This window comes from Chionomys nivalis, chromosome 2, assembly GCF_950005125.1.
Source record: "Chionomys nivalis chromosome 2, mChiNiv1.1, whole genome shotgun sequence".
In the NCBI taxonomy this organism is placed as follows: domain Eukaryota; kingdom Metazoa; phylum Chordata; class Mammalia; order Rodentia; family Cricetidae; genus Chionomys; species Chionomys nivalis.
In genome coordinates, this window is record NC_080087.1 from 18,146,589 (window position 1) to 18,434,946 (window position 288,358).

Sequence of the window (288,358 nt, forward strand, 5' to 3'; positions counted from 1 at the left end):
TTTCCTGTCTAAACATTTTACTCATGTGTATGAATGTGCTTGCCAAGGCCCCCAAGTGGAGGTCAGTCAACTTGAATTTTTACAGGGTGGGATGGGGTTGAGGAGGGGGCAGGAGTTCTGGGACTAGAACTCAATTTCTCATGTTTGGCAGCAAGTGCCTTTACCTGGTGAGCCCTCTCCTGACACGGGAGTCATGTTTTTGAATTGCATGGCCAAGCAGTTTCCAAAGAGGGTGTTATTTAACACCATGTACCTGAAAACTCTACCTAGGCCGTCACATTTTAGAAAAAAAAAATGTGCACCTGATTGGAACTGGGAACCATAAAAACTTGTTATGAAAAATACCTTTGATGGAAGTGAGTGAAACCACAAGTCCTTTTGAAGACAGTATTTGGGGGGCTGTCTTCACTCTTCATCATTGATGTGGATTGGATAAGTACCCACCCCCAAAGCCCATATGTTAAGGATCTGGTCACCAGCCTGTGATGTCATTGGAAGATAGAGGGCTATTTTAAGAGTTGAGACTTTGGTGTAGGAATTTAGGTCATTAGAGATGTGCCCATGGAAGGGATATTGGGTCCTCACTTTCTTCTTTCTTTCCAGCTACCATCAGGCAAACAGCTTTGCTCCACATACACACCCCTCCTGGGTGTGTCTTGCCACGGACCCCAAAACTACAGGCCAGCCATTTGTCTCAAGCCATGAGCTCATAATAACCCCCGCCCCCAAGCTGCCTATCTCAGGAATCCTTTATAGTAATGGAAAACACCCTTGAAAGAGTTCATGGTGATCCAGTTCGGTAGAGTGCTGTGCTCCACCCTAAATTCGGCAACATGCTAAGGTATAATCTACCTTCTCACCTGCAGGCCAATCGTCTTAAACAATTAATTTACATTTTCCAGTCATAAAATTTTAAGGGGACTGTTTTGTTTGTTCTTGCATTGGACATTAAGGTCATTTATTTGCATCACTGAATTATGGGTTACCATGAATTCATGTCAGCTGGGTAGCTCTCCCGCTCTGCCTTGACTAAATAAAAGTGGATGGAAACCAAAGCATTGTCTGAGAAATGCCTAGTATGATGTCATATTTCACACCGTTTGACACCAAACTAGGAGCTAGTCCATCGTGACTTATTTGCAATCTTAAAGGGCAATTAAGAAAAAAAATAACTTGAAAGTTTAGTATAACAAATGTCTGTGCTGGTGGGACAATTGAGATGGTTTACTCAAATGCTCAGAATACTGATGTGGATAAGCCCAGAGTCTGTGCCCAGCCTGGACCTAAAGACAGCACAGCCTAGTCCAAGCCAGGGTGCTAGCACTACCCATGAGGAGCATTTGGAATCTTACGTAGTCTTATTCAATACAAGAGTCCCTCTGAAAGGCTCAGACAGTGAAGGCTTGCTTCCCAGCCGGTGGCATAGTTGAGAGATGATTGAATCATGAATTCATCAATAGGTTAGTTCATCAGTGAGTTTATAGCTAAACGGACTGTTGAGAGGTAGGGCTTACCTGGAGGAAATAGGTAACTAAGGTATAAATCTTGAAGAATGCATCTTGTTCTCAGATCTTTCGGATCCCTCTCCTCTCTCCTGCTCCCCTCTCCTCCTCCCTCCTCTCTCCCTTCCCTTTCCCTCCTCTCCCCTTGTCCATCTCTCTCTCTGTCTCCTTGCTGCCATGAGGTGAGCAGCCTTGTTAGCCACATGCTCCCACTTCCAAGGCCACAGAGCCAGCCACCCATGGACGTAGCTTTGAGCCAAAATGTAGCATTCTTCCTTTTAAGTTGTTTCTGTTGGGTATTTTGTCCCAGTGTCGAAAGGCTAACTACCATACCCAGGCATCAGACACTTGCACTGTAACAGAATTGTTGCAAGATACCACTGTGTAAGGATGTGTCTCTCTGATTGGTTTAATCAAAAGCTGAATGGCCAATAGCTAGGCAGGATTTCCAGGCGCAGAGGACACTGAGAAGAAGAAGGGCAGAGCCATCATCTGGATGCGGAGGAAGCATGAGGTAACAAGCCATGAGCCACGTGGCAGTGAGTAATGAGTAGAAATGGACTAATTGAAGTTATAGAGCTAATTAGAAACAAGCGAAAGCTATCAACTGAGCTTTCATAATTAATAAGAAGTCTCCATGTGGTTATTTGGGAGCTTATTGGTGGGGCAGAAAAATCCACCCATATAGGAAATAGAAATTGAGAGACAAAATTTCCAGGCTTGGTTCATAGACGAGCAGTCGTGACCGCACATCGAGAATCGAGAGAGCTGTCTAAGTTTAATTGCCTGAAAAGGAAACACTGCTTAAGAAGAGTCAATTACAGGAGGAAGAAAGCTATTATATGAGGTCTTTAAAGCATGTGTTTTCTAATGTTCTTTCCTAGTGGACCTGAGTGATTCAGTGTGGGTGGATACAAGTTCAACAATATACCTGAGTTTAAAATACTATTTTATGGCCATGCAGAGCCCAAAGGTTAAAAGCACTGGCCACTCTTACAGAGGACCAGGGTTCATTTTCAGCACCCACATGGTAGATTCCAGGGGGTCCGTCACTGTCTCCTGGCTTTTATGGGCTTTGCAGGCATGTGGTACATTTACATACATTTATGCATAAAAAATTAAAAAAAAATACACATCTATAGAGTTCATTTACTCCATTCTAGGAGCTATACTGCACCACTGCACCACGTGGGAAGGAATCACCTGTGAACAAGACAGCTCCGAACCCAGGTCTCACTGAGTTTCCTGTGTAGAATGCTGTGGGCCACATGCCACTTAAAGGGAGTTGTGAGCATAATAGCTCTGGGTCTCATAAAAGCGCCAAGGGGCGGCACCACCTTAAACCCAGAGGGCCATCAAAAAGCTTCCTGGAGGAGGTGGCACTCGGCAATTGAAGGCAAGCCTCGAGGATGGTTTAGGAGCTACACAAAGGCAAGAGTGGATGTTGGGTAGTGAATGGAAGGGGTAGAAAGGACCACGTGAACAGAAGCATGGAGTTCAGCAAGCATAATGAACTTGAGTTACCTATAATAACATAATGAGGCTGGAGTAGGGGAGGAAAATGAGGAGCACTGGCAAGCCACTCTGAAGAACCAACTGCCATGTCATAGCCGGTCTCTAATCTCATGAAAGACCATCGCCCCAGAGCTATGACCTTAGAAAGGTTAAGATGATAACCTTTGTGTTATTTGTATCTTGTCACAATTTTTAAAACATAAGAAGATAAAGGATAAAAGAAACATCTTAGATGATCAAAAAATTGCTAGAGGTGGCTTCTCTGTTTTTTGCAGCAAAGGACAGTTGTTCTGTGCAGAGGCCAAAACAAAGGAGACAGGGATCATCAGAGTGATCAAATCAAGAGCCTGAGAGGCCAGTATCCATCAAAATACAGAGGCTACTTGGGATAATGGTAGGATATAGTGGTGGTGAGTGCGTGGTGTGATGGAGATTGCAATCCATGGGCTAACCCTTTCCCTGGATGAGGAGGAATAGCGAATGTGGTGGTGGGTGACAGCACTCTGTCAACGTGTGAGCCTCCATGCATGTACATCTGCATTAGATGCACGCAGTGCTCATGGAAGCCAGAGGAGAGTGTTGGACACCCTGGAACTGTCTTTACAGAAAGGTTGTGAGCTGCCATGTGGGTTGTGGGTATTGAATCCAGGTCATCTGGAAGAGCTGCCAGTGCTCTTAATCTAGAGCCATCTCTTCAGCTAAATGCATTCATCTATTAGGGCAGGTTTGATAGTTGTCCCTTTAAGACTGGGGATCTCTAAATGCAGTATTTCTTATCTCTGGAATGAACTCAAAGCATATGTGGTACCTCCTCCCCTCCTGGGATGTGGCGAGCCTGGGGGAGCAAGGGCCACTGCAAATATGAAGCCCACTCTGCCTGCAGGGATATAATAATGCCTTTTGTCCCTGACCTGGGGAGCCAAGGCGGGCTAACTTACTAGCCTGTAAACAGGTAAGCTCCCCTCATGGTTCTCAGCGGTGAGTTCAGTGCTGAGGACCAAGCACATGGGGACAACAGACAGAGTGGGGGATCCTGAAGAAGAGAGACCATGGAGAGTTGGGTGGAGGATGCCATTCTGCTTGTGTGTAGACATAGTATGCTGGCTACGATGGGAAGAAGGGATGGGAATATGAGGAGGATGAGGGAGGCCAGATGACCAGTGAGGAATCCATGAGATTCCTGGAGAAAGATTGCATCTGGAGAAGATGCTTTGGAGGAATGCACAAGGGGTCAGAGGAAATTCAGGTGGTGATACTCCAGAGGAAAGCCTCCTGTCCCTCACAAAGGGAGTCAGAGCTAGAGGGTACTTTAGGGGACAGGATATGAACAGTAGTTTAGACCTGGTGTGCATTCCTAACAGTCAAAGCGACTCTTTGATCTCATACACCGGCAGCCTAGGGAGGCTTGCAGAGGCCAGGAAGGTAGAAATTGTTAGTGAGCTGGCTCAGATGGGAAGTCCCTCAAAGAGGCATCGTGTTCTTCATGCTTTCTGTAATGGGCATTCACTTTCTGCCAAGAGAAGATTCTCTATCGTTTATCTAGAACATCTATGTTCTAGCTGCCAACCAAGCCCATAAAGGGGAACAAAGAAGCCATCTCCTCCAGAGGTCAAAGCAAGTCACCGTCACTAATGTTGATTTTGCACCTTTTCTATCTTCTCCTCATAGTACTGCCTCGCCAGAATCCAGGACCAAATAAGCTAGCCCAGCCCCCACTTCTTCCTCTTTTCTGTCCTCTGTATAAGTTAGAAATTTGAATTTTTATTTTCAAATTTTTTCTCTCATTGCACAACTTATATTCAACCTCTGGACTCATAGACTTCAACTTAACTTGTTTATGGAAGAAGGAATTTGCTTACACCATGGTCTTGTTTTGGGGTTCAGTGAGAGCCCTGTGGACAGCTGTACATTGCTATGCAAACAGGGCATTTGGGGGTTGTGTTTGCCCACACAGCAGAAGTTCTGATCACTATCGAAGTCCTGTTCTTTTATGCTCTACTAAAACCATAGGGCTTTAGAATTAGTGAGTCTGCCTGCCCCTTGTCTTTCCAAATTGCTTGCGGTATGTGAACAAAGCCACTGTCTGAGAAATAAGGCTCTTTCTAGTCTATAAAGGGGACTTTGCCTGTGGCATGCACCATATTGTAAAGTAGGCAAGGCATGTCTTTTGAAACCCAATCTCCTCTGATTGTTCCCTACACCCCACCTGACTTCTCTTCCTGTATCTATGTGCTCAGTTACTGACTGCTTTCTTCACATGCCTGGTAGCAATCAATGATCAGGAAAGGCTTTTGTCCAAATGAAACTCCCAGGATGATATGAGATACCACCCTGATACATTGGTGCTTAGGTACCACCCTGATACATTGATGCATAGGTACCACCCTGATACATTGGTGCTTAGGTACCACCCTGATACATTGGTGCTTAGGTACCACCTTGATACATTGGTGCTTAGGTACCACCCTGATACATTAGTGCTTAGGTACCACCCTGATACATTGGTGCTTAGGTACCACCCTGATACATTGGTGCTTAGGTACCACCCTGATACATTGGTGCTTAGCTGAAAGCATCTGGAAATCTTCAAAATAAGACATCTCCAGAATCCAAGAGATAGGAAAAGGCTAGGACTCATAAAATGCCACATTCTCAATGATTGCGTGACACTGTATTACTGATGGTGCTATGAGTTTATTTGCTTTGTTATTTTATGTGTATGAGTGTTTTGCAAGCATGTATGTATGAACACCACATGTGGTGACCATGAAGTTACAGACAGCTCTGAACTGTCATGTGGGTGCTGGGATTCAAACCCAGGTCCTCTGCACGGTCAGCCAATGGTCTTCACTGAGTCATCACTCTGGTCCTGCTATGACTTTCTAAAAGCTAACTATTTGTTACTCAGACTTGTCTCCACATGCCCCTGATTTGACTGTTCTCTCTTGCTTTGGCTTCAGTAAGTTTTGGACTCTGTTTAGTCAATCATTAAACACGAGTTGGTCAAGTACAAATTGCCCCGTACTGTGCAGAGTCCACACAAGGCATTGTATGAGATCAAATTAGACAAGAGGTACATGTGCTACCTACCATTTAGAATGTTTGTCTAAAAGGGAAGGTTGATCTCCTGCAAAAGAGCTTTCAGAGGCATTGAAAACATCCTAAACTAATTTAGTTACATGGAATGGTGGAAAAGTGAAGAGTACGCCACTCCAGAATATGCTTATTTGGCAAGTCGCTTATTTTAAGGCACAATCAGCTGAAAATTTCCTAACTTCAAGAGGGCCACTGGGTCTGTCTTACCTACAAAAGGCCATATGGATTCTCCTGGAGAATCACCTTGATATCAAAGACTGGTCACTGGGGCTGCACTGAACCTGTATAAAGCTCTGAAGTAGCCCTCATTTCCCTCCAGCATCTACGTCTGTAACCCCATCTTTGGCTTTGTAGCTGTTAATAATATCTCTCAAATTTACTACCCTGGCCCAAAGATCCTTTGTCCTTGCATTCTTTCACCGAGTTATTAATATCTAAAACTGCTGTGCTTTGGCCATTTCTTTGGTTTTTATTCTTCTGCAAATATCCCCATGTGTTATTGGAGGCCACTTTTTCATTCCCGGCAGCTCAGACTTGAGACAATTACACAGAAGCTGTATTATTTAAATCACTGCTTGGCCAATCACTTAAGCATATTGCTAGCTAGTTCTTATATCTTTGTTTAACCCATTTCTATTATTTTATATTTTACCACGAGGTTCATGACTACCAACAAGGGTCCACCTCACAACTCCATGGCGTTTCTTTGACTCTGCCTTCTTTCTCCCAGCATTCAGTTTAGTTTTTCCACCTAGCTCACTTCTGCCCTGCTATATATGCCACTGGCTGAAACCAACATATTCATGAACCAATAAAAGCAACATTTAGAGAGAAGGACTTTTCCCATCCCACCCATGTCTATATTAAACTAATAAAACTGTAATATTTTTTCATGTTAATTGGCTAGGTATTAATTGTGTCCCTAGATCCAACCAGAGTGTCCAGGTAAGGACTAAAAGGGAAGAAAGAAGAATCTCTCCTCTACATTGTGCAGTGAGGTTTTGCATTTATCTAACTTTTTTTTTTTTTTTTTGAGACAGGGTTTCTCTATGTATCTTTAGCTGTCCTGGAACTCACTCTTTAGACCACGCTGACCTCAAACTCACAGAGACTGGCTTCCTGAGTGCTGTAATCAAAGGCATCTGCCACCATGCCCAGTTTGCATTTATCTAGTTTTAAAATGCCAAAGTAACATTGGCGTTCCATGCTATATGCTAGTTATGGGGCTGGGGTAGGGGAGAAGGAAAACATAAGAATGTATTTATGTCTTGAGACTTTTTAAAGTAAAAATTAACATGTACAATAAATCTTTAGACCTTACACACACAAGGTTTCTGATAAAGACATATTGATTGGTATAAATGTTGTAAAAATGTAGTAACAGTTTCTTTTACTGAATTCTCATCCTGAGTGAAAGAATTGAGTGTAGCCTTACCTGGCTAGCTAGAGAAAGCCATAGCTCACACAGAAAACTAAGGGCTCATAAAGAACTATTAACATTTACTCTTATAATAAGTCGTCTTCTTCTAATGTCAAAAGACGATTCACTGACATTGAAATACTTCCCCTTTCTTCTGAAGATTTATGCAGAGAACTTATACACACCGTGTTTTTTTTTTTTTTTTTTTTTTTGTCATTGGCTTGTCTAACACGTGACTTCCAGGAAGTCATCACAGTAGGGAAGACCCAAGCCCTCTTCAGAATGATATTAAAGATGCCTCACTCTAAAGAAAGATGCTCAACAGCTTTTCTCCATGGGTGGAATCAGGCAGTCTGTATTTTCACCTGAATTGGCTAGGGCTTATTTATATTTGGAAATGGATTTTTTCACAAAGCTTCAGTAATTACCCATTTTTAGATGCATGCTTTTGTCTCTATAATTTTAATCTATCCAAGAAAAATTGAAATGTAAAGTTGTCTGAACTAAGCTTGACTTTTTACCAAAAATTTAGATTAACTTTTCAATTTAATAATAAAGGATGTCTTGTTATTAAATTTTTCTTTCTTTTCTTTTTTTTTCCGGGACAGGGTTTTTCTGTGGCTTTGGAGCCTGTCCTGGAACTCGCTCTTGTAGACCAGGCTGGTCTCAAACTCACAGAGATCCGCCTGCCTCTGCCTCCCAAGTGCTGGGATTAAAGGTGTGCACCACCACCGCCCGGCGTTATTACATTTTTCAATGAAAAGGTTTTTAATCTAGTGACTGGTTTATTTTAGCTTCCTGTCAATAAAACAGAAGTCACTTTGAACCCTAAGTTTATTATTTCAAAAGCAATCTAGACAACTGGTTTGCCATGAGCCACTGAGTCTTAGTATGTCCTCTGCCCTAGTTCCTCCCTGACGAAGAAACACCATGACCAAAGAAGCTTAAGGAAGGAAGGGTTTATCTCAGCTTACTTACACTTCCAGCCCACAGTCTAGCATTGAGAGAAGTCAAGGCAGGAACTCAGGCTGGAAAACTAAAGCAAAAAACATTAGAAATGGGGCTTGCTAGCTTGCTCGCTGGCTCACCAGTTCATGCTCAGCTGGCTTTCCTATGTAGTCCAGGATCACCCGCCTAGGGATGGTGCTACCCACAGTGTGAGGGACCCTCTAACATCAATTAATAATCAAGACAATCCCTCACAGACATGACCACGGGCCAATCTGATCTAGGAAAGTCCTTAAATGAGTCTTTCCTTGTAGACGATGTCAAGTTGAGAAAGTTAACTAGGATTTAACTTACCTTGAATCATTTTCTCTGTGGCTCACAAGGCAAGACAAGGGTATTATAGCCAAACAGTTTGGAAAAAAAAAATCATATGTTCTACTGCAAACACAATTCAAACAAAATTTTACTTTGCACTTTACAAACTTTATTAAATAATGGACATTACTAATTTTAATTGTCTTATATACAATATTTAAACTATGGTTTCCATGATGCACTGCTTTCTCCACAAAGGAAAAAAGTAGGTGAAATGTGAACTTACATATATATAAAAAAATTGGAAACTTCAGCACAGGAACCAGGTAAGAACTTTTAAGTACATAAAACTTCCCCCCAAGTATATACATCGCCACCCCACCTGCAAAAGAAACCATTTTAAACAAAAGCACTGAACTGATAACATTGAGGGAGCATCCACGCGCCTACACACACACACACACACACACACACACATATACGGCTCTCAAAGTCTGCAGCCTCTACACAGAGGTGATCAATAAAACTACAGATTTATCCTAGAACCCAAAGGACTGTACACATAGTCATTTTGTACAAGACCCACTTTTGTAGGCTGACACCAAACTGTGCAACGAAACACTGGTTTGAAGAATTAATCATTTCTGAGATTCAGACAGAACAGTAACATGGACTATATTGGAATGTGCGTCACATAGACTAAAAAGAAAAAAACAAAACAGTAAACTACATCTCTTGAAACAGGGTCAGGTAACTTTAAAAAAACAAGCAAACAAAACAAATGATACAAATGTGTTTGTACTTGTCTAGTAAATTCTAAGAACAGAATTCTCGTCTTTTCTGCTATTGCTTTATCTGGAAAATTAACGTCATGCTTAAATAAAAGCACTGGGGGAAAAAAGGAATGTTTTCAGAACCATGTTGGAAGTGCTGGAAGTCAGTCAGAGCCTGAGAACTTGAGGCAAGGGCTCCACTACCAAGTGTCACTCACCTTCAGCCCCAAATGTTGTCTTGGTAACTACAGGAAGAGTGATGGGTTTGGAGAACAAGAAACTCAAAGCAACAAGAACAACACAAACGCCTAGGAACTTATTTGTAACATAAGGATGGTTACATTTTTATGTTGCACAGTTGAAACTGAAAGGGGCCTGGAGTTAACAAGAAGAAAAGGATCATGGGAAGCTGTCTGTGATTCATTATTACGGCTTAACATTATGATAGATCAGACATCTTTCCCAACAATTCCTATCATATCTTTCTAAATGGAACTGACTGTTTAATTCGAACAAAGAGAAATAAATTAAAATGGAAACTGAGAGGGTGAGGAAAGATCCCAGAATATTCCCCTGTGTAAAATGAGAACATGGTACTGTGAGACAAAAGTCTGACAGCCTTTTTGGCGCCTTCATTAAAATGCCTTTCTGAAGCGGCAACACGTCTGTCTTCATTTCTCTCTTTGCATCTTCTGTCCCTATCTACAAGGAGCTAGATTGGTGTGGTATCACAGTGCAATGCTGTAGAGAACTACAGTTACAACAAAGAGGAAGTGACTAGCCAGAGCCCAGCAACCAGAGGCTCGGGTCTTCTATGTGTTCTGAAACACTGAAGGAGGCCCCATGCCACCATTGTTTAGAAATGAAACTCCCATCTCCGTGACAAAGACTTCTCAAGTAGGGCGTTCAGGAAAGTGTCTATGAAGAACTGCTCTAGACGGGTCAATAATGCGTTTTGTCTTACTTTAACTGAGGATCTACTCTGTGTTGATAAGAGATGGGCATATAAAGCGGTATAGTGGGCGTATTGGGTTGTGGTATTTGGGGGAGCAGTTCTTATTTAGTTGCAAGATGAAGAAATAATCAGGTTGTTCCAGAAGTCTCCCTCATCTATTAAATAAGTTGTCTTACATTCTTTTGAGCTTGGATTTCTTTAAGTCATGAAAAAAATAGTTTATTTCACCCCAGAAATTGTAGAATTACCATGATTAGTGGCATACCATCTGGGCCTCGTCTAGGAACACAAGTAAAGGGTTTTTTTTTTTTTTTGGTCTTTTTTGTTTTGTTTTCTAATAGCAAGTGGATCCCAGGACTGCATTTTAGTTTTTCCAGTAGTCATGTCATGTTGGCATCCAAATGAAATGCAATCGGAACACCAGTGGGGGACCTTGAAACACGATGAGGCTATATTCTCATCACTGGTCTCTGGCATGCGTCATTCTATGAGTCTTGACATAAATATAACAGAAATGCCACATAGAATTCTTTAAATAACTCTACTTTCTCTTTTGAAGCACTGTGACAGAGACTCATGCTGCCTCTGAGTCACAGTACGAAACTCCTCAGGGTGTGGGGAGGGGGGTCATCTAAGAGCTGTAAGTGCGCTACCGTCAGGATATGGGGGCAACGTCACGGTCAGCCAGCTCAAAGCGCAGTGCTGTAAAGCAAGGAAGGGGTGTTTTACACCGGTAGCAGTTACAAAATTGTTTTCAACTGGCACATATATTTAAAAAACAACAACAAAACACCTCATCCCTATTGGTAACTGGTAAGCCTGAGGAGCCAGTTCGAGCAGTTCTAGAATCCTAGGCGAAGGTGCTGGAGCTGAGACACTGAAATTTCTCCCTCAGAGACTGGACAAGGTTTTGCTGATTGGGTGATGGCCCCCTCCACAGATAATCATTCAGTTTGTCGGAGTCCTTACATGCTGTCAAGTAAGGGGGAAGCCCAAGCCTGTCACTCATGGGCTCTTTCAAAGAGCAAGACGTGCCGTGGTTACAAATGTTTCCAGAACAGTCAGGGTCTGGGATATTTGGGTCAGATTTCCTGCCCCGGCTCAGAGAGAGATCCGGCCCCACTTCCTCCTCTTCTGACTTTATTTCCACGTAGTCATCTTCATCTCCCTCAGTCTCTTTGAAATTAGAAAAGTAGTTTTGTGTCGCTACTTGGGCGCTTAAGGGTAAATTTCTATTTACCACCAGAACTTTCTGTGAGTCTTGGAGGGTAAGATCGGAGCGTTTTCCAGTGTCCTGTTGACATGAGTCCACCACACCCGACAGCAAGTCCTGTTGGCTCGCACCTCTGGAACTTTTCTGTAGAGACAGCAGTGGCTTTTTTTCTGTCCCACTCGGGTAATTGATGGAGTCAAGAGATTTGTTTATCAAGATTGAGGAAGATGACTGGGGCCTGCTATAAGGCTGGAGTTTAGCTCCGACTGCTTTGCGACCCAGCGAGTTGTACAGATAGCTCTGACAGTTCTCTTTGTGGGGCTGGCTAACCACCACGCTGCATCGCTGCGCCGAGCCCGGCAGGGGCTCAGATTCTTGAAGAGAAGGCACTGAACAAGCTGCCGACAACTGTCTGGGAATGCTTTTGGTGATGGCCTCTAATGTGGGATATTTTGACTTTGAGTCATGCTCTGGCTGGGAACAGAAATCGGCTAACTCTCCGTTACTGTAGGGCGAATGCCAAAGCCAGTCCTCACCAGCACGCTGGGCCTGGGAAGGTGACGCAGGCCTGTGGAGAGAGGGTTCTTGGGTCCTGGGCCAGCCATCCTTCTGTCCTTTAGGGGGTGTCTCTCTGAACACGATCTGGTCATACAGTTGGGAGTATTCAGCAATCCTGGCACCTGGAAGGCATACATTGAAGCAGTAAGTACACATAGGATTATCCCTGCCTGGGAAGCTTAGCTATAAGAACATAACACCCTAATAGATGTATTAAAAGACAGACAGTAGACTTAAGATTAAGGGTAAGAAGTTACTGAATGCAATGCTAGTAAAAATAACCCAAAGTTTAATAAAAATAGAGCTCATTTAGTTCTTTGAATTTTACACAGTTTTATCTGAATAGTGGATCCACAGGGTCCAGTGTGTGTCATGAATATTCCTTTAATCCATAACATAGTGTTAACGCTGAAAGCAAGCCACCATCAAATGAGAACGCCAGAGCTTATGTTCTGGTGTATAAAGACCTCATGCCCACTAAAGAAGAACCACAGTGCTATAGTCTCCTCTGGCTTCATGCGACTATTGCTTGCTCTCAGACAAATTTTCTTAGAGAGGTTGGCTCCTGGCAGCTGTTCCAACACCCCTGGTTTCCAAATAACCCTCTAGTGCCGCTGCCTGACAGCCAACATCTGGGAGAGTTCTTTACCTTCAGCTCAGGTAAGGACTAACTCACGTATCTTCCCATTCCCCCCAAAGCCAAGAGCAACAGCCCATGTCTCTAAGCCATCAAGGACAGATCCCTCCTTGCTCACGCACTCCATAACTGAATACAATCTGGCACTGACTTAAGAACAGGACTTGAGGGCTGGAAAGATGGCTCAGTGGTTAAGAGCATTGCCTGCTCTTCCAAGGGTCCTGAGTTCAATTCCCGGCAACCACATGGTGGCTCACAACCATCTGTAATGAGGTCTAGTACCCTCTTCTGGCCTGTAGACATACACACAGACAGAATATTGTATACATAATAAATAAATAAATACTAAAAAAAGAACAGGACTTGATAGTTCTTCTTTTGATAGTTACTGCCAAAAAAAAAAAAAAAACCATTTGCCACTGACAATTAAACCACACCCCCATCTCCGTGTAGCATCTCTAAAGACATGACCCATGGCATGCAATGGAGAACATTCTCCTGAGCCGGCCCCACATTGATGCAGGAGCTGTCCCCAGCTGTGATCCTGGCACACACAGGAACACTGTGCATCCTGTGGATTGCTCAGATCTTATCTGCATGATATCTGGGAAGGACGTCCATCCCATCTATGACAATCCACAAATGGTGTCTATACACTGGAACTATTCCATGCCTGGTGGCCTGCTGTTGGTGTGCTATCCTTTATGTCTCAGCGAGAGATGCATTTGGATGAACTTCTACTATTTCTGTAGTCTACCTTCCTTGAAGATGGAACACCTTGTGGGTATCATGTACCTTTAGCTGCAACCCCTCCATCCTTTCATCCTTTGACCCCAGCTCCCAGCAATTGAGGCAAACCATCATCTGTGTAATGTCTCGTTAGAGTTTATATCCAGATGCGTTGGGTTTTAAACTCCATTTTAAACTGCATTTAAGGTCAGAGAATATCGTTCGGAAATTTCTAGAAGCAAACACTTGGTAAATTGCTCCTTAAGCAGCACAGTAAAGACTCAAAATACCAGTTCAAACGTGGTGGCACCTCAGGAGATACCACATAACCATCTCCTTGCGTTGCAGCGCTCTCTGCCAGCCATTCTCTCAAAGCATTAACTATGAGACCCGACCACAAGGAGCCGGGACTTTAGACCAAGTCACATGGTTGAGCTCCAGCCGTCCCTCTCACACTGTATGTAGCCCCGAACTGAACAACAGCTGAGTCAGGGGCCATTGAGCTTCTATAAAGCTCTCAAGAGATGATAACTTGAGCGAGAGTAGAGCTGATGCATAATACAAATAACAGTGTTCTGGCATGAATTTACCCATAAAGTTTTATTGGTGGACACGGCTTCTGACTTTAGGGCAGCTCATGTAAAAATACTCATGTCATATGAAATGTCTAAAATACTCATTGTATTTCTCATGCCCTTTTCTTCTCATACTCTCCTCGTCTTTGCTTCATCAAGCCTCACCCATTCCTCAAAATCCTCCACAAGCCCTAGTCAATTAAGAGCACCTTTTCCAACTTCTTTTGTACATTTCCTATGCGGCTGCAGGAATGGCTTAGCGGTCAAGAGTGCTTGCTGCACTTCCAGACAACCCTAGTTTAGTTCCCAGCCCCCACATCAGGCAGCTCACAACTGCCTGTAAACTCCAGTTCCAGGGGACCCAACACAGCTGTTTAGCATCCGAGGGTTCTTGCATGTACATGGTATATACCCAGGCATATACACATATGTATAAAACAAATAAATACATTTTAAAAGTCTTATATGCATTTACTCAAACAATTGCACACAAACCAAAAAACTATATTGGCTAATCACCTCCATAGGCTAATTTATTGTTGCAGATAATTGATGAGGTTTTGGTCTCAGAGAACAGTGTTGTACATTTTGCTTATAGCACCAAACATAGCTTCCTCAAGGAAGCTGATCTCAACTCTTTCATTACATGGATTTTTCTTTTCACCCTTTCCTTTTGAGCATAGGATTTCAAATTCATGGGCCTTTCCTGAGACCACCCAACAGAGTCACGACAATACAGCGGGCCCCAGCAGGAAAAAAAAAGCAGGAAAATGGCCTTGGATTAAACTGCTTCCCATAGATAACTCCTACTGGGTACTTTAACCTTCAGATAACAAAGAGGGGGACCATTGAGAAACTCTGGACATAATGTATCTCACTAGAAGGGAATACTAATCTCAGTTGTTTCTTGTCTCGACTGTCCCACTTGAGAGCGTTTATACCTAGCATGATGCCAGTATGAACAAGACAACTTTTCAGAGCTCGAGCTGTGATTAAAAAGACCCTGTTAGCCAGATGCATAGAAGACGCTGGCCACCATTGACCTTTCCTGCCTAGAAACCCAGGCTAGTCTATGGGTCAAAGTTTGCCTATGATATTACTTCTGCTACTGTCCATATAGGACATATACATTATTATTATATGATAATACCATGCTGTCTCTTTTTTTGTTTTGTTTTTCCCTGAAGTTTGAAAGGTGGAGTTCTTTTCATTAAAGATTATTAAAAATTGAAATATTCTTGTGGCAGGAAATATCAAATATGTTGATTTCAAGACAGGATTAAAAAACATCAGTATTTCTCATGTTGCTCAGATACAAACAGAAGCATACAATTGTACCCTCCCTACATTACACAAAAAGCTCTCAAGCCTATATGAAAATATCACCCAAAATATAGGAACCCAAGGAGTCTCCTTGGTCTCAAATCCCATCAGCTGAACAAGATGGCCACATGCTATAAGAGGCTCTAAAAGGTGGGAGCAACTGGACCTGGTTGGGTGATTTATAGGTAGACATGTGACCCGGGGCCTGTAGACCCCGGGGACAGAGTTCAATAAAGATGCTCGAGGGTTTCAGCAGGTGAATAGGGTGCTCTTCCTTCCGCACAACACCGAGAGCAAGCTCCTGGCAAAGTGGCAAGGCCCATGCGCAGAAGTCGGGAGAATCGGTCCATTCGATTACGACGTCCTGTGCCCAGATAAACAAGAGAGAGAAAAGGAGTCATAATGTCAACTGATTGAAAGCCTGGTGGGCACAGGAAGTGGCCTTGGTCACCCAGATAAAGCCAGGTCTGAGAAATGGCAGGCCCCAGGGGTATGCTCCTGCTATGTGGCGGGGGAAGACAAGGCTGTTGAAAGGACACCTAAGGAGCGAATGCTCCTCTTTGTTGGAGGAAGACATCAGGAACAGCCTCGTAGCCCACCATGTCAAGAAAAGACCCAGATGCAAAGCTTAGAAGAGATCTCGTGGGATCCCAAGAAGACAGAAGTATGAACCAGAAGGAAAAAGGCAAGTGAAGCCCCAATGGGCAATCACAACACTTCAAAGGTGGGTAACAAGAATTCTATTCAAAGAAGTTGTAGGTCCCAACTCTTTAGTTCTGAGGGGCTTGCTTTAAACAAGCTTTGAGGTTTGCATCTTAATGATTGGCTCGTATTCCAGTCAGCCAGGCCCTGGCTATTAGTGGTAAACTGTAGACTGCTGACACAATCAGCTCTTCCTCCTCATCAGAAATAATAGCAGTATATTTTCTCTGAACCTGGGAGACAATGGCCTGGCCGCAGCTATGGGCTGAAATCACCACTAGGGATCTTCTCCCGAGGCCACCTATGCCACCCCACCAAGCCCTCCTGCAGTTCATCAGTCACTTCCTGTAACTATAAAACAAGCTGCTTGGCAGGACGAACATTGGAACGAGGGCACAGATGACTTTAAGGACGCTATTGTCATGAGGAAAAGAAATATATTCCAGTCTCTCTCACAGTCACACAGAAATCAACTTCTACTTTAATTCTATTCTAAAGAACTCAAAGATTCTACAAAACCCTCCAGAAACCAAGTCCCAGTCCTCACTTCCTTATCTGGAATTGAAATGGGAAGCCTTTTTTTTTTTTTTTTCGAGACAGGGTTTCTCCCCGTAGCTTTTGGTTCCTGTCCTGGAACTAGCTCTTGTAAACCAGGCTGGCCTCAAACTCACAGAGATCCGCCTGCCTCTGCGTCCTGAGTGCTGGGATTAAAAGCGTGCGCCACCACCACCTGGCCTGGGAAGCTTTTGATAATTAATATTTTAAACTATGGCATAGCTTTCTCCTCAGGGATCTATTGAATTCATTTAGGATTTAGATCTCTCCTTACTACTGTCTAGTTTCCATGGAGATAGAGAAGTTGAATGCAGACAAAGGTCAGTGGCATCCACGTGTCTAAGTGGCACTGGTGTGCACAAATGTGCCTTGTCCTGAGGCTGACTTGCTTGACCCTGCTGATGCCATTTTGTTTTAACTTCTATATTTGAGGGAGTTTTTTGTTTTTGCTTTTTGTTGTTGTTGTTTTGTTTTGTTTCTGAGACAGTGTTTTTCTATGTAGCCCATGCTGTTCCCAAACTAAGACCTTTTTGTCCTGACTCCTGGGTGCTGATTACAGGTGTGTTCCATCGTGTCTGACTTCGTTTCTGTCTTTAATTGGAAAACTGACTTTTTTTTAATACTGAGGTAGTTCTTTGTCAGAGAATAGGATTTCTTCCTTTCTTCTTTTCTTTTCTTTTTTTCTTTCTTCCCTTCTCTCCCTCCTTCCCTTTCTCCCTCCGTTCCTTTCTTCCTTCCTTCCTTCCTTAACAGGATCTCACTATGTAGCCCAGGCTGGCTTAGAACTGGGTAGAACTCATCGATCCTCCTGTTTCCTGGAATTTTAGGCTGTGTCACAGGGCGTATCAAAAGTAAGATTCCTTAAAACATGGTAGATTTTAAAATACAGGGGCTACAATGTGGTTGATTTGGAAGAGTGCTTGGCTAGGACAGGGTTCAATTCCAGCACCACATAAAACCAGGTGTGGGGGGGTACCCACCTATAATCCCAGCTTTTAGGTGTGTGTGTGTAGGAGAGTCAGAAATTCATGAGGTTCAGTGACACAGCAAGTTTGAGGCCAGCTGGGACTGCATGAGTCCCTGTCTCAAAAGAGAAAACAAGACAGATTCCTAGCCCCAACCCCAGAAATCAGTGTCTGGGATGAAAAGATGTCCTAAGCAGAACGTCCCTCTTGGGTTTTCTTTCAGAGTCGCATGCTGTATTCACAACTCAAGGCTTTTCTCACGGATCAGTGTTTCATTCTCTTTCAAAATGTCACACCAGAAAGCACTTGCTCTCGCGCCCCTGATTCTTGCCCATGTTACATCTAGAATCCCAGCTATGCCCACAACAAAGTCCCATGGAAGAATTAAGCTTCTTAGAAGCATTAAATGACAAAACCAAGCAAGACAGTATCGAACGCACGGTAGTTAGCAGCTATTTAAGGTCACCAAGTAGTAGCTGGAATATGTGGGAGCAAGGGAATTGTAGCTTAGAAAAATGCCTAAAAAATGGGGGGCTGGAGCTATAGGTTGGTGCTTGAGAGCACTGGCTGCCTTTCCAGAGGACCTGGGTTGGATGTCCAGCTCCCACACGGCAGCTCACAACTGCAACTCCAGTTCCAGTGGATCCAGCACCCTCTTCTGGCTTCCTCTGGTACTGCATGCTCATTGCATATATGCACACATGCAGGCACACAAAGGAGACAAAAACCAAATACACAAATCTTTTTAGTCCTTGCTTCTTTGTTGTATTGTGTGTTTGGGGCTGTGTGTGCCTGTGTATGTTCTTCCTCAGTCGCTCACCACCCCATCTTCTGAGACAGGGTCTCTGGCTGAGCCTAGACTGATGGGCCAGCCAGCTCTAGTGACCTCCCCTCCTTGTTTCTGCCTTCCCAGCTTCGGGTGATGGGCATGTCATGCTGCACCTGGCTTCTCACGAGTGCAAGGAAGCTCAGCTCAGGTCCTCCTGTTTGCATGGCAAGCACCTTTACCAACTGAGCCATCCCCTCACCTCTGGGCTAGGGGCGAGCATTTGGGGTGGGGATCTGCAACAAACAGCAGCCCTATTCTAGATGATCCTCAACCCCAATGGTCTTGAGAAGCACCTGCTCCCCCAACACATTGCCAACCCATAGGGAAGTGTTTATGCTTCTTTCATAGGTTAAAGCAGGTAGCTTCTTCCACATTTCAGGCTTCCGTCCAGAAACTTTTTCCTAAAGGCATGAACTTTAAAGTAACATTACATGTACACCAACCCTGTAACACTCTAGTCTACATGCTCCAACTGAAGTAAAGCGCCAAGGGCCAACGGTGGCTTTGTGGCCTGTGTACTATGAGACGGCTATAAGGACAGTTGGAACTGGGAAGCCTGTTCCCACACCTGACTGTCAAGAAGGAAGAACAGAGCACGCAACATACCAATGGCAGGCCCTCCTTGCCTCTTCTCTTCCAAGATGGCCGCCAGGTCTTTGGGAATGGGCTTATGCTGACTGGGTGGTGGCTGCTCCAACTCTGGGCTTCTCACTTTCAGAAGCTGATTGGCTTTCTTAATCTTTTGACTATACTGCCTTGCCATCATAAAGACCCTGCTCTTGGTCTTATCTGTGGCTTCCATCCCAAGGTCAGAGTTTTCTGGGTCTGTTTGGGGCAGGCTGTAGTTGGCCAGTTCGTAGGGACTGTCCACAGGAGGTACTCCACTAGCCAGAGAGAGTTGGTTAAGACTCACAAAGGAGCCTTCTGTCGAAATCAGGTCATCTTCATGCGAGCAGTTGACCCTGCTAGCTCTGGCAACCCTGCTTTGCCCAGGCATGAGAAAAGCCTGGCCCCCCGGAAGGGACAGCATAGATGAGGCACGCCCCGAATCTCTGCTCAGCTCACGGGTGCTCTCAACATACAGCCTCTCTGGCATGTCGTCTTTGCTGACGGGAAACGCGGCGAGGAGACGGTCTCTCGCTTTGTCTTCATTCTTCTTGATGTAATTTTCCAGGTCGTTCCAGATTTCATCTACTTCTTCAGACAATTTGTCTGACAGAGCCTTATCTGCGATGGGCAGGTTACAGCGGGGAGAGTCATACAAGAAACTCAGATAGTCAGTATCGGAGGGCCCCTGAGGGTAAGACACATCCTCTTCACTGAGCTGGAGGCTGTCCTGGGAGACAAACGGTCTCAAGCTGTCACAGCATGCAAAATCAGCCTCCAGACCCAGAAAGGTGCTCCTTTTGGGCTGCTTAAGTGTACTGCATTTGAAGTCCAGTGATGGTTGGTCTGGAAGCCCTATGGTGTCATAGATGTTTTCTTCCATTACTTGGAGTTCATGAATGCTTTGGTTAGATGCCTCTTGAGCACTGGGAGCTGCCTCTTTCTTTGAGTAGAGAGAGCTTGTACTGTGGCTAGCCTGCCTCTTCGAGAAGGCTAACTCTGGGGTGCTCTTGGGGCGAACAGAGTCTCTGGGTGATTTGGAGAAAGAGGATTCGGCTTCATCCCGCTTAGCAACCATTAATTTCAAGTCTTCGAAACTTATGTTATCATAGACATGGTCTATATCATCAATCGTCAACTCTCCTGACGACCCAAAGGGAGTCATTGCTCCCTGTCTTCCGAGTTGAGGACCATTTTGCAGTTCTCTCGCAGGATAGTACTGAGAGCCATCGCTGTCCCTCATTCTTACTTCCGGAGGACACGTGTTGCTTTCACCAGCACTGCTGGCCCGCCGGATAATCCTGTGACTGGAGCTGGAGATCTCGGCGGGCTCCATCAGTCCCAGGTGCCAGCTGCAAGGGCGGCTGGAGGTATTCTCTTCGCACAGCCTGGCGGAATTGAGATCGGAGGAAGAAAAGGATGGGACGAACATCTGGTAGTCATCATCGTCGTCATTCTCCTGTGGAGACCGGCGGCTGGGAAACAAGGACTGCCCGATGTGGGGATCCGTCCAGAGGCTTCTGACGGCGCCGCCCCCGCGGAGCATACTGACGATGGTGGTGCTGCTTGGCTGGCTGTTCCTCTGGGCGGGAGATGGTGTGGTCGAAGTCACCTGGGAAGAGCCTTCCTCTCTGGAAACCTGAGGGAGACAGAAACATAGCAACTGAATTATTGCACCATGCGGAAGATGTGTGACTTGGGGAATGTCAGCTACGTAGCCAGACTGCCACCTGGTTAGAGAATGTCAGCTATGTAGCTAGAATGCCACCTGGTTAGAAAAAATGATCACTAGCCATTGTCGGTTTTCAAGTGATTTGAAGAGCACTTCAGATTTTTGAAAAGGGAGCAGAAAGGATAGGGATATTTAAGTAAAAACTGAGCTATAGGCAATTTGAAGATATCTTCTGTAATGAGTTTTCACAGTCAGTCTATGAACCAGGTATAGATATATCAGGATTATATTGAAGAAACCTAGGCTCTAAAATAGTTGGTATCTTTCTCTTATGGTTAGTAGTGAGGCTACAGTTCAAACCCAACTGACTCTAAAATCTTTGCTCCCAGACAGAACAGAAGCAGAATATAGCAAGTATGGTAGATATTCATTGTATACATGAGCATGCATTGAGGCCTATGCCTTAATACCACCTTGTATGCAAGACTTTAGGGGCCTTCATTTCAATGCCTTGCTCCTGAGAGTCCTTTTGCAATTTCTGGTCTTATCAGGAGCCCCTGCTGGTGACTTGATGACACACTTCAAGGCTTTCCTTAACCCTGAAAGGCTCGCTGTGAACTTGACCTTAATTTACAGACTCTAGGAAAGGAGGCTTTGTTACAAGAGTTTATCCCACTGTTGCGATAATGGTATTTTAACATTTGTTAACAAAATATATTTAACTAATGCTTAGTCATTGTTTTGGAAGTAAAAATACAGGGAACCATGGTTGGTTTCCGTTTTTTGTTTTTGTTTTTTTGTTCTTTTGAGATAGGGTTTCTCTGTAGTTTTGGAGCTAGCTCTTGTAGACCAGGCAGGTCTCAAACTCACAGAGATTCACCTGTCTCTGTCTTTTGAGTACTGGGATTAAAGGCGTGCGCCACCACCGCCTAGCTGCAACCAATAAGGGAACTTTTCTAATCAAACAATGAAACTTTTTGTCACTTAGAACCTTTCTTGATGGGAGTTGGCCATCTAGAAAAATCCCATCTCCTGAGAATGACAAGGTGCAAGGAGATCAGACTGGCCCGTGATCTTATCATGGGAACTGGAGATGGGGGCAGATAACCTGATACTATTCTGGACACAGAAGAGCTAGCTTCAAAGAGCTGAAATAGTTAAGTTTTGTTCAGATTCAGTCGGTCCGGGGCGGGACATGTTTCCTGATAAAAGCACTATGAGTAACCTACTGGAAATGTCAAAGCAGCAAGAACTGCTCACCACTTGTCAGGTTAGTTCCAGGAAAGGAGAAAGCAGCAGATAACACATAAATAAAATTTAACCCTAACATTTTTCTATTAAAACTTTAAAACCTATAACAATTAATCATTTAATTTTATAATTTTTCACAAATCCAGACATAAGTATTTTTATATAATTTTACTGCCTTTGTAAATCTTTTTAACCAAAATTTCAGCATCTTTTCCTTTCCCTGCATTCAGACTGTACTGATGCAATGCCTGTAAAACAAAGGCACCACGTAACTACTTACAGTGAAGATGAGTTAGTATTCATCCATTAAATTATGACAGATATAGAGGGCATAACAAAATAGCCCTATATTTCTCACTGCAGCAAAAGTAATCCTGGAACTTATCCAGCCCCCAGAAGTCATGGATGTTTTGGGTAACTAAACCCGAATTGTTGTTAATATTGTTCTTAACTATTGAAGTGAATGATGGCAGTATTTTTGAACACTGTACCCAATCCATCATTCAGAGACCTGATGAATTCTGAGATTAAGAAATAATCAACATAGGGTTAGTCATAGCATAAACGTATGTAAGTCTTAAACCTCAATTTTACCAGGGCCAAGGCGACCGTTTTCTCCCTCTGTTTTTCCACGCTATCCATTTTGGGTGTTTATTAATTTGATAACAGGATCATTTACGGCATATTTACCCTTTTGCCAAATATTGTATTGGGCATATTTAAAAGTTATATTAACACATAAAGTCTCGATAGTAATTTTCTAAAGGGGGAAGGCAGGCCTGCTGAGGTGAAACAGCTTGCAAGAGACGATCACAAAGGGCAGGAGTGCTTCTGAATTCAGGCCTTAACCCCACCTAATTTGTGAACTTAGCTGCGACAGACAGGATGAGGGGTTCAGGATATACAGTCAGGAAGAGATGCCAAACTGAGGTAAAGCATAGGCCAATCTGTTTACATTTTTAGGATACACGTCATTGTTAGGAGACAGAATCTGGCTACTGAAGCAGCACCCCCGTAGTATGTTTGTTTGTTGTCCTTGTTTGACTTTTCTCTTCACAAAGCTCGGTAGTCCCGAATGGACTTGGTTGAGCACTGTTGGAAAGTTACCTAAGATGGGAAAGCTTAACCTTTTGTACACAGTTACGTACAGAGAGGGGCTTGGCTCCAGGATTCTATCACAGAGTACTTTTGTCGGTGACCCAATTTAGGCAAAGATCAGAAAGTAAGTTTCACAATGAAGAGTCAATAAAGTTACAAAGTTTCAGATGAAAACAAATAGTATCTGAAAAACCATGAGTGCATCCTAGAGCTGCTGAAGTCCCCTCCTAAGTCCACGCTGAGTTTTCGACAACTGAAAGTCGGGTTTTATTCTGTTGTTGCTTTGTTTTGCTTTGGTTTTAGACAGTGTCTCACTGTGTAGCCCTGATTGGCCTGGAGCTCACTGAGATCCCCCTGTCTCTGCTTTCCAAGTGCTAGGGTTTTTTTTGAAAATGAAGATACAGCCTTTATCAACAAGGTCACTTCGTCCCTTTGTTAAACCATGGTGTAAATGGGATTTGGGGAAGAGATGATTAGAGCCTCATCCTTATGGAGGATGGTACATCCTTGGCTCTTACATGAGAAACCACAAGAAATACTCTAGGAATTGTCAATTAAGATAACCCATCAGTGGCCATATTGGAAAAGTCACTCAGGTCAGGATATAACAGTTCCTCTTTCCAGGTAACAAACCTAACACACAATGTCCAATAGGACAAAACAAAACACTACTTTTTCTTCAGTGGTGAGTTTTTTGTTTTTTATTTTATTTTGTGTGTGTGTGTATGTTTGAGACAGGATTTCTCTGTGTAACAGTCCTAGCTGTCCTGGAACTAGCTCTGCAGACCAGGCTGGCCTTGAACTCACAAAGATCCACTTGCCTCTGCCTTCTGAGTGCTGGGATTAAAGGTGGGTACCACCACCCAGAATCTCAGGCTTGCTAGGCAGCAGACAAAGCTCTACTAGTGGGCATTTACTATCTCCTAATGGTTTGTCAGAGGAACACAAGCACTACTTAGAATCAACTTGAACTAGCAAAGTTTCATTGTATCACACATCATACCTGCTGCACCAGCAGAAGGATTATATTCTTAGTTGTAATTTTTTTTTTGAAATGGGTTTCACTATGTTGCCAAGGCTGAAATCAAACTCTTGGATTCATTCATTCATTCTTCTTGTCTCAGTTTTCCCAAATAGAAGGGACTTTGTATGCTATTATATCTTAGGACCACAGTCTTCAATCATCCTGGTGATTGGCAGTGCTTTAGGAAGGGAGCTAGATAGACCCAGGAGATTATCTATCTATCTATCTATCTATCTATCTATCTATCTATCTATCTATCTATCTATATTTATATCTCAGGGGCTGGCTTTAACTTGAGAGAGGTACAGGGCAGTGTGAGACTGACCACACTATCTTTCAGTAAAGGTCACTGTCTAAGGGTGGTCATAGCTTCTGAGGGGAGAAGCGGACCACAGGGAAGGGTACAATTGCCTGAACTGCAAGTGATGAAACGGGAGGGAGTAAGTTGAAAACAATTTGCTTTCCCTTAAATCAAGAACAACTAGCTAACAATGCAAAGTGGATAAGGTTGTCAAAATGTAAAGTAAATGTTGACACTTCAGGCTGGGGTGAGATCAGTAAGGGACGACACTGAGATGACAGGTGCCCACAGCAAACCCTTCAGAAGAAATGTGATCATGCTTACCTTCTGGATATCATGTGCAGTTTCTGAAAAAACAAAAACAAAAAACATGTTTTAAGTTTGAGAATTTAAAATGTATCTTATAGGTAAGCATTTCTATTTCTACATGGCTTGTACACATATTGCTAATAATTGAAGTTCAAGAGAGCCAGTTTTTTTTTTTTAAAAAAAAAGCTCCCTCACTTATCTGTTCCACATCCTCTACCATAGTAGAACCATGCTACATTATGAGCCAAAGCCATTTTCTGTATCCCTGAGAGCAGTAATTCATGGTAAATTGTTTCCAAAACTTTCTAACAAAAGTATGAAAAACAAGGCCTGTGTCATAGGCCAAGGGAGTCCCCTGAAGACACGAGAATGCTTTTGTTGAGTTTTAGACATATTGGGGCTTTAAATGAAGATGAAATCTTTATCCATGAGGGCTTCTTGATCCTGTCATGGTGGGGGATTTATACATATATCTTATAGACACCCTACTAATGCACATTTAATCTTTGCAAGTGTTTACTCAGGTAAGCTTGCAGAGTGCTTCTCTGCCCACAAATTCCTCCCGAGAGGTACACTTCAGTCTGGTGTGTGTTTTTCTGCATCTCATACCCACTGTCCCACACCTTCTTGCAGTGTAAAGTTGCTCTGTTGGTTTTTAAACAAAATGCATTACACATCGGTATATTTTCTGCTAAATATATAGGCATGTGTTGGTTGAGAGAGATTGACTTCATTCTTTTCAACGTCAGAACATTCCACAATAGCTAAGAACATACTATTTCCAACCAGATGGACATTTTATAATGTGATATTAAAATGCTACAAACCGAAATCAAGTTTATCCCTTATAACAAACTCGTCACTTATTGACATCTTAAGAGGTCTAGAAATATTCTTTCTTTTTGTTTTTGGCAGGGTCTCTTGGATGACTTGCTGAGCTTGAACTTCTTATGGAGTTGAGAATGACCTTTACATAGTACATGGTTGTTCGATCCAGAAATAGTGATTGTTTCTGTGGCTAATATTCTACACCAGGACGAACACAGGAGTTGTACCAGGTTCCCTGAGCACATGAAATGGGAGTTGACCTTGGAGAATCCTGACCTTCATCATACCAAGGCCTAGCTCATCTTGAGACAGATGCAGAGTTCTAGTTGGACTTGTTGACACAGTCATATGAGCCTAGAGGTCAAATTGCTGGATCAAGGGCAAATTACCACTTTGAACTTAAATATTTTTCAGGAAAAGTTGCAAAAATTTACCATCCCGCCAAGAGTTTTACAGTGTCTTTTCATCAAATTCATAGCTTTCTTCTCTCCAGTTCTCTGGAGAGAATACTTTTTTCAATTACTGATGCAGGTGTCTTTTTAAACTTTAAAATATATTAGCACTTTGTTTCTTCTGGGACGTTGGGACATACATATGTATAGACATATATAGCACGCATATTACATGCGTTATTACATGTTTAAGGGTCATTTTTCTCTTGCTTTTGTTGATAACATTTCTTTCTGAGAGATGTTAATTTTATGTCTGACAGCTGTGTTGCAAATAACTTCCATCAACTGTTTTGCAACAGAACACTTTTGCTTATAGAAACATTCAATCTCCGTGCAACCTGGCTATCAAACCTCCCAATCTACCATGCGCCTAACACATAATTTTCTTCTATACGATGATTAACTAAGAATGAAAAAGGCAACTCTATTTTTGGACTCACCACTGGTCTTCAACACTTTGCGCGTCCGGGAGGAAGGTTCTGAGGGGAGAGTGAAGCCAGCATTATTTGCAAATCGATACCTTCTCTCATAAATAAATTAGTAACTTACTGACATTTTAAGAGCTTTAGAAACATTCTTTTTATTTGTTTGTTATAGACAAGCTTTCACGCATCTCAGGCTGGCCTCAGCTCTGTAGCTGAGGATGACCTTGAACTCCTGAAATTCCTGCCTCCGTTTCCTAAGTACAGAGATCACAGGCAGGAGCCCCCTTTATGTGGAGTTAGAGAAAGAACCTAGGGTTTTGTGTATGTTAGCCAAGTACCCTCTCAACTAGGCAGTGTCCTCAGTCCCGGGCTCTAGAAAGATTCTGTCCAATTCACTCAAATTCTCAGTGCTCACAGATACTCGGGTGCGAGCAATTCACTCTGCCGAATGGTAGGATAGGCTCCAAAGGGTCAGGAGTCACAGAACAGAAGGGCAGGTGCCACTTTACCAACAGGCCGAGCTGTGGAACAGCTCCTGCAGCTGCAACTGCAGCCCATCAGCTGGCAACTTACGATTTTCTATCCCAGGCTGAGGGCCTTACCCAGGCTTCGTATCCAGCCACCTCTCTCTTCTCAATCTGAGCTCACTGCTTCCTCTTGGACTTTGACCTGCCATCTGCTACCAGCTTATCAATGACTTTTGTCTCCCAAGTTAGGGACCACAATGCCATTCTCAGTTTATCTCGTTCTCATCCACCAGTCTAGGAAGCTTATAGTGAGCAGACCAAGTCACCAGTCTGCATCTCTAAGCCCATCCTGTTCCGTCTAGGCCTTCATTTCTCCCCTAGACTAGCATGGCTGCTGCATGAGGTGGGGGTGGGGGTAGGACGTAGACTGGACAGGGACGAGGGATGTACAACTCCTTGTCTACTTGGCTCTTTACCCGAAGCCAGCTTCTACTAAAGGCACATATGCTTAGTTTGAAATCCTCCTTTGCCTTGCCACAGTCACACATATACACAGCCTGCTTAGCCTTCGTCATCAGGCTCCTAGCCGCGGTCCTCTCTCCCCATCTCTCTTTCCACCATGCACTGTCCTCTTCCACCTCAGCTCCATCCCTCGCTCCAGCCAGGCTGAGCTTCTAACAGCCACCACTTGCCCTGCAGTCTGTTGGCTCAAGTCCTTGGGCTCTGCATGGACGATTCCAGCCCTATGCCTCCCCACCTTTCATCCCATCAAGGGTATCAGTCTTTGACTGAAGTCTCACTCATTCCTGGAATCTCTTTCTCCGTCTTTTCACCCTCTTTTCCATCTGCATATGCCAAATCTTTATCAAAGAGACCGGTATGTATTTATTTATTCCTTTTTTTGGTCTACCCCACAGTGAGGGTCTTATAAAAGAAAATTGTAATTGCTACTTATCTTGGCATTCCTTTCCTATAGTAAAGGGTAAAGTAGACTTCGTTAATACTCTTTCATATAAAGCCAAGAACTGAGAGCTAAGAGAACACTAAGCAAATCAAAATGTTAAGCTTGAATACTCTTGTGTGTCATTCACAAGGTATACTTCTTATCAGAAACAGCAAATAGGGCGTAAGGGAGTACTTACCAATGATGAGGTACTGTAAAAAGCAGAAGCAATTGGTTGACACATTTTGCTTGTTTTGCTTATTTGTTTGTTTATTTGATACAGGGTCTCACTGTAGAGCTCTGTCTGGCCTCTAATTCATTGAAATCTGCCTGCCTCTGCCTGGGACAAAAGGCATGTGCCATCATACCTTGCTGGTTGACATATTTTATATTTACCAGGAAAGAGTTAAGTACAGAGGTGTTTTAAAGAAAGCCTAGAGAGCCGGGTGGTGGTGGCACATGCCTTTAATCCCAGTACTCTGGAGGCAGAGGCAGGTGGATCTTTATGAGTTCGAGGCCAGCTGGTCTATAGAGTGAGTTTCCAGGACAGGATCTAAAGCTACAGAGAAACCCTGTCTCGAGAAACCAACAAATAAATAAAGCTAAATAAACAAATAAGAAAGGCTTGAGGGGTGTTGTTTTATTTTCTTGTTAGCCTTTGATGTATTTAAACCAACAACCAGTCAGAAAATGTCTGCCAGTCAGAAAGGTACCCACTTTCTGTCCCTCTCAGCATAACAGTTCAACTTCAGTGGCAACTTTCTGCTTACCAGATTTCCGCCTCTGCCGATGTGGTGCAGGGCCTTCTTTGGAGCCACATGGTGCCTTCATCTGTCCCTCAGGGCTGTAGCAGAAGCCTGGATGGTCTGCAAAGAGGAAGGTATGGTGATCATGTAGGACGCCATGATTCTTGGAATTCTGTGTTACATCAGAAAGACCAGTAATGCGCAAGTGATAAAGGTTCTTGTAGATGATCAGAAGGGACTTTTTTTTTTTGGATGGGTAGGTAAATGCACTGTATTTCCTTCCTTCCTTCCTTCCTTCCTTCCTTCCTTCCTTCCTTCCTTCCTTCCTTCCTTCCTTCCTTCCTTCCTTCCTCTCTCTCTCCTTCCCTTCCTTAATTGTGGTGGAGGTGAGAGGAAGAGCCCTCCATGGAGATGCACGTGACAGGTTTAGGCCCTGCAGAAACTAGAAGTGTGACTAGCCATCGAGTATGCCACAGGAAAACCAGGAGAACCAAAGCAGAAACAAGTCAGCGTCTTAGGAAGCGATGCTTATGTCTGCTCCAGCTGTTAAGAGTGAGTGAACAGCTGCTGACTTCCCATAACTGACATTATACAAGCTTTGAGATAAGAATGTGAGGGCTGGAGAGATGGCTCAGAGGTTAAGAGCACTGGCTGCTCTTCCAGAGGTCTTGAGTTCAATTCCCAGCAACCACATAGTGGCTCACAACCATCTGTAACGAGAGTTGGTGCCCTCTTCTGGCATGTACATGCCAGCTGAACATTGTATGCATAATAAATAAAAGTCTTTAAAAATATTTTTTTAAAAAAAGAATGTGACAGACACAAAAGGATAACGGCATCTTCTCAAAGAATGCTCAGGGAACAAAAACTTACGGATGGCATCCATTTCGAGTATTGCCTGCTTGGCCTGAAAGACAAAAAAATGTAGATATAATTGAATCTTTTTCTCCAATTTCTTCTTTAAACTGCCAAGTGTGACAGAGATCTTATCACATTCAAATAAATGGGTTTTAGAAAACAAAACATTAAAAAACAACCCTCGCGATTTCTTTTAGGCATTAATACACAGTTCAGGGGACTCAAAGGGAGTCCCTCATGGGGAATAGCAGGGGCTTCCCATTTGGCACAATACAGCAAAGACTTGATGGTCAGTTTTTACTGTCACCTTGACACAATTTAGCCTCACCTGGGAAGAGAGTCTCAATGAAAGACTGTCCAGAGCAATGGTTCTCAACACCCTAATGCTGGGGCCCTTTACTTTAGTTCCTTGTGCGGTTGTGACCACCAACCATAAAATTAGTTTATTGCTACTCCATAACTGTAAGTTTGCTACTGTTATAAATTGTAATGAAAATCTCTGTTTTCCCCAATGGTCTTAGGTGAACCCCCAAAGGGATCGCGACCCACAGGTTGAGAAATGCTGGTTTAGGTCAAGTTGGCCTGTGGGCATATCTGCGGGGGCAGTGGATTATCTTCTTAATTTTTTTTAATGGGAAGGCCAACTGGTATGGGTCATAACCCTGAGGCTGTGTCCTGAGTTATATAAGAGCAGAGACAGTGAACTCAGTAGGAGGCCCGCAAGTATTTCATTGTCTCCTCCCTGGACTGTGGGTGCCATGTGACTGGCGGCTTTACGTTCCTGCCTTCATTCATGTCCCCATTATGAAGGAGTATAACCTGAACTGTGAGCTGATAGAACTCCCCCGCCACACACACAAGCTGCTTCTCTTGTCAGGGGATCACAGCCACTGAAATGAAGCAAGAACAAGATTGCAGCACCCAAGTAGACGCTGCCTTTGTACAGAGCCAGTACACATCTTCCTGTAAACTCGAAATCAGCTCTAGGTTGCTTAGCATAGCCTTGTAGATAGTTTTATACCGTATTGCTAGTCGAGGAAAAAAAAAAACAAAAGCAAAGAAACAGCTGCAAGCACACGGAAGTCCAGCTGCAGTTCAGGTGCTCTCGTGTCCCAGAGCGACCAGAGCCGGTGGCTCTCACCTCTCTGGATGCGCTTTCTCAACTCCAAGGTCGCATGGCAGGACCCACCTTTCTGAGTGCTGTTAGCATCAACTGACAGGCACAGGCGCGGCCCCTGTCTTTACCCTTCTGGGGAACAGAGTCTGATGCCTTGAGGCTTCGGCTCTCCATACACTTAGTCGTTCTACCCAGAATACTTTGTGGTTTGCTGTTTCTGTCATCACGTGTTGCTAATGCTGAGAGACTTAGAAACAAGCTGAACTCTCGTAACCCACCCTTTTGCCAGCTGATTGTTACGGGGAGTCCGTTAAGGTAACATTTCTTGCTTCCCAATGCTGTTTGCATTCCCCTCAAGGATAATATAGTCTAATCTACATACACTATGCTGTAATAACTAAAATGATTTTGTTTCTAATTTGTTGCAATCTATGATATCACGCCAAATTATCTGGTAAACACACATAATTTAAAAAATAAAGATGGAGGCACAGATGAAAAAAAATATCAAGAGTTTCCTTAATTTTGAGAAATAATAGTTGTCTACGTCATACGCTTGTATTTCTGTTTTATATTTGGGATCTGAGGAATTAATTTAAAACACAAGTGGTAGTTTAACCTCTGGAAAGCGGTTTTCTAGTTTTGGGTTAATATTTAAAATAACTTCATACTTATGCCCAATTAATTTGGCTCAGTTTATATATATATGGGGAATGTGACTGGTTCCAAGAAATTCCCTTAACAAAGTTAATCCCTAAAACGGCATAATCCCCTCTTAAATCTTGTAAATTATTTCAGAAAAGAATTCCCCTGTTGTCCACTAGGTGGCAGCTGAGGACCATCAGGGAGTTAGCGGTCTGGGCGGAGGTTGGCAGCGTTCAGTGACTCATCCCCAGCTGTGTTGACATTAGAAGTCGGGGTTAGACGTGTCTTGTTGTTTAAAGTGTCTCATTATACATTTGTTTGATTTCGTAGAAATAAATATATTTTGAAAGCTTTAAGAAAACAATTAAATGGTCTTGATGAAAGATTTTTTTTTTTAAAAACCTTCATTTAATCACCCTACTTAAATAGGGCAAGGAATTATTTTTAACATTATAGTGGATAAAGTATATTAAATAGGTTGGTTTTCATTTATAGTGGGGGGGATATGGTGTAGAGGCTATTTGGAGCCAGATTTTGACTTGGTTTCGAATCTGAATTTGGCCATACACTAGTTATAAAACTTGGACAATTTACTTTCTGTTTCTGAACCTCTGATTTTATTTCTCTAACATGGGGGAGAACACGACCCATCTCTGAGATATTTTACTGAGTGTGAAGTAAGTGTGCTTATCACGATGGATGTGTTCAATAAACTGTAAATTAGAATCCATCTTAGATTCTAAATGGACTAATAACTTGAGTGAAAAGAATAATTGTATTGTGCCTTTATTAATTGTTTGAAGCATCAAGGGGAAACCACCAGGAATACATAGACCAGAAGGACGAGGACAGGCACGGAAGCTGCCTCATTTGGTAATTGACTATAATTGCCTTTCAGAATCTTATTAAGCAATTTGATTTTCCTAGGATCCTTGTAAACAGTAGGTGGAGCACATCAAAGACGAGGTGTCACCTCTCAGAAGAGCATTGCCTCTGAGTAACCGCAAGAGAAGGCAATCACTGTTCTGCATGAGTCCTCCGGTCTTTCACCGTACCTGATGAAGGGAAACTCACACTTCAGGCCAAGTGCACAACTCTGCGGATTCATTTCCTGAACGTAAAGCCACTACTGGCATAGCTCCTAAAGATCAGGCTGAACATGGAGAAGGCAAGCTGGGCATCCTGGGGTACACCTGTGATCTCAGTACTCAGAGGACCGGGGGTGGGGGTGGGGATATGATAAAGAAGTCCAAGTTCAAGGCTGGCCTGGGCTACCTAGTGAGACCAACCAACCCACCAAAGACAAATTTCTTCTTTCCCAGAACTCCTTTGCCTTTTTCCCACTGGGTGCCCCTCTGCGGACTCTGATCCCATTTTCCGTTCTATTTCTCTCCTCTTGGTCCCGTTACAGACATCGCCCCATCCTCATAGACGGCTACTCATCGCTTTATCTTAGTCTTATGCTACTTTATTTCTAGCCCCTATGTCCCCTACTCCACAGTAGAAGCAGGGCAGTTCAGCCATCCTAGAACCTGAACATTCCAGGATTGCCCGGCCACCCAGGCAAGGTACTAGGAACTGTTTTCAATTACAGATTCCATATTTCCCGACGAACCAGCTGCCCATAGACCAGAAATCTCTTCCCCACTCAGCCAGGAATCATAGTCACGACAGCTACAGTCTCGTGAACATGTGCGCTCTTCTCCTTGTAGGAACCTTTCGTTTCCCCAGCTCTGCCACCCCTAGAGAGGAACTCGTGAGTGCCATAGTCCCTTACAGCAGTTTCCACATTGCTAAGCAGTTTGCCACGACACCATCACACTGATTCACGTGGCAGCCTCAGGTGGATCGTTGGTGCCTATCAGAAAGGAGTCACCATGAATAACCAGACCATTTTCGTTAGCGTGAGTCTGACCCTGTCCACTTTCGCGCACTCATCCCATGCCTGCCTGCTCCATCCATCCAGGGGATGACTTCATCACCCACACCAGCGCCTCCAACCGTTCATGCTGTCCTCACCCCCTCAGTGCTCCCCTGCCATTTCTCTTCATTCTTTACCCAGTTCAGGGAACATGTTTTCAACTCTTTTCGAGGCTACCCCCCATCATTCCTGTATTTATGGTTCTCCCCACTACCACCAAAATGGCCCTTCCTCATCCTTGCTGCCTCCTAATCTTCCCAGACAGCTCACTAACACCTTGTTTATCACCCAGATGGCAAGCCTTGTTTTGAGTGAGTTGCCTTCTAAACCACACCTTTTTGAACTCTGAGAAAAAAAGTCTCCACTCAGCCGGTTCCTCATTTCTTTTAACCCACTGCAAACACTCTTCAAATCCATATTCTGCATCTCAATGCCACTTTCTAGCTGCTATCCCTGCCTTCCTCATCAGGTACCCTCCTCCTGGTCCTCACAGTTCTCCCGGCTGTCTTTCAAGCACCTCCCCCCCCCCCCCCCCAGAGGACTTGCTGGGATTCCCAGGAGTCCCTGTTTCCTTTATACATTCTTGTGGGCCATCCTGTCAAACTATAGGGCTTCAATCACTGCTTCTCCTAATCCCGGGGGCTGCCAGAACCTGAATTTCCACCTCCATTCCCCTTGCCAGATGCTCGTCTGCTCCCATCTAACCGGTTAGGTGTCCTCCCTGAGCCCAGCCCGTCTGGTTAACTCCCAACCCCAAGCCCTTCCTGTAACTTCCGACTCAAGTGCAACCTCAGAGGGTGACATCTGTTCCTTTTGCCTGGGTGACCTGTCTGGCATCTGCTCCCTGCATTGTGCTCCACGGGCTGCCTGCCGACTTCCTCTACCCCAGCCTTACCCCTGCCCTATCTCCTGGCCCTCTGGTCCCAACACCAGCTGTGTTTGGTGAGCAGGGTGTCACACTTGTTTTTGTTTACTTTGTCGTTTCAGCCCAGGTCCCCTCCCTCACCCCAACTTCATAAGAACATTCCTCATCCTTCACGAAAGCAGGAGGCATTTTCCTTCCTCCCCCTCACTGGCTAGGGCTGAACACTTTGTCCTCCTGCCCCAGGCCACCTGGCTTTCGGCACAATTGTTTCCCCACGTCCAGCACACAGATCTGGGTTAGGCGAGCAGCTTGCTCTTTCCTGGTAAATTCCTTTCCCGCCAAACTGGGCTTGGTTTCCTGCTGTTCCCACAGGACCCAACACAGCCTCCTGAGGCTCTCAGACCTCCTCAGAGGGGTTCCCTGTATTTTCTGTTAGTTCTTTATAAGCTTCCTTATAGTTCCCCTTTATTCTTGGGGGTGGGGTGGGGGGAGAGGAGTAGCTAGTAACATTGCCTCCATAGCCTAAGACATGTAAATCTGTAGTTGGTGCCATTGATCACTGATTCCTCTCTGTCTGTCTGTCTGTCTCCCTCCATACACACACACACACACACACACACACACACACACACACACATACACACACTCATTCAAAGTTCAACCTCTGAAATGCCTTTTCATGGACAAGATTTTGCTTGGCCATCCTTCCGCCTCAGACTCCTGATTGTTAGGATTACAGGCTCTGTTTTGAAGTTTGGCTTTGTTTCCTGTCAGACAGACCCCTGGCTAGAGCCTGGGCCCTTTCAGAAGCCACATTGTGTGCTGTGTGTTGTGTTCTGACTGACCTCTCTCTCTCACCTTAGCTGGGATCTTTGCCGCGTGGTTCTCCAGAATCAATCTCTTCAGGTGCAGAACCCAGAGGCGTTTGTCTTGCTGGGATTTGGCCTACAGAGATTTAAGCAGTGAGATGGGAGGCAATGCAGAGATGGCGGCCGGGCCCTGCGCACCTCTCCCATGTGGGGACCTAGGAGTGGCTGGCCTGTTACCTGGACCGTGTGCTGAATCTTGGGGTTCTTGTAGTCAAAGACACTGAAGCTGAGCGGCTCCTTTGTTATAACCTCCACAAGCATGAGGTTGCCACACTGCAGCAGAGAGCAGAGTATGTGAGGTGCACCAGGCACGCAACAAGCCACCCTACCCCAGGCCTTGCCTGCCACCCCGCGAGGACCCACCGGGATGTCAGCTTTGTATGTGAAGGTGTCGTCTCTCTTCTTTGTGATGAGAAGCAGCTTGTCCAGGAGGAAGAGAGTCCTCTCATTTTTGGCCCTCTGGATGCGGAAGGTCCCCTCAAGTACCAGCTCCCCAAAGCTGGTGAGGTCTGGCCCCTTCCAGTTAGTTAGCAAGCTCTGGATTTCCTAAGAAAAAGGAAATTCCCCCCAGATTAAACACCAGGCAAGTGGCAAGGCACCGCAGATCCAGTGGCCCGTCACTGAACCTCAAGGACGGTGACTGATATAAATCACTGTTTATGGGGCAAGGCTATATCAGTCAAGGGTTAACCCAAAATGAATTGAATTACTGAATTATCAATTGTTTATTGTCATACTTTAATGATCCAGCCTTATGGCTGGTGTCAGCAACCAAACCTTTCCAAAGGGCGGTGCCTTCGTAGATAGCATCCTCCTCTAACCTTTCATTATTTTCTCTTTGAATTAAAAACCCTCAGTCTTCAACTTGAGAATGTTCTAGAAATTGAGTCTATACCATACATTAGTAATTCACAATTGAAGCCTGGGTAAAACCATGGACATTTTCTCAGGACTTTCCCAACTTTAAGTTCATCTGTCTAGAAAGGAAATGGACATACCTTGACCACTTGGTTTTAGCACTTTCAAAGGAACTTAGAGACTATGAACAGGTGATACAATGGACACTTCTTTAGGATTTGTTACACGACAAAATTTTAAGGAAGCTGATTTCATTACCTTGAAAACTATAAATAGCCACAAGTCCTACTTAATTAAAAAAAGCCACAAGATGGTGACCATCTTCATTGGGAAGATGGGGTTGTAGCCCAGTAGTAGAGTATTTGTGTAGTTTGTACAAACCCCTGGGTTCATCTTACTACCAAACATCCAATCACATAAGCAAGATAACTTTTGCTGGCTACAGACAGAAACGATAGATATGGAATAACACTAGGGTCTGATTTAGCAGCACCTTCAGAATGCCATGCACATTGACACAGAATGAAAAATTAGCCATTTAGTCACCTTTGACTCCATAAAAGATGTCTGATATTACATTTGTCAAAAAACAATTAAACTTTTTGTTAATGCTGGAAAAAGAATAAACATAGCCAGGGAGAATAAAATGCTGTCACTTCTGACTTTTGACAGTGACGTCACACCAAACTCTGGTTGCCTACAGGTGCGATCTAACCTTTCCTTCTGACCTACAAGAAGAACACATTCTTTCCTGCGTTGGGTCAGCTGTGGCTTCATTCTGCATCTTTCAGGCTCACTTGGAGGGTCATGAGTTTAGAATTAGCTCCTGGGCCACATGCTTTTTTTTTTTATAGATTTATGTATGAGTGTTTTGCCTGCATCTATGTCCGTATGTACATCACGTGTGAGCCAGACACTCACGGAGCCATAAGAGGGTGTCAGATCCCCTGGAATTGTTACAGACATTTGTGAGCCTCCATCTGTGTGGATTCTGGGAACTGAACCTGAATCCCCTGCAAGAGTGGCAAATGCTTTTAGCCACTGAACCTTCTCCCCAGCTCCTTGTTTTTTAAGTGGCTCATTCTTTGAGGAGTCTAGGACATAACCAAAAGTTCCTGTGGGGGTGGAAAAGTTCCTGAGAATTCAGGGCTTATGATACTGGTACTGAATGGACCTTAGCAAACCTGTTACCTGACTGTCACATTTTAAACCTGAAGAGACTAAAATAATGTGCTTGAGATTCATGTCTCAAGTGAAATGCAAAGGAGCTGCTTTAGCCTCTAGTCTCCCCAATGGGTCATTTGCGCTATGAACACCCTAACACTTTATGTCATGGTTTTGTATAAATTAGTGAGAGAGGAATTTGGGCTTTAAATTCCTTAAATAGTTTGGAGAAAATTTGCTTAGCAAGAATTGTAATTGACTTGTAATGATATCAGATAAAGCCTTGGGAGACTCATATTTAATCGGGGTCATCAAAGAAGCGATAACAAAACCATTAGCTTAAAAGTGATAAACTTTGTCCTATGTTGATGTGAGAAGTTCTTCTGTATATGTATTGTTTTTATTGGTTAATGAATAAAGAAGCTGCTTTGGCCTGTGATAGGGCAGAGTAGAGCTGGGCAGGAAACCTAAACTGAATGCTGGGAGAAAGAAGGCAGAGTCAGTGAGATGTCATGTAACTACCACAGGAGACAGATGCACCAGAACCTTGCCAGTAAGCCATAGCCACGTGGCAATACACAGATTAACAGAAATGGGTTAATTTAAGATACAGGAGCTAGCTAGAAAGAGATTTAAACTATTGACCTAACAGTATTGCAAATAATAAGGTTTCTGTGTGTTTATTTTGGGTCTGAGCGGCCTCTCTCAATACTATGTAGCCACTCTAATCAATGGTCAGTATTGTCTTCAGGGAGAACTGGGGTGAGGACTGTAAGTGAGGGGCACTACTGATGCAGCCTGAACATGTGATTTGGAAAGAGTGATGTGTTGGAGCACTAGCTGGGAACTGCTGCTTGGCTCACCTGCAAGCGGACAGCGTGCTCATGCTTCCGCTTCATGTCATTGATGTGCCAGGCCACTCGCTGCATTGTATCTATAGCATCGAGCACAACATCGTAGCCTTCAGTGTCCTTGTCAAGGTGATTTTCTATTTCCTAAAAAAAAGAAATTGGTTATTAGATTTTTACCCCCCATGTAGTCAATGAAGCAAATGGCTTCTCTAGGTTCACGGGTTGTTCCTGTGAATGTGTACATGCGTGGCTCGACTCTGCGGTGATGTGAATTCTGGGGGGATATTCTAAGCTATGTGTAAAAGCAAAAAACACCTCAAAGGCAACAAGAAGATAATTTGGGAATAATTCAGCTACCATTCTTTCCTTATTCCTTCATTCATAGTCATTTATAAATGTCAATTAAGTTTTTGTAAGGATCTTGATTGCTCAGAGGAGCTGAGACCTTGGATTTCTGTTGATGGATGGCTATCTGATTCTCTAGGAGATTGATGTCTTATATGTAATATTAACATAGTTTAGCAGAGATGTATTCTGGGAAGGTGTTATTTTTTTCAAGAATGGTCTGGACACTAACTTAGCAAATTTACCCCACTAAATCTAGCTGGTCATTAGGATTGGTGTAAGAATTAAGGAACTATTTCCAGTGTGCTTTCATAAGACGACAGATGATTCTCCAAGGAAGAGCTACTTAAGCAAGTAGACAAAGACTTTTTTCTGGTAAAAATTTTACATATGTGAACTCAGCAAACCAGAAATGATTGCTCCAGTTAGAAACCTAGACTCATTTCAAAAGAGACACCACACACGGTCAATGGTCACGCCACCCTGAACACGCCTGATCTTGTCTGATCTTGGAAGCGAGACTGGGTTGGGCTTGATTAGTAGCTGGGTGGGAGAGATACCAGGCATGCTGATAAAACAGAGCTCTGGATTAAAATCCCTTTATTTAAATTTTTATTTATTTTTTGATTGATTGGTTGGTTGGTTGAAGGAAAGTCTTATGTAGCACAGGCAGGCTCCTAACCCTCTGTCTAGCTGAGAACACCACCAACATCTTGATCTTCCTGTCTCTACCTCTAAAATCCCTCTAGGAAAAGATTCTCAATCTGGTATACAGACTAGCAGATTACAAACAGTATCTCATTTTTATTGAATGTCTATGGGCCACAGTGAACATGGCACCTTTCAGGATCTGAAGCAGACAGACTTGCCTCAGGGTTCTGCTCCTCAAGCCCACTGTTCTGCCGCCCTCTACTGCAAAACTAAGCAAATCCTACTTGTAGAATGCAAATGATCATCAATAGAATTTTCTCCATCTTTACAGGCTTCATTAGAGAATATGAGAGGTGAATCTGAGAGCTACATCCATCTCATTTCCAAAGCTGTCTTGACTATTATACAAGTAGTGGAAACCACTAGGAAGGGTCAATAGCCAGAAGTGAGGCTAAGCCCCTACTCAGAGAAGGCCCTGTTCATCTGTCCGCCCCTTCTTGAGCACTTTCTCTTTTCTCTCACATGAGGGCCAGTCTAGGAAAGTTTTCCCTCCCAGCTGCCTACTCAATTGGGTCTCATGGAAATAAGGCAAAACAGGAAGAGGAATCTGTTTTTCATTGAGATGCTAGCTTCCTGCCTGAAACTGACCCTGTCCAGCACAAGGCATTCCTCAGCCCTATCACTATCCAAGTTCCAATTAATCCTTCAGCTTGGCTGTTGTGGATGGGGCTGTAGCCCTAGCACACACGTGTCTCTAATTCCTTAAAGCAGTTGTGAAGCATGAGTATAGAAAACGTTTCCATATGACCACAACATCTTCTGGCATCGCCCCCCGCCCCAACTTAATAGACACACCCCAAGTCCCCATCCCTTGGCAAGAGTTGTAGCAAGGGCTGAGACTTACATGTAAAAGGAGATGATATTTGAGAATCCTCTGAACTGGTTTTAAGAGATAAGACCCCAGGGGCAATGAGTGTTTCAGAGTTTCCTGGCGCTCCCGGAAGAACTTGGCCAGTATCTTGTTCCTCATGCACTCAGTGAGCACGGCCACAGACCTGCAAGAGAAGCACGTGCGTTTTGTCATGAGGATGTCATGTTTTACATGGTGCTTGAGGTTTAAATGCCAGTCTTGGTGGAACTATCCTAAACTGGGCAGGGTGGCCACAGAGGTAGCTCCCGGCTAGAATCCCTCAGAGCAAGTCAGAGAAATGTCTCCCTTTGGATGGGTTGAATTAGAAGAGGGAACTGAACTCAGTGGCATAGAACCATGGGTTTGGGCTCCAAGAACACACAGCCCCATGCCAGGACACTGTAGCTCGACAAGAGACATTTGTTTTGAATGTTAGCCCCTGCATGTGCCCCATCCAGATGTCTTTGTACAGTTCTCATGGTGCACATCTGGATCCAGTTCCCACAGGCTAGGTTATAAGGCACAGCATCCCTGGTTTAAGACGAAATAGTTTCTTTATTTAGCACAGACTTGGTCTCCTATTAGGACACTTGTCACCCGCCTCAGATGGCTTGTGAAATGTGCCTACCATACCACTTTCTAGGAGTTGAATTTTCTCAGAGGAACTCTGACTAGCTGCCCCCTTTACCGTCAGTCTTCTCCTCTTTCTTGTTATGTCACTGCAGGATAATAGAAGAGGGGGCTAGAGTCCCTTCTGAAGTTCCCAGAGTAATATGTAGCTCCAACGCATCTTAATGCAACAGTTCTAACAATAGTTATCCCTTCCACATCAAGCTAGTTGATAGAATCCTACATCACACACAAGCGCAAATTAAAATCCTGATGTTACGGTATAAGCTGGATGCAGGTAGGAATCATTTTATTCTTTTCTTCCCCAAGTCTCTGGCATGTTTCCAGGATTAATTGAGACAGTCAGAGGGAGTCAAACAATAAAATAAGACTCCGTGGAAAGTCTTGCAATTAACCTGTTAGAATCCCTTTGTGCTATCTGCTTTAGAAAAGACCAGCTTAAATGGGTTTATTTCTCCCTTGAGTCCTGAATTTTAAAGTCCTCATCGTGTGACCGGGGCATTTCTCTGAAGCCTTCTGGAATCAGGTGCAGCTGCTCAGGAGCCTGGTGGTTGAATGATGGCCCCATCTCTTGCTCAAGACCGGAATCTACTGCAAATCAGGGCACAGAAAGGACACTCCAGGTTCCCGGAAGTCTCAGGAATAGGGTAGGCATCTGAGGACAATGGCATGACCTCCTTTGTATCTGTCCCTTGGAGAAGGAGGGAGGGACCTTCCTGCTTCTCTCCACAGTGAAATCCCTGGGGTGTGATTGGCATGAAGGAAGAGGTCACCTGCCAAGGTGTGCCTGCCACATTTAGAACCACCAGCCTGGGTCTCAAGTGGGGAGAAAAATCTTGGCACTCTTGGCTTGCTAAGACAGGGACATGGGACGGTTAAGTGTCCAGGCGAACTGCCCGGAGACGGGCATGGAAATATTTCTTTGTAGATATGAAAGTCACACACTGGACAAGAATTGGACATGCCTTCTTCATTGAGAATGTCCCTCTGTTAACACAGGACATTTCTTTAAAGGCAGACTCAAAATCAAAACACACAATCTCCAGGAAAATGTCCTTAACTATCCCCACTGGGGTTATTTCCTGTTACTTTACGTGTCTTTAGCTTCCACTGCATGTTACCAAGTTCATACCATATTAATTCCCATTCAGGTATTTAATCACACTTATTCTATTTCATTGGTATGTGCAATCGGGTTCTGCCCCTCCAAAGCATACGAGCTGCTTGAAGGCAGGAATGCTGGGTCCTAGTTTCTGCAGCTCTGCCCTGAGCACGGAAGAGTGCAGCATGAACGACAGGCTCTGAAAATCCTTCTTGCACACATGAGCTCACTTTCCCAGAATCCCAAAACAGCCCATGATGGCAAAACAGAGGATTTCATCAGTAAGCCAGAAGAGCCTTCTGAAGCTTTGATTTGGAAAGTTTCCATATTGAGGTTGAGTCTTTGGATGGTACGTTCACAGTGAAATGCACGCCAACAGACCTCCTGAGCCAGCCCCTTTGACCGTCAGCCCCAGCACCTCACTGATTTGTCAGTTTGAACAGCTTCCCCTTCTGCTTGGGAAGAACTTTTGTGGACAGTCTGGGGGCTGACTGTATGGTTCCTCTGCTGCATGGCATTTTGGCTTATGGACCATGAGATTTAGTTGATGCATCCCATAGTTCATTCTGTATCAGAGAAAAAAATGCTTGAGTGTAACCTTGCAAAGTATGGGCGAGTCTATAGACCTGAATTATGGCAAATGCTTGAATACGCATGTGGGGTTTTTGTTTTAAGAGAAACCCGGGGTAAATACAGTTGTCTATCTAAATAAATAACCATGGTGTCACATTCTGAACACTGTTTACAGAAGACTAAATCTTTACACTGGGAAGTGGTGGTTAAAAGTAATTCTGAACTTCAGGCTTGTTACTACACACTAGCCTTTTAGGCAACTCCTGGGTTGCAGGTTAGGGGTGTTTGCCCTTCCTTCCCTCGGCAGCCACGAGGATTTTACTGATACTATATTCCTGTGGACGACTGTGCCAAGATTGACCAAGAGTGTGCAAGTCACGCCAGCCCTCTTTCTGGCTGGGCTGTAAGAGCCTGTTGATCATGAGTTCACAGAAAGCTCCAGAACTTTATGAAGATACCGTGGTGGGTGGCCTGAGACTGGAGCAACTTGGTTGACGTCCGCACTGGGCCATTTGTCAGCTACAGGACCCTGTGGAGTCAGTTTGTCATGGGTCTCTCAGCAGGGTCATCCATAAAATGGGAAGAAGGAAGGGGTGGTGATGGATTTGCACTTGATAAGACTCTATTGGGTTTCTAGCACTGGGGTGGGTGTCCTGCATCCCTTTAATCCCCCAGAATCTCTGCATAACTGTGCATGCTTAACTTAGCATTTGCTTTTATAGCTTTTTAACACTGCTGAGGACTCAAACACCCAATAAATGTCTTGGGAGAGAGAAAAGAAATGCCTAGAGCTACACGCAGCCTTGTCTTTTGGCTCTTACTCAGCGATCTGTACATTGTCCAGGCTGGTCCTTGAACTGATCTCCCATCTCCAATCTTAGAAATGAGCAAAATGGAGCCAACAGCCCCTGGAGACTGGAGACCCCCATTCCTCATGCTGACTGTTCAGGACCCGTGGTTGCTGAACTTTATAAAACTTGGAAAACTCATAAAGCTTACCAAGCAAAACCAGAAATTCTTTTCTTCCCAGTTATGTTACACAAGCACACCTTCAAAATGTGGTACACACAAGAAAAGGTTAACAGAGAAGTAGAGAGCCCTATGCAGTAACACGGATACATCACTCTTCTTTGGATCTGTGCAGTGATGTTCCTGGTCTTACTCTACGTCGCTCATGGTTTTTCCCCACTCCAGCTCCATGCATCCTCCCAGTCCAAAAGGCACCAAACGATATCTGAGATCCCCACAGACCATTCTCCTCCACATTTTTGCATTTCCCTGGTCTTCAGCACAGTGCCAGGCATACAGTGCCTGACACTGCATCTAATGACTTGAAACAGAACTAAGAGAGGAGGACTCCACCCCTTTCCACGCCATACCTTGGGTAGTTGGTGCAGTACTGGGTATAAATGTGGAACTCTTCACTCTGCAAGGAAACAAAAGAGACTTTCATAAGCCCAGGAGCACAGACAACAGCGTTCATTCAAAAACAACAGCGTTCATTCAAAAACAACACCGGCAACAGCCATTAGGCTTCTACTGTTCCAGTCACATTGGTCCGCCCCCAGAACCTGTGTGGCCATTATCTGTGCCTACTTCTCTTTACCCAGAATCCATATAATGCAATCCATATTGCATGAAGTACAATAAACACTCTGGACACCTACTGTGTCCCAATGATTCTGAAGACAGGAAGAGATGAAAATAAGTGTTTGCCCCAAGGTGTTTATGAACATATAAGTAGTTTATATTTACACACCATACAGTAAGACTATGTCAGAGCACACATGAGAGCTGCTGCGTGCGCTCAAGCCCTGCATATGTAGCCCTCTCTTCCCATGGCTATTGCTGCTTTTCTCACTGCATAGCCACTGCCTTGAGAATGAGTCTAAGCTGCATTTCTCCCAAGCAGCTTTCCTTGAGCTTTTGGGTTGAGCCAACTGTTTCTAATTGTGGCCATCCACCATATCCAGCATTCATGTCTGAGAGCACTGACCAAATGGCACTGATGTTTTCTGTGTACCTGTCTGGCTCACCAGGGTCAGGGCAGTGGCCACATTTGTCTTCCTGACAGATAATCCCTGTTGACTCCTCTCTCCTACTGAATATCACCTGAGAGCAGAACCCAAGTCTACCCACCTACACGCACCTAGCACAGCAGCCATGACTCAAAAGCAGTAAGGTTTGATTAGCAAATGGACCCCATCTGACCTTCCCTAAAGTCTTCACTTCCAAGGCCATCTTAGTTTTTCAGCTGTGAATTCATATTATAGGAAATAATACATTGATACTGACTGAGTCGGACAGCTCTTTAAAAAGGTAGGGTAACAATTCCATAGAAATAGAAAACAAGCATTGCTTCTTATCTTATTGCACCTATTGATTAAGAAATCAGTCAGACATTACAAACTGGATCACAAGAGAAGGAAATAGAGCACACTTAGGTCAATGAAGAACGATGACAATTAAGTTTTCTAAAGAGATAGGAGACTGGCTTTTTCCTTCTGTGGACTGGGGTGAGGAAAGAAATCAATTGTCAAGTCAGTCATGGTGGTACAAGGTGGGGCCAGAAGGACTGGGAGCTTGACATCTGCTTGGACTGAACAGTAAGACTGTCCAAAAGAGAAAGGAGGGAGGGAATCATAGAGGAAGGGGGAAGAGAGAAAAGAGAAGGTGAAGGAAGAGAGGAGGAAGGAAAGGAGAGGGGGAAGGGAAGGAGGAAGAAGGAAAGGAAGGGAAAGGAGGAAGAGAGAAGGGGAAGGAGGGAAGGAAGGAAGGGAAGCCATCACTCCAGCTCCTTTACATCCTTGAGGACAAGCACCATTTGGTCTGCTCTCAGTTACATAAAATTAGCAAAGCTAAAAACCGTTCTATGCACCCTCGGAGAAAAGAGCACAGACCCCATGGAATTACTGATTGTGAAGAAGAAACCAGAAAGCTGGCAGTGACACCCACCACCTTGTCTTCTTGGGGATTCCCTACACCGCCAAGGGAAAGAAATACATCCATAGTAGGTGTAAAGAGAGTTACAGTTTCAAACTTCTGGTTGGGCAACTGTTGCCAGAGAATTACTGGTTCTTGCAAAAAGCTGAACTAGACTTTCACTTTGATCGAGAGCCGCAGGGTATTTCGCCAGGAATCCACATTTCTCGACTTCCTAAACAACTCCATACTCAGGATACTGCTTATTTTTGATGCTGTTAACTTTAATATTTAAATTCTGGTCTCTACTTAGAATCCTGTCTGTTAAAATCAAGTAGGATTAAGCCAATATTTATTTATTTTGAATTCATTTTGGAACATTTTAAGCATATGTAAAATTAGAGAGGATGGTAACTATTCAGGAAACCACCGCTGTCCAATGCAATACTCATTAACTCAAGGTTTACGTCTACTTGTTTCTCCTGTCCCCACCATCATACAGAAACAAATTCTAGACAACGTATCAAGTCACTTAAAATTATTTTATTACATGTCTCTATGCACTTTTAAGAAAATACTCCTTATGTGTATGAGTGTTTTGCCAAGCATGCATGTCTAAGAACCACATGTAAGCATGGTGCCCTTGGGGCTCAGAAGGCGGTTTCAGATCCCTTGGGACTAGATTTACAGATGTTTGGGAGCCACCATAGGGGTGCTGGGAATTAAACCTGGGTCCTTACGCAGAGCAGACACTGCTCTTAATCTCCGAGCCATCTCTCCAGCCCCTGTCTCTAAGCATTAGTCAAGAAGCATCACAATTCCGTGGTCATCCTTGAATAATTCCATGATATGAGGCATGCCAATAACTGCACATTTCCTTGTTTGATTTCCTTTCCTTTCACAGTCTTCTATTTGACTTGAAGCCCATAGAAGGTTCGTACACAGCAAATGTTATCAACTGGTTGACTGCTTTTGCTCATTTGCTTGCTTTGTAACACTGGGCTGGAACTCAGCATCTTTGGTGAATCCTCCACCCTCCATTGATCTTTACAAACTCTTGACTGGTTTTTCCCTTGTAATTTAACTGCTAAAGAAACCACAACATTCATTCCACCCACAAGGTCCCTGTCTCAGTGGTCCTGGTGACACACTAAAGTCTTCTGTCTGTGTCCTGTCCATTACACTACTGAGTGCTAATAGGGGTTTACTCTGATGGAGGTTTTATATCCTGGCAAAATGCACCATAGGTTGCACTATACTCCCATCAGGGGGCACAAATGTCTGGACATCTTTTTTGTGTGTTGTTAACAGCCACTGGTAATTAGTATTTAGGTCTGATTCTAGGGGTTACTAATGGTGATGTTTCTGGTTCAGTTAGTCCTTCTTTGTTATTCTCAGAATAATGTGTTATTTTCTTAATATCCCATAAAGAGCCTGTCTGATTTTTAATGCCACTGTAAGTTCATAAATAGGAACATATTTATTTAATGAGGTTTAGTTGTTTTCAATGAACTATCTTTACTTGTTATATTAGTTAGTGTTCTCTAGAGGAAGAGAATTTATAGAATGGATCCACCCATCCATCTAGGAAGGAATTTATTAAAGTGGCTTATAGGCTGTGGTTTAGTTAGTCCAACAATGGCTATCTGGACATCAACGAAAGGTCTGAGAATCCAGTTCAGTCTATGAGAATCCAGCTGGGTGTCTCGAATGGTTTTCAGTAGACACCAGAATCCCAAAGAAGTAGGTTCTAATGCCAGTGAAGAAATAGACTTGCCAGAGAGAGTGAGAGCAAGAGAGAGAGAGAGAGAGAGAGAGAGAGAGAGAGAGAGAGAGAGAGAGAGAGAGAGAGAGAGAGAATGAGAGAGAATGAGAGTTTCCTTTTTCCATGTCCTTTACATAGCCTGCCAGAAGAAGGTGTGGCCCAGATTAAAGGTGAATCTTTCCACATCTAAAGATCTGGATTGAAATCGGATCTTCTCACTTCAAATGATTTAACTAAGAAAAAATAGTCTCTCACAGGTGTGCCCGGCCAGTTAGGTTTTGGTTAATTCCAGAGGTAGTCAAGTTAACAACCAAGAATGACCATCACACTGGTGTTCAAATGACCAGTAGGCACCTCTTCTCTGATGCCAGCTTTTGTGTGTCTGTGACATGACCTGACATCTTCAGATACTTCATGGTTTATGTGCCATAAAATATTCCAGAACATCTTCTGGATTTCCCCACCACCCACACCCATGCTTCCCAGAACCCTGGCCCTCTGTAGCAAGTCGTATTTGGAGACAAGTCTGGGTATTAGGAATGCTCTAACTATTGGGTTTAACATTATTTTTAGGAATTTTCAATGGAAAAAGTGAGAAATACTGTTTTTCTAAGAGATTTTAAATGAAATTTGGTCCATACTAATACAATATTTAAAAAAAAAAAACTCTAAGAATCCAGATCTTTGAGAATGAGTATGATGAAACAAATGGAAAACTCACATTTGAGTTCATACTCTGGGAAGCAGCAGCCCCAGCTGCACGGAAAATATTATCTGGAGTCACTTCAGTGTAGGTGCAGGGGAAGCGTTCCTGTATTCTGTGTCCACACTTGGGTCTTATCCCTAAGATACTGTATTATGTACATGGAAGGTTCCTGAAACCCGAAAACATCTGAAATTGTTCTGATCTAAACATTTGGGATAAGGGTGACAATACCTGTCATTCAGACTCAGAACTGCAGGGTTAATTATTCTGGAACATTCCTGCTTCTATATTTTATTTCTCCTGGCAATTTCATTCCCCAAGGGCACTAACATTAATACTTGCTTGCATCATCCCAGAGCACACTACAGTTTCCAGAGGAGAACAGGGATATAGCCATAAACATGTGTTGGGTGTATTTTGGCCACCACATATTTTTCAAGTCCATTAGAAATTCCTTTGCGTGGCTGCCTATCAACTGCGTGCACACCTTTTTGTGTTTGCTTCATTTTACTGTTGGCGTATAGAACTGGATTTTTAAAGCCTTAATTTTGGGTTTTTGAATTATATACATGCAAATCCAGGTTTCCACATAAAGACATATTCAGAGAAGTTAACTCATTCTGCTCCATTCTAGGTGATTCCTTTCTTTCCTCAATTTTCTTGTTTGTTGAAATAGAGTCTCATGTGATCCAGGCTGGCCTCAAATTTGCTATGTAGCTGAGGATGGCCCTGAACTCCTGGTTTTTCTCTGAGATTTCAGCCTCCACATCCAGTTCCTTTCTCCTATAATTTAAATCTTATCAGTCATCCTGTTTTTAAGCACAGACATCCCTTTATCAGATAAGCAAATCACATGTAGGAGTGAAAATAAGTGGGACGTCATTGGAAGGCTTATGAAAACAGATAACTGGACTGAACCCCAATTTTTCCTTTACTTGTTCGCAAGCATTTCTATGAAACTCCCCTGTGATGCTGATGTCACAGGTACAGGGACCATGCTTTGAGTAGCTTGTGCTGGGCACACTTAACGGCCTCCCCCTCCCCCAAGCAGTGTATGGAGACATTTCTTGTTTGCTTGCATAGCTCCACTGTACTCCATTGTTTGGTTGAGCATACAAAAGAGTGTTCAAGCAGGTTTTTGTTTAGGTTGTCTGTTGTCTTTGGAGGATCAAGTACCACTGCCAAGTATCATGTCAGACTCGTTGACATTTTGCCAGTTTATCCTATGAATAGCGTTCTGGCAGCAGGACTGGTAGGTGACAGAGTAAATTCCAATTTCTAAATACTAGATTCGGCCAGCTTCCGCTCCATAGTATCTGGGCCAGGTCGAATCTGTTTCCTTACAGCCTAAACAGCGTTTTAAACCTAGTACCACATTTTCCAATATAGTACTTTATAATTCCTAAATTAGCTGTCTACTTCTAGGCATCGGAGAACATAAATAACTAGAGTTTTGGCCTCTCTTGACAAAGTATAGGTTCTATAGGCCATGGACCTACCGGTTCACACAGCAGATGCTATCCTATGAGACTAGCAAACACCTGCCCCACTACAGCCTCCACTTGGATTCTCTATACACAGAGTTAGGCATTTGTTGGCTATGCAGGATGGCCCTGGCTCCAGGGATGAGAAAAGCAGAGAGATTTCCTCAGGTCCTTCAGCAAGCACACAGCTGACTACAGCTTCCCCCACTGCTCCACACTAACTTGGAGTCACTGTTCTCTCACCCTGGGATAGACCAGCATCCAGCTCCCTATCCTCATGCTTTGAGACCTTTAGAATCATGGGACATGTCACACTGAAAACAACGGACTACATGAAGATACACTGCAGTTGAGACACATAGTCAATCTACATACACTAGTGCTTAGTCAGGCCCTAGGGCTTCTCGATTTTATGACATTGTGACTCTGTCCCTGATCTAGATATTTGCTCTCTATCAGGGGCACATCAATAACAGACGATTAAATGCAGGTTTGACCCTAGACGTGCAAACATCTGCAGACTTTACAAACAATGGATACACATGTACGCATACATATACACACATATATATATATTCATCGTGCATATGTACATATATGTGTACACACATATACATACACACACATACATGAAACACAATTAATAAAAACTCAGAGACAAATACTGGGGTTCAACCCTAAGACCCAAAAAGCCATTGGTTCTTACCTCGACCTCAGTCCAAAATGACAATCCTGCCCAGGAATCTCAGAATGAGACTGTGTCTGAGAGCTATCTCCTCCCATTTTATAATCCTCTCTAGTTTTGGGATCAAAGGTATGCACCACTGGGATTAAAGGCACTCTCCACCTAGCTTGTACGGCAACTAGTGTGGCGGTGTGTGTTACTACTGCCTAGGTAGTAAGGCTGACCAGTGGGGCTGTTTTACTCTCTGATCTTCAGGCAAGTTTTATTTATTAAAATAAAAGTGAAATGCCACTACATATATATATGTGTGTGTGTGTGTGTGTGTGTGTGTGTGTGTATACATACATATTTTCAACAGTCCCTAAGCCTGTTAATGCTTAAATGTCATTATTCATTGTACAATGCCAGCTAAAACCCTTCTAAAGATGCATTTAGGGAAATATATTATACAAATTAGAAAAAAGCAGATATTACTTTCTAATTATTCAACTCCTTTAGATTATAATTTGCATGCAAAAGGAGATAATTATGTAAAACGCAAAGCTTTAGGGTACAGGAATGCTAAAGAGCACACAGGACACCCAACCGCTGCTGAATGGGTGCAGAGGAAAGAAGTCCGTGATTTTGGTGCTTTTCTGCCACAATTCTTTCTCTCTCTCTTTCTCTCCCCCACACCTTCCCTTACAGTCTTTGGTTCCAGGGATGTTTTCTTGGACAATACACAGGTAGCATATGGGGAACATGATAGTGACTTTACATGGATTTTCAACACCAGAAATTTCTTAATGACAATTCCAACATGTGGTGTATGTGTGTGGTCTGTATTATGCATATACATGTGTGTGCATGCACACATGCATTTACGTGCAGTGAATATTGGTCGCATCCTTCTGTGTGAATGAGTTCTCATTCTCCTCAGCTATGAAAGAAGGAGAGCGCTCATGGGAGGTGACTGAGCACGAAGGGACAGGAGGCTAAAGGGAACTAAGAAGTCAGGCAATCTCTCCTTCAGCTGCCCAGAGTAAGCCGTGCTGACAGTCCAGTGAGGGATGAGCATGAGGGTGCCTGAGAAGGCAATCTGGGGACAAACTCAAGTCTTTCAAGATGCTCCCAGAGTCCTGAGTGCACATCAATACACATGGGGCATCAGGCCAGGGAGAGAATGCTTATTGATGTCCCTCAATGTCCTCCTGATTCTTCTGGAAGCAGTTGTTAAGACAGTATTTTCTTTCTTTGGCTAAGGACTTCATTAGCTTACACACACCACACAAGGAAGCCAGGCCAAAGATGGTGCTCTGTGAAAGCCCCAGCAATTCCCATAAAGGCAAAGTCAACTGCCAGCTTTACCTCTTTTGCTAATGACCTCTCAATTAAAGCAATTTTCCATCCCTCCCTGAGAAGAGCAGCTGGTGGCGGTTCAGAGAGATGTAACCCCGTCTAAATGTCAGGGTGCTGAGTGAGAAGCGGGGCGCACAGAGCCGACACGCCCTCCCGACTCCTGCTCCCGTGTGAAAGAGTCGAGCTCCCAAGTTGGTCTTCTAATTAAACTTGGCAATATTACAATGAAAAATGAGATTTGGGAGTTGGCAGGGAGGCACATAAACAAACTTTTATGCGAGCAATTAAGCCAGAGTTAAGCGAACGCTGGAAGCACTTTAATCATCTTGTGACTACAGTTAGCAGTAGAAGCTGAGCATTCTCTGAGACATCAGTGTTGCGCAGATGCTGATCTTCTTTGAAATGCTCCTTTTGCTTTTACACCATTTCCCCTGTTTTCATTTCTTTCATTTCCTACTCTATAAGAGAATCCATTACAAAGAAAGTGGCTATGGAAAAAATCTTGTGTGTGTAAGCGTGTGTGTACCAACATTTTACATGGGAACACACACAAGCTATGAAAAGACAGGAGGGGTTATATACAGGCCCACTGGGTGCCATTTAGTGGTTTCAGTCAAACCCAGAGAGCTGTTAACTTTGAATTCCCAGCCACGAAGATGGGTCTGTGGCCACCAGAGCTAACTGTGTGGAACAATCTAGAGCCAGCAAAGGCTGGGGTAACACCTTAGTCATCTTGGACTCTTCAGGGCTCTAAATGAGATGGTAATGGATGGTTGATTCCAAAGGACTACTATGAACCGGCTTCAACCTCGCCCACTTCAAACCTTCATATGGAAATCGCATAAAGTTCTTCTGCAAGTTGATTTCTTCCAGAGGTTTTCCATAGAAAAGTTGTTGAGTCTCAAAGCGAAACTTGAATGTGACAGGATTCTGTGTGTGCCAGACAGCGCCATGTGCAGGATATCAGCCTTCCAAGCTCAGAGCATGAACTTCTGACACCTGTCTTTGTGTCAAGTCCATGTCAAGTCATGTGACACGGAAGACGAATAGGAAACCCAGGGTACTTTTAGGACTTAGGAAATCACTTTTGCTCTTCTTTATCCCTTAAAGGGTAACAGCATCAACCAGACTAGTACCACATATAACACAAACAGAACATGTAGAGTCTTGGGAATTTTTGGAGTGAGTTTAGAGGTATGGTATATGGGTCTATATGGATCTTTTTATAACATTCTCAATTCTGGATTCTCCCATCTCAAACGTTAAGTCTTTCCAAGAAAATAATTAATAACATTATTCAACTACCATACAAACTATAGGAATACTAGAGCTAACAGACCCCTCCTCTATAACTGTGCACACACACATAGAGCTAGGAAAACAAAAAAAATTTCATAATTGGCTAGCTAGCTTAACTCAACATTGAATAACCCACTGATCCTAACTTTAAGACGAAAACAAGCTGCGCATGCTGTCTGCCTTGGTTGGCCCTGAAAAATGAATGGGGCTTACCTTGGACACAAAACATTCTGCTATGGCCACAGGATCGTTTTCACAGTTTTCCAGATCTTGAAGAAGTTCACTAATAAAACAAAACAAAACACATAGCCAGGAAGTATTAGATAGTAGTCTTCAGGTTGAGGACATTTTATGGAATTTAAAGGTTTAAACCTTCTTAATGGCATTTACAAGGACTCAGGTAATTGGTCCACAGGTCTATTGCCACTGTGTCCAAGACTTAGTTAAGAGATGCCCAAGATCATGGGTGCAGCAGGAGTTTAGACACAGACTGGAACAGTAGTTCCCACACCAGAGATACACCTGCCTAAGAGTTATTTCCCAGACATTTGTTGTCAGTTGCCAAAGTTGCTCACATACATTCACTCATTGAAGAAGGGCCTAAGTATCCATGCTGTGCAAGGTGTCAGCATGCATGCGTGCGCACACACACACACACACACACACATGCATACACACACACAAACATGCATACACATACACACACACACACGAAGCAAAGTGAGATAAATTCCCAGTTTCAGTGAATTCTTGTTGCATTTGAAGACTAAGATGCTCAAATCACACTAACAAAATTGTCAATAAAGTGAGTGTTTCAGAGGACAGATGCTCCACAAGAGGCGGCATCTCTGCTGAAACACAAACTCATAAAGCTCTAAGGGCAGGGCAGGACCACCGTGCTGCATGGCTAGCGATCTAACTAACCGTTTAAGCTCCCAGTGTTGTACACAATTCTGAAAGTGGAGTTGCTTGCTCACTAGATATTCTTGGGGTAAGTGGCACATTTCCGAGTTGCATTCCCTACACAGTGTGATTTAATGTCAGGTGCTTAATTTTAAATGTTATGTGCTATACATTTAATAAAAAGACAAGCAGTTCTATGGACAAAAATCATTGCTTTGTGCTTCAAATTCTCAGTGGGCCCTGCTGAGATGTATCCATTGTTCCTGTTGGATCAGGTCTCTATCTCTAAGAACTCTGACAATGGGTTTTCCTTATTTTTTTTTCAGTTTTAGTGTTTCCTTCTTCACTGTCTTAAAGACCCACCCCTAATCTTCTTAACCCGATGTATTTTGCAATCTGAATAGATCAAATGTCCAAATCCACATCTTTAAGACAATGAGAATATCATGGAAATAATATTCCTAGTTTAGGTTTAGCATGTACTATGATCTTTTCCTTTCTTGTAGAACCGTAGCTTCCCTGGAGTTAAAACAATCTGTTTTAAGATTTTTAGGATTGTTGACTTGTTTTTACACCATTGGGTAAACAAAATTAACAAAAATGTTTACCTCTGTGCTGATGGGGAAAAAAAGCTAAAGAAAAAGGAGATCCATTACCTTTTCAGTCCTATAACTGTGGTATTTGAAAAAAAATTTTTTTAAAAAAGTAACCTTAAGCTGTGTAGTGGTGGCACATGTCTTTAGTCCTAGCACCAGGGAGGCAGAGTCAGACAGATCTCTGTGAGTTTGAGGTTAGCCTGGTCTATTGTGATTTCCAAAGATAGTGAGAAACTCTGTTTTGAAAAACAAAAATTAACCTTTTAAGTCACAAAAGCTTTCTCATTTCCATGTCTCTCACTTGTTTCCAAAGTACACCCTGCTAATTCATAGCCAAACTGTGTGTGAGGAGGAGAAACCACCGCAACCAAACATTTTCTCGGATAGGGTCCCTCCTGGGGTGTACTGATGATGCTGGACAGCTCCCATTCTGCAGCCCGCAGTCTACTCTTCTGCCCGTCACGGGCCATTCCTCAGCTGCTGGGCAACTCTGTGACCGTCTTGGTGATCCTTCACCTTGGTTTGCTGCCTCTGTTGAGTGCTCTGTACCCTTCCATTTCAGGAGAACACAGTTTCTGGAAGCTTCCTGAGTGACGGTGACAAGAGGTCAATCTTCAGTCTTCCTCCCCTCGCCTAGGCTGACGATGTCATGTGAGAGGGGATTCTTAGTTGGAGCATTTTTCTGAATGTTCCTGGAGCCTCAGGAATTCAAATACTGATGTTGAGAATTTAGTATCACATTTCTCCCTAATTGGTGACTTTTTTCTGTAGTTTTTAGAATTCCTTCCTTCCTTCCTTCCTTCCTTCCTTCCTTCCTTCCTTCCTTCCTTCCTTCCTTCCTTCCTTCCTTCCTTCCTTCCTTCCTTCCTTCCTTCTTTCTTTCTTTCTTTCTTTCTTTCTTTCTTTCTTTCTTTCTTTCTTTCTTTCTTTCTTTCTTTCCTAACATAATTCTGAGACTCTGTGCTGATAAGCTTTGGGTCTGATCTCTCATCATGTATTTAGCTGTTTGGATGTGATCTTTCCCTTCATGTAGCGTCTAACATTCCCTTTTTCAGGACACCCATAAGACATTAATCCATAAAAGTGCTCAGTTTTCCATTCCATTTTCTCTTGAGAATACAGTGAATTTTGCCAGAGGCTCTGTGACTTGGCTTGCCTCACAGAAACCAGGAGCAGACACAGGGATGCTGATGTTTGCTATGAAGTTAAACAGTAAGGAGAGCTTAAAAAATGCAAAATGACTCCCAAACAAACAAAACCCCCAAACCCCATAAAGTCATTGAGTCACTTGGCAAGATGTGCGGGTTTATTATTATTATAATATAAATTGATAGTTTAATCATTTCTGAGCTTTGGTTCCTAACACAATAAACAAAACATAATAAAATCCAAACAAATATGCTTGTGGGTCTTAATAACCTGCAGGAATGCAAGGGATCCAGGGGCCAAGGCGTTTAAAGCTGACTGCTTTGGAATACTGTGTTTGGTGTGTCTGTCCCTCTGCTGTGGCTATTAGAGGTCCTCTTCCTCACACTTTTGGATCTTATGGTTTGATCTTCTAATTTTTCTCATCTTTCCCTCATCATGTTGCTGATTGTCTGTTTCTAGGAGATCTTTACTTCATTTCCCATCTACTTGATAATTTTCTAATCTCTACCACCAGACTCTTAAGTTGAGAGGATTTAGGGTTGTTTTTTGTCTGAACATGCTACCTGGATGTTTCTTTATGTATCTGTTCTTATTTTACAGGAGCAAAATATTCTATTATGTAGTACGAGGATATGGTGATGATGGCGATGATGATGGTGGTGATGATGATGATGATAGTGATGGAAGTGATGATGATGATGGTGATAGCAGTGATGGTGATGATGGTGGTGGTAGTGATGATGATAGTGATGGAAGTGATGATGATGATGGTGATGGCAGTGATAAGGATGATGGTGGTGATGATGATGATGATAGTGATGGAAGTGATGATGATGATGGTGATGGCAGTGACGATGATGGTGGTGATGATGATAGTGATGGAAGTGATGATGATGATGGTGATGGCAGTGATAAGGATGATGGTGGTGGTGATGATGATGATGATAGTGATGATGATGATGGTGATAGCAGTGATGATGATGGTGGAGGTGGTGATGGTGATGATGATAGTGATGGAAGTGATGATGATGATGGTGATAGCAGTGGTGATGATGATGGTGATAGCAGTGGTAATGATGATGGTGGAGGTGGTGATGATGATAGTGATGGAAGTGATGATGATGATGGTGATGGCAGTGATAATGATGATGATGGTGGTGGTGATGGTGATGATGATAGTGATGGAAGTGATGATGATGATGGTGGTGGTAGTGATGATGATAGTGATGGAAGTGATAATGATGATGGTGATGGCAGTGATGATGATGATGATGGTGGTGATGATGATGATAGTGATAGAAGTGATGATGATGATGGTGATGATGATGATGATAGTGATGGAAGTGATGATGATGGTGATGGCAGTGACGATGATGGTGGAGGTGGTGATGGTGATGATGATGGTGATGGTGGTGATGATGATGGTGATGGTGATAATGGTGATGATTTTTCTGGTTGTTCTTTGTCTTCTGTCGAGCTCTTGTTCCTCTGCTTGATGATTTTGGCTTCTGTCATCCATACAAGAGTTATCCTAAAAAAACCTGGGAATCTTTATTTGTCCTGGGTAGTTTTATGTCAACTTGATACAAGCTAATGCCATCTAAGAGAAGGGAACCTTAATTGAGAAAATCACTCCATAAGAATGGGCTGTAGGCAAGATTGTTGGGTATTTTCTTAATTACTGGTTGGTAGGGGAAGGCCCAGTCCATAGTGGGTGGAGCTACCGCTGGGCTGAAGGTCAAGAAAGCAGGCTGAGCAAGTCATGATAAACAAGCCAGTTGGCAACACCCTCCATGGCCTCTGCATCAGTTCCTGCCTCCAGGTTCCCGACTGGTTTGAATTCTCGCCTTGGCTTTCCTCAGAAAACAGTGGTTCAAGATATTTAAATCAACAAGCAAGCAAGCATGTAAATAAGACCGCCTTCTTAAGTTGTTTCGTCACAGCAGCAGTGATTCTAAGACACTTCCAAGTAAGAAACCATAATGCTGATTATAATCTCTGCACAGAGGGAGCAAGCACATAGTGACCTTCACTTTCAGGTAGCAATACTCAAACAGTAGAAGTAATGGGACCGATTTACACTTTGAAATAGTCTTAAAATGGATGGTATACGTACATACATATATATATATATATATATATAATCTACTAGAAATTAAAACTGAATACTAATCGACTGATACATAAGGCAATTATATTAATATAAATATTCATTTGTGACAGTTTTTATAAAAGAGTGAGGAACATGTTTTATACTTTTGTAACTTCTCACATCTAACTTAAGCTGGGTTCTCTTACCCGCTTCTGAATCCAGCCTGCTGTAATCTATTATTTGGGGTGAAATCTACTGAAAGCAAAGGAGTCACATAGACATGTTATTGGGAGACGAGGAGTGTTTTAATGGTTCCTTCAGACGTGGGTGACTTCCTTTGACAGTCCACTGAAACTCAGTAAGCGGTAGATTTTGATGAGTCCGCTGGCATCAGAAACCACACCAAATGGGCCACCCTATCACTTTCAAATCCACTGCAATGTCTTAATTTCAAACATTTCCCCCCCAATCTTCTTATTAAGAACATCTCCTTTGCAAGGTTATTTTTATTTTGGCAAGTATCATGCAGATATTTTTATTGTTATTATTTATAGCAAGGCGGATGTAATTAAGAGAGACAGTTGAAACCTGACCACTGTGACCTGAACATTGGGAGAGGGGGAGAAAAGAGAGGCGACAAAGAGAGTGAAAGACACGGTATTTGACGTTGGGGTTCTCGTTTACTGAAGGGAAGATGGCTCTGTTTGGGGGATTTGTGTCTGGGCTTATCAATATCAATCTTCTCTCTGGGGAGATAAACATTCTCAGAGGATTCTGGAACACTGTATTTCTGAGTTTGCCTGAAATATTCCTTGGCTATGTGCAACTCCTCACACTAAATTCTACGCTCCTAGCATTCTCTCCAGGCATTTTATCTCAAAGTGGACTTGCTGGGCGGAGGAAGTGTCTTGGGGTTCACCCTGCCTCACCTATAAATGAATGCCCAGCCTTCACTGCTTGAGAACCACAGAGCTGGGAATACAGAGTCCAACAGTCCCAACCTGCTCTAGAGTGAGGAGATCACAGCTCATAAAGACAAAGCTGCTTATCTTAGATTACACAGATCATAATTAATGGCAAAGCTGTGCACAGAAGGAAGGTTCCCGAACCTTGTCTGTATGCTCCAACAGAAATATGGCTACCGAAGGGGGCATTTCCTCAGCAAACTTAAGGAGGCTAAGTATGAGATTGTGGACCCTGGAATTTCCAAAGACCCACCTGGGAGATTCTCTTGGTGTCTTCTGGCAGCCTTTCTTTTTGAGCCTTTTTACTGAATAGCATAAACACAATGTAAAGACGAATGATAGGGGTTCCTTCTCCCATGTTCTTTCTGCGGGGTTACTATCCAAACAAAACCAAAAGTGACTGAGACTTCCCTGTCAGACATGAAAGGTAAAGATAACAAAGGCCTTGGTTATGATTCATGTGCCTATGTTCTGATCATAGGTGACCAATGTTAATAAAACAGTCAATACCACGTGGTACCATGTAAGGCGGAGACAATAAAAAGATCACTATGTCTGAAGTCAATAAGGCAGGGAAACTGAGGCAGGGGAGTGGTGTAGGGTTAGGTGGTCATAAAGTTTATTATCTGAGGGGGTGACTGATAGTTGAAGGCATGAAGAGATTTGAAAGAAATCATTTGAGAAATGAGGCCTCAAATTCAAGACAGAATGAGTGCGGTTGGTTCTTGTGTGTGAGATGTAGGAAGGGAGCCACTGTGGCAGAGGTTGGTGAGCAATGGAGAGTGTGGGGATTCAGGAAGACTGGGGGGTACAGTGGGGGTCTCAGTGTAGTAACCAAGCACCAGCAACAGGACTGGCCGCCCAGAACTGCAGGCTAATGGGCAGTGCGCGACGAGACTTGCCCGTCTTAGAGGACAGAGTCAGAGATTGCTCTCTGAGCTAAAAGCTGATTGCAGTCATCCTGCTTTCAGGATCTCAGTCTGTTATCCTTTCTCTGAGTAATTATTCTAAATCTGTCCTTTCTTTTGAATGGGATCACGAACAAGAAAATGATATCATTTCCTTCTCAAGCTCAGGCCTCTGAACTCACCCTAGTGGGCAATAGCAATAGCTTTGTTCTCTTTCAAGATCGCAATATACATGGTGCTTTCTCTGCCCACTGCGGTGAGCCCCATGCAGGAACTGTCGCATGACTGCAAGGTCATACTGCTTTATGTTGAATGAGGATTGGGAACAGGCTTCTCCTCTTTCGGCTGGCACAGACTCCAGGCAACACTTCCTTTTCCTTCCACCTAACTAAGCCATTTTAATGTGCAGCTTCCAAAGAGACTCGCATGCACATGGGAAAGGAAAATGTCACATTAGGCTCACTGATACATTAGACTTGCTGTTTATTTGGTTTTTGTTTTTGCTTTCTTGTTTTGTTTTTGTTTTTTGAGATAGGGTTTCTCTTTGTAGCCCTGGTTGTCCTGGAACTCACTATAAAAACTATTTGCCTTGAACTCCGGTTGCCAGAAAGAAGACTGTCCACAAAAAGATTCCTACTATTGTATAAAGCTGGGAGTCACTGTGGTAGGTTGAAAAATGTACTAAAAAGAAAATATCCCGCTTCTCTCTGCCTTGTTATATGTTCCAATGAATCATTGTATTACATTTTAAAAATACATAGTCCAAAGATAGTTTTTTGACTTAAGACATATTTAGCTTATTTTGTGATGACTTTACTAGACCCTGGAATAAAATGAATCACATGGTCGTCAGTTTCTTCAAAGCATCCTATTCACTCCTCGACTAGATGACTTAGTTTCCTGCTGTACAACGTGGCCATTCAGGCCTCAGTCGTTAGGCCCAGTCCAGCATTTTGCCCACAGCAAAGGCTCCACATAGGCATACTGAGTGAAGACAAAGATCCAAAGCAAAATGGAAATTTTTACTTTGAGCTTTGATCATTTTAATCTGCCAAGCAACAATTTAGACATAAAAATTCAATTTGGAGGAACTGCCTGCATTTCCTCATACTTCATCCGTAAAGAGAGATTCAAGTTCCAGTTTAGACAGCTTCTCTAGTCCAAGAGCACTGGCATTTTTCCCTTTGGTTGGCAATACAAGTTTGTAAAAGCTTTGGGATTTTCGGGCTCAAGTGGTTTCTTTTAACTAACCCAGTTTCTGATCATCTGGGGATTTGTTCCAGACACCAAACCAGAGACTTCAATTTCAGGGCTGGTGGGGTGGAGTAGAGGGTGGGGCAGGCAGTGAGGTGGGGGCAGACTTTACACAGTAAGAGAAGTAGACCAAAATTAAGTCTCAGTTGCATTTTGTGACATGAGATTTAAATTCAAAACAGAAAGGAAGACAATGAAAGAAAAAAATCATGTTATTATTTAAAAAAATTTTCAGTATACAGAAGTAGAAGGAAAACATCATGAGCAGATGGAGTTTATTGTAGTAATGATGTATGTATATGATTTAAATTAGAATGTCTATCAATGCAGGCTACTCAATATGCAGAGGAGTAAAATAACATGCTAAGTTTAATTAAACTCTACATTCCGTAATGGTCAATATTCACAATATTTCTGATAAACTCTGGCAAAATGGAGACTATTTCTCTATGTTTCATTACACTTAATTCATAAGTAGGGAGATGCTTCTGATGACATCAAAATGAAGATAAGGATGGTGACATTGTGGGAGAAAGGCGATTCCAAGCAGTGGGATTAAAGAAGAGGTCACCAGGGAAGAACAACTAAGAAAGGAAACAAAATAATTCACTTTATTTTCAGAATGATTATGTAGAACTCTAGAAGCATCTACAAGTCATTGTTAGACACACTGGGGAAGCCTGGGAAACTCCTTGGATATAGTGACATATATACGAATCAAAAACATTTCTTGTTGAGAATTCATAGAAAAGTTTAGTGAACATAATGTCAGCATGTTAAGGTCTCTAGGAGTTAATTTTTAAAGCTACATGTTTCCATGTGGGAGAAAAGTTGTTAAATAATTGTTATGTAACATTTTAAAAGGTTGATGGGACCAGGTATATATCTGCAATCCCAGGATGTGGGAGGTGGAGGCAGAAGAATCAGGAGTTCAAGAGCATCCTTGGTCATATTGCAAATTCTCGGCCTGCCTGGATTACATGAAATTCTGTCTCAAAAATGAACCAATAAACAAATAAATAACTGGTCAAAGAGACATGCAGCTATGGATAGGAAGACTTGGTCATATAAGGATGTCATTTTTAACATTAGGTTTGTGGAAATATCAACAGAGGACTGCACAGATTTTGAAAAACTAACACACAGTAACAATTAAGCCCATTGGAGGGGTAAGTCGGGAGAAATTAAACCAGTGTGGAAAGGGAGCAAAGAGGGCTGCACGTGGGCATCATGGCGCCCGCACAGTTGGGAAAGTAGCCTAAGGAATTCAGAGCCTGGATGCAGACCCACATACCCATGTAAGCTTGGCATACAAAGGACAGGGCATGCAGCTTAGTGTGGAGAGCTTGTGTATTTCAGTTAGTGGTGATGGGACCACTGGCCAGGCGTGTGATGCCAGAGCTGGGGCCTACTGTCAAACGCTACACCACCATCAGCTTCGGCAGATGAAACACAAATGTGGAAGAGCAAACTTTTAGGAGTCTTTGAAAAAAAGATTATGCTTATCACCCGAACATGGGAGATAAGCCTTAAACCCAACCCCAAGCGTCCTGCTTTCAAAAGTGTAGTGTGTGCTGTGGATTGTGTAATTTGTCTTCCGAGAAGCCACACTGAAGTTGAAAGGTGTGTCTTTTAGAAAAGAGATTTGCGACTCACATGGTCCACAGAATTGATAAACAACTCTGATAGAGCCACAAGAAAAGAAAAAAGTTCCAACATGAGAGCAGAGAATGGGATGGACAGAAAAAAAAAAATCACAGAAGAAATCTAAGTGACCAGCAAGGGGAAAAAATTTGCTCATTCCTATTGCAACTGGCCCAACGCAGAATCCAGAGCCACCCTGCGAAGAGTCACGTGACAGCTACATGAACTGGAGGACTGAAGCTCAAAAATGATGCTGAGCGGAAAAAAAAAAAAAAAAAAAAAAAAAAGAACCAAGGGAAAGCAGGGGGCATATTTCAAGTAAAGATATATGTAATGATAACAAAACTCCTACCCTGAGGTTGGGGCATGTGGCTGGGTGGTAGAACACATGTATGTGTAATATGTGTGAGGCCCTGGGTTCCGTCCCCAGAAACAATGCCCTATCACTGCTATACAGCAAAACAGGAAAGCAAACAAAGCCAGCTTGGAAATGGAGCACCACATTGGATAGTAAGTTACCATGAAACACGGATTCAGGGAAAGCTGGTTTATCTTAACTGACCCTGCATCTTTCCCATTCCTTCTTCGGTGCTGACGTAGACCCTAGACATCTAAGACACTTGTTTCTCCAGTTTTTAATACATGAGAGGATGATACCAGGATGGGTGTATTTATGCCTTATAACAATCTCAGTCTCAATCAAATCCAGATTTCTCTTGCATTGCCACGCCAGAGAACTGGTGTGCCAGCACATAAGTGTATTCTATCACTCTACCCAGGGCAGAATGACATTGGAGAAGGGCATAGAAGGGGTTTTCAGTGAGATTTTTAATGCCTTTAAAATGTGAGGAATTTAAAAAGTAAATATGGTACAAGAAAGCTTCAGAGATACAATATAGAATGATATAGAATACAGGTTATTGTATCATTCTACATCTTCTGTGTGTTGGAAATACAGGTCAAGGGTTTCCTAACCCACACGTTTGGGATCAGAAGTGCTTTTGGGGTTCGGAATATCTGCATAGACATAGTGCCTTCCTTATCTTAGAGACAGGACCCAAGTCTAGACCCGAATTTTGTTATTTTCATCTGCAGATGGTACATTCAGCTTGGAGGCAATTTCGTAGTTTTCAGTGGGTCTGTGTTATGGCTGTGACACATTCCATGAGGTCAGATGTGGAATTTTCAACGTGGGCCAGTGCTCCAAAAGTTCCCAATTTTTTGGATTTTCAGATTTAGATTTGCTCCATCTGTGTGTCTTCGAAAATGAAACCCAATCAGCTAAAGTTTTCAGGCTAATATACCCTCCCCCTTTAACTTTGGAGACTTAAGTCTTACCTAGTTGGATACAATAACACCATGCTGAAAAATCTGGAATTACTAACAGCAGAACTATTATCTGAAGCTCCGTCATTCGCCAGACAGCTGCATCTTAGAAATCAATTGGACTATCATTAAAAATGCATGAGCAGTGACTTAAAGTCACATTGGTGTTCTCATTTTAACCAACAGTAGCAACCACAGGGTCATTTAAATTACAAATTTAGATTCTAGATATAAGAAAACAGAAATCCAAACAAATGGGGACAAAGCAAAGGCAACAATTCTATTGTATGCAGCTGAGCATGGGTGTGAACCTCTGCAATCCCAGCACCCTGGAGGCTACCATACGAAAACTCAGTTTGAAGACAGCCTGGCCTACATGATGCGACCCTGTCTCAAACAAATAAACAAACAAGCAAACAACTAATGAACCCACAAAACCTAGATAATTCAACAGCAAAGTTAAATAAGAGATAATTTTTCAAAACAGAGGAAGACAATAGAGTTTAACAAAAGCAGTATCCAAAGTGGCCCAGTCTTATGCTCTACCCGGGAACAGAGGACTTGGCGGCCTCAAAGGCTGCTTCCTCATGTATGAAATGTGTGTGTCTTATTGCATTCTCTCCACCTCGCAGAACGGCTAATAGGATTAAGATACCGCCTGAACCGTGAATGCCAAGTGTGATCTCCGCAGCCACTGGCATGAATGCAATGGGCTGCCATGGCATGAACGTACCACGCCTTGTATGTTCATCTTCAGCAGGGTAGTGCTTCTGTCTGACCCAGGCATATTTCAGACAGGAATGGCTTTCAGCGTCAACGGACATCCAACAGAAAAGAACGGAGAGTGGATTCAGGAGTAGAAAGGTCTTCCGAGATATTTAGCTTTTGCATAATGGGCCTCACTGCTGAGTCCCGTCTTGCTAACTCACATTTTTCTTCCTTTAGACTAGGAGACACACACATTTAAATTCCAAGGAGTGAAAATCCCTCCTGAGGTTAGGCATAGCTTCCTGAACTTCATACAGGGCTTGAAGCACAGGGTCCTGCTATGCAGGAGGGTACTCACTGATGACATAGACGGCTCTAGAGGCTGTCTGGCCTCTGACAAAAGGAAACACTCCTCAAGTACTGGTCACCAGCAATTTATTGCCAAACCACAGATGAGCTAGGGCAGGGATCTCTCAGTATCCAGCATCTTTCTGGGTCACAGTATCATTAGTGGGCTCTGGAAAGTGATACTATCCCAGGACCATGGTATTGCTAAATAGGGGCCTGCTTTAAAACCAGCACATCACTAGTGAGTGTGGCTTCTTCAGTTTTCGATGTGTTTCTCACTGTCTCATTGCCGGGCTGATTTACTCAGATAGTGTTTCTCTGCTGCGGCTCCACATTATAAATACCTGAAGGCCTTTTTGAAAATTCTGAGGCTGTTGCCCCATCCCAGACCGATGAGTCAATTTCTGAAAGTAGGGTCCCAATATTGCTTTAAAAATAATGTTTTTAATTTATTTTTTGAGAATTCATACAGCATATTTTTTATCAGATTTTTCCCCTCCCCCAACTCCTCCCTGATTTCCTGTCACCTCCCTACCCACCCAACTTCACTTCTTTTTCTTTCATAAAAACAACAAGAAGAAGCTTTGAGGGGTCCAGTTTATGTTGTTGACTACTCCTGAGCACTGGGCCCACCCAGGAACGTGATTGATATACCCAGTGCCACTCCACTGAAGAAAACCGATTTCCCCTCTCCCAGCAACTGTCAGTTTCCAACAGCTTCTTGGTGAGGGGCGGGACATCATGCCTACTTCCCTTCCATGCTGGGATTTTGTCTGGCTCGATCTTGTGCATGTTCAGTGCATGCCTTTATGGTCTGTGAGTTCATATGTACGTCAGCCCTGCTGGGTATAGAAAATGCTGCTTCTTTAGAGTCACCCACCCACTCTTGGTCTCACAGTTTCTCTGTCTCCCTTTTAGAAATTCCTGAGCCTTTAAAGGAGAGGTATGATTCCATTTAGGCCAGATATTACTTGTTCTTTTATTTTGAGACGTGGCGTCATGGATTCCTGGCTGACCTTGAACTCACTATATGGCTGAGGATGACCTTCCATTTCTGATCCTCCTGCTTCCACAGGGTGAACCCAGCACCCATGGTTTTATTTGCTGCTGAGATTGAAACTTAAGGCTTCAGGTATACTAGGTAAGCTACCTACCAACTGTACCCTCATGGTGGCTTTTAAGGAGAGCTTCCTAGGTGCTTCAGTTGGTGGCCCAGGAGGAGAAGCATGGGTTCAGAAGATACAAAATGATTCTCAGTGTCTACAAGAGCAAGCAAGTGAAACCCTGTTGTAGCCTTGGGGCTTCCTATGAGCTAGCTTGTCAGAACTGGAGAAACTTGCCTCCTGTAAGCCAGGCTGAAGCTAAATATCAGGGCTCCAAAGAGACAAGGGGGATGTGGACCCTGACTCTGAGGAACTCATTTTTATTGGCCTGAATAAGCAAAGAGGGATAGGGCTTAGCTTGTAGTATGTTTGAGTCACAGAACAAGGGTGATATAAAGTTTTATGATGGCAGTTCACTGTGTCAAATGCACACCTCCATTGGGAATGTTTTGATGTTTGCTCTCATGATGACACTGAGCTGAACCTTTGGGTATGTCAGCTAAGAGCTTCCCCACAGCCACAGGAGATGGCATCCATTTGTTCATAAAAGTGTGAATGTCTCCCATGGGCCAGATAGCTGTTTGAGATCCATTGGCATTAACCAAACACATTCTTGCCCTTGGAATGTTTTATGAGAAGCCCATCATAATACATGTTAGATATTGTGGAATGCCAATGAGAAAAAAGTAGAAGAGATGAGGGTTTGTGTGTGTATGTGTGCATGTGTGTGTGTGTCCTGGTAGAGCATCATTGAGAAACCCTTAGCGAAGGGGTTAGTGATTTAATTCAGCTTAAAGACTCATCCATGATGTGTGCATAGCTGAGCCAAGATGCAATTCATAAAGGATAAACAGTGGTGCCTGTGTTCTTAGCCTGCCTTCTGTGTCTCCCAAGTTGTGCTACAAACCTACACAGCTCATAAACCTGTTTCCACTCTGCAGCTTCTAGTCTTAGGTACCAGTGTAACTTTCTAGCCTAGTGCTCCCCCCCCCCCCACCTAGAAGCTATTTAATAAGATGTGAATTAAGTTATTTGAACTGGGGGCTGCGAGGTGGCTTAACAGGTAAAGGTGCTTGCTGCCAAAGTCTGGGGACAGGAGTTCCTTCTCTGGAACCTACATGGGGGAAGGAAACAATTCTGCAAGTTTTTCTCTTACTGTGATACACACACACACACACACACACCACAAATAGATGCAAGAATATTGTAATAATTTGTAATGCATAATTATCAGTGAAATGGAATTATTGTTACAACTTAAAGAGTTTACTGTCTGTCTCTTAGGCCCAGATCACTCTCTAGGCAGAAGAAAGCATCTTGAAAATCCAGCATGGGGGTCGATTCTGGAGACCAAACCAGTGTGATGTTCGGATGCTCCACTTGCGTTCTGTTGTGGACAAAAGATCTCAGTGATCTTCCAGGGAGCTAAGTCTCTTCTCTGAGCCAGGAGGACAGAGAGGGACAACATTTGAGAAGCTGAACCAAGGATTATGGGCAAAGATGTCTTAGGTGTATTCGACCGAGAGCAGTTCACAGTGTTCTGACACGAGAACAACCTTTAGGGTATTGACTTACCTATTGAAGTGGTAGATATCCTGGATGTTTCCAAAAAGAGCAGCCCTATCTTCAGTCCCCAGGGGAAGTTTTGTTTGGTCTCGGATGCAGGCAAGGTAATCCTGTGAAGCCAATGAGAAGGATGCCTTAGGACTCCTGATTTCTTCTAAGACATTTTTAATATGCAAGATGAATCACTGTCATCTGTTCCAAATAATTATGATCCTAATGCACTCATTACCTCCACCACAGAGTACAGACAGATGTTCTCTCATTAGTGAGCATAATACTTGCCTATTAAAGGGCATGCAGTTGTAGCAAGGAGAGAGAGGGGATGCCCTACATTAACGCATCCCCCAGCTTCCCACTCCATCAGAGCTTCCTTCTATGGATGCTGGTCACAGTTAGTGATAATGTCAAAGTTTGGGCAGGCTATTTCCTATCCCTTGAATGGTTTATGTGATTAAAAAATTCAGGGGTCTCAGGGAACAGCTCAGTTGGAATATGCTTGCTGCGCAAGCGTGAGGACCTGAGTTCAAGCCCTGGCACCCACATGAAAAAGCTCACAATGGTGACAACACATGCTGGTTGTAATCCCAATACCAGAAAGGCAGAGATAGGCGCATTACTGGTGCTTGCTCATTGGCCAACCAGCCTAGTTCAATTATCCAGTCCCAGGACAATGAGGACCCTGTCTCAAAAACCAAAGCAGACAGAATTCAAAGAACAATACCCCAGGCTGATGATCTCTTGATTCCACATGTACTGGTCATACACATTTGAAGTTCAGATAGTGGGAAATCAGAAATAAAAGTTCAAGTGTGATAGAGTGTTTAACACAAATTGTTAAGGCTTAAAGACATCAGATACTTACACATAGGACCAGATCCATGGCAACTTGGGGAAGTTGAGAGAGTAAGCAAAACACTCACCTTTGTTAAGTGTGTTAAGTTAGATTATTGAACCGTGCGGAATGGAAATAATTTTATATGTCTAACACTTAAACAGCACTTAAACACATCCCACATCAGTCAGACCCACAGAGGGTTAAGCCAACATGGCCCAGATGCTGCCTGGGTTGCCAAGAGATGGGAAACTGCCTTCTGTTCCTTGTGTGCTCAGGGGTTCATAACTCAATGTTCCTCTCCCCACAACTGCTGAAGAATGGACTCAGTAGGAAACAAGGACAGAATTTAAAAAAAAAAAAAGTGAGAACAGCTGAAATAACGTAAAATAAAAAAATAAATACAGTCCCTTCCCCAGAACTGTACACTGTAGCTCCGCTTCCTTCCAAGCACAAGATGTGACCTAAAAGCATTGGCTGGGGCGGGGTGGTATGCTACAGCATTGGGGTGAGGGTACATTCGCAAAATAACAGAGACCACAGCTCCCCTCTGTACCCCATATTCCAGCAGACCACAAGACAGTGCACAGAAGAACCCACTGAAGAGAAGCTAGGGTTTCACCTCCGTCAGGTTCTCATTTCCTATGCCTTTTCCTCAGCCACACTTTTTTGTTCCTTCTGTAGACAGCAAAGGCTAAGTTGTCACTAGCTTCCTAAAGTAGCACAGGCCACTGTTCACAGCAAATATGTTTTCATTCTGGTCCCTTTCCTTTTAAAAGTATTACCACATGTGACTTTTATTATCTTTTAAAGCAAGCTTTGTTGGTAACTGTTTTTTCCTTTCCCCTCTCTCCTTCCCTCCATCTCTCCCTCTCTCCCTCCCTTCCTGGAAGTGAACATCTCATAAGAAATCAGGCTCACAGGGTTTCGGTGTAGTTTGCTGGCATCCTCCCTGCCCCACCTCCGCATGCCAAACTCATTATCACTCACAAGAGGGACAGTGATAAGGAAGTTCTGTGTGCGTAGGGGAGTTAACGTCCAGCCAAGAGCAGCTACCCAAGGGCTGAACTGAAGCAATAGTACATTTGAACAGCATGTACAGCCTGCGCTTCATCAGAAAGCACTTTCTGAGAGCTAGTGGGATGGTTCAGTAGGTAAAAGCACTCGCCGTCAATCTGATGATGCCCCGAGTACCCCCACCTCTCCTCCCCACCCCAGAACCCACATGGTGGAAGGAAAGAAGCAATTCCCATGAGTTGTCCTCTGACCTGCACACACAGGCTATGGCCGGCACTCCTCCCCAAAGAGATGTCAAACAAAACAAATTAATAGTTTTGTTAAATTATACATGGTACATAAAAATGATCTAATACTCAACTCCAATACATGCTTTTTTTTGAGAGTACCTTAGTATGGCATTAGCCACTTAAAGAGATTTATTATCGTAATGTGTGTGTGCGCGCACGCGTGTGTGCACGTACTCCACACAAAGTGTAGGTGCCCAAGAAACCCAGCTGTGTCTGATTCCCCTAGAGATGAAGTCACAGGCAGTTGTGAGCTGCCCAACCTGGGTGCTAGGGACTAAACTTGGGTCCCCTGGAAGAGCAGCAAGTGCTCTTAACCACTGCGCCACCTTTCCAGACCCTAATTAGACATTTTGAAGAAATATTTTGAATGTCAAATTAAGGAAGTTAAACTAGAGACCCTGGCCTATATCGACACACGAAGAAGCTGAGACGTAACAGCAGGGATGGTGACAGGATATAATGCACAGGAGTGGCTACAGCAGGCTGGGAAGGAAAACCCAGTTACAACCCTGGAAGAACTGCATCTGCTGCTGGAGACAAAGCCTGTGGCTCCCTCTCAACAAATCTCTGGTGGACAGTACTTGGAAACGCTGAGAGTTTATGGCAGAGGCCCTATGTTTTAAAGGCTGCTTGCTTTTCTGACATCGCCGAGAAAAGAGGCCATTAGGAGTCCAGATTTTTGTAGGTCATTTTAGATAACAGATCAAAGCGTGATGGCCCTACTCTGGCCATAATTAAGTCTTTTAAATAGGGGACGTTAACCCTGAACCAGTTGCGGGAAGCCACTGTAGCATGGGCTGCCCTGGCAGCTGTAATCATCTGAAGCCAAAATGAGAGGCTGGAAGCTCAGCCTAATAACAGCTCGCTCTGGGCTCAAATGACAGAGCGAGGACACCAGTGAACTCAAGAGAGCCCATCACTGGCTTCATGTCAGCACCTATGGCTCTCAAACGGCTCATAACCAACCCACAGAAGGGTCTGCGCTAGAAAGAATTCTTGGCTATGAATTCTTCACTCTGCTTTGGGGGCGAGCAGGAACAGCAGAGACACTCAAAAGGAGAACGTTCTGCCACTCCCTCTGAGATTTAAAAATCTGCTTTAAAGTATCCAGTTTTTAAGCAGTTTATGTCCTTAAGATCCCCTTCCTTGAACAGTTTGTACATGACTGTTCTCCTCTGGCTTCTTATTTGAAAATAATCGAAATCAAGTCTAATCTGGTGCCTGTTGAGGTGTGGGAGTGGACAGGAAGCAGTTGGCAAACTCACAACAATATAAAGAGAACCTGAGGAAGCATGTTGACACCTTGATGTGAGTTTGACTGTGTTTCTATAACTGGCATGTCTTTTTAAATTATTTTAAAAAATTATTGTCTTTATTTTATGTGCACGAGTGCTTTGCCTGCATGCATGTCCACGCACACAGGCAGGCCTGGTGCCCGTGGAGGTCAGAAGAGCACATCTGATCTTCCACGGACCTGTTGTTACAGGTAGTTCTGAGCTGCCATACGGGTGGTAGGAATGGAACCCGGATCTCTGGCAGAGCGGCCAGTGCTCCTAAACACTGACTCACCCCTTCAGCCCCACAATTGGCATATCTTATTCTTCCCTGTTTAATATTTTACAAAAGCTACCATGAGTGACAGAAACTAGAACACAGCATACGTGCACACACACTCACACAAACATAAAACACACACACATATACACACACAAACATACACACACAGAAACATAGACACACTCGTACAAACATACACACACAAACATACACACACAAAAATATACACACAGAGAATCATATACTCACACAAACATACACACACACAAATACACACAAACACACACACAAAAGCACATACACATACACACAAACACACATACACAAACATACATACACAAGCATACACTCACGAACATATACACACAGAGAATCATATACTCACACAAACATACACACACAAATATACACAAACACACACACAAAAGCACATACACATATACACACAAACACACATACACAAACATATACGCACACAGAAACATATACACATTCAACAAACATAAATACACACGCACACACATGACAGTTGGAGAAATCCCGGTCTACATAACCATGCTGTAAAGACACACAAAAGGTTGTTGTAGAAAGTTCTATAGAGATCACTGGGACAATGTCTACATGGTGATTCAGGACATTTAGCCACTGGCTTCCCTAACCTGTCTCTTCTTTGAGATTGTGTTTTAAAATCTTATAAGCTGCTTAGCAATTATTAGAGTTAAATCACAATGAAGAAAAGATAGTTACTTATATGAAAAACAGCTAGAGGGCCTCCCAATGGCTTAGATCCATATTCTCCTGCACTCTCTTCAGCTTGGCGGTAGTCCCACCATGGAAAGGATACTGGAAACCTCTTTCCTAATCCTCTTGCTTATCCATCAACCCCCACACAGTGGATTTCTGCGACACTTTTTGGTCCAGCTCCTGCTGTGAACACTTTGCACCCTACCCATTTGATAGAGCTCTTACATCTTTCATTTCTCTTGGTGGTGGTGGCGCTGCTCTTTATTTTGGAGAGAGCATCGTCTCCATTTCCCAGAAGCCATCATTGGCTACCACCTGGTATGTGTTGGGACGCCACTGAAACTAGACTGACCTATATCTGTATATCGATTTACAGCGTAAAAGTACACTCTTCTCCACTCAGCCAGACCTTTCACCTGCTTTTTCTGAGGGCATTAAGAGCGGATGCCAAGTTCTGTTTTACAAGCTAGGAGTTTACAAACTGAATCATGCAGATTCCTTTCTTTAAGTAGCTGAAAATACCAGTGTCAACAAACAGGTCCTGTCCAGTTCCAGCTAAATAGCTGGTAAGTGTCCAGTAGAGAAGGGCCCACATATTCAGTAGAGAAGGGAATCACACACAAAGGCAGAAGTGGTCAATTCCAGGAAGGGATTATAACCCTCGGCAGGAGAGGAGACCTTTTAAAGAGACACTTGGGTTAATAGACTACTGAAAAACAATGGATTTCAAACAACCAAATTTTGGTGGACTTCCACACTGAGGAGAAGAGAAAGGCTGCCAGCCAGGGGAGGAACTTGCCTCCCAAGAGGCAATCACCCAAAAGCTGGGTCAGTGATGGACAGAGACATACCTTGAGCAAGACTCCTTAGTTCTACATGCCCACTGCCCTTCATGCTCCCTGGTGGACTAGAGTCATTGGACGCCTTTATCTGTTTTTCTTCCCAATGTCTCCACATCGAATTGGCCTAGTTTCTCAGCTTTTCATTCTGAATTGTTGTAGGTGTAGTTTTTCTGTCCTATCAATCAGCTCTGTCTTACCAGCCAGCTCCCCAAATAATCACACAGAGATTTATTATTAATTATAAATGCTTGGCTGTTAGCTTAGGTTTGTTAATAACTAGCTCTTACATCTTAAGTTAACCGTATTTCTTATCTACATTCAGTACCTTTTTTTCAGCATATTTATCTCCTGCTTTCTCTGCATCTGGCTGGTGACCTGGCGACTCCGACGCTCTTCCTAGCCACTTCCCAGTTTGACTCTCCTTCCTAACTTCTTCGTGCCTACCTATTGATCAGTCAGCTCTTTTATTAAACTAATCAGAAGGCATCTTGGCAAAGACACATCTACACAATGTATGAAAATATTATTTCATAGCAACTTGTTTCTTTAATTGACATACTGGGAGCAGGCAGCTGAGCCTAGTTTGCTCGGGCTGCCAGGGTCTAGGATATCACCTTAAAAACATCAATAAAGGGAGGCTTCATAAAGGAGAGGGGAGAGTAGCCAAGTCCCTGAAGATGGGGTTTGAAAATAGAGAAAAGAAGAAAGAGACCACAGTATACAGGTAGCTAGAAATGAGGTTCAGGGCAACCAAAGTCAGGTCCCTGAGGGGAAGTGACCATAGCGGGAAGAATGTTCAGAGTTGAACTTGGCTCCAGAAAGCAAGACTTGTGGAGCCCATTACTACTAGAAGGCGAGGCCTTGAACTGATGGGAAGATCCTGGAGGCTCTCGCCAGCTGTGCAGATGGTGGTATTACAGGGATCAGTAACTTAGGAGACCACAGAGGATGGATGTGTGCTTTGTGGTTGGCTTTGGACCCCCTTTCCCATATCCTTGGCAACACTAGAAAAGTAAACACTAGCTTTGCCATTCTTCAGCCCCTTGGTCAAAATGGTGAAGTAAATACCTCTAGCTTTGGGAGGAGACATGACATTCTCATCTACTCCAAAGATTAAACATTACATACTATTGTCTCCTTTAAGAGTTAATCTAGTTGAGTCTGTTAGTCTCCTGGCCAAGACAAGTCCTCAGAGAGGGCAATTTCACCTAAAGTCATGTTAAAAGATGGAAGGAATAATCAGTCCTTTAATGAGAATATACATATATCCTCTGCATTTGACCTGATATTGATAATGGTGCCACAACACACATATGTGTGTAATATATATATATATATATATATAATATACACGCACACATACATACATACACACATATATATGCCACTAGTATCATTACCAATCTGGCCCCTTTCTCAGTCCTAACTTTAAAAAGTGTAACTTCCCTTTTCCCTTCTTCATATTTCTTTTTCTTTTGGATGCTTGCAAGACGTCTAAGCATGCCTTCCCAGCTACTCTGGGATTTCCTACTTGTCCTCTGAAGCCTTCTGCCCTCTGTCTGACACACACATCTGGTCCCTGCCCTGCAGCTGCCTGTTGACTTCCATTGCTTAGCACGCAGGCCTAACTCAAATGGCTTTCTCCCTCATCTCTGTTTCCTCTCCCCTGGCAGCTGCTGAGATTTACTGCTTGCCTGCCCTGTCTTGTTTTCCTCTCAAACTCTAAGAAAATTGTCCTGAAGCTTCTTTCCGACTCTATTTCTAAGTTCTTTTCTTAACAAGTCTAGGAATCCAATAGAGGGAGCTCCAAATTCCTTAGCAATGGTGACGACAATGAGAGGATACAAGGAGACTGAAGAATGCTCCAGCATCAGTGCTCAGAATACAACCACAGAGAGGCTGGATAGACCAGAGCAGCCACATAAGGGAGCACAGAGCATGGCCTGAACCTGAGAGGGGTTGAGAGGAGGGGCATTTATGAGGCAAGGAGGGTGAGGGAAGGGAGTGGGCCCAATGAGAGGCGTGGTTTAAGCAACTGGTCTACTAATTGCTGGGTTTCAAGACGAGGAAGTCTAGGGTTCCCTCTAGTCCTCCTCATTTTGTCTCTGAGGAGGAACATGCAGTTCTACCAGTTCCCCACAGGAAACTTTATTGTCCACTGAGGCAGCAGGTGGGCTGGAAGGCACTGAGTACACAGGACCCTTTTGTTGGGCCATAGGAGGGAGGCGACTTCTATTTTCCCTTTTCCTTTTTCCCAAGTGGTGGGCCTGTGGAGCCATATTAGGGTGGTCACAAGCCTGTGTGGCAAGTTGGGGACTTCCCAAACCAAGGTGAAATATTCACTGACATCTGAGGATTTGTGGTGAACAGAGACAAGGCTTTCGACCTATAGCCCGTATAGACAGTCGGGCTTTGCATGCCTCAGCCTTGTACTCTGCTCCAAACAGGGCGTCTATCTTGTAGCCACTGTCTTCTGCACAGAATGCCTGGAGATGGCTACGTCTGATAGACTGGCTTAGCACCACAGGCCTCTGACTGAACCTCCGCATGGTCACCTTCACTCTCTATCCCTTAGGGAACTGAAGAGAGGGTAGCATTAATTTGGGGGTAAAGATAACACAGCAGCCCTGAATATGCTAAGGTTATGATGACATCTCCAAGAAATCCCCAGGACTGGAGTTAACTGTGGGCAGTTGGCTAAGACGGCCCTGGCCCATCTCTGAAGATTTGGGGTCCTTCTTAGGGACCGTTGACAGAGAGCTGGAGCTAACACTTCTCCTGTGTTTCAGGGTCAGAGCCCTGCTTATGAAACGTGATTTTAGGGAGTCTCAGGGCTAGCACTATCCAACCTCAGTAGACCAGCAGTGCACACTAGCAGGAAAGGGCCACTCAGGAGTCCCCTATCCTAGCAGGAGCATGGAACAGCTCCTCAAAATAGAGGCTTAGCAAGGAGTGCCCGAGATGCAAGACTTTGGGTATTGCAGAATACAGTGCCCACCCTGATGGAGATCAGGCCCTGAGCCAAGGTGAGGAGAAGGGGATCCCCTGGATTTGAAGCACAAACCTGACATGATGCCTCTCACCTTTCCCAGAAACATCTCAGAAAAGTTGGGCAGGAATGAATGTCTAACTCCAATGCTAGAAGGAGATATTGACTCTTTGGAAGAGGGGTAATAGATTAGTGTTAGATCTGAGATATTTGGCTGTAGACGAAGACTTGAAACATGTTGTCTCAAGTCTATGGCATGAAGCCTCACATCCATGGAGAACAGGGTGGGAAGTGCTATGGATACACACACACTGGACACCACAAAGATCTCTCTGAATCTCTGAAGGAAGGGGGGGATAGAAGAAAGAAGGAGGAGGAGGAAGAGAAAGAAGAAGAAGGGAGGGGAAGGAGAGGGAGAAACGGAGAGGAGAGAGAAAGAAAAGAGAAAGGATGGAAGGAAGAAAGAAGAGAAGAGAAGGATTAAAAACAGAAGAGAAAGAGAAGAAAACCAAACAGCAAGAGGGAAATTAAAAAGACAAAATGGGGAGATGGAAAGAGGAGAAAGGGGAAAGAGCGACAGGGTAGGGGTGGGGGCTCACATCCAACATTAGAGTCAGGGGCAGCCCCGCAGCTGACATGAGGTCAGGTCTCATTTCAGGTTTCTTAATCTGTCACACAGAGGCTGGTCCCATTGACAATGTGGGGATGTCTGCTAAGGACTCGGGGATGTTTTGATAAAGGAGTAATAAACCCAGAGGTTTCAGCCTCATTTACTTTCTATAATGTCTTCAATACATGAAACCAGTGAAAAATGCAAGGAATGGCCCTCTAGTCAAGCTGTGACAAATGACACTTGTGCTTGCTCAGGGCTCTCTATTGTCTCCCTTCCTCCCTCTGAACAAGGTCGTTAAGATTTCTTCACAGGGAGGAGACAAGACACTAGACCTGTTGGAATGGGAGGAGGGAGGAGGGAAATGGGGGAGGTGGAGAGCAGGCTGGCAGTTCTCCCCAGAAGGAGAAGCCTGGGGAAGGAAGAGGGAGTATGGATTTTGTTAAAAGCTGACCTGTTGAGTAGAAAGACAAGCACTACAGCTGGGAATGTTTGGGTTGGTCTCCTAAAGGCTTTACACAGAACAGAGTCCACAGGGGAGAGGCCTATAAAAATCGATTCAATTATTCATCTTTTCGTGCAGTTTTTGAGTCATGGTTCTGCTAACTGCCCAGGCTGGCCTGGGACTTTTGATTCTCTCACCTCAGCCTCCCCAGTAGCTCTTATTACAGATACAATGTGCTGTTGATTCTGCCTAAGAGGTTAAGAGTTCTTAGTGCTCAGGGTGACCATCTTTTCCTGCACTTCTCATGACCATTGTAGACATCACTGGAGCTCACTGACCAGCCAGTCTACTGGAATCCATGAGCCCTAGGTCCAGGAAAACACCCTGTCTCAAAAAACAAACTGAAGAGTGATAGAGGAAGACAGTGATGCCGACCTCTAACCTCTACACACATGTGTAAACACATGGATGTACTCTCCTTCCCACACGCACACATGTGAACATGTAAACACCTCTATCCTAAACTATGCTTCAAGTTTTCCAAGGACATTGGCCACATTCTCGTGTGTAGAAGGTCTTGTGAAATAAGGGTGGACACATGGCACCCCACAGAAATGCTGTTGAGGCGCCAACTGTTCTTTCTTCCTTAGCCCACAACCTTCTATTCCTTTAATCATATCAGGATTTCCAGCTACCGAGGAGTGAACAACAGAACATAACAAAACAAAACAGGAAAGCGTTTCTAATGCAGTCTATATGCCTTTGCATGGAGTTTAATAGAATATTAAAGAAACCTTCAAGGTGGGCTACCGGAATGTCTACTTGAATCCCCTAGGGAAAGGCACGGAACCCAGCTCGCTGTGGACACTGACCAGATCGGTACAGGAAGAAATCTGTAGGAGGCTGCCATCTGGGACATGCTTCCAGCCCTAGTCACCTTCAGATCAGCCCAGAGTGGAGTCACCCCTGCTAGACACCAGTTTCCAATAAACCAGGAAATCCCCAACATGCATGATACACACTAGTCTCCTTATTTCAAACCCATGAGGACAGTAACTTAGCTTTTGTTCTTGTTTCTGCTTTCCTCAGCCTTTTCTGTCTATAAAACCTCATCAGCTTAGCTCATCAGGTCATGCATCCCATTTTAAAGAATAAGGTGGTGCCTGGTTCTCAAGTACAAGTCAAAACCAATTAACAGCCTCAAAACAAATTTGTTGTATTTTGCCTTTTGTCACAGGTAAGCAGGGGAATAAATAACTGTTCTCTTGTGATTTGTTCTTTTGTTGTTTGTTTTTGTTTTTGAGACAGGGTTTCTTCTTGTAGCCCTGGTTGTCCCAGAACTTGATTTGCAGATCAGGCTGGCCTTGAACTTGCAGAGATCCACCTCCCTCTGCCTCCCAAATACTGGGATTAAAGGGGTGTATCACCACTGCCTGGCCTTATTCATCCTTCTTGTGTCTTTCTTCCTCCATCTCTTTTCCTTATTTCTTCATTACTTAGTTGATTTCACATACCATTTTTAAAAACTTGCTTTTGACTTTCCTAGTACCAAACTAGGAAAGAAAACAGACAGAGACAATTAGAAAAGGTTACAATCCTCAAAGGAAAAAAAATGCGGATGCCTAAGGACATATTGGACAGATGAGAGATGTTGGCAATTCTTTTAAGGACCTGAAAATAAGAAGCCGATTCATCTCCATCACAAGCAGAGAATGACTGGTACTATTTGAATCATGGTACTTAGGGGAAACCAAATAAATCCTAAAGGGGTTTTTACATTGTGGAAAAATTAAACCTCAGTAAAATAAGAGTATATTATAAGATAATTAGGATCCTAGCTTCCCTTCATGGCTATCCATTATCTCACCATTATTCTTGATTTACTGCTAGGTCCCGACTCTCTACTTTATCTACGGCGTCTCATTTGGGCTGCACCACACCCTAAGCTGTTATTGATTCCCTTTCTCTGGAAGCATAGAAAGTTCCCGTCATTCTTCCGGGTTCACTCAGAGAATAAGTTATAAAGTGTATGCACACCTGGACCTGCTGGCCGGCCAAGCATTGAAACCCTGCAAAGGCTTCACTCTTTAACACTTATCTTAAAAAGCGAGGGGGGGGGGGAGGGACATTTGTCACTGGTTTATTCTAGGGTTCAAATGTAGTTTTACTGGGAGTCTATCACACACAACCACCCTTACTCACCCGGCAGCTACCCTGTGCCAGGACCACTGCAGGTGGCACCTGAAGCCCCTACCACTCCCATTTCACACCCAACTCTTCGCTGTCAGCTGTTTGCAAACACTCATTCCTGGTATGGTTTTTCATCAGCTAATCTGCACCATATCTGCTTCCCGCCCCGTCATCAACATCCAAACTCTACTGTGTCTCCTGACCTGCTCGTGCGTACATTTCCTTCCTTCTCATTAACCTCCGCTCTCAACACCTTCAGGACACAGCCGCTTCTGCCTGCTGCCTACAGTTTCATTACCATGCTAATTTTCAAGTCTCAAACAAACCGAAAACAGAAACCAAAAGCAGTTCCATGGTAAGAGTCATATACACATATTCTCATTTGCTCCAACTCCCTCCATGAGCTCCAGCTCCCTCCATGAGCCTGCGCCTCGTTTTGCTGCATGGATGGTTTTAAAAACTTCACTAGCCAGAAAAATAACTAGTGATTTCAGAAGCCCAAACACACCTAGGTCATACATCCGATGATGACCTATAGCCTATCCAGAAATTAATTTTAAGAACTTTGAAATAGAGACCAAGTAACTGCCCATTCAAACAGATATGCCTTTCCCACATCGACACTGCCAATTATCACTTAACTTAGACAGTGGCAAATCATATCAGCTACTTGATAAGTTAAAGCACCTGCCTGACTAGTCTACAAAGCCTGTAAGAGCCACGCAGCTAATTCTCCTAGCGCATTCTCAGGGCTCATCCAATGCAGAGGAAACAGCGTCAGAGACAAAGCCTCGTGTTGTTAGTGCCGCCTTTCTTGGAACTCTGACCCAGACACAAAATGGGTTTCAATTGGCCACCAAGGTAGGGGCTACCTGGATAGAATTTTCTAGAGAGATGGAAAAGGTGGAGGAGGAGAGCTCAGTTTTCCGTTTACTGAGGCACACAGATGGGTAGCAGGGCTCTTGATGTCTTCCCTTCTCCTACCATAGAGGGCTGGGAGCAAGCACTTTGGTACCCTTGTTGGCACCAGCAGCAGAGGAGCACATGGAAGCAGAGCTTAGTCTCCATTTCGGCGTGCAAGTAGAGCTTGTTGGCTTTCGAAGCAAAAGTGGCTCTGATCTTCCTTCCCTCACAGTGCTTTTGCAGAAGAAACCGAGAGCCAGAAGGCCACGCTGGAGCTACTGCCACTGGCCAGTACGTGCAGAACATCTGGTGCCAGACACCTAGCACAGGGCTGGGGTGGTCAGCCATGGGAGGCCTGGCTTTGTAGGGTTCTCACTAAAGAGCTAAAGCAACGGAATTCTGAAAAGAGGTCAGTAACCACCATTCTCCAAAGCTCAGAAGGGGATGACTGGCAGGCGGGTATGCTAGCATCATATTGTGCCTGGAACCCACCTGGAGCTAGATCTTCCATGATGAACCCTGCCTCTGGTCTCAAGCGGCACACTCTGTCCTCACATAAACCTGCTGCCTTACAAGAGACGGAAACTGCAATTACGTGAAAAGCACACAGTCTCCTTTCGCTCAGATCACGAAGTTAGAGCTGGGGATATAGCTAACTGGAAGAGCATTTGCCTAGCACCCATGAGGTCCTGGGTTCGATCCTTGGCAGTGCAAACGAACAACAAATCGTTGCTATAGCTATGCATATAATCTCTCAAAATACCACCTCTGCAAACCTTGTCCTGTGAGTGCATCCATCCACTCTCCAACCTCATCGGCTCTTTGTCTACCATCCTGTCTAAGTTCTGAGTAATAAGAGACCTGTAGGCAAGTATGTGAGCCATTTTTTTTTTTTTATCGTTTAATGATTTATATGGGAAGGCCCAGGCCGCTAAAGACAGTACCACCACTGGACAGGTATTCCTGGGAGCTAAAGAAAGGTGGCTGTGAGCCTGAGGAACAAGCCAGTGAGCACGGTCCTCCATGAGCTCTGCTCCAGTTTCTGCTTCCAGCTTCCTGCTTGCATCCCTGCCGTGACTTTGCTTGCTTTTGTTTCTGGTGTCTCTCACAGCAGTAAGGAGGAAACAATCTAAAACACCTAGCTAGCTCATTCTTCCACGGTCCTTTGTCCCTGTGCATCTGGGGCTCTCTTGAATAGTTATGTTAGTGATTGCAGGATATTCCTCGTGTCTCCCTGGGGCTCTCGCTCTCTCTCACACAGCATGAGGGGAGCAGGGGTGGGAACTGCACTCCCGGTTATCCCTCACGAGGGGCAGAAGGAGTCTCTGCAATGTGAGCATCTGCTACCAGGGTAAAGAGAGCCAGAAAGGCAAGGCCTGTTACTCTCCTTCAGCGGCAGGAGCTGCACAGAATTTCAACCCAGCTCAGCATTCCTCCGGTGCCCCCTCCTTTGTCACAGGGGCCAGTTCTTACAACACCACTTCTGGAAGATGACAAAGGCTCTGAGCCCCACTTCTTCTTTTTAACTCTTCCCCACACGGGTTGAACTCCTGCCTCGGTGCAGAAAAGAAATGCTTTTCTAATCAAAAGCAGATTAACCCCACCCTTTGCAACACCATTGTCCAGGCCTTAAACAGACCCCAGGGGGAGAGATTTATCCCCGGCTTTGTGCAAACAGCACAAAAGGGGCCCTCGACTCTGCAGTCATTGTAGGCCAGCTCACAAGCCCCGCCTGACTCTCATCCCACAGACAGATTGCTGGTAGTCGGAGTGCAGGCTCAGAGGCAAGGCCTGCTCCAAAACAGAAGAGACACTGGCAGCTTTTCTTGATGCAGAGACTTTTTGAACCTCTGAGCAAGCTTCAGTAACTCCCTGATTAGAAAACAACTAGTTTTATTTTCATGACAAATGGCTTAGTTCCACAAAGATTAATAACAACGCAAGGACTTTGCGGGTAACGGCTCCACATCAGCCCTGTGATGCAGAAGGCCTAATCTACAATAACAGGGCACTGTTTGTCTGTGTTAATTAAAAATAACAGAAGGAAATATTTTAAAGTATAAAGAATGGCCTCTTCCAGCACACACACACACACACACACACACACACACACACACACACACACACCCTGAAGGCAGTTTAGGGAAAAAACTTAGTCTGCATCCCTTCTCCATTCCTTTGTGACCTCTTTTTGAATGGTTTCTGCGTAGATTAGTTTGATAAAGCCTCTACAACACGCTCTGGACTTTATTTCCTGTTAGTGAAGCCTGCAGCTTTCCCTTGTTCTCACTCACTGTGTGTCTGTCATTGCCAGAGTCCCCTCTCCCTTCCTTATAGGGATTTTTTTTTAAACTTTTTATGAGTTATGATTTCATTTTTGTTGCTGGATGAGTGCACAAAAACATATTGATCTCAAAGATCCCACCTCTAGACGGAGAACTACAGCAACTAACCACTTGCTGAGAAAGGGAGAATTGGCCTTGCCCAGCAAAGATGATGCCCCTGACTGCTTATCTGAGACCATAGATTCGTGAACAGCAAGAATGGACTCAGCAGATTGTGCTTACACATTTGTCTCTCTGTCTCTCTGTCTGTATATATGTATGCATACTCTGAGATTACAGCCGAATGTGGGGTGACTTCCTCTGTCATTCTAATTGTCATTACCAATCTCTGAACTGGAAGCTTGCTATTTCAGCTCTGCTGGCTGGGGACAGAGCCCCTTGGGATCTGACTGTCTCCATTTCCCAGTGATAGGGTTACAGGCACATGCAGTCATGCCTGGCTTTTCCTTTCCTTTCCTTTCCTTTCCTTTCCTTTCCTTTCCTTTCCTTTCCTTTCCTTTCCTTTCCTTTCCTTTCCTTTCCTTTCCTTTCCTTTCCTTTCCTTTCCTTTCCTTCCCTCCCTCCCTCTCTCCCTCCCCTCCACCTTCTCTCTTTCCCTCCCTCTCCTTGCCAGTGTGGGTTCTGTGATTCTGGGCCCCATGATAGCAGAGCAGCCACTCTTACACACTGAGCCACCTCAGTCTCTGCAGTGGCTGTTTGTCTGGTCCAGAGTTCTGGATGGGATGGGAACAAAGTTCTGGAAATGGACAATAGTGATTGTGACACAATGTCGCAAGTGTGTTTGCTGCTGGCACTGGGAGACAGAACATTCAGTTGTGTCTGCTTTATTGCCACTAAAAAGATTTAAAAAGTTAATTAAAGAGCCTCATTTTGTTTATGAAAGATAAACATCAGGCAACATATTTTCAATGCTACAGCCATTACACTATGACCATTTCTTGCTAGTTAGATCTATCATAAAGGGGGCTGGATTGACAGCAGTAGTCACCGCTTTTACTGTTCTTGCAGAGGACCTGGGCTTGGTTCCCAGCACCCACATGGTGGTTCACGACCATTCATAACTCTGGTTCCAGGGGATCTGACACATTGGTTTGACCTCCTTGGGCACCGGGCACACATGCATGTGCTACAAACACATGTGTATATAGATACAGGCAAAACACTCATACATATAAAATAAAATAAATAACTCTTGAATGCTTAGGTTTTGTCCAGACTTTAGTTCACTAACAAAGTTCATCAGTGTGATTGAGATGAGTTTGCACCCATTCCATAGAGTCTAGCTTTAGTCTTTTGAGGAAGTCTTTCCCCTGGCTTGTTGGCACGGGCACACCTACCTTATCTTACCCCTCTACTTGCCATAGCCTATGAAACCAAGTAATTAAGCTTATTTTAGACATGTAGGGTAAATAGGGTCTTAGTGACAGCCTGGGCCTCTTGGGTAAAGACACAGGGTTTACTGTCTAGTGTTTGAAATGTCTGTTTTGGCAGCTCAAAAGACACATTTGTGTCTGGGCTGCATTCTCGAGAGCTGAGGCTGGTGGGGATGCGATTGCCAGTCATCTGTAGATGGGGGCTTTCTGAATTAGACTCATTTATAGAGAAAGAAGCTGACATCAGACTGACCATTTGTTTCTGGACACACAGCTGATTGTCACATGAGCCCGGAGTCCGGACCAGGAGCTTTGTCCATTAAATCAACCCCAGTTCGACTCAGCCCAAATTAAAATCTGAAGGAAAAGATTCATTCCACTACGAAAACTTTTGTCTATGTTAGAAATGAATTCCAATTCCATGTAGGTATGTAAAATATGCTCAAAAGTATACCATGCTATATGTATCTTGCAATTAAAAAACACCTTGACTTTATTTTTAATTAGGTGTGTGTGCGCGCGCATGTGTGTAGGCATGTACACCTGGGTGCAGGTTCTACGGGAGACCAGAAGTGAAAATTGGGTCTGCTAGAGTTGTAGTTACAAGCCCGTGTAAGCTGTCTGATGTAGGTGCTAGTAACCAAACCTGAGTCCTCGTGGAGAGCAGTATATGCTTTTAACCACTGAGCCATCTCCCCAGCCCAGATAACATTATCTTTCTAAAGTAAAAATTTAAGGGTCAGTGAGATGGTTCAGGATATAAAAGTACTGCTGCCAAGACCCAATGGCCTGAGTTTGTTTGATTCCTGGGACCCAAAGGAGAGAACTGCCTCCTGTAAGTTGTCTTATGACCTCTATACATGTGACATGACACACAGACACACGAACACACAGACACATGAACACACACACACACACACAAAGTTAAGATGATTTTTCTTTTTAAAATTCTTTTTCTTTTCTTTGTTTCTTTTTTCTTTTTTCCTTTTTTGGTTTTTCCAAGACAGGGTTTTTCTGCATCCTTGGCTGTACTGGGACTTGCTCTGTAGACCAGGCTGGCCTCAAACTCATAGAGGTCCTCCTCCTCTGCCTCTCAAGTGCTGGGATTAAAGGCTTGTGCCACCACTGCCCAGCCAAGACAATTTTCTTAACCAAAACTTTGATATAGATATACAGGTCTGCCAACATTATAACCTTTAAAATCTACCAGAAATGATTGACTTTGTACAAGAGCTAACTGCATGAATAATCATTTAATGAGAATAATGACTCCCCCTAAGATGTTGTTTTCTTAGCAGTATAGCCTTGGACACAAAGGATTTCAAACTCTCCGTCCCATTTCTTTCAGATGGAAAAAACTTTAAAAATTCTTGGGAACCTGTGCTTTTCATTGGGAAATGGCAAAGCAAAGGTTTGGATTCAGTGCTGGGAGCTTTGAAAGCCCACACTTTCATCATTTTGTTACATCCCAGGAGGATAAGAGGGTAATGATGCTGCCTTTAAAAGCTACTGTTTGCTTCATAACAACAGCAACAGCAACAGTCTCCCTAGGACCATGGACCTCTATGTTGAATGACTGATGGGATATGGAGGGCAGTGAGAAAAACCTTCTTCCGCCCCACAGAAGCGATTCCATCAGCCCAGGTTGCAGTCAGGGCTGGCCAGGACCTGCAATGTTCCCATAGTCTCCCCAGTAGCCTCTGCTCTAGAAACTCCCTGCTTTGGTTTCTGTTACTCCTCCAAACCAGATTTCTCAAGTGATAGCTTTTAATTGCTCAAATAATAGCCCCTTTGAACCGTTTACAAGGGCTTACTACTACCCCAGGCACAAATCTACCTGATGACCGGTAATTGTCTGTTTCTCATGAGGGGTCATTATGTTTGATTAATTCCTAGTTTTGAAGTAGGAACTTTCTCTAAGTGGATGAACACAAAGTCAGCTTTGAGCATTCTGTATGGTTTGAATGCGAGTACCTTTACATATCCTATCAGTAGCCTTCCTGTCCTTGTTTTGTTTTAAATAGGAGGCAGCTCCCACCTGGAATAGAAGTGTGTAAAATAGGCCTCCAGAGGGACCGACTGGTTTGCCAATGGCACGTGTGACAAACCCAGGAAGACCTGTTCTTTCAGGAGAGGGAAAGGTGACTTTTCACCTCAAAGGTGACCTGTACTAGAATTATTGGGGGGAAGGGTAGGTTGGGGATTGCTTTTGCCTTACTCCAAGATGGAAATGACCCTGACTATTGCGGATTCCTTCATCTTATTCTCTGGATTTGCTCACTAAAGATAGACAAAGATACAGACTCTTTCCCACATACCCAAGCTCTACATTTTCTTTGTTTTGTTTTGTGTAAGTCTGAGGCACAGAGAACTAAGTTAGAAAAGCAGCAAGCAGCTTGCTTCCGGGAAGCCTCATTCATGAGTTTTTGTGAGGCCTCACCTACCTGGTATCTGCCAGGCATTTCGTCAGCTTCTTTTCTTCTAAAATGGCTCTGCCCTGCCTCACCTCCCTACCATGGTGGACACCGTGAGCCCAAATAAACAGTTTCTCCCTTTATCCTTTCCTTAGGTATTCGGGTCACACACCAAAGCCACTGGGCTATTTTTTTATTTATATTTTAGCATTAAAAATGATTTTTAGCAGTTCTAGTCAAGATGCTGAGTAGAATGATGTCTTTGGCCTTAAGTGGCAAAATAATCTTTGCAGAGAAGGGAGACACTGAGAGCCACGAGCACAGTTAATACGGAAGCGCACAGCCGACAGGCTGTAAACAGGCAAAGCTGCCGTGGTCTACACTATGGAGTAGGGGTGCTTGGCCATTTCATTGTCTTCAGGCCTTTCTCTTGATCTGGGTAAACTCTCCTCATTTTACCAGATGCAGGCAACACATTTTATTTGGTAGGCACATCTGGCCAGAGGAAATGTCTCCCAATTGCAGGCTGGCTGGTGTACAACATAATCTTCTGAAATTTATGCTAAGTTAGGATATCCCAAAGAATAAGTAGGTCATTTTTGACAGGACCCTTGTTCGGAAAATATGAATGTGTGTTTCTGTGTATCATATGTGAAAGAACAATTAGACTTCAGCTTAAAACCTCAAGTTTCCCTTGTTCACGCAGCTTTCATCTAGCTCTAGAAAGAAGGCAGGAACCCAGACCATGAAGGCACACCTCGCCTAGCCATCAGCTACCACCACCTTAGTCTTTATTCTCTATCCACGTCAGACCTTTCTCCTCCATCATAGCTCACAAGTGGAAGGTCTCCGTCTTAGAGCCGGCCATATCGTTTTCTTCTGCTCTTTCTCCTGTGTTTCTGATTTCTCATTCTTTCCCTTGCTTCCTTTGATTCTCTCCTTTTCACATACGAGGTGGGGGGCCTGGGAATCTGGTGGCTTCCACAGTCAACTTCAATATTTTATTTTCCAAGGTCACAAATCACATTTGTGACAGCATGTGTTTAATTATCTATCTAGTTATATACATAACTATGCATAAACCATGCACATATTATAACTGTATGAACTAGTTATAGATAGGTACTATAACCAGTTGTATATATTGTAACTATGTATAAACAATGCCTCCAGTTCTGTTAGCCTCTGTTTTGTAAACCTTCTACTGATGGAGTTTTTAAAACTATGTAAGCATTTGTTATATGTACTATAACTAGTTATATATATTATAAACTATGTATAAATGATGCCTCCAGTTCTGTTAGCCTCTGTTTTGTAAACCTTCTACTGATGGAGTTTTTGAGTACTGAGTTTAGTACCCCTGTAATGCTCTGTCTCTTTAAGAGACAAGCCACGCCCAATCCCTTCCTGCTTACACTCTCTGTCCCACTCTCTTTCTGTCTGCTCTCTTGGAGAGGCAGCTTCTGCCTCTCTCCCCACTTCTCCCCTTCTCCCCCATCTCTCCCTTCCTCCTTCTTTCCCTCCTTCCCTCCCTTCCTCCCCTCCTCCCCTTTCTACCCTTTTCCTTCCCCTCTATAACCCATCTAATATGTCCAATTTTATTCTTTATGGTGTGTCTATCTCTGTGCCTCCCACCCACTGCCTGTCTGTTTGTCACCACTGGGGACCAGCCACCTTCTCGGCAGCGTGGTCTCTGGGACTGGCTCCTTTCGGGTCCCCAGCAGTCCTGGAGACTCGCAGCTTCGGTGCCTGCCCACACCGCTTGCCGGGGACCAGCCAGCCGCCACATGGCTGGGGACCAGCCACCTTGGTTTGTGGACCTGCCGCGTGGTATTGACCCCACAGCAAGCTGCCGGGGACCCGCAGCAAATCCATTACAACCCCATTTTCCCATAATTCCTTCTCCAACAAGAGACTTTTCAAGGAGACCGATTTTAAGGAAAACATGTATCCTATTATAGCGGAATTGTTAGGTATTTTGAAACTCCTACAGCTTTTTCCCTCTATCACCTGCATTTCCTTTAGTTGGCCTTTAGTTATCTGTTACAGGTGTTAAAAAGTCCCATCTATAATCTATATGCGGTGCATGCATTCTTATAACCAGAGCAGAACAAGGAAGATAGCTCTACGAATTGAATCCTGCCTCTAGACCAGCGGAACCCTGGATAGCCTTAGACTGATCTCAACTACTCATCTGAGCCCCAAGTTTCAAGAAACTCCAGGACTGTGAGAAACTCAAGGACAACTTGAATTTGTTGTTGAAATTCAACTATGTTGAATTCAGTCATTCTTAGAGAGATTCTAGGATGTTATTATATCCATAACTATTATGTACATTGGGGGATTATTATGTAATTGCCATCAAATTCTTAAGTAATTTGAAAATCATACCCTGATAAAGGTTCACAACACAGACTATTTCCTGAAAGGCTCTCTACTATAAAGGTACACGTTGGCTCGGTTTGCTATGGAATGTGTCCACGGTAATGTGGATTTGGCTAGTACCCAGCTTCTCCTTGCGCTAGATCAATTTTAATGACCTGTTTTCTCATTGTTTACTTTTTCTTCAAGTACTCACAATCATCAAAATGCCCTTAGAATTTTCTTTAAAAGTAAGGCAGTGTGATATGAAAGAAAAGACTCAAATTTCTTAAGGACTTAAGCAATGAGCCAAGAACCTTGAAACTCCCACATACAATTTCGGTAAGTGTTTGGTGTCTGATACATTAGGCCCTTCTGTTCTTTAATTCCCTTCTACCCATAAGGTTTCCAGAACACAATCAAGATAAACAGCCTGTGCATTTAAACCAGGTTGTACCAAGCAGCTCTCTTTTTTAGCTTGAAGTATTAATGATGATGAATTCCAAAGAGCTTTAATGTAATTTTCATGGATGGGAATGGGTAGGAAAGCAAAGGGGTGTATGTAATTAGGGGTGATAGGAGAAAGTAGAGAGAAGAAAGAGTCATAGAAAGATACATTGGTTTGAATCTTGTCTGAGCCCTAAAGGAAGACCTCATTAATAATATTTTATGAGGACCCATACACATACAATCATATTCAATTTATATGCATATAATATATTCAATTTATATATGTATATAAATTCAATGCCTGAGGTATGGTAAACAGTTCAGTTGCTGCTAAGATCATTTTTAGGGATTTATTTGTTACAAAGACATAGTTTCGGCAATTTTGAAGCAGCAGGGACATGCAGGTTTATAGCTGTGGGGTTCTATTTGGTTGGGACAATAACAACCGCAGCACACAAGCATTAGTGATACCTCTCCTATTTTTTCCTTATTAGTTTAGGTGGTGAAGGTGGGGGACCGAATGGTGTAGGTTTGCCGGTGAGACTGTATTTGTTACATATAAAGTACACAGTGGAGAACACTAGCTGTTGATAAAAATGTTTCCTGTCTCCTTTGGGGACCAGCTAGGACGTGCGTCCCTGCCTCCCTTAGAGTCTGGTGAGAGCATCGACAAGGTCCTCCTTCCCACATTAGCTGGCAGTCAGTGGAAGAGAGGGATGCTCATAGTTACTCTGCACTTCTAGAGGTGTTTAGGTATGAGAGCGAGGCAGGGTGGGGATGAGGGGTCAGGCAGTGGTATAGATGACAATAACAATAGTGAAAAAGAACAGGAACGCATTAAAGCCGATTCTATGTATACTATAGTCTATGAAAAACATTGCTGAAAATATAGCGTCTACACAAGCAGGGGATTATCAGGTTTGCTCCTAAAGGAATCTGGAATGATTTTAAGAAAGACCCATGCACTCGTTATGATGAGAATTCCTAGAAGACAAAATGAAAAGCAGCATCCATACGAAAGTGCTCAGTCGCCACATTAGCAATGTTGATGAAATCATGCCAAGTTCTACAGTACAAATTTTTTATTAAATCCACCCACAGAATAGGCCTTCACTGAAAAGCTATCCCGTCCCAGGTCCGACAGTCTAGGAGGGAAAGCTTCCATCTAAATGAGCCTCATTAAGAAGCATCAGCATGTTCAATGTTGTTTAAGTTAGATGGAGAGTTACACACCGGGGGCCTAAGCAAGAAAAATGACAGTGAAATCCGCCTTTCTGGTCAGCCTTGTAGCTCAGAACATAGCTTTCTCCTTTGGTAGCTGTGCAGGGCATATGGCTGATCCGAAGAATCCCCACACAGCCATTTCCACACCCAACAATTCCGCCTTCCCCAAGATCACTGGGTAGCTGAGCCTTGTTAGAAACGGTTGTCCTCCAGGGCAGGGTGGCCCCGAACAAAGGCCAGCTCAGATGCCATCTGTCCCAGTCACAGATGCCTTGAAAGGCCCAGAGCACAACATCTGGGCAGAGCTTGCTGCACAAGCTCCCCGGGCCTGGCTTTGGTTTTCTTCTTTCATTCCGTACAAGCTCGAGAGAAGTGCCATTGTCCCTCTGACAGGTGTGACACCACCAACACCCTTCTCTAAGCTACGGCACCAGGAGAACAGCTTTCCAGGGAATCACCCTTCGCTCTTCATCTGTCCTGACACTATCCACTCGATAAACAAATGTACCATGGGTAGAGGTTGACACTTGACCCCCTTGTTCAGTCGAAGCCTTTATTTTACTTTATTCTATCCCCCCTCCCTTTTAAAGGCAGCATCTCATGAATTCCAGGCTGGCCTTGAAGGGTCTCGTACTTTGAATTCTCTTCTGCTACCTCTCGAGTACCAAGATTACAGGCATGGGTAAGCATATCTGTTTTTTATGCAGTGATATAGCCTGAACCCGGGGCTTCATACAGCCTATGCATACACTCTACCCACAGCTGCTGAGCAAGGCTGAGGGTCCCCAATGAAGACGGTCTTAAGCTTTGACTGGTGAGAGATAACTGTGTCAATCATGCCTACTGGGGCATTATTCACAGCGGCCAAGATGTGAAACCAGTCCATAGTCCCATCTACAGATGAAAGGATTGGAAATGCATCATCTACACCCGAGCAGAATAAAATGATGTCACCTGCAGAAAAATGGATTAAACCGGAAGTCATCACACTAAGTGAAACATCCAGGTTAAGAAATATAAAAATTACATTTTTTATATGCAGAATTAACCTCTCTCTTTCCTCCCCCCCTCCATATCCCCTCCTCACACACAGGCATTCACACGTATGAAACTAGAAGAAGGACTATTTGTGGGAGAGAGGGGTACAAGGGAGGGAAATGGGGAGCAAATATGAACAAAGCTGATTATAAAAGTATGAAAATACCATGATGAAACCCATTAGTTTAAATGCTAAATAGCATATTTTGCACACAGGCCCACTATATGTAGACCACTATGCAGGCCCTGGGAATTGAACTCAGGTTGTTGGACCCCTCTCACTGATCCTTACAAACAATATTTCAAGACTTGGACTGTTAAAATTTTGGACATTAAGGATGTAATACTCATTATTATTTTTAAAACATAGGTAAAAGTACTTGAAAAGCATTATGAGTCTCTGGGGTATGGCAGGAGGAAAAGGTTCATGTTTATACTTATTTTATCTTTTTAGATCCTTAGAGATGACCTAATTTGGTACCTCAGAGTTCAAAGATGCCATTTGCAGTGAGGATGCAACTTCCAATTACACAGCATTATATAACATTCCGAACTATTTTAAAATTCACTAAAAGGGTAAAAGAGGCTGTGAGGTCAATCTCATGGGCCTCGCAAAGGCTTTTTTTATAGATCATTTAGAGAGATTAAAAGAACCCTACCTTGCCTAGTCAGTCAAAGACCCATTAAACATGAAAGAGACCCTCTGGCTATGGATTCCCCTCTCACCACAAAGTGTACGGCTGGCTATTTTACTTTCAACTTGTTTTTATGTTTATTACTCCATTTCATCGGTGACCGATGAAATATAGGAACCATATATTTGGCTATGGTGACAGCCAAAATCATATCTGCCCTTTTCAAATGTTAAAGATTAAAAATGACAAAGGCGTTGAAGGGAAAGGAGCAGGGAATGAGACAGAGTCACTGTGGTAGACGGGTCAGAGGTCCAGAGATCGAGGGAGTGGGTGAAAATGCAAGGCATACATAGCAACGGGGCCGAGAAAACCAGCACACACAGTCCAATGTTCCAAAAGCTTTAGGACTCAGTAAGGACATGTAGATGTCATCACTGCTGATAAGAGAAAGAAAAATATGGCCTGTGCATTTTGGATAGGTTTAATACAGTATCTCTGCACATGGGAAAGAAGGTCTTTTCTCTGTCTGCATAACCGGCATGTGGAACCCAACCACCCAGGTTTCAAGGTTCTCTTCTTCGAAAGCAGCTAGCTGGAACAAGGCAAACTGCATTCTGTCTCTTAAGTCAGTGTCTGTATCAATAACGCTCACAAAATCTCACTGTTCATAAACCCTAGTGACAAAACCTCAGCTTGAGCCGTGGAGATTCTGTTCATAATGTGTACAGTTAAAATGTACCCCTGTCAGGAAAATTCATTCAATTGGGAATGCTACTACTTGATAGGAAAGCAGAGAAAACAAAAGCGTAAGTTGGGCTCAGAACGCTGAGGCTCTTTCCCTCTCATTCTGTCTCTGTGGAGAGAGGGTTAACACGTTAGCATGAAGGTAAGTTCACCAGCCTCTGTAGAGAGCGTTAATGCATCTGCACGGGGCAAGGTAGGAACAACTTGGAGGCTTCAACCAGTACCCATGGGGTGAAACTTGGGTAGGAAAAACCACCTCTCCCTAACTGGTTTCTCTCATTCATATCTTATTTCTTCTCACCCAAATTTTATCAAGTAGCTTTGACAAAACAAAACCGAGGGAGAGTCTTCATAGAATAACAGTTGAGTAACTCAAGGTTTCTTCCTTAGTAGATGAATTTTGATGGGGTTTGATTTGAAAAGTCACTAAAAAAACGATAAGAAAAAAACAAACCGAGCACCAACCAATAACAACTTTACTAACATTAAGTTTCCGAGAGGTTGTAAAATTGTTGGCCATTTCCCAGGTATTTCTTCTGAAGCACAAATGACATCATGGTGGAAAGCTAGAAACTGAGCCACTTTGGTCTGTTTGGTGCCACATATTGTTTTGGTTGAACATCAGCTAGCTTTCTGTTTTTACTGGGAGTGATGTCATAACTGCTTTTAGGATACAGTGTCTGGCTCTGTCATCCGTGGAACTCACCACACAATCATGCTTGTAAATTTCCTTTTCTAAAGCTGTAAGCGTGTGTGCACTAGGTGGAGAATGTGCTCGTCAGCAAGCATCCCACAATGCTTCGATAGAAAATCTCAAACAGTAGCTAGCGTGGTGGCACACACCTGTGAGTCCCAGACCTTGGGGATTGCAGGAAGGGGGTAGGAGTTCAAGGCCAGGAAAAAAAAAATCTAAAACAGACTTTAGTTACACAGAAGAGAGAGAGAGAGAGAGAGAGAGAGAGAGAGAAAGAGAGAGAGAGAGAGAGAGAGAGAGAGTATTTGGTGCACCGCTAGGCAGCAACATGAGTAGCTTTGCAATGCACAGATTTACCCTAGAAGTACTAATATTTTTAAGAATGAGCTAATATCTGAGCTCTACTTAATTTTTACCCCTGGGAACTGATCTATAACTCACAGTCAAATAATAACTGAATTTTCAGGGGATCTGATCTGGCATATAAGGTGAGCTAAGCTCCCATTGAATAATTTGTATAAAGAATTAATATGGTAATCACTTATGCAAATTACGTAAAAAAATGTTCATTATAAATGTGGACAGGAAAGCAAAACAAGCCAAGGTCCAGGACTTTTCTCTCCCCCATCTTCTCCCTCCCGAAACACCAAGCAACAGCGAGCCCAGCTCTCTGTTAGGGCGATGTATATATATATGGTCAGCTAAGGGTCAGTTCCACCCCGCAGGCTCCACACTCCAGGACACAGAAGTCACAGCCTCTCAGGGGGGCAAGGATCCAGGTAGCAATAGTTTCAGAAACTTCTAGACGTACACGGAGAATTGCGATTCAGTTAAGAACAGTTGCATTCAGAGACATCTAGCATCTACTTATCAAGAAGCTTGGGGCACCCTCTGCCCCCATTATTACCTGCTCCACTAGCTGAGAGGTGCCCTGAGGTCCCAGGTGTGGAACTTAGCAGACAGTACGCTGGGTGAATATGTGCATTGTCATCACCATTGCCCTCGACACACAGTCGATTTGCTATGCAACTATTAACGACTCCATTGGCCAGGCGACAGCACTAGGTTTTTCTTAAGAATTCGCTTTACTATTCTCCTCTGGCATCATAGAAGACATCGCCCCCACCCCAAACAAGGCCCTTTGCATTCCTCTATTATTTTGCAAGCCTGTTTCTCCTGCTTGACAACCTTAAAAGCCTTCAGAGTCTGCCTTACCTCCATGATGCTTTTTAGGTCTTGCACGTAGGTCCTCTCGGTCTCCAGGATTTCCTGTACCACTCTATCCACATAGAGGAGCTTGGGGCTGGTGTCCGAGTCTGCAGTGGTTTGGGGTGCCCCATTCGTGTCCACTCTCCACTGGGTCCTGGGCTGCCTCTCGCTGACCCCATCCATGTTCGGTGGCCCGGAAGGTGTGTCCCTCTGCAGCTCGCTGCTGGAAAATGGCCGTGCTGGAATCAGCTCCAGCTTTATGGCCCCAGCTTCTTTATCCTGGCGAAATAAGCCCAAGTGGCTATTTGAAACCAAAGTCATTCTGCTGCCAATGGAGCCATGGCTGTCCCTGGAGGAGGCCGAGGATGAGGTGGAGCTGAAGCTGATGGGTCGGTCACTGTCAGAAAGCTCCATGGCCTTTGGTTCTGGGGACCGGGAAGCTTCAGTTGTGGTCCTTGGATCAGGAACTTGAGTTACAGCTGGCGGCCCTTTTGGTTGCAGCCGCCGATGCCCATCTGCTTCCGTCGCAGAAAGATAGAAAAGAGAGAAGAAAGGTCAGTGAGTACCCTCTGAACAGGAGGAAAGGAGGTCAAAACCCACCCCCAGGTGTGGAGCATCATTAACAAGAGGCGGCCAGTGAGGTCCGAAAGGCAGGCTGGGAAAAGGAGGGTGAGCGGTTCAGAGCATCCTCTGAGTCAGCTGGAAGGCAGCTGCAGGTTCTGCCCTAGGCCTTCTCTCCTTGATTCGGCAACTTAACACATCACAGAACGAGCCCGGATACCCTAAACTGTGTGAAACAGGACATCCATTGGGTGCTGTTTCTAAATGTGAGCACCTGCCCTGACTCATATAGGCAGATGGGTCCAGATTGCGGGTGTAAAGGCTCAGCGGTCAGGGCACAAAGAACAGGCAACTTTAATCAAAACAACGAACGGTACTAGCACGCCGAGAAGGGAGACTAATTCTTACAGAATCTTGAGAAACATTGCTTTAGATTTTAAGTCCTCCCTTATAATTTTACCGTTTCTAAGCAAGGGGCCTGGAGCATGGAGACTCAGTTTAAGTGACATGAAGTGACACTGGCTGGTGCACAGTTCACTCACACACAGCACTGAACACAGAGTGGTGTGGGCTCTCTCTCTCTCTGTCTAATACGGGGGCGTGAAAACCAGACTGAAATAAGAAGACCCACATTCTACCTCAAACTCATCTTTCACCTTAGCCTTTACCTAAAGCCCTTCTTAAAAACTGGCATGCCAGGCCTGCAGGATGGCTCAGCTGGTAAAGACACTTCACACAAAGCTTGACCACCTCGCCTCGCCTTGATCCCCAGGATCACAAGAGGGAGGGCGAGAGCTGACTCTTGCCCACTGTTCCACATCTGAGCTGGCCCAGAAGAGGCCTTCAAAGTGCTTATATGGCATCTCACTGTGTCGTTCTTTCTATAATGCCCATTTGCTCATTCTCTCTCTCTCTCTCTCTCTCTCTCTCTCTCTCTCTCTCTAATAAATAAATACATAAATTTATGTCACAGGAACCCTACCTGCCTAAGACAGACAAGCACAGCTTTTGTAGTATCGATTAAGTCACAACATCCAGGAGCTATTGGAACAACTCCAGCAGTCCATACGCCAAGTCATAAAACATCGGTTTTAAATTAGGGACTAAGCGACAAGAAAAATGAAGCCCAGCTGGGTTGTTGGCGTTTACGAGAGCACAAGGTGAGGCCATCTGCCAAGGGGAGAGGACAACAGATGTGGCGGAGGAAGGTTATCTTGGGTTCAAAAAGACCGTAGCTGAATTTAAACCTTCCAAAATTATTCTTATGAGACAAGCAAGATTCCAATTTTTTTCAGCTGTCAAGGCAGGATCAGTATCCCCTCGCCCCCATAATATTGAGATTGTACCTTATGATAAGGGATTTGATCAATGATGAAATTGGCTTTATCTTGACAGGTCGCCTTACTACCAAAATTCATGCCTAAAGGTTTTGCTTGAAATGAAAGGATTATTCTGGAAAAATTATAATATGACAGATGTATTAAGAATATTGGTCCACTGTATCCCTGAGACAAAGTTTCTCTGTGTAGCACTGGCTGTCCTGGAACTCACTCTGTAGACCACCAGGTCAGCCTTGAACTTAGAGATTCACCTGCTTCTGCCTCCTGAGTGCTGGGATTAAAGGTATGCACCACCACCTATGGTCACTTTTGATAGGGATGTAAACTTATTTGGATTTTATAATAAACATCAAACAGCTGGTTCCTAATTTTGGACTGGAAGTCCTTCAGAACCTCATCTTTTTCCTAAGCTATATGCACAGAAAGTATCAGTGCCAGTCTACGAAACAAACGTTAGAACTGTGAACGCAACACTAAGGCCCTCACTCTGTTGACAACCAGGGAGAGTAAGAAACACATAGGAAACGAAGACACTCAGGCCGCCACCACATGGTATGAATTTGCTACGGATTTTTTAGAGCCTTTGAAATATGCTTTCTGCTTGCTCTATAACAACTTTATAGCCCATAAAACATGGATTGGTTTGTAGTTAAAATACACTTGACCTAAAAGGCTTGATCCAGCTTGAGTGTGGCAAAGATCCAAGAAGTGGCCATGCATTCAGATCCGCCTGTTGTAGAATGCACTTGCCAGCGCTCAGAGCTGCTGGTAAGGAAACCTAGAATGTGATAGGCTTGGGAGATGGCTCTGCGTGTGAGGGGTTGAGATTGAACCACCGCGTCCACACAAAGCTTGACACAGTAGCGTATCTCTGTATCCCTGATGCCCCTCCAGTGAGACAGAAGGTATAGGCAGAAGAATCTCTGCAAGCTGTCAGTGGCTTCCATCATAACTGTGGCCCTGATTTTGGTCCCACTGTAGGGAATGGCCACTCTCTTGGGAAATGAGGGTCCTTTAAGATCCCAAAGGTCCAACGTTTTGATTTAGGATCAATCTAAGTTGGATGTATTCACTACCCAAGGCCAGGATACCTGGAAAGGCCTAGATCAAACAATCGACCCCCACAGAGGAAGACAGGCTGGTTTTCAGAGCAAGCCCCTGCTTCCTGACTAGGCAAATGTCAGTCTTCTCTCTGGTCTAGGAAATGGTCTTTAGCATCATTATCGGGCACTTGATACTAAATCAACAGGATGAGCAACTACAGAGAGACCCATTTCTTCCCCACCACCTCTTTTCTCTGTTTATTTTCACTCTAAGACTGGGAGATGAAGGAAGAAGAATTTGGTTTTAGAGTGTAAGCCATGCTGCTATAGATGGGTGCGCCTTTGGGGTATCTTCAAAGATGGGCAAAGATGGACTATGACAGCCAGGTCCACAGACAACTCCTTCTGGGTAGCTCTGAAAAGAAACGTGAGTGGATACTGGTCTCCTCTACCTGGCCACTGAAGCCCCTGAGACCAGCCTATTCTGGATCTGCCTGTTAAATATCATATAAAACAGAAACGTGCAGATATTTGGTGTCTGTATTTGTGTTCAGCCAAGCTTACTTGACCAAATACCTTCTGAAACTACCAAGGACAGAAATCAGACATTTCAAATCAGGCCATATAATGGCACATGATGCGAGGCTATCCTTGTTAATGAGTAACATTTTTTATGTTGACTCACGGCTTAGAAGGTAATTACAGTTTTCTCATATAAGACAACATGCCTCATAAAAACTGTCTAGTCTTGCTCTCACTGCCCTCAAAATAATTGGAGATTTCTACTGTCTGACCTCTTCTTTCTAGTGAAAATCTCCAATGATTAACATTTATCAAACTGTGCTGCTCAACATAGTAGTTACTAGCTATGTGGAACCAAGGAGCATTGGAGAAGTTCCAGAACTGAGGTGGGCAGCGTGTGTAGAATAAATGCTCAATTTAAATAATAATATGAGACAAAATTAACAAATATTTCACTAATAATTTCTTGTTGATTATTTTTAGAAATAGTATCTTAGGAATAGTGAGATAAATTGACTATCTTATTAAAATTTTACAGGTTTTGTTTTACCTTTTAAAATGCCACCACTAGCAAATTTTAAATCCTATGCACAGCTTGGGGGTATATTTTTATTAAAGAAAGTTTATATGAAGATCATTTAGATAAGTACATTTCAGTGTGTAAATTTAGGACTGGAGAGATGATGACTTGGTGGTTAAGAACATGTATTACTCTTGCAGAGGACCCGAGTTCAATTCCCAGCACCCACATTGGGTGGCTCACAACCACTGTATCCAGGGGATCTGATGCTCTCTTTTGGCCACAGAGGGCAACTGCACACATGCACATAACCCTCCACAGACACACATATACACAGACTGCGAAATTATGATTAAAAGGCTTAAATTTACCTATTTATCCGTAGTTTTTTTAAGTAGTAGTGAATGGGATGATGTGTGAGGCACGCACGTGACTATTTTCAGGAGGAAGGAGGGGGAACTCTTAGAAAAGCAGAGGGAGGGTGGAGTGGCTAGTTTTCCACAGCAAACTGAGCCAGAGAGAAAACTCTGCCAGGAACCTTTTCATTCTGCTTTGGGCGAGAGAGTAACATTTGTATGCCGCTCTGCTATCCTTCCTAGAGTGTCATTATCTTCCCAAGCCGCAAGTCGAGGACTTAACGTTAGACAGTTTTGGAGAACGCCTTGCCAAACAGTGGCTCGTGTGAGGACAAGTAGATCTTTTGACCATTACTACTGTGAAACCAGCCGGGTCTGCCCACGTGGGGGTCATAGCCACACTCATCTTTGGTGAACCTGGAGGTAGCTGGGGTAGAGGCACTTGCAAGGGCCTTGATGGCTTGCTGAGTCTGACAACTAGAGGTGCTGGTTAGCCATAGCATAGCGTCTGTGCACCATTCTCGATGGAGAGGCAGGACTTCCGTTTCACTCCCAACAAGTCTTTGTAGGGGAAGCAATCCCATCCCTTGGCTTCCCTTTATTTGTCCTTGAGACTGCCATTATGTTAGTTTCTCTTTTTGGCAATGTCACCACCAGAATCGAGAGCACTACTTGCTGCCTCTAACTTGTCTGGAGCCAACTTTAATATACAGCTTCCCTGATTTCATGTCACCTGGTGTGCACGCACAAGGTGGGGCCTTGAGGGTTCCCCAACCTACAGTTCCCAAGGAGACTGCTAAAAGGCAAAGCTGAGACCCTTCCCATCACAGCGGTAGAGGAGGACCAGCACACCAGTTTCTGCTCACTGCTGTGCTCAAAATCCAGTACTCCACCCAGTTCCTTGGAAGAACTACTGCCCAAAGATCTCCATGCCTTCCATATTATTATATTTTATTAAACACCAAGTTCCCGACACCCCAACTTCCCCATAATGATGACCTATTGGCATTGTGATCCAAATAACCCCCTTTCCCTTAAAAATAAATCTAACCTCTTGACAAATTTTGAAGCATACAACAGTATTATTGCCGAAAGGCCTATGATGTTCTTATCCATCTTGCATAACTGAGAAGCTGGATCTGTGAGCCGTACTATTTAGCATGTCTCTCTGCTCAGCCCCGGTAACCACCCTTCTACTCTTCTCTGCTGTGCGTTTGACTACTTTGGATTTCTTATGTGAATGATATCTTGTAGAGACCTGGAAATGCTTGCCAGCATGGAACGAGTCTTACTCCCTGGAGCTGCCATGCTGGGGGCAGCAAGCAGAAGACATGCTGAGCAGCCCGGGGATGCTCTCAAGCCCGGCTTCTGGTCCCAGCCTCTGGAGTGAGCAGCCATCAGCTCATGCATCTATGTCACACCAGATGATACAGTAATCTGACAGAAGCCAAGTCAGAACCACATGGCAGAGTGTCTCCCAAATGTAGCATGATTAATAAAAACCCAGAGATAGATATTGGGGTTCAAGCTGAGGTCAGAAAAGCAAAACAGCCAGCCATTGCCTCTTATCTCTACCTCAGTCTGAAATGGCGATTGGGCCTCTAGGAATCTCAAAATGAGACTGTATCTGAGAGCTATCTCCTCCCATCTTATATTCCTCTCTAGGGCTGGGATTAAAGGTATGTATCACTACCACCTGGTTTCTATGGTAACTAGTGTGGCTATTGGAATTAAAGGTGTGTGTCACCACTGTCTGGTCTGTAAGGTTAACCAGTGGGGCTGTTTTACTCTCTGATCTTCAGGCAAGCTTTATTTATTAAAATACAAATGCAATGCCACTACAAGTCCCAGCTCACAGGAACCCTGAGAGGTTATATATAATTATCTCTGCTTTTAGCCACTGAGGTTTGGGAGTGATCTGAGTTGCAGCAAGATTATCTAAGCAGACCCACTGTCCATAATTTAAATCTACATCAAAACTGTCTTTAATGCCTGCTGTCAAAATCCTTAAAGTTTATGGTTTCATCATATTTAGAAGGTTTTATAAAAAGAAAATAAGAACTAAAGCAACCTCAGAGAGGTTAGGTAATTATATTCAGCAGGGATTGGTAAACTATAGAGCAGAAAGAAGGTTAGAGATGAGAAAATAAAGAACACAGCCTAGCTACTTGTCTAGATCACTTGGTATCTGTACTCAACGGACTACACTGTATGTGCAGGTGTGGTGGTGTGTGCTGTATGTGTGCGTGCATGTACATATGCGTGTGTGCATGTGTGTGTGCATCTGTCCTCCACTACATATACAAACAGAGATCAGGAGGTAGAGCAGAAATTAAATCATGACATGATATTTTCTTCCAGTCTGAGCATGCGTGTGTTTGCTCTGGTTCAATGACACCTTAGTTGACCATGACTGTTGGTTTCATTCCCTGAGAGTGAGGTAGCTGGACCAGATGGCCTTCAACCCTGAAGTAACCAGCAGGTTACTAGCTCACATCCGCACTGCCCATTTCTAACTACAGTCAAGCACACGTGCCAGCCTCACGCTAACAATGTCCTGTACGGCACCGATGCCAGGATTTTGTCAGTAAAGTTTATCACTGACTTTGCCATAGGCAGACAAGCACATTTCCTGTTAGCATGAAACCACTGAACTCAAGCAGTAAGTGACCAACAGTTACACACATGAGCCTCATCTGGATGGAGCACGCTCTGTCTCCAAACATCTCCGCACAGTCGTGAAGGAGGCACAAAGCCAAGTAACATTTTCATAAAGAATAAGGAGGAAAAAGGAGAGAATTCCAAAGGGCTAGCAATAACACTCAGAGTAAACAAATCCCTCCCCAAAGCACATTAAACACCTTCTTCATGAAATGGGAGGAAGGGGAATTGAAATGCCTAACAATAGAGGTCAGAATAAATAAAATCTCTGAAAGGCACAATGTAAAACCATTCAAGGTCAGGCTCTCCTACGTCCATAAAGGTAGAGGAAACTGTATATTCAAAATACATCGCCAAGTAAAGGTGAACGGCTAATAAATGTGAGCAATGTGATCTCAGTTTTGAATTTCAGAGTCTAACTTATTGCTACAAAAAGGATATGTTGTAAAATATTAGCATGATGCATGGTTTTTTTTCCCAAGTAGAGACGGATCTTTTCACCTTCCCCTTTTTATTTTAAAAAATATCTCTCTTCTTGAACAACTGTGTAGCTTTCAAAATCTCTCCAAATTACTTAAGGACATTAAAACCTCAACCCCCATCTCTATCAAATATGTAAACATTTCAAATGAAAACGATTTGATTTTCATACACAATACGTGATAAATTAAAGTCTATACGCCCTTAAAAATGTCAATATCGCAAAGGTGAGATACTCAATAAGACGATAAAACGTTAGACTCCAGTAGACAGCAACATCGAATTAAAAGCCAAGCTTCCTCTCCATCTTAGTCATTTCTTAACAAAAGTACTTTCTACCCATAAAACACTCAAACATGAACTGCATTTCCCTAATCCATTTCAGCTGCTGTGAGTCTGAGCCGAAGTTGCATTGCTGCAACAGCTAAGCGTGAAGCCTGCAAGCATTCATTCTGTCCCCCAGCTCGGCCGCCAGAACCTTAATAAAAAAATAAATTAAAGTGCGGAGCATTCAAGGCACACTTGGAAATTCCTCCTCGGAGCCAAGAACACGAGTGCTCTAGTGTTCAAACTAACTTTAAGGAGAGACCAAATTTCTGCGAAACTCAAACAAGACAAAAACCAGTTACTATGGACGAGGGGGTGGGGTGGCGGTAATTGGGATGAATTCCATTGTCAGATAACTTCAGGGCATGGCGTTTGCGGCGGGACATGTGTGCTGCCCAGAGCCCAGTGTAAGTCCATGCACAGTGTTGTAAAGAAAACTCCGTGTGAGGGTTTCTCCCACTTCCGCTGCTGCTGCAGCTTCAGCTGCTCAGAGAGGGAAGGAGTAAGCGGGTCTTGGCATCAGTTTCCTGGGAACACTTCCACCCACACCTACCTGTCTTCCGCCGAGGTCGAACATGCCGTCTGCCTCCAGCTGGTGCAGTGGCCGCACTGGGCACTCAGGTAAAACAAGAAGCCTTTACTAGTCTCTGCCGCGTCTCCCATTGCAATATCGCATGAGTCAGCTTTTATCTCTCAAACCCAACACACAAAGGCTTTACAAAAAAAAAAAAAAAAAAAAAAAAAAAAAAAAAAACCTGATTTGCAACTTTCTGGCTGCCTTTCCCTCTTGTGCACAGACCACAGACTTCAGCATCACTGAGGGCCTTAAATGAAACATGACATCATTCAATTGAGAAACAGGACAATAGGCACCACTGTGGGTAAGGCGAAAATGCACACTTCATTGAGCGACTCCCTACCGCTTCCATTCTTTCATGCACATCAAATGCAACCCACAGTCTGAAAGCTCCTTGCCTTTTACCTTCTGGCTCAGGCCACGGTTCTCCACAAGCCCCACATTAAAATGAGCCAGCTCTTTGGAGGTCAGATGTTTTCAAGTTCACCTCCTGATTTATAAGCTTGTGTGCAAGTGAATCGCACAACTTTAGCAGAACTTTTAAAGGGGTAGTCCATGGCTGACACCCAGTTGAGGGCGACCTGGATAACCTTAGGCTGCTCATTAGACACTGCTCATTTCAGGGAGCAGAGTTATACAGGAACACATTTGTGTTGGACTTTAAACAAGGGCTAAAAAAAAATTGTCTGCAGGCAAATGTCTAAAATCATAATGTGTGGGCATTTCTTTGAAAAACAGTTAAACCCTGTGGTCTTATATTTATAAATGCTAAGCAATAAATACAGAATAATCTAATTCCTACATTTCAGTAAATTAGATTTCAAGTTATTTGGGATTTTAAATCTCCCTAAGGCTACTTGTCTTTAAAAAGGCCACATCTCACATATATACACACACATATACACATATGCACACAATAAAATGAAACAAAATGATATATTTATTTTGAGATAAAGTTTCAATAAAGGTTTATGTTTATGTAATTAAACCCAAGACTGGATTCTTCTGTTCTGTAGATGCCATAAATTCAATGATCTAAAAGGATCAGACACTTTTCAATGCACATTCCATGGAAAGCCTTCAACTGTGGTTATGAAAACCAACATCCACAGATCATCTTTAACACAGCAATTTCTATCACGCCTATGAGGTGATTTGGAGCTAACAGCATAATAAGACAATTTGTTTTAATGCCTATTTGCTTGGGATGAGCCTGAGCCTACGTAGGCCTCTTCCCTCGGCCCTTCAGATGGCAATGCAAGTGGGAGACAGGGTGTTGCCATGACTCTCTCACATCCCCCAGATTGATGGGGATCATTGGTCTAGGAGGCCTGGGATGAAGGTCCCCACCCCCTAGGCTGTGGAAACAGTCTTACCTTTCCTTCTGACCACCACAGTAGCCTCTCTGTCCTCATCAGCACCCCACACCAGTGCTCAGATGCACCCTCTTTTCCACTTTTTCTTCTTTGCCTCCATCTCCCAAGTTTCCATCTAATTCTTCACAGTCAACCCCATTCCATGCCGGGTACTACTGGTCAAACAGATACTTACTATGTTCATAGTAGGCACTGCAGTCTCAATATCTAATCATTTTCTCTCTTCTCTCCCCTCCCTGAATTTTCACAGCCGGAGGAAGTAGGCAACCTTCCCATACTGCAGATTTTAAACTCCTATACAGGCTCAAATATATCGAGGTGCTTACTGGCTCATATGTATTCTGCGTATATCCTCAGATATCGAATTAACTACTTTTATCATCTAATAAAATGTTTCTGCCCTTGGATCCTCCCCCTCCCCAAACATGCTGCTGTGTTTGTTTTGTTTTGTTTGAATATTTATGAGAGATGCTATAGTGTTACAAGGAAACACAACAGTCTAGCTGCTCTGTGTGTGGCCAGTAGGCAGTTTGCTACATTTACCCACGGGACAAATGATGACCCTGAAGGACAGATCTGAAGTGACAGTACAGGCCAGGTGACTCCTAAGAGACAGTCATGTCTAGGTTATAGACAATTCCTGTGTTCTGAAGATCACCAATGTGGACAAACACCTCTCACATCAGTTACAGGCAAGTAACTGAAGCCAGCTACATCATGCCTCCAAACAACAAGAGATTAAAGGATTGTGGATCTGAGTTCTTAAATTAGAAGCTTCTTCCATCAGACCAGGACACGCGCGCGCGCGCGCGCGCACACACACACACACACACACACACACACACACACACACTGTATCTTTGTATTTATACCAGTACCACAATTTTTGCAAAATGATTAACAAATGCATAGCACAGAGGGCAAAGGACGATTAACAGCAGGGAGGAAAAGAAAAATCACATTTTGGGAGCCAGAGGCTTTCATCCCCCCACCTCCTCTGTTTTCTTACAGCCCAGCTGGGCTCCACTGGAACTCTACAAAGGCTCTGCATTCCAGCCCTTCTCAGTTGACACACCACCTAACCAGACAGGTAACATCTTTTGGAAGGCTATCTTTCCACCTTCCGTGTGTACAGCAGGAAAAGGCCTCCGTGCAGACACACTGAAGGTACAAGGACTGTTGTCCTTGCCAGTTTTCCTGCCCAAGTCACTCACCAGTGTTGCCACCAGGTAAAGAGACAGTTCTTGCTCAGCGTATTCTCTCCAAACACAGCGAGCTTAGTCACATGTAAATACACATGTATCCTCTCTAGTGGATAAAGATACATCGTTGCAAAGCAGTCCATTTTAACTCTCTGCCAGCCCTGGTTATACAACCAGGAGAAGTGGACATTTCCCACGTTGTCATCTGGAATGGGGAACTGAAGCACAGGAGGCTCACACACCTGGACCTATCAATAGCAACCAAAATGCAAGCTAGCAAGAAAGAAAAACTTGTGGTCCGAAAGTCAGTAGGGTAAGAAAGACTCCACCAGTGAAAAACTAAAACCCTCCCTAGGGTCTGCTATAGTCTAGCACCCCACCACAGGCTGACTATGTCTTGCCTAAATCTTAGGATCAGTAGGGCTTCAGAATTCTTTGGATTTTGAAATATTTGTCTATACATGAATCTATTTATCTTTGGCATGGGACACAAGTTGATGCATGCACTCCTTTACGTAGCAAATACACCTGTGGACACAGATTGACCTTAATTCCAGACAACATTTGCCACACTTTGGTACATGAAATGAAGTTTTGTGATCTGGAATTTTCCATTTGTGACTTCACGTCAGTACTCCAAATGTTTTTCAGCTCTTGTGGTTTTCTGGTTTCACTACCAAATTTTCAGATTAGGGGTGCATAACTTGTGTTAGAAATTCACTCCTGGGCTAGGGAGATGGCTCTATCAGTAAAGTGTTTGCTTGGCAAGCGTGAGGACCGAGTTCAGTCCCCAGAACCCATAGACACACGCGCTATCTTAGTGATGACAGTGAGCTGGAAGGAGGAGGAGGCAGGTGGATTCCTGCACTTCACTGGCCAGCTACTCTAGCCTCTTGGTGAAGTTTCAGGCCAAACAAAAGGTGAGTGGTGCCCCGGAAACGACGACAACCAATGTGGTCCTCTGACATCCCTGCATATGACCTCATACAGGAACATACACATAGACACACACGTCAAAAAAATACATCAAGCCTTTTTGGTATACGTAAAAGTTGTAAGGGAGAATTGGGAAGGACCCCCTGGGAAGGACCATCAGGTCATGGCCCCTGGGCCAGGAATCAGCTTGCCCATTCTTCTAAGAACTATCATGGGGTATTAGGAAAGAGACCACAATGGTTTGGTCTAGTTGTGTTGGGATAATGAGAGGGGGAATGTGGGCAACACAGCAGTAGGAGCTTCAAGAAGGCCACATTGAGACACTTCGGCAACTCTGAAACCAGCCAACAGTACCAAGAAGCTGGACAATGGACGCCGCAGAGAAGGTAGGAAAGGAAGTGGCATGCGTTGGGGGACTCAAACAAGAGGTTTGGCCTCAAATCATACAGGATCAGACAAATTTAGAAAGTTGCATCATAGTTTCAGATATAAAAGTGTTGGAAATTTCAGGCGACGGTTAAAAGCGTCTGCCATGGTCTCTATAGAAAGCAGAGCCGCTGAATGTTGGGGAGGCCCTTTCGGTTGGTTTTATATTGCCATTATGTTCCATTTTCTTTTTCTTTTCTTTTCTTTCTTTCTTTTTTTTTTTTTTTTTGGATTTTTCGAGACAGGGTTTCTCTGTAGCTTTTGGTTCCTGTCCTGGAACTAGCTCTTGTAGTCCAGGCTGGCCTTGAACTCACAGAGATCCGCCTGCCTCTGCCTCCCGAGTGATGGGATTAAAGGCATGCACCATCACCGCCTGGCTTATGTTCCATTTTCTAAGACAACCAACAAGCCAACTTTTTCTGATACCCAGGCTTTCACAAAACAGTCCCAACTTATGTTTAGTCTATTAGAACTTTTTCTTTGGTACAGAGGCAAAGTAGACAGTGTTACATTTTCTGAGCGCATCACAGGAGAACAAAAAGGAAGTAAGAGAGAGAGAGACCAAAGTCAATGGCGTATCCCAGCCCACATCTGCTAAGGCTCCCTTTGAGGGACACACAGACTTTCTCCTGAGAGTCAAGGGTAATGAAAAGAATACCCTCTGCACTGCAGATACCAATGAAAAAGTCGACAAACGCGTTGCTTACATTCTAAGCCGAGAAAACAGCACCAGCTACAAACGAGCCTTATGGTAGTTACACAGGTGCTTGCCAGCATCCCTGGTCAAAGACGCTGACCTGGCAACTTTCTTTTCAAAGGGCTATCTGTAGAGCGAAATGATTTCAAGGGCATCCTCCTCTGTTTCCACCAATTTAGAAAGTATTTACTCTCTGCAGAAGACACAGTGGTTTATTTAAGGTAGAAGTTAAGCATTTGACTATCAGAGAAATATGAGTTATTTCTGTTTGCAACTGGAGGACAATTGCTACCAAGAGAAACTGAATCACACACACTAGTCACTCATGTCAATCAACGGCAAAGCCTAGTTTTTCCTCCAGGCCCACGCCCCACGCCGCACTACATGTAAGACCTGAATGATCATAAGAATCTGAGCCAACAGCTCAACAGCTGACAGTAGTGGCACACACCTTTAATTCTAGCACTCAGGAGGCAGAGGCAGGCGGATCTCTGAGTTCAAGACTATCCTGGTCTCCAGAACAAGTTCCAGGACAGCCAGGGCTACACAGTGAAACTGTCTTAAAAAACAAGCAAAAGAAAAAACAAAAATACAAAACAACAAAAACAAAGAAAAAAGAATCTAAGCAAAAAACAAACAAACAAACAAAAACCCCACAGCACTCACCCTCCCCCCTGCCCCCCCAAACAAACAAACAAACAAACAAAACCAAAAACACTAGTTTGCACAGCCAACTCTCCCAATTCATTTAGAATTCATATTCCTACCATGGTCAGTCATGCAGGGAATTGGGTGAGTCAACTCGTTTCCAGACTCAAATTTTGCCCTGTTGCAGGTTTTCCTCTGGCTGCTCATGTCTCTGTGCTCAGGACAAGCCTGAGCTCTCTGCAGCACCCTCCTTTGGTTAGAACATTGGCCTTTGTTCCCCAGAGCAGCAAAATCAAGCCTTAGCTATTACTGAACTGAGCAGCTTTTAGATAGCGAGCAAGCAAATATGTTACAAATAGCTTCTTGCTTTCAACCCTCTATCAGTCCCATCTTTAAGGACACCCAGGAGGACTCTGTGCAAAGCACAAAGGAAGAATTATCCCTGCAGAACGTAGCTGGCTTTGAGACACACACCTCCCCTCCCCAGGAGATAACACACATCAAGTCCATTCCTAGCCAGAGGCATGCCATATTATCTATACATTCGAGAACACTGCCACAATGTACTTGAACTTGAGGAGGGACTTGGGTGTGCAGCTGAAACCCCACAGTTCTACTTCTAGAACTCTATTAAAGGAGAATCCTTACAGCTTCAGAGGAACTATCATTTTCCAGCAGAATAAACAACCCCCTTTTACTAGCTCTCCCCTCTCCTTGCCAACACAGCACCCTGGGTGCACTAGGCTGAGAGAAAGACTTGTGGCCAGCTGTTTCCAACTGTTGCACAGTCCCAAATGCTGGTGGCCTCAGAGGCAATTATCAAAGCATCAGAGGTGAGGGTGTACGTTTGCAGGGAGACACGGACAAACAGCTTGGAACAAATTTAAATTGGCGCAGAAGTCCATTCAAACCCTCCTCTCATGTCGCCTCCAGGAATGGGGGTGTCACACCTTTGGGGTCGGGGGTGTCCTTCTAAATCTTGCTCCCAAACTAAAAACAACACAGCGGTGATGACCTCTATGATGCACAGCCTGTGCGTACATGAATTCATCTCAGAGGACACGGTATAATCTCTAGAACTAGAGAGGGATGTTGGCACGTATATTCACCTGATCGGGACCATCGGGACCATCCCCCTCAGGCAGACTGTGTACCAGGCCAGAAGCAACATCTCCTCGAGGAAAGCAGCGCTTACTCCCGAGGCAGTGGAGATGACTCCACTCTTCGTGGGATTTTGTTTTAAACTAAAGGCGACAACAGAGACCACCGTTCCGGGAACATGACTACAACAATCTGAATTGCCCACGTGTTGCCATGGCGAACTGATCTTTGACATCCAGAAGACAGAGAAATATACATAGCAACAGCCTGACAACTCTTCCTCTTGCCTTCACTTAGAGGCAGTCACTAAGCCCCAGGCTCCACACTGAAGGCTGATTCTGGACACCAGTTTCCCCTTCTTGGAGCTTTTGTCAAGCAGGATGGGACAAGCCTCAAATACATAATGACAAGTCTGGTGGGTGCCAGCCAGCTAGCTGACTGTGAGGGGCACTGCAGACAGAAACAAGTGTGACTACATACGTTTGCTCTGCTTTTCTGGCTTATCTCTCCCCTGTGTTCTCAAACTGCCCTTCAAGTGATATTGAAAGAGGGAGAGACGTACTCTGGACAGTAAACTCCAGCTCGGCTACGTTGCCTTCCCCCATTCTTCCCATTACGATCTTACAGAATAAACCGGCTCATCTTTCATCTTATATTTAATGACTTGGGATCCAAGCGAAGGGAGTCAAACTTGCTGAAAGTTTCTGGGAGCCCCGGTGCTTGCCTCATCCCCTTTCCCACAGGGGCACATGAAGTAACTTGTTTATAGTAGCAGAACAAAGGCAAAAGGAGAGAGAGAGCTCTGTTCCAAGACAGGTCGGCCTTAATTAGGTCTCAAAACAAGTGTAGCCAAATTTATTGTGGTTCATCCTGAATAAAACCCGTCAAATCCCTTTGCAAATATAAGAAAGAAGAGGAAAAAGAAGGGGGAGGGGGCCACATACATATTAGTCTTTGCTGAAGTGGGGTTAGAAGCCAGCTCTTTTGCTTCCCACTAGGCTCTTGTCTTCACATTTTTATAATGAATATGTTTATTGGCACACATATAATACAAGGGGAACAAAACAAACTCACATGATGGCAAACCTTATTTGCTGAACACACTTCCATCCCACTCCCAATTTTCTAGGACCCTATTTTGTCCCTAGGGGTAAAATACCTTGCTTTGTTCCTTTTGGGTATGCAAGGTAGGTTTGACTGTTTGGAAGTGCCAGTAGTAAGATACAAGGCGAGGGAAATGGGGGCGTTCATTTCATTCAGTTACGTATCTAGAGTCTGGCGTTCAACCTTGACCACTTCTGAGAGCTTCCTCCATGATCTCGGTCCTCATGGGGGCTCTCTTCACTTGATGTTGCTCCTTGGTTCCTCTAGTGCCCCGCTGATTTGTCTCCATCGGAGGCAAAGGTCCCAGCTGTGGCTGTCTTGTCTTTCCTGCTGCAGCATCTCTGGCCAGTTTCCCTTAGCCATAGCCACCTCTCTAAGGAGAAAGACTTCATTAAACCCCTCCTGTGAAAGGGTGGGTGAGTCCAGTGTCTTGTAGCTCCTGGGATGACACACACTGATTCAGGAATCCTTGGTTTGAAAGGTTGATTGCAGTCTGCGTTCATGGGCTTATTCAGAATACCTTTTGGTTTTTACTCCGAGGTCTAACCCAAATGGCAGTGTTTCAAACTAATGGCTTGCACGAGTCTAGTTAATGAAGTAAAATGTTTAACGTCATGAATATATTTCATGTTTGCTACCTCATCATGTAGCAGTGACTCACCCAGTACTTCGTGAGATGCTACTATGGGCTAGGTACCTCAGGTACTAGGGGCATAGGGGAGAACGAAGCAGTAAGAATTTTGCCATCCTGGAGCTTATTTTCCAGCAGAATACAGACAGACAAAAAGATAGATAGACTATAAATCTTTGACAATGTCCTATCAATATGGGAAAAGTCCTTTTAGGGTATTCTAATACAACTTCCCATCTGGGGTTTGGATGGCCACTTACCTCTCACCATGAGTGTCCAGTCTACTGCTTGGATCCTGCTATATTACTAGGTCTTCTATCCCTGCTCAGGTTACCTGCCAACTTGGACACAGTTCTAAGTTTGTGGTCTTCTTCTTCTTCTTGTTCTTGTTCTTGTTCTTCTTGTTCTTGTTCTTGTTCTTCTTCTTCTTGTTCTTGTTCTTCTTCTTCTTCTTCTTCTTCTTCTTCTTCTTCTTGTTCTTCTTCTTGTTCTTCTTCTTGTTCTTCTTCTTGTTCTTCTTCTTGTTCTTCTTCTTCTTGTTCTTCTTCTTCTTGTTCTTCTTCTTGTTCTTCTTCTTGTTCTTCTTCTTGTTCTTCTTGTTCTTCTTGTTCTTGTTCTTCTTCTTGTTCTTGTTCTTCTTCTTGTTCTTGTTCTTCTTGTTCTTGTTCTTCTTCTTGTTCTTCTTGTTCTTCTTGTTCTTGTTCTTCTTCTTGTTCTTCTTCTTCTTCTTCTTGTTCTTCTTGTTCTTGTTCTTCTTGTTCTTGTTCTTCTTCTTGTTCTTCTTCTTGTTCTTCTTCTTGTTCTTCTTCTTGTTCTTCTTCTTGTTCTTCTTCTTGTTCTTCTTCTTGTTCTTCTTCTTGTTCTTCTTCTTCTTCTTCTTCTTCTTCTTCTTCTTCTTCTTCTTCTTCTTCTTCTTCTTCTTCTCCTCCTCCTCCTCCTCCTCCTCCTCCTCCTCCTCTTCCCACTCCTCTTCCTTTTATATTCGTAGATTGTGTGAGTGTTGGGGGGGCACCTGTGCTATGGAGTCTTTGTGGAGATCAGATAAAAACTTGCAGGAATTAATTCTTTCTTTCTACCTTGTTGGTCCCAGGGATTGAACTCATCTTGTAAGGCTGGGCAGCAAGCATATTTACCTGGGAAGGCATCTCACAGGCCCTTTGGTGTGTTTGTGTGCATATGTGGGTATGCATGCACACACGTTCACATGTGTGTGTGAGAGCATGTTGAAGTCAGAGGTCAGTTTTGAGTCTTCCTCTATTGATATCCACTTTTTGGTCTCTCACTCAATCCAGAACTCATTGACTCAGCAGATCAGCTGGCAAGTGAACTCTATGGATGTTCCTGTCTCCCCCTTCTCAGGGCTAGGATTAGAACTGCTTAGGTTGGGATTAAAGGTGTGCACCTATATGCTGGCTATTAACCTTGGCCCTAGAGATGCTAACTCAGATCTTCATGCTTGCATAGCAAGCACTCTATTGACTAAGTCATTTTCCCAGTCTTCAGTTGTAGTCTTTAAAGTATACTCACTGTGGGCTGAAGCCAACCACGACAGGAAAAACTAAAAGCAGGCCTGTTTCTCCTCATGCAATTTTTTTGTTACTGGAGATTTACTCTCAGACTTCTATGCATACCTACTTCTTAATACACATATTTACTAGAAACTACTCTGGAGGCAGGGTTTCACAGTAAGGACAAGGAGGAGACTTGCACCCTTTGACTCTGGGGATCCTGAGATATTCCCTCTAAATTCTCCATTGGCCACCTTCCCCTTGTGTCTCAAGCCTTCCCATCGCTTCCAATATAGGTCTTTTTTTAGAATCATCACCGTCCTTGGGTCGGATTACTACGATACCATTTCTATAACGGACATCTAGATAATAAATATTCTGCCTTCTGCGAACCTAGAGTTCGGCCAGGGAGCCAGACTCAGACCATCATCTGAGCAGGTGACCTATGAGCAGTGCCCTTGGTGAGGGAGGCACAGGTGCCATGCACAGAAGAAGGGGTGGGGCTTGTGGAAAGCAACCTGGGGAGACTTTCCTGACAAAGGGATGTGAGAACTAACACCTGAAACCGGAGAAGAATCAAGTAGGAGACCTAGGTGGGGATAAAAAAAAAAAAGACCCATCTGTCCTGGATGCTTTATTCCCTGCTCACGCACGGTGATTACCCAACCTAGGCTTTTCTATTGTGTGTAAACACCACACGGTTACACCGCACAATTAGCGACAATGCTTGTTCCGACAGTTCCCCACCTAGAAGCTGTCCTTCCCTCCTCCGGAGTGATCCTCTCCTCTCATCTGTGTGTACGTCTTTTCTCCTATTCTAACCCTCAGCAGAGCTGCATGGACGGTAACCATGACTCAGTTATTGTCTGGCCAATGGGATGGGGTCTTTTCATAATAAAAACCACAATGGAAATTTCCTTACCCAGCACTTTGATTAGGCACAATCAGAGGAAAATGAACAGTGACCTAAAAGGAGTCGCAAAAGAGTGGGCTGATGGAGGGGAGGTGATGTGGCTATTCAATAGCTCAGTAGGGGACCTGAGGCCGGAGACAACTGCCCAGTTGTCAGTATGGCTTTGAACAGAATGTTGACTTAGGGGTCTATAAGAATTAGTCATGGCAAAAGGGGGAGCCTCAGTGGATCAAGCCACTCCAAGCAGTGACTGCTGGTTATCACCCTGCTGATATAGTAAAACAAAACATCCCCAAAGCTGAACTTACTTTGTACAATCAAATTCATTACTTATTGTTCATGAAAGGAGATGTGGGAAGGAGCCGAGACTTGGGGTTGAGAAGTGTGAGATCTCAGCTCTCCTGGACACGCCTGTCACTGTGGCTGAGCGGCTAGCTAACATCTCTTTGATCCTGAGTCCACCTCAACTACTAAGATGAGAGACCTGAACTTTCCAGCATTTAAAAACATTTTCCCAAAGGTTGTGAATCAAAGATTCCATGATTCTGGGTGATGTATTGGATCCCTGACTTAAGTGTTAGCTCCACAGACCATTTTCCTTCGTCTATAAGACAACTTTAACCTCCTAAAAGTTATCCCACCAATACAGACAACCATGAACTGATTCCTGAAGCAGGAATGTGTGATCTTTGTATAGAGAGACTGAATTAAATTCCCCATTAAAAAGGGGGGAATTGACCCAAAGAAAAACATATAGACATCCTCCTGGATATTAACCTTCATCAGGCGATGAAAGGAGACAGAGACAGAGTCCCACATTGGAGCACCAGACTACAACCCCAAGGTCCAAACCAGGAGCAGAAGGAGAGAGAGCACGAGCAAGGAACTCAGGGCCATGAGGGGTGCACCCACACACTGAGACAATGGGGATGTTCTTTCGGGAACTCACCAAGGCCAGCTGGACTGGGTCTGAATAAGCATGGGATAATACCGGACTCACTGAACATAGCGGACAATGAGGACTGCTGAGAAGTCAAGAACAATGGCACTGAGTTTTGATCCTACTGCACATACTGGCTTTGTGGGAGCCTAGGCTGTTTGGATGTTCACCTTAATAGACTTGGAAGGAGGTGGGAGGTCCTTGGACTCCCCACAGGGCAGGGAACCCTGACTGCTCTTAGGGCTGATGAGAGAGGGGGAGTTGATTGGGGGACGGGGAGGAATATGGGAGGCGGTGGCGAGGAAGAGACAGAAATCTTTAATAAATAAATAAATTAATAAAAAAGTTATTAATTTTAACTATCCTTACCTGAAAAAAAGGGGGGGGGGATCGGACAGCCTAATTGAACTATTAGCAAGGACAAAACTCCCTCTAAAGCAGCAGTTCTCATCCTATGGGTTATGACCACTTTGAGGGTCGAATGACCCTTTCATGGGGGTCGCCTAAGACCAACAAAAAACACAGATATTTGCGTCACAATTCATAACAGTAGCAAAATGAGAGCTATAAAGTAGCAATGAAACTAATATTCTGGTTGGGGGTCACCGCAGCACGCGGAACTGTATTAAGAGTGGCAGCGTTAGGAAGATTGAGAGCCACTGCACCAAGGCTGTGGCATCATCTGAGAGGCGACATCTCTGGGACTCGGGTCAAGCTTTGCTGCTCCCTCCCATCATCCTGCTTTCTGCAAAATGGCGCTCTGAAAACCACACGATAGAGGAGATTAGAAAAAGAGCTTCTTTTAGTGCAGGGGCACTGTCCCAGTGTGTGGCTCCATCCCATCCAAGCACCTGCTGTGTAGAGCCTTGGGATGGCAGAATGCAGACACTGAACTAATCAGAGACTGGAAAGATGGCTCAGGGGTGCAGAGCAGTTGATGCTCTTCTAGAAGACGTGAGTTGGCTCCCAGAACTGACACTGGACACCTCACAACCACCTGCAACTCCAGATTCAAGAAATCCAACGCTCTCTTCTGGACTTCATTGGCACCCACATACATGTGGCATGCATCCCCTCCTCACAAATAAATCCTTAAAAAAGAAATTGAACCAACTATACAACTGCAAAATTTATGCTCCTAAGCATTAGGGAGCTGAGAAGGAGACCAGCCTGAGCTACCATAACTGTTTCAAAAATTAAACAAAACAAGCTGAGCGGTGGTGGCGCATGCCTTTAATCCCAGTATTCAGGAGGCAGAGGCAGGAGGATCTCTGTGAGTTGGAAGTCAGCCTCATCTACAGAGCAAGTTCCAGGATAGTTAGAGAAACACAAACAAAACAAAACATGAGAACACAAATGCAAGCAGCAGAGGAAATCCTGAGTGAAGGTGTGCTGTTGACATGGGCACTGCCATATCAAGGACTCCAGTGTCTTAGACTCTTAGGAAAATGACAAAGCTGTCCCTACTGTTGCTAGTGGGTACAGAATATGTCCATTGTAGATTTTCCCCCACCCCGGATGTGTACAGCTTTAAGACCGTTCCCTACAGAGACTGCTCCTATGGTAAAATGAGCTCAGCCAGCCTCCTTGTTCCGTGTATATAATGACTCTGCCTCCTTGTTTGTCTGGATGCAATAACCACACTTCCTTGTTCAGCTGTATGAAGCAACCTCACCTCCCTGCTCAACTGCACATAATAAACATGCTGAATGTCCAGGGGGAATGTAGCTTCTCCATCAGAGGGCCCAGGCCACCAGCCCCAGCTTTTCTTTCTTTTTTTTTTATTTTTCGAGACAGGGTTTCTCCGTAGCTTTTGGTTCCTGTCCTGGAACTAGCTCTTGTAGACCAGGCTGGCCTCGAACTCACAGAGATCCTCCTGCCTCTGCCTCCCGAGTGTTGGGATTAAAGGCGTGTGCCACCACCGCCCAGCTCAGCCCCAGCTTTTCTATACGTCCTGTGTTTGGTTTTTCTTCCCCGCCTTTCCTCCCAGTCAGGTATGTCCCTGGAGCTGTGCTAGACACAGCCCACAAACCAAAACGGATGCTGTTAAAGGGTAAAAGGTGTGGTTGACTCAATGTCCTCCAAGGAGTTCATACCCTTCAAGTACCACCAGGCAAGATGGCTAACACAAAGGCGCTCTAACAAGGTGACCCCCATGGGCCTGGTGAGCGAGACGGGAAGACTCTCTGTAGCTGTTCCCACTCGAGTTTACTTTCTCGGTTGGTTGTCTGACAGATTTATGAGGGGCCTGACGGATGTGTCCCCTGGAAAGAGAATTCTGACAATATCTAAAAGTGTCATCAAGTTTTTTTTTAGGCGCATATAAGAGATTCTGTGTGGGAGGCTGGGGTGACGCTGCCAAGGAACTTGTGTGATAACAGTGAGGGCGCTGGGAGCCTGGGAGGATCAGGGAGAGGGAGGCAGCATGGCAGACAGAATGAGTACAGGCCTTGAGGGTCAGGGGAATCACTCATTTCTGGTGTACACAGTGTGCTAAACTGGACTCCCAGGCAATGTGGAAGTCTGTGAGTAGTCCACAGAGAAAGAAGAGACTGGTAGCTAAACAGGGAAAAACCAAAGGAAACACAGAAACACTGTGACAGTAATAACTGCAATCAACTTAGCCATCACATCTGCTTGTCTAGTGGAAGAACACAGGGACCTGTTCCCATAAAAAGAAGACTGTACGGGCCTGTTCAGAGTTTTAGTGGCCACCAGGACAGCTCCTCCAGAGAGACTGGGAGTCTGCAGTATCTTGGAGCAGAGGCCTCAGAAGGTGCAGCTGGGTGTAGAGGGAAGAAATCAAGATTCTGTCCCTGTACAATGGCAGTGACAGCTGAGCTGATAAAGTTTGGCCTTCATCTGTTCCCATAGGCCCAGGAGGGGTCAAGGATCCCCTTTTTCCCCCATGAGAAGTTGTGACTTCAAGCTGGGCAAAGTATCAGCTGAAAACCTGCATATCTTGTCCCCATTCTTTTTTTTATAATTTTCCTAGCCCGTGACCTGTGACCCCGCACTGCACATGTGGGCACATCTGGGCATTGCACTGTAGGCTAGCTTAGTGGCTTCAGAAATCCCCAACGGCGTGACCCAGGAAGGCCCAGTTAATCTCCCTTCACTGCGTAAGCCACGTGGAAATGAAATGTTAAAAACAAGGAAAGCCTGACTTGTGACTTCAGACAAAATGTCAACAGAGAACCATAATTATTCTCCCTTCCTGTTATGGAAAGATTTGGTGAGAGAGGTGAGAGAGGTGAGAGAGAGACTCTTTACAGTGGGAGGAATATTAACTGTAATAACGGGCGGTATTATTGCCTCCTTTCCCATTACTCTATTATACACGACTCTCTTATCCTACAGATGCTTGAAAAACCAAAATTTCATCAAAATTTAGTGGGCTCAGGGTTTCCACGAAGGGATTTAGATATAAGAAGCAGTTTAGCTAGTGAGCTGGCTAAGCCCAGATAACTAGTGTTATCATTTTTGACATTAAATGATTGTCAAAGAACAAACATGAGTAAAGAAAAGGGGGGGGGGAACCCCTCAGAACAGCAAGACAAAAGCATAGTCTCCACAAAGGGGACACTGAGTTGGTCGGTAACCTCTGGGGGACAGGGAGGTGAACTGGTCTGGCCCTTTATGCGCCCTTACAGAAGGACCTAAGGGGGTTTTTGTCTCGTTTGCTCTTCTGAAAACTAAGCCAAGACCCACTCGCTGTAAATGCCAGAATTTGCATGCCATATTCTATGCTCACAAGACTCTTGTTGTCCCTTTTTGAAAAACAACAGGACAGACGATCAGACTTAGAACTAGAGATTTGCATCCCACCAAACAAGCAGGGTTGAACAGCTGGGCTTCTGGGCGAGGAGAAAGGAGGAAAGGAGGCCCCCTGACCTGGAGGAGCATTTGCGAGTCTGGACTCTAGTCATTTCAGAGGGTGGCTAGAGGCATTAGTACGTCATCAGTGTTTTTCCTAGAAAGCAGAGAAGCCCCATCCTGTCCCCCACACCAGTGTTTCTTCCTTTCTGAACCCTGAAAGTAAAAATTCAAATACACAGAGGCCTCAGAGGATTCTCAGTCATAGGACCCTCTCTGATATGTGATATCTTCCCTCAGGAGCACAGAGGGACAGAAGGGAGGGGGAAATAGGGTAGACAAACAAAACCGACCACTTTTCCCTAAAGCTGGTGTGACAGACCCCAGAGCTTCTCCAGACTGCCACGGATTGTACAGGTCTGACTTCAGACTGTTTACCGCTCATGCATTTTCTCTTCCTGACCCCAAGGTTTACTAAGAGCTCACAGGGCTCCCACACACCTCCTCCAGGGAACCTGGACACCTCATCACCCAGTAAGGGAGGAAAGAGGGGAAGGATGGGTAGCACCACTCAGTGCACATGAGCACAGGCTGTTGCCTGGCCTTCGGCGCATGCTCGCTCTTTCGCTCTTCAGGTGCCTCGGGGAACCCCATAGCCAAGAAAAAGTTAGAGGCTGGTGAGTTCTTTATGTTTTCCACATGGATAAATATCACTGTGACTTTGTTTCATAAAAATGAGCTAAACCATTTATAATATGTTAAAATGAGTGTTTAAAATAGACTTTGCATTCCATTCTATCGTAGACATTTAGATTTTAATCTATTTAGACATTTTATTACATCAGTTATTGCAATGGTGCTGCAGACCAAATGATTGATGAATACAACTGCCAATGGCAGACACACACACACACACACAGACACACACAGACACACACACACACACTCTCCCATCTGCCTTTCTTCCAGGTATGACCTAACCCTCAGTGGACTGAATTGTTGCTGTCAAAGCCTTTACACCCAAGGAAGTAATTCAAGTTAAATGAGGTCACTAGGGCGGGGCCCTAAGCCAACAGGACAGCTGTTCCTATGAGAAAAGTTGGCTGGTTCAGTGGGTAAAACAAGCAGAAGAACCCGATTTGGGTCCATAAAACCTTGTCAGAAAGGCTGGGAGTGATTACCTAAGCTGTCATTCCCAGCGCTGAGGAGATAGAGACAGGCAGATCCCCGGGGCTTGGTAATCTGCCAGTCTAACCTACTTGGTAAATCTAGGCCAGTGAGAGATCTCATCTCAATTAGGGGGAAGACATCAGATCCCCCAGAAATGGAGTGAGAGCCATCTGTGGGTGCTGGGAATCAAACCTGGGTCCTCAGCAAGAGCAACAGGTGGGGTTAACTGCTGAGCCGATTCTCCAGCCCCCTATTACGTAATAAACCATGTCACACAATCATGGGAAACAAAGCCGCACGAGGTGTGACTTTCATCTCCAATGCTTCAGACTGTTGTGGGGAAAGGTGCCCACCTGCCCAGCCGACGCAAGAATGCACTGCAGCGTCAGGCGGGGGCGCTCTGTGTGCTGTACGCTAAACCCTCACCACCTTCTTTAGGCCCTGGCACTATCGTTTCCAACAAACAAGAGTTCAGCACACAGAAACTTTATGTGATTACTATATTCTGACTATGGTTCTTCCTTTCCCAGTTCCACCCAGATCCTCCCCACCTCCCACTCATCCAAATCCACATTCTTCCTTGCTCCCTCTCATTAGAAAACAAGCGAGCATCTACAGAAGTGGAAGATTAAAAAACAAACAAACAATCCGAATAGGATACGACAAACAGAAAATCAAAGAGCCAAAGAAAAACATGAAACATATAGTGCAGAGATTGGCGAACACAGAAACCCCATAAAAGCACAAAATCAGAAACCACAGTGTACAAGCAAAAGACCTGTAGGGCAAGAAGAAAAAGAATTTGCATGAAGGCAGTCAGATTTCAGTCTGTCTTCTCAATTACTATACGACGCTGCCAGGTATGCAGTTTGTATCACAGATGATGGATTTTGAGAGCTTGGGGCATGAAACCGAGGGCTCTGGGGGAAGGGGTGTCTTAGAGTGACCCTACTTACTATGAATTTTTCATTTTATAAAAGAAACTGAAGTCTGGGAAAAGGATCATCCTGGTTCGTCTGGTCCTTAGTTTTAACCTTGAGCTAGTATCATAAGTCCAGGAAGTCTGCCTGAAGACGGACAGTTGCATCCCAGCGCCTGCAATTCCATGGGACCGGAATGGGGACTCTAGCATCCATAGTCCTAGGGATGCACTTGGAGAGCCACATCAGTCAGGGGAATCGCTCTGGTAGAAGGTGGATGCCAGCCATGCTCATGGGGAAGGGCCAGCTGAGCAGAATGTAGTTTCGAGAACCAGCATAGTTACCACTCCCATGGTGACATACATGGGACATCTCTTTCTGGTCCTCCATCCTGTGACAACCCACTCCTATGCAGGCCCTTCATAAGACCCTCTCTGTCTTCCCCAGCACACAGTTTATACGAAACAATAAAAACCTGCTCACTGTCAAGGATAAATATTATTCTCACTAGGAGCTATTTATCAAAACTTGTGATCTAAAATTTGGCTCTTTCGATGCTAAACATAAGAGCTAGCAGAACTAGCAGGGGCCGTGGAGAAATGCCAGTATCCATCCTCAGAAGGGGAGGAAAATTAGACAGTTTCAAAGTTTTCATTTATTTACATTATAAATCAAAAGGCTTTTTTTTTTGCTTATTTGTTTAGCTGTGAAAGTCCCATCACCTTCATTAAGATCCCTAACAATATATTCTAAAAACAGGAATATTCTAATTATTATTTAAGCTTGCTACATCTAACCTTGTTTGGCTTCCTGTGACCTTGAGGAATGTACTGAGCCTTTCGTGACTTAACGAGTATAAGGCATACTGAGCCTGGCGCATATGAAGTACACACAGAATGTCACCGGGGCTTGGGTATTTTCATGGGTGACTAGGGAGGAGTCAAATGGCATGAATTTGGTTGGGTAGACAACTTCATAATCTCAAATCTCTCCTCCTGTATGGTGAAGGAATGTAAAAAGGGCAGCATCCCAGAATGCTTTTGGAGCACCAGCATCTACCAGGTAGTTACCTGCTGCACGGAAGCCTCCGGGGGCTGCAAACATGTTAGTAGTCATTTAGTATTGAGTCACAGTGTCTTTTCTTGAGTGTCTGCAAGGCACCAAAGTCCTCAGGTAAGGGCTCTAGAGAATAGTTTCTGACTAGTACCTTTAGCTTTTAAATAAGCAGAGAGAAATACGTACCCCAACCAAAAAATGTACCAGCCATAGATGTACAAGGATCTCCTAGACCCTGCACTCAGTGTCCCCAAACATGACAGCGTACAGAGCTAACATGTGATGGTAGACATTGGTGACAATCCAGTTCATAGGGCATACCCATTGTCTACTGGTGGGGATGTCAGATGCATTTTAGTTGTGGGTAATGACAAGGGCAGGGAATGGGCAACAAGCCGCGTTACCAACTCTTATCATCTGCTATTACTTTGAAATGTGCCATTGTACCAACTACAGGAAAAAGACTGCCTGAAATACACTTACTTTGGGGAGGGGGCAGAGGCCAATCTTGATCATAATGATCAAATCGTTTGTTTTGATCAAGTAAATTTGTTTCCAAGACATCTCTAAGTACAAGGGTGACCAGTGAAAATACTTCACTTCTCTTGGAGGACCGAACCCAAGATCTGACGCATGGGTCTAGACCCATCTATTCCCATTTCCACTCCCAAACAGTTGTCAGGGAAGAACAGATGAAGGGCCTGAGAACTCTGCACACTATCCTACTTCTAGTAGCATTTATAGGTGCTTCTGGGCTATTACAGTCCTTCAAATAATCTTTAGCAATTACCACTACTGAATTTACTACACGCTTTTTCCAATCAATTTGTTAAAATTATATAAGACATGCTTCCTGGAGCATACTCCGATTTCCTGTGTGTGTGTGTGTGTGTTGTGGAATACTTGTTTTACTATGTAAAAGTGTGTTGCACTTGTTTATGTTGCAGAATATTTAACTATGCAAATACGTGTTGCATTTGTTTAACTATGCAGAGATGTGTTGTATTTGTTTAATTATGTAACGATGTGTTGCTGTTTTACTTTGCCTGCCTAAGGCACCTCATTGGTCTAATAAAAAGCGGAATGGTCAGTAGTGAAGGAGGGAGTTCAGGCGAGACATCTGGGCAGGGAGGAATGTAGGTTTGAGAAAGAAAGAAAAAGGAACAACAGGGAGATGCCAGGGGCCAGCCAGACACAGAGGAAGCAGCAAAGCAGGGCATACAGAATGAAAGAAAGGTTAAAAGGCCTGAGGCAAAACAGAGGTGAATAGAAACAGGTTAGATTAAGTTAAAAGAGCTGGTGGGACAAGTCTAAGCTAAGGCCAAGCATTCATAATTAATAATAAGTCCCCATGTGATTATTTGGGAGTTGGTTGATGGCCTAAAGAAAATGCCAACTATGTGAGTGTGTGTGTGTGCTCGTGTGTGTGCATGTGTGCATCTGTATGTGCATATATAAGAATAATAAAACTGGATGCTTTAATGAGCTAGAATAAGTAAGATGTTACTGTATATATTGTTTTCATAATATATAATCAGTTTAAAGAATATAATCATTAATATGATAATAATTTCTTAACAAATATCACTGACATAATATGATCAAAATTGATGGCTTTGATGATAAGTTCACTCACAATTGAGCTCCAATTTCTCTAAGAACTAAAACAGAATCTATATGAGAATTTGATTCTGAGCCACCAAGGATTTTTAGAAACAATTTATAAATTAGAAAGTAGATATAATAACAAAATTCCAATTACCCGAATTCTCAGAAACCTGTTCAATGCGTTATCAATGTCTTGACCTACATCATATTAGAGACAAAAAATGAAAAAGAAGAACAAAATGCCTTGAGAGTTCATAAGAATCAGATCGTAAGAATCTAAGAGTCTATTATAAAAAGCTCTGGAATTACATTCCTAAGCAGACACCAATGTGGGGATATTTTTGATCCTTCTTATAAGAAAGCTGCTCTGGTATTAGAAAACAAAACACAGTCTCGTCCCTTTTCACTCTAGGGGACTGTCTGCATCCTCTCCTCCAGTGAGGCTAGCCAGGGTAAACACATGTCTCAATGGGTGGAGAAGCCAAACTCCCCTCCAGCTGTCCACAGAGCTGACAGACCCTGCTGGGGTCATCTGAATTCTCCATGACCGAGTATGACTCCTATAAAAGGGCTCCGCATCCCAGAGCCAGCCCCAGGTGATTCTGAAATAGAGGCTTGTCCTGGACCCTAGTGTGCCACCCCCCCAGTCTTCAGGATCTAAATTCATATTAGAACCCATCTGCGTGTCCTAGGGCCTACCCTACGCTCTGTCCCCACTCACGGTTCTCTCCTTTAGGTCAGGTGCCCCATGCTGGGCCACCCTACAAAGAGTCCCGCGAAACAGAAAGCTAAAACGAGCTGCCCAAGGCTAATGAACAAGAGAGCACTACCCCATGCCCAAGTTCAGTGCTCTTTTCATTGCCTACAACAGGCCGTGGTCTCCACTGCCTCAGAATCAAGTAATCACATGTATTCTGGGTCAGTGTTTGGAGATATTTGAAAGTGTTAAAAAATATTCACATATTTAAAAGTACTTCTCAGAGGGGCATGCTTACATGCTTTTCAACCAACCTTCAGCCAAAGGCATCATATCTTCACCTCCCCATATGTATGTATGTATGTATGTATGTATGTATGTATGTATACATGCACACACTTATATAGACATGTATATATGTTTTTCTGTATACAGCATATCCTCACTTTCCCCATATATACAGGTAAACATATACACTATGTGTGTGTATAATATTTTAGACATATAAAATATATATTTAAAACAACAAATATAATTAAACCCCCAAACCCTTTTATTGGGCATAGCACAAGTCTTCATATTTTTTGGTGATACAATGAAGACATCCACTTATATTTAATAAGCAACCCACTCTCCATAAAGAGCTTCTCAGTCTCAGAGGACTCTGCTTTATGCATAGAAAAATGCTCTGAGACGTGTTCCCTCTTAATAGATGATCTGTTAGATCTCTGGACTTGAGGCACTCGCAAAGCTATGCTCATGACTTAGTTGCTCATTCCTCAACTTCAGAGATGAAACCGGTACACTTTCCACAGAGATGGTCTTGTTCTGAAACACACCCACAAAGCCAGGTCAGCAGGGCTGAGAAAAAAGCCACCACTGCCCCTATTGCCACTGTGATCTCCTAAGAAGGCAGAAAATGTGAGTGTGGTTTGTGTGTGTGTGATCAGTTCAAAGTGTCTAAGGCATGATTAGCAAGTGTTTATGGCTTCAAATTAAAAACTGAAGATTTTATTCCAGAGCTGGCAGCCTTCCAGCCCTGACTCAGGGTTTTGGGGACAGGGAAAATGATGCCAGCCAGAAGCACTACACGTCCCCCTGTCCGTGGCATTAGTGTCTGTTCTTGATTTCACTGAAAGCTTCTGCTAGACTTCCTGGGACTTTCCATTTAAGCTGTCAAAAGTAACTTACAGGACATACAGACTTTAAACATGTTCACGGAAGGAAGGCATGCTCCAGAACATATGAACTTTAAACATGTTCATGGAAGGAAGGCATGCTCCGGAACACTGTGACTGGAGTTGTCCCTCACTGCCACCGTGACATACAGCCAGGACACGGGACACTAATTGAGGCTGGCAGGGTTTTCTTTTTGTACCGAAAGCAGAACTAACACAGAAATGGCCCCATGCTGACTTGCTGTGAACACAGTTAAGGATAATGATAAATCCACATTTTAAAGCCATAATTCTAAATTTGAGTTATGTTTATGGGTCCCTGATTCTTTCCTAGTGGGGTGATTTAAAGAAGCATACTTAATCGCTTTCTAGAGATTTATGCCCAAACCCTCCATTTGTGGTGGGCATATTTTATTCTAACAAAATGGCAATGATGAGATCTTTCATTCACAATAGAACCTTCGGTGTCAGATCTCTGCAAAAATGATACAAATGAACGTTTGGGTACTGGGGTTGTGTGGGCACCAACATAAGCAGCTGATAGGCAGGGGTACATCCAGTCCTCGGAAGAAAGTCTTCATTGTACAGATGAGCAGTTGGAGGCTCGCCACGCTAGGTCACAAGTCCAAGGTTATAGGATTCATCAGCGGAGGAGCCAGCTCACCATCCAAGTCCTCGTCCTCTCGTGTGAGTGTCCTAACTCACATCCTACATTTGTTTAGCTGTGCAGACTCCTAGTCTGAAGGGCTAAAATCCATTTCCAATCCATTCCCAATACATTCTACACTCTTATCTGAAGTTAGAACCACCTAATGGCAATTTGGTATTTGAAATCAAAGTTTTCAGGATGATCAAATATGAAAAATGAGGCTTAACAAGAGCTAAATTTAAGTCCCAGAAGCATAGAGCATTGAGTAATCATTTTGTAAAGAAAATAGAAATCATGGCTGATTTTTCAAGGAGACAGATTCTGTTGTTTGGACCAGAAACTAGTCGCTGAAAGTCACTGTGGAGCAGAAGGCTGATAAACTTAAAACAACAACAACAACCACCAGCATTCACACGGAAACAAAACACACAACAGGAACTCCACGGTGGAGATCCACAGGCCCATGTATCTTCCCAATTCTTTTAGAAGCCATTATTGGCTATTAAAATGTCAGTGCAGGGATAATAAAATAGCCCTGGCTTTAGTATTCCAGAGGAATTACTTATGCTGAGGATTTTAACCTTTTATAGAATTTCACCAGTACACAAGCAAAACGGCTTACAGACTTTGGGCACAGTTCAGTGGTGGAGTTCCTGTCTAGCAGGAGGAACTGGTCCCCAGAACTGAAGAAAATAATAAATAAATAGTAATTTTCAAGGGCAAAGTGGCTCCAGTTGCTAGAAAAACACCCAAAGGGCAGAGACAGCCATATCATGACAGCTGCATGCCGGGACCAGCACAGATTGAGTACTTCCTATGCTGCCTTGATTGTTCCATGCTTTTCCTTCTACATGGACTCATTTTAATTCTCACAGTCATTCCCAAAGGCAGGTGCTACCATCACCTCTAGTTTGTATTTGAGAAAGATGAGACTGAACAGGAAGTAACTTTTTTTTTGGAGACAAGGTCGCTCACGATGCTGCCCTAGTTCTTCTGGAACTAGCTACGTAGACTAGGCTGACCTTGAACCCATAGAGATCTGTCTGCCTCTACCTCCTGAGTACTGGGATTAAAGGCATGCCCTACCTAGGAAGTATATTGTATATACTCAACACCTAAGTGGTGACGCTGGTATTTGAACTCTGATGGGTCAACTCTTGAGCCTCAGAGTTCTCTGTTGCTGCATGCAAGGAGAGGTACTGCCTCCAGTGAACTTCACAAATGGTGTAACAAAACAGGAATTTCTGCTGCAGACCTTTAGCTGAGGCTCCTCCAAGGTAATGTTCTCAGTCTAGAGAAAGATTCAAAGCCCATAGGCTGACTATGAGGAACATGAAGGGGGGGGGGGAGATAGTAACCATCTATAGAGTCCGTGTAACTGGCCAGGGTGACTTCTAAAGTCTCAAGTACCGCAGCATACATGCTCTTGAAGGGCTGTTTGCACCTTTTATCTGCCTCTCAATCTAGTCACAAGGTCCCTGGAAGCCTGAGCTGGACCACATTGTGGTTCTGAGTCCTCGTAGTTCTATGCAAATAGATGTTCTATAGGCATAGATATGTGATTTAGAACACATGGACCTAAGGAGCGTTGCACAGGCTCTCAGAGGAAGTGACCAATGAATACATGCAGAAAACAGAGCTCAACGGTGGCCACGTGGAGAGAACAAAGCCAGGCTGAGGCGGTGGAACACACAGGGGGCATTTGGTATAAATCAAAGAATTATGCTGGAGAATGACCAAGGAGATGCAAGGCTTCAGGGTCTCTTCCAGGGAGCTCAGAGGCTTGGGTAATTTGAGTTTTGTTTGCTGACATGAGAGCATCCAAGTCTCAGAGCTATAATAATCAGAGAGGGAAGCCAAAAGTTGAGAGGGGACAGGGGTTAAGTTACATATTTCATTGTTCTGGTTTTTAAAACATGCTCAACACAGGCCACAGTATCTGCATACATTTTATGCTCTTCTGGCAAGGAAAGAAAGAAAGAAAGAAAGAAAGAAAGAAAGAAAGAAAGAAAGAAAGAAAGAAAGAAGAAAGAAAGAAAGAAAGAAAGAAAGAAAGAAAGAAAGAAAGAAAGAAAGAAAGACCTTGAGGATTTACAGGAAAGGCAGACCCCATGCATTGGCCACCACTCCTTAACCCTGTGAGCCCTGGGGAGGCTTCTGTGGGTTTCCATCAGCCCATTTTGGACATCTTTGGATTCATACTGAGTTTAGGTTAGGGAAGACTGGTCAGGCGGAGAAAGCCATGTGTATTAAGCACTATGATTAGTGCAGGGACTCAGCATGAGCTGTTCCAAAAGCTGAACTTGACCCCAAGCATCTCTATTACTCGTGACCTTGGACAGACTGTTGAAGTGACTGAGGGCGAAAGGGGACTTTTAGTACTGATTGGAGCGCTGAGAGGATTGCTGTGTAAGGTTTTCAGCCTGTGACTCAGGAACTTAACTTTGTGCTTTTCAGATTCAGTATTTATCTAGTTGGTGCCTATAACCAAAGAGCCAAACTGACGGCCAAACGGTTTCCTTTTCCCTTGCCACCCAGAAACCAAGCCCTGACACATCTCGGGATTCGCTCTCATACTCCCAGCCCACATTTCCTTTTCCCTAAACCAACCCAGAGCCAGGCATCAGGCAAGTGACAAACTGACCACCCCATAGCTGCTCCTGAGCTGAGCACACGCCCTGCTATGTCTTTTTTCCTAGAAGTCCCAATAAATAAAGGCTCTGGCTGAGTAGAAATTTTCCTGAGATCCTTCCAGCCTCTTTAATTATGCTGGGACCTGAAAGTGACCCTTTATGGCACGGCATGGCATGGTATGTTATGGATCACCTTCTTGAGAAATGCAATAAAAATTTCCTTTCAAAGCATTAAAGTCTCCATTTGTTATTCAGTCTCCTCCGTAAGTCCCAACCCACAGGCAATAAACAATAGCCATAACACATTTCCTTAGGCCACCGAACAGAACCCACTGTTTGTTTATGCCTCTTCCTCCCACCCTTCTCTCCATCCCCGCTTCCATCAATTTTGTGTCTTCTGTCCCTTTTGACTTCCTCCAGAACCTGCCTAGTCTAGTCTCTTGCCCCTCAGGCCACCACTCTACACAGCTGCTTTCCAACACTCCAAATGTGAGTTACTTTGCTTGGGTGGTTTGATGGAGTTCACAAGGTCTAGCATTGATGTTCCAAGCTCCTGCATTGATGCTTAAGCCTTCTACATTCTGACCCGGAACCCACAACTCAGCATTCCCCACAAATGCCCTTTGTTCTTCTCCCCACCCCACCTTTGCTCATAATACTGCCAGTCTCGAAGATGCCCCCCCTTGATGCCTTGCAAATGTGGAAATCACGAACACTCAGCAAACGCGAGAACCACCCAGTTAGCTAGAATCTTGGAATGTGCCGATGGGCTAGTCCTATCAATGTCCTACTAGAAAAGCCAAATTAATAAATTCAGTAAGGTATAGAACCTTTATGAGTTCAAAAATTACTAAAAGTATGACAAGAGCAAATATATAATTTTTGTTGGCTCCAATCTCAGAATTGATAGTATTCTCAATAATTTGGAAGGCCAAATTCAAATTTTACTTGCTTGGGGAAAATTATGCAGTTTCTTAAAAGAATTTCTTCCCTAGATATCCATTTAAACACCAATTGAATTCTGTTTATTCATATAATAGATGCATATATGAGTGTGTACATATTTAGTTTTATAAATATATTACTAAATGAAAACATATTATTTAAATATATAAGTATCTAAACATAATCATATATTTAATATCTATTATATGAGTATATAATAAATATTTGTAATATGCTTATATCCATATATATTACAGACATATATTTGTATATGTGTCTTTCTATTTGTTTTCTCTAGGTCCCAACACTATGGAGTGAGGAGTAAAGTAAACCTTAGGGATTCTTTCAGGCCCATTAGTCTTAGACCCAGCAGTTGCTCAAGAATATTTACTGACTCTGAGTCCCATGATTATTCCAATTAAACTAAAGGGCCCTTACCAAATGATAATTACACAGTTAATTATGAGAAATATGGGAAAAGAATTATATAGCTAGGCTTAAACTAATTAAAATAAGTACAGGTCAGAGTATAAGTCTATTAAATTCCAACAGAAAATAGTAATAGATACAGTAAATTATTTAGAAGCATTATTCATTACCATTAATTATAAAATTGGGCTAATTTAATTCTTTTTTGGTTTGCAAAGATAAAAATTCTTCTAGCGTATAAACCAAGTATCAGCTTATAATCAGACAACTTTCTGTCTTTCACCCATGTCTGACGTTCCTAGACATCTGTTAAAAGCATAAACAGTTCAGTCAGCTTGTAGATGTCTAAAGGAGGTTACCTCTTCGAGCTCCCAGGACTGAAGAAGAAAATGGCCTGGGGTTGGATGCACAGGATCCCAGACCATCCCCAGGTCCCAGCTCTTCCAAGCCTACCTGGACTGACCGGAAGGAAGCCGCAAGGTTTGCTGGAATGCACAAGGGCCCAGCTGTGTTCGGCTAATGAGGGCTTCTCCCAGGTCCTCACACACATCTGGGGATCAACTGATTTTTATCATCTGACTTAGCTGAGATTTAGAACCACTCCTCCCTAGGTGGGTGGCTGGGCTTGGGAAAGGAGAACCATCCCATTGAAACGGAGGAGAGGCTCCTCCCAGCTGCCAGAAAAGCAAACAGTGGTTTTGAGGAGGAAAAAAAAAATCTCAAAAATCGCTCCAACGTGATTACAGGCTGTCACTAAGGCACGAGGAAGGAAGGGCTTTTTTCCGACTACAGACTGTAAGCACAGAAATGATTATTTTATATTTGGGCCGATGGTAGTCTGCAAGCCTTTGAAATGTCAAAAGTGTTAATAACTTAAGTGCCTGCTGTGACTCGGAAAGTGTCAAGATGATCACAAAGGTCATCAACGCTTCCGGGTTTCTGAATTTCTAACGCCTCACGTTTTCTGTTCCTGAAGCCACTGCTCTCAAATGTCTACTGTGTGCCCACTTTGGCGGGACACTGGCCATGTTGGATTTAGACACTATCAAGCCACAGAGGTTTGGCTGGGCTCATCAGCTAGATAATGCAGGGGTGGGGGCACTTTAGGGAGTCTAAGTATAGCAAGTTTCAAATGCTACGTTAAAACTGAGCAACAGAACCTACGACCCAGTTGGGTGTTCACTGGAGGCAGGGTTCCTGGAAGAGGCCACCTTGAGGAGAGGAGACAGAGTCTCTGAAATAACGCTCTAAATCTCCTTATTCCAGCTGGCATAAAAGGGCTCCTGGAGTTGGAGTAGATTATGTTCCAGTGTGACTGCTCCTGAGACTAGCACTGAGAAAGAACGACCAGCAGACAGCGCCAGGAGCAGCTATGACGCTAAAGAGCTTGCTGCAAGTCCAACAGCACAGTTTAGAATCTGGAATGCCCGGTCATCTGGATCCTCCGCAGCCAGCCATGCTAGCTACTAAAGGAATGCACCAGACCTTGAGAGATTTCCTGCGTTGGTCTTTTAAGATCTGTTTCATAGTTAATTGTGTGTGTGTGTGTGTGTATTTTGCACATGTGCATGTGAGTGCAGGTGCCCACAGAGGACAGAGGCATCAGAGACCCCTGGCCCGGGAGTTGCAAACAGTTGCTAGCTGCCCAACTACAAGAGCAGTAAGCCCTGAGCCGTCGCAAGCCCCTGGGTCGACTTCTGACATAATGAAGTGAAATGCTGATGGTGTATAAATTAGTGACTCTGCAGAGTGTGACAGCAACTGTCACTATACAATTTTATGTCATAAGAAAATATCACTGTTCTAGGAAACAGCATGAAAACATAAAGACCACATTCACTTTTATTTAAAATCCCTTTCCTAAGAGAGACGTTAGAAGTCATTCAGTCTAGTCCAGCATAAAGGGGCACGCCTTTAATTTCGGCAGGTGGATCTTTGAGTTGGAGGCCAGCCTGGTCTACACAGAGTTCCAGGACAGCCTGGGTTACATAGTAGAAACATGTCTCAAAACAAACAAACAAAAGAATAAGTAAATAAAAGTTTTAAAAGATTCAATCTATCTCAAGGGAATATGTTGCCTCTTCTGGACCAGGCATAAGAGAAGAAAAGAGTCTAGGATTATTATTTATAGGACTGGAGAGATGGCTCAAGGGAAAAGTGTGGAAACATGAGGACCCAAGTTCAACTCCTTGAATCCATATAAAAGTCCAGTGCGGCAGTGGCATGACACAAGCTGATCCCTAGGGGCTTGCTGTCCAGCCAGCGTAACTCCAGGTTCAGTGAAAGATCTTGCACCCCACAAAACAAGGTCAAGATTAATGAAGAAAGAATCTACCATTGATCTCTGACCGCCACCTGAGCTTGCATAGGCAAGACTACCCACGCACACGTATGTGTATACCTCTCTCTTTCACACACACATGCACGCATGTACCCACACACACGCATGCATACACACACATGCACACTAAAATGATTTACCTGTGGTCATGATCTTTACAGAACTAACTGAAAATAAAGAATTTCTTATATTTACATTCTAAATATAAAAATTTCTGTGGATCAACAAACAAACAAAAACCAACCCAAAGGCGGCTAGGATCAGCCTGGCCATTAAAGAATGCTTAATTGGGAGAGAATAAAATGGAAGAGAATTACGAGTCTGACTTGCTAGCTATGAAGAGGAAGGGATCTCTATGTGGATGACTTGAAAACATCAACCCAAGTGATGGGTTAGAAAGGGGGGCTTATCGGATAATCCTCCTTATATGAAACACTTAGAACTGGTGAACTCAGAGACAGGAAGCAGATGTGAGGGTACTCAAGGCATAGTGAGCTGAGGATAGACAGGACAGCATACATAAGGCACACCCTGAAAAACCGCAGTGATGGCCATGCCCTCATTTGGACATAATGAATATTCATGGCCTGAACAGTACCTACACTTAAACACTTAAGATGGCAAATTTTATGTTCTTTGCATGTTCTATAACAACTTTTAAAAAGGTACAGTGTTGTATACCAGAAGCCAGTGACTCTAAATGGATGCGTGGATTGTGAGTTATGTCTCAATAGGACGGCTCCAAACCCATAACAGGTACAGGGCAACTGTGATCAACAACATGTAAGTACAGATTTCAAAATAGCCAGCAGAGAGGATTGTGAATATCCCCAGCGCAGAGAAATGACAAATGACAGAGGTGATAGCTATGCCAGCCTGATCTGACCACTATGTAGTGCGCACATGCATGAACACATCACACCGTACTCATAAACATGTATACAATTATATAGTTAAAAATTAAATATCTGGGGCTGGAGAGATGGCTCAGAGGTTAAGAGTACAGGCTGTTCTTCCAGAGGTCCTGAGTTCAATTCCCAGCAACCACATGGTGCCTCACAACCATCTGTAATGAGATCTGGTACCCTCCATGCCAGAATACTGTATATTAAATAAATAAATTTTTAAAAACACCCCTAAAAATTAAATATCTTTACGTATTCCTTTAAAACCCCCAATTCTTGACGAGTTAGCTGTTATTTTGCTGCCTCACAAGGTTCGAATATTGTTACAGAATGTTACCATTGTGTCAGGAGAGTTAGGGACAAGAGAGAAAACATTGCTCCCAGAGTGTGGGACCCCCCCCCCCCCGCATCAGGCCCTACTTTGCCACTAAGGAGGCCCTAGCTCCTGAGGCTCCTCACCTGAGCTCTGCTTCCTGAGCTGTGGGACAATGCGGCAGAGACAGGTGCTGAGCTTTTGAAACACCTTGGCTCACATCCCTAATGGGTTCCCTTTAGCAATTTAGAATGTGACTGGCCTTCTAGCTCCTTCCATCTTTCGGATTCCTGACTAAAACAATGAATTACTTTCCCTCCTACAATAAATATAGTTAGATTATTTTAAAAACAGTTTCTTAGTTTGATTCTCTCTCTTTCTTAATCAATCTCTCCTCCTCCTCCTCCTCCTCCTCCTCCTCCTCCTCCTCCTCCTCCTCCTCCTCCTTCTCCTCTTCTTGAGACAGAGTCTCATGTGCTCCAGGCTGGCATCCAATTACTTGAAGATGAACTGCCCCACTCTCCCAGGACAAGGATTGCAGGCATGCATCAGTGTGCCTGACTTACGTGGTACAGGGGACTGAACCTAAGGCTTGTTGTGTGCTAGCAAGGACTCTGTTAGCTGAGCTACATTCCAAGCTCTGGCTTGAATCTTCCCGCATATAGTTAGCTATCCTGAAGAACATGGAACAAAGCTACAACTCTACAAATGACAACATTTAGTTTTTATACCACTTTAAACTGGTAGTTAAATAGGATCTGATGGCCCACACTCGTAATCCTAGGGCAGGGAGATGAGGAGCAGTAGGAGTTGAGACAAAGATCTTGAATTTGAGGTAAGCCTGGGTAGCTAACAAATTCAAGGGAACCTATATTAAAACCAAATAAGTAGGGGAGCTATGTAGATCAAGGGTGTACGGTGCCTAGGAAAAAACAGCTGGAAGTTCCTTGCTTTCAACATGTGCTGGGATGAAAGAACAATTCCATTTACTGCTTAGGAAGTTTGGGGACTCAGGGTCAGAGAGAAGCCCTTTGAGGGGCAGCCAGCCAGCTCTGAAAGCTCCTGGGAGCTTGTTACTGCTGGGTGCCAACTCGCTTCCCCAGCTGGCTCCCAGCCTCTCCATAGGTCAGCCAGCAAGACCAAACAGTTCTAAGTAAGCATCTTTAGAAGTTCAAGGTTTAGACAGAAGAGAATGAGGTCAGGTATTTCCAAAAGCATTTTCCCCCGCTGAAAGTTTACTTCAGAAAGGACAAGAACTTTTGAACCAGGTGAACATGAGGCCCGTGTCTCAGAACAATAGAAATGAAATAAAAATAGTTTAAATATAAAAAAGTAATTAGTGGGAAACCAGGAGTCAAGTACTTTGCCAATTTCCCGTATGAGAAGTAACAAAGTCAGAATTTAGGCTAAAAGCTGCCGGGAGCCAGCTCTGTCCCTTCTCTCTCTCCGTGTGCAAACCTCTGAATAAGGTTCCACTTTCAAATAGAAGCTTTTGAAGAAAAGGGGTGCAGGAATAAATAGTTTTGCTTTGTGTCCTCTGAAGGCTCCTCAGTCTTTGATGAGGAAAAGAAATACATCACCCACAAGCAAGTCAGCCAGAATTTATATAAGCTAAGAAAAAACAAACTGTAGAACAAGCAAGCTTGTGACCATCTCCCCGGGTCCTTTTTAAAAAGTTATCCAGCCGCATCAAAGCATTAACAACATACCCTGAATCCGAATTCCACCTTGCCTCTGTGGGGTAGGGAGCTTTGATTCGGCTCTTCGAGGGGAGCTCCGATTCCTCCACCCTCTGACCAGTGTGCCCACCATGGTGGTGGAGAGCATGCTCCTGTGGTCTTGCTGGGGTGGAGGACAGCCTGGTAGGCTGCCGCCGGCAGGAGGATCACGTCCTCCTGGAAGGTGCTCCACCCAAGGGAGACAGGCCTGGGCAGTTCCTCCCACCTCGTCCTCCACCCACATCCTCTCTTGCTTGTGTCACGAGACCTCCCTCAGGAGGCCCAGGGAAAGTATGGGAGACGAGGCAAGAAAAATTAAACCGCAGCAGAAACTACAGACGAGAGACTGGAACAGAGGCAAGCGAGGACGCGAACAGCCGATTCAGACAGGTGTCAATCTATGTATTAGGTACGGGATTGCTGCTTTTAATTTTTTTTTTCCTAAAAACAAATTTCAACATTGAAAAATGGTTGTGTGAGAGGTGAGGTGGAGTTTGTACCAGTTTGCCTCACCGTACCTTTCTCTACCACACCGGAAGCACTTGCGGTTAACCCATTCTCTGGGGACCCTGCTTCTACCGCAACAGAACTGGTTCGCAGTCTGAGTGTTTACTTTAAGCATTGTTTTACATCAGTTTGTGGGGATGGAGAGGTTACAAGGTTTAGTAGTTCACAGCCATGTGTATTCTCAAAGCGTTTTCAAAAATGAGCTGTTTGCCATGGTCTAATTATCTCACTTTATGAGCTAGGTAGAGAGGCCTCTGGGAGTACAGAGGAGGCTACCCTAATAGTTCAGGCTGCTCACAAGTGCCCCCTACTGGTCAACATACTAGGTACACACAGGTGAGAGAAGAAGAAAAAAAATGGCACTAAATAAAGCTGGGGAGGAGGGGACCAGACAAGTAGTTCCAGAAAGCTCTGGAATCCCTTGAGCTCTGGATCCTATATCTATGCAGCCTAGGAGGAAAAGACCAAGATTGGATTAAATGCAGGTAGCACAGAGGTACTGATAGTTACTGTCATTGTGACTTTTATGATTAGTTACTAGAATGATCTATGTATATAATTTCACATCTTCTCTTTTCCCAAGATACATCTTGGTTAATTTAAATAAATTTAAGATTGCTTCTTCAGAAGATAAATAAATTACACAAATGTCTTGAACTTGATCACAGACTTTTTTTTTTAAAGGCTATAGTTTACATAACCACGTATCAGTATTTTAAGGACACACACTTTACATATGCAAATATATATATACATATATATATATACAAATATATATATTTGTTTGACAATTCCCTACTATTTCGACCCTCACCCAATACTGCCCTATTTTCTTTTAATAGAATCACTAACACACATTAATTTTTGCTGTGCCATTTCTGTGTGATCCTCCCCAAAATCTAAGAAAATGTTGGTATCATTTGCAGAGAAGGGTAGTAGACATGGAGAGTGGGGATTCAGATATTTAAAATTTCAGTAGCATGAAACCCAGAAGCTCTGGAGTTCATTCATACCACACCTCAGGGTTAGATCAGTCCCACACAGGGGTGGAAAGGGGTACATTATAGGAAGTCCAGGTTCTGGTCCCCCTGTGGTGGGGGGACATCTCCATTCTTTTATGGAATGGGGTTTCCCTCTTCCCTTGTTCATGAGCAGCTCTGGCCACAGAGGGATGAGCTGAGCTGGGGAGGTTCGGAGACAGAGCCACTTAAGAGACAGTGCTATAACTTACAGGGAAAAGGGCACCAAGGCCTTGGGGAGCTCTATTTCCTACCACACCCAGATTCACAAAGACAGGCTGAACCTGCCTTCTGATGAGGCTACTCCCTGCTTAAGTGGGGTGACTTCTGGAGAAGGATGACATAGAGCCAGGATGGGCATCGACAGAGGCCCTGAGGTGTGGTCCAGAGTCTCATCAGGGGACCGAGTAAGGAGGCAGAAACATGGCTGTGAATTACCTGGTGATGTTTCTCTTTGTATTCAACTTTAAGGGGCGAAATAGGCTGGGTAAAGAGTGGTTAGCATTATAGAGGAGCCTCTGTCCACACATGCAGAAGTCACCTTTGCCCTCCTTAGGGTGATGTGCAAGAGACAACAGCATTACAAAAAGCAAAGGATTAGGTAGTAAGCCCACAAGGCACTACCAACGCCCTCCTATGAACCTCTTCTCTAATTACGACTGCTGCTATATCACTGAAAGTTCATCCCCAAAGGGCACATAGGACACACAGGGCTTCTGCTTAAGGCCATTTTGAAAATGCTGCAAACTGCCCAAATTCAGACACTCACGTCCCTGCAGAGCCACTACAGACAGCCACCAGAGGGGACTGGGAAGTGCGTGAGGAAGGAGGCAAGAGAGGACAGAGGATGTGGCAAATACAATTTTCTAACCCCCACCCAACGTCCCCAAGCTCCCTGCGCTCTCATCTTCCCGAGCTGTCCAGTCACAGAACTTCCCCCACTAAGCCGTGCTCACTATTAGCTGTTGTTACATCTGTCTCAATCAATGGCTATCCCACAGCCCCAGTGGGCCTCAGAAACACCTCACTGGCTTCTCAGGACTTTCCCTGAAAGGGCTCCTTCTGGTCACAGTTTGACATGTGCCAGGAGGTTCATAATTGCTTCAAGAAGTCAGGGCCCAAAGCCTTTATCGTTGTTTTGTCCAGCACAGTGTGCCACAAGACACAGTTCTTGTCTCTACACACATCCTTTTATCTTTCCATGAACCTTGCTTGCTTACACCTCAGGGACCACCCTGGTGGCACATGCTATCTGCTGGCATTACTTGTCCTTGATCAATTCCACTTCCCTTCATAATTCTCATGGTTCTCTTACCTGTGATGTTTTGGCCCAGAACACAATTTGTCAACAGTGTCCTGCCTCTTCCACCCGCCCCACCGAGAGCTGCTCTGAACACTACCGAGAAAGGACCCACGGGTAAGCTCAGCTCGGATTACACAGTAGCCCTCAGCACTACGCTGTCCTCCACTTGCTGGTGGTAGCAGATGGACACTCAATATGCACAGTTTTCCCGGCAGGAAGCTGAGCAATGGCCGTGACGACTGTGAGAAACGGGGACAGGAAGAGGAAGTAGAGTAATGTCCTGCCTGTGAGGTCAGCTCCACCCTTCCCAGTCCATACAAAGGCCCTTCCTTAAACAGGTCACACTGCAGGAGAGCTGTGTTCTTCCGCCAAGATGTAGGGCAAGGGCGTGAGATCATTCTCCCCCAAGATCTGTCTTCTTTTACCAACACTCCGGCTGCCCCTTGCAAAAGGCATGCGCGTGCGTCGTGCGTGCGTGCATGATGTCTAGACAGGATAACTAGAAAACAAGAATCACTCCGAAGGTGGCTGGAAACTCAGTGTCTCTTAAACAGTGGTTCACAGGCATTTGCTTGTCACTTCTTTTGGTAATGATGAGCTAGTCACACGCTTTTATATTTTATAGACGCAAGTACTGCCCACCCTCTGTAGGGGACAAGAGCTGAATCAGGCCTCTTGGACTTACTGTGACTCTGGGCACCAGGGGACACTTGGCAAATGCTGATTGAAGAGAGGCCTGCTCAGCCTGGATGACTGACTGTCACCGTGAAAATGTGCACTAAGCTGCTGGAATTAAGTAGGCTTGCCGTCTGTAGCGAATATTCAACCTCCTCCTGTTATTTCCAGGAGAGGCTGCTGGAGTGAGGGTAGGACTGCGTGGGCTATATTTCTCCCTCAGTACTGAGTTTTAAACATTATTTATTTTTATGAGAATGGATCTTTGCCTGCATGTGTGCTTGTGCACCACATGTGTGCAGGGCATGTTGAGATCAGAAGAGGACACGGGATCCCTTGGACAGGACCTACAGAGAGCTATGAGCCATCGTGTGAGTGCTAGGAATCCAAACTGGGTCCTTTGGAAAAACACTCATCTCCCCAGTCTAGTACTGATTTTTTAAATTAATTAATTCATTTTAGAATTACTTTTTTACACCCCATTGCAGTCTCCCCTCCCCCCTCTCTCCCCAGTACCTCCTCTGCCCTTCTCCCACGCCTCCTCTCTCCAGAAAAGGGCAGGTCTCCCATGAATATCAGTCAAACATAGCATAGCAGCTTGCAGTAAGACTACGTACCTCCCCTTGTATTAAGGCTGAGTGAAGTATCCCAGTAGAAGTAGGGTTCTAAGCACAGGCAAAAGAGTCAGAGACAGCCCCTGCTCCCACTGTTGGTCCTATAAGAAGACCAAGCTACACAAGTGTAATGTCTATTCAGAAGGCCTAGATCAGTTCCAGATAGGCAGCCCACTTCTGACACTGCCTGGAGGGCCCGGACCCAGAGGCTGGATAACCCAGAGACCCAGAATAGAACCAAACACAACTGGGGAAAGGAAAAAGAAGTCAATGAAATGATTGCTAATGATATTCTGCTATACTCTTAGATTGGTGCCTAACCCAATGGTCATCAGAGACTTCATCCAGCAACTGATGGAAACAGATGCAGAGACCTCCAGCCAAACATTAGGAGGAGCTCAGAGATCCTGTAAAAGGAGAGGGAGGATCGGAGGAGCCATCTGGCTTGCTGAGTTCTGTCAATGAAGTTCTGCTCCGGACTTGGCAATGGTTTTTGAGCTAAGGATTACGTGTAGCAGTGATAGCTGTGTGTTGCTAACAGCTCCAGGGTCTAGGAAATAATCCTGCTTTCTAAACAAGATGTGCAGTTATTTGTCTGTGGAGTTCTTGATGTGAAGAGTATGGAAGAAAGCAGCATTTTTTAAAAGAGAGAAATGAAAAAGATGAAGTTTAATTGCTTCTTGTCTGTAAGTGTCTAACTGTTCCTGAATTAGATGTGGTGCAAAGTTCATCATCTAGACTGACCACAAGAGCAAAGCCAATGGAGTCGACTAACCTGCATCCAGAGGGACTCACAAAGACTAAACCATTACTGATGTTTCATTTGATTTCCCTTGAATCTGGACTGCGTGAGTTCCTCATCTCTACTTTTTAAAAATTATCTTATTGTTTATGTGTTATGGGTGTTTTGCCACATTTTCCCTGCCTGGTACTTAAGGAGACCAGAAGAGCCCCTGGAACTGGAGTCACAGATGGTTGTGAACCACCCCGCAAGTGCTGGGAATAGAACCCAGGTCCTCCGGAAGAGCAGTCAGTGCTCTTAACCACTGAGTCACATCTCCAGCCTCTCCTGGTCTCTATTTAACCCCTCCTCTCCCACACACATCTCTTGGAGGCCTTAATCAAGAGTTGGACAGGCATGTGTCAAAGGGGAAAGTACTTCATTTCCAGAGAGCTATCTTTAATTCTTACTGTTCTGCTTCTGTGTGGAGGGGCTCACCGCAGCTCGTCTACAGACGAAAAAGTATGTTGTCGCCTGTCATAAGATTCGACCTCCAAAGCTAATGGTGAGAGCTTGATTTCTGCCTGTCTTACTTCTGTCTTTCCAGTTCTCTAATAGGTTCACAACCTGATTAGACCAAATGGTCTTTGATGCTTTGACATTAGGCATCTGATGAATTGAGGAACAAAATAACTCCTGAAGATGAACACTACGGACTAATGCTGCCTAGTAAACACAGACAATTTGTTTTTACCTTGCTAGTCTATACTGACTGTCTGAATGTTACAGCGAGCTTTTTTATTCTAACAGCTGGCTTCTATTGTGGTCATGAGCAGTGTTTGGTGCAGTGTTTATATTGATAGAGGATTCAGCTTATGATGACATTGACAAGAATGAGTGGCTCTTTCTCAAATGTCTTGCATGGCACACAAAATTCTCCCAAGCAGGGCTCAATCCTTGCCCTGTAAGCACATGGCTGGTGGTCTCACAAGGTCATTATGGCCTAATAATGGATATATAGGTGACTCTAGCAGGCAGGTGGTTTTGAGTGGCCCCTGATCTATACTGCTGTGGGATTTGGTGAGCAGGTGTGCTGGAGGAGAGCATTAACTGTACACAAGGGGGTCTTGAGGCCAGGAGGCTCTACAGACAGCAATGGGAGGTGTGGCAGGGCGGCAGCAAGCTCTGCCCATCCTACAGTGAACTCGTGGCTTTACACAATTAATGCCTGGCCTACGGAGCTGTGCCTGGATAGCTCTGGAGTCCATTCTGTGTTCAAGGCCAGGAAGAAACTGAGGAGGCCCGAAATCAAGATTCCCACTGTGTACCCACAGCTGTGGTTTTCCCCGCACGATGGGACCACACATCCGCCTGGCCTACTGAGTTCTCTTGATGAAGTTCTGCTCTGGACTTGGCAATGGTTTTATGAGCACAGGACTGTATGTGGAAGTGACAACTGTATCCTTAACTACTCCAGGGTCTAGGAAAGAATCCTGTTTTCTTAAGAAGATGTGTGGCTATTGATCTGTGGAGTTCTCATCGTGTAGAGTGGGGAAGAAAACAGCATCTTTTTCTTTTTTCAGAGAGAAATGGAAAGGATGAGGCTTAGTTACTTCTTGTCTGTCAGCGTGAAGCACATTTGGGCTGAACTGTTCCTGAACTAGGCAACATCTGCCTGAACATTACCCTGTCTCCGACAGGCACAACACACAGTCTGGTCCTCAATGTTGAGCGGTTACACAGAGGTGAAAAACACCGGAGACAAGAACACATGCACGGTTTCTGCCCACATCAACCAATCTGGGGGGAAGGGAATGTCACTCACGAATTCATCTAGGATTTAGATTCTCTCACAGATAAACATTCTTCATTTGCTCTCATGGTGTCTCCTCTCCTACAGCCCGAATGGTGGGAGAATGTGCCGATCAGACCAGACTTTTCCATCTATCCCTACCTCCCCTTGACTCCATGCATCGTCTCCCAGCTGTTAGCGCTTCTCTTTCCAGTTCCATCCAGTTGGACTTTCCCACCGCAACAGCTCTCTGTGGATGTCACTGCCGAATCCAGTTGGTATTTATTAGTCTCTTCCTCATGTCACTCCTTGGCAGTGTCTAACATTTTTAGCCATTGCTTTCTTCTCAGAGCAGTGTCCCTGTAACCTGGCTCTCCTCCTCCCTCCACCGACATTCTTTCTCAGTCTCTCTTGCAGCATCAGCCGGAACTCATGACTCAGATAGTGTTGGCATAAGTGTCTGAGCACAAAGGCCAGGATATCCAAGTGACTGCTCCATATGCCAGCTTTGAGATTTCACAGGAAACGAAGACCCACTACGCTCAGAATGAAATACAGTCATCCTCAGAGCACAAGTCCCCAACCAGCGAATGGCACCTCCATGGTGGTGCACCGGCCACCTTACCTTTTCTTCTTCACTCCAGACAGTCAAATCATTACCACCTCCACCCAAGCTTTCCACTTCTCAATTCTCTCTTACAAAGCCGTCCCTTAATCTCTCTCAGGCTATCTCATGTCTGTACTAGAAGAATGGCCTAGTAACTGCCTCCTAGACGGGACAGACTATTGCGCCACTGTCTTCCAAATTGCAGAACTGATATCACGCCACCCTGGACACTCTTCCCTGCCTTCTCATTTATCCTAGGATAATGATCAAGACCTTTAATGTGTCTCAACCCATTCCTCCTTGCTAGCCTTCCCAGCTTTGATCCAAATACCTTCCAGGCCCATTCGTTTTCTCAAGGATTTCCTAGGGCTCTTGGTTGCTCCACATCACTTTGAGGTACCTACTTCAGCTGCTGCTAATCTGTCAGAATTGGCTCTGACGTCACCTGCTCAGAACAATACCTGCATTTTTTTCTTCCTGGTATTTATAATTTACACTCACTATTTGGTTCCCAGCCATTTTCCCCCGCTAGGCCCCCACAGTGAGAGTACATTTTTAGCCACCTTAACTTCCCAGCATATGGATCGGGACCTGGAACTTAGTACCTAGTCAATGAAAATTTGTGGAATAAACGAATGAAGGAACTGAATTGAATGAATGAACAACCATCACGCTCTGGAGACGTCAGTATAATTAGTGAATAAGATATTCTTATTATCAGTGTTGTAATTAAAAAAAAAAGCTATTGTTTTTAGATACTAAATTCTGATAAAGAAAGCCCACAAATGTCGAATCATTCCCATGGGAAAACAGGATTTGTTTTATGATGTTTCCTTATCGTATGTATTCTTCAAAGAGAGAGCTGGGGTGGGATGTGAGATGCCCACACTTACCTCCAACTTGGATTAAGCATTTACATCTTCTCTATCCCTAGAAATGCTGAATTGATAGACACAGCCATAAAGCTTGTGAAATCTAACTGTGCCATTAGATTCATTATAAGATCAAAACATACGTGAAAACATAAAAGAACTGTTTAGTTTTCATCTTGTTGAGGATATAAAGGGGATGGAGAGATTGTTAAGTGGTTAAGAATATTTGTTGCTCTTGAAGAAGAACCAGATTTGGTTCTTAGCATCTCTATTAGATGATTCATCCTGTCTATAACTGCAGTTCCAGGGTATCAAGTACATACTTCTAACCTCTGTGGGTACCTACATGCATATGGTATACCTACATGCATCCACATTGTACACACACATGCATGCACATGGTACACAAGCTTACATGCAGGCCCAACACACATAGCAGTAAATACAAATCTTTAAAAAGACACAGACATTTAGAAATAAAGGCCATGAATGGAGCTATCTCATAGCCAACCCCTAAAATATTAGAAAAATTATTTTCACTCATTTTATTTGCTAGAACAAATGTAATATTATGTCATCTTCACTAATATATAAAATTTAGTAAGAATTTATTTGACATTGATTTTGAAAGAAACTATCCTTTAATATTTTTGTCCTCCCCCAGAGGTTTATTATTTATTTTCTCAATAATGAAAGGTAGTTAGTTAAGACTTACTATTGGTTTACAGTTCCATGGTGTTCAGTGACTTAGGGTTTCAAAGACAACAATGATGTCCCCAAATGGTAAAACCCACCTGCTCAGCCACATTTGAAAGGCATCTGAAAATGTTTATCTTTGATTCAAATACTCCTTTGGCTTTCATGGTTAGAGCAGATTTCAAACAAGACCTCAATATCTGGCAGCTGGAAAGAGCCATCTGCTCTGGCCAAACCTTTGTTAATTGTAATTCTACCCTGAAATTTGAACCTTATAAAAACCAGGAACTCTGTGGAAGGTTGGTAGAGAACTGTAAGCCAGAGAATGTGCCAACTTTTCTCTTTCTCTTTTAAGAGTATGTGGATTAATTACAAGGCGCGGATTGACTGGGGTTAGCCTTTCTCCTTGCCTGCACAAAATTAATTCCTACCACTTACATCAATTAGATCGGGTCAAGATGGGTAATTCAGGCGGGATCTAATATAAAAAGTCCTGTTTGCCGGAGCTTCTGAAGCTAGCATGGGTCTGTTAGGAAGTCACTCCTGTTTACGTGTGGAGGATTATTTAAGGCACTAGGAGCTGGTCTCTATTTCCTTGCTTTATGGAATTACTGAAGCAACACTGGAGAACTCAAGCTTCATCAGAAGTGGTTTAAAAACATTGGTCAGCAAAGAGTGGGAATGTTTGTTTACTTTTTCTTGATGCAGGGGCTTCATTTTGTCTTATTGCAGCAGGAAGCGCTCATACAAACCTTATTTCAGGCATTATTTAAGGTAGGGGATAAGTTGAAAGCTCTTATATCCCTTTACTCCTATTTAAAATATTTGCTACAGGACATTTTCATTAATGAACAGTTGGCTAGGAGTGCTCTCGTGGACAAAAGTCAGATAATTCCAGACAGGGGAACATTCTTACCAGGATTTCACTATGACCTACAATGGTCCACACTCCCCTCTCCTTCCTTTTCTATTGTGGCTCTCAAATACATCCGTTCCCAAACCAGAACAAGGGGAATGTAGACACTTTTTTCTGATAGATATTGCTATTAACAAAATAACAAAAGAAGACATCATTCTGATGGTCTATCAAGGTGCTAAACACGCTAAACAAATTTGTCCCAACTTAAGTAGAAAAGAAACTGTGCAGATACCACAATTCAGGATTTAGAATCCCCTCTTCTATTGTCCCTGCTTTCTACACAGGGGGATGCACCAGGTGTTGTGGAGAGCACATACAAGGCCTCCACCTGGATCATCAGTCTCAACCTTGGGTAGCTTTTCTTTTATATTATATCGGGTGCTAGTAACTTATTTGCTTCAAATAATTCTTAATGCTTAACTTCCCACTAGGAAAATGAAGTTTTATCTCTAGAGACAAGAGATCAATGTAAAAGTATCCTATGAAGAGGTGGGAAAGAGTCAAGATTTGGTGTGGGAGAATGGTCTGTATTCTGTTAACTATATTTTAAATAAATGCTGATTGGCCAGTAGGAAGCCAGGCAGGAAGTATAGGCAGGACAACCAGACAGGAAGTAGAGGTGGGTCAAGGAGAACAGGAGAATTCTGTGAAGAAGGAAGTTCCTTCTGCAGTTCTGACCAGCCACAGAAGAAGCAAGATGTGTCTGCCCCACTGAATAAGGTACTGAGCCTCGTCTAGCACAGACAAGAATAATGGGCTAATATAAGTCATAAGAGTTAATAAGAAGCCTGAGCTAATGGGCCAATCAGTTTATGATGAATGTAGATCTCTGTGTGATTTCTTTGGGACTTAACGATTGCAGGAACCAGGCAGGACAGAAACCCCGACAACAAAGACTCCCTCTAATTTTGTGAATAAGAAAAACTGAAAGGTGAGATTGAAGGTGCAGGGCCTCCCACCAAACCCACCCATGCCACACTGTTGATGCTGCACACAGCCTGGGGCAGTGTGCATCACGGGTGTGCTGTGTGTCACATCCTCCAGTCCTGGTTCTGCTGCTCATGCATGTGCCACCTTAGGGAAGTTTCTGCAGCCTACAGCTTCACCCAGTGTGGATTAATAAATGGTACCAGGAGTGGGGGAAGGAAGCCGGTAAGGCAGATGGGAAAACCTCACCAAGGATCTGTTGCTATCGGGTGGGAGAGGAGAAACTGCCAGGTTAGGTTTCTACAGAGACCTTCCCTCCCTTGCTGGCTAACATGTTGAGTGCCCAGCATGCCACCTGCAGTTACTACACATTCCTCATGTGCTCTGCTATGCCAATTCACACGTAAGTTTTGAGTTCACCTCAGGGTTCTCAAGCAGTAAACCATTCCCAAGTTGTATGCACATTCTGGAGGAAGTGTCTGAGGTATAGCCTAGCTTTGCAACTGGAAATAAAAGTGAAGACCAGGCAACTCCCTATCTACCCATCTAAGGCCACAGACAGCAAGCATTGGAACCTCGCTGACTGGTGCTACTCCATCCTGACAGCTACGCCATTATCATACAAAGGCCTAGATCCACATCCCTTCTCTGGAGCAGGCTGGTTCTGCAAAATTCAGAGGGGAACGAGGCCGGGCTCTGAGCTCATTCATTCTGTCATCACTATTAGAATAAAACAGCAATTATCCAGACCCCGCAAGAGATGAGAAGATCTGCCTCCCTAAACTTTCTGGTAACATCAGGGTTACCCCAAAACCCCTTTTCAAACCTTGTTATTTTTTTTTCTCTCTCTAACCCGGGTCATACAAGTTCTCACTTCCATAAGTAAGCATGGCATCCGAACTGTAATTTGACCTTCCTCTGATGATTCAGACATGTGTTCTGTCTTGGCATCAGCTCCATGAATGAGGAGTCTGACACTGGACTCCTGGAAGACATTTGGAGGAGCTGGAAGGGTGAAACACAGTAGGCTTCTACTCTTTCCTAAATCACTTCCTCATACTCTAGGGAGGAGGGAAGGAGTGGGATGGATACTTTTTTAAATCAACGGAGTGGAGAAAGCACTAGTTCTTTTCGTGTATGTGTGAAGGTATGAATGCACATATGTGTAGGTGCATGTGCATGTGTGGCGGCCAGTGACTGATGTCAGCTGTCTTCTTCTGTCGCTTGCCATTTCCACCTCATTTTTTGAGACAGCAAATTGGTAGCTTGCTACTCAGCTAGACTGTCTGGCCGGCAAGCCTCAGGGGTCCTACCGTCTTCCACTGCCCAGTATTGGGATTACAGGTCTGCCTCACACTTGGCTTTGTACATGGGTTGTAGAGTTTGAACTCAAGATGCCATGTGACAAGGACTTTACCTATTGATTCATTGCTCCAGCACTCTGCTCATTAAGAGTTCTTCATTAGCTCTGTGCAGGACTATAGACTGTTCTAGAGTCTACTGAGCCTAGAAGTGCTTTTGATCACATTGACACATTAGATAGTGATCATTGCCTGCACATAGCTATAAGGCAATGACCTGTGTCTGTCAGGACCTTTGTGGGAACCCTTGGGAATCTTCCCCTGAGATGGGGGTGAGTTAGCTCCACTTTGCCGAGTTCAGAAACCATATGGAAGATCTGAAAATACTGCAGTGCTTGAACAAACGTTTGAAGATACAAGGGACTTTCAGTTAAGTGGAGCGTATATTGGGAGTGTCTTTGGAACGTGTGTGTGTGTGCGCACATGTGCACGCGGGAGTGTTTTTGGAACGTGTGTGTGTGTGCACATGTGCACGCGTGTGATTTACACTTCTGCTGGGCATGCTAAAGGCTGATTTTCTGTGGCGTTAGGACCTTAGAGGCGAGCCAGATTCTGTTCCCACACCTATGTTACGTAATCAGAAACGGGAGCATCCAAACTGCACATCAAATAGTCTTGCTTTCTGGCAGACTATGAAAAAAACCTCAGCCCCAGTGTTTGAAGTTGGCATTTGTTTACATAATGCAACCAGCCACGACTGCCAAACACAATAATTAAATGCTTTACAAGTGCAAATCTTGCCAGAATATGTAATTTGAGGGGGGAAAATAAGCAGACAAGAGTTGATGTACAGCAGAAAGTGCTGAAATACTTCGTTTGACTTGCTCAGAAGCAGAGACGCTGAGGGACTGCATGGCAGAAATGCTGAAAGAAGAGGCTCCTTATTTTGGTGACTGCTGTCTTCCTCTGTTCATACACGGTGCTCTTCTTTCTTAACCTAACTTGGAAAATGGGGACTTCTTGGGCCACGGAGATGGCTCAGTGGGTAAAGTGCTCGCTACACAGCATGAGGACCTGAGATCAGGTCCTCGGAATGCAAGGTATAAACTGAACGGGGAGATGGCCATATGTACCTCCGCCACTGATGGGCAGAGACGGGGGAATCCCGAGGCTTGCTGGTCAGCCAGTTTAGCCAAAATGCTCATCTTCGGGTTGAGTGGAGACCTTGTCACAGAAAATAAAGTGGAGAGGAATCTGAAGAAAGACTTCCTTGTGTCAACCTTGGATCTCCACATACCCTGCCCTCTCCACATGCCCATCTGTCCTCCCCACTTTCACATTCCAGTAAAAACCTCCTGGGTAGCAATGCAATGAAACATCTATAAAGAGACCATATATAACCACCCGAAGGCTTCCATGGACCTAGAAAAAGCTGACCTGGACTCATTTCTCTCCTACTTAAAGCCCGTCAGCACAGCCTCTGCCTTTCAGATGGAAGTGGAGCACCTGAGCATGGTCCTCCCGGCCAGTCAGTAGAGATTCCTCTCTCTTCCCAACTCAGTCCCCGTGGCTCTCTGCCTGTTTTTACCCATTCTTTCTTCCACTCATGTCCCACGGTCCATCTCCAAACTCTTGCCAACCCAAATCTCTTAAGACCATCCCTGTGTTCTTCATAGCAAAGCAGTCAATCACACACTTATGACTTTAAAGCCACCGTCTTCTAGCTCTCCTAGACTCTATGCCCCTTGTGTGTTACAAATTTGTGTGGCTCACTTGTCCTTAGCAGCTACCACAGGACCTGGCTGATGGAGCCCTCACCAATGCTCTCGTGAGGAAGACAGACTGAGAACATGAAGACCTTGTCTGATTCTCATTCCCAACTTCCCGGTCATTCACCCCCAATTCACGACTGTGGTCCCGCCTTCACACTATCCCTGCCCTTTCCCCTGCAGATGGAAGGAAAAGAAATAGCAAGAGGAACTGTTCGCACTGTGCCATTTCCCCAGCCAATAGACCACTATCTCATACCCGCAGCTTGGAGGGTCACGAGCTTGGTGTGCTTATGTGACTCGGGTTTCCCCATCATTTCTAGGGACCCCAAAATTTTCACTGAACTTTTGAACACAGACATGCAGATGTGTATTTTAACCCCTTCAGTTCTAGTGCTAACACGGTGACACAGCTCCAGAGGGTGCCACTCACAGGCCTGAGGTCAGCAGCTCTGTGCACAGAAAGTGCCCACACTGTTAGGAACAGCTGGAGGTAGCTCTGCTTGGCGTTTCATAGCGGCTCTTTCTGGATGATTGGCCCAGCTGCTCTGAGGTATTATTCTTTATTACAAACCCAGCATTTTGTCCTACATATCCTAAAAACATGATTTAAGGGATCAGTGAAAGGAAGTCAGTGAAAGAAAAGTGAGAATCTATGACAATAGAATCTACTTAAATCAGTTTTTATTAGAGCCTCCCACAGAATACTGCTAATTTTTGAAAATGGATTTTTCTTCCTTGTTGTTTATTTATTTTGGACACATAAATATGTGTAAAAACACAAATGAAAAACCAGTATCTTTCTTCCATCAAAAATCCATGAGATATATGAACAAAAATAAATATCTCATTAAGGGATCAGGGGAAAATAATGTCAATGCTTCCCTTGAATGCAAAACCTTTCGGTTATTCCAGGAACAGTTTGAAAGGAAATCCGAAGCACAACCTAGGATCACAACCTGAGTTAGAGCCAGACCCACACGACAAGCAAAGGGCAGAAGGGTGACTGCAGGCTGGGAGTTTCTGGGCTTCCTGAGATTGCTGCTGAGAGAACTAAGAAAGTACCGGACCTTGATATCACAGAAGGTGGTAAAAATAGGTAGGCATTTAGCTTGAAGCCAGATACGGTGATTCACGAAAGAGTCAAAGGCTGAGGTAGGAGGACTGTCAGAGGTTCAAGGTCAGCCTGGGATACCCTGCAAGACCATACCAAGATAACAAATTTGGCCCCAGAGAGTATTTCATGTTTTTTTTTTTTTGTTGTTGTTTTTTGTTTTTTGCTTGTTTGTTTGTTATTCTACATGTTAGCTAAGAGGTTAACTGTCCCCATAGGCCAAGGCCTCTTGGATACTCCCAGATGCAGTTAAAAGGGAGCCATGCATCCAACCATCACAGAATGGCTTTTGTAGAAATCAAAGGTCATCACCGAAGCCTTTCAGCTACAGTCCACTCAGGCCAATGCCATCTTTTCTCTTGACCCCTATTTAATATGCACAGTAGATACATTGCCCACTTATTGACAGCTATTTTCTTTATCACTTTTTTGAGACTTTCTTTGCCCTGTGTCAGAGGGCAGGCTGTTGTTGGGCACCTCCGTCTGTCCTTCCTGAAGTCATAGCATGGCTGTACGAGTTTGTGGGGTTCGTCACAGTCACTGGGGCTGGGGCTGGGGCTGGGGCTGGCAGGCATCTTACGCAGCCTGCTCTGCAGAATAGGGTGGGGGAGAAAGAAGCCCAGAGAAGACGACTCAGCTTAAAATGTCTAAAAATAACTCGGGATTAACAATTGCTTTGAGAAAAGAGTATTGCCAGATGTAGGGAATATATTGGTCACAATAATTTGGCTTTCATTTTTATTTACAATTAAGGTCATATAAGACAAAGTCTGTTTTGTGTTACTTTGTACAAAATAGGAATATTAGGAAAATGTGTATTCTGTGTCATCAAAAGATTAAAATGCTTTCTTTTCTGGAAATTAGCTAACATTTAGATAAATAAAAAAAATTTTGAATGCTTTGCCATACTTTAACCCCCAAATAATCAATTTATTTTCAGCACTCACATACAAAACATGACGATCTTAAAGTCTTTATGCAAATACTTCAGGACAGGCCTGGTTAGGAACACAGAACCCAGCTTGCTGGAATGCTGAACTCCAGCTTGGTCATTCGCCAGCACAGCTCCATGGAAACCACTGTTTCTACAGATCAAAGGACAGTTTCGTGCTTAGGAATTGCCTCAGACTTCCCAATAATAGAAACTGGGCTGAATATGGTACAGTTCCTCAAGAGGACCATTAAAGGTTACTGTAGAAGATTTCAAACTATCACTCATGTGCAGGTCCATATAGACACTCCAGAAACTCACAAAAGGGCTCTCCAAGAAAGTCTGTCTCTCTCTCTCTCTCTCTCTCTCTCTCTCTCTCTCTCTCTCTCTCTCTCTCTCTCTCTCTCTCTCAGTGTGTGTGTGTGTGTCTTGTGCTTCTGTCTCTTTCTTTGTGTATGTGTCTGCCTCTCTGACTACTTACACACACACACACACACAAACACACACACACACTTTTTCTCTTTGTTTGAAAAAGATTCAAACAGACCAGCCAATGCTTCACATCTGTGATTAGCAGATGCAGACAACAATGAGGGCTGGCCAGCCTATCACGGGCTCTAAGACACAGCAATTCCTGGGCATGCAGAGCGTTCCTTGTGCATAGGAGCTCTCATAGCCAATAAAAATGCACTTTAAACACAGAAATCAGACCTTCAGCATCAGTCTTTACTTGTCCTCCTCTGGAAAGTTCCATTGCAACGTCCTTGTCTACGAGCAGTCTTTAAGAATTTCCTTTTACACCTCTTTCTACTACAGAAACAGACAACTGGTTGCGGTGGTTTAATCTTCACTGTCAGCTTGACCGGATTAAGAATTACCCTGGAAACACTCTTTCGGATGTGCCTATGAGGGTGTCAGGTTATATGCTGTAAACAGAAGCCTGTTCAATTCCAAACTTCCTGAGAGTGTCCTATTTGGATAACATGACACCACCTACCACCACTCGTCAATCATCAATCAACAGAATTTCATGTATAGAAATTCTGTTTTGAAAAATGTGTCTCTAGAAACACGTAGTCCTGAAATACTTGGAGGATATGAAAAGCCTGAAATCCATGAGTTAGACAACCAACGGTAACATAAACCAGCCCCAAAGTGTGTTCAATCAGGCACAGTTCTCATGCTATATGACTTCAATGCTTGGAGTCCAACTTTACTGCAAACTGAGATAGTTGGTGGATTCTAACCCACTGTGACGATTAGCTATAGTCATCCATTTGACACAACCTTGAATCACTTGAGAAGAGTCTTAATGAGGGATGGTGTCCATGATTGGCCTGTGGATAGGCTTTATGAGGTTAACTAATGCATAGGAAGAGCCAGCTGCCTGTGGGTGACACCATTCTCTAGGAAGAGCTCCTGGACAGTGTGAGTGGCAAAGTCAAGCTGAGCATGACCAACAACAGGGAGGAGTGAATTCATTCTGTCTTTGCCCTTGGCTGTGGGTGCTTTGTGACGAGTGTCTTGGGCTGTGTAAAGTCATGAAGTGTGAGGCGGAGTTGTGAACTAAAATGAAACTTTTCTCCCTTAGGTTGCTTTTGGTCAGGGTATTTTTTTTTTAAATCAATACTTTATAAATGAAGCTAGCGTACACATTTTTTAAATTTCTCACTACTAAATAATAAGTGTACCGATGGGGTGTGTGTGGATAAGTACACATTACCAACATTATATGTATATTCCCTTTTATAACATACATGCAGTTATATGATGACAAGTATCCTAGGTTTAGACAGGGTCTGATGTAGCACAGCCTTGCCTTGAACTGGCTATATGACTGAGGCTGGCCTTGAAGTCTTCATCTTCCTGCCTCCACCTGCCAAGTGTTAGAATCAGAGGCACGGGTTACCACGCTACTTTGTGTAGCACTTGGAACTGAACCCAGAGTTTTCTGCAGATCAGCAAGCACCCTAAAAATTGAGCTGCATCCTCCTTTCCCCAGCTCAGCTGTCCATAGCATCACTAATTTCCTTAGACCTCACTCCCCCCACAGGAAACACAAGATCTTAGGAACAGGTCTTTCCTGTGCCAGAAACGAACACCTAGGTAAGGCGGTGAACACAATGGCTCGTGGGTTGTCTGGAGAGTGGAATCAGGCCCTGGTGAGGAAGACAGTGCAAGATGGCTAACAGACACAGATGAGGAGGGAGGGTACTAGGAAGGCAAACAGTCAGTTAGACTAAGGCTGCAGGAGCCCTTGTAGGGAAACCGTGTTAGCCTATGATGATCGTGGCTTGATAGGAGGTGAGATTTACCCTTGTTCTTAAACTCCCTGTCCTGGGCACCGCTCCAACATTGGTTGAGTGCATTGGTTGATTTCAGAGGACCACAACTCCATCAACTTGCAGAAAGTGGACCACCTGACTCTTTTAATACATTTTGTTCAGGAAGCTGCATGATATTTATATAACTTGCTGGGAATTTTTGTTATTATTTTTTTAACTCTGAGTCCAGAATAGGGGAAAGACTCAGAATGGGCCCACATCTCTGCTGTACTGTTTGCTTTTTAAAACAATTCATTTATTTCATTTTATGCATATGAATGTTTTGCCTGCATGTTTGTATGTATAGCACATGTGTGGCTGATAGAAGTTAGAGGAGGGCATTGGATCCCTTAGACCTGGAGTTACAGACGCTTGTGAGCTGCCGTGTGGGTGTTGGAAACCAAACCCAGGTTCTTAACTGCTCTTAGCTGCTGAACCTTCTCTCCTGCCTCTATAGTTACTTTACACTAGAAAGTTTTTGTTCAGATAAGACCATTTCTGACTTTAAGGGAAGGAAGATGAATGGTGCTGGTCCTACTGAAGAGCCATTCTGCACAGGATATGGAAGCAGAGAGACTACGGGGATGTCTGTATTCAACGTCCTTCGGGCTTAACTGTTCCTTCTTCCCACTCAGTGAACTCCAAGGTAGGGATCACCATGCTACCTTGGAACACATCCCTTTGCCAACCTCAAGTACCAGAAAAGTCAGATTGTTTATCACTATTTCATAACTAAGAGCAATATCAGCCTTTCAGCAGTGGCCCATGTGAGTCCTTTCAGGAAACTGAGAACACTTGGTCCATCAGGAGGAAAGCCAAACCCCCAACCTTAACTTTAGTGACTAAATCAAAGCATTGTAGCTTTGACAGGCAGGAGGAAAAGTTCAGTTAGTAGCGCTTTTTATTCTAAGAGTATGTATTGTAGGAAAGAGGGGACAATAAGGACTTTTGTCCTCTATGGAGGGGTGTGAAGAACTGCAGCTTTCTTTTTGTAATTTTTCAGCTTTATATTTATTGTTTATTACCTAGATACCTGAATGCCAGAAGAGGGTACCAGACCTCTTAATAGATGGTCATGAGCCACCATGTGGTTGCTTGGCCTTGAACTCAAGTCATCTGGAATAGCCATCAGTGCTCTTAACCTCTGAGTCATCTCTCCAGCCTGGACAGCTGCTTTCTTAAATGACTTATAACCTGAAGGACTGTATCCTAAATCACTGAGTCCAGACTTGAAGTCTGGGGTCTGGAATGGATCTTCCCATCAGTAGAGCATTAGACAGGATAGATAGGGTCCCAAGCTGCTGATACTGGTTTGTTCCTGTCACTGGATCCCACATCATCCATCCTGGGCTGCAACCTAGTTCTACCTGGTGAGCTGAGCCAGTGGCCTCCAACCAACCTCAGCCGTTTCATGATGTGTCTTCTGCTTGATCCCTATCCCCATGGCCTACGACCAAATCCTAAAAATAGATGACTAGAGAGCATTTCTGATGGTGATTTTCATCTAGAACTCCCTGTAAGAGAAGCATCACAGTTGTAGGCAAGGGATGTAGGTTGGCTCTGGCACGGACTGCAAAGAACAAAACACCACTGGCCTGGGCCAGGGTCTTGGCACAATTGGTTCTGGATATAGCAACAGCTAGATTTGTTCAAGGAGCCTGCAGCTACTTTGATCATGAGAGGACAGTGACATCATACTTGTTCATAACAGGAGAGTATATATAGTATCATGTTTTATTTAGAAATAAAAGGATGGCAACCATTAAGTACAATGACTGCACTTTAAGGGGCACTGTTGGTTGATCACATGGCACTAATGCTCCCTTTCTCCCTTCTTGACACTCGTCATGTTGAGGTTTCCCCTTCCTCATCCTTTCTGCACGGCTAACCCCATTCCCAGCTCTTTGTGTGGACCGTGACTAGCATAAGCGCATCTGTGCACGGCTTCTTTACTGTTACAGCCCCCTCAGTTTGAAAGGAGAATTCCTACTTTGTGTCCAGGAAAATGACTTTCTTTTTCCTGGTGTAGATGGATTTGGGAACGTGTTATTTCATTTGTGTTTTGTAGCCACTGTATGGCCATTTAAGGGAGGTGATCTAAAAAAGGGGTCGACTCTAAGCTTGGCTTAGCAGGAAAATAAGGGGAGTCCTTAGTGATATTTCCAAGTTATTGAATCAATAAGGCTTATAATACACCATTCCCTTAGTAGGAGCTTAAATTTGCTCTCAATATTAGGTTAAAAAGTTATTTCCTGGTTTCTAGCTCTTTCTTCCTGAACATTTAGTGATCTATAAAAACAAAATCTGTGTGTGTGTGTGTGTGTGGTATTGGGATGGAACCCAGGCCATTTTACACGCTAGGCAAGTGTTCCACCACTGAGCAATCTCCATCTCACAAAACCTCAAAACCTCTTTAGGACATAAGTATTTCATATGCTCTGACTCTTGCTGGTTTACTTGTGAGCCATATTTCCTGAATCAAGAGACCACATCATTTCATCCACTTACTAAACATCTGCTCAGAGAATCATTTGTTAGAATTCAGATCAAGTCCCTTACATAAAACCGTCATGGGATTCGCCTATAACCTATACAATCAGTCTATATACTTGAAATCATCTTTTATGTATACTATCCAATATAATGCAAGTGTTATACACATAGTGGCTATACCATATTATCAGTGGATTAGCAACAAAAAGCTCTGTATAGTCCAATTAAAGACATATTTTCAATCCGTAGTTGGTTGAATCCATGCGTTCAAACCTGGGTGTGGAGGGCCAACTGCAGATGAGAATAAAAAAACTAAATAACATGCCTTGAAGGCTAAAGTCAAATAAATAAAGTGTGAGTGAGTTAATTCTCCTCACATAAGTATTTGTGATGTTTAAAATCAGGCCAGTATTCCCAACGTGTGGATAAATTTTCTAATTAATTGTCAATCTTAATTAGGCTTCTGCGAAGTTATCAAAAATAACTGGAAGAAAAGATTTCCTTATTGTCTTTGAAGATCGTCAGAAGAAGGGTCATTGGAAAGAAAAATAAATGTTCATATTTAACATTTCACAGGAGGTTAGTGGGTTGTGTCAGCTCTTACTAACTACTTTCTGTTCTCTAAACTGATGCCATGCGCATCTTTCTCATAAGTGCTTCAAGTTTCTCAGGTAGGAAAACTCTGTTTATACAAAGAAATCATAAAGTGTGGAAAGTTGTAAAACATTTAGTTTAAGGAATGCACGCTTGAGACTTCTCTCTAGATACAGAACAGTACAAAGAATTTCAAAGAAAAAAGCTCACCCCCATGAGGACTTAGCACTTCACCGTGTCTTCTCAGATTTCCTTAGCCAAGAGTACAGATAGAATCAATGTTGAAATGGAGGATACTCCATAGGATTCCTGGTAAATGATTATACAGAAAAACGTGTTCCAGATGGTGTGTGTGTGTGTGTGTGTGTGTAAGAAAGAGATAGAGAGAGAGAAAGAGAGAGAGAGAGAGAGCGCGCACAGATTTCTCACCTTGCTAACCACAGATTACCAATGCTTTTAGAACAAAGTACTTAAGCAGTTACTAGAACCAGGAAGATTTGGAGTCCAAGAAGAAAAAGGCAAAGATCTCACCTCATCTCTCAAGCTAACATTATCCATCATTTCCATATTCCCACGGGCATGCATGCTGGTTCAGTCTCCACCACTACAGAGGGTACCTAAGATTATCAAGCTACAGTGAGGCCAAGTTTGTTTTGGCTAACCTTCTTGGAAGAGGAGCCAATGTGGATTGGTTTCAGGGCTTTGAGGCCTGTGGTGAGGCAGCGCCTTGTAAACAGGAGGACGTAGGGAAACAAGCAGCTGCAGAGAAAGGGGTTGGGATGTCGTTATTCCTCCAACAGCACACCCCAAAGATCCAAGGGCCTTCTCTAGGCTTCACATACTGAATTTCTGCACTGCTCCCTGTCCCCAATAAATAGTACCTCCATAGAGATAAAGCCTTAACAACATAGAACTGTAGGGGACACTTAAAGTCTCTACTGTAGCAGGATTTGTGAATGGGGACTGCGTTGGCTATTTTTATGTTATCTTGACACACAAACTAGCGTTATCTGAAGGGAGAAAACCTTAATTAAGAAAAGGCCTCTGTAAGATCTGGCTATAAGGCATTTTCTTAATTAGTGTTTGGTTGGGGAGGGCTCTCCTGTGGTTGGTACCATCCCTGGGCTGGTTATCCTGGATTTTTTAAAATATTTTTATTGTTTATTTAACTTTATTTTATGTGCATTGGTGTGAAGGTGTCAGATCCTCTGGAACTAGATCTTCACACAGTTGAAAGCTGCCATGTGGGTGCTGGGAATTGAACCCAGGTCCTCTGGAAGAGCAGTCAGTACTCTTAACCACCGAGCCATCTCTTCAGCCCTATCCTGGCTTCTATAAGAAAGCAGGCCGAGGAAGCCATGAGAAGTGATCCAGTAAGCAGCTCCCCTCCAAGGCCTCTGCATCAGCTCCTATCTCCAGGATCCTGCCCTGATAGGGTTTCTGTCCCAACTTCCTTCAGTGATGACCAACGATGTGGAAGTGTAAGCTGAATAAACCCCTTTCTCCCCAACTTGCTTTTGGTCACTGTGTTTCGTTACAGGAACAGAAACCCAACCCAAGTTCAACTTACCCCTGCAGTAAGCACAATGCTCTTCTGACCTATATTTCTCTCCACTAAATGGATGGTCTTAGAGGCTGTCATTTGATTGTCCCCTTAGCTTCTTGTCAAGATTCAAACTTTATCCTGCCATTCATATCAAAGCCTCCCATCTCAGCCTTTGCCCCTAAGTAAATAAATGTGTTTTGGTCTAAATCATAAGAGTTTCAGAACTGAAACCAGACCAATACATAAATATATCTGCAAACTTTTGAAGTGCTATATAATTAGAAAGTGCTTCTGTTATTGCTAGGACTTGTAGGCAAGGCTCTTCTGAATCATTTTTAGATGGGGTCACTCATTTCTACATTACTGTATTTTGTAGTAGGAGGCAGCTTGTTGGTTCCCAGCTGCCCAGCTAGCTTAGACCTGAAATAATCACACAGAAACTGTATTAATTAAATCATTGCTTGGCCCATTAGCTCTAGCTTCTTATTGGCTAACTCTTACATTCCTATTAATCTGTATATTGCCACGTGGCTGTGGTTTACCGGGTAAAGTTCCTAGTGTCCATCTCTGGCAGCTCCATGGCTTCTCTCTGACTCTGCCCCTCTTCTTCCCAGCCCTTAGTCCAGTCCTCCTGCCTGTCTCTGCTCTGCCCTTCCCTGCTCTGCTATACGCTCAAAGAAGTTCTTTATTCATTAATGGAGTCTCAACATACAGAGGGAAATCAGTATTTCATAGATAATAAGTGATCTCTCAACTCCAACGGCAAGATCTAGGGTATAATATAAAATGTGTATGCCACACTCTGTAGAAGTCCACAGATGCCAGTACTGCAGTTGCCTACAGAACGGTAACAGAGAGCATTAATAACAGGGCACTGCCAAGTTCCTTCACAGGTCTACAACATTTCAGGTATGGCACGGTTAAATGGCCTTAGTTTGTCCGAGAACTTCCTACACATAGCTTTAATATACTCCAAAATGGTTTGCAAATTAACACTTGGAAATCAGCCCTGGCTCACACTGAAGATTGCCTGCACCTAATGGTATGTAAATCCATGGTTTGAATGACTGAATCGTGATTATCTCCCAATTTTCCCTACAGAATCTTCAAGGTGCAGATGCAACTACTACTTTCCAAATGTTTGTATTTTTAAAATTTATTATTTATTTATTCGTTCATTTACTTATGTGTTGCATGCAGACATGCACATGCCAAGGCTCACATGTGAATGTGTATGTGCAGGCATGCACATGCCACAGATCACATGTGGACGTTGGAAGACAAGTCTTGGGAGTTGGTATTCTCCTGCCACCTCGTGGGATCTGGGAATTGAACTCAGGTCTTTCAGATCTCTGTGCAAGCACCTCTGCCCACTGAACCATCCCACCCCAGGATTTACTGAGAGAGATCTTTGCTGGTGTCTGATGATGGCGAGTGCCAGGTAGCCTTGTTATCTGCACTCCAAGACTTTATCTGCAAGAAGCGAGTCATTCAGCTGAGGGCTCTACACAAGGAATTCCCTCATCATGAGGAGGGCATCTTTCCACAACTGGGAAATAAGGTTTCACTTTCTCCCTTGACCCCAATAAGAAAGGAAGCAATTCCCAGGGAGGGGCTCCATGAAGGAGCTTGTAGCACAGTTCAATTTAGCAATGTTAAGCCTGGCAGATCAAGGGAACGTCTACTCTCCTCGGGCAAGTATTTCAACAAACAACCTTTTCTATAGAGACAAAATATTTTGAAGTTAATAAAAAGTACTTTGCTTAGAAATAGACTTTGCTCAAATCTGTGGACTTCAGAAAGGAACACATGCCATGACATCTTAAACTTGGCTACCATTGGTCATGGACTGTTACAGCAAATCCCTACCTTGATTATAAGGACAGCCTCAGTCCCTCTTGGTAGATTTCTAAAGGCCGGGATTCTAAACATTGACTCTAAAGAAGCCATGAATCCTCTAATGAAGGACACTATTGTTTTAGCTTGAAACTGCTATCACTTTTGTATTAGAAGGGAAACAGAGAAGCATACCTTTGAAGGGGTACGTGTTTCCAGACCAGCTTCCCCACCAGATTATGGGGAAGAAGGCCGGTAGGAAGGGAGGGAAAGGTTTCTGGATTACGGAAGCAAAAAAAAGAGGCATGGAAATCCACTTGGAAAAAAAGAATCCTGGAAGATAACAATGACAAAAAAAACTAGAATATTATCTAATTTAGAACGGCTCTGAGAACACATGGCTACAAATATAGCCACATTTGATGGTTACCCAGTGCCTAAAATATTGCTGGCTCAGAAACATTCGACAGTGTGGTTGCTGGGGCTTGATATTTGCTCTGCAGAATTTTCACTTGTTGGATGAAGAATGAGAAATGGGGCTATCATACTCTCCATGGGCATCTTTCTGGAATGGCCCCGCACTTAAAACCAAAACAACTTATCATTTTCATATAGATACAAATGGAATTTTAAGAAATCTAAACAATACACACCTAATTTTTAAAAATCTATTTTACAAAGACCTTAAAATGTAGAGTAATATAGGTATGAATGCCTTTCTTAATTGATAGCTTCACATCCAAGCTTTATGGGTATTTACCTCTGATGGTCCCGGGATATTTGGTATTTTAAAATATATTTTACGTGACAGGAAAAGTTACACAGAAGGTGCTAGGCTATGTGCTTTACTAAGGGCCTCATTCTGCTATTCAGTGGCCTGAGCCCGTGAGGACAGGAAGAGGAGAAGCCACTCAGAGGCATTTCAAGACAGATTTGTAAGCTCTTAAAGAGACAGGTTGCAACATATAACTAAAATTGCCAAATGACTCCTTCAGAGGCTAGTGATCTAGAGATGGCAGATCACCTCAGAGACACGGCAGATAAAATCAGTTCAGAGCAAACAGAGAAGCAAACTGATCAAGTTTGGAAGGAGGGATACATTTTAGCTGCATTACTGCCTCTGCGGCCATTCTACAGCTCCCGTGAAGTTGTCAAAGCCCAGATCCTCACCTCAGCAGGCCTCAGACCATGCTCTCTCTTCCCTACTTCAGCTTGCAAAGGCAAGTTCATTATCGAGCTCTTGGGACTGAGAGTGGTCAATCATCCGTCGGAGGCTTCACTGTGAGTTAGAGAGGCAGACTCAGGTCCAGCTGCACGGAGCCTCCCCCACCCCACGTTCATGGCACGATGCCCCTCTCCCCAACCAAGGCAGTGCTGATGGAACAAAGGAGGAGAGCTTGGTAAGGGAAGGCAGTCCTAGCCAGCCTGGGCTATCCAGCATGGCCCTGTCCCAAAAGTAAAACAACAAACGCCAAACACTTTTGAAAAGAGGTGACGTAAAGACTTCAGACAGACATGTTGGAATGAGTAACAACAGGGTATTGTGAATTTCAGGCCAGACACGTGAATTAATCAACACTGCACTTAGGATATACCAGGACAGTAGACAGAATGGCCAGGGGATGTGTTAGTTCAGAACACCAGAGGGAAACAGAAACCACTTCTACCGTGGACGCCCGCAGCATCGTATCCCGGCTGCGATGGTAGCACTCCAGGGCAAGAAGAGCACTCTGGACTCTTAGACCTGGGTGTTTCCACCTCAGATTCCCTTCAAATGTACAAGCAAGGAGTCTGGGGGTGTGACTTAGTGGTAGAACACGTGCCTAGGTGCTGGATTTCATTCCTAGTACAATTCTCTCTCTCCTTCCTTTCTCTCTTTCCCTCTCACACACACATTCACACTCACACACACACTTTCTCACACACTCGCTCTCACACACAACTCACACGCTCTCTCACAGTCACTCTCACACACAGATACACCTACTTGTTCACACGTTCACACACATACTCACATTCACACTCACACACACTTTCTCACACACTCGCTCAGTCACACACAGACACACCTACTCATTCACATGCTCACACACACACACATACACACACACTTTCTTTCTTTCTCTTCATTTGATTTTAGACTGTTCACATACATTTCTGAAAAGCTTCCGTCCCCTACCCTGTAACCACTCAGTAATTGTGTGTGGCTGAAAGACACAGATAACATGGAGTGTATAGCTTGTAGTGAGTGATTAAACGCTCTCTTTATCCTTTATGAAGGCCATGGAAATGGGAACCTCACGATGAGGGGGTAAACCTAGATTTGGTGGGAAAGCTGGTATTGAGGGCGGGGAGGAAGAGTGGGAGAGGAGGCCCACAGTTGGTTTTGAATAGGGAGGCTATGCAAATCATCCTCACCCTCTGGAACACGAGAGTGGAGGATTGAGGCAGCTGGGAGACAATATGATCCCAGAAGGTTCTGGGGGGAATCTCCGGTGAAAAATACCCGGAAAAGAATTAGAAATTGAACCAGGGGATTAGGGAGAAAAGGAAAGCCAGAGAAACATGAGTTGGGGAAGGTTTGGCTAGAAGCGGTTGCTCTGATATTCCATCCCTGAGAACCTGTGAACTGACTAAACTCCACTCCCATCTGAATGACCATGCTTTTTAAATCAAAGGCACATATATGAAGTTACAACATTTGATGAAACCAGACCCCACATTTTAAAGAAACAAAGAATATTAAACGAAAATAGTTGACTTAATACGGGGCTTGAGATCAATTGCAACCCCGCGCCTTTTGAACTCAGACCACAATGAAGGCTGTACTGCCTTGCGTTAACTCTACCAAGGCCCGACCAACCACTCAAACTTCCTCCAGCACAGACTTTTCTTCATCATTCAGAAAACACAGGATGGTGAAAGGAACAGGTCACATATTTCTAAAAGCTTGTGCCCACTGAACACTGGAAAGGGGCAGCTAGGTTCTCAAACGCGAGCAGAAAGGGAACACGGTGGCAGAGGAGGTGACGTTCGCTTTTGCTCAACCCCCCAAACAGGCTTTGATTTCCTAAAGGCAAGTCTGGTAATTTTGCTTTTATTGACTCTCAGTGCTGGGGGAATCTGGCCCGGTGCTTCCACAAAGTTTCAAACATTGCAGCTAATTGTTGGAGGCCTGGGTTCAATTGTTATCTCCAGCTAGAGGGAGCGGATCTGGTAGCAGCGAGCGCATCTGGTCTTTCGACTTTGGAGGTGATGACCTTTCTGTGCCTATTACCCTGGCTATTCATCAAGGTCTTAGCAGGTCTGTGCAAGGTCACCGTCATTTGCAGATGCCAAAAACAGGAAACCTCCAAATGACCCACCCACCATCCCATGTAGAACAGAGCTACGACATCTCGCTGTTTTTCTAAACTGCGGGGACCTTGCATTTGGCTGAAACAAGTGCACTTCTTTTCCCTTACAGCTTTGCAACGCATTGAGGGAAAAACAAAAGCAAAATTCACAGTCTACTAACACAAGGTGAACCTTAAAATGGCCATTTTTTTCATGAATGAGAAGTAAAATAGAGAAGGGTCTCATGTTTGGAAGAAGAATTAAACAATTCTGATTTAATTCACAGCTCTGTGTGGACCAACGGAAAAGCAGCTTCATTCTCAAAGGCAAACGCATTCACTAGTAACCAACTCACACCGTGAAGACTGTTGCAGTCCTTTTCTAACACCTTCGATGTTAATTTTTAATTTAGTTTACTTTTTGTATTTGTTAGCATCCAGGCACACCTGGCCACACCCCTTGTGGACCTTGCACAGTGCCCGCAGGGCAGGCAGCATCCTGTCCCTTTAAAAGACAAAGCTCTGCCTCCTTCTACCTCTTCTTCCTCCTTCTCTCTGTACTTCTCTGTCTCTTTTCCTCTTTTTCTCCTTTTCTCCCCTCCCCTCCCTTCCCCCAATAAAACTTCCCTCGTAAATTCTGCCTACATGGTGTGCACCTTCTATAGACTGGACCCACCCACCAAGGTCTCTCGTGCCGTATCATAACAGCATTCGTTTCTAATTTCTTTTTATCACACACTGCTCCACAGAAAGGTCACATATGGACATGTGCTTCCTCCTCCCCAGATTCACTTTCTAAGTTCACCAAGGATGGACAACATCATCCTTGCCTTTGGATCTTTCTCATACTTAACTCGTGTTCAAGGCAAAGAAGGAATTTAACGATTGTAAAGCAGGTCATTTCTAACACGGAGTCCATCACAACTCACGCCAAGTAATTTCATGGCATTTCTACCTACGTGCTGAAGAAGACATCATTCGGGCTTCGTGAAATGGCATCAGATTGGAGAAAGTTCAATTTCAAGGAGACACTTTCTCTTCGAATCTGAAACGGCCGAGTGCCACCTTCACGGCTGCTGAAGCCAGTGGCTTAGCTAAATGCTTCCAGATGCCCCTCACATTTTACATGGGGAGCATAAGGTCAATGGTAGGTAACAGGGTGGGCTCTGTCATTGGTTATCCAGGTAGAGAGTAAAGGTAGATGCTGGGGGCAGCTTTGTCATCCAATGTCCATTCCCACCTTGTTACAGCTTTGACTTAGCTACATATCCTCCTGGAGCCCGTTTCTGGGTCGACTTTCAAGCTTGACCTTGAATTGCACTCAGCAAACCACTTCCTCGAAGCAGTACAGCAAAGGTTAAAAAGGAGGCACTGTGGGGGAGAAGTGCCTGGACTGAGGAGTTCTGGGAAACCTTTCCTACAATAAATACTGGCCTGTTTTTAACACATGTGATTCAGAGGTAGCAGGAAAAGGGATTGGTTTGAACCTACATTTCACTCATCAGACCGTGAAGTTCCCTTTCTTCCTCCTCCAGCTTGATTTGCATAAAAACCTATCACCATAATTCCTGATTCTCAAAGCAAGGGACAGAAAGAGGCATTAGCATCTCATTCCAGATGATATCTCCTCATGGGAAGACAAGGGCTTTGTCTTTGTTGTTGCCGGAGTTCAAACTCAGGGCTTTGTACATGCCAGCCAAATGTGCTACCACTGAGACACACCAAACTTGTAATGAACGACTTACTCCCCCAAGTACAAGAACAAGATGAGACAGGACCAACGTCTCAAAGGATAGAAATGGACAACTGAAATGATCCCAGTAAATTTAAAGTCAAACAGAGTGGAGAGAGCTAAACTTTAAGTCTTCATTTTTAACATGGGATTTGTTTCTATAATGAGTGCACCCTTCACCAGCCATACCCAAAGGGGCTGCAATGGGGAAGAGTCAGGAGTGCCTACTCTCTAGCCCAGCATGTGAATGCAAGCTTCCAGCAGGTACATGTTAAAGAAAGAGAGATGCCCACTGTGCAGGTAAAGCCATACCTGGATGTTTTCTGAATGATGTAATTCTGTGCTGAATTTTTCTAACTACTACATTTACATTGTGTAATATTTACACATATATATTATATTATATATAATCATCATCACAATGCTGTCAGGTCAGACCAAGAGAAAGTCGGAAGATTTTGCAGTCTGCAAGACGGGAGGAAAGTGCTTTAGTGGCTTTTTTAAGGTTGGATTCTGATTCTTGTTCTCCAGCACTCTGCCAAGAATCCCACAGGATGGTTGTATCGGCAATGTCTAGTCTGATACAATGAGTTACTTATTCATCATATGAATCATTAATGATGTATACACTGATTATTGTTTTATTAGCTAACTTCTGACAAATCAATCAACTCTCAGCCAGAAATTTACAGGACCTTGTGACACAGTAGCAAGGTCACCTACAGACCCACGAGGTGTGTAGTGTTTTTTTTCTCCCCAGTAGAGTTTCACCAAATTGCATGTACATTTTAGGGGTAAAAAGCTACAATTCTAATGCTGCAAAGCCTTCAGCTGCAGGACTATTTGCTTCTGAGACATGACAGTGGCAGTTACTGACCTGGGCTGGGTTCAGTGAGTGGTCCTCCTCATCGCAGAGGATCACCTCTTACAGGGATAGAAAAGAAAAGCAGGTTTCTGTAAGTTTGTTGCCTAACCTAATCTTGTTAATCATGGTCAGTTCTCTTATTCCCATCCCTAGTCTTAGGTCTTCAGTAGTCAGAAAGAGGTAATACTTCTGTCTACAATTTCCAGACCTTTCTCGCTCAGTCTGTGGAAGTAGCAACCACTGGTTCTGTCAGACAGAACAAGCTGATGTAAGTGCCACCTTCAGGTGGGCAGCACTGTGGTTTGTAAGTCCCTGCCTTCCAAGCTCCTGTTCTTTCCTCAGGGACCACACACACCTCAGCATGCCTGTGAAGGCCTTTGGCAGCAGAGAACAAAGGTTGAACAGTGTGCTCTTCCCTACCCGCTCAAGAGCAGGCTGCTTCAGAGTGGGACCTGACTCTTCTAAAGGAGGAAGTGAGCTCATTCTTCCAGGAAGCATTTGAGCTTCCCTTCCATGTCTGCTTTCTCCTAAGGTCTAGAGCAGTCAACACGATACAGAAAGGCCCTTGTCTCCAGGGAGTTCTCTTTGAAAGAAGACCTCCGATCAGTCAATGAACATATTTTGAGTCAACAAGTAGCTCCGAGTAGGAGGTCTCTGCATCACTCATAGTCACCAATGTTGAAGACCAACAAAAATATTTTCTACAAAACTAGGACATGGCTTTGAAAAGAAATGAAAGCAGATGAGTCACAGACATTGAAAAGTACTTGCACTTTGCCATATAGATCCACATCACAAGAACTGCAATTCTGGGCTCCCTTTCCCTGAATATTGTCAAGGAGACACAGTAGGCCACAGTTCCGAAGGAACCCAAGCCTACAGGGACATATAGCTAAGTGGAACCAAGGAGCCCCAAGTCAAATCCTATTCTCTTTTCTTACTGTATGCATCATATGACAAAGCAAATAGGATACCTATGGGTGTCTGGTGTGGGACCATGGTCTGTATTCTCTCAATTATATTTTAAATAAATGCTGATTGGCCAGTAGCCAGGCAGGAAGTGTAGGTGGGACAACCATACAGGAAGTAGAGGTGGGCCAATGAGAACAGGAGAATTCTGGGAGGAAGAAAGCCCATTCCTCTGCATTTCTGACCTGACTACAGAAGCGGCAAGATGTGACTGCCCCGCTAAAGAAGGTACTGAGCCACATGGCTCACATAGACAAGAATGATGGGCTAATATACGGTATAAGAGTTAATAAGAAGCCTGAGCTAATGGACCAATCAGTTTAGAGTTAATGTAGACCTCTGTGTGATTTCTTTGGGATTTAAGGATTGTGAGAACCAGACAGGACAGAAACCTTGACAACAGGTGTCCAGAAGGGAAAATAGTTATTTGATTTTAGGAAAACTGATTGAAGAATCATAATAACCTAATGTATCAATATGTCATTTTTTCCTTCTTTGTAGAGATATCCATGTATCACTCTAAGAAGAAAATGTATAGATTCATTGACAAAGACCATAATTCTTTCTATAAAAAGAAGAAAAAAAAAGAGAAGGGGATGGAGCAATGGTTCAGCATGAAAGAACGCTCACTGCTTTTGGAGGGACCTGGGCTCAGTTCCCAGCACCCATGTCAGGTGGCTCCCAACTTGTGACTCTAGTTCCAGGGGAATCTGCCCTCTTTTGGCCTCCACATGCCTCTGGATGTACATGGTGTATATAAGTCCACATGGGCACACACATAAATAACAAATCTTTCTTTAAAAAAGAAAATGCCTACTCTGTGTCAAACAAAACCTCAAATGACAAACTCTTGCAAACATGTTGAATGTCTGAGTGTGGCTCAGGTGGGGACACATGGCTCTTGGGAGTGTTCATGCTGAATGCTAAGTGTGACTCAGGTGGGGACACACGGCTCTTGGAGTGTTGGGCATATTTGCCTTTGTGTTCCTTCTTCCATAAAAAATTATGAAAATTATCTATCTTAACTGTATTAGTACCAAAATAGATGCAATTCAGATTACATACTATATATTCATCAATATATTTATGCTTTTCTTATACTTGGAAAATAAGTTAAAATTAAAATATTTTCATAGGCCACTACAGTACCTCTGAGCACCGTGTCTAGCGAGGAAACCGGCTTCAGACCACAAACCCTTGGTTTTGTGAGCCCTCAAGATAGACGCAGGTAAGCAAAAGAAATTCCAGTACATTTCCTGGCTGTGATGAAGACCCGCAGGGGGCAAACCAGGTCTCCACAGTTAACAGAACTCCCATGAGTTCCGACACCCCGAGGAATCTTAACTTCATTGAAAGATGGTTTTTGCGACAGCTTTGAACTCTTCCAGAATAGCTCAGCAGAGCCAACATTTTCAACTCCAGCGAAGCACTGTTACTTTGTGGGTTGAACCAAGAAGGTCTAACCCAGTGGTTCTCAATCAGTGGGTCACGACCCCTTTGGTGCCCAAACAACCCTTTTATGGGGGTTGCCTAAGACCATCAGAAAACACAAATATTTCTATTATAATTCATAACGGTAGCAAAATTACAGTTATGAAGTAGCAATAAGAATAACTTTATGGTTGGGGCTGACAACAACATGAGGAGCTGTTTTAAAGGGTCGCAGCCTCAGGGAGGTTGAGAGTGACAGCTTTAAACCATCCTGGGGTTTCAGTTTCTTTTTTTCTTTCTCCATGTTGTGATAAAATTGAAAGTATAAACATCCACATGCACAGAAAAGTGAGAGCACTGTGCTTACTTGATAAAGTTCCTATTACTTTCTGAAACTTTGATGTGGGATCGAGCAATGCTCATCGCTTGGCAAACAGCCTCAGCTGTGGTCAGACAGTCAGAGAGGACAGACAAACTCGTGCCTGGAACTGTCCCTTCCTTTCCCTTTTTATCATGACAGCATCCAGACACCATCACCACAACATCAGAGTGTGATTTCTAAACTTGAGGAAGAGCAGCCAAAAGGGGCAAAGAGAACATTGACCAATGACAAGCATCTAAAAGGAACACTAACTCATTGGCATGTAGCAGGCTAACCGGAAGAGGCAGGCCAGGCGAGGAGAGATTCTTTCTGATCGGGTGTTTACCCTGTGTGTTCTACCGGGAAGCAAGCATTGTCTTCCATTTCACTTACTTTCCTAACAACAGTTCTTATTCTGGATAGCAAGAGAGTTAAGCCTTATTTTGAAATAGGTTTTTTTTTTTAAGAACCTACTTAAAAATTAAAAAATTGGCTTCAGCATATATTCATAAATATATATAAATTTAATGAACATAAATTATAAACATTAACCTTTTGTCACATATTTCATAGTTAAGTGGCCAAAAAAGAGACAACCCGGAACAGGAAAGTGAGAAAAAGGGAACCAGCTTACTTTCACAGTTGGCGCTGGCTTTTCTGACGTCTTTACCCACGACTCCTACTGTCCGTCCTCACCTATGGTGGAGACAAAAAAAAAAATTTGATTTATTAAAATATTTTTTAGAGTTATCTTTACTTATTAGTTTTCATGTGTGTGTGTGTGTGTGTGTGTTATGTGTGCACAGGGACGGAGGACAGAGGAGGACACCAGGTGTCCTGCCCTATCTTTCTCCATGTCCCTGTTTTCAGAAAGGAATCAGCAACTCAGAGTGCTCCTCCTGTTTCCGGCCCACACAGCTATGGGGTTCTAGGCACTTAGCTGGTCACATGGGTGCCAGAGATTTGAACTCAGGTCCTCACGCTTGCACATATGCTCTTACATACTGAGCCATCTCCTCCACCCTGAACGTGGATGAGATATTAGCGCTAACATAAAGCAACGAGTGAAGATTAGTAACCACAAGGCCAGAATTTACCAAGAAACTGTCACAACAATTCTAAAACAATCATAAAAACAATTAAAACCCCACAAATCTTATAGGAGGTCATACTGAAAAGACACTGATGCCCACTTATCTTTGATTTTCTTCTTGGCTCAAAATATTCAAGACTTGAACTTTTGATAGTTCTGAAAGTCAAGGATTCCAACCATTTACCCCGAACCAGGAAGTGCTTCTCCTAGTGGAGGGGGGATGAACCCAGAGGCCACAGAGCGGAGAAGCAGAGGGGAGTAAGATGCCAGTCAGTCTCCGTTGTAGCATCTCTAAGATCCAGCCTCCAAGGCCACGGCCAAGGACCCTTGAGTTTCTCTCCATGTCTCTACCCATGAATTCTTCTCAGTTCCCATCTCTATGAGGCAGTTGGAAGGTGGAGTCTTTCATCTTGCCTCTAGAAGAATAGAATTTCTGTTTTTGTCTCTTCACTGTGTTTGAAAAGGAGGAGTCGTAGACACCTCAGTGTTCAAAGTTTCAAGATATGCACTGCCCAAGTGAGGCCAATGTTGTCAGTTTTTAAAAGAAAAGCAAATGTGCTTAGAATTTTACCAACCGTATATCTTTTTAAAAACAATTTTTATCTAATGCATGTAGGGTTTGGGTGTTTTGCCTGAGTGTATGCATGAGCAGCATATGCATGCAGTGCCTGAAGAGGCCAGAAGAGGGCATAGTACCTTAAACTGGAGTTACAGAGGTTCTGAGCCACCACGTGAGTGTGGGGAACTGAAGCTGGATCTTCTGGAAGAGCAACCAGTGCTCTTAACCACTGAGCCATTTCTGTAGACCCCCAACTTCATATCTTTATGAACATTCTAGAAATTATTCTATATTACTGATGGAAGGGTCAAAATAAGAATGTAAGAGAGAAGAAGAGCTTGTTGAGTAACAGCACAGAAAGCAAGGTATGGGGGTGAAGGATGACCATTATTAGAACAGTCCAAAAAAGCTCAAACTTGTAAAACATTTGAAAAAATTCCACCCAATAAAATCTTTTTATAACATTTAGTCCCACCTAAAGATGAAATCGCAGCTCTCACATTAAAATGAGTAGGTTAATTTTATCTCATATCTCAAAACAAAGGAATTTGAAATTTGCTTGTGACTCAAGTAAGTGATGCCATTTTAGTTTTAAATTGGAGAAAGCAAAGGAATGAACTAAATATTTAGTTTCAGTTAAGCTAGAAAAGGACCGTGTGTGTCCATGTGTACGGATATAAGGAAGAATGCACAATTCAATTAGTTAAAATTAAAAGCTGCTTTTTTGCAAATTGTGGAACCACAGAGATTTGTTTTTGGAAAATGTAGCCTTAAAACCAAACACGAGAAGAGAATTATTCAAGGAATGCAAGCCAGACATGGAAAAGATTTTAACATGTAGAGTATTGAAAAGTATCTTCAGGGGCCAATGTGAGGATCTCAGTGAGAACAGTTTTCTAAGCTGATATTTAATGATCAAAACTGAACCCAAGATAGAAATGCTGAAATATAAACCAGTGTGGTTTATTTTTAAAAATCTCCAAACTGCAGTTTAAAAAGAGGCCGTCTGATTGGCTTACTGAAGCAAACCGAAGACTCTTCACCAAATCTACACAAAGAAACAAAAGTAAGGCACTTCTTTGATTCAAATAAGATGCAAGGATCCTAAACAGAGTGCGCTGCAGGCAGTTTCCAATGAACGTCACATCAGTATGGGGACTGTTTTACAGGTATTCATACTTAGAGACACTGCGTTATCAGAAGGCAGGAAGAGCTTCAGCATCTGACACTGCGCTCCATCAATATCCAGTATGGTGTTTTATAGTCTTACAAAAATACTTTAAATACAGGAAAATTTAAAAAAAAAACAGAAGACCACTATACAACAGTGAAAGGGAATATACTGACTAGTTACCACCATGAGCAGGCGACAAGGCTGTACACTTAGACAGCACAATAGAGTTTGTTTGCTTGTGGAACCCAGGGCCTCAAGCTTGGAGTGTGGGTAATGCTGTACCCCCAACCTAAGAGAAAGACTTTTTTTTTTTTAAAGAGGGAGGGTGTTATGAGAAAGGGTCTGATAGCCCAGGCTTGCCTCAATTCACTATATAACTGGGAATGACCTCTAATTGATCCTCTTGCCTCCACCACCCAAATGCCAGAATTATGGGGTTCACCACCACCCAACCTGGCTTCCAGGAGAAAAATCATAAATGATAAAGAAGGGTTAAAGTGTCAGGAAACAATCTAACGCACAATATGCAAAAAGCAAGGGGTTTTGTCCAATAACAGCCATGTCTAGTCACAAGGGATTGAGAATGGAGATCATCACCAAGGAGACATAGTCAGAAAAATTACCCTCGTCAAAGACACACGGAAGACAGTAACAGAGCAATTTGGGGTCAATAACAGTTTCTTCATGGGAAATGGAGAAAAGTACACATGCATTTGGTTTTCAGGAGAACAGCAAAACTATACCATTAGGAAATTCAATATGAGGTAAACCAGAACACTGGTATTTTTGGCCTGATAGGAATACAAGGCAAGTGGGGGAGGGGACATTTACAAGCAGCGGGGATTATTTATAGATGAACACCTGGGAACCTCATCGGCTGCTCTGTAAATTCAATATGGGATTAAAAAAAATCAAGAATATTTGATTATTTGGCCTTAAGTGCAAAATCCACTAATGGAGTGTGCTCGGGGCATTAAATACAAATAGAATTCGATGTAAAAACAAAATGAACCTTCATTACACTTCAGAAGGAAGGTTAGGGAAATGTTATAAAATAACCATCAATGTTTTATATATATATGCCAAGAAAATGCTGATCACCCTTAGCTGAATCATGGCAAAACAAATCTCATTTTATTGCTTTTGGCCCAAGGACAAGGCTAGGCTTATAGTCTGGAAGGCAAGCAAGGCGGTGTTTAAAGTAAGTTACAAAGGCAAAACCAGGTAATGTGAGTTCATGTATAAAAATAAATAAAATGTCAGGGTTGGTTTTTTTATAAAGAGGAAATGTGAAGTCCAATATAGCACCATGTCCTTTTAACTCCAGTGTCTAAAATAAGCTAGCTCACCTTTAATTTTAGGTGACATTCAGATATAAGCTGAAGAGCTGGGGCAACAGCTACAGCATCAATTCTAGATATTCCAGAATGAATGCTAACAAAATCGCCCAAGGAAGGAACCAATGTGCTTTTTATATGTAGGACGACACAAGAGGGATTGTTACATGACTAGCTAGAAACAGTTTTCAATGCATGGTCTTAAAAGGACCAATTCTACTTGGGATAACTCCTGTACAGTCTCCAGCATGCACATCTTCCATAAGATGTCACTTAGTTGACAGATAGCAGCCCCACAGATAGCAACCTTCCCCGCATCCCGCCATGGATTTGTTACTTCCGTGAGTAAAACCCATGGACTTCCTAAATCAGTTAACCAACCAGGCAAAAGACCAACAACAAAAATCTCTCAATATCCCCTGAAGTTTCTAGAAAATATTTTTAAAACCAAAACCCTGGATGATCAAGTAGACAAAGACAGTGTTTTTGAGGCAATCTAAAATTTGAGGACATAAAACTCCGAAGGCTTTCTGTTTGAATTAGAGTCTTGCTTCTCCCTGGGCCTGCCATCTTGGGGTGCCATTTCACATATGTCCCACCTGTCCCTTCGAGCTGAGAATGCTGCTGAGGTGTGCTGGGACTCTGATCCACTGTGACATAGACACATTTTCTTTGTTTGCTTGTTTAGTCACGATTTTTTAATTGAAAATAACTTTTTCATAGACTATATTACGGATTTTCTTCCCTCATCTCATCCCAGATCCTCCCGCCTCCCGTCCATGCAACACCACTCCTTCCTTTCCTTTCCTTAAAAAACAAACAGGCAAATAAGCAAACAAACCGGAATAAGAAATAATGAAAAGCACAAGAAACATATACATACAGAAACACACACACACACACACATACACACACAAAACCCATAAAACATAAAATCAGAAACCATAAGAGACAAGAGAAAGATCAGTAAAGTAAAGCAAAAATGAAAACAAAACACCCCAAACAATGCAATATGAGACAAAAATCTCCAAAAAATACCACTGAGTTCATTTTATGTTGACCATGTAATGTTAAGCATAGGGCCTGACCTTAAGCGTGGTTTGGTTTGTATGCCCAGTGAGACTCCAACAGAGAAAACTAATTTTTCCTTTGCAAGTATATGTCAAATGGAGATAGTTTCTTGGTTAGGCATGGGGGCTTGTGTCTACTTCCCCTCCCAGGGGTAGGATCCCATATTGCTAGGACATGTGCAGGCCCCATGGATGCTCCCACAGTCTCTGTGAGTTCATAGGTATGGCACTTCTGCTGGGTCTGGATGACACTGTCTCCTTGGTGTTGTCCATCCCCAATGGCTCTGACGATCTTTCTACCTCCTCCTTTGCAGAGTTTCTTGAGCGCTAAGGGGAGTAGCATTCTCTGTGCGTAGCAACACTTCCTTGCTTCGATTGGTCCTTTGGACAGCTTCATTTCATCTGTAGGTCATAAAATCAATAGCAAGGTTCTACCGCGCAGGTGAGATAACATTCTTTGCTGTTACAGATGCACAGCCTCTAGTTATCCTTTTCCTTGTCTTGATCTTAGCTCACATGTGATGACGTTTATTAAATACACTGTGCCGTTTGCTATGATTGATCCACCTAATAATAGTGACTGGTTCATGGATAAGTCACAGCCAGATCAGTTAAAACTTATCAGTTAACTCACCTGGAAAACAGATATTGCCATGCTCCTCGCAGACGTGAACAAGAGAGAATTTGGAGTCTAGAACTCTTGCTCACACGAGGAGCCTGGGGATGAGTCGGTGCAGTACAAGTTCACACTGATCTAATCTGTGAACTGGCAGAATAATTGCACACACCAAGACTTGCTTTACCTTGCTCGGTGATCTGTTTGTGAGGAGCCTTCATGCTGTTTTGTTCTTTATGTGGTGTTAACTGCCTGCCTGGGTGAATTATAACTCTAGATAAACTGTGATCTATTCACAGGCATACTGAACGTTGACATTTCTGTCCATGATGAACCCCATACAGGACAGTGGTCCCAAGCAGGTCTGCTAGCAACATCATAGCTGGCTAGTGGGTGTGCACACACTCTGTGCTTTCTCAGTGATGAATGTTCCTCACTACAGTTGGCAGACTCTGGCCCAACGACATGACTGTATGTACTCTGTCTTTTGGATCTTCAGACGGTTTTCAGGGCTTCTCCAATGGAACCCACATCGCAGGTCTTCTGCATTCACAGGCAGGGGATTCCACAATGCATTTGCCTGGGTGGAAGGGCTGGATTGTTCAAAATGCACACACTGAACACTACCCTGTTCAAGACAGATTGCACTGGCTCACAATCTATACAGAGAGTACATGCAAGTTCTTTTGCATCAAATATTATGGCTAACATGCGATACCATAATGTTTCATTTATATCTATTCAGAGGGGTATAAAATGGGGTTACCGTGCCTTAAATTTGCATTTTCCCAATTGTTAATGAAGTTGTACATAGCATACACAAGACTCCACATTCAAACCTTAGTAACATGTACACACACACACACACACACACACACACACACACATCACCTAACAGTCATCCTGCTTTTCCTACAAAGGTTATGACTAAAATAAATAAACCCAAACTAAAAACACGTAGAATTCAAGGAATGCCCTCCTTTCCCATCTTCTTCTTGTTGCTTCTGTAATCTTCACTGATGTCAGTATTTTCTCTATAGGAGAAACTGTTTCTGGACAATCTATCCCCCATTACTTGGATATAAACAAGGAAAGCCAGCTGCTACAGAATTCATAGTAGAAACTCATTGGCTGAGGTGGGGCTGGAGTTGGTGAGGGAATTTGAATGATCACATCTTTTGGGGAAGAACATTTGGCAACTGCTTGCAGTCTTCATGGGGATGAAGAGCTATTTTATAATTGGTTATTGCTCCCTTTTGCTGTGTGCTTAGGGTCTATCACGCAGGCTCACACATTTATGTGCACACAGAGCCCTTCAGAGACGGACTCTACCGTTCTCCATAGATGCTCAATTTAGTCTCTTCTTGTGACAGAAACCTTGTGAGCTTCAATCATTTTAAAACTAATGAACCAACCACCTAGAACCTGGGGGTTGAGGCTATGGAAAATGAAGAAACCTTTTAAGAGCTTGTATTTCCTGGTCTCCTACCTGGGATATCCATTAACTTCACCCACAATTTAATCCAATTATGCAGTGGCTGCCTTATGGGTACCAGGCCCTATGCCAGGCCCAGGGGATTACCAAGCGAGTGGGGCACAGTATCTCTGAGGAGTCCATCTGCCCAGTACAGAGGATGTGTTCTTAGAAAAACTGCATATATCAAGCAGTTTTTAATAAGCTGGATTGTTTTCAGTGGCATTTTGACAGATATATTAGGAACAATTTGTCAAAGTGAAGGTTCTGGCCACTCAATTCAGATATTGTGTGTCAGGTTGGCATGTCTCGCCAGGCCCTGCATGCGATGCATAAAATGAGTAGAGCTTTTAAGACAAGTTCAACCCCTAGTTTATACCAGTTCCTGGCTTCCATGGGCTCATTCAAGAGCACCTAGTAGAACTGATGGGGGTTCTTTAAATGCCATTAAATTGAGCTATAGAGGTGCTTCCCAAATCTGGGCTAGATTTCATGGTACACTGGCTGCAGGCTTATATAAAATGAAAGCAAAAGCAGACAGCTACACTATTCATGAATTATGATGCTGCCATCCTGTCTTTATTTTCCAAAAGGATTAATGGTTAACAAACTGACTTACCATGGGGTTTAGTCCTTCAAATACAGAATCAAAGATTGGGGTTTCCAGGAAGGGACATTTTTTTCAGATTTCTCGCAAGTTGCTCTCATTTTCACACTTCACAGCAAAAAAAGCTCTTAGAGAAAAATCTCTATGTGCGTACGTGAGTGTGTGCGTGCGTGTGTATGTGCAGTGTGCAAGGATATATATGCACATCCACTTATGTGTGTGAATGTCTAGGATCACATTTCATCACACACATGTGAAGGTCAGAGGACAAGCCCAGATGATTGAGACAGGGTCTCTTGATGTTTTCACCATATATGGTGGGCTAGCTGGCTTGGGAACTTGCAGGAATTCTCCGGTCCTGGCATTCCATGGCAGACTCCTAAAATGCATGAATCCCCTGATTTGAGCCCTGATGGTTTGTCAAGGTAGAGATTAAGGACAGTGGCAGGACTAGTAAAGACACCTGTAGTCTTTACTTCTAAGGGAGCTACCAACCGGTGGGACAGTCAGAGCATTTTAGCCAAAGGCAAAGCCCAAAGCCCAAGGCATCTGAAGCCATGCCTGCTTCTGAATGCATAGGCTAGTACAACCACAGCATTAAAACCAGGGTCTTGGTAGCACAGTGAAGGGGAGCTGTGGGAAAGAAAAAACTGCCAAGGGATCAAAGACCAACTCAAATAAAGAAAGGGACATGGCTGTGACAGTTAGGAAGGCTGTTACAGAGTTTACACCTAATAAGATGGAAAAAGCCACAGAACTTGGTAGCCTTTTTCTTAGCAGACACTTCAGAAGAGCTATCTTTTAGGAGTTAGAGTTCAAGAGCATCTCTAGTTAGATCCATAATGTGAAGCAAGTTCACCTCTGTGGCCAAGGGATGAGAAGGAACCATGGTAACAAACATGGTGAATGTCCTTTAAAATGATTACGATTCAGCTGGGTGTGGTGCTAAAAGCTCAGTCTCCCAGGGCTGGGGAGGAGGCTCAGTTGGTAAAATGCCTGCTATGCAAGCAGAGGACCTGAGTTCAGATCGCTAGAACCCACATAAGACGCCATACATGGGGTCCTGTACTTGTAACCACAGTGCTGGGGAACAAGGCCGGGAGACTGGAGGATCCCAGAAACTCATTTCCTGGACATCCCTGCCAAACTGATGAGTTCCAGGTTCATGGAGAGACCCTGCCTCGAAGAGTAAGGTGGAGAAGAACTGAGGGAGACAACCAGTGTTGGCCTCTGACCTCCACATGCATGTACACATGAACACACACATACATACCATACATACATGCACCATAACTAACATATACTCAGCAAAGAGAAACAGTTGCCTGTGGTGGCTTTCCAATAATATCATATTTAGGGAGCTGGCATCACACATCTGAGTCTGTATCTAGCTATGGTTTTGAGGAGGAGGAGCTGGTTTGACTTTAAGCAGGCTTCTATATAAACACTGCTGTTATTCAGGCTACGTATGGAAAACTGTCCTCCATCACCCACAAATGTTGTAAAAAGGAAGGTAATTTCCCTCTTCTGGAGGGCTCCTGCACCTCCCCAACTCAGACAAAGAAAAAGGCTTTGACATATCAGACGTGAAAAAGTAAACTACCAAATACATCCCGAGTACTTATTTCACATCAGTCTCGAGGCAATTTCGGGGAGCTTTTGGGAGGAAGAGGAAACATGAATGCACAGGCGTGACTTCTGCTAACACATTTCACAGGGACTGCTCAGTCATTGCTCAACACCATAACCCTTGGTCGCACAGCCACCAAGACGGCCTGCGAAGCTCTGGTTTTGTGAATGTGGATTTTTCACTTCCAAAAAGAGAGGAAATGTTCACCTTGAAGAATTTCACTCCCAGGAAGGGAAGAGAATAGGAAGGGCTCAAAGCAAGGAAACCCTGCCGTTTTTTAACTTGCCCTGGAGCCACAGATCTTTACCTCTACTGAACTCTGCGTCTAGCACAGGAGCACACGGAGGTTTCTTAGCACAGCTCCACGTTTCAGATGATTATCACTTCAGACATACCTCAGGGAGCCCCAACTTCACAGATCACTCTTTCTGCAAAATGCTGTTAGTTTCTTTGACAGGAAGCTGGTAGAATTGTTTGTCTAGCCAGTTTAGGCAGGCTATATAAAATGTGGTTGATTTATTGCAGAGAGAGCGTGTGTACACATATGCATGACGTATGTGTGCATGTGTGTTTTTAGGGGGGGTTGGAGGACAACATCAAGGGTCTCTTTCCTCAGGTACCTTCCACCTTGTTTTTGTTTTTGGTTTTTTTTTTTTTTTTTTTTTTTTGGTTTTTCGAGGCAGGGTTTCTCTGTGGTTTTGGAGCCTGTCCTGGAACTAGCTCTTGTAGACAAGGCTGTTCTCGAACTCACAGAGATCCGCCTGCCTCTGCCTCCCGAGTGCTGGGATTAAAGGCATGTGCCACCACCGCCCGGCTCCACCTTGTTTTTGAAACGGAGTCTTTTGGAGACTTTGCCTAGAGCTTGCTAAGTAGGTTAGGCTGGTAGCCAGTGAGCCACAGGGATCCACTTGTCTCTGTCTCCCCAGGACTAGAGTGGCACCCATGCCCCAAGGCCTAGGTCATTTCCTTTCTCCAGCACACAGCTACCCTTGTAAAATGCCGTAGGTCCTTCTGTGGAACGACTTGGGAAAGAAAGGCTAACGCTGAAATTCTCCTTCCTCAGAAGGACCTGGCTGTCCTTCCTTCAAAGGGTTCCGGCTCTGCAAACTAGCTCAAGCCTGGAAATTGATTCTCAGTACAAGATCCCCCTTTGCTATGATCCAATGTTGCCCGTGGGATTCACCTGGGCCCTGCTACTTCAGGGCCAAGTTAAACCCGTCACATTAACTCATCCGGCTGAGCAGCAGTGCCAACCCTAAGGTCTGGCACAAGGAAAAGGGCAACAGCGAAGGTCTTCACGTGTGCTGGTGCTCTCTCCCCATTTTGTGCTTTACAGGAGGAGTAAAGGGCAGGTCTTCCGGGCCTTCCCACTGTGGACGGTTAGGTTTCCCAAAGTGTGCCCTCTAGCGTTGTGATCTGCGTGTCAACAGCGAGAATTCTGTGGCTCAGTTAAAATAGACTTGAGTGAATGCTTTTCGCTCTTTTAAGGTTTGGATAATGCAAGTTTAAGCCTTCCCAGAAGACATAGGCTTACTGTAGGAAATGAAAAAAGAAAATTGTGTCGCCCATTCATTAAAAGAATGGCATTCGGTGGTGTTTACACACGAAGCTCCCACGCTTAAAGCTAAGTCTAAATATATTGTTTAAGCTGCAGCTAAAGTGGTAATTTGCTGAAGCCAAACCACGGTGAAATTTCAGGAATGCGTCCAGGTTGTATAATTCTATTTCCTGCTATAATTTTTTTCAGAGCTTCTATTTTGGTCACTTATTAACTAATTCTTAGTTGGAAGAATTTTTGGAATATATAATAATTTCAGAGATTAAGTCTCATCCAATTAAATTAAAATTCCAAGTAAGAGGCAGAAACTTAAGCCCTCAACCATCAAGTCCATTCTTACACATAACTACCTGGCAAGAGAGCTGCTACCTGGGCAGAAGAAGTCCTTTTCTTCTCCCTACCATGTTCTGGAATGTTCTGCCTGTAACCTTCATTTTCCCTAATTTCAGGAATCCAAACTAGTTGGGGTGACCCTCAGCAAGAGGGAGGAGCAAAGATAAGAAAGGTTCAAGCAAGAGTCAGGGGATGTTAAGGGAGAAAGAAGAATGCTTTCTGATGAGAGGAAGGTTCAAGAATCTGTGGAAAAGAGGTGTGAATCAGAACAGCTTGTAGGGGAGGCACGCCAGGACAACAGTGAAGTACACAGGAGGGCAGAGAAGCCTGTGCTCTTCTGAGGAACCGTGTAAGCGAGCTAGGGGCTTGGGGCTATGGAAGGGCATTCTATGTATAAATTAACATGTTACACAAAGTACATGTGATGTTCAAAAAATCATATATGTATTCCATTGTGACACAGTAAAACACAATAGTCTAAAAAACTGGCATGTCCCAGATAGAGTGACCGACTGTCCTGGAGGCAGGGGATTCCCAGATATGGGGCTTTCAGGGAAAGAACTGGGAAAGTCCTGTGTTAACCAGGGAAGAGGAGACAATTGAATAATGTTAAGGTTCTCCCTTGTTCCACCCAGAAATAGACAGAGAAGAAGTAATTGATGACCCCAGTATTAACATAGGAGAGTATGCTGGGAGAATGAGGTGTTTGCTCTGACTGCATCTCTTCCCAGTGTATTTTGAGCTTTAAAACAATATATCTGTCTAGGGCAGACAACTTTTATGCACGAGACATCTAACTTCAAACAAAGAGAATACACCAAAATAGAGCAATGCTTTGCTCCAAACACACGGAGTTAACCGCAGAGTATTAAACGGGGAATTAAAAAAAATACCTAAAGCTCCATTTGAACAAGATTGTAAAGACAACCGAGGACAGGAAGACCTGTTTCCTTGTGTGGTGGGGGCAGCATTTGTAAGTGGTGGTAGTGGAGGAACACAGGAAAGGGCAGGGACAAGCCACTGTTAACCCCCAGAAGCACCGTAATCTCCACAACAGGGCACTGGCCATGCCAGGTCCCTAGATCATGTTACCATCAGCTACTGCTAGGAAAAGCGGAGTCTGTCTGAGTCAAAGCTATTCAGGTTTGTAACTCCTCCTTTCCTGTGGCGTTCGGATCTCTGTGCACTAGCCTGACTTTTAAAAATACAGCTATTAAACATGCTGTTTGGAGCCAAAATTGTTTTTTTTTTTTACACAAAATAATGTTTCTCTTTATGAACCTTAACACTTTGAAGCCTAATGACCCCAAAGAGGGACTCATAACTGCCGATAACAATTTTGTGTGTCTTTCACAGAGAGCTTAAATCCTAACTGTGCTGACTCCACAGCCATTTGCACAGGAAGCCGCCGGCTTATCTAGAAATGATAACTCAGACCTAAAGATAATAACTGTTTCATGTCTTCACCCTCAGCTTGCCCTCTGCTAATACCTAGACATGTTCATTTTCAATCTCCTCTGAAAAAGGCTACTGTTCTGCCTTTCGTAAATCGCAAACTACGGAGCATATAATCAAAATCCATTCTGGTATCCCTCGTTGCATAAAAGGAGGGCCCTTCAAACATCTAACAACCTGATGGGTCCTGCCAAATCACGGCACATCTATTATGCTTCTGTATTTTAAGGTGCATCTAGCATCCTAAAAGCATACCTGAAATCTGTATGGGGTTATAATTAAATTTAACATGACTGAATGCCTTCGGCTCCCTATAAAGTGGTTAAATCAACTGGGAGTATTAAATGTCCCACGTTTAATCACCAACAAAAGGGAAAGAAAACCTGCACATGCAGCTCACTGGGTATGAATGGCCATGACTCGGATATCTGAGATCCTGAAAGCTTGGGTAAGTGTGAGATGTCAGCCCTGTGAGGAAGGAGAGCTCAGATTATAGACATTAAAAAGCAGAAAAGGGCATCAGCAAAGGGCTGGAGAGGTGGCTCAGGGGCTAGGAGTGCTTGCTGCTCTTTCAGGGCACTGCAGTCTGGTTCCCAGCACCCACATGGTGGCTCACAACTGCCTGTAACTCCAGCTCCAGGGAATTCAATGCCCTCTTCTGGCTTCTGAAAGTCCCTGTTCCCAGGCACGTACACACACTCAGATACACAAATGTGTATATGTGCTATAGTAATATATGTTTAATATGTAAATGTATATTATTACTATATAATCAATATATTACATACATATATTAAGAGCAAAGTAAATCTTTCTAAAAAAAAGTGTGGAGGGAACTGGCGAGTTGGCTCAGCTGGTAAGGGGACTTGCCTGGAAGACAAGTCCTGAATTTCAGCCCACACAGTGAAAGAAGAGATAGGACTCCCGCGAGCTGCCCTCTGGTCTCCGGGAGTATGCTGTGACATATGCCCCTGCCCCATTACAAACAAACAAATAAATAAGTAAATATAACTAAAAGCTTGAAATGAGAAACAAGACAAAGCAAGTGCTTGCTTTTGAGTGTGTTGGATTACAGACCACATCTATGTGAGCCACGGTTTCTGCAGTTTCAAGAAACACCAAGGGTGATCCTGCTAGGCCATCCATCCGCCGACACCACATCTGAAATTTTAGTGAATGAAACTACCAAAATCCCATGCAGTTATTTCAGGGAGTTAAAACACTTTACTGGTGTGTATTTAAAGCAAACTTTACAGCTCCCAGAGCTCAGAAAAATAATACTAATAATAAAAAAAAAAAGCCAGAGAGAGCTACAACTTACTGACTTTCCAGGAAACTAATTGGAAGGTTCTGGACTAAGCTTGATGAAACTATGTGAAAAACATTTGTGTAGATTTGGAGCACCGTGGTAGGAGGGCGGACGGGGTGGAGCCATACCCTCCCTCGCTCTCATTCCCTTTGGCTTTCAGTGACAGCTCTATTGAACATTTAAATTGGAAAGGATTTTGAGCTAATTATTTTTCCAGGGAAGTGTCTTTCAGTTTACTCTAAAACTGGAGTGTTTTAAGATTTTTGCATTCCTCATCCACTCACCCCAACACTACTAGCTCTTCTTGGAAGGATAATATTCAACAAGGCCCATCCACTCTCTGAAATCATTTACAAAGCACAGCCTGCCTGTAACTCAGGGGTAAAGACATGGGGCTTTGAAATGCCCCAAAAGTATGGAGATGATGGTGTACCTTCAAGCATTTTCTGTGTTCCCTACCAAAAAAAGAGCAAGATTTATTGTTCAATTATTTCATTACTTCATTATTCTAATGGGTTTCTCCCAGAAGTAAGCTTAGAGTCAGGGGTTGAAAGCTAAATCTTTCCATATGTCTGAATTTAAACTGTTTGCTCTAGCAACGGGGAAAGTGATTTATTTTGTCATATATTAAATGTTTACTTTTACCCATTTTAGTTTTTGAAGCTTTCTCTGAGTGTTACTCTTACCTGGATGCATTTTTCAAGCTAGCCTTAGATATGATGTCAGACAGCGGATGGAGGTCACACTGTGTTTGGGTGTACTAGATAGCGGATGGAGGTCACACTATGTGTTTGGGTGTACTAGATAGTGGATGGAGGTCACACTATGTGCCTTTTTGAACTTTATACCCTTCCCCTCTCCAACTACTATTTAAAATGTCACTAAGTCTATCAAGTTCTGGACCACCCGAGGCCACAAATTTACCATTGTTACTCTTACCATGACTATTATCAAATTGACCATTTCTAAACCCAAATGACAGAATCCAACACTGAGCATTTGCGTGACGCCACAAGGAGAAAACATCACATTTCATGTGACAGGCCAGTGAAAACACAGGCATACAAAAATATTGCATGACATCACATTCAAGCTATGTCTATAACATACATACAAAACATAAATGAGTTCCATGCCTAGATTTGGGTCCCATCTCTGAAACATCACATTGTGTATATGCCAATGGTTTTGAAAGAAAGTCCAAAATCGAAAGGGCTTCTGCTCTCAGGCATGTCTGGGGAAGAGAAACAAGTGTTTACCACAAAAGGCTGGGCAGTCATTAACTTGCCTCCTTGTTGTCCCTGTACCTAGCTCACAGTCACACCTCACACCAGGACATGCACAAATTAGGCCTCTACCTGAGTGAGCTCATGTGATTTGTGGAAATCCAGAAGCATCTATATCTCACAGGGGAGGGCTCGTGAGATAGTGTTTCCCGATACGGGGACTTCCGTCACAACTACCTGTGTCAGATGCAATATGACCAGGAATTTCCAGTGACATCATTCATGGCCTCACAACTATGACCTTGAATTTGAATTTTGTTATTTTTGGAAGCTGACGCGGACAGCTTCTTATTCTACCTGAAAAAAAAAGTAAAATTAGCAATAAATGAGTACTATCACTTAGAAACAAAGAAAATTTATATATTATGGCATTTATTATGGCTACCACAAAACTGGACAGTGCCCCTTACTAACATCTTTCCCTGTCATCCATGTTCCCTCCTTCCTTTTCTCCTTCTTTCTTCATTTGTCTGTGTATATGGTATACATGCTTGTGTGTGCCTGCTCACCTGTGAGGGGATTCATGTGGGAGCAGGTGAGCTGGAGGCTGGGGTCAGGAGCCTTTGTCACCTGCTCTTCCTTCTAATCAATGAGGCTGGGTCTCTCAGTGAAGCTCAGAGCCTGCCAATATGTCTAGTCCGGCTAGCCAGTTTGCTCCTGGGTCTCCTCCCTCGGCCTTAGCAGTATTAAAATTATAGGCAGGCCACCACACGCACCTGGCATTTATCTGGGTGCTAGACACCTGAACTTCTGTTCGCATGCTTGTGTGGCAAGTGTCTTATCAACTGAGCCATCCCCCCAGCCCCCCCCCCTTAATCTGCCTTTGCGCTGGTGAATTGTATCTTTCTTGACTTAGTCACCATTTCTCACTGGCCTAACTCTGAACACCCCAGGCACCAGTCTCAACAATATCCTCCACTTCCTCTCATCCTTGAAGTTTGTAATTGTCCATAAAAACCCAACCCAGACAAATGCCAAAAAAAGCCAAGGCTGGATCATTGTCTTTCTGCTTTAATGTACTTATCTCAGCAGTTGAGGAAGACTCCAGACAAACCACACAGGCAGAGAGAAATCCTCACGACCAAGCCAGGTGGCTAATCTCAGCCACGTTCTTAAAGTTCTTCAACGATCTTTGACTATTAATTTGTTGTCATCGGTGCTAACTGAATCAATAACTATTGTGCTGTTATCGTCTAAACCCTTCTACAGTTTGTCTCTGCAGCAGGAATAACTTCCACTTCTCCACTCAAACCTTCTCACCCTTTATTCTCAGAATCTCTTCCAATGCTGAGGAAGTGAAGCCAGTGAGAGAAAACTCAAATTTCTGAACTTTCCAAGTCTGCGCTTCCTTTTTCTTCTCTGTATTCTTTCCCTTCCCTTCCTTCCTCCCTTCTCCTCTCTTCCTTTATCCCTTTCTCTCGTTCTTGCTCACTCACTCATTCTCCTTTTCTTTCTCTCTCTCTCTCCAATGGAAAAGCTCTCAGTATGTCTCCCTGGGAGCCCCCAAGCCATCCTCTGGACTCGTTTCCTGACAACTGGAACTATGGAAACCAAGGCACCTGCTTGCTCTCTCTCTCTCTCTCTCTCTCTCTCTCTCTCTCTCTCTCTCTCTCTCTCTCTTCTCTCTCTTTGCCCCAGGCTCAGAGGAGGAGAGCAGGACTGAGAAGGGATGGCCACATACCTCCCTCTGCCATTCATTCAGATTCTCCCTTTCCTTAGCTTTTTGCTCTAGCTGACACATGATGGTGTCCAGCCGCCCTAAGCAGATCTTTGGGCCGCTCCTCTTCCTGCTGCTGTTGGCAGGCTATCACGGTGTGCCCAATGTGACCACATCTTCTCAAGGGTACCCTTGTGGATCCTCTCCTACTTCATCATCCATCAGACCTGGCTCTGCTCCTGAATGCTTGAGGTTCCCATCTGCAGTCTACAGCTTCTACCAAAGCATTCAGTCTTGGAGCTCCCGGGACTGGAGAACAGCTCCAAGCCATGTTCTTGGCTAGTCACTGCTAGGGCAAAGCCCCATTCTACCTGATCTTGGCCAGCTGCACTCATGACTCCCTCAAGCCTCAGCCTGCTGTGCCCACTCCAAACCATTTCTTGAGACTGTCTTACTGTTGCCTCTGCCAGTTTGTGCTTCTCTTATTATCTGGCCTCCATTTGGCTAAAAAGAGAGCCCCAACATGGGTGAGCAGGGTGCTTCCCTGGTTGCCTCTTTGATTGCAACTGGAATTTCTCAAAGGCAGAAGTCACATCTCAGTCTTAAATGCACAAACATGACGGTCTAGGCTCCATCTCCAAGAACGTACACAAAGAATCCATGCTGGGCAGGAAACACGTGCAATCCCATGCTGGGGAGTATGAGACAGGAGGCTCCACAGGGCTCACGGGCCAATGTATCCCAACTGGGTGAACTCCAGATTCAACGAGAAACCCTGCCTCAAAGTTAAGGTGGAGAAGGAACAAAGGAAGAAAGCTGACATTGACCTCTGGCCTCTACCTGTACACCTCTATAACTAGTGACATTATATTCTGTGTAATTTCCTGGAAAATAGTCTTATGAGGTGTTCTTTAAATTATAGCTTGAAGGGAAATTATTCTTTAACAATCCCCTCTTGTCATTTACTCATGAGTATCTCTACTGCTAAAGAAACTGAAACATCCTCAATCCTTCCCCTTTGTCATGCTCTAGATGTTAGAGAAAGACACTATGACTTTTAACTTTGGGGTATTTCCCAAGAACCATTCACATGACACATGTGAGCAAGAACCTTGTCTGTCTCACAAGGGGGAAAGACATTACAGAACGCTGAACAACTGCTCATGGCACAGTGGCCAGGGAGGTTTTCATGGTCAATGTACAGCTTTGTGCTTTCCAGGATCAGTGGCTACTGCATCTGTAATCAGATGGTTCTTCTGGACATCATTTCCTCTTGCCTAGGAAGAACCTATGGGGATTATGTCATTCATAGGATCTGGACCTCTGGACTGCGGGAGAATCACATCTGACCACATCCGCTGCCAGAGGGAAGTTTCCTTTTTTGCCCTTTTTATCTCTACTGCTGAACAGTCAGCCAGGGGTTCTCATCAGCTCACTTGGTTAACCAGATAGATTAACTAAAACAAGTGCACAGTGCCTTTGTGACTGTTGAAAGTCTTGCCACCACCTCCAGAAAGAAAGCGAGGAGAGAGCATCAAATGTGCATTATACACACAAGTGAATTATTCTCATATTGCAGTAATGACAGGTTTATAAAAAGCAATTACAAGAAAGTTCATACTATATAGCCTGTGTATCGTTTCTGCAAAAGATGACCCTCCTAAGGATTAGACATTTGTGCTACCAACAAATGGTGGCTATGGAAAAGCTAAATTCAACCCAAGTCTTAAGCCCAGAACTTTTTCACCCAGTGAAGACAAGGTGATGGTGTGGGCTATGCTAATACTTCAGATGTCAGAAGATCCAATAGAACCTCTAAACACAAGTCCCAGGGTTTCAATGTTCTTCTTGTGTCTTAACAGTCCAAGTGAAAGTATTGGACTGACATTTAAATTAAATTAATTTTAGCACCAATATTCCTTGTGCTTTGTCCATACATACACACCTACATATGCAAAACCACTGCTCTAAAAAGCAGAGCTTCACATCTGGACACATGAAGCCAAGTGGTCTAAAGTTCAGGGTATTTGTCGCCAGTATTTTTCCAGCATGCAGAAGTTGCTTCCCAGCAAATAATACACTCTTTATACTCTCAAATTGACTCTCCCCCAACAGAAGTGTTACTATTCAGCAAAATAATAGAGGTTCAATGCAGAAGCCAACTAAAGTCAACGAGCTGCACTGTGAGACATTTAGAAAAAGAAACCATAGCTGGAGTGAAAATGTGAACAGTGCGATGTTCTCCCAACTTCCACGTCAGAGCCAAGGGTGCCGCTGCCAGGCGAGGCTCCCAGGGAAGGGCTCTTGCTGGCATCACGCACCTGAAGATTTCTTTCTTTTTTTTTTAAAAAATATTTATTTATTTATTATGCATACAATATTCTGTCTGTGTGTATGTCTGCAGGCCAGAAGAAGAGACCAGACCTCATTACAGATAGATGGTTGTGAGCCACCATGTGGTTGCCGGAATTGAACTCAGGACCTTTGGAAGAGCAGGCAATGCTCTTAACCACTGAGCCATCTCTCCGGCTCCCCTGAAGATTTCTTCATCTCAACTCCAGCCATTCTTTTCAGTCAGAGAGGGGAAACAGGCGAGACCGAGTCTCACACTGTAGTCCAGGCTAGCATTAAATGCATGGCCCTGTCCCTGCCTCAGTAGCACAGTGCCTGACTGCTGGCCATCCTTCCTGACTGGCTTGACTTTTACCATGAAGACTCCTGTCCTGGATAGTTTTATGTCAACTTAATACAAGCTAGACTCACCAGAGGGGAGGGAGCCTCATTCGAAAGAATGCTTCCATAGGATCAGGCTCTAGGAAGCCTGTGGAGAATTTTCTTAATCAGTGACTGATGGGGGAAGGTACAGCTTATTAAGGGTGGTGCCATCCCCAGGTGGGCCTAGGTTCTATAAGAAAGCAGGCTGAGCAAGGCAAGAGGAGCAAGTCAGTAAGTAGCACCCATCCATGGCCTTGGCATCAGCTCCTGCCTCTAGGTTCCTGCACTGCTTGAGCTCCTGTCCTGATTTCCTTTGCTGATGAATTGTGGAAGTCTAAGCTGAGTAGACTTCCTCCCCAAGTTCCTTTGGTCATGGTGCTTCATCACAGCAATAGTAACCCTACCTAAAACAACCTAGACACACCCTGTTCTCAGTAATCATCTTCTCTCATAGCCCAGGTCCGTGTCTGTCCTACAGAGCTTGGCTACTCACAGGGCCACTCAACCACAAGCGTCACCGGCATCCCTTGGAAGCTTGCAAGGACATATCCAGTTCAGCCCTGCCACAGGAAGACAGAAACAGCACCTACTTCCCTGGGTGATTCCCATGAAGAGTAAGGGTGACTCAGAGCCCAGCTCGCTCCATAGTAACGCTGGCCTGCATTTGTGATCTCTGCATCTGAAGTAGCATGTTACTTATAGATTCCACCCACCACACGCACCCCAAACACTGATATCTTTTTCTTTTCCCTTTCTTTAGAATCCATCTATTAATTGTGTGCGTGTGAATATATGTATATGTGGTGTGTATATGTGTGAATGTATGTATTTGTGTATGTGTGTGTGTCTGTGTGTGGTGTGTGTATGTGTATATATGTGTGTGTGTGTGTGTGTATGTATGTCTGTGTGCACACACACTTGTTGGAGTCAGGGGATAACTTGTAGGAATCAGATCTGTCTTTCCACTGTATGGGTTCCAGAACTCAACTTAGGTTGTCAGGGTTGGTGGCAAGTGCCTTTTCCTGCCGAGCCATCTCTTCAACCTTCCTTTACCTTTTTCTTTTCCTTTTCTTTAAGGATAATGTCTTACCCTATAGTCCAGGCTGATATGATCTCACTACTTAGCCTTGGTTGGTCTTGAATTCACAGCAATCGTCCTGTCTCTGAGTGCTGAGACGACAGGTATGAGCTGCCATGCCCAGTTCACTGCTGCTTTCTTTGTTAGAACTTAAGAGCGACAGCCATGGAGACACTGCCATCCTAGCTCTGCTGCTCTCAGTCCCCTTTCTCTTTCCCTTTCTGTGGAGCTGCACTTGGCTCTTGTTCTTCTTCCACTCTCAGGCCTCGGAGTCCTAGAGATAGCCTCACAAGAGCTCACCGAGCTCTCCCTAGTGTCTAGGCAGCAGCAGCTCACGCTTAGGACTGGGGGTTAGGGAGGCTAGCCAGAGGACTAGCAGTAGCTGAGAAGCCAAGTGCTATGAAGAGAGAGGCATGGATAGGAAGAAAACAGGTCAAGAAGTCACCAGGTTAACATGAGAATTAAGGAACTGGCCGCTTTTGAAATCTAGAGAGCCAAGGGTTTCGGCACACATATGAGAGTCAATACATGCATGTCAACTGAACAAATGATACAAGCCCATCACACACACACACACACACACACACACACACACACACACACACACCATATCATGGGGATCAGTTCTTGAGGTTCACACACAAACACACCATCTTCCATCTCAGATTCCAGACACACAATGCAAGTGGGGGCAGCTGCTGTGATCAATGACAGGCTGCGGGAACTGTGCATAAATTCTTCATGTTGAGCAGCCAGAGGAAACGGTTAGATAGAAAGATACATAAATGTCTGTTGCGGATTGATGTGTATGTATTTAGAAGCAGAGTAACTGGGAGGTGACTAGCTCATGATGATGGGGCCCCAAACAATTGGAATAATGACCTTGGGGAAGTTTGAACGTAATTGGCCTCCATAAACTCATAAGGAGCGGCACTATTAGGAAGTGTGGCTTTGTTGGAATGGGTATGGCCCTGTTAGAGGAAGTGTGTCACTGTGGGGTGGGCTTTGAGGCTTCCTATACTCAGGATACCGCCCAGTGTTTCAGTTGACTTCCTATTGCCTGTAAGATGTAGGAATCTCAGCTACTTCGCCAGCACCATGTCTGCCTGCATACTGCCATGTTCCCTGCCATGTTGAAAATGGACTGAACTCCTGAACTGTAAGTGAGCCACCCCAATTAAATGCTTTCCTTATAAGAGATGCCATGGTCATGGTGTCTCATCACAGCAACAGAAACCCTAACTAAGACAGACCTCATAAGAAAGGAAGAGACATCGGAGTATGTGCTTATATCCCCCACTCCGGTACCCACCACCACACCTCTGTCATTAGAGGCCAGGGTGGAAAACACAGGAAAAAGCCCTCACTACAAGTGTTGGTTCCCTGCTCTCAGGCTGCTCTCCTCCTGAGATATGAGAAATAAAATTTCTCTTGCTGAAGCTACCAAATCCATGATATTTTTCTATGGCCACTCAAGGAGATAAAGCCAATGTCCCAACACGTGGAAGAAGCTTAGTCCTTAGTACCTGCCTGTCTCCTCCTCTGCATTAGCCTTCCGTTGATGTGCTCACTTATGAGTTAAGATAAGGTGGTGGCCATCAGCTGAGCTCCCTGGACTTTGCCTCAGCAAAGCCTCTAGTTCCTCTCTTATTGCCACACACCCTCTCAGGGGAAGGGCTTTCTTTCTTCAATAAAGTGCTTCTGAAAGCAGGGAAGTAGCATATACTCTTAGCTTTTGTTCTGTGGCTGTGATGAAATTATCACCACCCCCAAAGCAGCTTGGGGGTGGGGGAGGTGGGGAGAAAGGATTACTGTGGCTCGCAGCTCTGAGTTACAGTCCATCACTGTGGAGAAACCCCAGAGATAGGCGCTCACATTAGATCTGCACTCAAGAAGCAAAGATCAAGGAATGCAAGCTTGTGCTCGATTCACTTTCTCTACCCTCATACAGACATCTACAGAATGGTATTGCTCACAGCGGACAGGGCTTCCATCCCAGTTAACTCAATGAACAAGCCCACACAGACATGCTCACAGGCCAACCTCATCTAGACAATCCCTCACTGAGACTCACTGCCGAGGTGATTTTAGATCGTCTCAAGATGACAATGACAGTTGACCATCACCCTCTCATCTCTCCATTCACCCCCATTAATCAGCTCAAGCAGTATTCTTGAGTGTCCTCTTTATCACTTTCCAGCTTGGACACACTCTCCTAATGCCTGCTAGCCCTTCCTCCTAATTATTTCCCCTCCTCTGCAAAGGAAAACACACACGGGGCAAAGGTTCCTAAGTTCTCAAGGTCCTCTGCACCCGTTTCCTTAAGCAGAGTGTCCTTCCATTCCAGACAATTCCAGAACTCACGTTGACCTCTTTAAATTGTTTTTTCGATTTAATTTTATTTTACCAGTATGGATGTTTTGCCTGCATGCGTGTCTGTGCTCTCAATGCATGCCTGGTGCCTGCAGGGGTCGGAAGTACTGGATTCCCCAGGACTAGAGTTACAGATAGCTGTGAACTACCGTGTAGGTGCTGAGAATTAAACCTGGGTTTTCTAGAAGGGCAACCAGTGTTCTTAAGCACTGAGCAATCTCAAGCTCCTTGCCCTGGCCTTTTTTTTTTTTTTTTTTTTTTTTTTTTTTTTGTTTACCAAGTTCATATCATATTTGGGTCCCTATTCTCTTAACTCTCTGCAATGTTTAACAATGATGAACTTTGCTCAGGCTTCTGACGGTTGTTTGACACTGACACCAGACTTGTCTGATGTCCCCTATCTTTGCTGTTTTGTCCACACACGTTATCGGTTTTGATTTGCTCTTTTGATTCCTTCTAGTACAGTGTGGTTTGAATCAATAGGTTCCATCTTTGACTCATTGGCAAGCAAAGAGGAGTCTCCCACCTCCTCCTCAAGGAGTAACAAATCCTTATTTGTTATCTGTCTCAAACTGTTCACCTTGATTTTTTAAATCTGTGTGTATTTTCCCATATAAAATTTGGTTCCAATATGAAGTTGATGGACAAAAAAGCCTTGAAACCCATCATTGATAAGTGCAAACACAAAAGGAGTCAGAATGTCTGTCTCTGTTTTGACTTTACAGTAGGTGGTCCCCTTGGACATCAGCCTTCTTATAACTAATGGAGAGGCAGAAGCATCCTTCTCGTCTGTTTCGTGGGGCTACTGGAAGATAGAACGAGACATTGCACACAAGTCCTGACTTTCACATCCCTACAGAATAACGGCCCCAGGACTTTCTTCTACATCAGTCAGTACATGCTCTGGTCATGCTGTTGAGAGTTAGCTATGGATGAACCCGGCAGACAGGCACGGCTGTCCTGGGCAGCAGTACCTCTGGGACGGCAGCTGCCTGTGAAACAGCTCCAGCTTTTTCTTTTCTGTCCCTCACAGCCCAGTGTAGTTCATACCCATGCTTGAGTGCCTACCGCAGCTGTTAAAACTCACAAGAGATGCCCGTGGCAAACAGTTTGTCAAGGCAGATAGATGGTAGATGGATAAAGATCAAATTGTGCAAGAAATCTTTAATGGTTCTGTTTAACATAAAACAACAATAACTCTACCATCTAAAAGATCAAGTGATTAAGGAAAGCCCAGGAGACACCACTACAACCTAAAAAAATGAGATGACTGTGCTTAATCCCTGGGTAATTTCCTTCGACTTTTCCTCATTTATTTATAAGGGAAATTAAGATGTCAGCAGTCTCTGACCTTTTATTCCCACTGGACATCAGAACACAGGCATTTGTACAAGAGAGCTTTCAACTGCTGACCTTTTGCTACTTAGAGCAAAAATTCTTCAAGAATGTCAGAAATACCACACACTTCTTTTAGGAACCAGAGTGTGGTATACTGGTCTTAAGAACCAAGACATTCTGGAAGCTGTGGAACTGTCTTGATTCTCAGAGCCAGGAGAGCGGAGCAACTCCGGAGACAGTGTGGTGGGCAACCCAGGAGGCCACCCCCGGGACATCTGGGGCAGAACACCTCCCTCTTAAAGCCCCTTGTAGAGAACTCCATTCCCCGTTTCCTGGTGATGCCCTGCTATGTGCACCCTCAGGGCAGCCCACACCTTTCAGGCTCCCTTTCCTCTGGCTGTGTCCCACCCTCCAGCTACTTTGCTATGGTTCGGATCTGTAATGACCAAAGGGTCTATGTGGTAAAAATTGTCCCATGTTGACACTACTAGGGACTGGTAAAAACACTAAGATGTATCGCAGAGCGGGAAGTTACTAGGTCACTGGGACTGGTTTGAGGGAGACTGTTGTGTAGCTGGTTTTGTTGTTGTTTGTTTGTTTCTTTTTTATTGATTTTATTGAGCTCTACATTTTTCTCTGCTCCCCTCCCTGCCTCTTCCCTCCCCTCTTCAACCCTCTCCCAAGGTCCCCATGTTCCCAAATTACTCAAGAGATCTTGTCTTTTTCTAGTTTTGTTTTGTTTTTTTTTTTTTAATTCTTTGTGGGCTCAGCAGCCAGCTTCCAAATAAATACATGGAGACTTATTCTTACTTTTGCATGCCTGACCTTAGCTTGGCTTGTTTCTAGCCAGTTTTTCTTAAATTATCCCATCTACCTTTTTGCCTTGGGGCTTTTTACTTTCCCTATTCTATATACCTCTCTTTCTTACTCCGTTGGCTGCTGTGTGGCTGGACCCTGGCATCATCCTCCCCTCTCACTCCCCCTTCCCCTTTGCGTCTGCGGTTCCTTTCTTGCTAGCTGTTCGTTCCCCTTCTGCTGATCAACATCTTCCCTTTCATCCCATTCTGGAGTGCTAAGGTGATATAGAACCAGCCTCTCTCCACACTGATTACCATAACCAGGATTACAGAAAACATCACTTTGCTGATAGCTTCCTGGGTATCGCCTGCCCTGACTCTTCTGAATCATGGGTTTATATATTGAAGGCCGGTTTAAGAGTCAACATGATGTAAGCCAGGCTCCTAATTCCTGGTCCTTACCAACCTGTCTCTCTCCCACACTGACAGCCTCAGCAAACATCACAAACTGCACTTCCAGCGGCACTTGAATGGGATGCTCAGGTTAACATCTGTGGCTCCACCCCTTCTTCTTTTTCTGTCTTTGGTTCTCGCAACCAGACTATTGACAAATCCTGTAGGTTCCACCCTCAGTAAATAGTCCACCATCATTAAACTGAGCTCCCATCATCCCCATCTGGATGTGACACCCACCTGCCACTTCCTAGGACAGTGCCCCGGAGGACACCTGTGCATCTTTGACATGGAGTCTCCACACAGAAGCCATTGACTTTCTGTTCACATTCAAATTCTGGTCACTGCTGGGTTCCAGATCCTCTAGGGGGTCTCATGGCCACACCCAGAGCAAAGCCAGGGTACTAAGCAGGACCTATTCCCTGGGTACCTCTCTTCCCCTGGTCATCCGGCTATAGGATGCTAGATTACACATGAGAAAAGGTACCACAATGGTGCCAACCACTGTTGCTAGGAGAAGGCTGGCCAGATAGTAGCTTTAATTTGTACTGAACAAATAAATAACCATTTTCTCTGACTGTAAAAATCCTAAACAATATGTAAATCCTGAAGCAGAAAAAAGAAAGAAAGACATGAAAAAAAATCAAGTGTTAAATCCCAAAGACACCATTATTCTGGGTCAGTTTTCTACCATCACTTTCTCTATAGTATTGGCTTCCTATGTAATATTGACTTTTTAAAATTGTGAGTTATTGGGGCTGGAGAGATGGCTCAGAGGTTAAGAGCACTGACTGCTCTTCCAGAGGACCTGAGTTCAATTCCCAGCAACCACATGGCACATTGTGGCTCACAACCATCAGTAATGAGACCTGGTGCCCTCTCCTGGCTTGAAGGCATACATGCAGGAAGAACCATGTATACAGAATTAATAAATGTCTTTTAAAAAAATTGTGAGTTATTCAATATTGATTTTGCACTTTCTCACACACTTTAAAGGTTTCCTTTTAGTATTGCTATCTCCTGGGAAATCTCAGTTCTACATTACCAGTTTGAATGTGCTGAACCTTGGTACTGTTTTCTAGTTGATACTGTGGATTATTTTAATGTTCTGGGGTTTAAGACCATATGTACGATCAAGTGTATCAAAAGTTTCCTTTGGTCACTGTGTTTCCCAAAATAGACATAATAGGTCAAAGGGCATCATGCTCGAGGCTTTGAAACAAATTGTTAAATGAAGGATTTACTTCAAGCCACAATGTAATCTGTGCCCAGTCCTTATTTTCAGATTGGCCACACTAAGCTCCGCTCACATGTACGGAAGGGACAAGCTCCAAACAGAAGCTGGCAGATCCTACCCATCACATCAAATGAGTTCCGAGGCCAGTATTCTAGAATACCTGAGAGCTGGCTAATCCTCCAGCTTCTTCACTCTCAGTGTCTCCGTACGAATGTCCTCCCCAACCTGCTCTCTCCCCTGCTCTCCTCCCCTTGTTTCCTCTCTCTCTGAGACTGCTGTCTCCATTCCCACTGCCCTCCAGTCCGCTAGGCATGACCTCCTCTGAACAGAGAGGATGGAGTTCTGTCTGTGTCCCACACCTGGGGCATAGCCTCTCTCATGCCAGCGTGCTTGTCAATCATCCAGGGATCTCTGTTACAGTACATATTCCTAACCTTCAGGATAAATGATCTGTAAACCGCTTTATTCTCCCGGAGAGACTATAATATCATCAACAGTGGGAACAGAAAGTTACCCAACTCCACTGAACTACATGAGTTCAAACCCCCAGTTCCTCCAATATAGTCTACATAATTCTGATTTAGAGGGGGTAACATGATAGAGCAGGGTAATGGCATGTGTATGAGGCAAGTGTGTGTTTGTGTGTGTGTACATGTGTCTGTGATCACATGTTTTCTCACCTACATACTATCCTCAGCAATGTCCATTTGTCGAGAGTACTTTGAAGACTGACCTCGGCAGACTGCAAAGAGAAGCCAGGATTAAACACTTAGCTGCATAGGGCCGCCACTCTGCACTCTTCTCACAGCCAACAGCTTCCTACGAACTCAGCATCCTTTTTGAAACGGATCCCAAGAAAACACACATATTAAGCGGTAGTGGCAGTTTACTGCAAAACAGAACAATCCCACTCCGGGGAGAATACGACCAGAGCCATATCCCATTCAAGCTCTGGAGTGGAAGCTCAGATGCCTGAGTCATTACCTCAGCGACATCATTCTCCCTGATGGTCACTGCAGGATTACCAAGCCATTAAAACACTGATCTGGGTTCAATCTGCTGTCCATATGGCCGGCAGAGGAGGAGTTCAACTTGTAACACTCCGCTCTTACAACAAACGGTTCTCTATAAAAATTCCTTCTTTGCTGGTTACGGAGACATTTCCTACGGTTTCTGAGAGCACAGGCTCGAGCCGTGCAGCCCATCAGACTCCCTGAGGTTACATAGGAACACCGTTGGAAAGCAAGAGCACAGCAGTTGTTTATTATTATCTCTGGAGTCGCGGATTAGAGTTTCTGATGATCACACATGGCAATAAACGCTTACAGCACTCGAGGCCAATGGGCTGGGGAACTCTTTCCGACTTGCAGAATCAGAGGTTGAGACAGAGAGAAATCAACAGCTCCCCAGGCAAGACCCATGCACTTCCCACTGTCCTAACAGACGGACTCAATGTGTCAGTGTCGGATATAGTAAATCTAAGCTCATACTTGCAGACTTGTAAAGGCCATTTTTTATATTATTATTGTTGTTTCCTCTATGAGTGGAGATAGGTATATTCCCTGCGGCAGGCAGGGAGAGCATGGGAGTTATCCAAAGCAGTGTTGTCCTTCAGCATAGAAAGTGTGGGGATTTTATGGAGGGAGCCTATAAATATTTATATAGGGGAACACTGTAGGATCCAGCACATTCCTAAGCATGCAGAGTTAAAGAGTGTATTCCCAAGCACGTGCAGTCAGATGTCACAGTCCAAGAACGAAAGGTGTCAGTTGCATTCTGGATTGTGCTTGGCTCAAGGCTGTGGAGCATGTGTTCGAAAGGTTAGAGTGGCAGGAAGGAACATTCTGGGGCAAGTGCAGACTGTGTCAAAAGATGGCGGACAGGAACACCTCTGGGCATGCTCAGATCTCATCAGCAGTTCACTGAAGAGAAGGACAGGGCGCTTCAGAGGTGTGTTAATATTAGAGTTTGCTGCTAAAGGTACCTGCCTCATTTAGGAGCTCACAATTTTCTTCTAAGGAAGAACATGTGCACTTCTAACATTGTCAGCACCGTAATGCTAGCAAAATAACCTACCAGTGTTGGATATAGTGAATCTACTTACTGGTAGGATAATAAAGACTTTTAGTTTTTATTTGTGTGTGTGTGTGTGTGTATGTATGTATGTATGTTTGTGTGTGGGTGTCCATGGGGACCTAAAGAAGGTGTTATAGAGCTGAAGGTATGGGTATTCAGGACTTGCCTGATGTGCATTCTAGGAACTGAGCTTGGGTCTTCTGCAAGAGCAGCACGCACACTTAAAATGCTGAGCCATCTCTTTCGCTGCTAAGAAAGATCTTCGAAAAAATAAAACAGCAAAGTTTTCTGAAGGAAACAAAATACTTAAGCTTTCTTCTGAAAATTGTGTTGGTATTAATTTGTAAAACTAGTGGGGGGAGGTGCTGGAGAAACAGCTCAGCAGTTAGGAGCAGGTATTGCTCTCACAGAGGACCCGAGCTTGATTCCCAACATCCACATCATGCAAGTCACAACAGTCTATAACTCCTATTCCAGGGGTTTTGATATCTCTGGCCTCTTTGGGCACCCCAACACATATGGCATTAATATACACACATCACATGATTTCAAATAAGTAAATAATTTTACAAAAGAATAGAGGCCACAGTTATCTGTTAGTATGAACTTCATCTCTCTTCACCATGGGACTGGTATCCCCATAGACTGTGGGAGTGTTCCCTCTTCTTAAAGGAACAAACCATGATACTCTAATTTTTGGACAAAGAAAAAATTCAGTGACCACAGAGAACAGTCAAAAGCTAGGGAAAAAAAAATGCAGAACGAGTGAGGCCTGGGAGTCTGTCACAGACAGATGCTCCTTAAGGAACAGATTCTGGACCTTGTAAATAGAGCCCAGGAAGAAAGATGATTAAAAAGTTTCCATCTCTGAGTGCTACCAAAAAAACCTTTCAAGACATAAATATTTTTTATCTTTCAAATAAATATTTTGTCCTAAATTTGATGTGTTAAAGAGGGTGGTAGAGGCTTGCTGACTTAGCCTGCTTTATCACGGTTCTTGAAGGAAGGGCTGAGAGCAAACTCTTCTCTTGATCTATTACAAGAAACTGGCCATGCCCCAGAGTCTAGACAGTGGTTTTTCATCTTGTCTTCTCAGGGTGTTCCATTTACCAGAAAGAAGGGTTATTCATGACTTTTACTTTCAAAAGCTTTCCTGGGTTTGCTGACAGTCAAGCGCAAAGATTGTTAACTTCAAATGGCTCTCTACAGCCTTGACCTACTCTGGGGTAAAAATATAAACACACACAGACACCTACCATTTCAGGAAACACAGGACACCTTTAAAACTTGGTGGGACATTGTACCTTATAGAGAGCCTAAGCAAAGGACTTTCATCCTCCATGTACCTCTGAGCCTTTTGGAATGGAGTTGATAATGCCTGTTTCTGGAGCCCTGCTTACCTCCCCCATAATGACACAACAAAACCATAGAATAAAAAAACCCAGACCAATAAAGCACTTGTGCAGCCCCACGGGGCCAGAAGCGGGTGTTTCCACAGTGGGAATGGTGCCCTTCACCAGAGAGCCCCGGGGCAGAATGGAGCCAGGCACACGAATGCACACTGACTGCTGATCACAGATACCAGCGGAGCTTCACAGAGTAGCACGGACAGCCTGCCTTGAAGAGAGATCACAGCCAGGCCAAGGACCTCTGAAGCTCTACCTAGATCCCCTGAAGCAGCCACGCCTCCTTTCAGCCAATCCACAGTGTCTCTGGGTAAGCTTCCTTCCTGGAAATAGAGATGAGCTCCCTCCTACCCCATGACTTTTGTCGGTGGCCCCTGTTGTATTATCTCCCCGTATCTCTGTGCCACCACTTCAGATTTCTCTTTCCCCACAGACAGTTCTGCAATAGTGAACACTTGAAGTTAATGGGCAGTTCTCCACCATCCCCCCCCCCCTAGATATTTCACCTCAAACCCCACAAATGACATTTTCCTACTGAACCCATTTTTACCTGTAGAGAAATTAGCAAGAATTCCGTATTACCATCGAGTATCTAGTATGTTCAGAGTTCCAGTTATCTGTTTGTCCTAGGCTGTACTGCGTCTCCCAAAATTTGTATGTGATATCTTTACCCCCAGGACCTGAGAAAGTGGCCCTATGACAATGTAGGATCTTTTAAGGGGTGATTCCATTGAAATGGGGTCATTAGGGTGGACCCCAGTCCAGCCCATGTGAGATATGGAGATATGGAGACACAGAGAAAAGGCTGCTGGAAGATGGATGAAAACTCAAGATCTAAGTTAAGCAGAGGGACGTGCAGAAAAACAGGCTCTGTCGGCACCTTTCTCTTAGAGTGCCAGGGACAGAAAGGTGAGAAAGAAACGTTTACCCCTTATGCCATCCTTTCCCCCGTCTTTTCTGGAGATGGTTCTAGTGAACTAGTAGCAAACTAATCATGGCACTTTATGGGGGTGATGATGGAGGATTTGGTCTGAGATTTAGTCAAAGTCTATCGATCGCATTAGCTCTTGTTTAAAAAGAGGCTTTTGTTTCATTTAGGATAGTTTTTGGTAACAATAAAATCTGTCATGCCTTAAATTTAATGACAAAAGCCACAGGTCACGGGTAGGGAGATAAGGGGACTATCGCAATCCCCAAGATAGGTTGACACACTTTACTTCATCCTATTGCAGTGACCATCAGGGTCACCTACATACATTTATACTGCCACCCCCAGTAAGCCAGAAGCAGCAAGACCCTCTGCTTGTGGATGGCTGCCCTTCCCCAGCACTTTCTTTTGCCCCTTGCTCCAAGCTAGCATGGGGCCAGCACAGAATCAGGCTTTCCTTCCTCAAATATTAGTTAAAGAAATACATTTTTTCCTACTGTCTAGCCTCATGTTAGTAGCTGGAGGAACCCGTCTCAGAAGCTGGTCCTTCTCAGCATAGCATCTGTGATGGCTTAAGGGGCCCTTTCACATCAGAGAACCCACCATCTTGAGAATTTTGATCTAAACATTTCATATACTGAGTCCTTCCTTGGTGCAAGGTACTTGGAAGAGAACTCCTTTTGCTGGGCTTCGGTGTTCTCATTAGGGACCAGGAACCCCTGCTGGCCACTGAGGAAGTGAGGCTGATCACGATGACAAGTGAAGGCAGAGCACAAATGCAGACATATGGAAGCGTTAGTGCGTGGAACATCCCTGGTATCTGCAAGTCTTACTCCTTAACCTAAACACGAACCCAGAAATGTGTTTGAAGCAGCCGTGAAGAATCGATCGTGTCAGCAGCATCATGATCGTACCCGATTTTCATTTGCAAAGTAAAACCCTTCATAGACACTGCCCGGCAGCAGCCACACTGTGGGGCCACGAGGTGGATGACTTCTACACATGAAGTTGGGGGAGACGGTGGGCGTAACATGAACAGCTTTTATTTATGGTGATGGAGGGGATGCTTGGCACTCACGTTGGGTTAGTTCCTTAGGTCATTGACAAAACATCTGGCAGAAGCAATGTAGGAAAGTCTGGGTTCATTTGGTTCATTTGAAAGAAAATCCATGGAGGCAGGGAGAGCGTGATGGCAGGCATGGGAGCTGATGGGTCATGCTGCGTCCACAGTCGGAAAGAAGCAGAGAGAGACGAATGCTCAGCTCCCTCTCTTCTTTTTCATTTGGTTCTAGACCTGAATCTAGCAGAGGGTACATTCCACATTTATGGTAGGTCTTCCCATCTCAATGAACTTACTGCGGGAACTTCCTCAGAGATATGCCCAGGGATTCATTTCCATGCTGATTCTAAATTCTTTCACATTGGCAATGAAGAGTAACCCTCACAGGTCCTATGTACTCCAGAAACTCATTCATTCTCCACAATAATGCTATGAGAACCACACAAAGAGGGACACTGAGAATGAGATACTAGAGAAGAGGAAGAGATGGGCAAAGTCAAAGGGTGTCTGAGTGAAGGCACCAGCCTGCCCAAGACTTGAGCATCTGAAGTCTGTCAGGAACATACACAGGGCTATGATGGGGCAGGACTGGGAGAAAGTTCTGGAAGAAGAGGCTGGGTCTCTTCAGAGGGATTAAGATTCAAGTGAGAAATTTGTAAGAAATTCTATAGCCAAGCCGGGCGGTGGTGGCACACACCTTTAATCCCAGCACTTGGGAGGCAGAGAAAGGTGGATCTCTGTGAGTTCGAGGCCAGCCTGGTCTACAAGAGCTAGTTCCAGGACAGGAACCAAAAAGCTACGGAGAAACCCTGTCTTGAAAATTAAAAAATTCTATAGCCACTAGGCTAAAGCCCCTCTGGGGCTTTCTGTGGGCAGCACACCCTGCATAAATGATTTCTTCGCTGATAAACTGCTAAGGTGTTTTCATCCACTGAGGCTGCTCCATCCATTTCAACAGCTGAGGCAGCTTGCACTGGCTTTTCTCAGCTTAGTTAGAAGAGGATGCAAGTTTAAAAATCTGCTTTTGACTTTATGTTGATATAAATATCACACACACACACACACACACACACATGCATGCACTCACGTACGCACGCACGCAGGCACACAACCAGAGTGGGTAGGATGGAAAACAGCTCACCCCCCAGACCAAGAGAGTCAGGAGACAGGCAGGCGGGGCGGGAGAGTAAGCCAGAGGTAATGGCAGATGAGATCAGAGCACACACACCCAAACAGGAAAGGCCTGCGGTGGCTCTGGCTTGATAGGACTGTCTATCCCCAAGTGGAGCCAGGCCCACACTCTAGGTGACAAGTGAAGATAATCTGCTGCTGTTCCTCTTCCTCCCTCTTCCTGGTCCTCTCCCTTCCCCCACACTTCTCCTCCATCCTTTCCCCTTTCCTACTTCCCTGCTTCTATATCCTCCTCCTTCCTCTTCCTCCCTTGTTGCTTATCTATTTGTATTAATTAAACTTATTCTTTGACAGTTTCATACAAGTGTAACGGTGGCTCCTGTTTACTCCCTTACCCTCTTTTAAGACTCCCGCAAGCCCCTGTCAGTTCCACACCCCCCACGCCCACACACGAGACTCTTTCTCCACTCATGCCATTTTCCTTTGTATTGTGACCTTCTTGACTTTAATCATGACAGCTGTGTGGCAACAGGTTTAGCTCTATCATTGAAGCCTGGTATCACCACTGTTGGGCACACAAACTGAAGGCAATGACTCTCCCCAGAATCTAATCATTGCCAATAATTCAGTGTGTGTGGGGCACTATAAGCCCTTCCTTGATCAATGATTAGCTGTTGGCAGGCTCGGTCCGGTGCAGACCCAGGCAAATAGAGCTGCTATGATATCACGTTTGCAATGACTGTCATGCCCTGAAGACACTTGATGCTGAGACAGTTTCCTGGCTCAGTTCTTGCCTCCCAAGACCACTGCAGGAAAATGAGGTAGACAAACCAGACGCCTGCCAAGCATGCAATGCTTTTCAGTCATGTGATGAGCTTGCATTTATGGGGAGGCAGGCAATGGAGGACCTCAACTAGCCATCCCTCTACACGCCTGCTAAAGAACTGTCAGAGGGCCCACAATACAGCCTTAACAAAGGTTGTTGAGTGATCTCTTCAAGGTTATTGAACTTAAGAAACAGAAGATAAAAAAAGAAGCCTCCCCATCTGTTTTCCTCTCTTTGTCTGCACCTGTGTGTCTTAAAAGACGATGGCATCGGCTTTGACTTCCGAGTCATCTGACCGGGCAGCGGGCGGTGCTGCAGCAAGGTCTGAGGTCAAGGAGAGCAAAACTGCAAGAATGTGTCCTGACACCTGGGATAGCTCACACAACCCGCGGAGACGTGACCTCAGCAAGGCGCGCGCTCATTTCCCACAGGAAAAATAAAGATGTTAATTAATAATCCGTGTCTACTGGACACAGAGGGAACAATGCATGGTAGCCAGGCTTTCCGCTTTGAGGGAGTCAGGTGCACCTATAAAAGTCCCCTTTTGTTTTCTGTCCCATAAAAGGCCCGAGCACGGTTTGGGGCACTGCAGTGTGTGTGTGTGTGTGTGTGTGTGTGTGTCCATCCCTTGAAACCAACTCTGATTTTTTATTTCAGTCTAAAGAGTATCCAGTTTCCTGTCAGGCTGAAACATCTGCAGCGGGAGTGATGGTGGGCTACAGACAGGGGAGACATGGAACAAACCCTGGGTGCAGATCTTCCTGAAGGGGAACTGGTTGGAAGGGAGGAGGAGACAGATTAGAGTCTCATGCTCGTTTTATACAGGGGGTGGGATAGCCAGGAACGCCCCTGGTCTGTCTGAGAGTGGGCCCTTGCTTCCAGCTCTCACTTGTCTCAAAGTGGCAGTGCAGCAGGGCACTCCTGGGGTACCACTCTGGGGCCTGGGAAGCTTGGGCTCAGAAGATTGCCGCATGGGATGTGGGTGAGCACAGGATGGGTTACCCACTGAGCCACCCACATGTTAGAGCACAACTTGGTATCTCTGCTCATTTTTTTTTAAAATATAAATTTCAAAAATAAGTCTGTCCCTAGGTGTGGTAATTTGAATGTAATTGGTCCCATAATCCCATAATCTCATAGGGAGTGGCACTATTAGGAGGTGTGGCTTTGTTGGAATGGGTGTGGCCTTGTTGGAGGAAGTGTGTCACTGTGGTAGCAGGCCTTGAGGTTTCATATACTCAGGATGCCACCCAGTGTGTCAGTGGACTTCCTGTTGCCTACAAGATACAGAACTCTAGGCTATTTCTCCAACACCATGCCTGCCTGCATGCTGCCATGCTCCCCACCATGATGGACTGAACCTCTGCTCTGTAAGTGAGCCCCGTGGTCATGGTGTCTCCTCACAGCAATAGCAAACCCTGGCTAAGGCACTAGGAATGCTCCTTTTGGAGATGTTGGGTGGTACAACACACTAACTGTTTTTTCTTTATCTTTGGGTTGAAATGGACACTCATTGCCCATCTGCAATAGAGCCTAGAAAGCAATGTTCCTGAGGTGCTCCGCCTTTTATCAAGATGAGTTCTTTTGACAAATGCCCAATTATGACCACACGATACTCTCACCTCCCCTCACCCCATCCCCGCTCATCTTCAGATAATTTGAAACTTTGGTTAGCTTATGCAAATAGATCCAAGAGGTGGACAGAACGGTAGAAAGGGAGTTGTGTCCTGGTGGGCAGAGAGACTGAAATGTGAGTTAGATTCTAATGTGCTGTCATCGGTCACATGATGTCAACCACCATAATATGCCAGAATGGGATGGAACATGGCAAGACGCCATGAGCCAAATCATAAGATGTCACAAGAACAGAAATAGACATCATAGCAAAGATGAACATTTAATATTATACTCTTCATGGAGCTTGCTTTGGGCCCTTGTTGTTACCAGATCACACAATCTTAATTCAAACAGCATTTCCTAGTTTTCAAATTGTGCTCTCTTTCTTCAGACTGATTTGTACGCAAGTGTGTACATGCACACACACACATACACACACACCCTCTGAGGCAAGGTGGGCTAATGTAATCTGATGCTTCGAGAGATTACCATGCTCTTCCGATCCCAGAAGAAGAACTGGCCATTCCGAAGCAAGGCCTCTGGGTTAGCCAAAGGCACCAGTTAGCATCGTCACTCAGCGTTAACGTGACATCTTACCAGGCGCTGGCTGCACACTGTGCAGGGGTTGATGTCATCACTCTTCCTAGCTCCTCCACAAATTCATTATTGCAGACTGAGAATCCCTTATATGACATGATTCGGATCAGAGCTGCTTGAGATTTGGGAGGTCTTTTTGTTGCTGCTGTTTGTACTTTGGATTTTGCATGGCATGGCTTCTATTGGCTGTGCATTCCTAATCTGAAAATATGGGATCTCCCCAGACCCAAGTGTTCCAAAGTCAGAAACATTTGAGCATCATTAGTGATCAAAAGTTACCTTTGGAATTAAAAATTATTAATTTATTTTAAAGTTTAAAAGCTAAGGGACAGGGAACTGAAGGTAGAGGCTTTAGAGATCCAATCCACAGAGCCTGAGGATTGCCTTTCTTTGGCAGAAGCAGAATGAATGAGCAGTTAACCACCTTGCACACCAACACATGAGACTCAGCATCGACAGCAGTGGTGGTGGCGGTGGGGAGGGGGATTGATAAAGCAAAGAGCTCTCTTTCCTAATCATTGCTGCTTCTGTTGTGTTTTGTTTCATTTTGAGACAAGGTCTCACTATGCAGCCTTGACTGGCCTGAGACTTACTCTATAAACCAGGATGGCCTCAAAGACACAGAGATTCGCCTGCTTCTGCCTCCTGAGTGCTGGGATTAAATATGTGTGCCACCATGCCTAGCTTTTCTCTTCTCTAATCTTGACTTATTCCCTCTCCATTCTTCACCACACCCCATTTTTATTCTTGAGAGAAATGGTTACTACTGTGTTTATCTCTGCCTCCTGCAGGGCAGAAGCCCCACTGGGAGGGATCACCGCTTCAATCAGCCCTACAGCCCAGCACAAGAAATGGGTTCATCGGGCATAAGAAGGGAGGTGGCAATTTAATGAATAAAAACCTACATCTATGTCTCTACAGTAGAACCCCATAGGGGCAAGAAAGCCTACAGGAAAGTCAACTAGAAAAAGAGATGGCCATTTCAAAGAAGACCAAATACCAACTGTGTGGTATATGGTATACAATTCTAGTCCCAATGACTTGGGACACCGAGGCAGGAGGGTTGTGAGTTCACTCTCAGCCTGGGTAACACACACACACACACACACACACACACACGTACTCACACTTGAACGTGTATACATATATATGCATGTATACATCAAATAAAAATGCATGAAACAGGTTTCCAGCCCTCCCCTGCATTAGGAAGGGCTGGGGGGACACAATGGTCACCAAGAGGGTGGCAGTACTGATGCAGATCCCTTCCACTCCTGCACAAACACGAGGAAAGCTTGAGGATGGAAACCAAGGAGAGCCCAGGCTGCTGAGGCAATTTTCTGTCCAATCAGGACCCTCCAGAGCTGGTTCGAGTGTGTCCGGGAGACACAGCAACAGGCCACTGCCAAGTCGAGCATTTCTTCTAGGCTGAGAATGTCATCAGATGCCGGTACCCAGGGCTTCCTGACTAAGGCCAGTCAAGGACCTGAGTGAGCATAGGTCTGCCTCCTCCCCTTTCTTCATGTCCCAGCAAGCAATAGTGTAAATAATATAGATTAAGATTAAATATAAACAAAGTAGCATATGCACTTGCTATATTGAAGAAACCGAACACTTTGTTGGACACTAACGATCTGATTCAAAATAGCCACTGTGGCTGATGAATGAGAGACGCACTAACACCTATCTTCTTTGTCTCACTTTGTCTTACCCCCTCCCTTTAAAGATGGGATCCTATGTATCTCAGGCTAGCCTTGAACTCATGATAAGACTTTGAACTTATGGTCCTACTGAGTGCTAGGATTGTAGGTGTGTATCCCTGAACCTGCTTTATACAGCATTGAAGATGGAACCCAGAGTTTTATACATAGTAGACAAGTACTCTACCCATTAAGCCATGCCCCAAACTTCTTGTCTTACTTATTAATGTAAAAGAAAACCCCAAGCAGTATTCATATTAGAATTATATTCACTTACACATGTTGGGCAAACATCCATAGAAGTATCCATAAAAATCACTACCCTTTTTGTTATTATTTCCAAATTGAGTCATGTGTCAGTGTAATTTACAGTAAACCTTACGCATGTATATGTACGTCTGCTGTGCACACACTCATACCACAGCACACACAGACCTCACTCCCATCCTGGCGCACTCTGCATCCACTTTCTTCTGCTCCCGTGTTTGAATGCTGCATTCCCTCTCCCCTGCAGACCTGTTCCCACACCCCAGGCCGTCCACGAAACAATGCTTGCTGATACAGCCATGGGTTAGCTACAGTGGGTTTGTCTGCGCTCAGAGAATGGAAGGAAATCCCCTGCGTGTAGAAGCCCTGGGGAGGGCTCTCTTGCCTGACTTCACAGACTGACTTAGACCAGCCCAGTTGCCGTATTCACAGTTCACCATCAGCATGGCGATGTGAAACCTCCTTAGACAACTCAGAAAGAAATAACCTTTAAAGCCAACCAAACCTTCCTGAGTTCTATGGGAAACACTGTCAAATGGAGCATCGTGTATAGAGCTTCGAGACACACAGACACACAGTCTCCCAAGGGGCATGTGAGGTTCTTCAGTACATCCAAAAGTATGAGTCAGTTTTACCATGCCAGCAATTAACTGGTTAATTAGTGATTGAGGCCTTTTAAATTTCACTGGGACATCAAGTTGGGTTTTGAAACTCCAGCAGCAGCAGCAGCAACAGCAGCAGCAGCAGCAGCAGCAGCAGCAGCAGCAGCAGCAGCAGCAGCAGCAGCAGCAGCAACAATTTTAGTGAGGGTAAAAGTGCTATTTTAGCACAAACTTTTTTTTTTCAAAGGAAGTCTTTTAATTCCTCTGTGGGCCACCGTGAACACAAGTGTGATTAAACGGATTGCTATTCTTCAAAATCAGTGGCGCATAATGGATTCTATAATCTTCACCAGAAGCACACAGCCAAATGAGTGTTTTTCTAACTAAAAAGCCCTTCAAACACAGGGTCCCCCGTCACAAGAATTTCCTGCAATTCACCGGGAATGTGCAATAGAAAAAAAAAAAAAAAGACAAACTAGCATTTCTGAAAAGACACAAGTGAAATTGCCATTCTCTCACTTTGGCTCTTTGCTCTCTCATCCTCTAAATAATACTCACATCATACCTCCCTCCCTCCAAGCCCGAAATTCTGTCAGCATTTACCAACAATTTAACTCGATCATAGTAGGTTGAGAATATTCAGCCTTTGCCTCTGGTTCATCAGGCCGATGTGAATGTGGGGTTAGTGGGGTACGGTTTGGGGGTTGCAGGGCTGTGTCAGGTGAGCTTGTCCTGACGTCACCCTAATGGGGAACGCACATTGGTTTTCGAGTGTTTCCTGTTGTCGCCATGAATGATGGGCAGCCTATGATGACTGGCATCTTCAATTGTTTCCCCTCCAGACTGAATTCGGCACAGCCAAGTGCTGGCTGGAAATATCCAGTTCTTAGTTTAACATGAGCTGTTAAAGATCTCAGACATGGATTTAACCCCAGGGGAAAACATTTCAGAAGTCAGCCAAGTCCTGAGGACTTCTGTGAGGTCCAGCGCAAAACGGCCTGAAGAGGCCATCCTAATGACTGGTCACAGGCTCTCCTGGCCTCTTGACTATCACATCTTACGAGATACTTTGCTCTTCTGTTACCAGACAACTGTATTCCAAAGGGTCACCCTTTCCATCTGCAATAACACAACTCTTAATTTTAACTAGGTTGTATCTGCCCATAATCAAAGTGTCATTTCCCAGGCCAGGGTAGCAGGCCTGGGCTTAGATCTTTTGATGGAGACAGTTGCTAGCCCTGAGCTTACTCAGACCTGTGAAGAAATATTAATTTCTCCTTTTTATGCCACTGGACCCCCCCTCCACCTGTTGTCTTGACTTCCAACACCGCATCTACTAAGATCGCAGGATCTACACCAGTCTACTGGGTGTGGGATCAATACTGCTATGAATCACTTGGGTGTTTTTTGTGAATTCACATATGTACACTTTTGTGCCTTTTTGGTACACTTTCAAATTTCCTCCTCTATGATGTGGGAATGACTGTGCATATTCAATGCACTCCTGGGCATGAAATTCATAACTACTTGCAAAGCCTCTCACCACTGCCTTGCACACCTGCAGCTCATCAACCCTGTACCTGCTGCTCCCTGGTACAACAGGGAGCCATGGGTAGCAAGCAGATGGAATCTGCGAGAGAGGACTTCCCTGCCACCCCTCTGCTCTCCATGGCTCTCTTTTCCTCATACCAGACTCCCTATGCCTGTCCTGTCCAGTCTCCCTATCTCTGTTTTCAGTTCCATCCCATTCCTTACAGTAGGTCTTGTCCACTCTGATCCCTTTTTGGTCTGAGTCCTCTCAAATATATTCTAGTTCAGTGAACTCACACAGATAAATATATACACATTCATAATACATATACATACACATACATATTGCACACATATACACATACATATATACACAAATATCCACACATATATACACATATTTACAATACATATATGCATATACACATCACAAATGTATACATATACACACACATACACATGTATACATACACATCATTTTGCTGCTGTGGGAATTTAAGTAAGTGCACACTACATGCTCTCTACTAGGGAGATTTAGAAAGATGTAGAGGTTGACACAGGAGAGCAGGGCAGGTGCCAGCTCTAGAGGGGCTAACGAGGCAGAGGGAGAACACTGGAAAGGAGACCTGTGGGTTGTTCTATGGGTTTTGTTTGATAAGAAGGATGCAGACAGGTGATGTGGGAAAGGGCCCAGTGGTATGTGATGTGGAACCATTATCAGGGTCAGGAATCCACTGTGAGTATCGGGAGAAGTGTTGTGGAATATTATTTTAGGATGTGTTGAATTTGTTTGTGCTGTGGAGCATTTGTTTAATGAGGCAAAGATGTGTTGCATTTGTTTAACTCTGAAGCTGTGTTGCTTTGCCTGTCTAAAACTGAACAGCCAATAACTGTGCAGAGAAAGGATAGGCGGGGCTGGCAGGCAGACAGGATAAATAGAAGAAATCTGGGAAGAAAGACAGAGGAGCAAGAAAAGGAGGGGGTCATCAGGGGCCAGCGACCCAGCTATACAGAAATCCATAAAGTAAGAAATAAAGAAAAGTATACAGAATAGTGTAAGAGAAAAGTCCAGAGGCAGAAGGTAGACAAGATAATATAAGTGAAGAAAAGCTGGTTAGAAACAAGCCATAAGAAAGAATAAGATTTCTGTTGATTTATTTGGGAGCTGGGTGGCGGACCCCACAAAAAACAAAGAGTAAAAAACCAATCAACTACAGAGATGGGTGGGTTTTGCTGAGGTTCTCTATTACCTAGCACGTTATTTGTTTCAAATACCAGTTAATTTGCCTCAGATCAACGGTGATCTTGGAAATACGGAATGACTAATTCAAAACATGACGATGAAAGGGCATTTCTACACGCTAAATGAAATATAGGAAGAGGATGCAAACCTCGTGTACAAACCCCTGAGAAAGGGATTCTAATGTGCTCCTGATGAGCCAGTTAGAATGGCTGCATGGGTGAAGCACTCACCACGCCAGGCAACCATCCTCAGATGGGATTCTGTAGTGCCGTGCAGTCATTCACTCGGGGCTACAGGGACAGAGACCTAGTTCTGGAGGGGTGATGAAACCCTCCTAATGTATAGTGCGAAACACACCTGACTTGCATGAGAAAATCGATTCACCCTTACTGTATAAAAGAAGGGAGGACTACAATATCGCTTTAAAAATCTAAGAGCAGTAAAAACTCTTCTGACGTCAGATGAGCAGGGAAGAGTAGATGGAAAAGCGCGGCACTTCTTTCTCTTCATCACACAGATCCTCACAATTGTGGGAAACCCTGAAGCGCCACCCTGGAAACAAACAGTTGGGCACAAGAACAAGGAGACCATGGAACAACATGGCTGGGGGGACAGCTTCCATCAGGGTTCCTTCCCTCTGTCTCAACAATTCTTGCCTTGGATGCTCCCAACCACGCTGCTTCCTTCAAGATAAGAGAAGGGCCATAACAGTTCACTAAGCAGCACCTTAAGCCAAGCACCAGGGCAGAACACCTCCACTCTATCTGTGAGTGTCCACAACAATCTTATCTCGTAGTCTAATTACCCCTCACTTGATGGTGATGAAACAGCTAGTAAGTCTACAATTCAGAGTCAAACACACCTTATCCAAGTCGACTGCAAGAGCCAGGTGACCTTTGTTCCCCACTCAAGAAGGGGAAATAGAGAGGACTTCAAAGCTGAGTCAAGAATGAGGTACAAGGACAGTGTATCCCAAGGCGGCACTCTAAGTTTCTGCTAACTGGGTGACAGTGATATCTGCATGATGTTCACCAACGCAAGGCAATTGTGCCTCAGTTACTACATGAGTCTTATAACCTACATTCTACATCAGTCATGCTTGATTTTCATCAAAAAGCAATAGCCCAAGGCCACAAGCAGCACTTACACTTTTTTTTTTTTAAAACAAAGCTATCTCCTAAAATTCATTTCGAATATAAATGTTCATTCATTTATTTAAGCATTGCCTTGCTGTTATATGCTTGGGTTGGAACAGTGAACTAAGTATGCAAACAATCCTGCTCTAACAGGATTTAAATAGACCACAGACAGGGTAGAAGTGGGCATTAAGGAGCTGTGTTATTTTCAGTAGAGTTGGGCAGTGATGGAAAAGTTTGTCCGAAACTGAAGTATCTGTGGGCAAAATAACTTGCTATCTAGGAACTGCTCTTTGGAAGCAGCTGGGAACAGAATCTAGACCATTGCATTCACTGAGCCTGCCCTAGCAATGAGACTACACCTTAGTCATGGTATTTGCTTTTAATAATTTAAAGTGGAGGAGGGAAAGCAGATGAACTAGGGTTGGTATTACTTTCATAATTGCTGAGTCTTGAAGATGGGGCTTCTTTGTAGTATGTTCTCCACTTAGCTCTGTCTGCAAATTTCCCTAATTAGAGGGTTCGTTCCTCCCTGCAAGGAACTTAGAAAGATAATAAACCAACAGCAATTTATGGTATGTCAATTAGATCACAGAAGGGAGGCGAGAGGTGGGTAGATCAACACATAGTCATATGATATTTATTTTATGTAGTAGTCAAATCCAAGATGTAAATGACATGGCAGTCTATATTAAGGTAAGTAGTTAATACACACAAAACAATCAAATCAAAAACATCTAGTTTTTTGAGAAATAAGAGGATAATTTTCATTTTATGAAATTTGCTTTAAAGAAATTTAGTGAAAATAATGGCTAACATTTCCCTAACTTTTTTTCCCTATAAGTTGGGACTGGGCTCTGCAAGCATGTTAAAAAATGACTGGATCCAATCCTCATTATACCAGCAGGAAGTTGGGATTCATTTATTACGTGTAAGATGACCGTCCTAGGCTTACAGGGACTGAACACTTCGTCCACTGTCTGTAAAGCTCTCAGGGATGAAGCTGTCTAGCTCAGAGTTGAAATGTTTAACCATCACATCTCATGTTGTACTGATTATGTTGATGAGGACCAGGAAGGCAGAGCCTGAATGGGGCAGGATCTGGGGCACAGATACAGAATCTTCTAGATAAGATGGAGCTAGAGGGCAGGCTCTCCTGGAAAGAGTCGGGCGTTCCTCTGAATACTTCTCCAGAAGCTCTGGAAAGTGAGAGCGGGAATGGAGAAAGGGGAGTCATGGGAAGGGGGTTTTCCGTCTTCTTTGTCACCTCATACCTCTCTACTTACCACCATCAGTCCCACCACCTTCACCATCATCATTACCACCACCACCACCACCAGTATCATCACCACTGTTCAGCCACCCACAATATTTTGGACTGCTAGTGTCTGTTTTAGAACATGATGTAAAAGATTTGGGGACCAGAGCATACCAAATAGAAGAAGAGATGGCAATGGACAAAGTGACATCAATTTAATGAGCGAACATTTAATCTTCTCTCCTCCATTGGCATTGCACTAAAGCACTGGAAACACAGCGGCAAATGTCATAAGACCTCTGCTGTGGTGACAGTGGGAAGGACAGACAGTAGGCAATATGGTAGGTGTGGATAAAAGGCATCCATAAAAATGAAGTGGGGCAAGAAGGATGTGCTTGCAAGGATTCTATGGATTCCAGGTCTATGGAAGGTATCAGGTACTTCTTTAGTAAGGGGACATGTGAGCAGGAAGCCAGCAAGAGAGACAGCAAGAATGTCCAGGCAGTGATCATGAAAACAGGCTCAAGCGTGGGATATCTGGGAATCACAAAAAGGTCAATGGGCCAATGAAGAGTGAGCACTGGGAAGATCAGGAGATGAGATGAGAGCAATACAGGAGCTAGGTCAGAGAGCATCTCCTAGGACACTCCATGAACTAGTTTCTGGCCAGATAAGATGGGGACTCACAAAGGTCAACATAACAAACAATGAAGTTAGTGTTGTGTAGAAAACAGGGAGTTGGGGGGGGGTTGGATGTAAGCAAACAGACAAAATTAGACCTATGGCAATAGCTTAGGCGACAGTGATTGGACCAAATGAAATCACTGGTGATTAGATGAAGTAGCTGGATCCTGGGTGCTTTGGAAAGAAAGCTCATGTGTCTGCCTCTGGGCTGATCCTGAGGTATAAAAGGTGGATGTGACCAAGAAGCTCTAAATTCCTTATATCTGGGACTTGTATCTCTCTCTGCCTTATGCTTTCCACCAACCTTTATTGGAATTAAGTCAACAGAACAGGTCCGTGGAAATACACTGAGTGTTTTCATTTGCTTTAGATAGATCCATCAGTACTGCCTCAGAGGGTAGTCTGATAGTCCAGGCAGGAGGCAGGATTAGAAAACGATGGGAAAGAGGCCTGGGTAGGTGAATACCGACTGAGATTCATTCAAGAAGTTGTTTCTGACTGGCCAGAGCATGCAGGAAAGGGAAGGAAAATGCCTTGCTGTGACCACTGAATTGTGGCGCTGTTAACAAGAACTGAAAAGGGATCGGAGGGGAAACCCAGGAAGCTAGAGGTGTGTCTGAAAATAGAGACTGTGAGTCCAGTTCTGCATGGGTGACTTTGAGTCAACTGTGCAAAAGCCAGCTAGATAAATCCCAGTGGGATCCAAATAGGAGTGGGAGGCTCAGACCAAACTACTGCATCATGGAGCTCCCCCAAACCCCTTTTATTGATTTATTTCGAAAAAAAATTGGGCCTTATGAGCCTTATGATTTGAGGCAGAAAATTTAAGTCAGAATACTCCAGGAGAAGTGTCATTTGACCATTTTCTAATCAACATAACCATTAAAACAACTACTAGAATTTCATTTTTCTTTACTATGATGGGGTCTTTTGGACACGTCGCTGCAAACTGAGATTATGTACCACAGGGCAATTATTGCACCATTTAAGAGTCTCCAGTTTGAATTTCCCTCCAGTGAGACTGATGGATTCTGATCCTGAGAATAATAACAGCAGACTTTTCAAATTTGGTGTTGCATTCACAGGTGCACACCACAGCACCCAGTTTTTTACACGGATTCTTGGGATTCAAAGATGGATGCTTACATGTGTGAGGTAGATGCTGTACTAACTGAACCATCTCTGCGGCTCCATGATGTGTTATGATGTGTTCATCTCGATGCCCATTTAGTCGTCCACCCTCACTCTCTAGATGCCCAGCTCCTCAAGGGCAAATATGAACCAAATCACTTTCCCTCCTAATATGGAAATTAGTTTTAGGAAATAAAAGCAAAGCAAGCAAACAAAACAATACAATTTCTATTTCACAAATCAGTTGAGAAATAGATTCCTGAGCAGGTAGCCTAAGATATAAATAAGAGAGAGGAGGAGGGAAAGGAGGTGGGAATGAGAGTAAAGAGAAAAAAGCTGGAAAGAAAACTCACCAGGGAGATCTGAGCTAACAGTTCATTAACAGGACTATAGAAAGTGGTTTTGGTCCAGTAATTATCTCTCCTGGGCATGCCTTCTCAGTTTAGGACATTTTGGGAGGTTGTAGTAAAGTCTGTGCTGGGCGTATTCACTGCCTGTCCCTTCTAGAACTATGCCCTCTGAGCATGACAAGACTATTGCCATTTCCTCACACGAGACCCTTAGAAGATCAGGTTCCCTGGTAGAAAGGGGGAAGAGGACTCATGAGTCACACATGATAAAAACGTTAACAATCGCTGTGACCCCATAGATGAGGATGAGCCCTGGAAGATTACAGGCTGACTAGTCTAGCCTGCTTGGCCAAGTTCTAAGCCAACGAGAAAGCCAATCTCAAACAAAAGGTAGAAAGCACCCAATGATTGACACCAGAACTTCTCTTCTGACTGCTACATGCATGTTGTGCACATGAACATGCACTTATCTACTCAACTATATAAGCATTCACCCATACACATATACAACCGCATCTTAAGTGATGGACTAGAGGGGAGCTAAGAACTGAAAGGAAGGGTCCTGGGCCTGTGAATAGAAAGGGAGATGAGCTTATCGCTTCACGCAGAGCTTCATGCTCAGCTATGTGCTACTCTGCTTACTTTGCGTAGCGGAGACAGAGCTGGTAACAGAAGGGAAACATCGAGTTGGATAAACAAAGCAAATCCTGGTGACAATGCCACTCACTACCCCACAAATCTCTCCAGTACATCTCGGCCAACATTCAGTTCTAAATCCACCTCCTCTTCACCGACTCTTCTGCTACCGACCTCCCTCTGTATCGCTGCAGCTCTGCCTGTTTCCAGAACTTTCTAACACAGTTCTCTTCATAGCAGCCAGAAAAATCACTAGCTGTTAACTAGAGTATGCAGCTCCTCAGCCTCCGACCCACCCATCGCCTGACATCACAGGCTGAATCATGGCCAAGATCTTCAACATCCCAAAGACCCGCACAGCTTAGCCTCTGCCTCCCTCCTCCGTGTCGACTCTCACTTACAGCTCATCCTGCACACACATAGTGCTTGTCTCTTCCTCAAACATGATTCTCCATACTTATCTTTTCTTCCCTCGGATCTCCTCAAGATCACTCGTTTGCTCTGACTCAACCTTGCCTCAGAGGTTACTCTCTGCTGTGGTTTGGCTCTGGAAGGTCCCTGGTATCATTTGGATAAGTGTCCCACCAAACAAACCCCATGGATTAGATGCTCAAAGTCTCTCCAATACTGGGTCTGTCCATCTCCCAGAAGTCCTCTGGTGTCATTGGGAGATAGTAGAACCTTTTAAGAATTAGGACCTAGCAGGAGGAAGTGAGGTCACTGAGAGCGTGTCCTTAAAGTGGAGTTTGGGGACTCCCCCTCTCTGCTTTCTGGTGAGTATGATGTGAACCACTCCCCTTGTGATGGCTTCCATCATAATATGTTGCCTTACCACATATGAAAAGCAGCAGGCCAATCACAATGGACCAAAACAAATCCCTCCTCCTCATAAGTTGTCTGTCCTAGGCATTTTGTCATAGTGATGGAAAGCTGACTAACACAGTGTTCCAAAGGGTTTAGGAGGTCCAGGCTGGGTCTCTAGCTTGACACTACTGGGAAGTGATGGGCACTTTAGGTGGTAAGGCTTAGTGGGTGGTCTCTAGGAAATTCATAGACCCCTGAGCCTTCTTCACTCGTTTGGTGTCCCGGCTCCTGGTGATATCGGTGGTTTTGCACCACAGACATGCTGCTCCTGTGATTTTGTACCTCCTCGGAGGCCCCATAGGAAATGGGCTGACCAGTCATGGACCAGACCCTCTACAACAGTGAGGCCAATAAACAGTTAAACACTTTCTCCTTAGGAGGCGGCTGTCTCCGGCTTTAGTTACAGTCCCAGATGCGTAGCATGCACCCTCCGATCACGTCTTCCCACCAGCAGGTCACACGCTGTGCTCTCCAGCCCCCACTAATTGCTCAGCTCCCTTTCAAGCAGTTGGATGAAGTCAAGAAGTCACTCCAGACTCATCCAGCTTGGCTCTTCACTGCACACCCAAAACTAGGAAAGTATGATTGTTGAGCGAACGGGTAACCTGAAGTACCCACGTGAAAATCGGTCTCTCCCACAGCCAACCAAATGCACTATGCCCCTCTTCCTTATCTTGAATGATGGACTGCCGCCTCAGGAAACTCAGCGTGTAACCTTGTAACACCCAGGTAAACTTGCCCAGTTACTTTCATGTTGGTTTTATTGCTCCAGCTACCTAGTAACAGAGTACAAAACTAAACATGATGTGCAAAAACCTCAGTAGGATAGCCGCTCTTTACCCAGGTTATGATGTACTAAAAGCTTAGAAAGCTTAGAACGTCTGGTTTTGTGTTTCCTTTTAGTATATTTGATCCAGGATCCTGTCATGTATCCCAAGCTAACTTTTAAATATTGATTCTTCCTGCCTCAGCATCCAGAGTGCTGAGATTTCAAGTGGTTGCCACCAAGTCCAGCTTTATAAAATCTTTATTACACAGTTGTAAACCTCAAGTTTAGGTGGCATTTAACCTTCTAGTGACAGACGCACCCTTCCCAGTTTCATACTCTTCACTATTTCACCTGATGACTGAGACCTCAGGAAAACACACACGGCACACAGTGTTTCCCATGCACACAGTGTTTCCATGGTCAAGGACTCCAAAGCAGCATTTGAATTTGGATAACAATAAAGAACGGGGGATAAACCAAGATGATATTAGACGGGAGTGCAATGAACGTTCATTATGCACACTGAGGTGGCGAATTTTCTCACTGAAGGATCTGAGCATTCGCCAAGTGTTTTCTGCATACATGAACAATCTAAAACTAAGGTGAGTTTTGGAACAGTTGTCGGTATGTCTTTAGCTAGTGCAAAAATGGTTCTGTGTGTGTGTGTGCATGTGCACACATGTGTATGCATGGATAGACGTACCTGTGTGCAAACAAATAGAGGCCAGAAGTTGGTATTGTGTATCTTCTGGAATCTCTCATATCATAATTGCTATTAGTATTATTCTTTTAGATAGGGTCACACACTGAACCTAGTACTCACAGATTTGCTAGATTGGTTGGTCATGAAGTTCTGGGGACCCACCTGTCTCTGCCTTCTCTCCCTCCCCCAGCACTGGGGTTAGAAGTGTGCACTGCCACACTTATATTTTATGTAGGTACTGGGGACCCAAATTCAGGTCCAGCAAGCACTTTACTTACTGAGCCACCCCTCTAGCCCTCTCATTTTTGTAAGACATTAGGAGCAAAGAAATGTTAACTTCCAATTTAGAAATTCTTTAAGCAAAAGAACCTGGCTGGACAGAACCTTGACACATGACAGATCACAACATAGAACGAGCCTTCCTTTATTCCCCGCCCCTGGGGGAATTTTGGATTTTGAAAGTCATTGCTAATTATGGAACACATCCCAACTGTTTTGAGAGCCCCATAGGATCTTCTTCCATTTCAGGTACATTCCAAAAGGCAGCAGTGGCAAGAACAAGTCCTCAAGACGGGAGCGCTGTTGAGGAGCCGCCTAGGTTTGGGGCTTCATTGTGGCGGGCACACGTGTGCGCCCTGAAATCGCTATTTTCATATTACTGTCATCACTATAGTATCTAGGAGGTTGGATATCATGAAGGACTTGGATTAAACAGCCTTCTTTACAGTCAAACCCAAGCACCCAGTTGCTACAGGCACATGTGTGTGTGGTGTGGGAGTGGAGTATCTTACACAGATAGTGAGGAAAAGTGGCCAGGAGCCAAGACCACCATGATTGTCTCCATAACCATGTCCCAGAAGCTTCCAAAGAACTCCTAGCGCACTTTTCTCGGTGAGCCAATACTAACCAACCCCTCCACATCCCCAGGTCCCATCTGTTGTCAGGGTATCTCCTTACTCTTATGCCCCACCCTTGCTATTCCTTACCTAGCCTCCGATATAGGATAAGAAAGGCCCAGATGTAATCTGTTCATTTTTAACAAGCCACATTTCCCCTCAACCTCCCCACCCATCTCCCCCTCCGTGATGCCAAATCCTCGAGTTAGACCCACTCTCCGGAGCCTTCATTCCCGTGCTCAGTAGTTCCAGAGGTTAAAACGTGTGAGGCACCGGGTATGTTAACAGTAAGTCGCTCCAGAAAGGAGCCATGTCCTCCTCTGAGGCAGCTCTAACATGTTAGCACCACAGAGATACTTACACTAATAACAGGGCTGTGCGGTTCAAGGGAGCAAACACAGGGTGGTACATTTATGCCTCCGATTACAGTCTTTCTCTCGTGCAGCACATCAGAGAAGCACAGATGTCAGGGTTTGAGGACGCCTGTAATCACAGCCACGGGGGCTGAGCTCTGAGAGCCCCTTCCCTTCTCCTGGTGGCCTCAGCTCTTCGCCGACTTTCTCATCACAGGTTGGTGGCAGCTTTAAATCACCTTGATCCAAGCCGGACCGTGGTTAACGCGCATCCTCGGAATGCGTAGGAATGACTTCTGCTTTGCAGCTACTTGTTCCACAAGACTCAGATTTCAGTCAGACCGGGTGTCTGTTCTGAAGACCTCCAGGGACGTGGGGCTCTTTAGTCACATGGGAAGGTGGAGGGAAGAAGGGAAGGGTGGCTTAGGAAGGGGAAAGGGCCTGCATTTTGTTTCCTCCTGGGCCAGGCATTGATCTATCCTCCCTGTCAGACCGGGTATAAGAAGGGCACTTTGCCTTGGCATCAGTAGTTAGGTTCGGAGAGGGTGATAGGAGGGACATGGAGGGCTAGGGACTTGGGTGATGTATCAGAGATGAAGAGCACAGCAGCACCAAGATCCGCTTGATCACAGCTGGAAGTAAATGCGCATGCTCACCCTCACCAAGGGGTTAAAGACACAGGAGAGCAGGGGAGAGAGCTGCAGACAAGAGCAGACTCCAAGTAGAGGTGTGGAGCAAAGGTCCTGACCAGGGCTGGGAGTTTAGAGGGTGCTCAGAGAAACCAGCACTGACTGCAGCAGCCCATCAGTCCTTCACCAGGAGGGTGGAGTCCTATTGGAAGGAAGTCAGCTTGGTGTGAAAAGCCAGAGGCTTGCCAGAGCAGCGAAGGTGTCCTGAATGGAGCGCAGCCTCTGCTACTTGATTGTACGAAAAACCAAAACCTTCTCCATCACAGGGCCAGTGGGCCTCCTGGGATAGGGAGGGGCAAAGGCACATTCAACATCCGTGTTCAGTAAAATCTCGAAAACAGAAGAGAGCCAGCTCGCAGGCAGCTAACGCCTTTGCTCTAGAGAGGCAGCCACACTGCAGTAAGGATTCCCAGAGCTCAGCAGACATCATCTGCCAAGGGAATGAGCTGGCTGTAGGAAGGGCTCAGCTTTACCCTTTACAAGCCACGAGTAGGGCAAGCTCACTTAAGAAGGATTCATTGAGACCCTTCGGCCAGACCAGAGTGATTGTTAAAAATACTTCATGTCATAGATGTATGGAAATATGTTAAAATTATTATGTTAATATTTAATTAAACTCTTTTAGTATTTGAGAGATAAGAGACAGGAAAGAGGGTTCTGTCCAAGGGCAAGGCATCAGTGGGACACTGTGCAGCTATGGATATGCATGCAGTTCAAATAAAAATACATTTCCCTTCAGGATGCCCAAAGTGGATGTAGGGGGATGCAGAGTGTGAGGCTGCCTTGGGTTAACAAAGTGAGACCAAAAACACAGACAACAGTTCTTAAAAAGATAGAAAATAGTATATTTGGAGCTGGGGATCCAGTTTGGTGGTGGAGTGCTTGCCTAACATTTTGATTTCCAGCAGATAATACGGTATATTTCAAAGGGATCTTAGAACTCATTATTATTATGGTCCCAAGGAAAAGTTGCCTCCTCTAGAGGATTCCTCGAGGACCAGTGAAGAGTAGCACATTAATCACTCTGATTTTCCCATCATCCTAATTGTGTCTCCATGGAGAACATCTCTCAGGTTGGTCAGGCATTATTCTCAGCACAGTGGGTTCTCAATCAATAGATCTGAGCCGAATAAAATTTAACATCCGTTGATCAGTTACTAATGTGAGATTGATCAATTACTAACTGTTTTACAGTGGGAAATCTCATTCATTCCCAGGAATTAAGAGCTCATCCTAGATACTTTAAAGACAGAGAACCGGGGACTGGAGATGTTGGGACCGACAAGCATGCACAAAACCTGGGTCTGACCCCAGTACTGTATGAAACCATGGTGTGGAAAATGCCTGAGATCCTAGCACTTGGGAAGTAGAGACAAGAAGTTCAAGGTCACCCTTAGCTACATAGTGAGTTAAAGGCCAGCCTGCGCTACATGAAATCATGTCTTTAAAAAACACAGCGGTAACTTCCAGCAGGTAAAGAGAGAGCCCAGACTATTTTCTTAGCTGAAATAGAATGTCAGACAACAGGAATCGCGACATTCTTCTGGCTTCTTAACAGCTTCAGCTACAAGCTTCTGTGTAACATGGAGATGTAGACACCTGCTCTTTGCCCAGTGTGATGAACAAGATCTCTAGAGAGGCAGCATGTCCTTCCTCTGTGTATGAAAGATGTACTGTCATTGAGAAACGACACGGCCCACTCGGCTCTGCAAGTGAGGCTGACTAAAAGGGACATAGGACTTCATGGAAGGTCCTAAGAGAAGAGCAGGGGCACAAATGGTGAGTGTCATGTTCAGGGGCTTGGTCTTCATTCCATCTATAGTTAGGGATGACAAGGTTCGGTGTAGCTTTTACTTCACCCCAGCCAAGCCTCTCCCCTCTCTATGTCTAACCCCAGGCCGAATGTGGCAATGTGGTCCTTTCCACGGGAACTGACTGCAGTGCCCAGCAGAGACTTCCAACCACAGTGGAAAGGGAAGGAAGAATGCCAGAGAGAAGATAGATTTCAATTTCATACTGGGTAGCCTTGCAGCGACTTATTTTAGGTCTCCATGGAAATATGGAATGATACTGTAATTATCAAATATATTTCATACAGAACAGGTAGCAAACTACAGCTCTCCTGTATTCTCTGTGTGTGTTGTGGGGGGAAGCACATGACGTGTATACATATGTTTAGTGGACAAATGTCAACCTTGGGTGTACCCATCCTCCTTTCCTTCCTTTTCCTACCCTCCTGCCTCCCCTCCCTTCTTTTCTCTTTTGAGAGAGCCTCTTACTGGCCTGAAAGACAACAAGTAGACCAGGCTGATTGGCTCAGGACTCCCAGAGATCACATCATTTTTGGAATTGCTAGCCTGTGCCAATACTCCTGGCAGTTTTGTTTTGTTGTGTTTTAAATGGGTACATACAGGTGCCAGTCCTGGGGTTTGAAAGGAAACATTACCAATTAAGCCATCTCCCCAGCCCTACATCCTGTTTCTATATGGCTGATGATAAGAGTCTGTTTTATGCTTTTAAAAATCCATTCATTTACTGTCTTCAGACAGAATTTCATGCTGTAGCCCAGGCTGGCCTGGAATTTACTCTGCAGTCTAAGCCTGAACCCATGGCAGTCTCTCTGTACGAGTCTTCTCAGAGCTGGGATTACAGTTATGAACCCATATGCCCACCGGTTTTTACATTTGTAAGTAATTGCAAACAAAACTCGTCCAAACCAAAATAGCATGTGACATAAATGCATATGAACCCCAAAGTCCCAAATACTTAAAACCTGGCTTTTTGTAGAAGGTTCGCCAGCACCAGATCTAGAATTAACCCCCTCTATTCCTCTTCTAGGTCTGTCTAGCCACAGTTCACTCACCTGTGTCCCGTGTGACTCCCCAACACAGTATTCCAAATACAATAGCTAACTCTATAGCATGATGGCTTATGGGTCTGATCTTTCGTGCTGAAGTGGTAGCTATCATGAGACTCACAATCCCTTTGACATTTCGAAAGGATGCCCCACCCCCCACCTGTCAAAGGGATGCTTAGCTTTTAGCCAAATCCCATAGCCAGGCTGGCTTCTACTGATAAGCTCCTTCTGTGGCCTCTGTAGCACCGTGGTTATTACAGCTACCAAAACAGCATTCTTAATTAAAGGCCCAGGGAAAACCCCCGGCCCTCCCTCCACCCCACCGCCATCACATTATTACCAGTGGGCGTAGCCAGAGTTGGTTTTAAAAATTCACCCTAAGATTAACACTCTTCAGATTGACTCTCCCCTAGGATCACATGGGGAGGGAGAATGGGCAGGGGTATGGAAGTGTGGATCTGGCAGGCAGGTTTGGCTTCCTGTCAAGCAGTGATTTAACATAGATGTTTCTTAGTATTCTGACGGGATTGTTCTACGGATGTTCAAATACTTTACAGAAGATGGAATGGAACTTGCAACTTACACAAATTCTCCCACAGTTCATTTTAAGGCTCTGGGCACGAGGGGACTGAACCCAGGCCAGTAGGAGAACTCAACAAGTGCTCTCCCTCTGAGCTACATCTCCAATGCCTCCTCTGTACTTCACAGGGGCGTGCGTGCCCGTGTGTGTGTGTGTGTGTGTGTGTGTGTGTGTGTGTGTGCGCGCGCATGCGTGTGCGCATGTGCGCACCAGAGGAGACCAAAGGGTGTGAGATCCCATGAATCTGAAGTTACAACCAACCAGATGTGGGTACTGGGAACCACATCGCCAGGTCTCTGCGAGAGTAGCAAGTACCGTTAACCACCAACCCATTTCTGTAGCTCCCTATATATTTTAAATTACTCTCACATATTTTTTTTTTCTATTTTTGGAAATAAAGGCCGATTCTTTCACTGAAGAGCTGGTTTAGCCAGGGTCACAGAAACAGGTACAGAGACCACCTCTGTTCACCCAAGGAAGATGATATGGTGAAGAAATTTTTACTTGGCCTGTAGCCATCGGGAAAAAAAAATTAAGGACCCTATATCCACAGACTGAAAAGATACTCAGAGTCCAGCATGGAGAACTATTCTAGAGTTCCACTGGACCCCTAACTACTGACAAGGAGGTTAGCTAGGCATATATGAAATTGTTTTGTAGTATTTAGGTTCTCCAGGGCCAAGTCCTCAGCAATGAACCAGGGTCTACTTCCAGAAGACCAGCAGGCATGCCTAGCACCCCCTCTAAGCACCCATTGCTGGCTATGTAGCCAGTCAGATCCGAATCATGCGGGGCTCCTCTTATGTCAGTGAGTTCTACTTGGCACAGATGCCCATGGCTCCGATGGGCCAATGGATTGGGGTCAACTTTTCATTTCACCAAGTGAGACTGATGCAGGCCTGAAATAAAACATGGCTGTCTCAGATGCCTGCTACGCAGGAGTCCAAGATGACTGTCTAGAAGAGGATCTGTACCTGAATATGCCAATGCTTTGCATTAGAAATCATGTCTTTTCCTATGTCAAGAAATGAGAGAAGCACAGCCTAGCCTGGTGACGCTCACTTGTACTCCCAGCAAAGGGGGAGGACTGTGAATTCAAGACCTGTCTGGTAAGACCCAACTTAAGAAAAGTGAAGAGAAGACTCCCCCCTCAAAAAAAAAATATATATATTTATATATATATAAATACGAAGGTTTGTCTCCATGCAACCGTCACCTTGAGGTAGTGGAGGACCAGGGGTCAGTCACAGCTGGGTTACACCGCAGTTTTGACAGTGGATTACCTCCAGCAAAACCCCTCCCTCCAGGGATCAGCTTTTCAGCAACTACCATCTTCAAAGCACACCATATGTGCCGAGGATTTAATATGGATTACTTCATTCAACCGTCAGTCCAGCTCTGGAGCTAAGGGGCATTCTTTCTGAAATATATGGAGGAAGGATAAAGGTGGGGGGGGGAAGATGAGTAAAACCAAAGAATGATCTAATATAAGCGTTACTTTCCCTGGTTATAAAATCATTCAGGTCAGGTCAGAACAATTCCCTTAGCAGGATCCCAGTCTGCAAGCTCATGGGGCCCAGAGGAGAGATTCATATTCAAGGGCTAATCCTAGAATACTTGCTCCTAATCATTCTAAATCTCTGAGACAGAGGCTGGGCCACCTCATCCAAGAGCCATCCAGCTTCAATAGCCTGGAGATCTAATCTCCTCTGTGGCAGGATTACAAGGTGACAATTGTTTCAAAGAGCTAACTGCCAGCAGTGAAAGGAAGAAAAACCCACAAAGCAGGGGTGGGGGGTGGGGGGGGTGGGGGGGTGGGGGGATGTGGAGCATAGAGAATAAAAGTATAGATCAGAAGAAACCGCTTTTAGTTTACTAAAGGTTCAAAAGACTTGTGGTTTCTCAGCGTTTTTTTTTTTAATTTTTTATTTTTATGTCGGAATACAAACTAGTAAATCTGAATTAGACCACCAAAAGAAATCACAACCACAAAGCAGGAGAGTGAAACACTACTGGTTTTCTTCACTTTTGAAAAATTGGGCTGCCAGTTTCTATAGGTTACAGCGTGATAATTTAACCTCTTTGAATGACAGCTGTAATCTCCCACGGAAACTTTAAAAGGTTTTTTTGTTTTTTTGTTTTTGTAACAATCATCTATACTAAAGGCATTGAAAAAAGTGGACTCACAGGGAAAGGTGAAGAGCAGACAAATTAATTCTACCAAAGAAAGACTGACTTAGGGCACAAATTTGACTACCAAACAGCTGTTTGTTTTCATTCTACAGAGGGTGTTGGGGAATCTGCCATGCAAAGGAAACAAGAGGGAGGTCACGCAAGGATTGCTGGTGGGGACCCACTTGGAGAGGAAGCCATGGGGGCGGGGGTGATGAACTCCGGAGAAGAAAGTTTCTTCCTGGTTGGTTTTAGTGACTTAGACATGGTGGGTCCCAAGAGGACAAAAAGCTAACTCGGGAGTCAGGAAACCAGACTCAGAGATGTTAAAGGATCAAACAGCAACCCATCACTTTTGTATAGACGTGTTAGCTACCATAGAGCAAATGAATACCCTCCGCTGGAAGGAGTGAGGCCAGTTCAAACTATCTGGCTCACGTACAGACAGGGCTTTATCAGTGAGGAAGTCGAAGCTACCAGCAATGGCTTGTTCTCACGTCCCACAGTGAAAGGCTAAAGTTGAGAGTTTTTAGATCCCAGACACGATAGGCTTAGATACGTTTTTTTTTTTTTTTTTTTTTTTTTTTGGTTTTTCGAGACAGGGTTTCTCTGTGGTTTTGGAGCCTGTCCTGGAACTAGCTCTTGTAGACCAGGCTGGCCTCGAACTCACAGAGATCCGCCTGCCTCTGCCTCCCGAGTGCTGGGATTAAAGGCGTGCGCCACCACCGCCCGGCTTTAGATACGTTTTTATAGCAGTTTAGCAACAAGAGGGAAAAAAAATCTATTTTTTGAAAATATGTGAACTCCAGAAACTGAAAATTCAAATAGGTTGACTATAACCCTTGACCACTGGTTTTACAGAGTTAACGCAATCTAAGCCTGGAATTCAGTTAAATGGTAAATCTGACCCGGACTTAACATTCTGGCATCCTACTGTGTTTGTATCCAGTGCATATTCAGTTTGTATCCAGTGTGCCCCAAAGTTTCAAAACAATTCTGTCTCGAATATTGGAGCTTTCTGAGATTGATGCCCCACCAGGACAAACTCGTTTTTCCCTGGGGGCGTCAAAAATAGGTGCAGTAGCCCAGGCCACCTGAGGGTGGTACAAAGAGAGCGCTAAGGACCAGCCCGAGCTTAATGAAATTCCAGCAATGCACATACCGCATTCAGCTTTACACAAACCAACTTCATACAGCCTATCCAAAGCAATAATCTACCTCATTGTTTCTCACGAACGTTGTGAAACCGAGCAAGCCAATGACCCTCTCTCTCCTTTGGACGTCCCGACTTTGCTGAGTGCAGAGAGAGAGACTCTACCGGGACACAAAGAGGGGATCTGCTCTGCCCGGCACCCTGGGGCCTGCTGCGTGCCCACACCCCCCAACTCCAGCCACCCGCCGCCAACAGCCCACACAGTCGCAGACCGCTAGGTATTAGCGTTTGTTCGGGTGACGGATGGGACACAGGTTCTCAACTCCCCCGTTCACTTCTAAAATCGCTGACTAGCTGATAAGGGATATCCATGCGAATTTCTGCCCCCGCAGAACTGCTCCTAGCTGGAGCACGCAGTACACTCCCTGTCCTCGCGTCCACACCGCTGTTGGGGTGTTGGCCCCGAGTGTCCTATTTGGGGACAGTTTCACTGGACTCGGGGGCTGCGGTGGCACCCAGCGGCTCTTGAGCAAACTTCACGGAGCTGCAAACTGCAGCAGCGAGGGCTGCAGCGAGGGGCAGGAGAACCGGGTCGGCAGATCTAGGTTGAACCGGGTTGAGCCCGGGCTTGGGGACTCCCTGGACGGCGGGCAGCACCGCCAAGCTCTCGTCAGACCCCTCCCAGGTGTAGCACTCAGGAACACACACCCCACCGCCCTCACCCCCAGGACTAGACACCGAGCTCTGGCCTTCCCACCTGCAGATTCGGGGTGCGTGGCCGAGGTCCCCAGCTTCCCTTGTCCGGTCTCTGGAATAGTCCTGGCCGCGCTTACGGGTGAGGGGCGGCTCCTGAGCGCCAGGCTCCGCGGTGCGCTGCGCTCCAGCGCCGGCTCCGGCCGCCCCAAGCCCTGCAGCTCGACCGGTTCCACTTCCTCTTTCCCACTACGCGCCCGTCGCGCCCCGCCCCGCTCCTCCGGCCGCCGCCGCGGGTCGCGGTCCCCGCCCGCCTCCTCGGGGGCCCTGCGGGCGGACCCGGCAGAGAGGAGGAGGAGGCTCAGAAAGAGATTAAGCTTGCTTTCTGGACTTTTGCCAAAGACAGCAGTCAAATTACAGCCTCTAGGGGCAAAAGTTTTAGATTTTTTTAAAAAATCCCTGCTACTGTTTTCGCAGACGCATCGCTATCCCCCGCCACCCCCCCTCCCCCCCATGGGTTGTTCAGGTTTAGCTAAGCCTTGGACGTGGCCATTTCCTAGAGCGCCCTGAAATCGGATGTAAAACGATTGCTTTGCGTCCACACTGTGAGTTTCACACTGAAGTTTGTGAGGTCACAACACTAAAACGTGCGAGAAGGACGCTTACCGGGTTCAGGCATCGGTACATCCATCACCCCAGTTAACTTACAGGATGACCTTTGGTTAGAGAAAGCAAAAGTGGAAAAGGAGGCAGAGACCTTTGCGACAGCCAGATGTTTAAAGGCACCGATATGGTAGGACAATAAAAGATAGACCTCTATCAAAGGTGCCTTCGAGGTGACGTCTTTAACACTTGGCACGTTTTAGACAGGTGTGTCAGACGTGCCTGGGCTCCATCAGGCCCAGTAAGGTGCACCATGCACTCTTCTTTGGTTTCTAAAAACTTCGGCTCACGGCATGTGTGCCTTTGAGGGAATAAGTTAATCTCTTCAGGCCTCCATTTCCTTATCTAAGAAGTGGTGTCGACGGTAATGTCTACTCCCCCTCCCCCAGGACTGTGCAGATGATTTAAATAAACCAGTGGACTCTGAACCTTAGGAGATTGCCCTTGCATTTACCAAATCTGGAGTAAGCATTCGCTATTACTGTTGTTGAATGTTCAGGTGTACAAAGTTGTGAAAATTATAGAAAATATTTGAAATGAAGCACAAATTTATGCAGTAAGGACATACATTGTTACAGCATCCTCTGTAATATAGACGTTATATTCTGGTTTATAACTTAAATGCCTCTCTAAAGCTATCGGTCTGAGCTATGCTTGAAATACATTTACATGGAGGATTTGCCACGGGGCTAAAATAGATGCCCCCACATTTTAAAGCAGATCTGTAATAACGCTGGAGGTTCCTAGGAGAGGTGCTGGATGCCTTTCATAGAAAGGACAGCTATCCTAAGGAGGCTTGATCAGGACTTTCCTGGTACCTGGAACTTACAGAAAACCTTCCCTACCCTTGCGCCTATGCTGATTGCGACAGATGTGACCGGCAGCATCTCACTCAAGTGTGCCACACTTTATGAACTCTTATGGTACCCTGTGAAATTTTTCATAAATAGACAGTCTATGTTTCAACTTGTCCACCGTTCTCACTATCATAATGAACCCCAGCCACCCTGCTTGGTGTCTCTTCGGATGCCGGTCATTCCTTTGTCCAGTGTATCTACTGTCTTGGCTGAGTTACTATTGCTAGGATGAAACACTGTAACTAAACACAATGTGGGGTGGGGAGGACGGGGTTTATTTGACTTCCACTGCCACAGCACTACTCATCACTGGAGGAAGTCAGGACAGGAAGGTGTTAAGGCAGAGGCCTTGGAGGGGTGTTGATTACTGGCTTGCCTAGCCTGTTTTCTTACCATGTCTAGGACCACCAGCCCAGAAGGTAGCCCCACCCACAATGGGCTGGGCCCTCCTCCATGGATCACTAATTAAGAAAATGACCTCCAGGCTTGCCTAAAGCCAGATCTTTGGGAGGCATTTTTTCAGTTGAGGATGCCTCCTCTCTGACGATTCTGGCTTGTGTTAAGTTGATATAAAACTAGCTAGCACATACTATTCTGTATGCACTACTACTCACTAGCGACTGTCTTGTGCCTCAGAGGAATTGCTGTGGTATCACAATGCTCGTGTTCTACTGACCCCTACTTGACTTCCTGATGGCCCTGAAGCCCAAGAGTAATGTTACTTAACCCTTCTCTGACACTATATTGTTCTATCTTATTAATGATCCTTGGTATTCTCTTAGCACACTTACATTATAAATTATAGGTTATCATCAGTAAGTAGGAATAAGAAATGCCACATTGTATACAGTTGGCTTTCTTAGCCGATTCAGAGTTTTAGAACATACCCCTCTAGGATGTGGGGGAGGCTGGACCATGTCTGTGGTTTCTGGCAATCCAGTGAGTTGGTACCAATCCTTCTATAAAGATGCAGGATTCAGAGAATTCATTTGGTGAGTATGTTTGTGGTTGAAGGGTGGGTATTGGGTGGGCACTTGGAGAAGAAGGGAACAACACTGAGGTTCCCCACTTTCTTTAATTCTCTCCTTTCAGGCCCTGGCAATCTGGGCCTAGTGACTTAGCGGGACAGCCCAATCCGCTGACAAGACAAGCTCTGTTTGCCAACTCTGTATCTAACTACTCCACGCGGGCAGCTGACAGTTCTGAGCAGTGGGGCTGTATCCATGGGGTGGTGATAATAGTTCCTTCCCAGTCTGCTTTTCTGATTGCCTCAGTTTACCAGTGAGGGAGAATGATAGGAATCAGCAGAAAGAATAACAAAGCGTCATTGATTCTGTCTGCCAAAGCAAACTAGGAACCCAACTCATCTTTGCTTCCCCAGCAAGTGTTCCTTGCTCTTCACCTGATTTGAGCCCAGTGTCCTCTGGGTCCCCTGTGCTGTCTTGTGTGAGTCTAGTTCATTCATGTGTGCCCACCAGTTAATCTCCCCTCCCCACATTCAAACTTGAAAATGATGGATAGATGGATTCCGTGTGGGTGGGCATATCAGTGGGTGTGATGGAGCAGAACGTAGGAGCTGTAAAAATGTTATCATGCAGCATTTTATGTTAGCCATCTGGTTCTCTTCCCCCTTTAAGGAAAAGGATTTCTGAGAGCATTTCTGGTGTCAGGACAACTCTTTTGCTGAGATGTCTTCTTAATATTCTTAAGGTATCCGCAAAGGTCAAAAAGGAGAAACAGAAGTCATTTAAAGTCTTTATAAAAGAAAGACTTTAGTAAGAACACAAAAGAAAAGAAGGAAGACGATGAGGAAGAAGAGGAGGAAGTAGGCATGAATGAGAAGGAGGAGGAGAAGGAGGAGGAGAAGGAGGAGGAGGGAGGAAAAGGAGGAGGAGGAGGGAGGAGGAAGAAAGAAGAGAAGGAAGACTCAGATGCATGAACAAACTGTCCCTACATATGAGGGGAGAGCCTAGAGCCTAGAAGGAGACAATGAAGCACTCCAGAGGCCAAACACAGCAGAGAGCCAGATTGGAGAGGTCGGTAGAATGGGTATGTTGGAGACCAAAGCCCTCTGTGAGGATGGCAGATGTAGAAGCTACCTCTGACCCTGGCAGAAAGGAGGAATTTACTGTTCTTTTTCTTTACTGTAACTCCCCCAGTCAGTGTCCTCTTTGACTGCACCCCACTGATAGGGGAGCTTTGGGGTTCAGTCTGCAGTCCCTTGCCTCTAGTCAGATGAAACTGAGCAAGAAGGAAGAAGGAGGGAGACCTGGGGAGCTGGCTCCGTGGGTAAAGTACTTGCTGTGCAAGAAGGAGGACGCGAGTTTCATCTTTCAATGCCCACATGGCGCTGTACTTGGGGGTCGTGTGGTGACTTGCATTTGCCATCCCTGTCTTAGGGAGGTGGGGAGAGGATTCTCTGGCTCTCACTGGACAGCCAGGTTGGCTGAATAAGTGAGTAACAGGTGTAGTGAGAGACCATGTATGTGGGAGTTCCCTCTGTGTGCTGTGATTACCATTACTCAATAAAGAAACTGCTTTGGCAGAACTTTAGTAGGCAGGGAAAGCTAGGCGGAATCCTGGGAGAAAGGAGGCAGAGTCAGGGAGAAGCCATAGAACCACTGGAGATAGACATACTGGAACTTTGTTGGTAGGCCATGACCTCGTGGTGATGCGCAGATTAATGGAGATGGGTTAAATTAAGATGTAAGAGTTAGCCAATAAGAAGTTAGAGCTAATGGGACAAGCAGTGTTTTAATTAATAGAGTTTCTGTGTGATTACTTTAGGTCCAAGCTAGCCGGGTGGCCGGAAACGAACAAGCAACCCTTTACCCCAACAACCATGTCTCCAAAGTATGGTAGAGTGTGATTGAGGAAGACAGCCAACATTCACCCCTAACTCCCACATTCAGGTGCACACCTGGACACACCCGCAGGAAAACATGCACACATCCACACAAACATGCACACGCTCCACACACAGGAAGCGAGGGGTACAGAAAGAAGAGGCCAGGAAGGATCTGAGGGTGACAGGCCCAGGCCTGGCCTACATTCAAATCATACCTTGTTCCCTCACAAGAAAGGCTGGGCCTGTCAATTAGATGTCTGCAGAAGAAACACGTTTGCTTTCTGAGATTATCAAATGTCTCCCACAGCATCTTATTTATTCCTCAGACAGAGCCATTAAGGGAGACAGACACTGTAATCCACGAGGTCGCAGAGCTTGGAGGAAGTGCAGGGGTTTGCTGGTGGCCACACAGCTACACCAGGCAAAGCAGAATGCAAACACAGCTTGGCAGGTGGTTCTCAGTCCCCCACTAAGTCAGCTGTTCTGTGGAGAGGCAGCCCACCGTGGTATTCCCTTCAGGTTCTGCAGAGAGGCAGCCCACCACGGCATCCCCTTCAGGTTCTCCCATCAAGGCCCATGGAGGAGCCAATGTCTGCAAAGCTCACTGGCTTAATGGCTCCCTCACGCCCTGTTTTAATTTTATGGCTTTGGATGATAACATTTATGGTGTTGATGATGACTCTACTAAATTTATGAGTTTGCAAAATCAGAAAAATCAGGCCTACTGGAACATAGAACTCCTCAAAGGCCCAGATGGCATTGTTCTACCTTTTTATACTATGAGAAAAGCTAATTTAATTTCAAATATAGATTTGTGAGGCTTAAAACCCTTTTCTTTTTAAATAAAATCCTGTAAACGAGTAACACCTATAATCCCAGCACTAGGAAGGCTGAGATGGAAATAGAGCTAGGTCAAGACCAGCCTGTCCTGTGCAATGAGACCCTGTCTCAAAGACAAATCTATTCTAGAATACCTTGGCCCTGTAAAAGGTTATAGTAAGTGTCCTGTAGAGACACTTTAGGAAAGTGTCCTGTGATGGTTAATACCATCAGCTTCACAGGATCAAGACTCACAGTGTCTCTGGGCATGTCTTTGGGAGGATTAGCTAGATTAGGTTAGTTGGGTGGGAAAATTGATTTTAACTGTGGGACACCATTCCGTGGGCCCAGCCTGAAATAAAATGAGAAAAGCAAGCTGCACATCGGCATTTGTGGCAGATACAGTGTGCTGTCTCCAGCTCCTGCTGCCAGGATAGACTGCTTCCTTGAACTGCGAGCTAAAACAAACAAACACAAAACCTTTCCTTAAGTTGCTCTTGTTACACGTTTTGCTGTGGCAAGAAGAAACGTATCCAATACAAGGCTCGTGTAAGAAATGTAGCCAACTGTGTGTAAGATGATGTGTGTTCAAATTCTCTGTGCCCAGGAGCAGCCGACTGAGTGTGTGCATTCAGGCAAACAAACAATCCTTTCTCTCCAGACTCTGGCTGCTTAGAAGATTTACAAACTGTGTTATCCTCAAAGAGCAAAAGAAAGACAAAGTAAGAGCTGTTTATAGTTCTTAGGCTTTTGCTGGGTTGAATGTAAAAGCAGGTAGAGGAATTTGGAATCTGGGAGGAATCTGAATTCTAGAGGAACCTGGAAATCCTAATATATCTGAATCCTTTCCATTGCCAGCAGAGACAGTGAGCAGCATCCTATTCGGTGGTCCATCCATGAGGATTCCTGGGTTCTCTGTCCCTTATTCAAACCAGACAAGAGAGATAGACCTTGTTTTTTAGCCAGAGTGCAGGGACGTACAGAGAACACATGTAGGGCTTGGTTGTACATTGACTAATACCAATATGGAGAGGGAAGGTTTTTAGCTCATAGGACCCTTGTGTGTGGTTCCTTCAAATAGATTTTGAGGTTTTCCAGTTCTCTATTCTGTCTTCAGACCGCCCAGTGAAAGAAGGAAGTTCACACTCAAGATCTGACTGTGCAGTGCCTGCTGCGGGCAGAAATGAAAAGGGACTTCACCAGGGCATGAAGGGACCAGCCGCAATGGGACAGTCCTGTGCTCAGCCTCACTGAAGACCACAAAAACAAAGTCTTGGCTACTGTAAGCTAGCAGCAGCCTTCTAGATACATCTTAGAAATAACGGTCCAAGGCTGTCACTAAAGTCTCTGTGACAACCTACTAACTAGAGGAAACTCCAGATGGAGAGATGCCAGAAGAGCCAGGCTTTCAACGTTGTTCTGGCATTGACTGAAAAATATTCAGTGTTTGGAACTAGGAAAGAAATGGTCTAGAATGTGCTACATGTAGCAAGTTACAGTGCAGACTTTCAAATGTGGTTTAGTGCTATTCAGCCCTGTAAGAAAATATCAAAAAATAAATTTTAAATGAAACTTTAAAAAACTCAAATGTTCACATGTGTGTATGCACATGTTCATGTTTATGGGTGCACGAGTATATGCAGGCACACACACACGTATGTCTGTGTGAAGGTCAGAGGTCAATGCTCGACATCATTCCTAGTAGCTTTCCACCTGGGACCTGGGCTCCCTGATTCGGCTATGTTAGCTGGCCAGCAAGCTTCTCTGGGGTCGCAGATGTGGCTAAGCGGCACATCCATCCAGATGGGAAGATGGGATTGTCCTGTCTCTGCCCCCACCACCTGACTACCACGCCCAATGTTTTACATGAGTGGTAAGGATGTGAATTTGGGTTCTCATCCTTGTGCAAAAGCTAACTCAGCCATCTCATCAACCGACACCCGCCCGACAGTTTACTCTTGATGAAGAAATGCTGGTATCGGAAATTTTATGGACCTAGAATTTAAAGAGGTTTGTTACTCGAATTCTAATTGGTCTTAATAATAAAAACCCGGAGTCAGATAAAAGGGTAATTGCTGAAAGGTTAGAGAAGCAGAGAGCCAGCCACTAGTTCTTACCTCTGCTGAATCCTCAGAGCAAATGGATGATCCTGTCTCTAGGAGTCCTCAGACTGAATGCTGTCTCTAGGAAACCTCAGCTTGAATCCTGAGCTCCTCTCTCCTCCCACCTTATATTCCTCTCTCTGCCCAGCCATATCACTTTCAGCCTCCACCTCCCTAGTGCTGGGATTAAGGTGTGAGCAGCCACTGTTTGACTCTGTTTCTCTTTTAGACTAATTCAGCCTTGTAGCCCTGGGTGGCCTTGAACTCGCAGAGATCCACCTGCCTCTATCTCCAGAGTCCTGGGATTAAAGGTGTGTGCCTGGCTTCTATGGCTAACTAGTGTGGCTAGCTCAGCGCTCTGATCTTCAGGCAAGCTTTATTTGTTAAAGCACAAACAAAGTATCACCACAAGTTTAATAATGAAGGAAGAGGGAGCTACTGGCAGATGTATGGAGCTCGGTCTTGGAAGAACAGCATGCCCACAGGGGAGTTGAGGTGAGCTGAGTAGCAAAGGGAGGAAGAGCCAGTTTCCATGTCACTGCTGCAGGTTCTCATTGCGAGAGCTGAGGTGACCAACCCTGACATACTCTTCAAACCACATGATCACACTCTCTGATTTCCAAAATACTCTAGTGAGCCGAGTTTTGTCATATAGGCTAATTTATAACAAAATTTCTCAAACTTATTTTCTCCAAACTTCTTTATTAGTAAACCCAAGAAAATTTTATTCATAGATCAATGATAGGACCCACAGTTTATTAAAATAGAGTATCTGATACACTTAGGAATTATTAGGAGTAATGATTTGTAAGTATTATAAATTTTCTTTAATTTGTGATTCCTAGCTTTTGCATATATACATGAAATATATATGTATATATACATATATATACATAACTGTGTGTGTATGTGTGAGTGTGTGTACATTAAATGCAAGTAGAAATAATATTGTCTAGGGGAACACAGGGAACGAACAGGAGGGTATCAAATAAAGAGAGGAGGGGGGTAAGAACAAGGGGATGTATTCAATATATACCTGCAAGAATATTTAAAAATATATAAGTAAATAAGTAATGTATAAAACTTATAAAAATAGAAAATGAATAGAATAATGATTCCTTTGTTTTGTTTTTGGTTGGAGATACACTATGCATTCATGATGATCTCAAACTTGCAATCCCTTCTATTTCAGCTTCCCAAAGACTGACAGCATTGTCATGCACTATAAGGTCCAACAAAATATTTTGAATATATGTTGATTCCTCAGCTGTGCTCAGTGAATTCACCCTAAATAGTCACAATTATATTTTACATCAAGGACTGGTGGAATTAGCTGCACCAATGGTGCATATCTTTCTTGTAAAGGATAGAAATAAAGTCCATTCCTGCCATAGCCACATTTGCACATGTATGCTGCCTCTGGTCAGGCTGTATTCTTCTAGCTCCTTTCCTGGCTTTAAATTTCTGAGCCCTCCTTCCCCATCAAACAACTTGATTCGGAATACCAAGTCTTTCCTCTTTTGAACAATTCTCTTCCAATCTCATTCAGCAAAGCTAATTCTGTAGTTTTGACACACTGTTTGTGCCCGTGTGCCAAGAGGTACATTACTTTCTTTGGGGATTTTGTAATAAACTAAGCCAAAAGAAATGTAATCCCCCCCCACTCCCACTGTCCCGAATTTTTTGCCATGAAAAAAAAAAAAAAAACAAGCTCTCTTTGAAAGAGTTGATTTCCTTGTTTTTGTGACTCTCGATAGTGGAACAAGCGGCTTGAATACTGACATAAACTGTCTACCAAAGATCTGATCAGGAATATGAGGGAAGATGGAGCACGCTGAAAACAGCATAGCCCCAGCTGCCTGTGTAGGTTAAATTCCTTTGTGAGGCCATTAACCAAAGACCCGCCCAGCACACTGGTTTCAAAGTAACTTTTTTTTTTCCTGTAAAGACTAGGGTCCTGAAGGATCCAAGCAAACGATCAGCTTCCAGCAACCCAATACTTGCCTGAGCTGACGGCCACATTCCTAATAAGATGTTTGAGCTCCTGTTTCCTTTAGGACATGGATCCTTCCAGTTTTTAAGAACAGAGATGTCTTTTAAAACTATTGTGCCAGTTTTAAAAAAAGAAAGAAAGGAAAAGAAAGAGTAGAAGGAATGGGAAAATAATCTTGATAGGAGATAACAAAATTACCAAACACATCCGTAACCGTATAATTCCAAATCTGATGCCTACGATGAAGTGACCACAGGCCTCCTCAAATGCGGCCGTGTATTTCTTTCATTCTATTTTCTCTTAGTTCAGCTTTGCGGTTCCAGGTCCGTCCTCCCCCCCCCCCCCCGCTGGAATATGCTTGCATAACTGATAACACACATGTAAGTCCAAATGGCTCAATGCAAATCCAATCTGTCTTGTGAAGAAGGGTTAGCAGAATAGGACCCAGAGAGTAACTGGGAAACCGTGGACTTCTGCATGTCAGACTGGCCAAGTGGCCTGCCACCTTCTTCACATCCCCTGTCCTGTCCCCATGAGAAACTCTGCTCACAGTCCTTTCATGTTGTATGGCCCTCCTAGTGAATGCGGCTCAGCCGTGGCCAGAAAGGAAGCTATTCCTAGCCAGTCACACCGAGCCAGGGGTTGGTTTATCAGGGTGTGCACTGGAAAAGAACACACCTAATGAAGTGGTATCATTGTTCAGACTTGCTCAGGTGTTAAGTGGAAAAAAAATGTAGCTGAGTTTACAATCACCGCTGGGGAAGACTCTTAACACAGTTTGGGGAAATGCAAACTTGATTGGGAATTAATTCTCTAAATTATAACCTCTTTTAACTCCATTACAAGGGGATAGTCAACCCCTTGCAGATGAGAGAAGAATATGACTCGGCTGGATAGATATAAACATTACTACATTATCCAAACTCAAAAGGAAAGATGAGTTTGGTATGTCAGGGACAAAAATATAGACTTTAAGAGGTCACATCTCCAAAGTGATTTATTCCACAAATTTCTAATAATGAAAGTGCAAACACTTGCTGGACTATCTATTATATTACACCGTTTGCAAGTGTGCATTCGTTGATGTGTAAATGTATCTGAAGTACTAACCCACATCCCATAATGCAGCTGCATTTTCTATTGATTTCTTCTTTAATGGCTTCATGATGTTTATGTTTCAAGGGCCCACCACTATGGTTACTGACAGCTATTTGAACCTTGGGAAACTTGCTCTCAGCTTGACACTCAGAAGGTGCTGAGAAGGTAAGGAGTGCCTGACTGCTCTTGTGTAGAAAGGTGGACCTCACGAATGCACGCGTTAGTCACCCTTTGCACATATTTCTGGGGCCTTCTAGTGTTGAACAAAGTCTAAATCCATCCACCTAATATTCAAAGTCTATTAATCTAGTAGGTATCTGGCCACAGTGCCTTCCATGATCAATTTCATCATCATTATCATCAACATCCTCCTCCCTCCTCCTCATCATCAACAACAACATTTCTCTCTCACCCAAACATCAAACCAAACCTGCTATTGTGGATTAAGCCTTCTCCAGACAGATCACATGTGTTTCTGTGCTTGATGGTGGAATGGCCTTTCTTGGCTTCTATGAGATGAGCCCTTCTTCTAAAAGATGCTCCCATTCCAATGATTCACAGCAGGTTTTCTCCAAATACCACTAGAATGCCCAAATTGTACAATGGCTACACATCTTCTCTTGTCTCTTGTTAGGAGAGCGAGGACAAAGAGGCGTGGCCTCCTCCTGTGCTCTCCCGTGTGATTATTGGCAGTGCTGCAGAGAGGCAGGTGAGACCTAGTTAATTTCACAATGGCAAGACGTGTAAGCACATGAATTTGTGTTTTTGCAAAGGCTCAGCAAACAAAATTGATGTAATTGAAGGTAGTTATTCATAAAACAGTGATTCATTGATGGATTTGTTAGTTACAGCATTTCTGCGAAAGTGTTTTCTATGGGACTGCTGGCCAGCTGGCAAATGTTTAGGGGTTAATTAAGCTTAAACTAGATTAAAGAAACACCTTCTCAGTCTCTGTTTTTTAGAGAAGCCGGTCCTCTGTGCTTGGTGATTTTGCTGCCTAGTGTCTCCTCACTGTGTTGAGCCGAGCTTGAGTGACAGCTACTACATCTCAAAACCAAAGTTGGGAAAACCCAGACTGTCTAGTGCAGTTTTTCAAACCCTTTCCAGGTAACTCTTTCCAAGGACAGAAAAGAAAAGAGAGGGAAGAAAAGAAAGGAACGGAAAAAGGAAAGAAAATAGAAAACTAGAAAAAAGTGTCCATTTGTTTGTTTATGGGTAACTAGTCGGTGACCTTTTTTTTTTCTTTTTTAGAATTTATCTTGATTTCCGACATGCAAAGCCATTTTAATTACCTTTTAAATCAGCATACAAGCAGCAGGTTTCCTAATAATGTTGAGTTGTTTTTGCTGGCTGAATTCTGCCGTGAGGAGTGAAGCATCTTGGGAGTGGTAGCTTCTCTTGGCTGACTTGTTTGAAATCGCCAGCTGGGAGCAAATCTACACATGGGGCCTTCTGTGTGAGGAGGCAAGAATAATGTCCATGCAGGGCATGAAGGGAGACGTGGCTCTAGCTCGATAGTGGCGCACACTGCTCTCCAGGCAGGACCTTGGAGGGCTTTTCAGTGGATGGCACTGCCATGGTCCTATGGTCCCTTCTCAAGCTCGGTGTAGGGATGACAGAAGCAGCAGTGTGCCGTCTAGAGCGGCCAAGAGAACCCACACAGTTTGGCTGTTTGGAGAAGTCCTCAGTTGCCTACTCAGGGGACAGTTAGACTGCCTCATGCAGCAATGGCAGAAGGATTCCCATGAACAATCTGACATTTGCTGAGTCCCACCTATGTGCAGTACCATCTGAGGCACAGGTGTCATGATCTGAGCAAATAACCCACCGTTCCTCTCCTCATGGATTCGCCACATAAGGGAGGAAGCAGACCTGAGTGAGGTAATGTCTGAGTCATTATAAATTAGTAACTGGAGCAAGTAAAGAATGATATGAGATAATATACAGAAAATTAACCTAGCAGTGTGTCGGGGAATCGCCCTTGAAACTACACCTGGTGGGTGATATCAAGGATTAGTAAAATTAGCATGGCAAAAGAGCTGGGGAGAGACAGAGCACGCACGTGTTCTCTACACTGCTGTGAGGCAGGGGAGCAGCTCCCCAGCCCTTGCAGGGAGAGGGTCTGGGTTAGAGGCTCTTGCTGGGAAGGAGGCTGTGGGTGCTTGATTGGAGTGACTGGTAGCAACCAGCTGAGCAGCTGGGGTGAGCTGATTCCCGTAGAGTTACAGGTCGGTGTGCCCGTGTGCCATAGAAAGCTGTGGTCACCAGGCCAGCGGAGCTGTGACCTGCTGTGTGTTGCTCCATCTTGCTGACTTTCAGTTTTTTTTTTTTTTTAATCTATGAGGATAAAAGCCAGGGCTGGCTCCTGCTTTCCTACTTATTCACTGGGTGACAATTAGAAAAACTGGTTAACTTCATAGCTCTAACTTTTCATCTGCTAGATGTAGTTATGGGAAACCATTCCTGTTAGAGTAGTTATGGAAACAGTTTCAGACAAAGAACACAGGCCTAGAGAGACGATTAGGTGGTTAAGAGGACCAGCCGCTCTTCCAGAGAACCAGGTTTGATTCCCAGCACCCACATGACAACTGACAACCTTTCGTAACTCCTGTCCAAGGGGATCTGACACCCTCTTCTGGCCTCTACGGGCACTGCATCCATGTGGTGGACAGACATACATGCAAACCCATATATACATATAAATTAAAAATAATAAATAATAAATAATAATAGAAATAACACATTTTAAAGACCAAGAACATGTTTTAAAACACTGGAAAGGGTGATTGATATGAGACACTCATGACAAAGCCACCACCCTCAGTGAACATGGTCTGCAGGGTTGTGAGTGTCTAAGGATAGAGTCTGGGGTCTGGTGGCAGCAAGCACTAAATCAGGAACTAGTTTTTCTGACTTATTCTGGGAATAAATTTCTTATTTATTGTGCACTCACTTGTTTATTATCAGTTCTACGCATAGACCAAAGTTTTCTACCTATTTGGTTGAAGACAAAAGCAGCTGAGAGTCTCCACTTGCTTGCTGTGTTTATTTCTTTTTCACGGTACCATCGAGGACCACAAATTCAACATGCTCCTGCTTCATCCCGAGATGCCTTCTGTGGTACCATGATGCAGAGAAGGCCCACACCACATGCTACTTCCATATTCCACACTCTCCAGGCTCCAGAATTGTCTGAAATTAATCTCTGTTCTTTATCCACCCAATAAAAGACAGACAACCAAATCCCTTAAGTATTTCAGTTTCTATAGGTTCAGGGTCTGGTCTGGTTCGTCTAGATTCTCTTCCAGGGACCTTAAGTTCAAGGTGTTGACTAACTGTGCCCCATATGAGGTTCTGGGAAGGGACCGTGTCTTTCACTGAGTTCCAAGCTCATTCACAGAATTTGCTGGGCTGCTGTTACAAGACTCAGCTCCGTGTTTCCTTCCTGGGGTCTGTTGCAGAATGCTATCCTTTGGTGCGAGAGCTGTTGTCCTTCTTAGAGCAGCTGTGGCTACTTGTGAGAAACTCCCAAGATTAGATCTGTTAGCTGTTGACATCTCCTCTTAGATGGAGGGGGTGGGGAAAGTCACTGGACACTCACCTGGTATCTCAGGTACTACCCCTACAACTCCTAACTACCTGTTAATTGCACATGGCCTTGAAGTCTCTCAGGAGGTGTTTGAGTTCGGAACTGAAGGAGAGTTGCCATCTCTACAGCTATGGGAAGTTGCCTTCCATGCTGGAACAAGACTTTTGGGAAGTGTGGCTGCTTTAGGGGCCACCCCCTCCAGTAAATAATCCCTCACCTGTGCTCTGTAAATAAGCCCCCAGACTCCTGACTTCTTCGAGTTGGACTCTGGAGGAACCATACTTTGGTTTGTCCTTGGTGCCTATGAGGCGGGATAAATGTTTGTTTGCAGCTTCCCAGGGAAAAGACATCCTTAGGTCATTCTTAGTTCTCAAAGCCCGGCTCTCCTTTGTTCATCTTCCATTTTCAAAGTCAACCATGGGATAGCCAGTACTTTCAAATCTCTCTGACTTCTTCCAGAAGTAGAGAGCTTCCTCTCTGCTTTTAAGGGCTTCTGTGATGAAGTTAGGCCCCTTGAATAGTCTCTTTATCTAAAGCTCAGCAGGGCTGTGCATCATAACAAAGTCATGAAAGTGATGTCATATCCACCAGCTGTGGGGATTAGGTCATGGAGTCTTCAGAGCCATTTGTAGAAGCCACAGTGCTCAAGGTGACTTTGGTGACAATGTCACTCACCCTCTTTCCATTTGAGTTTCCTCACCAATCATAGCTTGATGCACAATTGTGTTATAAGTTGATTAATGCCTTTGTGTTGGCAGAGGTTGCTCATTCATTCCTAGCTTCCCAGACCCCAAATAACCACACAGAAACTGAATTAATTAAAACACTGCTCAGTCTATCAGCTTACACATATTTCTAGCTAGCTCTTACATGTTAAATCAACTCTTCTCTATTAATCTGTGCATCACCATGAGGTTGTGAAATGTTCCATCATCTATCTCCTCCAGCGGCTACATGGTGTCTCTCTGACTCTGCCTACTTTCTCCTCTATCTCTGCTTGGAATTCCTGTCTTGATCTATTCTGCCCTGTTGGTAGGCCAAAGCAGCTTCTTTATTAACCAATGGGAATAAAACATATTCACAGCATACAGAGGGAAATCCCATATCACCTTTGTGTGTAGATCAGCGGTTCTCAACCTGTGTAGTTCATGACCCCTTAGGTGTTGAATGAGCCTTTCATAGGGGTCCCATTGGAAAACACAGATATTTGCATTATGATTCATAACCATAGTGAATTTTATACAGTTATGGAGTAGCAACAAAACTAATTTTATGATTTGCGGCCCCCACAACATGAGGAACTTGATTAAAAGGTCCCACCTGCATTAGGAAGGTTGAGAACCACTGGTCCCCATCATAATAAATGCAGCACAAGCATTAATGCATGTTTCCTGCCTTCTCCTGTTGAGTTGTGTGCACTGGGAGCCCAGGTAATTTGGCTAACACCAGCTCAGGTCTCTTAATGGAAGGAGTGGATCCTGCCCGTCACATGACTCCATGCTCCCTCAGAGCTCTAGGCTACTCTGTTGCTTTTCTGTAGTTGCTGAAGTGTTCTATGTCTAGATCTATACTAGGAATCTGAAGAAAAGGAAACTTTTCCAGAAATCAAATTCAGTCCTAGAGTAGAGTATTTTTGTCTGGCCTTTAACTAGCACACACACACACACACACACTTGGCAGTACTAGTAGCTTCTTGGTGGCAATAGTGGTCTTAAATCTAATTGCTGGAGTTGAGTTTGTTCTGCAGATTTTATGGGTAAATTCTGCCAAAGACGACTTACTTTTAAGAATGCAGGACCTGATGAGAGGAAACGCACTGTCCCTACTTCTTTAGCCACGAGGACATAATAATCCTTGCATTGTGATCTCTTGTGGATCCCCCGTACACAACAGTAAGTTTCTGTAAAGCCCCCTTCTTTATTAATATGAATTTCAACAAAGAGCCAACAGCCCTTAAATCCATCAACTGGTCCTAAATCTAAGCCACTACCTCTGAGTCGCTCCAGGATCAGTTCCGTGAATGGGCTACTGTGTTTCCAGATGGAGGACTCAGCGCTGCCTCCCCTAAGTGATCATTCTCCCCTAAATCTGTCATACCCCCACCCAAGTCAGAACCATAGCCCTTTGGAAACCCTTCAAAGGCTATGCAGGAGGGGAGGTGAGGTGGGGTGTCAGGAGAGACCTGCACACTGGCCTTAGTCTCCCTAAGGTGCCTCCTGCTGAAGGTGTCCGTAGCTTTCCAGCTACTTCCTGTCTGTCCCTCATCAACAGACAGAGCCTCTTCTGCACCTAATGTTTATCTCCTAGGCATATTTTTAGGGTTAAAGTATGAACAAGGATGCTTTGAGTAGAGTGTATTATTTGATGATTATATCTTTTGAGCTCTACCCTAAGACCTAAACCATGAATAATGACTAATGACAGGGTCTCCCAGAAAGACATAGAAAACAGAAATATAATATATGCTAGTTCAGCCACACACAGCCAGGCCACAGGCATTCTCCCCCAATTCAATGAAGACTGGAGGAAATAAAACCTTGTGAAAAGAGATGTCATAGCTCATTGAATTTTGGGGCTCACTAGAATTAATTTTCTCGTGCAATATGTAGGAAAGATCATTAGACATACCTGCTCATTAAATCATCTTTGCAAGGTAATTCGGTCTTTGTCTTCATCAGTACAGACGTTGTAACATCTTGGGCTCCTCTTTTAGCGTATCCATCCTTATTATAATGTTAATAAGATCGCGATGACTGGGCTGTGGTGGTGCACAGCTATAATCCCAGCACTCGGAAGGCAGAGGCAGGTGGATCTCTGTGAGTTCAAGACCAGCCTGGTCTACAAGAGCTAGTTCCAGGACAGGTTCCAAAGCTACAGAGAAACCCTGTCTTGAAAAACAAAAACAAAAACAAAAAAGATTATGATGAGGGTGGTAGGCCCCTTTATAAATACCACTTCTCAGAAAGTGTTTTTCTGCTTACCGCTTTCTCCTAGAGAAACATAAATGCTTATTCTACGAAACTGACTTCTGTTTACTATCTAGATAGTTGATACGTGGTCTCAAACACTGTTGTCAAGTATATTTTCAAAAGCTGAAAAGAGGGGAGCAAGAGAGATGTCTCAGCAGTTTAGTGTATTTAGTGTGTTTAGTGTGTTCTTAGAGTGGACCCAAGTTCAGTTTCCAGGACCTACACCAGGCAGACCACAAATGCCTGTAACTCTAACTCCAGGAGATCTATCACCCCCTCCTGGCATTTTAAGGAACCCCCCCACACACAGCAAAAATAACTTTTATTAAAGTTGAAAATTGCACAAAAAGCCTACTAGTATTATGGGATGTAATAGAACATGGAGAACGACACAGAAAACTTAATGGCAACGATTTATTTTGAAATTTCTGTGTTGCTAATGCGACTGAGACCTTTGCATGTGTTACTTCACTTAAGGCGACACATTCTAGGCAAATGACATAACTTGTCAGCATTAGGATCACAGTGCCTCTGCTTTGTGGGTAAAAACATGGAGTGCTGGGGGGCTGGGTAAACAGCCCAGGGTTGCCCTCAGGGTTCTGGGGATAAAAGTTGAACACTTTTGTCTCAACACTGAACCGATGATCCCCTCTGGGCTATGTAGTGGCGTGTTGAAGCCTCCTGAGCTTTAAAAGCCAGAGTATCTGAAAGGCCTTTCTTTTCTTTGGGAAAAGAAAGCTTCATTGGTTCAACAAGGCATGCACAGAGACCCTTTGGTTGGGCTTGCTTGTGGCTCTGCTCCTGACAGGGTGTGACTCCACAGCCCTGTCACCACTGGCTGCTGACACCTCAGAGGGCCTGTTAGAAGCCACTTAGGGTAAACTTGGTGGACAGGCCCCTAATTCTTCCCTTTAGCTGGGCATCACATGGGGTGGACAGGAGGAGCCTGGGAAAGGGTGAGGGAGCTCCCTTGCACTGTCTAGAAAGAACTGCAGAGTTGAAGGGTGATACTCCCTGAAGCCCCAAGTCTGTGCTCCCTGTTCTGAGCATTACAGTGAGAATTAACAGAGTTTTGACATCACACCTGTTGTAAGGGTAAAAGTAAAATGCTGCGGATTCCCGAGTGGCTGCAACAGTGGCAGAAATATTGCAGGTCCCCAAAGTGGCGGCAGACAGTGGGTAACAGATCCCAAGAGTAGCCAGTCCCTGCTGTTCCCCGAGTGGCTGCACCTGGCCATGAGGGACAGTGAGTCCCATGAGGAGAGACATACAGTTGGGCACGCCATGAGACCAAGCCGCAGGTCTCTGAAGGCAGCCGGTCCAGGGAGAGACAGAGACATGGATAGGCATGCCATGCAGAGTGAGGATGGGTATTTATTTAGTGGGGTGAAAGGGGAGAAGGGGAGAAGAGGAGGGAGGGAGGAAGGGAAGGAGGGAGAGAGAGAGACAGAGAGAGACAGAGAGACAGAAGGGGGAAGGGGAGAAGTGGGAGAAGGGAGAGACTGAAGCTGCCTCTTCGAGAGGGAGCTGCAAAAGGAAGGGATTCAGGCTGGAAGCTGAAGATCAGCTTGCCTCCTCCGCAGATGGGGGAGGGAGTGGGCATGGCTTGTCTCTTAAAGGCAGACCATTACACCTGGGAGACACTCATGGTGGTGCTGGCTATGTCCATCACTCTCTGGCAAGACAAAGGCAACAGCAAACTTGTTGGGAAACCATTCTCTTCCCTCTTCAGGGTTTTCGTCCCTTAGAGATAAATATTTTCTATGCATCTTCAACATTTTAATATGAATTTCAAAGATAATCAGAGGTTAATGGAATCGGTAAGTTGTCATTGCAAAACTGGAATAATAGAACATCCTATTTTTATCTCAGCATTATGGTCTTTCTTTTACAACAGATTTCCTTGATGCTGTCCTCTGAGGTCACGTTCCAGGCTTCACCTGAAGACAGCTTCACCCTTACTTACATGGAGACAATGGTCTTGGGAGACCCAGAACTGTCTCGCACACAGGGCCTGGCACCTTTAGCATGTTATCAGAATGCTGACACAAAAAGTGACCCATGTGTTGATGAGAAATCAGGCCTGGTGACAGGAGGGGTGTGTCACCACCTCCTTGTACTACCAGGGCAGTAGTAGAAACTGATCCTGAGGATTATGTCAGCTCAGAAAGAAAAGCTTAGAGGAAGGTTGGAATATGCAACTGTTTCCCTGATGCTTAGCCACTCTTGGCACATAAGACCTCCAGAGTTCAATGGAAATCATTCTGAAGACATGGTAGAAGAAAAACATCATCACACCTGTTGTGTCAATATGTCTGAGCTCTGCTACTACCCATGCGTGACCAGAGGATGGTCTCAGGGCCAATGGGATCTATCACCTGGAATCCATTTAGGGGGATTTTTAGCATCCTCATAAAACCTGATGCTCAGGCAATTTATCTTTGTTCTTTACAACAAAGATGAAAGAATTTTTATAGTGTTTGATAATCACCAATATGTCCTCTAATTAAAATTTTAAAAAGGAAAACAAACTATCAAGGAAAAATCACACACCCCCCAATTAGCTCACACTCAAATGATGTGATCACATGTTCAATTAGTCATATCTCTTTAAGAAGCAGAATAAGAGCCAGTAGTTAATTTCCCCAGAATGAGAATTCATGTTTAGTGGCAGACGACAGGGAAATGCAGTGGGACCTTCTGTTTCCTATACTATGAGAAGACTTGCGTTCTCCTCCAAGTGAAGAAACCATTACCATTGAATTAATCCATAATTCACTTCAACTTGCCCAGCCTATGAGTTATCTAAGCAACTTGTCTTTCTGGATGGAGAGTCTCTCTTTTCAAGGTCTCTTCATATAAAGAGGAAATTTTGAGTTTAAAAGGAAGACAAGCGAGCTTGCCCAGAATTAGAATTACACCAAGAAATGAGCAAGCCACGGAGATAGAGTCCCATCCTCCTGGGCTTTGGAACGTGTTTTCCTTCATAGAAATGCTGGGGACTGGGACAAGGATCTGTGGGCTGTCAGGGTTGGTGGTGGGTCAGAGAGGACCCTACCTTTCTGTGAGTACTGGAGGTAACATGCCAACCCTTGGGTTTCCTACCTGCGAAATCCTGTTAGAGCCTGTGAGAGGTGTCAGTAAGAGATTGTGTGAGGTGGACAGCTAGCAGAGATTTCCACAGAGGGACATGGATTCCATGCAGGAAACTATAGGGCAACTTTATTCCTTTTGGTTTTCTAAACACGGAAAGAAAATCCGAGCTTAAGCAGACATGTAATTTCTGTTTACAGAATACGAAGAGAGCCCCGCTTCACTTCCACCTCAGCACACTCTGGGTGTTCTATTCACGTCCCTTCCTCAGACCTTCAATCCAAAACTGCACCCACAATGCATTTAGGCATATGAATATATGACACAGATACTTATGTTCAGATATGTAAAGAATTCGGAAAATGTATAGAGCATCATAGTAATTATAACAGATGATTCAGTAGAGCGGGTGGGGAAGGATGGATGGAGAACACACCTGCAACATGGATAAATCATCAAAGGGGCTTCAGTCTTCTTTGTTTTGTGTGCACATTTTACATGGAAAAGAGTTTGTACCCATTCTGCCTTGTTTCTAGAAACTGCTGCAGGCTTGCCAATTATTCTCACTTGCAACAAGGAGGCTGGCTGAATAATTCAGATTTTGGAGGTTTGCATGAATGTGTCCTGAACAAAGTATTCTATCAGCGACAAGGCAGTCTGCTGGAGCTGGTTATATTTAGAAGCATTACGCTCTGCATGGAGTTCTTCCACAAATAGAGAACAATGAGCTCCCTTCCTCCCCTATGGAGAATGCTATCCCCAAGTCTGAGTTCTGGCTCTCAATCGAAAGCCATTGTTGCAGGCTCCAAGCAGTCTAGCTGCTGTCCAGATAGGAGACTAGGAAAGTCCCTCTATCCACTTCGAAGGAAGAGCTGATTCTCAGAACCACAGGAAGAGGAGAGGGGGACAAAACGGAAGCTGGTAGCCCCTCCTCCCTGCTTCCAGGCCTTCCTGCTTCCCAAACTAGCCCAATACAACTAGAGGTGGCCTGCATCCTTCAAGCTCCAGCTGAAGGAGCAGTCCTCCAGTTTCCTGAGGGCTCCCTACCACCCTGGCGCACTGCGTGTCTGTTCTGCCCACTGCAATCCTGCACGTCCTTCAAGGCACAGTTCTGATACCGGAACCTTCCTTCAGCTTCCCTCCATGTTCCTGGCCAGTTGTCAGTATTGTCTGGCCAGCCCCCTTACCACACAGCGGCTCCCCCATTTAGGTATGTTCAAGTGGATCTGAAGAGAAATGGCGATTGTAAACCCACGGTGCTCAAGTATTCGTCCCGTGTGACCCAGATGGGAAGGGCCTGGCTCTGGACATGGAGGCTTGGCATCCTGTCAGACTTTCCTGTGGTGGCTCTAGGGATTGGCTCTATCAGGCGAAGGGAAGGCGGGGAATGACCTTCTCTGACTACCTCTTGCTGTAGGCTCTCAAAGCCTCTCTGCTCTTCAGACTAGGAAGGGAAGTGGGTGGTGCTCTTCAGGGAGAGGCCACGGGGCAAACAAGAATCTACTTCTGGCTTTGCCAGGGTCCTGAGAGTAAGAAAATCCTCCCTTGGCCTCAGGCAGGCTACAGGGGAGCCAGCATCTGGCTAGTGGGGGAGCCTGGAGTCCAGGCACGTAGGTTCAAATCCTGGATTTCCTCATCTACAGGTCGAGAGCCCTGGGCTGATGATGTAAAGGTTCCAATCTTCAGTTTCCTTCCCCATCTATGAAGCAGGCTGGCAACTGGGGGTTTAAAGGCTAAGGGCTTCAATTTACAGGTGACACAGTATTGAGGATACCCTCATTTTTTAAAGAGTACTTAGAGAACAGCAGTCAGAGTTCTCTAAGAATGAATGAATAGAATGAATCTGTCTGTCTATCTTTCTATTCATCCTCCTACTCACCCACCCATCTATCCATCTATCATCCATCCATCCATCCATCCATCCATCCATCCATCCATCCATCCAACCATGCATCCATCCATTTATCCATCCATTTATCCATCCATCCATCCATCCATCCATCCATCCATCCATCCATCCATCCAACCATGCATCCATCCATTTATCCATCCATTTATCCATCCATCCATCCATCCATCCATCCATCCATCCATCCATCCATCATTTATCCATCCTTCCATCCATCATCTATCCATCCATCCATCCATCCATCCATCATCTATCCATCCATCTATCCATTCATCCATTCACTCATCCATCCATCTAGCATCTATCTATCTATCTATCTATCTATCTATCTATCTATCTATCTATCTATCTCCTATCTATCATTCATCCATCTAACATCTATCTATCTATCTATCTATCTATCTATCTATCTATCTATCATCTATCTATCTATCATTCATCTAGCATCTATCATCCATCTAGCATCTATCTATCTATCTATCTATCTATCTATCTATCTATCTATCTATCTATCATCTATCATCCATCCATCTAGCATCTATCTATCTAGAAAGGGGATTCATTAGAGTGGCTTACAGGCCATGGTCCAGTTATTCTAATGAAGGCTGTCTACCAACTGAAAGTCCAAGAGTTCAGTAGTTGTTGAGTCCAAGAGGCTGATGTCAATCTGTCTTCAGTATATGCCAGAATTCCTAAGAAGGAGGCACTAATGCCAGTGAATGAATAGACCTGCAAGCAAGAGCTGGAGGAAGCAGGTCAAGGGAGCAAGATTCCTTTTTCCATGTCCCTTATATAGACGAACAGCAGAAGGTGTGGCCCAGATTAAAGGTGGATCTTCCCATCTCAAAGATAGGGGTTAGGAGGAGTAGGTCTTCCCACTTCAAATGATTCAATTAAGGAAAAACAAACCCTCACAGGTGTCCCCAGTGATTTGGGCTTGAGTTAATTCCAGATGCAATCAGGTTGACAACTAAGAATAGCTATCACAAGCAGGATGAAAAAATGCAAGATTGCCTCTCTCTCAGCGCTCTGTCCAGACAGATCACATGTAGACACGAACCACTCCTAACTCAGCTGTCAGAAAGCCTCTGTTGTCTAAAGAACAGGTCAGGCTAGCAGCCCTTCTAGGGTTGTTGCACCAGGAAGACACCTGCTGGGTTGGGGGTGGGGGTTAGTGTCCTGTTAGCCCTCAGTAGCTCTTTGCAGCCAGTTGAGCAGTGTCTTTTCTCTCTCCGGCTTTGCTTTCCTTCTTTAGATGTTCTATGTGTTTGGCGTGAACAATTCTGCTATATGAGATGTACACGCTCTGACTCATACTATTGAAAGTCGTTATTAATGGGAAGTGACCTAGAGTTAAATCAGCAATAAGTTAACAGAATTTCTCATTTTACCTGGGAACACTCGCTAGACAGAGAAGCTTAGGAGTAGAAGGCACTGAGCTAGTCCCAACCCTTTCTCCCGGTCCTTGGAACTACCCCACAAAGTGACTCGATGCTCCATGTTTGTAAATCCCAGCCTTTATGCCGTGAGACAGGGACCAAATCTCATTTTCTGTACCCCACAGTGGAGATCTGAAATACAATCAGTGTGACCCATTTTCAACCAATTTCCCATGACTTCTGTAATATCCTGGAAATTTAAACAAAAATAATATTTTGCTTTTGATTGGAATTCTTTGACTCAAAGCTACCTTTCGGTAATTTTGATATCTTTCCATCTGGTTTAATCACATATCTGCAGCACTCTTTGCTTATATTGGGAAAAAGATTGTACAGGGACAGATAAGAAGAGACAAGGACAATATGAACTGAACATTCTAGGAGGGCGGAGGGCACTAACATATGTATCAGCAGTGGGTCTGTCCGTAAATTTAGGGAGATTTTTGGTGAGACATTAAGCATAGTCTCCTCCCCATTTTGCAGATGGGAAAGTTGGGGTGAACTCTGCTGTTAGAGAGGCCATGCTTGGTTCTTATTTGTACTGCCTCTCATTGGAGGAAGTGAGGAGAGAGGGCGCTAGAATAGCAGTAAGTGAGCTGGAGGTGAAGGCAAGAGATGACTGGCATCGGATCTATAGGGATGAAGCCAGAACAGCTGCTGGTCAACTACCAGGACAGCCGTGACAGCCAGCAGCACCGGTCCACTTGTGTGAGCTGGAACCCTGGGAAACTGAGCCAAAGCCAACCCCTACTGGGAGGCTCACTCTGTCAAAGCACTTTGCTTTCTTCTGTCCTGCTCCTGCTCAGGACACCACTGTCCACTGGCCTCCGTGCTGGGTCAGTGCACAACCCAGAATGATCCCTAATGACACTGGGGAAGGACATATGACCCGGGCTAGTGAGGGGTCAGTGCATTCTGGTGACGACAGGTTATCAGAACAATGTGAACAGGGCTTGCTGCAAAGGGCTGACGGTCATGGGCCCTGGCAGAGCAGACCCCTCACATGGGAAGACATTTCTCATTAGCTCAGCTCTCCCCGCTCCCACACAGCAACCCATGGCTCTGAAGGGGCCCATGGAAATCCAGGTCATCGGAAGCCAAGCATGGAAAGTCTACAGGTCATTTTCTCAAGGAAAGGGTTTGACTGACTAGCTAAGGAAGGCTGTGTGCTGGGGGAGGGGGAGAAATCACCATGGCTTTGTGGTTTCTCCCACTTCCTGCTTTGCTGTGTGCACGTCTACCACCTGAGTGTCTTTTCTTCACACTGCTTCTCTACTTCTGTGTCTGAGCAAATACACCATGGCAGTTTCATATTCTTTACCAAATTGCCAGAACCAGAAATGTCCCAGATTCCAGGGCTTTTGGTTTTGCTTCCTTTGTTTGGTCACCCTCAGATTTCTTGAATATTTGAAAATGCATCACAGGTTTTAAATTAGAAATTCTCTCTGTCTCTCTGTCTCTCTGTCTCTCTGTCTCTCTCTCTCCTCCCTCCCCTTTCTTGTTCCCTACTGTGCCTTTAATATTTTGAGATGGTTCCACAAGTAAAGGTGCTTGCAGCCAAGCTTGATGACCTGAATTTGACCCCTAGTCCCTACAAGGTGGAAGGACAGAACCAACTCCCACAAGTTTTTCTCTGACCCTCCCACATGTACTTTGGCATTTCGTGTGTCACCCCTGCCCGCATGAAATAAATGTGATTATTTTTTTAATAAGAAATTAGCATCTATTTTGCAGACAACAAGAAACTATCGAGATATTTCACCAAATCAACTATATATTTATTGTGTATTTATTGTTTATCAGTAGAATGCACCAAGGAGACACATGGTCCAGAACCTGGGGTTGGGGTGTGGAGTCTGGTACCCCAATTCACCATCCCTGATCATTTGGGCAACCGGTGAGCCATCCTAGACTTTACCTTTGTCACCTGTAGTTGATCTGCCTGCCCCTTTGTTTCCCACACTGCACAGCATTGTTCTAAGAATACACACAATAACAAAATCTTCCAGTAACCCACAAACCAGATTAGGGTTCAGATGATGGCCAATCAGGCACTCCATGTACCCACAGTCTGGACAATGCCAATAGGTCTTGAGAAACAAGAGGCACAACAGCTTGGTTAGCAGCACTAAGGATGAGGAACTTAAAGTCAGTGGTTGTAGCTTCAAAGACAGGAAGTGGGTACCAGGGGGATGGGAGGTACTATTAGGAGGAAGATGCCAGGTTTAAGTTTTGTTAGTCCATAGCATGATTGGGATAAACCTGGCAGGTACCTGGGCACTGGAGATGAGACCCACTCCATGCTGAGCTGAGTCGAATTGCTATGGGCACAAGAGGGCTTTATTCTGGGAGAGACATTCTAGGTAGAGCTGCCCATTAAATGAGAGTCTTGGGAAGAAGATGAGGATAAGGGATAATAGGAAATGTTGTCATTTGGAGACATCGTAAGTAAGGGATATGCCAGAGAGTGTTCAGGGGAGGCACAGCATTAGGAAGCAGAACCAAGAAGGTATAAGACAAAGGTGTTTTATCCCTTTAAGTAAAAGCATCTGTGATGGTTATTCTTGGGTTTCAACATGGCTGGGTCTGAAACCAGCAAAGAGATAAGCTGCTGGGCACGCTTGCAACTGATTCTCTTCTTTAGGTATATTTGAAATGGGAAGATTCACCCTATGTGAGGCGGCAGCTTAGACAAAAAGAAGCCCGGCGTGGCGGGTGGGGCTTTGCTCCTTGCTTGCTTGCCTTCACGTGTTGCTGGCTAGTTCACTCATTCCGTTGGTGCTGATGCTGCTGGTTCTACTATGACTACGGCCGCTGCATGTTCTTGCTGCTATCAGAACCCAGCATCCTCAGCCTTCCAACACAGATGAAAGACTGATGACTCTAGGAATCCTCCAGGCTTTCAGCATTTGGGATGCTGAGATACCTGGCCTCAGGGGACCAAGCAGCTGCGTGGTTCTCGGCATCCCCGGTGTGAAGACAGCCACCGTTGATAGCTTTTTTGTTTTGTTTTGTTTTGTTTTGTTTTTCAAGACAGGGTTTCTCTGTAGCCCGGAACTAGCTCTTGTAGACCAGGCTGACCTCGAACTCACAGAGATTCGCCTGCCTCTGCCTCCCGAGTGCTGGGATTAAAGGCGTGCGCCACCACCGCCCGGCGACAGCCACCGTTGAAATACCGCAACCATATTGTACCATATTGTGTAAGCTAGTGTAACAGATCTCCTTTGTAATATACAGGCACTGTATCAGCTCTTTTCCTCTAGAGAACCCAGGCTGGGATAATGTCCTAGGCTAAGCAAGGGCTAAGAAGAATGAGTTATCTGAGTTATCAAGCAACACCCTGAATTTGTGAGTCTGGATGAGGCGGGGGGTGTGGGGGAGAAGACGATGGAGAGGAAAATGAGGGCCACTATGAGAAACTTTAAAAACCTATGTCCTATGTGGAAGTAGAAATGGGAAATTCAAGGGGTGCAGAAGGACAAATGGACAAAAACACAGTGACTGGTCTTGGGGACAGCCAGGGAGACTTAGGAAGAAAAATGACTGAGGCTAGATGGTGGGTAAGTAGCTGAGGTCCTTAGGTGGGATGTAGTTAGGGGACCCCTAACATGCTGCTGAAGGAAGGAAGGAAGTGCCTGGAGACTGGCTCCGATATTGACATTGGGTGACGCCAGCTCAAACAGGGATTCATTCTGTCTTTTATCTTTGGCTGTCTTCTGATGCTTCTAGAGCAATAATAAATCACCCTTTAAAAGTCTACTGTGACTAGAGTTTCCTTCTAAGGCACACTGACATAAATAAATCGATTTATGACCAGAAAATGAAAACTTTAACTTCATAAAGTTCTGTAGCCTGGTAGCCACAGCAATTGCTGACAATCCCCAGGACTTTAGAAAAGAACTTACTTCTGAGCCACTCAGGTTAAAATTCTGCAACTAGGCACCCCATCCTCCAGAGCTATGATGCACCCCTATGCATAGGAGACAAGGTCTCTGCCACTGTGTTACCTCTCTAGCCCTGGGAGTTGACTTCTAAACAGGAGTCATCCCCATATACTTCCTCTGCATCTGTTGGGACTCAACAGGCTCTCTTGATTGTGTCAAGGGAAATAAGAATCTTCTAGAACCTCAGGCTGGGAGTGTAATTCGGTCTGTAGCTTGTTTTCCTAGCAGGCATCAGGCATGAAGTCCTGGGTTTGCTTTTTAGCCTTAAGTAAGAAGCAGGTATATTAGTGTACATCTGTAATCTTGGAATTTGGGAGGTAGAGGCAAAATGATGAGGAGCTCAAGGCAAAAAAGAATAGAGTCTCCTGGGGTCCGAATAGCTACAACTTCTTCTTCAGTTGTGTGAAGTCGTTTTACAATAGCCTGACGTCTGTCATTTCCATCTGACATATGGAGAAGCGTCAGTGGAAATAAGCAACAATGTATCTTGCATGTATGTGTCTTTTCTTCACTGTGGTCCTTCCTCCTGAGAGAAAGCTTACCATTTTAAAAGACACCTGCAAGGTCCTTTCATAGCTTAGCAAATAGGACAACCAGCCATGAAAAGACTGGTGGCGTGGGCCAAGAGCCAACAGTCACAGTTTCTTATACCAATAAAAGCTTGAGGGGATGAATGAGTCAACACAAGCCACAAAGTACGTGCACTCAACAGTGGAGCCCTTAAAGAACTCTCCAAAGCATCCAGGAACCCCGTGTCCTCGACTTGGAAGGCTCCTTGCCATTCCTTGGTGCTGACAGCAGTGTCTCAAGCTTGCTGGACAGTAGAGGAAAGCTGTCATTCTGTCCTCTGCTGGAACATGACATCACCTCTCTCCTTCCCCATCCTCAGGCCTGTCAGCACACCCTGTGATAAGAGCAAGCAGGCCACAGGTGAATTGCCTTCCTGCCTGGTGGATGACAGCTTCTGTCAGATCCCCAGGGCTCTGCCAGCATCTCTGCTCCTCAAGACTGGAGAATGCTGAGACACCATATCCCTATCTGGGTCGAACTCTGACCTCCCAGGGAAACTGTATTTTCCCCTGTGGAGCCATATATGGGGGTTGTACAGGGAGGGATTTGATATGTATATAAGTGGATGGAATAAAGTAGAGAAATAAAAATTTACCACGTGAGGGGAAGGGGCTTTCTGTTGAGATGTTCAGATAATTCAAGCCAAACTGCATATGTGGGGAAGGAAGGGCACCCTGGAACCGGATAATTGCCCCAAATTACTGCTTGACTTTGGATATTTCCACACAGAGTGTACAGTATTTAGAGTATCTCATATCCTGCCAGATGCAAGCCTGCCCTTTGGGAGCACGCTTCATGTTAAGAGGCAGTGTCCAGTAACCCCTGCCAGAGCCAGAGCCATTGTTTGCAGCCCACTTTTGTGTCATTCAAGTCAGAGAGAGTTTCCTGTTTTAAGAATAACGCTCTATGTTGTCGGAGGGGGCTTTCTCCCTGGTGAGGAGAAAATTGAGATTCGGTGCCATTCAGGGCAGCCTTTTGAGACATGTCTCGGGGAGGGGGAAGATTAAATGACAGAGCGGTCCCTGCAAGACCCTTAGCTTTCAAGCACTTGTAGTGGTTCAGCTTGCAGAATGTTAGCATCCAGTTTGACACTGAGAACTCCCCTAAGTGGTAAACGCTATTCAAAGGAGAAAGGTTATTTTTTCTTTTCTTTTTTTTATCTGCAGTGTATCTTAAGAGTGTCTCAGATACCACAGAGAAGAGTGTTGTCTCCTCTTGCTTGCTAAAAATAATCCTAGGTAGATGATTTTAGTAGCGGAAAAAGGTGGAGGTGTGGCTTTTCAGAAAGGGCAGACAAATGTCCTGGGGTCAGCAAACCAAAGTTCTAGCCTTTCTCTCTTCAAGTAATGATGCCTTTAAAAAGGGGTTGGGGTACACTGTTTTGTGGGTGATGTGTCATGAGAATGTTACACATGCAGTGTTGGGGAGATCATGCGTGCAGTGTTGGCAAGATCATGCATGCAGTGGTGGAAGATGATGTGTGCACATAGTAGGGAGATTATTGTGAATATGACAGGGAGATGATGTATGCATGTGTGTATGTGGTGAGAAGATGTGTGTGTGTGTGTGTGTGTGTGTGTGTGCACATGCGCGTGCGCGCTGGGGAGATTATGTATACAGTTGTAGGGAGATTGTGTGCATATAGCCAGGAGGGAGATATGTAGGAACTCTGTGTATGTCATAGCCGCACAAAATTTTCCAGGAGAGATGTAGACAAACATCTACTCATTGCAGATAGGACACCAGTGATGAACCAAAGGAACAATTCTACCAGTCCAGCTTGAACTTCTCTGCAGAACATGGGTAACAGGTTACTGACAGAAGTGTGGGTGACTCTAAAAGCAGCCATGTTACTGAAATGTTCCCTCAGCTTGGGAGATGACCTCCTTATAGCGGCATAGATGGTATGTCCCCTTCAGCTAGCCTTCTTCCTTGATGCGTTCTACCATGAACAACTACAGGACTTCAGATACTGGAGTAGAATTAGGCATATTGGAGAGAGGTGTACAGGAAGGCATAGCTAGGACCCAAGATGAGGCCCTAATGGCCCTCCCCATCGGATTCTTCATTGGGGAGTGTCAACAAGCATACAAATGCAGGTGTCATAGCTGCTCCGTGGAGATGGCAATGGCTGGGGTGCTTGGAGGACTGATTTCTACAAAATTTATCCAGTCTTGCTGTAACACCCCCTCCACTGCTTTATTTTTTTAAGTTTGTTAAAAAATTATACAGGATTGGGTTTTTTTCTTTTAGATTTTGGAAATGTCTCAAAGTTCTTGCTATAGTTTCGAACTTCCGAGACCCACGTGTTGAAAGTTTGGTCGCCAAAGTGATGCAATTGAGCCCTAAAATGAGGTCACGGGGACACTAGGATTGTGACTCTGATGAGGTTTCTAAGACACCAGTCTATTCCTTTCCCTGTTTGGCTCCCAGGCTATGAGGAGAGGTGCTCCTCAAGCCTCTCCCATCGTATGTGTCCTTGTCACAGGCCCAAAGTGACAGGGTCCACTGACCATGGACCAAAACCTGCCAAACCATCAGGCAAAACAGATCCCCTGTCTCTACAGATGGGTTCCTATAGTGAGAGATAGCTAACCCAGTTTTCAAACCTTGTCTAAAAGTTCCTCTTTGTTCCCACCTCTTATACAAATGATTTTGTCCTAAATCCCCCAAAGTCAGCAGGAATGGCTTTAATGTCTGGGGACAATTGGCGAAAGGGTTCTTGGAAATAGAAGTGAGGAAAAGCCAGGAATGTGCTTGCTATATGCTAGGCTGACGCAACCACATGCTTATGGCCTTATGGGTCCTCTTGATTCCTATAATACTATGGCTGGCAGGCAAAACCCTTTGGACCGCATTTTCATTGCAGTCTCCCAATCTTTGAACTCTTCCGAGGCACCTTTACGTTCAGTATCTCTCCCTGGCCTGTCAGTATGCCATGCTGCTGAGTAGATCAATCATGGGGCCTAGTTGCTAGATTTCCTGCCTGGGGGAGACAAGCAATATCGGTGCCTTCTCCCAAGGTTCCAACGACAAATCAAGGCACAATGCCACCAAAGCTAACTCTGGACAACCAATGAGTTTCTTGGGCTTACTTACAGAGCCTAGGTGAGTGATTACCTACAGGAGTGTGGGTGACTCTACCTGAGAGTCTTTACCCAGGAAGAATAAAGGCTTTCTCGTAGCCATAGAGAGATCCACCTCCCAGTCCTCCCAGGCTCTTCCTTAATTATAATGCAATTAAAGCAGCATTACATACAACAGGGCTTTATGGAAAGGTTGGACTCTCAGGTGAGGGTCCTGTGACCCCTCCTAGGCCTCCACAAGGAGAGGCAAACCGCAAGCCCAGCTAGAATAACCCTCTTGCAAGAGGTTGAAGTTGAATTCTTAACAAAATAACAATTGTTTGACTAAAAGGATAGTTACATATGACAGGCCCCAGGCCACTTGTCTTCAGCAAGAGGCTATTGCTTCGGCTTTGGGGAGGGTATACAACTCTTGGTCTCGCCTCAGAAAAATCTTACTATTCCTTCTAAAGTAGGTTCTGCCCCAGTTTCTCTCTGGATACCTTCATATTGACTGAGAATTTCACAGGACTTTCTGGAAGACTCTGAAACAATGAGAGAAAAGGCCTCAAAACAGCTAGTAATAAGATAGTCATGGCTGTTAATTGCCAGTGTAATATCCTGTGTAAAAGCCCAAATGCCACCGGGCCATCCTGACATCAGCTTTGCTGAAGTGTAGAGCTGGCTCTTCTGCATTCCTTTCTACACAAACACCACCCCTTCTGCAAAGAGACCTCCAATAGTTGCAGAGCAGGGAGGGCCATAGCAACCAGGAGAAGCTTGGGTGAGGCCAGGCCCAGGAGACTCACACACAAGTTTTTATTTCTCTAACTCTCCATCCCTCTTTGCCTGTAGGCTCCTTTGCTGAGAGAGCTCTTGACTAGGGAAATCCTCGCTTTTCTCCCATCATAGGCTAGACCAACCCTTTTTTCTTTCATTTGTTCTTTACTTTCCATGCACAATGGACACCTAATTAAATACTTCTTGGTTTTTTTTTTTTTTTTTGTTGATTGCATTTCTATACCGCAAACTTTGACATGGCGGATCTGTCTTTTTCCTCTCAACCATGCTTGTCCATGTGCAATAACGGTTGAGTAATTGGACATCTGATCTAATAAAGGAGACATTCTTCCCTGATTTTGAAATCAAGCCTTTAAATTAAAAGGAACATCTTGTTGGAAAGTCCAAGGGAATGATTTGGTTTAGCTTCAGAAAAACAACCTTAAACATCATTCTCTCTATAGGATATCTTGGGAAATGAAAGAAGACAATTTCTTGCTTACAGGCCATGAAAACTTTCTTGCCTTAGGTCATTGGTCAGATTACTCTTCTCTGACCAAGGAAGCAATGATCATTATCAATTAGATTTTAGGAAGGAGTCCCAAGCCCACTCTGGCTGTAAGAGGAACGTAGCGAATGAGCCGGATGCTGCACCAAAAGGCTTCACCTGCCTGAACGACTTTGTCTCATAGCATCCTGGCTTGAAGACAATGCAATTAGAATCCCTTCTCTGGCAAAACAATGGAACGGACCGGTGAGTATTACAGCAACAGATGCTCACTTGAAAAGAGGACCTTGGGTTGCAGGTACCTGCATGCGTGCACACATGCATGTAGTAGTGTGTAGTAGTGCCCTTAGCTAGTTTACCTTCGATTTAGGGTATTAGAGCCAGAAAGAACTGCCAACAAAGGCAATCTGTTGATGGAGTGGAGGTCAATGTCTAGTCTTTTAAGGGACAGGCTATATTCAGCAAAGGGAAAGGCTTAGGAAAAGCAGGTGACCAAGGGCATCAGGCCTGGGAAACAAGCCATGACAGAGGGTGATGTCACCAAGGACTCTCTGTGGCTTAGCATTTCTTGCCTTCCCAATCCTTCACAGGTAGACTTGTCTACCAGGGAGATATGGAAAGTCTAGAAGAATTTCCCAAGGCAGAGAACGAAATGGCACACCTCACTAAAGAAAGTATTCAGCCAGCTAGCTCTAAAAATGTTGAAAACTCCACTGAAGAATCATGGACTAACTCTCTTCGCTCTCACAGGCCCCACACAGATGCCATGAGGTCGCAATTCAGAATTCAAAGCCACACAATAAGTAACAACTTGGGAGAAGCATCAGGTACTTCGTTCTCCCTGTTCTCTGGACTCGTGTTCTTTGCCTGTTCCTTGCTCCCCACCCTTTCACATTCTCTCCTATCACTGGGAAGAGAGAAGCTGAGACCAGAAGAAAGGTATGGAGAGCTACAGCTGGAAGTGCTTGCCTTGACTTCCCTTGGTGATAGATTGTGGTGGGAACTTGGAAGCTAAATAAACCCCCTCCTTTCTGAGCTGCTTTCGATTGGAATAATTTACCACAGCAGTAACAGATTAATACAGTCCCCAATAAATTAAAAATTCTTTAAGAATCTGAGGCAGGAAGAAGGCTGATGTCTGGTGTCAGCCAGAGCAGGAATTTATCTCCTAGAAAGAGATTTCACGCAGTTCTGACAACCTGTCAGATATCCTTGCAGAAGAATTTGGAGTTTAGACAAGATGTCTCAAAAATGGGCAGGACCACACATCGTCCAGGACTGCTTAGTTATGCACACCTCCTGCCACTCCCAGTTTTAAACCTAAGCCTCATGGCAGGATCCTGAAGACTTGAGGTGGTCACTGATTATGGTGACACTGTTCTCCTCCAGTGTGACCTTACTAAATAAATGTCCTTTCTTTGCTAGAACCCAGGCTTTGACCCTAATCATTCCAGTAGCAGTGTCGTGTTTCTTGGTTCGGCATGAACTTTCCGGAGACTTGAGCACAGATGTGGCCCTCATCTGGTGAGTCAGCTTGTTCATTTCCGACTCACCCGTCACGCAGGATGAGCAGGCACAGTAAACAGTTAGCGGTAGTTTCACATCCAAGCCCAGACACAGGAAAAGAACCACACTGTAATGCTTAATGTTTGCTTGTAAATGCCAGCATGAAAAGCTGTTGTCGAAGTATGTGAGACCCAAGGAAAGCAATGATGCTGAAACCCAGCTGCCGGGGGTGGGGTTATGACATGGTCAGATGCACACCTGAGAACCTCAGAAACATCTCTCAGGTGATCAGGGGCCCCACGGATGCAGTTCTGATACCCCCTGTTTAGGGGAACTCTTTTCTAAGGGGAGACTTCTCTTCTCATGACTCATGTTAGGAGGATCAATGTTAGGGGGGAAACAGTTGGTTTCCTTTGTATTTTAAGATTTCCTGCTGTTGGCATCCTTCCTTGAGGATAGCTTTATCTCCATGCAGGGACCAGGAAGTTGATTGTGTTGATGGGATCATCCTCCTGGTTGAGCAGAAGGCCAGCTCAGGCTTTTCCCAAGGTCTGCATCGCAGAGTTCACAGGCTATCCGGTCTTGCTGGTAAGGTATTATTCACCCTCTGCAAATGAGGAGATCAAGTTTCTCCATGGCTCAGACCCACTTAAATGGGTCTCTCTTTCTGCATCTGTCCTAGTCAGATGTGGGCGAACTCTACTGTTCAGGCCCCTCTAAGCAAATACGATTTTCAGTTTGTCACTAACCGTAGAACAGAGGGCACTGAGAATGGCTGGGGATCTTGGGGCGACTTCAACCCTCGTTCTACCCTGTCTCAAAAACAAACAAATAAATAAATAAGTGCAGTGGGGCTGTCAATAAGGCTCAGTGGGTAAGGGTATGTGCTGCCAAGCCTGATAACCTGGGATTAAATCTCTTGGACTCATATAGTAGAAGCAGAGAACTGAGTCCCACACCTTGTTTTCAGACTTCTACACATATGCATGGCATGTGTGCATGCACATACAATACACAGCTAAGGGAGAGAAAAGTAACAATGACCATCTCCCTTCCCTGTGCCCTTCACCCCATCAGTCCCTGTAGCAGCCCCATTTTTTTTTATCGTGCTTCTTTCCCTCGATAACTCTCATGGCCAGTAAATCTGGGCTTTTATGCTGCCAGTGAGTTTTCCAACATCTCTCACTAGAAAGTAGCCACTCCTCAGAAACCTAGTCAATGACCCTGGTGATGCAAATGCAGCCAAACACCCTGAGCAGTAATTATCTAATGGATGGATGGATAGGTGAGTGAGCAGGTGTGGAGAATGGTGTGTTTAAAGTGCTTTGGAAAAGATACAGAAGCCAACATAAATAATTTTAATAAATAAGGGTCAGATAAAGAAAACTATAATAAAAAAGTCATCTATATTTTTAAACCCTAGATATCAAGAAACAAGTATATAACAAATAGCAAGAATTACTAAGAATATTAATAAAGATATTAATAAGAAATTTAGAGTGGAAGATATAGGAGTGTTCAGTGACTTGGGGCAAGACAGATGATTCCTGGGTCCAGTTTCTTCTATACGGTAAAATAGCTCCTTGCTCCTCAATATAAGCTAACTGATGAGTTGAATTCCCCTTTTAATGAATTTGTATGTTATGAGGGCTATCCAGGAAGGGGCATTGCTTAACGGTAGATTATCTTGGGTTATTGCAATGACCAGTGGCTAACTGTGCTGGTTGATGGGGGCTGAGGACTTGAGGCACTGACAGTGGGACAGTCCTGCACAAAACAGCATAGCAAATCACTTTGCACATTCGGTAGAACAAGGCACCGTGTATTATTTAGCCGGGTAAACTCCTGGTGTCTCTAGTGGGCATCTGCCTTTTGTAGAGGCTGCCCTACCCCTGGAAACTTCCCAGACAGACATGGGGTCACTCTTGAGAGTTAATAGGTTTTGTTGTAATAGGAGCTGCGGGGCTGCGTCCCCGGCACCTGGCCGCCCACATGGCTTATGCCCAAAATAATTACACGGAAACTGTATTCTTTTAAACACTGCCTGGCCCATTAGTTCCAGCCTCTTATTGGCTAGCTCTTACATATTGATCTAACCCATTTCTAATATTCTGTGTAGCACCACGAGCTGTCTTACCAGGAAAGATCTTAACCTGCGTCTGTCTGGAGTGGGAGAATCATGGCGACTCACTCACTCGGTTTCTTTCTCCCAGCATTCTCTTCTGTTTACTCCACCTACCTAAGGGTTGGTCTATCAAGTGGGCCTAGGCAGTTTCTTTATTAATTAACCAATGAAAGCAACAGATTAATACAAGACCCACCTCCATCAAGGTTTTATTGAGACAAAAAGAGTTGTTTTGGGGGGTGGAGGTGGAATCACATGCATTTTATCCCTTCCTATTTATGCACCTTTTCATATTCATTTCATATTCATAAAAAAGTTTTACCACAAATCTACGATATGGATGCAAAGGGGAAACACAGCACAGTAAGCTATTACTTCATGGTCACTGTCTTTGTTCTGAGTCCCTACTTCAGTTCTTAGTGCTTAATGAGAAACAGAGTTTGAGACAGGGTCTCATGAAACCCATGCTGAGCTCAAAAGCGCTATGTAGCTGAGATAACCTTGACCTTCTGCTCTCCCAGCCTCTACCTTCTGATTACTGGGAGTGCTGTATTCTGTGTAGGCAGTGATGAGAATTAAATCTGGAGCTTCGGGCATGCTAAGTCATCTCATCAATCTACTAATTGAGCTACATCCCCCATGATCAATAACATATTTTTGAGCCACATATTACATGGATTGAGACAAGCACTTTATCAAACACCAGCAGTGTGCAAGGCCTCTGAAAAACCCCATTAATGGCTCTGAACCGTACATGCGTCTACGTGGATGGCAAGTTAAGTCATGGAAGACTATGTGTAGCTTGACTACTCTCTGAGTTTCTGAGTCAATTCATCTGAGGCAGAGTTCTATAATTTGCAGTTTAGTAAGTATCCAATTAATGCTATCACTGTTACAGGTAGAAGGAAAAAATCACACTTGGGAAAAATCACAATATCAGAATCGACATTGACAGGTCAGTTAATACGGTGCCACTTAACCATAAAGTTGGAGTATGCTTCGCTGGAAAGTTTAGTTCAGTTTCTGAGTGAATTTAGACACGAGGTCATTCCTTTGTTCCTACACTTGAGAATCACTCTGCTATTCCACTGAGGCATGAGTGGAGCCACCTGAAGCTGGGTGGCACCCAGCCCTCACCCCTTAGAAACCTAGCGCCTATATGAAACATGCAGTTGTTTATCAATGTTGTTGTTTTAGTTTCTAAATCTCAAAGAAGAAATTAAACTCAGGAAGAGAGTAGGAAACGTTGAGAAAAAGTGCTGTTCATTGCCAGTTCTTGGAAGCAGGCTGACTTCAGGTTACACAAGCCCAAAAGATGGGCCCTCCTTTATGAATTCAGCTGTGGAGAGCATAGGGCAAATTGGGTCAGCTTCCTGGACTCGGGCCAGCCAATCAGAGGGCACACTGGGTGGGAACAAGGATCAATGTAAAGTTCTGTGTTTGAGTTTGAAAAAAATCAATAACTCAAGTACAGTTTATGTAAAGAAGACAGGGAGTTGTACTTGGCCTCTATCCAATGGCCATGTATAGAAAATCAACTTGTGTCGCTTCCTAGGGATGCATTTACAGCCTGTTTACATTGGAGGGTCAGCCAGGAAGTGGCAGTGCTTTAAGTTAGATTTCTGTGTACGTGTGTGTGTGTGTGTTCTGTGCAAACTATGTGATTAGTCCATTTTGCTTTGCACATTTTTCTTGACAGACTTCACCCAGCCATGCTTTGGTGTGGCATTTTCAAGGGGTGGACCACCAGAATTAGATTGATACACCTAGCTGAGGTCCCTGAAAACACTGGTTTCTGTAAACCCATCATAGGTCTCTAGAGATGGACCCTAAGGTGTTATTTTGAATACAAAATCTCTAGAACCCCCCACTCCATACCAATAGAAGGAAAAGAAGATCAGAAAATAGTGGACTAGTCATAGGTGTGCTCTCAGCATCCCGTGGCTGTGCTGCATTTAATCAGGATTCTTAATCTCCTTCAACCATGCCAGCTCTGTCCTCCCTCTTCCCTCCCACTAAAGAATATGGTCTTGCTAGAAAGCATTAATGTGAAAGACTACTTTCCTCACTTGCTTTTGCTGCTACGGAGCGCAGCTTCAAAACTGGTACCTATTGTGGGTAATTGCCCTGGTATTTCTGACACATTTTTATGCTTTATCCTTATTTGTGGCTTTATATCCTTTCCTGATATCTTTTTCTTTCTCCTAATTTAATTTAAAATTCATTTTCCCTATCTGTATTTTGGCAAACCACCTCGAACACTTTTGCATGGAACAAGATAGAAACATACGATTGAGTATTAGCATTTGTATTGCTTTTAGGAGATATTGAATGAAATAAAGCCCAATTATTGTCAGAAGTATGAAGCAAAGCATCGAAAGCATAAAGCTCAGGAAGAGTATGCTCACAGAACTCTCTCATATGGTTCATCTGGGGCCAGAGAGATAAGAGAAAGGAAAGAAAATTCGGAACTATATGGGCCCCAGCAATGAGTGTATGTGTACATGAATGTTTGTGAGTGTAGTATCCACCTGCTCACCTGTGGGTAGCTGTGAGTCTGCCTGGGGAGGGGCATGGAAGCCAGAGGACAACCTCACGTGCTGGTGATCTGTGTGTGTGTGTGGGGGGGGAGGGTTTCTCACTGGCCTGGAACTCACCAATTAGGCTAGGCTTGCTGACTTATCAGTGAGTGAGCACCAGGGACCCACCTGTCTCTGGTTCCCCAGTGCTGGGATTACAAGCCTGGATCACCATGCCCGGCTTCTTTTATTTATGTATTTTTTCCACATGGGGTTTGGGGGATTGAACTCAGGTCCTTATGCTTGCCGAGTAAGAGCGTTGCTCGCTGAGGTCTCCATAGCCTTTCTTTCTAGGTGTTTCTAACTGATGATGACACACAGAGGTGAACTCATACATGAGATAGGTGGGGGGAAGAGAAGGAGAGAGAGCAGAAAAGGATGAGGAGGGGAGAAAGTGTGTTCTATATGGTATGGTCTAAATGTTTGTGTCTACCTAAAATCTGCATGTAAAGACCTATCCTCCAATGTGACTGCAATTGGTGACAGGGTCTTTGCTGAAGTAATAAAGGTTAAATGAAGTCATAAGGATGAGTCCTGTGATTGGTTAACATTAATGTCCTCTTAAGTCACAGCAGAGTCCTGTTTTCTCTGGCTTCACCCTGTGAGGACACAAAAAAGCAGCTGCCCACAGGAAGAAGGCCTTTGGCAGAACCAACCACACTGGACCTCTGGCCTCCAGACACGGATGAATAAATTTCTATTTGCTCTTATGTATGCATATACATCAAAAATACAATAATTTAAAAAATCAGTTTCAAGCTTCTGAACCTTACCTTTATCTTTTGACAATAGGAACAACAAACAGTTACTAAAAGAAAATAATAGCAGGAGAGGAAAATATATCTGTTTCCAATAATATTATAGAGTTCTGGGTTTAGAGGGTTTGGACATGAGTTCAGTTCCGCATATGCTAATGTGTCCATGGCACATGCATGAGGAAATGAATCCAGCAGGGACATTAGAATGTGGCTTCTGGCTATGAAATGCAGAGAAGCAGAGAAGCAGCCGAAAGCATTTTGGTTTAGTCAAAAACTCTCAGATAGGGCAGTGCTCGGGCTGGGGAGATGGTTCAGTTGGTGGAGTGCTCAGGCTGGGGAGATGGTTCAGTTGGTAGAGTGCTCAGGGTGGGGAGATGGTTCAGTTGGGCAGTGCTCGGGCTGGAGAGATGGTTCAGTTGGTGGAGTGCTTGCCTTCCAAGCATGAGGGTCTGAGTTTAGCCTTAGAACCCATGGAAAAGTCATGGTGGGGCGATGTGTACCGGCAAGATGGATACAGGCAGATCTCTGGAAGTCAGTCTAGCTTATCAGTGAACTCTTGGCCTGTGAGAGACCCTCTCTGAAACACCAAACCAAACCAATACACTGCACACACACACACAAACACACACACGCATGCACATGCACACACAGTGCAGTAGGGCTCAGTCAGTGAGGACAGCAAGGATCATGTACAGTAGTCTCTTTAAACCCAGCTCTGCACTGGTTTGTGGAGATGGTCAGAAATGCTAAAGCCACGAATGGATTATGAGAGTTTGAGTGCTACAGTTTGGATGGAGTTTGTCTTCCTAGGTCCTTAGGTTCTTGAATGATGGTGTTAATGTAATAGAACTTTTAAGAGATGGAGGAACCAGATACTGTTTTGCCAAATGGTCACAGTGCCTAAGCATCTTCTAAACGTTTGTGTTAACATCCGTAGATTCATGCTGCTCTCAACCATGCTCAGGAAGTTTCTTTTTGCAGTTGACGGTGATTAATCCAGAGACTAATAACTGGTCAAAGTGCAGAGGATAAGTGACCTTGAGTGCTCAGTCCTAAAGGGACATCTATATCAAAAACACCCCCATGCAAGGGGTCTGAAGGATGGAAGAACTGAAGGATGGGGAGGTGTGCTATGAACCTGTCTTCTTCTTTTTTTTTTTTTCTTATTTACCATCCCTGAACCTGTCTTCTGAGCATGACAGAGCTCATTCATTCAAGAACTCACAGTAACCATGGTTACAAGATAAGCCAGAGAACATTCCAGCGTGGATGGGGGAGGAGCCCATGAGGCTCCGCCCCTTGCTGAGGAGCCATTGATAGTTAAAGGCTATAGTGGGAGGAGGAGACATTTTTTTCCTGTGAGGATGTGGCTGTTGGTAGGTTGCCCAGGCTCCAGTGGACAGCCCCCACCTATGCACAGAACAGCGCTACTTGGACCCTGTGGGTTATTTACAAAATAAAGAAGAGGACATGACTTAGGGTATGGGGACATGTTGGCCTAGGGGGGATTTGGAGAGAGAGGTAGATACAATAAAAATGCATCCTATACATGAAATTCTTAAAAACTAAATCAAAATATCATGAAAATACACATGAAAACATTTTCTCGTCCTCAGTTTAATTACGGCTATCACGAACAACACTGTATGTTCTTACAGAACGAGAGAGAGGTGAATGATGGGGGAGAGTCTTCTGTTTTGTGTTAATTTCATTGGTTAAATAAAGAGACTGCCTTGGCCCTTTAATAGGACAGAAAATTAGGTAGCCGGAGTAAACAGAACAGAATGCTGGGAGAAAGAAGCTGAGTCAGGCAGTCGCCATGATTCTCCTCTCGGAGATGGATGCCCGTTAGACTCGTCCCGATAAGCCACACTCAAGTGGTAATACGGATATTAGAAATGGGTTAGATCAATATGTAAGAGCTAGCCAATAAGAGGTTATAACAAATGGGCCAGGCAGTGTTTAAAAGAATACAGTTTTTGTGTAATTATTTCGGGGCATAAGCTAGCCATGCGGGAGCCGGGGCGGCCGGAATGCAGCCCACCGCTCTCCCACTACAGGTGAAGCTTGCGAGAGGGAACTGGGTCTCAGGGGCTCTACCCTCTACCACATTGGCGATGTCTTGTGGAAGAGGTCGGGGCTCTCAGGGATGGATTGGCTCTCACAAGGGTAGTTATAAAGTGAGGCCACTCTACATGCCTGTCCCTTGTGTGTGAGGTCATTTCCCTTGGCACTTCTCCACTATATTGTGACAAAACCAGGATCCTTTGCCAGGATATCCGCACCACGCTTTTTGGACTCTCCGGCTACCAGAATCAGGAACCAAGGAATCTCCTTATATCTATAAGTTGCTAAACCTCGGGCATTTTGATATAACAATACAAAATGGAATAAGATACACATATGGTGTTGAAAACCATTAAAGGAGGCATTGAAGAAATAAATCCCTGGAGGGATGAATGAATGAATTTCTGTGACAATGAGTGAGAAGTCAGGAGGACCAGGACACTCTTGGGAGGATCAAAATACTGCATGAATTCTCAAGCCCTTGAAGGCCTTTCTGTTAGGTTAACAGCCAGGAGGTCATCCTCTGAGATGGCCACTGGCTTGGAGTAGCCAGTGTTCCCCTCCCTTTGGCCTTGGGGATTTCTGGGACGCAGCAGAGTTTTCTGGCATGGGATCCTCTGTTTCCTGGCTACAGTTGGGTTCTGGGCCATCTTTTGTTTCATTCAGTTTCAAATGAGAGGATCTTTTGGATGCTGGCTCTGGGCTGGGAAATGGAAACTTTGTACTGCCATGAGGGAAGCATTCTGTGTCTGGCAAGGGACTCGGGCTGGAACCGGCATAAAGGGGACGTTAGGAAATCATCAAGCAGCCTGCACTCTTGGTGTGCTTTCATTGTTAGTGTTCCAGTTCCTGGGAGGATGGCTAAAACTTTTCCTGCTTTATCGCCTTGGAGATAGAGAGAAAAAAAAAAAAAAAAACCTGAAAGCCACAGCCCTTTCTACAGCCTGAGCTCCTCTCCACAAACCTCCCAGAAAGAAACGTGTTTGTGTCTGTGACCAGCTCATGATGGTGTGGGTGATAAACATGGCGTGTTGGGACCCTTTTTCCATTCCCTCATTGCTCTTCTGGCTCAGGCTTGTAGCAGCAGACAAAGTCCACTCTGTCCCTAAGAAGTGCCTGCTGTACTTTTGAGGGTTCCCTGCCCTCCCTCCCTCCCCTCCATGCCCAAGAAGCTTGCTTGAGAGAATGAAATGGCCACTGTTTTGCTGGCATTTGGTACGATGAATGACAGACGTATCTATTTGAACCTTAGTTTTGACACATGCGGAAGAAGTGGAAAGGGGTCTATTTTAAGAAAACACAGCCTCCTCCCTGTCTTCAGCTTCCTAGGACAATGCCAACCCCAGCCCAAAGCAACTGAAATGGTTCTAGGACATTTTTCCAAAGCATAGGTCCATATATTGTACTTCTCCTGTCTCCTCTCTGCCTCCTCTCTGTTGCCTTCAGTGAGCTGTGATCTGATATGGCCTAGAGACTCCCAGTCACGCAATGTGGTCTCAGAAGCCAACTCCTGCCTGCACAAATAGTACACATTATTTTGACAGTCCCAGTTCCCACTGAATTTAAATGTTTGATGCTTATTACACACAGTCCTTGAAATATTTGGAGAGGACCATGGTGTCTACATTTGCCAAATGGAATATCTTCAGATGTTCTTCGCTGGCCACGATTACTAGCACACATTAAAGCAGATATGCGCTCTCCCTTTCTTTCTTCCTCCCTCCCACTCATTTTTTCTTTTCACAAATATTTCTGCATCTAAGTGCCAGAAATTGTACTAGACACACTTTCCCTCCATTGTACAGCTAGAGGATTTGTAGATTAAAGGGAAATACAGAATATATGCAGTGTGGTGAGATCATGAAAGACCATAGACCCTGGAGTTAATATCTGTTTTCTTTGGTTTGAAAGAGAATGGTGTTGGGAATCTCAGGGTGGCCTTGAACTTGTGAATCCTCCTGCCTCAGCTTCCCAAGAGCTGGACTTGCAGGACATGTCTACCAAGTACATCCAACGTTGCTTCTTCTATCCTTCTTGGCTCTTTCAACCTTTCTAAACACCCCTAGCACCAGGTTCTTTAGTGATGATAGAGAATACACTGCATCTCTTTAGGGATGGCAACAATGTATGTAGCCTGTTTTGGACTGAGCAGGAACTCAGCCATTGAACAGCTCAGTCTGCCATTCAGTACTGTTAACCCAAATAAGAACATTGGACAGTCTCGGTCACCGAAGCACACCAGTTACAAATCAACTATTGGAGAGCTTGTCAGACAGTATCTATGTTTTCGTTGAAGTTATTGATAAAAACATCGACCAGGATGTGGTCTGGAAAACAGCCCTGTGACCCTATCCAAGGACACCAAGCCCTTGTATCCTTATTCTGTTGATAAGCATTTTTTTTTATGCTGGGGATATTGAGTTGGTTATAAATAGAAGTGTGCTCGTTTCTGGTGTATGATTTCTCCAGAAGGATTTTGTCATCTCCCTCGCTGAAATCCAGATATCTGCCTGTAGTGTAGCATTCCTCTGGTCCAGTCATTAGAACAGACTCTATCCTTTGTCTGTCTTTCGGTCTTTCAGAATGAAAACCCTCCCATGCAGATGAACACACTCCATCAATCCACACTAAAATATTAGCAACCCAACAGACTTCTTCCTATCTAGCTCAGATGGGAGTGAGAGAGCTTCTGGATCCTGGGAGAGGCAGAGAACGGTTGCTAATAAAATGTTTAAAAGTGTGCTGCCACAGCTGCATGGGGAGTGAAAACAGGTCATATAGACTTAGCGAGCAAGCTTGGAAAAGGATCTGTGCACAGAATCACATTTGCACTGATAAACATACACACTATGATCCCTGTGCCCATGCTTGCTTCCCCTGCTTCTTCATGAGAAGCTCCAAGATTAAAACATTCCCAGTGTAGCTTTGATCCTATCATAGCAGGCATCAGGAGTGGGAGACAGGTCCTTAGAGTAGAAACGCAAGTTCAGCACAACTTTAACATCCTTGCTAAATGTCAGCTGACATTTCTGGCCACTGTGATAAGTGCAATAAGTCATAATTCTCCCAACAACCCTAGGAAGACAGGGTCATTAGCTTCTTGTCTTAGAGACTCAGAGAGGCTGGTCAATTTGCTTGAAATCACACAGGGAACAGAATCAGAGCTATTTTAGTTCCTCACTCTCCTAGGTGTGTTCAGTATCTTAACATTGTGGCACAGCATTGTCATTTACAGAGTTCTTACCTGAACCTTGTGATTGAGTCACAGGAGCAATCACACACACACACACACACACACACACACACACACACCAGACACACACACATACATGCACACACCCCTTGTGATGTTTCAAATAAGTTTTTGATTTCTTTTGTTGACCCACGTTCATAGCTACCCCAGGCCACATTCCGCCCACAGGATTTGGATTGGACACACCTTCAAGCTTCTTCAAGTTTTTAATCTTTAAACAAATGATTCTTCCTACTCTGTTTTCAGGATTAGTTGACAATCATGTTGTCACTTGGGGATTCTGAACTCAACCCTGACACTGTGCCCTTTGGCCCCTTATGATCTGCTGCCACGTGCTCTGGAGAAGCCCGGGCCCTTGGGATTATATATTTCCATATGTCCCCTTATGTGGCCTGGCCACAGTGGCAAGGACCAGGGGAATCTGGAGTAGACTCCACTCACTTCCACTCAAGGTTCACACCCAAGGAGCCATCTGCTTTCTGGAATTCATACTGCTGGGATTCCAGCCTCAGGATTGTTTTGGAATTAGGCGGTGGTGTCTTGGAACAGTTTGACTGGAGGCTGAATCTCATTACTGACAGAATTGTGACCTTTCAGCAGAATACAGAAAATGCCATTAATATAATATGCAAAAATTATGTCAGCGCTGTTATATGGGAGGGAGAGAGATAGGCCATGTGGGATATTTATTTTAATGATATCATCATAAGTTGTTGTGTGGTTTGAATTAAAGAGAAGTCTTTGAGTATAAATTCCACCAATGATTTTTCAAGAACATTCTCTTGTTTTGTCTGGTGTCTTTTAGTACTCATTTTGCTGTGCTTCCTGGCTGAATGGACCCCTTGATGTGATTTTTGTTGCTGTTGCTCTAATGTCCTAAACACAGTAATAAGGAGGCCTTTACCTTTAATCTAATTGGATCCTTATTTATCTAAGATACAAGCATTTTAAAATGAAAAGTAAGAGAGAATGTGGTGGTGCAAATTAGTGAGAGAGGAGGGATGGAGCCCATTACACATGACAGCTTGGTCTGATCATATAATCTCTCTCTCTCTCTCTCTCTCTCTCTCTCTCTCTCTCTCTCTCTCTCTCTCTCCCTCTCTCTCTTACTATCCTCAGTTTTTCCACTGAAAGTTCATGTTCAGTGAATTGGTGGGTAATCCCATTCTTTTCAGCTTCCTTTCATCCTGGATGCTTTCATTACAGTGGTGTCTTTTGAAACATTACGCCACTAACATTTTAAAATCTTATCTGTATTCTTTGCCCCTTTCTTTGCTTGATCCTGCCCACTATGTAGTTCTCTTCTGCACCTGTTTCTTACCTAATCAACCGTCAGGTATCTACTATTTGCCTTCATCCTCTTCTTCGTCTTCTGCCCAAGACCTTTCATGGCTTGGCAGCTCCATCTAAATTATCACCCCGTGTTCATCCTTCACGTCCTCTGCTCAATTCAACTAAACTCAGCAAAAGCTGACACTGCTCTCTGCGCCCAGATGTCTACAAGATGGCTCTCAAAGTCCTGCTGGTACTGCAGGCTGAAAATACCCTAATTTGGCATCGTCTTCCAAAAGCTAACTTCCTGCCCACCCACTGGAGTGCACCCCACCACTCATGCAATCTGAAGTTGAGGGAAAAAATGTAGAGGAACAACCAAATCACAAAAATACATAGTTACATGTCCAGATCATAAAAATACATAGTTACATGACCAGATCATAAAAATACATAGTTACATGGCCTTCTGATAAATTTCCCAGGGCCCTGAATTCTGAGAAGTGACCAAGTAGAAGCTCCACAATGGCTCCCAGCTGCTTTTGTGCCCAAGTGGTGTCTCTAGAGAAGGTTTGCTAATGATGACGATAATTAACAAATAGCAACAATAATAAAGATAGGCCCACTGTAGTGGTTTAATGAAGATGTCTCCCATGGGCTCATGGATTCCAACACTTGGTTCCCTGCCGGTAAGGTTGTTTGGGGTATGGGGCAGCCTCCAAGGAGGAAACACATCCCTGGAACTTGGCCTTGATTTGTAACTTTGTTTCACAGTTTGCTCTCCACTTCATGCTTGTGGTTAAAGATGTGATCTGCTCCTGCCACCATACCTGTCTCTTGCTGTCATGGCTCTGCCCTCCCATGATGGACACTTATCCCTCTGGAACCATAAGCCAGACCTCACTTTCCCTTTTATGAGCTGCCTTTCTCGTGGTGTTTTATCACGGTCCCAGAAAAGTAACAGATGCAGCCATCTGTAGTTCTCCCTGACACAGGCCACCTTATTTGAACTTGTCAGCATGGGTAAGGGAACTGTCAGTGTGGACGTTCTTATTATCTCCATGTTACATGTGGAGCAACAAACTTAGAGTGAGAGCACCGTAGCAGACACACATGCAGTTGGTATGCAGTTAGCGGTAATGGGTGAAGCCTGGGCTCTGGTGTGCTAGGCTGATAGGCTAAAGCTGCTCCTGGCAGTCAGGCTCTCATTCTCGGAGAAACAGCAGAGCATGCAACCACATTCTTGCTGGAGTCAGAACCAACCTACCTGCTCTATACAAACGACCCGTAAGGGAAGAATTCCTTAGACATCCCCCTGCAAAGGCCAGGGATGAGCTGCTTATCAGGTAGCAATCAGTGTGGGCAGAACCCTGTATGAAGCTCTGGTGTATGAGGGCCAAGATAGGGTCCTGTGTCAGCCTGCTGTGGCTGCCATGATGGAGAGACCCTGGGGTGCTCAAATGTCAGGAACCTTTCCTCAGAGTCCATGTGGTTAGAAGTCAAGTGTATTACTTTTGCTGATGCCCCTCTGGCAGTGGTTGTCCTCTCTTCCAGAAGATCCTTCCTGTGTGTTTGTGGCCTCCTCTCCTCTTCCTTACAGGACCCAGTCATACTGTGTTAACGCACACACTAATGACCTCATTTTAACTCAATTACCCTTTTAATGACCCTATCTCTGAAAATGATCTCACAGAGAAGATCCCAGAGGCGGCGACTTCAACCCATGAATTCTGAGATGACACGACTCAGCCTGTAACAGCCCACTGTGGTGGTTTAATTGGAAATTTTATTTAACTTTATTATATTGGGGAGAGAGAAGCAGAAGGTGCACAGAGATAGTCCAGATGTATTCATCTCCCTGCTGTGGAGGGCTTGGTCTGTGTTCAGCCCTAAGTTCAGCCAGCCCACGACCCCATCACAGCCCATTGAGGCACCTCAATCCAGGAGCCGCCGCCACCCCTGCTGATTCCACAGTGCTTGGAGAAGAAAGACAAGCCCAGGTCCCATCCTTCCAGGTACATAAAGCACTCGGAAAACTTGCTGGAGCCCAGAACACTTGGGTCTTATAAGGTTTCTGTGAGTCGGGTATCTGCCTTCTGGTCACCTCCTGGCTGAGTCTAATGTCACAGGTTCCACAGCCATGCTCTAAACGGCACTAGCAAAAACACAGGGGGAATTTTCCACCCTAAAACCTGGTTCCACTGCTGCTGGTCAGCAGTCTCCGAGTGAGGAGTTGTATGCATTCGGAAGCACATCTTTTCGAATTCAGGCACATCATCCATTTCCCAGATCTGGCTGCTCCGAGTACACAGAAAACACGCCTTGTGCATTCTCGCTTCTCTTGAAATGCTTTTGATTCTCCTGCTCATGAGAAAAATTGTTTTGGTGAAAACAAAGAGCGTGTGCCCAACCGTGCCTTGTTGACCAACCTGTCTGCACTTTATCCTTTTCAAAGGAGAGAAAGAACATTCAGGGACTGGCAGGACACACTTCCTGAGTGCTTAAATCTGAGTACTCCAAGCCAAAAGAAGGGTCTGTGCTCTGAAATCTCAGCCGAAAGCAGGTTGTCTTGTACTCAGACCAGCTTCCCCAAAGAGATGGTTTATAAACAGCTGTTTCACAAAAGCCAGCTAAGCTTGTAGAAGTGAAGTATTTGCATCGCTCTTCGCCACCATGTCTTACAGGAAAGTACCTGCCACAAAGCAAGCATTTTCATCATTGAGTTCAGTGGGGGTGGGGCAGGGTGGGGTGGGGGTTGGCTGGTCGAGCTGAGACAGGAATTACAAACTTGGGGCTAGAGACACCAGAATTAGTTACTTTTGACGTTGTTAAACTGTTGTCTGGTGTTTCTTGTAATTTATTTGCTAAGACGGATGATACTGCCATTTTAGCACAGTGGCCCTCAACCGCCTTACGCTGTGACCCTTTAATACAGTTTCTAATGTTGTGGCGACCACCCCACCATAAAATTATTTAATTGCTATTTCATAACCATAATTCTGCTACAATTATAAAGGGTAAAGTAAATAATTGATATGTAAGATATTGGATATGTGTCCCCTGTGGGGTCATGACCCACAGATTGAGAACTGCTACTTTAGTGTTCTCTAATTCATGGGTTCTAATCTTGTCACTTCAACTAGATTATAGTCCTTCGATACCTGCACTTCCTCTGCTGTCTTTTGAAGTACCTTCTTGACTATCAATTCACTATATCCTCTTATGTTTACTAGGTCCCAACAGGATCACCATCTGGTTCTAAGAAGTGGTGTTGTCAAGTGGCAAGGCTGTGTTAAAGTTTACCAGAGGGACCAGATCAACAGTGAGAGACAGAGGAGCCCCGTGTGCTGGCTAAAACGAGGACAGATGAAGTTTCACTGGTCGCATACAGTCAATAGTTTAATTGGAGGAAGAAAGAAGAAAAGAACAAAATCATTTCCTTTGATCTCATAGGAAATTAGAGCAATGGTAATCGGTGTTTAGAAATAGCCACATTCGTCACGGATTGTTTTCAAGGATGAAGAGAGACCGTAGACAAGGGTCGGTGAGGTTGCTAGAGATTGAAGAGTTGAAGAAAGACTGTGCCTGCCCCAGATGCTCCCTGAAGCTGCTATGAATCTGGAAGGAAGTGCAGTGGTTTTCAGCCTCTGGATTGAGACCACTTGGAGGTCAAGTGACCCTTTCACAGGGGTTGCCTCAAGACCACCTGAAATACCAACTATTTACATTACGATTCATAACAGTAGCAAAATTACGTTGAAGCAGCAATGAAGGAATTTTATGGTTGGGGTCACCACAACATGAGGAACTGTATTAAGGATCACAGTGTTAGGAGGGTTGAGAATCACTGTTTTAGCTGAATTTGTTGGGCTATGCCCATTGAAGAGACCCTGTTATGATGGCCTTGTTAATGAAATAGCCAGTAAGTTTATTCAAAAGTCTTAAACTACAAGTACTACTTAAATTCAAGAGATAAAAACAGTTGTTATTGATGTTATTCCTTCCTGGAAAGATTTTTTTTTTCTAGAAAAAGAACTCTAAGCCAAAAATCAGAAAAGAGCCCCAACTCAAACAGAATTTGTGAAAAACTCCAACTTGTAAAAACTTGCTTTCTTTGTGTGAAGATTTGTGTTAAAATGTTCCATTGGCATAAGCAGAGCCAAGTGGGGGCTCCACAGAAGAGTAAGGCCAAAGGCAGACACACATCTCTACGCATGTCAACAGTGATAGACAGACACACACCTCACTCGTGTCGACAGTGAAGGACAGACACACACCTCACTCACGTCAACAGTGAAGGACAGACACACATCTGCACCCATGTCGACAGTGAAGGACCGAAACAGACCTCACTCGTGTTGACAGTGAAGGACAGACACACACCTCACTCGTGTTGACAGTGAAGGACAGATACACACCTCACCCATGTAGACAGTGAAGGACAGACACACACCTCCCTCGTGTTGACAGTGAAACCACGAAGCTGAGATGGCCCTTCATACAATGGTGCTGTGTCAATTGCAATTCTGCTTTTTCTGGTACTGAAAAGATGGTCCAGTTATTCAAGTGCTTTGTAAGCACAAGAATGTGAATTGAATTCTTAGGACCCACTTAAAAAAATAGAAACCGGGTATGGTGCCACATGCTTGTAATCCCTGTGTGCAAACAGCAGAGACAAGAGTTGGATCCTTGGGGATCACTGGCCAGCCAGCCTGCTTGGTTAGTTCCAGGCTCATGAGAGACCTTGTTTCAAAATGGTGGATCATGTCTGAGGAATGGTGCATGAGGTTTTCTTCTGACCCCCATATGCATGTGTACTCTTGCATGTCCACCATCCCATATTCATATATACTGACAGGCATGAACATGTAAACGTGAAACGTGCAGCTACAAACATACATACAGCACATGAACACACAAACACACACCAACACAGATGAACATGCAGAGCACACATTTGCTCATATTTTCCCTTTTCTCTCTTGTCACTGAGCAGGATTGAAATTTAAATGCTAATCGTTGAACACTAAAGCTCGCTAGAGTGGTATGGAGTAGCATCTTTGCTATGGTGCATCATCACCAAAAGCAACAGGGAAAGAGAAGAGAATCTGCCAGAGGCCCAGTGAACACCAGTCAGAGCACAAGAAATAGATCAACAGTTTGGACCGAGGGGAAGAAGGGTGAGTTTAGGAAGTTAAAGAAGCCTGGAGCAGGGAACTGAAGGAGGAGACTGCAGGAAGGAAGAAGCGGTCACAGCATCCAATGCTGCCAAGAATTCCAGCGACCTAAGACAGTCCAGTGTCCGCTGGGCTTGTGAGGGAAGGGATGCTGCCGAGGGCAGGCGGAGTGACTAGAGACAGCTGCTGGGCAGAGTGCCTGGATGCAGCGCTCAGAGAAGGGAGGGAGAACAGAGGAGACGCTGCTGTTCATCTAAGATCACTGTGTTCTTCATGAGAAAGGATGTCTCATGCTGACGACAAGAAATACAGTGCACAGGGGTGGGGCTCGAGTTACAGGGAGAGAAGGAATGGAAGGGCGTCTGCCCATGGCTGCGGGCAGGCAGAGATCATGGGAGGCAGTGGAAACACTGTGTGGAGGAGGAGCCTCAGTCAACCTGAGACCCTCTCTTATGGTAAAGGGAGAGTAAGGAAGGCATATAAATGAATATGTTACTACATAGTTTTCAGAAGTTGAGTGCATTCATTTTTTCAGTATATATTTTACTTTTTCTAAATACCATTAGTAATCAGTAGAATTAGCATGATTTCCAAGCTTTTTGTCTACACTGACATGTTTTTATCTCTAAAGAGCCCACTGAGAAGCTGTTGGGTCCTCTCTGTTTCAAAACTTAGGAAAGGGGACATGGAAATAGATTCATGAGCTTTTCCAAGGCCACAAAGAGCCAAGATGTCCTCCACGTACATCTGAAGCCCATTCTTATCACCAGGATGGAGGTCATCTTTATTCCCCATGAAGAAGGAGATTCCTTTGTGGAGAATTCGTGAAGATGGATTGTAATAAACAAGGGCTGTAATACACAGCATCCCAGGGATGCTGAGGACCTTGTACTGTTGGCTACAGCGAGAAGAACTGAGAATACTTAGTTAGGAAAACCTACGAGTCAGATGACTCCAGCAGCAAAAACTATTTAGTGCAGCCTCTTGATGACTATGGTGCTAATGATCTTCATATTTTTTTTTCTCAAAGGAAACTCTTTTTAAGAAACCGTCAGAGAAAAAGCTTAGGATTCCAACTCCTAAAGTTTTATTTGGAATGGTTAAGGGGTGGATAAGCAGCCTGTAATAGAGCTATGGACAGCCGAGGTGAGCTAAGCCACAAGGAAGGGGTGAAACGAAACAGTACCTATTGACCAGACTATGCAACTCTAATTTGGTAGGAACACTGTGTTTTTCCCAAAGAACTGCTGAACTGTTGGCGTTATTAATATCCCTTGGCCGGCACTCAGGGGTATCCTGTGACCCAAAAGAGCATGACTCACACTTCCAGCCTCTGCAAGGTGGTCAGGCATCTGCATCCTCCTGGTCCTCACAGTCCCCTGCACTCTGCTGCAGTCTGTAGAAACTCCAGGTGGCCGACAGGTTGATTAGAAGACTGGACTCTTTCCCATGTACAGGTTAGATTTCAAAAGACAAAACACTATGCTTACAAACCAGGAAATTTTCATATTGAGAAAATGTTCCCCAAGTCTCCACAGAGTACAGAGGGTACCAACCTTGCTTACAGGGACAAGTGTTTGTATGATGTTAATGAAACTGAAGGTCACCAGAGACTCACAGAGTGGGAGGAGCTATTGAGTTTGTATGTGGCTAAGTGCTTACGAAATCATACAGGAGAAGTAAATCTATGCCATTAGTTACCAGCTTTGAAAAACTGCCAGATCAGGAAAGGGTTAAATCATCACCTATAAAATCTTCAACCCACTGGCATGCTGGAACCAGGAAACCCAGACAAATTGTAAACATTATTAGGAAGCATATTGGCCACACAGGATGATTATCATAGCCTGCACCATTCCTTAAACATTTGTCATTTAACAGTAAGTTTTATTTATTTATTGCCTCTAGAAAAGAGCAGAATGATCCTGCAGAGACGTTTATATTGACTGATTTCTGCATAAGGAGCAGTGTACCTAAGACAGGCACGTCGCAGAGAACTTGGGCGGGGTCTCTTGAGGGAGGATAGGTAAGAAAACCATAGACAACGGGAAGGATGCAAGGCACCGAGCAGGAAGAATCAGTGAAGGAGTGGAACCATCTGCATCTCCAGCTCCAGGAGATCTGACCCTCTCTTCTGGAGTTCACAGGAACCAGGCACATGTGTGGTACATAGATCTACATGCAGCAAAACAAAGACATAAAGTAAAATAAAGTGTGAATTCCTGGAACCCACAGCACATCCTTTTCTGAACAGAGAAGCAAAACATCCAGGAATCGTAAATGCTTCGGCATGTGTTTAAGTTACATCTGTTAATGCCTCCTTCCTAGGAGAGAAAATATGGACTCAGAACCACTTTTCCTTTCCAATGATTGCATGCAACGTCCATGAAGAGTGAACACCTGCTCTCTACTCTAGTATGAAGTTGTGCAGCCTCTGCTGCCTGGTCTGTGGACAATTGTGTGTAGCAAGAACTGATGAAATGTCCAAACTGGCCTCTGAGACCCTCTGCAGTACCTCCCCAGGCATCCTCAACAAGAGAAGCTGGGTTATCACCATGTTGGGATCTTTCTTTCTGCTTTTGTCCGCCAACCAAAATACCAAAATAAAGTGTCATTTCCTTTAAAGTCACACATCTCATGGAATAGCTACCATGTATTATGTTTTTATATTAGTTATCAAAGGTCTCTGTCCTCATAGTTGATTTATTCTCCACATTTCTATTTGTGACCTATTGTATTCCTATTTGTATTATTCACCTGAGCACAGTCAGACATCGTAAGAAAATAATCCTGTTCTTCCTGGAATCTTCTCATTTCTCTCCATGCAATTGTATGTGAGGGTCAGGGACGCTATCCTGTCTTCCGTCTGGTTGTAACAGCTAATCTAAGGTTTTGTGCTGAATCTTTCATGATAGAGTAGAAACAATATTTGATGGTCTTTGTGCATGTGTTTGGATGTTGTTATGGGAGTTTGAGCACACACACGTATATGTGTGCACTGAGAGTCAGATAAAAATTTTGGGTGTCATTCCTCAGGCACTGTCCAATAGTTTTTGAGACAAGTTTCCTCATTGTCCTAGAACTCACCAAGTAGGCTAGGCTGGCTGTCTAGCAGGTCCCAGTGATCTGCTTGTCTCCATTTTCCAGCACTGGGATTATAAGCACATATCATAACATCTAACGTCTTAAATACATAAATATATATGATAATTTTTATATGTATGTATGTGGGTATTATACACAAATATAGATACCCACAGAAGCCAAAAGAGGATGACAGATCTTTTAGAACTGGAGTTACAAACAATTATGAACCATTCAACATGGATCGTGGGAACCGAACTCAGCCTTTGCAAGAGCAGCAAGTGCTCCTAATTGCTGAGCTGTCTCTTCACCCCTCACATGTCATTTTTCAATGCAGTTTCTATGGATAGAATTGAGGTGCTCATGCTTTCTGGGAAAGTACTCTTAGGTCAGAGCTATCATCCAAGTCTCTGATGGTGTCTTATTTTATACTAAGAATCTTTACTGTTTTTATTTCCCTAGAAGAGAAAGAAAGACTTCATCTGTTCTCAGAGTGCCTATTATTCTTCAAATTGTGTCGATAGCATTTGTGGACATTGACTTTCTAGTATCTTTCTTCTTGAGAACTTGAGTTACTGGAGGTCAGAATCTGCAAAACAAAATGTGGGTGTCAGGATTAAAGGTGTATGCTGCCAGCCCTAGTATAGCATCTCCCCCTCAGAAATAATGCAAATAAGAACTTCCTGTGGCCCATTGAGAAGGGAAAGAACCTGCCCTGTATTTCAGTTCACAATGGGATTGTTTGTGGTATAAGCAGTCATAAATTACCCTTGGATTTCAGTGGTGATCTGGGATTTCCTTCTGTATGCTGTGATTACCATTAATGAATAAAGAAACTGCTTTGAACCTACAGGAGGGCAGAACTTAGCTAGGCAGGAAAAACTAAACTGAATGCTGGGAAGAAGAAAGGCAGAGTCAGAAAGAAGCCATATAGCCCTGCTGGATACAGACACTGGAAATTTGCTGGTAAGTCACTGCCATGCGGCAATACAAAGATTAATAGAAATTGGTTAAATTAATATGTAAGAGTTAGCCAATAAGAAGCTAGAGCTAATGGGCCAAGAAGTGTTTTAATCAATATAGTTTCTGTGTGATTATTTTGGGGCTAAGTTAGCAGGGCGGCTGGGAATCATCAAGTGGCCTTCCTACTACACAATGGCATGTATTAGTTACACTCAAGTGACCTTACTTTTTGCTTTAAATATGTACATTTGAGTTCCAGGGCCCCTTCTATATTTGTAGCCTCCTCAGAGTCCCTACATTATGCATGGGTAACCCATTGTCCCTATTAATATTGGCTCCCAAAGTGAGATCTCTTTGAAAATGGAAGTCACAGCATAGGAGGTGCTGTTTGCCTGAAGTACAAGGCACAGGGTATCAGGGCCTCTTGCTAATGGTGGAGGAAGAGGAGAGTTGGGGCCCCTTGGAGAATCTGAAGAACTATGGAATTCTAGGGCTGCATGGTCTGGGATCTTAGAAGCCAGTGTAGTAAGGGCTGGAGCAAGATAACAAGGATGACAGGCAGCCCTGCAAAATTCAAGATGTTATTATTTTTTTCTGCTGTGTAGTACTCCATTGTGTAAATGTACCACATTTTCCTTATCCATTCTTCGGGCGCAGGGCATTTAGGTTGTTTCCAGGTTCTGGCTATGACAAAAATGCTGCTATGAACATAGTTGAGCACATGTCCTTGTGGCACTATTGAGCATCCTTTGGATATATACCCAAAAGTGGTATTACTGGGTCTTGAGGAAGGTTGTTTCCTAATTTTCTGAGAAATTGCCACACTGACATCCAAAGGGGTTGTACCAGCTTGCATTTTCACCAGCAATACAAAAGTGTTCCCTTTTCCCCACAACCTCTCCAGCATAAGTTGTCATCGATGTTTTTGATCTTGACTAGTCTTACAGGTATAAAATGGAATCTCAGAGTTGTTTTGATTTGCATTTCTCTGGTGACTAAGGATATTGAACATTTCCTTAAGTGTCTTTCAGTCATTTTAGATTCCTCTGTTGAGAGTTCTCTGTTTAGGTCTGTACTCCATTTTTTTTTATTGGATTAAACATTATTTTGAGTGAGGTAACCCAGACAATTATCACATGTACTCACTCATAGGTGGTTTCTAAACATAAAGCAAAGAAAACCAACCTACAAACCACAATCCCAGAGACTTTAGATAACAATGAGGACACTAAGAGAGACTTACATAGATCTAATCTACATGGGAAGTAGAAAAAGACAAGATCTCCTGAGTAAATTGGGAGCATAGGGTCCTTGGGGGAGGGTTGAAGTGGGGAGAGACGGGGAGGGGAGCAGAAAAGAATGTAGAGCTCAATAAAATTAAAAAAAAAAAAGAAGGCACTGTGGTGCGGAGGGAGGGGGAGGAAGCAAATGCGAGCTTGGTGGATGTTTTCAACAGACACAGAGTAGAATCTTGGTCCCACTGGAGACAAATGTTCATTAGGAAGCCAAGAGCACAGATGTGTTAAGTGCCAAGTATTTAAACAGTACCTAAGACTTGCCAGGTTGGCTCGTTGTCACCATGTCGCCCAAGATACACAAATGGAGAAGGGGTAACCTATCCTGGTGGTGTCGGAATACAAGGCTCCTACTCTGAAAAAGATAGACTTCCTTCCAGACACAAACCTAGACATTTTTTCCATCAATGAGACATAATTGTTTGAAACTAAAACAAAACTTTGTTGAAGCAACTAAGCGCAAAGTTTGGGGAGGTTTATAATGATTATATTTAGCTTGATGATTCATGGAGGGGAAAATATTTGAAGAAACACCCATCAAAGATAAGTCATGATGTCATCTTCTGATTTTCTGCTGTTTTCAATTACTACTCAATATAACCACTTCTAAGCATGCTTAATGAGAGCTAGAATGTTCTGCCACTCTTTCCTAGCTCCTAAATATTTGGGACCTCCATGCAGCTTTATCCCCTAGACACCCGCAGAAAGCTTCCTCTGGCCAGAGTTTGACATAAGTCATGGAAGACTTGTGTACCAACCCATCTAGGGAGACCTCATTTATTCTGAGTCTCTCGTTTCCATGGATTTGACTCTCTGGGTCAGATACTCCCTTGTTTGGTTTCCGTTGCTGTGATAAAGCATCCTGCCCCAAAGCGACTTAGAGGAGAAAGGGTTTGTCTCAGCTCACAGTTCCAGGTTGGAGTCCAGCATTGCAGAGAAGTCTCAGGAGCAACTGCTCACATCCACAGCCAAGAACAGAGGATTAACTGACTGACCCTCATATGCTTTGCTTTCTGCTAGCTTTTTATACTCTTACTAGTTCAGAGCCCCAAACCAGGGAATGGAGCCATTTACACACTTTAAGGTGGGCTCTTCCCATATTAATTAAGATGATCGGGACCACGTCCTACAGATAAACCCAAAGCCCACTTGATCTAGCATGTCCCTCATTCGGACTGTCTTTATCAGGTGACTCTGATTGCATCCAGTTAACAATTAAAAATAATCACTGTAAAGAACAAGAGAATGCCAACCTTGGAAAATATCTTTGTGACATCAGACATATTTTACCTCTGTTAACAGTGGGTCTCCTCCGTCCTGTAATTAACAACCTAGAAACTTTCCTGGTGTCCTCAACATTAGCTCATAGTAGATGCTGGTTCATAAAGGGTTGGTTAGGTTAATCTGATTGATACAAGGATTTTCATTTTTCTTGATGAAAATAGAAATCATTTAGATGCATCCGTCTAAAGTGCATCCCCTTAAAAGGCACAGCTCATTGTACCTTGATATATGTACCCTCCCAGGTTAGACATCCTCCTGTGGAGACATGGGCTATTAATCTCATTCCAAGATGTCTCACTGGCCTCTTGTGTCACACTTCAGTGTCTAGCAGTCAGTGGGCGCTATCATTGTAGAAGGGTTTCTTTCCTGGGAGCTTCTCATCAGTGTGCAAGGGTAGGCAATTTGTCTGAAGTCTCACACGTTCTAGGAGGCTAACGTATTAACCAGTAAGTGACAGGATTTCTCCAAAATATTCTAAGAATAGAACTGGGACTCTTAGAATATTCAAGTGTTTGTGGGGTTTTTTGTTTGTTTTTTGGGTTTATTACCCCAGTTTCTCCACCACATGTCATGCTAAGGACCACTGACTTCTTGGCCTCTGTTCGCCTGAGTTCTGTGACATCGTTTTGTTCACCAGTCTTCACTGAGAGTGTTTTCTTTGGGCTCTAAACTCCTGGGTCCCCCTATATTCCAATATAGGGGAAAGTCCCATCACCACATTTTCTCCCAAGCTGAAGTTGTTCTTGGCTTCCTCCACCACTGGCTCCAAGGAACCCTGTCTGTGAGATGGTTCTCTGCCCACTTCCTGCAGTATGGGTTTCCTGACCTGGGGGTCTTCGTCTCTCCCAAACATCGGCATAGACTTTCAGAGTCCTACCCTGCCTCTTCAGGATTAAGTCTTTCTCTCCCCATTCAATGACACATTACCAATAAAGGTGGATACTTCTAGAGGGTCTCATCAGTGTGATCCATCTGACTGGTGAGATGCCCACAGAGCAGTCCAAGATTTACCACAAACTATGGATACTTTGTTCCAGATTTGATCTCTCCTGCAGCCTCTTTCTTACCACAGGGCCACCACAAACCGCTGCCTACAAGTTCTGCAGACTCCAATCCTGTTCTAGCTCAAGGCCTTGGCTCAGGCACCCACTCCACCTCCAGGGCTCATCCCATATTCCCAAACAACAAGTAAACAAATAACAATCTATTTATCTTGTGATGTAGACCAGGTGAGCTTTGAATCCGTGACTACCATTCCTCAGCCTCCCCTGTGCTGGGATTGCAGATAGGTACCCCCACACCTCAGTCTTACGGATTCATTATGATTCCGCTCAGGTGTCCTCCCTCTTCAGGATGTCCCTAACTGCCAGTTTGACTGTCAAGTACCATTTCTCTCCACCCTGCTGCAACTTGATCTTCACTTCTAGAAATAAGAATGCTTGTATTCATTCTTCAAAGTGGATATGAGATTCCTGTGCCTTCAATAGTCCTCCAACACAGGGAGCTCCAAATCACAGGCCTTTCTAATGAGTAGTTCTCAACTCTGAGACTGAATTACAGCCAGTCTCAGAAATCATTTTCTGTCCTATCTCTTCTTCCTTATCGTATTTTACTGCCCAATGTGACTATTCATCATGAAACCAGAAGTGGCTGGGGGCTGGGGAGTGGTCAGCACTTAAACTAATTCATGGATACCGTTAATTGACTGAATACTGACTATGTCTGGAATGTTCTAGGCCTGGGGCCTAGGAGACAGTGATGGAACGTGAAGCCTCTTCCCAGGATGGCTGGGTGCAGTGGCTCGTCCCACTACCCTCTCCAGAAGCCCGCACTACACCCTGTATTGCGGTAAGATGATATCCTAAAGCACGCTTCATCTTGTGGATTAAGAGCAGAGTGACCAAGGAAAACAGAATCCCACTGGGAAGATATCATGGGTAAGGTAGGGCAGCTGAAGGGCAAAGCTGGGATTTCTGTGAAGTATTCTCCAATCTAGAGGTTGGGAGAAGGTGTGGCCCATGGGGATTTGGTGGTCATCTCTAAACAACTTCTGTCTAAAATCTGCTCAGGTTTCCATAATACCAAGCCCTAAGTTGAGCTGAAACAATAGAGATTCTTTTGTAAGAGTTCTACAGGCAGAAAGTTCAAGATCAAAGGGTCACACCTTTGATGTTTTAGGTGATCTTTTGCCTTGGCTCAAAGTATGTATTTTATGTATGTTTACACAATCATAATGTCTCTTCAAAAGACACCTGTTTAGATAGAGTACCCACACAGTGGGCCTCATTCTAATTGAGTGACCTTTTAAAAATGTATTTATTTATTTTGTTTATGAGTGACCTGTCTTCATGCATACCAGAAGAAGGAATCAGATCCCATTACAGATGGTTGTGAGCCGCCATGTCGTTGCTGGGAAACAAACTCAAGATCTTTGGAACAGCAGTCAGTGCTCTTAACCTCTGAGCTATCTCTCCACCCTCCCCCCAACCCCTCACCTACCCCAGGTAGCTTTTTGGAAGGCAGATACACATACCATTAGATCCTAACCATGCCTCATTTAATCTGAATTACTTCTTCTGCTGTCATCTCTCCAAATGTGGATGTGCAGAGGATTAGGGCTCAGAATGACAAGAGACACACAATTCAGTCTACGACAGTGGTCTCCAATGAAATCTCTACTATAATGTAAAGTGAATATCATCCTTCCCTTAATTTCTACGAAGTACCAGTTGACTTCTCAGCAGCTCTGTGCAGCTCTGTAGGATCTCCCTTGAATGTTCCCAAGGTCCTTGGAGCTCCCTCTGTGTCCCATCAGCCCCTGCTTCCCGTGATGACCTCCCGCTCAGGTCAGCTCTGCCCTAGGTCCTTCCCTTGTTACACTGAGTGCATCTTTCTCCCATTCTGTTCTTCACCTCTCTTAGTTACTTCTCTATTGGTGTCGTTAGATACCATGACGAGGGAGCATGGCAGCAGGCTGGCAGGGATCGGGGCTGGAGTAGTAGCTGAGAGTTCATGTCTTGAGTCACACCGCGAAGCAGAGAGGGTTAACTGAGAATGGCATGAAACCGTAAAGTCTGCCCCAGTGGCACACCTTCTCTAGGAAGCACACACCTCCTAATCCTTCCCAATCACGTCTACCAATTGAGGACCAAGTATTCAAGCATATGAGCCTATGGGGAGGGGGGAGTATTCTGTCTTAAGTCAGCATATCACACTTCACTGATTTACTCAAAGGATACATACAGCTCCAGTTTCAACTCCTCCCAAACCTGTCTACCAGGAGAGTTGAATGTTCCATGACAATTTAACAAAATGCAGCAAATACATATCACATCTATGTAACCTCGAACATGTTACCTAATATGCCGGTATATTGGTCTCCTCGTTGGACAAAATAAGTGTACCTTCCAGTTTACCTATCAAGCTTCATGGAAGTCTACAAGTGGGTCCAAAAATCGTCCTTGAAGCTGAAAGTCCTTATAGAGATCATGTGACCAAGTAGAAGATGGAGAATAATCAAGACAAGGGGAAACTCTTCGAAGTGATGGAATGAGCAAAAAAGAAGCAGTGCTCTCTGGACCAGCACACCTGCCTAGGTAGCCTTCAAGATGATGCAGAGGAAAGGAAAAGTATCCTGAAGAGAGCATCCCCGAGGCTGCCAGGAGATACTCAGATACACTCGTGGAATATTACAGCAGCCCCTACATCAGTTGAACCTAGTGGGCTCACAACCACAGCTGTGGAACTGCATGGGTTGGCGGGGAGAAAGCCAAGTCTGGTTACCTTCTGATACCTCTGATATTTTCTACAAACAATCTGCATACATTGAAATATCCTTTGCCAAGATTGTGCCTTTAAAAATCATGTACCCTCCTTCTGGAACCCAGTTGAATCTTATTGACTCATTTAAAAGGCTAGTCCTCCATTTAACCACCTCAATTCCATCACAAATTCCTTCCAAGACTGTGATGCATTTACATGGTGTGTGTGTGTGTGTGTGTGTGTGTGTGTGTGTGTGTATCTGACCAAGAGTGTGTGATGTGGGCAACACATTTATAGAAAAAGTATACCTCACAGAATAGTAGCAGTATACAAGTAGTCCTTGCATGGCTGAGACTCAATTTCTATTATTTTTAGAGTCGTAAAGAATACAAATGCTGGTGACGCACACCTTTAATCCCAGCACTTGGGAGGTAGAGGCATGTGGATCTCTGTAAATTCAAGGCTAACATGATCTACAAAGCAAGTTCCAGAGTTCCAGAACAGCCATGGCTATTACATGGAGAAACCTTGTTTTGAAAAACAAAAACAAAAGGAAGGAAGGAAGGAAGGAAGGAAGGAAGGAAGAAAGAAAGAAAGAAAGAAAGAAAGAAAGAAAGAAAGAAAGAAAGAAAGACCCATGGCTTCAAAGTGTTAGTAACCTAATCTGCTGTAG

At 44.3% G+C, this 288,358-nt stretch overlaps 1 protein-coding gene across 4 annotated transcripts; it reads right to left on the minus strand.

The window, feature by feature from the left end:
* Positions 1–8,948: 8,948 nt before the first annotated feature.
* Plekhg1 (pleckstrin homology and RhoGEF domain containing G1) lies at positions 8,949–226,616 on the minus strand. 4 transcript variants are annotated; one of them, XM_057762173.1, is made up of 17 exons: positions 226,379–226,616; positions 167,893–167,954; positions 93,765–94,273; positions 66,862–66,962; positions 52,504–52,573; positions 43,471–43,517; positions 39,781–39,931; positions 37,893–38,024; positions 35,371–35,553; positions 35,185–35,280; positions 34,997–35,083; positions 29,606–29,639; positions 28,757–28,852; positions 26,592–26,630; positions 24,887–24,909; positions 19,217–20,855; positions 8,949–12,417 (listed from the first exon to the last, which is right to left on the minus strand). In XM_057762173.1, the coding sequence occupies exons 3-17, from the start codon at positions 94,170–94,172 to the stop codon at positions 11,375–11,377; spliced, it is 4,149 nt and encodes a 1,382-aa protein (XP_057618156.1). In that variant the 5' UTR covers positions 94,173–94,273; positions 167,893–167,954; positions 226,379–226,616; the 3' UTR covers positions 8,949–11,374. The 4 variants fall into 4 exon arrangements, with proteins under 4 accessions (XP_057618156.1, XP_057618157.1, XP_057618155.1 ...); XM_057762174.1 differs by having other exon boundaries at positions 93,765–94,276; XM_057762172.1 differs by lacking the exons at positions 167,893–167,954; positions 226,379–226,616 and adding an exon at positions 129,182–129,308.
* Between the last annotated feature and the right edge of the window lie 61,742 nt (positions 226,617–288,358).

Coding starts and splice junctions, on each gene's coding strand:
- Plekhg1 (XM_057762172.1), bottom strand. CDS start 129,278: ATGTGTGTGAGGACCTGGGAGAAGCCCTCATTAGCCGAACACAGCTGG. Junction 35,281..35,370: donor CATACAAAGCTGACATCCCG/GTGGGTCCTCGC, acceptor TCTCTGCTGCAG/TGTGGCAACCTCATGCTTGT. Junction 35,084..35,184: donor AGATTCAGCACACGGTCCAG/GTAACAGGCCAG, acceptor AAATCTCTGTAG/GCCAAATCCCAGCAAGACAA.